The sequence below is a fragment of the Ictidomys tridecemlineatus genome, chromosome 5 (assembly GCF_052094955.1).
Source record: "Ictidomys tridecemlineatus isolate mIctTri1 chromosome 5, mIctTri1.hap1, whole genome shotgun sequence".
Taxonomy (NCBI): Eukaryota; Metazoa; Chordata; class Mammalia; order Rodentia; family Sciuridae; genus Ictidomys; species Ictidomys tridecemlineatus.
In genome coordinates, this window is record NC_135481.1 from 169,929,386 (window position 1) to 170,159,798 (window position 230,413).

General features: G+C 40.3%; 6 protein-coding genes, 1 long non-coding RNA gene and 2 other non-coding genes across 20 annotated transcripts; 4 read left to right on the forward strand and 5 right to left on the reverse strand.

The window, feature by feature from the left end:
* Positions 1–32,180: 32,180 nt before the first annotated feature.
* Positions 32,181–42,103, reverse strand: LOC144378058 (uncharacterized). The gene is made up of 2 exons (XR_013439560.1): positions 41,768–42,103; positions 32,181–40,715 (listed from the first exon to the last, which is right to left on the reverse strand). It is a non-coding gene; the product is annotated as an uncharacterized LOC144378058 (long non-coding RNA).
* Fermt1 (FERM domain containing kindlin 1) lies at positions 40,860–80,618 on the forward strand. Of its 2 annotated transcripts, XM_078051431.1 has the most exons (15): positions 40,860–41,408; positions 44,726–44,894; positions 47,471–47,704; positions 51,002–51,142; positions 52,092–52,305; positions 54,276–54,378; positions 56,507–56,614; positions 57,230–57,361; positions 59,335–59,384; positions 65,759–65,883; positions 66,897–67,003; positions 68,724–68,945; positions 70,070–70,194; positions 74,265–74,406; positions 75,972–80,618. In XM_078051431.1, exons 2-15 carry the CDS (start codon positions 44,744–44,746, stop codon positions 76,143–76,145), a joined length of 2,028 nt encoding a protein of 675 aa, XP_077907557.1. In that variant the 5' UTR covers positions 40,860–41,408; positions 44,726–44,743; the 3' UTR covers positions 76,146–80,618. The 2 variants fall into 2 exon arrangements, with proteins under 2 accessions (XP_077907557.1, XP_077907558.1); XM_078051432.1 differs by lacking the exons at positions 40,860–41,408; positions 44,726–44,894; positions 47,471–47,704 and adding an exon at positions 50,292–50,504.
* Positions 74,551–74,624, forward strand: Trnaa-ugc (transfer RNA alanine (anticodon UGC)). Its single transcript has one exon. It is a non-coding gene; the product is annotated as a tRNA-Ala (tRNA).
* Positions 80,619–97,447: 16,829 nt separating the features above from the next.
* Positions 97,448–108,645, forward strand: Lrrn4 (leucine rich repeat neuronal 4). The gene is made up of 5 exons (XM_021723173.3): positions 97,448–97,682; positions 98,635–99,301; positions 100,580–100,784; positions 103,723–103,860; positions 105,389–108,645. The coding sequence occupies exons 2-5, from the start codon at positions 98,644–98,646 to the stop codon at positions 106,584–106,586; spliced, it is 2,199 nt and encodes a 732-aa protein (XP_021578848.2). The 5' UTR covers positions 97,448–97,682; positions 98,635–98,643; the 3' UTR covers positions 106,587–108,645.
* Positions 108,646–109,614: 969 nt separating this feature from the next.
* Crls1 (cardiolipin synthase 1) lies at positions 109,615–129,148 on the reverse strand. Of its 3 annotated transcripts, none has more exons than XM_005320491.5 (7): positions 128,843–129,148; positions 126,127–126,264; positions 121,497–121,626; positions 114,982–115,067; positions 114,079–114,147; positions 112,734–112,825; positions 109,615–110,611 (listed from the first exon to the last, which is right to left on the reverse strand). In XM_005320491.5, exons 1-7 carry the CDS (start codon positions 129,146–129,148, stop codon positions 110,524–110,526), a joined length of 909 nt encoding a protein of 302 aa, XP_005320548.2. In that variant the 3' UTR covers positions 109,615–110,523. The 3 variants fall into 3 exon arrangements, with proteins under 3 accessions (XP_005320548.2, XP_077907567.1, XP_077907566.1); XM_078051441.1 differs by lacking the exon at positions 128,843–129,148 and adding an exon at positions 127,446–128,039; XM_078051440.1 differs by lacking the exon at positions 112,734–112,825.
* Trmt6 (tRNA methyltransferase 6 non-catalytic subunit) lies at positions 128,079–180,319 on the forward strand. 8 transcript variants are annotated; one of them, XM_078051433.1, is made up of 15 exons: positions 128,079–128,313; positions 128,609–128,834; positions 129,306–129,398; positions 132,481–132,658; positions 158,197–158,282; positions 171,493–171,620; positions 173,080–173,189; positions 173,861–173,952; positions 174,081–174,164; positions 174,431–174,555; positions 175,652–176,007; positions 176,402–176,487; positions 177,046–177,148; positions 177,252–177,338; positions 178,786–180,319. In XM_078051433.1, the coding sequence occupies exons 4-15, from the start codon at positions 132,629–132,631 to the stop codon at positions 178,975–178,977; spliced, it is 1,479 nt and encodes a 492-aa protein (XP_077907559.1). In that variant the 5' UTR covers positions 128,079–128,313; positions 128,609–128,834; positions 129,306–129,398; positions 132,481–132,628; the 3' UTR covers positions 178,978–180,319. The 8 variants fall into 8 exon arrangements, with proteins under 8 accessions (XP_077907559.1, XP_077907562.1, XP_077907561.1 ...); XM_078051436.1 differs by having other exon boundaries at positions 128,730–128,834; XM_078051435.1 differs by lacking the exon at positions 129,306–129,398.
* Mcm8 (minichromosome maintenance 8 homologous recombination repair factor) lies at positions 131,913–167,448 on the reverse strand. Of its 2 annotated transcripts, none has more exons than XM_021723175.3 (19): positions 167,081–167,448; positions 166,048–166,200; positions 165,674–165,757; positions 163,804–163,886; positions 163,227–163,376; positions 160,382–160,485; positions 159,201–159,399; positions 156,871–156,956; positions 153,208–153,359; positions 152,326–152,521; positions 149,864–149,894; positions 149,140–149,280; positions 146,422–146,563; positions 141,741–141,936; positions 139,146–139,365; positions 138,565–138,774; positions 137,626–137,702; positions 132,761–132,950; positions 131,913–132,224 (listed from the first exon to the last, which is right to left on the reverse strand). In XM_021723175.3, the coding sequence occupies exons 2-19, from the start codon at positions 166,193–166,195 to the stop codon at positions 132,132–132,134; spliced, it is 2,502 nt and encodes an 833-aa protein (XP_021578850.1). In that variant the 5' UTR covers positions 166,196–166,200; positions 167,081–167,448; the 3' UTR covers positions 131,913–132,131. The 2 variants fall into 2 exon arrangements, with proteins under 2 accessions (XP_021578850.1, XP_005320549.1); XM_005320492.5 differs by having other exon boundaries at positions 167,107–167,447.
* A 4,865-nt stretch (positions 180,320–185,184) lies between the features above and the next one.
* Chgb (chromogranin B) lies at positions 185,185–199,298 on the reverse strand. The gene is made up of 5 exons (XM_005320493.5): positions 199,105–199,298; positions 194,620–194,666; positions 194,095–194,188; positions 186,407–188,172; positions 185,185–185,583 (listed from the first exon to the last, which is right to left on the reverse strand). The coding sequence occupies exons 1-5, from the start codon at positions 199,151–199,153 to the stop codon at positions 185,506–185,508; spliced, it is 2,034 nt and encodes a 677-aa protein (XP_005320550.2). The 5' UTR covers positions 199,154–199,298; the 3' UTR covers positions 185,185–185,505.
* Positions 199,299–202,917: 3,619 nt separating this feature from the next.
* On the reverse strand, positions 202,918–203,024 carry LOC120886926 (U6 spliceosomal RNA). The gene has a single exon (XR_005730112.2). It is a non-coding gene; the product is annotated as a U6 spliceosomal RNA (small nuclear RNA).
* Positions 203,025–230,413: the final 27,389 nt, after the last annotated feature.

The following is a 230,413-nucleotide window of genomic DNA, read 5'->3' on the forward strand; positions in this document are numbered from 1 at the left end:
TATTTCCCCTTCTGCCGGTTCTGCTGCCCTCCTGTCTTCTGGGATCGCGCTCCACCTGCAACCCCTCTCTTTCTTGAAACTTCAGTCTCCCTCCTCCTAGGATCTTTTCTTCAACAGTAAATCACATGCTAGTAAAAACATTCTGTAGTCTGTCATCCAACAACAACAAAAAACGCCCTCTCCTGACTCCCTCCAGCTGTTGTGCTGTTGTGATCTCTCTATCTCTGACTCTGATAAGTGTGTTATATATAATCTTTTCTAAAAAATCCTCATGAGGGATCTCATTTTCAGCCTATTTTAATGAATCACCTACTCCCACTACTCTTCTAGAACAACTCTTACATGGTGCCGTCTGTTGGGTGATTCTTTTTTTTTTAATTGATTTTATTTTTTAACTACATGATAGCAGAATGCATTACAATACTTATTACACATATAGAACACAATTTTTCATATCTCTGATTGTATATAAAGTATGTTCATACCAATTCATATCTTCATACATGTACTTTGTATAATGATGTCCATCACATTTCACATCATTGCTGACCCCCTGCCCCTTCCTTTCCCCTCCCACCCCTCTTCCCTATCTAGAGTTCTCTATTCTTCCCATGCTCCCCCTCCCTACCCCATTATGGGTCAGCCTCCTTATATCAGAGGTAACATTCAGCATTTGGTTTTGGGGGATTGGCTAACTTTACTTAGCATTATCTTCTCCAACTCCATCCATTTACTTGCAAATGCCATGATTTTATTCTCTTTTATTGCTGAGTAATATTCCATTGTGTATATATGCCACATTTTTTAATCCATTCATCTACTGATGGGCATCTAGGTTGGCTCCACGGTTTATCTATTGTGAATTGTGCTACTATAAACATTGATGTGGCTGTGTCCCTGTAGTATGCTGTTTTTAAGTCCTTTGGGTATAGACGGAGGAGAGGAATAGCTGAGTAACTTTCATCTTACTTCACCTTTGGTACCATTCGGCACAGTTGCTCTCTGTTCTTCTTGGAACACTCTTCTCACAGCTTTTGGGATACCTGGTCTACCTCATACTTCCCTAATAATCACTTCTCAGTTTCCTCTGATGACTCTTCCTCCTCTGATTAATGCATCAGTGGGGGCTCTATCCTTGACCCTACTCTCTTGGCATGCTCCATTTTCAACATAGGTGTTCTTACTCCTTTCCAGGGCTTTAAAGAACTTCTGTGTGCTAAGCATTTACACATCCTACTTCCAGAATTTATGGACTACAAACACCAATTTGACATTTCCACTTAGAAATCAAACCAAACCTGTCCAAAACTGAATTACTGATCTATCCCTAACCAACCTGCCCCATGTCTATAAGTGACAGGTCCATTCATCCAGTTGCTCATTCTAGGACCTGGGAGCCATGCTAGCCAATCTAGTCCTTGTCTACTACTACTCCAGCCTCCCCTCATCACCCTCCACCTCACACTGTGCCCAGTCACACTGGGTTTCCTTCAGACTCTTGAACATATGAATTCTTTCTCGGAACCTTTGTTCTGATGTTCCTTCAACCTTGTTTGCTGCTAAACTTATCTACCTCCAAAATAATGATCCTCCACTATCATATTAAATGTCTCCTCATCAAAGAAAATCCTCTTTGCCTCCAATTTATGAAACCCTGGCCAGATGCAATGATGTACCTCTATAATCCCAGAGGCCCATGAAGCTGAGGTGGAAGGATCACAAGTTCAAGGTAGCAATGTCCTTCCTCAAAATAAAAAATAAAAGGGGTTGGGTATAAAAACAAAAACAAACAAAAAAAACAACTCTGCTTTCTCAATACACCATACATATTTCCTTCAAGAGGATGTCTGTTATTAGTCTATAGTAGGAACTCAATAGTATTTGTTGAATGAACACACACATTATATAAAAAGACTTTTCAAATGCTGAGGAGCAACAAACACTAAACATTTTATAAACATGAATAATTCCAGATTGGATTCCACATTCCCAAATGTACCACTGAAGTGATTATAGAATTATGATCTGGGAACAATGAAATAATCCCATTGTGGTTTCAAAAGATGTCAACATGCACATGTTTAAAGTCATTGCTATACTGTAGCAACACATGCATGCCCATGTTTACAGCAGTCTGAGTCATAAGTAGCCAAATTATGGAACCAGCTTAGGTATCCATCCACTGATGAATGGCTAAAGAAAATGTGCTCCATAAACAATGGAGTTTTTATTCAGCTGTAAAAAAAATGTCATTCACAGGAAAATGAGTAGAATTTGAAAGCATTACATTAAACGAAATAAGACTTAGAAAGTCAAGGGTCCTCTCATATGTAGAAGTTAGAAAGAAGAAAAAAGGGAAGCTGTCTTATGAAAATAGAATGGAGAACAGTGGTGTAGAAGAAGAAGAAGGGAGCAGGGGAGGGAAAGGATAGGTACTAGGGAATTAAATTGGTCAAATTATGTGCATGTATGAATATGTAACAACAAATCCCACTATTATGTATAATTATTATGCATCGATAAAAAAGAGACAATGTTTAAAAAAAAGTCATTGCTAACTATGTTGTGTGATGAAGTACACATAGGAGCAGGGAATTGGGGATGAGATTGAATAATAACTTTGTACTCCCAGGGTTCCCATGCCCCTGGTATCAGTTTTCAGATTTCTCTGATAGCAATGTACCTGCCTACTTTTATTTTTCTTGCTGAGAGCAGAATCTAACCTTTTACTTTTATAATCTTGATATGTTTAGCTCATTTCTCTCATTTGCAGTCCAATCAATAAAATTTATGGTCCTTGCCACTGGGTTCCCTCAAGGGACTTAGACTGGTTTGCAGTAAACCATATACACCCAAGCTATATGGTGGGCCATCACTAAAAGGTGAATGATGGTCATTTCCAGGGATATAGGTGAGACCTCAGGAAACTTCAGTTTATGTATTGTTTTAATGTTTCCAAGGAGGATGTATTACCCATAAAATCAACATAAATAAAGCAATTTTCTATATAGAGAAAAAAACACAGCATATGCACAGGAAATTATTAACTTACAGGAAAGTTGGCATCTGATCTGTCATAACAGTGACCTGGCAAACGTTTTGACCTATGTTTACAAGGACAGCAGTCAAGAATAGCTGAATGGCTAGAATCTGGATTTTTTTTTTACCCTTGTCCTGTTCCAGAGCAAGGCCCTAAAGAGAAGCTTCAGTATCTCAAAACTGGGTTCTACAGACTCGTGTATTTAGGGTCTTGAGGGTTAGGGAGAGCTAAATGACTCAGTGGGCACAGTAGACACAGCTATTCACACAATGAGTTCCAATGTCTGGAGAAAAAAAAAAACTAAGAAGGACACAGTTTGGGGACACACTCACTTTGTATCCTGAGATTCCTAGCTATTTCTGAGTAGTCTATGATTTAAAGGACACACTGCCTAAGAACTTTTATCATTTTTTTAAACAAATGGATAGCTGGTTTAGCTTGACCCAAGGATTAACTCTACTTAGGTGAAGATGTCCAAACCACTTGTGTCTCTATTTTGGCATTAATCTAATAGGAAGGTAGAGAGGATGAGGTACAATTTGGCTAGACATCAGTGTAAAGGATTTCTCTAAAGGGTGCAGAAATGGGAATCTGAGCTCAAGGATTCTAGAAAACTAAGGTGGTTCCCCACCAGAGAGATTGCAAGAGCTGCCATATTGCACACTGCCCAATGGAGAGGCCTATGTGGCATGAAACTGAGACTCTGAAAATTACTGCATGAGTGAGTCCAGAAGCAGATCCTCCCCAGCCAGATGAGATGATTGCAAGCCCTGACTGACGCGTGGCTGCAGCCTATGAGACACCCTAAGCCAGAGGACACAGCCAGATACCCAACCCACAGAAATTATAAGATTTAAAAATGTAATTTTTTTATTATTTGAAGCAACTGATTTGGGGGATAATTTGTTACACAGCAATAAAAAACTACCACAAAAGCACAGTGATCTATCCAGTATAAGGTAAAAAAAAAATAGCTTCCAACATTCCTCAAGACTTTATCTCCATTGCTCTACTTTTTCTTAGAAATAAGAAAATAAATACGTGCAATCAGGAAAATAAGGAAAGCAAAGTGAAAAAAAGAGAGAATTCCTAAGATTTTTTTTTTAATTAAAAAGTTGGGGAAGGGCAATGCCAGATCATCAGTCAGCAAGAAGCAACGCACTCAGGCTGGAACACAAAATTTAAGAGATCCAGGAAGGACATCTTCAAGGAAATGAAGATGACCTTAAGGAACAACCTAATATTTCTTAAATAAATTGAAAAGAAAAGTACCCCTCTGGTGAACATTTGGGGGTATGTTGGCAACATATAAAGAAAAGTAAAGGAAGAAAGAAAGAAAAAGAGACTACTGTCAAGAAAAAAATATAATTCAAAAAAGAAAATATAATAATAGTATATGGCTTGATGCATGAGTTTGCTAGGGCTATAGAAAAAAAGAACCACAAACCCAGTGGTTTAGACAACAAAAGGTATTGTTTCGCAGTCCTGGATACTGCAAGTCCAAAAGCTATGAGGAAGAATTGGTTCCCTCGCTCTCCCAAATTCCGATGCTTTGCTGGCACTCTTTGGCATTCCTCAGCTTGTAGAAACATCAACCCAGTCTCTACCTTGATCTTCTTATGGCATCTCCCTATGTGCATGCCCATCTCTGCATTTCTCCTTTTAAAAGGAGAACTCTAATCATATTATATTAGGGTTATCTTAACTTCATTAACTCTATAAAAATCCTATATCCATACCTAAAATATGGTAACATCCTGAGTGCTGGGAGTTAAGACTCCAATGTATAAATGGGGGACATAATTCAACCCATAACTCTTGAAATAACCCACAACATAAATACTAGTGAGCTACAAAAAAAAATTGCTTAAATGTATTTGAGGAATTTAAGGGACAAAAACGTGTATGTGTGCACACAAGAGCATGTGTACAAAAAAAGTATGTGCAAAGGGAGAACTGTCTTAAATTCTCACATTCCACAGTAGAAAATTAGGTGCCCTTCAACAGACAATGGATAAAGAAAATGTTCCTCATATACACAATGGAATATTACTCAGCCATAAATAAGAATGAAATTATGGCATTTGCTGGTAAATGGCTGGAACTGAAGGCTATCATGCTAAGTGAAATAAGCCAATGTTCTCTCTGATGGGCAGATACTGACTCACAACAGGTAGTGGGGATGAAGTTCACCAGACTAGACAGAGGGGAGTGGGGGGAAGGAAAAGGATGTAGAAATAGGAAAGATAGTAGAATGAATCAGACATAACTTTTCTATGTTCATGTGTGATATATGACCAGTGTAACGCCACATCATGTACAACAAAAATGGGAAGTTATACTCCATGTGTGTATGATATGTCAAAATACATTCCACTGTCATATATAACTAAAAAGAACAAATTAAAAAAAGAAACTAGGGGAATTAAATTGGTCAAATTATGCACACATCTGAATATGTAACAACAAATCCCACTATTATGTATAATTATAATGCATTGATTAAAAAAGAGAGACAATGTTGGGTGATGAAGTACACATAGGATCAGGGAGTTGGGGATGAGTTTAGTTTCTTATAATACCAGATAATACCAGAAACTGAAAAAAAATTAAATCAAGATAGATACACATGATATTTAGAAACACAACAGCAGATGTCTTAATCTGTACGGATTCTCTAAGATACAACTAACATTCAATAAATTCTTTTCTGCCTGATCTAGGCAGAATGAATTCAGTTCTTGGTAAATGTGGGACACTCATTGCACTGATGCCCCCAATTAATGGCATACTTTGATGCATCCGTTTGCAATATGATTTTTAAGCTCTTCTCCACAACAGGAAGAGTCTGTCTCACCTTGCCTTATGACTTGCTTTGGCAATGTCATTACTTCCCTAGAATTAGGAAGCTACTTAAAATATAGTACCATGTCTTTATTGATAACAGGCAATATTCAGGTTCAATACCTCAAGTTCAACGGATTCCAACTCACTTCTACTGAGTCCTTGTTGATCACAGATAATAGTGTGCCAGTTATGAGTTTGAGGACCCTGAACTCCAGATCCAGCCTCACTGCTTACTCCGCAAAGAAGGAAGAGGGACTCTGTGGCTATTCCCCGTTTGCCAGCTGGGACAATATGAAGTATTGTCAGTGGGTCTCGTGCATTCCTCCCACCCAGCTCCCTCAGCAAGTGGCTGCTCCAGGGTCCAGTTCCTGATGTGGATGATGTCTTCTGCGTGTAACAAGTAGCAGCACCCATCAGCCCGCAGCAGCTTGACACCACCAAGGCACTGCTCTATGGATTCCCAGCAACCCAGAGAGCAGGTTTCCAGCAAGTACCTTTGGCATAACACCTTGGCCAATACCTACCATCCAGGAAGCCACAGCATTGTCTTCCCAGCAAGGTCAGAGTGATAGCAGGAGCCAGAGATATGCTAGGCAGTCAGGACCAGACCTCGATAAGAGCGGGAGATTCTGTGGAGTCTGTGATCAGTACTTTCATTAGAGCCTGAAGGTATGTACCTGAGCCAATCCCTGGGGAGAAGTGGCACATGATCAAGCAAGTGATCAGCACTGCATGATCCACATCCTGATTGGACACAGGGTGCATGATCACTGAGCATCTCACTCTGATTGCATGTAGACACCCTCCTCCCTAAATGTCATCAGCCAACAGATTTAAAGGTCACCTCCAGCAACACCATATAAACCCCTAGATAGTAGTAACTTCACTGGTAACCCCTCCATTGTAGGAACTTTTCTTCCTTTCCATTCCCAAATAATTTATGTTACTTTTCTTTTACCCTCAATTGTCCATGGGTCTCATTCTTTGGATCTGCAAAACCAAGAACCTACACCTCTCTGCCTCTCAAGAGGAACTCAGAGGGAACACTCCACTTCCATCCCTTCTTTGGAATAATAACTCAACCCTAAGCCTAGTAACTACTCCTCACATCTGCAATTCTAGCATTCTTTACAACTCTGGGTGCTTCTCACAGCCAAGTTTCCATTATTTTGATCCTCTGCTACAGTAATTACTTCTCCATATTATTGGGGTTTTCTTACGTATTTAACACGAAAGATTGCACAGGAAAGGGTCTAATATAAGCACATCTCCAGGTGGGCATGGTGGCACATGCCTGTAATCCAGCGACTCAGGAGATTGAGGCAGGAGGGTAACAAGCTCAAAGCCAGGCTGAGGAACTTGGTGAGATCCTGCCTCAAAATAAAAAGGGGTGTGGATGTCACTCAGTGGTAGAGCACTCCTGGGTTCAACCCCCAACACCAAAAGAAAAAAATAAAAATTAAAAAGCACATCTCCACAAAGAAGCAGGCTTACAATTCCTAGGTAAACAGCCAACAGAAATGTATTCACGTGCTCACCAAGACTTGTATAAGATTGTTCGTTTCAGCACTATTTTTAATAGTCATAAACTGAAAATCACAGTTATATTAAAATGGATGAATAAATCATTTAGCCACAAAGTAAAATATTATACGCAACAGTGATAATAAATGAACATGGGCTAATCTCACAAAAAACAAGGTTGAGAAAAAGAAGTCAACTCTAAAGAATACACACTGCATGATCTCAATACATACTGAATGATTATCTGGTTTGTTCAAGTATAGACAAAACTGATACAGTGTTAAAAGGAAAAACGTGGTTAAACTAGGTAGGGATTGGGTGGGAAATGAGTAAAATGGGCCATGAGGCAGGTTCTGAAAAGCTAACAATGTTGTTTCCTAATATGCATCCTGGCTTCCTGGGCACGATGAATTTGTGAAGTCCTGTAGGTTACTTGTTTATGATATGTGTTCATTTTATTTATATATATATATATACTTACCAATGGAAAACCAATCCATTGACAGATGAACAAATGCATATATCCTTAGTGGTCCCAAATGTTATTTCTCCAATTTTCTTTCCTAGAGAAATTCTTAGTGAGGTCATCAGGAGGTGGGTCCATTCAGGTCCTCTGAGAAGCAGGTGCCAAGATAAGATTGAGTGATCAAGAGACTGATTCAGAGAGACACCTGTAAAGAATAAAGGGCGATGGAGCAGAAGTCTGAAAGACCCTTCCAACTAAGGCAAAGATCTGGTATCTCTGAAAGGAAGGAGGGAAGAAAAGATTGGGAAGAAAGAACCTCACACCAGAAAAAAGTTCTTAAAGAAAGAATTTAGACCAGGCCAGTAGGGAGTTGCACCAGTCCACACGGCCTTGGAATCATGCATCAGGCAGGAATGGCCCAGTTATAGTACCCTGTTGTGCCCACTCACTGGCTGGAAGCAGTGTGATAGAAGAAGGGTCTGTCTATGATGGATTCACAGGTGCAGCAACTGAAACTGTCCATCAGCTCTGGACCGGGGACAAACTCTGATGAAGAATAGGCCACCGCTAAGGGACAAGCACAAAAGATGCTCTTTGCAACACCGTTTGTACCAACAGTAAAAGTAAACAACTTCAATGGTGCATTAATAAAGTGGCAGCAAAATAACTACATATCCACACTCTAGAATAGTGAACCACAGTTAAAAGGAACCAGATAGATCTACATGTACTAACGTGAATCTATGTTCTAGATACCACACAGTTTTAAAAAATTAATTTAAAAAAAATTACCTAAAACTAAAAAAAATTACCTAAAAAGTTACCTAAAACTTGCAGAATTCTTCTCTTTTTTTCTTTTTCTGTGACCACAAAAGAATCTGGTTTATTTATGAAAAGCGTCATTCCTTAGGATGACACATAAAATAAATATAATTAAAATTTCTATCATCATTTTTCTGCACTTTCTTACATTTTTAATTATTTTACATGTTAAGAAAGTATATACACATAAAAATTATGTTTTAGCTGCTTTGGAGAAATCCATTAGTGTTCTAATTAACTTATTTTTCATCATTTCCTTTCTGTTGCTCCATTCTCTACTACTGTTTGAACTGGGCCTTTGAAAACTACATTTCAATAGAAGTTTGTATCATTTATGTGTTTGTTTGTTTGGGACTGGGGATTGAACCCGGGAATGCTGTGCCACAGAACTAACATCCCAACCTTTTTTATTTTTTATTTGGAGATTGTCTCACTAAGTTATGGAGGCTAGCCTCAAAATTACAATCTTCCTGTCTCAGTCTCCTGAGTCACTGGGAATACAGAATTACAGATGTGTGCCACTGTGCTTCACATAAATTTATATCTTTCGGGGGGGGGGGAGAAAAACAGTCATTGATGTCAATGGCCCCTCAGAGCTTTTCTCTGTCTGTAGCCTGGCTTCTACCCTTGAAATTTCTACCCTTTTCCTTTGTCTTTTTTTCTGCGGAACAAGATATTCATATTATTTTAGGATTTTTGAGCCACAAAATTCTGAATTTTGTCCGCAAACATTATAATATGATGTTTAGGTGAACTCTTCACTCTGTTTTTTTTTTTTTTTTCAAATTAGTTTGTGTGTCTGAGGTTGGTTTTTGAGAGAATTTTCTGGAAGTAGCTCCCTTCCTCCATCTATCTGGTGGTCACTATCACTCTTTCCATTCTTTTCTGACCATGACCATTTTACACGGTTTCCAGGTGACTCCCTGGGGTAAGTGGCCAAGAATTAGACTCGTTTTAATTTAGAATGAATCGTGGATAACCATAATATAAGCCCTAGCTTCAGACTTCCCCAGGGTGCACATCTTGGCTCTGCCATGTACTAGCATCAACCAAACTGGCTATCCAACCCTCACCTGAAAATAGGACCAGTGATAGCAATTACCTCGAAGGGGTATTGTGAGGATTAAATGGGAAAAATTTACATAAAATGCTTGGAACTAGCACCAGTTATAGAGGCTAACCTTCAAACCGATCTTTAATAATAGTAAACATAAAATGTCTAAGTTACCAGAGGTAGGACCCTGGTAGGAGAGAAGAAATTGCTTTACATTTCTTTAAAAGCAAAAAGTTCATGGTCTGTCTCTTTCCTTAGCAATAGGCACCGGGAACAGTTCCAGACACCTGCAAAGTGACCAAATTCTAGTTCTTCGGTTTGCAGAGACCTGGACCGAGTTAAGAGAACCATGACTCAGCAGAGTGGCTCTCAGTCTGCCAAGTCAGAATGTCACCATGACCAAATCTCAGCAGGAAACAGAATCCAGAGTGCCTCAAGTTCAGTGGATTCCAACTCATTAAAACCAAGAGCAAAGGATTGGGGATTTTAACACAACATGTTTATAACATTTGTCACCAAAGTGGGTCAGTTGCTTACGGGACCATAAATAGTTCTGTCATTTCCCAATTTCTAGCTCTTACATTTAAAAAAAAAAATTTTAAGATCAAAACGATAAAAACAGAAAGATCAAAAGATGATGTATGACAAGATGTTAGGCAAGTATGAATGACCTTTTAATACACACACTCATTTAGTCACGGCTCTCAGAGGCTCAGCCTTTCAAGTTGAAATTACAAATAATTCCCTCCATCCGTGAGTCCCCAAACAACCCACTTATCAAAAATGGTCAAATAAATCTGTCACTCAATAAGGGGTTACAAGGCAGTCTAAGTGTGGCAGACTTCCCAAAGTAACAACCCACCCACCCCACCCCCATCCTCCAGCACCCTTGACTGTTGCTTAGGAGGAGAAAAAATAAATAATTGAACAGTTGCCGGAAAGTCAGAAAAGCAAAAGACTGACACAGCGGCCAAGGGGTCGGCGGAAGCCAGCAAGGCCAGCTGCAGGCTGCAGGCTCCACCGTTGGCCAGTGCACACAGAGGCTGTTCATTCTCAGGGCCCACCTGTCACACAGGCACTGCAGGTGCTGACCGCACCTGGCTTTGCTTCTCTGGCTCTTCCATTATTCTTAAAGAGAAAGGGCTCTAAAAAGGACCAAAAAACCCATCTGGAATGATAGACTCACTGAACTTTTAACTTAGAAGGATCCTTACTACTTTCCTTACATAATCTCCCTCCGTCACCCCTTTCCATTTAATTTAGAAGAAAATGGCACTTTAGAAAGATCACAGGATTGTCTAGATGGACGAAGGCAGAACCCAGAACAGACCCAGGATCTCCCAATTGCAGCCATTTATTGAGCACCATGTATTGAAACAGTAAAGGAAGGGAAGAGATACAACATATCCCCAAAGATGTCCTCATATGGCTCCATGTGAAAGGGGTTACCATATAATAAATGCTCAAAAAGCATTAATGCCATCCTTCCCCCAGGTTAAAAATAAATAAATTGTCATTTTAACAATGGCAGTGTCGAATAAATTTAAAATCAATCATTAACTCATTTTTTTCAACATCAAAAAAATTGAACTATCAATCCTTTTGTAGATTTTTTTTAAAAAATTCTAGTGACTCCGTAAGAGAAAGTTTCTACCTCTGATTCTACAAAACAAGCATTACCAGGACTGCTCTGACCAACAGAACTGGTGCTTGCCATTTGAAATGGTCTTCCAGAGGGTTCTTGCCTGAAACATTTTTCTAAACCATCCTTTCTGCAGAACCCTTGAGCATGTTCCATTTCTCTTCCTGTTAAGTGCCATTAGATCTATGGTGTGTTCATTTTCTATCTCATTCCCTCCATTAGCAGAGGATTTATGGCGTGTCAACTGAAGACTGGTTTAAAATTAAAATATCTATTTTTTTCTTTGCATTTTTCAATTCTTAATTAATTTGGATTTTTAATTAATAATTATGTGTGAGGTAAACTGTGATAATTCAGCACACATAAACAAGGTGTACTGATCAAATCAGAGTAATCAGCATTTGCATCTCCTTAATTTATCATTTCTTCATGCTGGAAAGCTTCTAATTCCTCTCTTCTAGCTCTTTATTAAATGCATACTAGTTTATTGTAAGTCATCCCACTGTGTTAAACATGTACTCCCTGCATCTGTTTTGTTACCCACTGTTCAACCTCCTCTTTATCCCTCTCCTCCCTACTCCTTCCAGCTTCTGTCAACCACTATTCTACCCTCTGCTCCTGTGAGATCGACTTGTCTTCTTTCTCCATTCTCTAAAATGGGCCTAATAAAAGAGCTTAATCAGAGACTCAGTTAAATGATGTGAGGAGTTAATTGAAATAATGCATAGTTTACTGTGTGCCAAGCGCTGTACTGGGCCCTAAGGATGCAGTAACGAGTGATGGAGGCCCTCATTGGAGCTTAGCACAAGGGACAAGCCCTAAACAGATGATCACAGAAAGAAACACATCAAGGCAACTCATCAGCATGAGGCAAAATGACAGAAAAGGAGAAAGATGCCAACGGGAGTTCTCAGAGTCAATGTGAAACAGAGAGGAAAGACCCACCTTTCCTTCTCCAGGCTGCTTCCTCTGGGAAAGGCCTTGAGCTGGAAAACCTCCTAACTGGGAGTGGATCATATCAGCCTCCAAAGGATCTGTTCTCATCCCAACTCCTCCCAGGAAATTGATCAAGAGTCTCTCAAAAGTGGAAAAAGAGGCCACACCCATTTCTAAACCTCAGGAAGGAGGGGTCCCATGCCTCATAAGTCCTCTGTCCCCTAGATGATGTCCAGGAGAACATCCTACAACCCTTTCCAGCCTTGAGGTGGCTTATGTGGAACAGTGACTCCAGTTCAAAGAAGGAAGAAGGAGGGCCATTGGGTTGTCTGTGGGCGTCTGGAAAGGCAGTCCAAGGAGAGGCGGGAGAAAGTCAGTGCTCAGAGCAGAGTCCCACCAGGAGAGTCCTGCGGAAAAACAACAACAACAAAAAGTGTCTTTTGTTGTTGTTGATGTTGTTGTTATCAATTTCTGAACTATGCTACTTTGTTTTTAAAAAGTGCTAAATTAAACTTTTAAACACAAAAATACCCAAGTAAAGTAGAATATTTATCGAACTTCTGGTAGAAAGAGGGGGTACTTGTACTGAGCAAAATATCCTTCCCTGACTTTCTGTTTCTGATTTCTCTGCTCCAGGACCAGGAAATGCGACTATCCTTGGATGGCCCCATTCAAGACAATTCCCTCCCAGCTGGCTCCCAAGAGCTGTCTTCCGAGGTCATCCAGGCATGGAGCAGGGGACGGTCAGGCCAAGAGGGATGGCTTATGGCATTGCCCTGTGTTGGCATCACCCAGGGCCCAGGAGTGCTCAGCTAGGGCAGGTGCCAAGAACCCAGATCCCAGAACAAGTGTGCTTTCCCAGTGATTTCTGTCAATTCCCTTTAAACTGACAGAGTGCTGTTTCTGATGGCCAGAGGTCAGTTGGGCTGGGACAGGGGTGTGTGTGTGTGTGTGTGTGTGTGTGTGTGTGTGTGTGTAAGAAAAGGAAAAGGAGAAGGGCAAGCCAGAAAAAGAGAGAGAGAGAGAGAGAGAGAGAGAGAGAAGCATGTTTTAATCAGCTCTCTCACCACTATGACTAAAAGAACAATTGTAGAGAAGGAAAAGTTTATTTGAGGGCTCACAATTTCAGAGGTCTTAGTCTATAGAAGACTCCCTTCCTCGGGGCTCAAGGGGAGGAAGGACATCATGGCAGAAGCATGGAATGGAGGGAAGTAGCTCACATGATGATCAGAAAGCAGACAGAGAGAGACTCCACTGGCCAGATAGAAAGTAGATACTCCAAAGCTACGCCCCCCATGTCCCACCTCCTCCAGCCACACCCTACCAGCCTTCGGTCACCACTCAGATAATCCCTATCAGGAAATTAATTCACTGATTGGGTTAGGGCTCTCGTGACCCAATCATTTCTCCTCTGAACCTTCTTGCATTGTCTCACACGGGGGAGCCTTTGGGGGACAGCTCACATCCAAACCATAACAAAGCACATTGGAAGAAGCCAATGTGCCACCAGAGGTACTTCTGTCTTTACACGGACTAGAAGTCTGGGTAACCCTTCTTACTGTCCCATTTGTTCTCTCATACACTTTGGGACAGGTACAATTGCTCTTGTTTAACAAATAAGCAAATGGATGTCCCCTGAGGCAATGAGAGCTCCCTCAAGCCAGATCCAAGTCTTCTAATGTCATGCTTCCGTTACCCCCAAGACGACCTTCATCCTGGGACCTAAACATCCAGCCCAATGTGCTTCTCAAAGCTGAAGACAGCTCCAACTTCAGCCCTAACATGTAAAGAGCTCCCAACCCTGAGACACAAAGCTGGGCAAACTGAAAAATCAACATTTTTCTGGAACCCATCAGCAAACTGAGTTTTCAGAGCAAACCTTACGTGGAAATATAAGGGACAGATGCAACCAGAGAAAAAAAGCAAACAAAATGTTCTCTGAAGCAGAAGCTACTGGAGGCAGAGACTGGTAGGAACATGGAAATTGCTGGAGACCCGGTATGGACTAGCAGGAGAACGGGAAACTCCTGGGGCTACAGTCACAGGGAAGAGCTTTCCTTCCAGGAACCCCACCAGATTTTTCATATTGAGGATCTAAGAAAGACCCCCTGTAGCCCTAGTTGGGGGCAGAGGAAGAATAACATTGGTAAAGTGCATTCAGAGCCTTTTCCAGCACAAGTGCTCGCCATCCAGGGAAATGGACTCCGCTGGACCCTTCCACGTCGCAGCCTTGGAAGGCCTGCCAACAACCTGACCTTAACCCCATGAGCCTCACTTTGGACTTCTGACCTGCAGAACTATAATGTAAGAAATGTTGTTGGCAATGTCTTATAACAGCACCAGTAAACTAATGCAGATGAAAGTAGAATGCCGGTTCTCAGTTACTCATTCATTCATTCAACAAATGTCTATTGAGAGCTGCTCTGTGTCTGTCCTGTTCTTAGTCCTAGGAAAATGGCTAATACCATGGCCTGTTGGAGTTTACTCTGTAGTTGTGGCACAATAAACAAGTAAACATGTCATGCATCAGATGATATAATATCAGATAAGTCCTATGGCTAAAAGAAATCAAAATAAGGGGGAGCTAGGCCAAATGGTGTATACCCCTGTAATCCCAGCAACTTGAGAGGCTGAGGCAGGAGGATCACAAGTTTGAGGCCAGCCTCAGTAACTCATTGATGTCCCGGTAACTTAGCAAGACCTCAAAATTAAAAATAAAAAGAACTGGGGATGTATCTCAGTGGTTAAGTGTCCCTGGGTTCAATTCCTGGTACCAAAAAATAATAATAAGTGAGAATGACAAACATTTGTAGATAAAGGGAGGGATGTTATTTTATCTAAAATGTTCAAAAAGTGCCATTCTGAAAATAAAAACATACCAGAAACCTGCATGTCTGGGACAAAGTATTTCAGGCATAAGGAACAGAAAGTGCAAAGGCAGCAAGCGCTTGACAAGGCCCCAAGTGTTTGAAGGACAACAAAGAGAAGCATGTAAGCCAGAGTGAAGTGAGTGGGAAATGGGTAAAGATGAGACCAGAGAAGAAGTATGGCTACTAGGGGATCTTGAAAGCTACTGTCTGGCCTTTGGCCAGGAAGATATATCATCATCAAGATAGATCATCATGACCCAGAATTTCTGTTTTCCATTCCCAAAAGTGTAGCCAAGTCAAGAGAATAATGAGAGCAAACCTAGCCTCCAAATGTACATACTACTATCTTGAAGGACACTGGCTTTCTCTTTTGTGCATTGGGAAGTAGGGCAAGTGAGTGTCATCTGTAGAAAGCTACTTCCTGGCAGTTGCCTCTCAGGGTGCTGGTCATACAAACAAGCTAAGCATAAGGAACAGAAAGATGATGATGATGTCACTGCTTCTGCAGCTAATACAAAGCCCATGTCAGAGTGGAGGCAGGAACAGAACTAAGGGCACTGTGGAAGGGATACCATGAGGGAGAGCAGGCACTGTCTGCCAAAGCACCGTGATGGACGGAGGTGACGTCAGCCTGCCACCACGGAACCCTTCTTGGAGTAGTCTGATCTCTTCTGAGCTTTCCCCCATAAACCGTATGTCTGTCATGCTGTCTCTGGGCACTTTCTCTGATGTGTCTGCAACCTACTACATCACCCTGGTACAACAGGGCTGTGCACAAGCCAGAAGGCAATGCAGAGTTCTAAGCACCTTCTTGTGTTTTAAGGAGGTCCCTTCAGCTGCAGCGTGAAGAGACCCTGCAAGGGGACAATGACGGAAACAGAAATCAACCAGTGAGGAGTCTATTGAAGTAGCACAGATGAGCGACAAAGGAGGCTCGGACCAGGATGGAATTAGTGTAGGTGGTGTCCTGAGGTGGTAGCTTCTGCACATATTTTGAAGGTAGAGCTGTCATCGTTTCCTAATGAAACAGTGACATCCTTGCTTGGCGGCTCACTATTGGGGAATTCCAGACATTGACCCCATAGGTTTTTCAGGCTTGTCTACAAAATCTTCCATGGAAGATCCCCTTTACTAGAAGCTAAGCCTGAATCACTGTCTTTCTTCTACAGTTATCCAGAAGTTTGAAGATCACCCAGTGGTCACATTCCCTCCACAGCCTCAGGTGCACATCTCCAAACCAAAAGCCACGTGGAGAGGGCTGGGTAAACAAAGACCCTGAATCGTAATTACACCTAAGTATCAGGCACATATAATACTCAATATATGGATTTTTAAAAAATTGCTGGGTTTCAGGTGTATTTACATGCTCAGTACATTGGTGCTCCATACACCTGACCAGATATCTCTGGGCCAAACTCTGTAGATCAATAAATGTCTTAGAACGATGATGTTAAGTTAAATTTTTCTCTAATTGAACACCACTTTGCCAGCCACAAATACAGTAAATAACGTAAGTCAGGGGCTGTCACTGCTAAAGTCGTGATGATAAGCATGATTTAAAAAATTAAGTGATAAATAGAAAACCTACAATTTTTGGAACACCTACATATCAGCTATGCTGAACACTTTATATACATCACCTCAATTTGTCTTCATAAACACCATACCCTAGACCCACTTGGATAAGTCACATTATATTCAATAAAACGTTAATATGTAACCTTTATGTGTTTTGTAGATATGTTTTGTCTGGGAACTTATTTCCTACTTTGAAAATCTCTAACAGGAAATGATATGGTTCAAGAAGTTTCTTCATCCTAGAGGAAGGGCAGAGGCAATAGGAACTTCCTTATTTTTTTGTGATTTAAAGGAGTATTTATTACCCAAATATTGCTTAAGAATGGGAAGATAAAATTTGGAAATCCAGAAGTAGCTATGGTCATTCCATTGTTTCTGAGAGTAGCCTCCATGGGCAGCCAAAACATGCTGTCAACCCAAACTGTCTCCAGGAGGGTCCCTTCCCTACCTTCTCTCTCCCACAGACAGGAGTATGGAACAAATAGGCCTGTTCTGGACCATCCTCGTAGCTCCATCCTAAACTAAATGTAAGAATCTACTGACATGGTTTTCTTTGCCAATCTCTAGTCCTACCAAAATAGTACAGAAGACAGTTTAACCTGCAGCTGAAATTAATCAGGTGAATCACTTCCTTTTAAAAAGGAGGGAAGAGGAAAAATGAGGAGATCAAATGTTAAGTTAATCTAAAACATTCTTAAACATAAATAAAATGTCTCTTTAGCCTTAGAGAGGAAAATTAAAATTTGAAAAGAAGTAATGAAGAAAGGTTTCTTGAATATTTCTCAAGAAAACTTGATAAAACTGTTGCTACTTGTAGTGCAAGATTAGGGTTTAAACCAGGTGTGGTGGAACATGCCTGTAATCCCGGAAGCTCAGGAGGCTGAAGCAGGGGGATTTCGAGTTCAAAGCCTCAGCAACAGCAAGGAACTAAGCAACTCAGTGAGACCCTGTCTCCAAATAAAATACAAAATACAGCTGATGATGTGGCTCAGTGATCAAGTACCCTTGAGTTCAATCCCCGGTACCCACCCACCCCCACAAAAGAAGATTAAGGATTAAGACCCAAAGACACTTTAAGTGTCTTTAAATCTGATAAAAATCATTTGTCTCTTCATGTAGTCTTGCCTTATTATGTTATTGAGAGAAAGAAAGTTCTTTCTATAATTTAACTTCTTTACAGGGAAGATTTAACATAATTAAAGATTTGTTGGGTTTTTGTTTTGTTTTGTTTTTTTGATGAAGTGTATAAGCCTGTGTATCTCATTTCCCTCTATGTCCGAGCTGCTGGAAATGGTTTAGAACTGTCTTCTTGTCATCTCTGTTATACATGCTGCCTGCTTTATAGATCTTCACAACAGACCAGGCGAAGTCATCTGGTGGAGTTTTGCAATTTAGAAGTTTAAATCCAAACTCCAATTGCTTTGAGACTCTTTCCTGCTTGCCATCAATCCATAGAAGCTGTATTTGTCAGGATAGGCTGATGGCCATCATAAATAACCCCCAAACAGCCATGCCTTATCACTATCTGAGTTTATTTCTCATTCATGAAAACTCCAAAACTTCATTGGGCATCTCCTCCAATGATTCAGGGGTGGGAGTAGAAGGGTCGGGCTCCTTCACTCTGCCATCTTCAACATCTGGTTTCTAAAAGTCCTTTGGGGGTGGTCTCCATTCCTATTAACCTTCTAGAAGAGAAAAAAGCAGGTGATACAGGCCCAGGGCTGGCCTTTATCCACTTTTTATCCACTTCCATTGGCCAAACTCAGTCACAGGGCCATATCCAACGACAAGGGAGACTGGAGAGTGGAGTGTAACCCTGTGCTCAGGAGAGAAGGAGACAGACTCAGGGACAGCTTTGCAGTCACCACCACCTCAGCCTCTGTCTCTGCATCACTCATTCATCATATGAACTCTACGAATGATTCTGTTACAATCGTTTTCTGTCTGTGTGTTGTTTGTTTGTTTTTGGTCTCTGTAGTAGCTTGAATAGTACCCCCATCAAAATTCATGTCCACTCAACACCTCAATTAAACCTTATTAGGAACTAGGGTCTTGGCAGATATAATTAATTAAGGATCTCAAGATGAAATCAACTTGGGTTTAGGGTGGGCTCTAAATGCCGCAGTCTGGCTGGGCACAATTCAGGAGCCACTTGTCAAAAAAAACGAACTTTATTTTTAGAACCACACACGCCAAACAAAACAGCTCCTCAGGAAAAAACCCTCAGAGCCCAACTGCCACCACCGGCTTCCCACAAGCCTCTCACCCCCACACCAGCCTCTCCACCTCCCACAATACTCCTGCTCTTGAGGCCGATTGGCTGGGTCGCGTAGGCGGAGCCAAAGAAGTCCCCCAATGAGCAGCTCCGTGGTCTGAGAGGGCAGGGAAACAGCCCAATGAGCATCACTGCAGAGGAGCCAATCAGCTAGATGTTGCTGGGCCGCTGTGAGCCAATCATCAGCCAGCAACTGGAAGTTTGCTGGCAGCTGGTATCTTTATAAGAAGAGGAAAGGACACAGAGACACAGGGGAGATGCCATGTGAAGATGGAGACAGAGATTGGAGTCAGGCTGTCGTAAGCCAAGAACCATCCCCACCATTACATGGCAAAAGTCTCCAGTCCTGATGGCTGAGCTCTGATTTGCTTCCCTGTCTAATCCATTTCTGTGAGCCTCTAATCTGACCAGAGCCATTCCCTTGCTGAAAGCACCTCAGTGGCTCCCTACTGCCCACTGGAGAGGGGGAAGGGGAGAGTTCCTCCCTGCAGCCTGTAAGTCTCCCCAGATCCAACTCCTGGCCACTCACCACCTCGCACCACCAAGCTGCTCGCCAGTCTCCAGAGCCACCAGGCTGTCTCACAGCTGTCTCACGTGCAGCTCCTTCCACCTTCTTCCCAACTCTCATCCCTTCTTCAAGACTCAATCCTCCTCTGCAGGAGGTCTTACTAATTATTCCCAGGCCACATGGGGAATCCTGCACTTGGCACATTATATAGTCAATACTTTGTTCTGGATCAGATTACCTAACAAAATCCCGAGTTTGACAAAATAATTATGTTATTCCCCAGTTGATTAACATGTCAAAAATTATCCAAGGTGCTTTACACATACGAATTTATTGAATCTTCACCACATACCCATGATACCTAATCATCTTCATGTTACAGATGAGGAAACTAAAGTGGAAAAGAGGTAACTTGGTTAAGAACCCTCTGTAAGAAGTGACAGAAGCAAGATTCAAATCCAAGTCCATTGAGGTTTTTTTTTTTTTTTATCTCCTCCACACCTAATTGTATTTGTTGCTGACTTCAAAAAGTCCAGACACCAATAAGACACTGGAGATACTAGGTGAAATCCCACTTTAAAAATGTGCTTCTCCAGCTGGATGCTGTGGCACACCCCTGTAATCCCAATGAGTTGGAGGCTGAGACAGGAGGATTGCAAGTTCTAGGGCAGCCTGGGCAATTTATAAGACCTTGACTCAAAATAAAAAAAAAATAATAATAAGGCTGGGGATGTGGCACAGTGGTAGAGTACCCCTAGGTTCAATCCCCAGTACCACATACACACACACAAAGGTACTGTTCCAGAAAAAAAAAAGACATTAGGTCCAAAAATGAAGAAACCCAAATAAATTAGACTTTAGTTAATAGTAGTGTATCAATATGGGTTCATTAGTTGTGACAAATAACGTTAGATATTAACAAGAAGGGAAATGAGATCTCTCAATACTATCTTGGCAACTTTTCTGTAATTCAAAAACTATTCTAAAATAAAAAGTTTATTTCCAAAAAAAAAAAAAAAACATACTCTTCCATGCCAAGTTGGTAATGACACAATTTCTACAAAGGATGGTTTCATTTCTTTGGCTTAAGATGTTAACTACTAATTTGATTAAATGAGTTGGATAAATTAAATTAGAATGAAATTTTCTATATATAGTCCTCTTGGGGGAATTTTTCCCTTTCTTTTTTAATGTTTTTATTAGTGTATTAAAGCTCTACATAATAGTGGGGTTCATTTTGACATAATCACTTGTTCTATATATAGTCTTGTTGGTCATTTAAAACTCTTTATCCAATTTTTGTTTTCAGTTTCAACTCTTGGGATGAAGTTGTTCATGGAAATTGTTTAAAGGACCAAAGAGACAGAGAAATGGCATGATAGTTTAATATATGTTCACAAATTCTTCAATAATTTTCCCTTTAAAAGGTAGAAACTAATTTCCCTTCCCTTAATTATGTCCTCACTCTTAAAGAATGGAATATAACCAGTGTGAAACTGACTTCTAGGAATAGACTGTCACAGGCATGTGGCTCTGCTTTGCTCTCTTTCTTGTATTAGCTACTCTCAAGGAAACCAGCTACCATGTTGTGAGGATACTCAACGGCCCTGGAAGAGGTCGGCATGGTGAGGAACTGAGTCCTCCTACCTGCAGTCATGTGAGTGCGCCATCTTGGAAGCAGGTTCACTGGTCCCTTTCAAGACTTCAGATGAGTGCAGCCCCACAGCTGACATCTTGACCACAACCTCATGAGAGACTCAGAGCCAGAAACATCCAGAAAAGCTGTTCCCAAATTCCTGTAGCACAGAAATTGTATGAAATGAAAGTCTTTAGGCTTCTCTGTTGGGATAATTTCATATGCCTCAATAGACAACTCATTCTGCCAGCAACTCCATTTTTTGGGGGGGGTATCAGAAACCCCATTTTGTTGGGGTACTATTCAAATCCATTGAGTTTTTTGTTCTCTCCTCCACATCTAATTGATTGTTGCTGATTTCAAAAAGTTCTGACACTGATAATATACTGGAGATACATGAGGAAATCCCACTTTAAAAATGTTCTTCTCCAGCTGAATGCTGTGGCACACCCACAGCATCATGCAGGTATAAGATGACACAAGTTAGGTAAGGGATGGTTGTCTGTGGGGATAAAGAAAAGTGTGTGCACTGAAGGAGGTAATGACGCTGTGGGTTACCAGGGATTGAACTTAGGGGCACTCAACCACTGATCCACATCCTCAGCCCTTTTTTTGTATTTTATTTTAGAGACAGGGTCTCACTGAGTTGCTTAGCACCTCGTTGTTGCTGAGGCTGGTTTTTGAACTCAACACTGAGCTGTGGGATTACAGCATGCACCATTGCACCTGGCTCTACTTCTTTTTGCTTAAAAAGACCCTCCTGGTTATATCAGTTCCACCTGGATTCCCCAGGCTAATTTCTCATCTTAATATCAGCTGCTTAAGATACTTCTCTCTGCAGCCTTAAGTTCCTCTTGACATGGAGCATTAACATCTCAGGGTTGGGGATCAGGATGTGGACATCTTGGGGAACCATTATTCAGTCTGCCACAGGTGATCTGGCAACACTTCTGGACCCCTCCTCAGGTTCCATTGTCCCAAGTAGCACTACTGCTATGGTTTGATGCCTAATTTACAACCAAAATGCCAATTTTGTGTTGGAGACCAATTATTTTCCCATGCAAATCCACACTGAACTTAAGACCTGGTTGAGATCCCTGGTGGAATCATGCATTTAATAAATAATTCTGCAGTAAACTAAGATAGAACCGAAAGTCCTTAGAAACTCCCCCTTTTCAATTCCTTTCAAGTTGTATTAAGCATCTACTGTGTACAGAGATCTTCACTTGCCCAATATAGGCAAGGAAAACAACAAAAATAATGGAAAGTTAGTGGCAACATGGAAATAAAGGCAAAGATTCCAAGAATTTACAGAGGAAAATCTGCCTTCTAACTTTAAAAAGGACATATCTATGTGCTAAATCAAACCAAGGTGGGGGAGGGTTGGCTCCTAAGGGGAGCAGGGACCAGCAAACGTGACAACAGTGACATCTAGTGGGAGTCATAGGTAAAACCTCCAGTGCTTACAAGGAAACTTCAGAGAGAAGCAAGCAGAGGGCCATGCTCAATATTTATTCAACACTTACTGAAGATTACTATCCAGTCAGGGCCCAGCTGGCAGCCCACCAGTGTTCTTCCGTCCTCTGGATGCCCCCCATACAGTGAATGGCTTCATCGCATGCACCTCAGCCAAGTCCCAGACACAAAGCAGGTAAAGAAAACGATTCTGGCTTCTCTTCTTTTTCTAAGACCAATTGTGGAGTCAGTGCCAAGGTAAGTCATGCAGGAATAAGATGACATAAGCTAGGTAAGGGATAGTTGTCTGTGGGGATAAAGAAAAGTGTGTGCACCGAGGAGGTGATGATGCTGGAGGCCTAGGGCAGGGCATTCAACTCTTCACACATTGTTTCCATGTTCTCTCCCCCTTTGCTCATTCTTTTATCTTTTCTCCAACAAATCCAAAGGTAATGTGAGGGCTATGAGAGAAGAAGGAGGAGGAAGAGGGAATAGAAACACTGGTTGGAGTAAGCTGGGGATCCCTCGGTGCCCATTGGACTTTAGGGTGCACACACCTGTAGTCAGTCCACCCTGCAGGTGCACTGTTCTTCTCTACCCTGAGGTCCTGCCCTTCAGAGCAGGTTAAACCCAGGTGGTGAGAGCCCAATGGCCAAGGAAGGGTCTTGGGAGCTTCCCTGGATGCAGATGCCTTTAACTCCTGATGCACCGGGTTCTGAACAATTATGACCTTCAGTCTGCCACAGTAGAGCCAGGTCGCAGTAATTTGGGTGTTACTCCAGCTGGGATAACAAGGCTTGGCTCCAGGAGTAGGTGTCACTCACTGGGGTTGAGTTATACTCACCTGTTCTTTTGTATCCTAGCCCCATGGACTCCTCAGCCAGTGGGACACATGTGGCCAGAGCAAAGTCATGGGGAAAGGGGTGCCCTGTCCCCTCTTTCTTGCATCTTTTGGTTCTGACAAGGGTGGGCTCTTGTTGGGATCTAATGGTAGTGTTGCTCCTCCTGGCCTTTCTTTCCCAAATGTTTCCTGGAGGGGATGATTTCCATGGTGGCAGTAATACTGAAACACTCATGTAAAGGGCAACAAGAGAGGCCAACCACAATTAATTCTGTTTCAACATAGCTAATAGGCTTTTGAATATCCCCAACACAAAGAAATATTGTGTGTGTGTGTGTATTTGTCATATCTGTCTATATATATACATATATGTAATATAGACAGATATATAGAGAGACAGATATGCCAATTACTGTTCTGATCCTTACACATTGTATATACAATTGCCAGGAGGTGACGAATAACTTCTGTATGTTGATACAGCAGGAATGGGAGCCGTTTACTGTAGGACAACAGAGCTATTTATACATTTTGCACAGCTTATCTTAATTAGCATAAACTAGATACATCAGTCAACCAATAAGGAATCTTTACACTTAATGGCTTGCTTTTGTTACTTCTCAAACCACTCCCTCTGGCATTTTGCCAGGCACCATCCAGACTTGTTTACCAACTCTAACATTCCCCTGGCAAAATACCAGGTGTTATTTTGACTTGTCTACAGACCTTAACATACAATGACACAGTACCCCACAAATAAGTACAATTATTGTGGGTAAACTAAAATTTTAAAACATATTTAAGAGATGAAAAAAATAACAAGCTATGCAGAAGGACAGGAGGAAGGATAGGAAGAGAGAGAAACTCCATGTCTTTTCCTACAGTCCTCTGTGGTCCAGCATTTCTCAGCCTTGTATTAGGCTCCAGAATCCCCTAGGATCTTATTAGAATGCAAATCCAGGCTCCAGGAGTCTGGAGTGAGGTCTAGGATCCTGCCCAGCTGCTGCTGCTACTGTCACAGGTCCACTGACCTCAGTTTCAATAGCAAGGCTGCATAATGCATAATTTTTGTCTGCCAAGCACTCCTTTTTTTTCTTGGAGAACCCATCCCACTCTCACTGTGTGTGGATCCTGCTCAGTGGATGTGCTTCACCTGAGTCTGGTCTCATCTTCCCAGAAGTAGACATGTGCCACTGGCCAGGCTGGTGAGAATCCTTCCCAGGAAATTGTCAGAACTATTTGGCATCTCCAACTGTGCCATCACTCTCAGCTGGAGCTACTTACAGTCATCCTTCCCATCAGGTTGGATGAGCCTAAGAGTGATCCCATTGCAGAGGGAAACAGAGCCAAAGATGGAAAGAAAAAAAGAGAGGCAGGACTTGGGTAAACCCCTGGATCCATCCTCAGACCTCTCAGTTATGATTAATAAACCTCTTTTCCCCCTGAGCTAGTTTGAAATGGTCTCTTCGCTTGCAACAGGAATTCTTCCCAATTTCACACTTGATGTTAGTGATAGATGGGAACAGCCGCCAATGTCCAAATGCAGAAGCTGATTGCCCCATTTCAGTGGTTGCAAAGCCTTCTTCAGACACACTTCAGGGCTAAACTGCCTGGCTTCAGTCTCACCATTGCCATTTCCTAGCTGTATGATGTTGGGCCAGTTACTTTAGCTTCTCTGGGCTTCCATTGTCTCATCTGTAAAATAGAACTAATTAAATAGATCCATGCTCATGGGGCTGGCATGATGTTAGTTAACGTTACATTCTTAGCATAATGACCAGCACGGAGTAAGATCTCCCTGAGTGTCTATTACTTATCATTATTTTATTACTTATTCCTATTACTTACATTATTTTATTAATTTACCTCCAAAAAAACCCCTCAAACTACTATTATTATTTTTATCCTCATTCTCACTTTGTAGACAAGAAGACTGAAAAGGATTACGTGACAACCCATTTAGTAAATGATATTGACGAGGTAACTTCAAGCCACCTGATGAAATGATCTATAACTATCTTCCCCAAACCATAATGCATAGACTGTTACAATGTTGTCTTTTATTATTTAGTTGTTTTATTGCTATACCAATTTTAATGTGTATATCCTCTTTCTTGGTTTGAATGGATCCCACAAAAGCTCATGTGTTGGAAACTTGATCCCCAAATTCTTATGGTATTTGGATGTGCAGCCTTTGAAGGAAATCAGACTAAAGTCATCAAAACTGGGACCCCACGATGGCACCAGTGACTTTATAAGAGAGACTTGATCTAGCATGTCTGCTCTGTCTTGCCATGTGACACCCTCTGCCACAAGAAGGCCCTCACCAAATGTCCATGACATGCTTTTGGACTTCCCAACCTCAGAACCATGAGCCAAATAAATGTCTATTCTATATAAATTTCTTGGCCCCAGGCTATAAATTTTGTTATAGCAACAGAAAATAAACAAAGACAGTCCACTACCTAAATTGTAGGTTTTTTTTTTCTTTTGTGGTGCTGATGATTGAACCCAGAGCCTTATGCATGCAAGGTTAGCACTCTACCAACTGAGCTATATCCCCAGCCCCTAAATTGTAACCTTGACATTAGGAATGCTGATTAGTATCTTTAAAAATCCCTCAGCAAGTAGCATGATAGCTCCAGGTAGCACACAAATACCCACTGGTATATTTAAGGGACTAGAAATTCATTTAATTAATTTTTTTAATGGAGTAGTTTATAAAACAGTATATATTATGGTACCCCATTGTTATCAAAAATTATTTCTCTATGTATTATCCTATATTGTGACAGAAAAAAAAATGCCCGAAAGAATTTACATAGAAACATTAACTAGGTTATTTCTGGGTAGTATGCAATGAAGACCTTGGTTTGTGTGTGTGTCTGGGATTTTAATCAAGAGGCTTTCAATAACTCAAAATCTGGTAGCTGTGGGGTAAGGGGGTTCTCTCACCTCCATCCTTCTCAGCTACCTGAGGGCTAAGTCCAAGTCATCACCTACCTGAGTACTGAGAGAATGGTTATGATTTGGATCTGGAATGTGTTCCCAAAGATTCATGATGAAAGGATGAAAGGATGGGTTGAAAGGATGGTCCCAAAGGCAACAAGGTCCAGAGCTTTTAGACAATGATTGGATAATGAGGCCTCTGACCTCATCAGTGGATCAATCCATTGATAGCTGCATGGACTCTGGGAGGTTGGACCTACTTAGAGGAAGCAGATCACTGGGGCCATAACCTGTTCATATTCTCCCCAGTTCTCCCTACTCCACTTCTCCCTCTATCTGTCCTTCTAGACTGTCATGAGCCAAACAGCTTTCCTCCTTCATGCCCTTCTGCCATGATGTTTCTGCCTTGGGGCCAGCTGACTATGGACTGAAGCCTCTAAAACACTGCACCAAAAATAAATCTTTCTCCTCTAAGTTTTTCTTGTCAGGTGTTTTGGTCACAGCAATGAAAATAGGACTAACACAGGAATCTTCTTGAAACCAGAGTCTACATTTATCAATATCCCATCTCAGTCCACTTTATATTACTATAATAGAATACCTGAGACTGGGTAACTTATCAAGGAAAGAAGTCTATTTAACTTATGGTCCATAGGTTGATAAGTTCAAGAAAGCATGGCTGAATCTAGTAAGATCCTTGTGCTGCTTCATAATATGGCAAAAATTGGAAAGGAGATGAGGCTCAGCCATGAGAGAAAAGGAGACCGAACCTCCCTTGATTGTTAACCCATTCTTGTGAGAAAGGCATAAATCTATTCATGACTTCCATGTGACCCAGAAGTCCTCACCTCCTGACACTGCTGTGTGGAGAGATTAAGGTTCTAACACATGGACTTTGGGGGAACACAGTCAAACCATAACAACTACCTTGCATAGGCTCCTGACTCACTGTCCCTCGGCTGGATCCCAGGATGCTGGAAGGAAGGCCCCAGTTCCAGGACTGTCATAAAACTCCCTTTTGTTTCCCTCTGCTATCTTCTCAGTAAAAGATTGTCAGAAGACATAGAAACCACTTGGACTTTATTTGGGTGCTTCCTCCAAAAGGAGATAGAAGAATCCAGGCGGTCCTCTGAGGGAGGAGAGAGTTTCCATGCAGGTGAACATTCCACATCTGTTACCATCCACATGCATTTTATAATACAGTAAAATATATTTTAAAGCAAATATTTGTCCAACAAAAGAATTGAAACGTGTGGAGAATACACTGCAAAGTGTCATTTGACTATCTCAATCTTGCCAAGCTCGCTGGTATTGAGAATATTCTTTTCCTAGTGTATGTTTACTTGATAGTCGTATTTTCTATATGCTTTCCTAGTACTAGTATTTCTTTGGTGATTTTTAAAAGTTAATCAGCTTTGTATTGTCCATCTGGATTCTTTAATCTACACAACTTTATTTTCTGGGCTGATGGCACACTTATACTCTGGCTAACATAGAACAGCCATAAGAATTTGTAAGCCTATATTACTAAAAGTACTTATTTCTTTTTAAATTTTTTCCTTTAAATATTTCAGTGAGTCAAAACTCAGGAAACTACAGAAAGAGTCCGAACCCTCTTTGTCATTTAGCAAATATTTGCTTGATGCCTACTAGGGGATAGGCCCTAAAGATAAAACAATGAATTAAAACATACACTTATGGCCCTTAGAATCTAGTGGACATAAATCCCACTCAGCTCTGGAAGATGTTTCTTTCCTCAATATAGTCTTCCTATGACTATATTGAGGAAAGAAATATAGTCAATATATTGACTCAATATAGTCATCTATGCTAAATTCTCTATAATTTTTTCAAAATCAAAACTTTTCAAACACACCAAGGAGAGAGGAGATTCACAGGGAATGGTATTAGGAGGGGGAGAAGTATCTTCACATTTTACCTTCCTAATTGTTGGTTAAATGTCTGGTCTTATACCTGAATTACAAAGTCCATGAGGGCAAGAACCATATCTTCCTATTTACAGCTCTATCTCCAACACCTAGAACAGTATCTGGCACTTAGAAGGCACTCTCAACAAATACTGATTGATTGACTAAACCTAGGACTATTACCTGGCAGGTGGTAGATACTCAATTGTGAAGTGTTAGATGAATGAATAGGTGGTTTTGCAAATGAGCAGACAAGTATGGAGTTGAGTTAATAGTGAATGGGTGGGTGAAAGGGTGGGAAAGCCAATGGGTGGGTGAATGGATGGATGGGGTGGTGGGTGGATGGGTAGCCAAGCAAGTGAACAAGTGGATGTCTGGATTGGTATGTGAATAGGTAGATGATTTAAAAGATGGAAAGACTCAGTATAAATGACCTGGATATTTGTGATAATGTTCAGATGATATATAAACATGATTTTTTTTTCCCAGCAGGAAGAAATCACAAAAATACTACAAGCATTTGAATGTGTTTATGGATCAGATCCTGGGACATAGGAGGTGTTTGATAAAAGTTCTGAATAAATGAAATTAAAAGAATAAATAAATAGAGAATGAGCTGAGCCATTAAACCTCTTTGTGTATTTTTCTTCTTTTAAAATCTACTTCTTTGACTATGAGTGACTATGAGTGAGGATAAGAAAGGGATGAGAGAATAATTGAGGCAGTTGATGTAACTTCAAAAGCAGATTATCAATGGAAACCACAACCACCAGATATTGCACTCTCTTCTCTTGTTCTCTTCCCCTCTCTCTCTCTCTCTCTCTCCTCTCTCTCTCTCTCTCTCTCTCTCTCTCTCACACACACACACACACACACACACACACACACACACACACACACACCACTGTCAGACACCAGACTGGCATACATCTCACAGCTGCTTTGTGGGTTGGCTGCCAACACTCATAGCTGCATCCATTCCCCAAGAAAAGCTCTTGACCAATGGGCACCACCTCCACCAACTGGTTATAACTTCCCTCTCCTGGCAATGACATTCATCCAATGACTTACTAAGGCAGGGCTACAGAAAGCCACCCACTTATCTCAAGGGGAGGGACAACTACCAGGCCAATTCCAGACTTAACATAGTTCTACCCTTGCTTAGTTTCTTCCCCCACCTACCCTCACTCTCTTCTCCCTGAAGGCCCCCCAGTCAATGAACCTAGTGACCCTGCATTTTTGTCTCAGCTTCTGCCTCTGGAGGTGACGGCCTAAGACAGTCTGAGATGACTTAACCATTACCTGCATAATATTCTCCAAGCACAAAGTAAAACTGGGACTTCGTTTAAATGATGAAGGAGGTCTGTGGACGAGGCATCTATTTTCTAGCATACAGGCCTTGACAGTTCAATTCATGGGTCCCATTGCTGTCTCCTGAGACAGCAGAAACAGTATTTTCAGGAAGGGTTTATGATACTTGCCTATACCCAGGACCTCTGTTACATTACCCCTATCTAGGAAGAAAGTCAGTGTTTTGGGGTGAGGAAGAGGGAACAAGATTGCATGATGGCCTGAAACTGAAGCTCCTTAGTCACTGGGCACATCCATAGTTAAGTGCTTTCTCTATGGCTTTTCAGTGGTTATCACAAAGCATAGGTACCCATAAGCAGATACTGGGGTAAGAATTCAAGTGTAAGTGTCATGTTTGGATGGCGATCCCAGGGAGCACCCCCAAGAGAATGGGGAAATGAGACGATGAAGGGTGAAGTCAGTAATGTGTTCATGAGCAGGGTGTTGAGGAAGGAATAGAGAAAGCATCATTTTGTAAATGGGCAAGAGTTCAAGGTAACAGAAAGACCCAGGAAATTCTTCCAAGAGACAGAGGGCCCACCTCACCCATTAGCACTTCTGGTCAGCAGGAAGTGACTTGCATATTCCTGAACCTTCACCCCAGGCCATGGGGCTTCTGCAGCTTGTGGGTTGGTACCAGGGGCATCTCCTGGTTTTGCTGCCCTCAACCACTCTCCTTACTTCTGGTGACAACATCTCTGCCATTTGGAGAACCACCAACTCTCCCAAGTACATCCTCATGGCCAGGTGCAGAACCTAACCTGGACCACTCAGATGTTGGCACCTGGCAATTGAACTCAGAGCAGAGGGAAATTGTTCTTGTTTCATAGAAGTGATATAATCAAGTATCACAAACTGGGTGGCTTATTACTATGTAGTAATTATAGAGACCCGAATGAAGGTATCACAGTATCCAAACTATAGAACCAGATAGAATATATACATAATGGAACTTTATTCATCCCTAAAGAAAAATGAAATTATGTCATTTGAAGGGAAACGGATGGAACTAGAGATCATTATGTCAAGCAAAATAAGTCAAACTCAGAAAGGCAAGGTTCATGTGTTTCCTCTCATATGCAGAAGCTAGAAAGGAAAATGGAAAAAAATAGGTGAGAGAGAGATGTCATGAAAATCAAAGGGACATCAATAGAGGAAAGGTACCAGGAGGTGAGAGGTGGAGAAGGAGAGGGTAAATGCTGAGGAGTGAAACTGGCCAAATTATATTGTGATGTTGTGCACATGTATGAATGTGTGACAACAAATCCCATCATTATGTACAACAATAATTCTCCAATTTTAAAAATGTGGTAAAAAAAGAAATTAAGGTTTCAGCAGAGCCAAGATCCCTCCAAAACTACAGGGGAAGCACCTTCTGCTTTGGACAGAATGTTTGTTATCCCCTTCCCAAAATTCATATTGAAATCTAATTCCTTGTCAGGCATAGGGATGCATGCCTGTAATCCCAATGATTTGGGAGGCTAAGGCAGGAGGATCACAAGTTCAAGGCCAAACTCAGCATCGAAGCAAGGCCCCAAGCAACTTAGTGAGACCCTGTCTCAAAAAAAAAAAAAAAAATAGAACAAAAAGGACTGCCGATGTGGCTCAGTGGTTGAATGTCCCTGGTTTCAATCCCCAGTACAAGAAAAAACAAAAGTCTAATTTCTAACATGATGGATTTTGGAAGTGGGTTCTTTTGGAGATACTTAGTTCATGAGGAACACAGGAAGAAGGTGGCCGAGGAAGAAGTCATATTAGCTTGGGGCCCATCCTCTGCCAGTATGACCTCCCCTCCTCTTGATTACATCTACAAGACCCTATTTCCAAATAAGGTCATATTCAGACGTACTAAGGATGAAGACTTCAGCATATCATTGGTGGGGGACACAAGTCCACTAATAACATGTGAAGCCTGCTGACTCAGGAAACCCATGCATTACAAAAACGGAGCCTACGAGGATACTCTAAGTGACGGATTTTCCTTAATTTCTGTGCTTTCCAAACTCTGACTTGGAGATTTTCTTGAATTCTGTGGATCAAGTCCCAATAGCCTTTCCATAAGCTCTTTTTAATTTTGTGTTTATTCCCTTTCTGATACTGAGTTGGTTTATATTGCCTACAACAAAATATCCTAAATAGTTAGACCCAATTCTCCAAGACAAGAGGCTCAATTTGTTGCAGACGACCCCACTCCCAACCTCTCCCACATCCCCTTCTCCATCAGCCTTGAAGCTTGGCAAGAAGAGACCAAGTGCTCCTTTGTAAACTTGGAGAAAGCAAAATGCTTTTTCCAGTCTCCTTTGTTTAATGAGGTGATGCTCTTCCTCTGTGTTTTAGTTGAAGAAGCTTTGCTAGTTTACCTGTTTAGACTATGTCAGTCTTTGCCCTACCTTTAACACAGGGTCATTGTAAGAATTAAGTTGGGAAATGAATGTGAAAACCAAACACGAACCAACAAGTGCTGGGCAACAGTGAATCTTTTATTTGAGGAGAAGCAAGCAGTAAACTTTAGCTTCAGAACACTCTTTTGGTTTATAATCAACCCCTTACCCTGGTTTATTTCCCTGTTAAAATATTTTTTTTATTACCTGGAATTAGGTTTTATTTGTATCAACATACTTGACTTTTGGTCTTCTTCATAGAAGACAAGTTTCACAAAGCAATGACTTGATTTCACCTACAATGCATCTGAAAAAAATAAATAAATAAGTGAGTGAAGGAACAAATAAAATGAATAGAAAAACAAGCTCCAAATTGGCTGCATGGTTAGCATTGCAGACAGGTTACTTAACCTGGGTTTTAATTTCCTCCTCATTAAAATAAGGATGATAAGATCTACCTGGGTAAATTATTATAGGAACTCTGATGAATGAAGGCTAGTTTTTCAAAATGTAGTCTGCACACCAGTGGCATTGGCATCACCTGGGAGCTAGAATGCAGATTCCCAGGTCCCATCCTAGACCTAGAGAGTCAGAAACTGCGTTTTAATAAGGTCCTCAGGAGCTTCATATACCTGTTACAGTCTGAAAAGCCTTGAACTAAGGTATGTGAAAATGTTTTTTGTAAACCGTAAAGCAATAAACACATGCATATTATATTTTCAGTTGTGCGCCATATATTCCCACGCAATCTCACTTACCTGTCCAAAGCTGTGTAACCCAAAGGCCTGGCAGAACACTTCAAATTTTAGTAAAAGACAGCGCATGATAACAACACATAATGATCTCAGAGGAGCTCTGACATACTGCTAAAGAGCATATTACTGAGTACAATCTTTTTGGTTAAAACAAAAAAAAGATAATCTAATCACACCAAAACCCTTTAAATACCCATAATCTTTGACCGAGTAATCCTACATGTTTAAAAAAAAAAAAAAAAAGTCATAAGGAAGCAATTAAGCACTTGCACAAAGATTTAGCACAGTGTTAGGTTGGAGGGAAATGGAGATAATTTGAAACAGTAGATTCAATGGATTAAAATAAAGTGGGTACATACGAACAATACAAAGCTTTGAAATTACATTAAGAATGATTAAAATATATTTCTATCACAAGTAAATTGGTCGAACAAGATCATGGAGTACAATTAAAAATGTTTGTTGTTGTTGTTTTGTTTCCCCTTCTGCCTTTTGAGACAGAAAAAGGGGATATTGGTTTTTATCCCACCGAAGAAAATCAGAACGGCTCTCACCTGGGCCTCTTGTATCTGGAGCCGTGCTCCAGACACGGCTGGCCTTTGGGGGGAAATCTGCTTAGTAACAGATTGTCCAGTTCCATGTAATAATTAAAAGGTCAATCTCCACTCAAAGTTAAAATTTCTCCTTCCTCCAACTACTGTTGTCACAGTCTGGCCTCCTGCAGAGCTGGGTCTTAAAGGAAGATCTGCACATTAGGAATGGATGGGAGGGCAGTCCAGATGCAAGGAACAGTCTAAACAAAGGCAGGAAGCACAGAGCTAACCATCCAGGGAGGCAAAGCCCTCACTGTGACAATAAAGTTTCAGACTCTGCCATAAACTGGACCTCTCCCAACCAGATGTAATTGGAAAATGGCATGTGTGTGCAGACAGTCTTATGAGCCCTTGGTTTAGAAGTTAAATGGGAGAATTCAAACCCTTAATTTGCCATTTAGTAGCCTGGCAACTCCAGGCAAATTGTTTAAACTCCCTAAGCTTCAGTTTCCTCATCTGTAAAATGCTACCTGAAGTTATGAAATAATGCATGCAAAGAATGAGGCACTGTGCCTGTCACATAGAAAGAACTCACCAAAGGCTTACCTTATAAATGGCTGCTTAGGTGACCCAGGACACTGCAGGCTACACCTCACACCCTCCCGGTCATCAAGGATTGGAAGCAACTGGGCCATATGTAATTCTAAGTAAGCAATTGGGGCTATCTGCCTCCATTCCCACCTCAGGAACTATCTATCCCCTTCCCAGAATGAAGATGCCAAAGAGGTGCTCATTGTGTGCCTTGGGAGCCATAGGGCTAGCCTCAACTCTGAACTGAGCTCAGAAGAAACACACTTCTTTCAAGTACGTGTTTAAAGAAGACAGACTTTCAGAGACCAGTGGGAAGTGGAGACAACAGACCCCCTTCCAGAATGCTGTGACTTTCCTAGAATAATCTTGGGATCCTCATGAGTTGGTTGGGGAAAGGATACCCAACAACAGCAGATCACATTTCTTACCATTCCACTGGAAGGAGAAGGAAAAGTATGAGAGAAGCAGTGATGTGAGATATTTTTGAAAAATTAGTTACTTTAAATGATTTGACAAATTAAACCTTGTGTTTGATTATAAGTAACAGTTCCATACTCAATGTCCTCTCATTCCCTATCCAGTGTCCCCCAAGGGCAGCCATTTTTAATTCTTTTAGCTTTTTATATAGTCCACCCTCATGACTAGAAAATTCCACTAGATTTTATTTGTAACTCCAAAACCCATCCTCACGGTGCTTTTGCTGTTGGTAGAAAAAATCTTGAGTTGCCCCTACTGTGCTCATGCACCACTGAAGCAACACTCTGCTTTCTGCTTTCATGCAGAGGTGACCAGAAGATGGAGAGCCCAAAGTAGTATAGTGTAAGAAGCTCTGGCTCTGGGGCCATTTGGATGGATTTTGAATCCTATTCTGGCCCCTATTAGTGAGGTGACCTCAGGCCAGCCGCTTAACACTTCTAATCCTTCAACATTTTTTTAAAAGGAGCTCAGGCTAGGAATATAGATCATTAGTCTATATCCTGGCATGCATGAGACCCCATATTCAATCTCCATGGGGGTAGAGGATGGGGATCTACCAGGTTGAGCTGTTTGTAGGACCGAGAGTTGTAATCTATATAAAATGTGTGTGTGCACACACATGTGCATATTTCCCTTAGGAGCAATGGTCAGTACTGGCTAATTCCATGTTTTCAGTAACTTTATGAAAAAAAAAACTACCATGAATAATGAGAATTAAACACAGGACACTGGAGAATACTGGAAGTTTCCCTTGATGATCTTGTGGCTGTTTTGAACAACACACACTACCCATGCATCTGGTACATGGGCTCTTTCAATTACCTTCATAATCATGGCATTACAAAGGTCTGCTATTCATTTGCCTCAAACAGGTGTGTATACCTGCTTTGGTTTGAAGAAAATGGTAGTTTATTCTTTCAGCCCAGATTGTGGAATTCTCAGTCAAGTTGGACCTCTACCTATAGCAGAGAGCCTGCCCTGGCAAAGGAAAATGTCTCTGTCTCTCCCGTCAGCAGTTTGCTTCTGGTCTAGGCACATCCTCTCTATCAATAATCTGTTGAAAAGGCAAAAAGTCATCCATTCAAATCAACATTGTGAATATTCAGGTTATGTTTCCCTAATGCTCCAGCCTCCTTCAGCTCACAATCCACATCTTGAAGTATTTTATATGGTAGTTTGAGCAAATATTTGCCGCTGCGTAACAAGAATCCACCAGCTTTCCTCCCTGCAATGTTTGTCCCCTCTTTGCCCAAAGTCCCATCTGCTCCTCACCTCACTTATGGGTATGATATTCTGTGTCAGGTACATGTAACAGAACCCTGACAGCCACCAAGGGTAGGTTAAGCAAAAACATAATTGAGTGAAAAATAATAACAATACTCACAGAATTTTTGAGGACAAATAAGAAAGAGACTTGGAGCTAAGCATCAAGAACAGTGTCACAGTGTCTGGGGCTGACAATGTAGCTCAGTTGGTAGAGTGTTTGCCTAGCAAGCCTGAGGCCATGCATTTGGTCCCCAGCACTTCAATGGGAAAAAATTAAAGGGAAATATCTGTAACAATATTTAGAACTGACATGAGGGAGGAATCACCACTGCAGCATGTGACCTTGACTTCACTACTCTTGCTACTGCCACCAGCCAGTGATGTCACATGCCTTCTGCATCAGGAAGTCAGCCTCAAGGAAATCACTAACAAAATCACTACCATCCTCACACTCACTCACTCATGCCACCAGCCACATCAGAAGAATGGAAGCTCACTCACTTCCAAACTAAAGTCCTTTTGTATCTGAATGAAATCGCCTAGGTCACAGGCCTGTGCCCCAGCTGCAAGGGAATGTGAGTTCTGACTTCTGGACTAGGATAAGAACATATCATATGTTGAGAGCCACAGCCAAAGGGGCCCCAGCAAACTTCCAGGGGGGCCCAGCAAACTTCCAGCTGCCAGCTGATGATTGGCTCACAGCAGCCCCAGCAAACTTCTAGCTGCCAGCTGATTGGCTCCTCTGCGGTGATGCTCATTGGGCTGTTTCCCCACCCTTTCAGACCACAGAGCTGCTCATTGGGGGACTTTTTTGGCTCCGCCCACAGACCCAGCCGATTGGCCTCAAGAGCAGGAGGAGTGGGGGGGGGGGGTTGGGGAGGGGGAGAGTGAGGGGGGGTTGAGAGTGGGGAGGAGTTGAGAGGGGGGGTTGAGAAGCTTGTGGGAAGCGGTAGTGGCAGTTGGGCTCTGAGGGAATTCCTGAAGAGCTGTGTGGTGTGGTGTGGTGTGTGTGTTTGTTTCTTTTGACAAGTGGCTCCTGAATTGTGCCCAGCCAGACTGCGGAAAACATAGGTATTTCCATGCATATTAAAAAGGACATTCCAAGGGTTGTGGACAGTTATGAATATGACTGTTGTCTTCTACAATCACCCAAAATATATTACAGTGAAAAAGCATTAATGCAGAGCAATGTTTGGAAATTCTATTACTTGCTTAAGAAGCAAAAATAATCTACATGTATAGACTATCTCTGGAAGGGTCCAGAGAAACAGGTAACTATTATCTCCATGGAAAGGAACTTTATAATTAGCAGGGAGGAAGACCTAATTATCACACTTTGTGTCTTTTGCCTGAGATGGATACACTATAACAAAAGAGAAAGGGCAAAGGAAAAGGAAGGAACTCTGCAGGAGACCCAGAGGGAAGGAGAGCCTCTTGTGTTTCTTGCTTCTTCATCATGAACAAAGGCTCTAGTACAGCCTTTGGTGAAGCTCTTTTTATTCTTCCCTGCTCTTGCTCACCCTCTTCATCCAGGGGCTGCAGATACATCAGGACACACCCTTTCCACCATGGCAAGAAGAACATTTTAGAACTTGCCTGGGCATTGAGAGTGCTGGTTATCCATGCAGTTGGAAAGGAGAACATAGCTATTATAAGCACATTCCGCCTTCAGCAGAACAAAACATGTTCTCCCTGCACATGAATACAGCCAGCCCATTTTGTGCATCCCAAAGTCTTGATGAAAATAAAAAATACTTTTTAGTTGTCTGTTGCATTTCTTACTTAGTTCCAGATATTTATTAGCTAAAGACTCAATGGAGACCTTTATATTGGGTAGTACCCCATTTGCTTTGTCAAATGAAACCATCAATCAGAAAAAAAAAAAAAACCCTCCACCTCCTTCAAGCAGTTTTCTCAGACTAAATTATAGAATACATAGAATTTTTTTTTAACTTTAAAGGTTCATCAAAGATAATGGGACCGCACTAGTGGAAGAAAGCTACTAGGTTTAACAAGTTGAAGCAGCTGAGACTTTCAAAGACCTTCTACTTATTTATATCCCTTTAGTATTCAAAGACTATGAACTATGACTATATTTCTCTACTCATGTCTGGCATGATAATGTAGGCATGCCTTTTCTTTTTCTTTTTTTTTTTTTTTCTTTTTTTTTTGGCAGTACTAGAAATTGAACTCAGGGGTTCTCCACCCCTGAACTACATTCCCAGCCCTTTTTATGTTTTATTTTGTGACATGGGTCTTTCCAGTTTGCTGAAACTAACCTTGAACTTGTGATCCTCCTACCTTAGGCTCCCAAATAGGATAAGATTTTCCTTTTTGACAGTGTTAATTTCCAAGTCAGTTTATCAGTGTATGGGTAACTAATAATAGACACTATTTCATTATTTGCACCATGAACACAGAAGATTCTTTTCCCACTTTCAGAAATTCATTTAATTATGAATGCATTGTTATATAACACCAATCAAAACGAAAAGCTTGAATAACAGAATTATATCTAAAAAAATACAACTATGTAATCTACAGGCTACTAAATCTAAGGACACAGACTGAAAGCATAAGGATATAAGAATGTTATGGAGGAAGGATAGCATCTTCAACAAATGGTGTTGGGAAAACTGGAAATCCATATGCAACAAAATGAAATTGAATCCCTTTCTCTCGCCATGCACAAAAGTTAACTCAAAATGGATCAAGGAGCTTGATATCAAATCAGAGACACGGCATCTGATAGAAGAGAAAGTTGGCTACGACCTACATGCTGTGGGGTCGGGCTCCAAATTCCTCAATAGGACACCCATAGCACAAGAGTTAACATCTAGAATCAACAAATGGGACTTACTCAAACTAAAAAGTTTTTTCTCAGCAAAAGAAACAATAAGAGAGGTAAATAGGGAGCCTACATCATGGGAACAAATCTTTACTCCTCACACTTCAGATAGAGCCCTAATATCCAGAGTATATAAAGAACTCAGAAAATTAGACAATAAGATAATAAATAATCCCATCAACAAATGGGCCAAGGACTTGAACAGACACTTCTCAGAGGAGGACATACAATCAATCAACAAGTACATGAAAAAATGCTCACCATCTCTAGCAGTCAGAGAAATGCAAATCAAAACCACCCTAAGATACCATCTCACTCCAGTAAGATTGGCAGCCATTACGAAGTCAAACAACAATAAGTGCTGGCGAGGATGTGGGGAAAAGGGTACACTTGTACATTGTTGGTGGGACTGCAAATTGGTGCAGCCAATTTGGAAAGCAGTATGGAGATTTCTTGGAAAGCTGGGAATGGAACTACCATTTGACCCAGCTATCCCCCTTCTGGGTCTATTCCCTAAAGACCTAAAAAGAGCATGCTACACGGACACTGCTACATCGATGTTCATAGCAGCACAATTCACAATAGGAAGACTGTGGAACCAACCTAGATGCCCTTCAATAGACGAATGGATAAAAAAAATGTGGCATTTATACACAATGGAGTATTACTCTGCATTAAGAAATGACAAAATCATAGAATTTGGAGGGAAATGGATGGCATTAGAGCAGATTATGCTAAGCGAAGCTAGCCAAGCCCTAAAAAACAAATGCCAAATGTCTTCTTTGATATAAGGAGAGTAATTAAGAACAGACTAGGGAAAAAGAGCACAAGAAGAAGACCATCATTAAACAGGGTTGAGAGGTGGGAGGGAAAGGGAGAGAGAAGGGAAATAGCATGGAAATGGAACGAGACCCTCAGGTTTATACAAAATTACATACAAGAGGAAGTGAGGGGAAAGGGAAAAATAATACAAGGGGGAGGAATGAATTACAGTAGGGGGGGTAGAGAGAGAAGAGGGGAGGGGAGGGGAGGGGAGGGGGGATAGTAGAGGATAGGAAAGGCAGCAGAATACAACAGACACTAGGATGGCAATATGTAAAGCAATGGAAGTGAAACTGATGTGATTCTGCAAGCTGTATAAGGGGTAATATGGGAGTGCATAACCCACTTAAATCAAAATGTGAAATATGATATATCAAGAACTATGTAATGGAGGGGTAAGACAAGATAATACAAATGGAAGAAATGATTTACAGTAGAAGGGGTAGAGAGAGAAAAGGGGAGGGGAGGGGAGGGGAGGGGGGATAGTAGAGAATAGGTCTGACAGCAGAATACATCAGACACTAGAAAGGCAATATGTCAATCAATGGAAGGGTAACTGATGTGATACAGCAATCTGGGGTAAAGTTGGGAGTTCATAACCCGCTTGAATCAAACTGTGAAATATGATGTATTAAGAACTGTGTAAGGTTTTGAACGACCAACAATAAAAAAAATAAATTAAAAAAAAAGAATGTTACATATGAAAGTCAGCAAAAGAAAGCTGGGATAGAAAAATTATGGTATGCAACACATTTTAAAACAAAAAGTTATATGAGATAAAATATCTTAAATTTAAGAATTTTTTTTGAAAAGAGGAAAAGTAGTATTGCATAAAGATAAAAGTAGTATTGCAAAAGAGTTGATACACTTGCAACTCACATCATACTTCCAAAAAATAAAAAGGTAAGATGGAGAGATTTGAATAAAGAAATAGAAAGCAATACTTTAATACTAAGAGCCACCAATCCCCACTTAGTGTAAAGAAAAATAAAGTCATACAAAATGATAATCTCAAAACAGAAGACCTTGAAAAAATATTTTAAATGATCTGAATAGCAAAGGGAATATTATACTGGATAGACCAACTTGTAGGGAATGAAACCAATGAAATTCGACAGGAAATTAACAGTCTGGACTGAGTGATGAGCCTGATATGAGCTATCCAGGCGCGGTCCGGACTGCCTCACCAGTATTGGCCTTGGGTCACCAGGGGATCTTCCATCCTTAGGTATCAAATCTTCTTGAGGATTTGCATCACGCCTTACTCAGAGATGAATCGTTTTGTTTTTCCCACGTCGCTGATCACAAGCGCTCCTGGGCTCTTTAAAAAAATGAAAGCTATTCTGACCAGGAAACCGGGATTTTCCAGAGCTGCGCACACCCAGGGGGTGGGGGCAGTTGGTGTACCTTGAGGGAAGGAAAAGTGCAAAACTTCAAGCACTGGGCCGATCCGGGGTGGGGGTGGGGGGTGCTGGGAAAATCCGAGGTAGTCTAAGAAAAGAGGGATAAGAGGCAGCAGGAGAGGGCGCAGGGTGAGCACGTGTCCCAGGTCCTCCAGCCATCTTGCCCCAAAGCACCCTTTTTACCACCTTTTGCTCTTAAAAAAAAAAAAAAAAAAAAAAAAAAATCCGTAGACTGTGCCTGCTCTCCTGGACCGCAAGACTAGGCAAGCCCGGGACTAGGCGTGCTCTCGCCTGCCCCGCTGCGCTGGCCTTGGCGGTGTAGCTGGGGGCCGCGTACCAAGAAGGTGCACCTGGTGCGCGGTGCTGGGCTGCCCGCAGACGCCGAGCCTCTGCGGGAGGTCCCCGAGCAGCTTCGCCATTGCACCCAAGCCACCTCCCCCTGCCTGCCACATCCGAGCCGAACTGCCGCTGCGACTGCTTGTCCCCGCAAGTTCCACCTCGCTAGCGCCGTCCCCAGCCCCGCCTGGGGTGGTATCTGCCCTGGTCTCTAGGGGTGCACCTTTTCACGTGTGGATCTGCAACACTGGACGCAACAGGCTCCGGGAAAGAAGGTGGGTGCTCAGGGCTTAGAACTGGGGACAGGGGTTCTGGAGGCTTTGATGCGTGCTGCTGAGTCTTGAGACCGCTGTCCCCTTCACTGGTGCAGCCCTCTTCAGTTAAACGGCTGTTGACTTGAAAATAATGTCGTTGGGGTGCGACCACTTTCTTTGGCCTGTGCTTCTGGCTGCGCAAAAACTTTATGTCCAGTCCCAGGTACTGCAGCATTAATGGGTAAGGGGCAGGTTTCTGCCCACCAGGCACCCACCCCAGGACCCCGCAGTGCTAGCGACAAACAGAGCAAATGGCCTTCAGACACTGAGCACCACCTGATCCTCCAGGGAAAGCGTGGGGCTTATCTCCCACTACCTACCCTTTTTCCTGGATTTCTCTCTGGCATTTTCTGTGAAGGGCCGCTGAACTTCACCAGGAAAGGCACGTCTCCCGTTGCGTTTTGTTTCTTGTTTGGGTCTCCTAAGATATGTTTTCCCCAGCTAAAGTTTGCTGTTCTCAACAAGTAACAACTTGCTGCAGATGAGAAGTTCATTCAAAAACACAAGGCTCAGAACGATAGGAAAGGAATGTGGGGGAAACAGGTTAGAACCAGGCGGGACTTCGTTGTAAGGAAATCACCATCTATTGCCTATACAAGGGGTGTTTTAATCAACAAGGTCAGGAAAAGACCTGGTGTCTGATTGTCCGTGGAACAGCGGCAGGGAGTCACCTTAAAAGAAAGGTCATTTTCTTTATGTACAAGGAGTCACCTTAAAAGAAAGGTCATTTTCTTTATGTACAAAACATTTTAAAATGAAAGCTCAGAGCATAGTAATTTAGAAATTATAAGGCTCTTGCAGTCAAGCATTTCAATGCCAAGTTGTGAGATCACCTATGAAGGGGCTGTCTTTATTGTCTCTCCACTGGGTAAAGATTTGTGTTGGTAGAAATACATGGTAAAGGCTGTGAAAAGTTTCACTCTGTGGTTTTAAGCATTATCTTTCCTATTAATTACCCAGGACATTTCCGAGTGTGGTAGGCAAGTAGGAGTAAGAAAGATGTGGATTAATGTCTGGGCTCCACTATCTAACCTGTGTTACTTCAGACAAGTAGCCTAACTTCTTTGAGCCTGAGTTTCCTCATTTAGAAATGGGAATTGCCCAGAGGGTGAAGGAGGTGGTAACTCAAGGACAATAGTTAATGAACAATGCATTACCCAGAAAATAATACTGCAAACTAATGATGACAGAAGCCAACAGTGAGGCCTCATATAATCTCTTCAGGGCATTGCTTATGCAAGAGGTTGCCCTGTGTACCTCTGCATCGAAAGGTATATGTATCTATGTATCGCCGCCTTTGAATCCTCTTGTTATAAAGCATTCAGAAATACTCTGAACTCTTGATTGATTCAGACATACTAAATCTGTTCTAAGCCTGTTCAGGTTTGCAGAGCTGTTCTATTTAACTAGATTCTCCTGGCGCTAACAAATGTGGAGTTTCATATAAACTCAAAAGTAGTATGACGTGGATAGGTTCAATTTGATTTGTTATAAAACAGTGTTCCTGGGGCTAGGTTATAGCTCAGGGGTACAGCGCTTGCCTAGCATGTGTGAGGCACTGGGTTCGGTCCTCAGCACCATATAAAAATAAATAAATAAATAAATGTATTGTGTCCATCTACAACTAAAAAATAAATAAATAAAAACTTTAAAAGCAAAAAAAAAAAAAAAAACCCAGGGTCAAAGCTGATAAGTGATAAGACTGTATATGCAGCACAGAGCCTCCTCAGAAGGACATTACCATAGCAGCTAGGCACTGAGCATGTATTGGTCATCTTACTAGTTCCAGGGAGAAACATTCTAAGTGTGGAAACAGAGTGCCTGTAACCTTCTAGGAGTTTGCTCACTAGAGGAACACTGCCTTATACATTTCCACAGCCAGAATCCTTACAAAGCATCACTGGAGCTGTTAGAAATGCAGGGGCCCAGGGCCCTACTCCAGATCAGCTGAATGGAATCTGCATTTTATTTTATTTTATTTTTTAAAGAGAGAGAGAGAGAGAAGAGAAGAGAGGGAATTCTTTAATATTTATTTTTCAGTCTTCAGCGGACACAACATCTTTGTTGGTATGTGGTGCTGAGGACCGAACCCAGGCCGCACGCATGCCAGGGGAGCGCACTACCGCTTGAGCCACATCCCCAGCCCGGAATCTACATTTTAAGAAGATCCCCAAGGGATCTGTGTGCCTACAGTTAGAAAAGAAACCCTGATGTGGAAATACGAGTGCATTGGTTTTTCTCAGTGTAGGCCTTATGAAAACATGGATTTCTCATAATGATTTAAATGATCTTAAAACAACCAGGATTTGTAGTATCATTTCTTACTATTTAAAAGACACTGACATCTCAAGTTTTAGTCCTGCCAGTTTTGGATTCGAATGTTCCTATAACCCCTGATACATTTTAGTGTTGATACTGCTTAGTTTCTTCCTTTGAGCTAAGAGGTTTGAAGTTCCCACCCCCATTTGAAGAGTAAGCTTTTTTTGTGTCTCACCCTGTTTTAAAATTATTTGGTCAAAAGTGCATTTACATATCAACTTCTATATGATCTAATACAGTAATTTAAGTAAATCAAATACATGGCACTGATTATTAATGGCCTATATCTTTACTTATATGTGTTTAAAGTAGAATATGGCTGACATAGAAATAATTTTGCTGTGTTTTTATTTATTTTTATTTGAGCTTTCATGCCAGAAGATGCAGATATTTGGGGGAGGAATGTGGTAATACAAATTTATTAAAGATAGAAAAAAGTTTTAATGGAATCTTTTTTTAAAGTCAACTTTGTTGAAGTACAATTTGCTTGCAACAAAATACATCAAACTGTATGTCATTTAAAATCTGCGTGTTTTGTTTTAGGTGAATTGTACCTCAATAATGTTGATTTTTTTAAAAAAATATACCATGGAGAATTGACTTTTGTTGGAATAGTTCAGAGAAAGCCGAGAAAACTCAATAGAGAAGGAAAGTAAAAATTGATGTATTAAATGAGCAAACAACAAAACATAGCCAAGGGGTCCTGGAGGTGTGGATGTAGAGAGAAAGATAAAATATATAAATTTAGGTGATTTAGGTCCATTTTTATAAGACATTTTGTCTCTACTATTAAGATGCTGAATTTAATGTCTGGACACCAGGAACGCTGTGGAATCTTTTGAAGACCAGGCAAAAATCAAATACAGAAACAAAAAAGTGTTTTGTTCTGCAGGATCTACTAGCCCTTTCCAGTTCCCTTCTCACCTGTTCTGATCTATGTCCTCATTTTTATTCAACAGACACCTGCCTGTGCCACTATGATCTCATCCAGTGACTTTGCATCTGCATCCTGGGAGCTCATGGTCCAAGTTCACAATCCAAATGAAAAGGAGCCAAGAGACATCACACTGAGAGTGTCCGGAGACCTGCATGTCGGGGGTGTGATGCTCAAGTTGGTAGAAAAGATCAGTAAGTTCCTCTTTCTCCATGGTTTCTGTGTAGTAGAAATGCTCTTTGCTACATCACTGCTGCATAGTTGGTCTAGGTTGCCGGATCATGTAATTTCTTCTGGTCATTCATCTCACAGTTGCCTGTAGAGCACAGCCCTCTTCCTTGTTCCCCAATCTCTTCCAGGACACAGAGAAATAATGGGTCCTGCAGGAACCTCAAACAAAATCTACCACCTTTGCGAAAACTTGAGTCTTTGGTGACAAACTCATGTTCCCAAATAGGTAGAGTGCTGTACTTCCATATGGACAAAGTCCTTGCCACCAGTGATGTCTAAGATGATTTTAGGTGACATGGCATTAAACCACTGTATCAGTTCTCTGTTAATACTTGATTGATCAATGATAAAGTGCATTTGGTGCCTATGTGTCCTTTAACACTGTGTTAATCAGCCTTCTGTCACCGTGACAAAATACCTGAGGCAATCAACTTTAAAAAGGCAAGGTTTATTTTGGCTTGTGATTTCAGATGTTTTAGTCCACAGCCGGTTGGCTCCATTACTTTGGGTCTGGGGTAAGTCCAAACATTATGGCAGGAGCATGTGGTAGAGGTTACCTCGTGGTGGCTAGGAAGTGTGTGTGGGGGAGGGGGGAGAACAAGCAGGAAAAATAAACCCTTCAAAGGCATACCCCCAGTGATCTGCTTCCTACAACTAGACCACCTTCTAAGTTTTCCACCACCTCCCAGTACTGTCACCAGCTGGGGACAGACCTTCAACATGTGAGCTTTTGGGGGACATTTCAGACTCAAACTATAAAAACATTTATCTATCATCTGCTACTGTATTTGTTCAAACAGAGAAAGCGAAGTCTCTTGGGTCAGAGTCTTCACATCAGGAGGTCACCATGTCAACATTATTAGGCCTAAAATTTGATGACATTCTATTTCCTTTGTTTATGAAAAGACTTTGGTAATAGCTTCCCTATTTATGCTAATGAGATAAAGCCTTTTTAAGGAAATTGACTGAAATGTGGAAAAGTACATTTATCATAGGGATATGATTCAATTAGTCATGTAACTAATCACCCAGATTAATAGACCATGACCTGTTTCCTAATCTGTTCCCTGACCCATGCCCCAAATCTGATTTCTCCTAGTTGTTAGTCCACTAAGGGTAACTACTATCCTGGCCTCCAACATCACAGGAACAAGTTTGCTTGTTTTTGAACTTCATATAAATGTAATTATACAGGATATACTCTTACACATCTTTCACCCAACATTGCGTCTGAGATATTCACTCATGTTATTTCATTTTCCTGCTATATAAAATTTTTCCTGCTATATAATATTTCATTATATGAATCTGCCTCAGGTCTCAAGGAAAGAGAGAGAGAGAGACAGGGAGAGAGAAAGAGAGAGAATGAAAAACCACTTGCTCAAGGAAGGGGATAAGGACTAGTTATCTCCTTCCCAGACCTGGCCCCAGTGACCCACGTTCTCAACCTAGAATCAGCTGTGAAACCTTCAATAGATTAATCCATTGATGAGATCAGAGCTCCCAGGATCCAGTCACTTGCCCAAATCCCCACCTCTAAACACTGCTACGGTGGGGTCCAAGCCTTCAGCATAAAATCTATGGAGACACTTCATATCCATACAAAAACACTAGCAACCTGTATTTAGCCAAAAGAATGGTTGAATATTGACTACAAGGTTGACGAAGGAATTCATCTTTAAGCCAGTGTTGAAGGAGAGGAAAGATTCAATATCAGTGCTAACGTTGAGAGGGAGAAAACATGCAACTCTGATTTTGGTGTAGATGTTTTGAAAATGGGACTGTGGTGCTACTAGAAGACTGGGCCATTATTGAGAGAGGGAAATGTCAGCTTTACTGCACTTCTGTGTGGACTTTGGGGGCTGTTGATATTCCCTTGTGATCCGCGGAGTGTAAGGATCCATTTCCTGTTTTGTTTTGTTTTTGTTTTTTTTTTCTTTTTTGGTACCACAAATTGAACCCAGGGGTGCTTAACCTCTGAGCCACATCCCCAGCCCTTTTGTTTCTTTTTTTTTTTTTAATTTTTGAAGCAGGGTCTCAGTAACTTGCTTAGGGCCTCACTATATTGCTGAGACTGGGCTTTGAACTAGCAATCCTCCTGCTCAGTCTACCGAGCCGCTAGGATTACAGGCATGCGCTGCTGCACCCAGAATAAGGATCTATTTCTATGAGAGAAATAAGATGCATTAAACAAAGGCACATGCTTTTGGCCTTCCAGAAAGGACAGTGGCACAGAGGGATTTTAGGAAAAATAACTTCATCATTCGTCAAGAATGAAAATGTCCTGCTTCTGCTCTTCCTGCTACTTAAATGTAAATGACGGGAGGGTTCATACATTGTTTTCTCCCTGCCAGGCCTTGGTGACTGTAGAGAAGCCAAGGATTGTTGAGCCTTGAGCTATCAAAAGAGATGGGGAGCCAAAGAGGGTTGTTTATTCCAGGTTTTACTCACAGTGAAATGGATTCCGGGGGAGCCTGAACCCTCCAGAGCTCCTTCTACTTCTCCTCATTTTGCCTAATTGTGTCTTCCATCTTTGTAGACATAGCTCAAGACTGGTCAGACTTTGCTCTTTGGTGGGAACAGAAACATTGCTGGCTTCTGAAAACCCACTGGACCCTGGACAAATGTGGGGTTCAGGCAGATGCCAAGCTTCTCTTCACCCCCCAGCACAAAATGCTGCGCCTTCGGCTGCCTAACATGAAGACGGTGAGGTTGCGAGTCAGCTTCTCGGCTGTGGTGTTTAAGGCTGTCAGTGACATCTGCAAAAGCCTGAGTGAGTACCCCAGGGGCCCCTGTGCCCTTTAGACGCTAGTGTTTGCTGCTTTCTGCGTACCCCGAATGGCTGATTAGAAAACACCCGCTTTTAGGGGCTGGGGATGTGGCTCAAGTGGTAGCACACACGCCTGGCATGCATGCGGCCTGGGTTCTATCCTCAGCACCACATACCAACAAAGATGTTGTGTCCGCCAAAAACTAAAAAATAAATATTAAAATTCTCTCTCTCTGTCTCTCTCTCTAAAAAAAAGAAAGAAAGAAAGAAAGAAAGAAAGAAAGAAAGAAAGAAAGAAAGAAAGAAAGAAAGAAAGAAAGAAAGAAAGAAAGAAAACACCCGCTTTATTGGGAAGTACACCGCAAAGTCCAGATACTGCAGCCATCACAGTGCAGTTAAACCAAATAGAACATCCTTGACCCACATCAGATTCATTTCCATACAGCTTAAAACTGTTTCAAAAAGACATTTGTAGGGTTGGGGTTGTGGCTCAGTGGTAGAGTGCTCACCTGGCATGTGTTGAGGCACTGGGTTCAATCCTTAGCACCATATAAAAATAAATAAATAAAATAAAGGTATTGTGTGCATCTACAACTAAAAAAAAATTTTTTTTAAAGACATTTGTAGAGTAAAAAGGAAAAGAAGAGTTGAGAGACTCTCCTGAAGTTCAAAGGGCAATCAATAGAGTAGAGGTAAGGGACCAGGTCAGGGAGGAGAGAACAAAAAGGGGGAATACTGGGGAGTGATATTGGTCCAATTATGTTGTTATGTTTGCATGTGTTTGCATCTCATTTGCATGTGAAAATATGTAACAGTAAACTCCACCATTATGTACAATAAGAATGCGCCAATAAAAAAATAGGGGCAAAAGATAAATAAATAAATCAGTTAAATCTAGGGAGCAAAAACTAAAGAAGACCTTCATAGATAGAAGAGACAAACCATGAAGATTGCTCTTCAAATTCATTTCTTCAAACTATGCTCAAATCATTATTAAAGAAACCGCCCCCCAAAGAGTTTCTGTTAAACCCTTCATCACTGAAAGAGCTGACTTATCTTCACTTCTTCTTCTGCTGCTGCTGCTGTCTCCATTACTTCACTAACACCTGACTCCGGCAAATAGCTGTGTTCACACAATTTACCAGTGGGATTTATTTTAAGCAGAAAAGTACACTAATTGTGAATGGAAGCCTAATTCCTTATGGATCTGTGTCCCAAAGTAAAACACTCATAGAGACAACACTATTTAACCCATTTCTTCTTTTTGAGATTCCATAAAAGGAGGAAAACTGGGTCTATGAAGGTGCTCTCCTTTTATATTTTTTTGAAGTGTTTATTTTTGATAGTGTTCATATCAAAGAAGTTTGATACTAAGACCAAAAATCAGTTCTTGAACACCCAATACATCATATATCCTTGAGGAATCTGTCTCCTCCATTCAACTGTGAACAGCATCATTCAACAAATGTTTACTGAGCACTTACTATGTGACAGGCAGCGTGTTGAGCGCTGGGGAGACATTAGTGATAAAGATTGCTAGGTTTCCTGCCCTCTAGGTGCTTGCATCCTAGCAGGCAGAGGCAGATAATAGCCAATAAGTGTAATAAGAAAATAATAGAGGATGTTTTAAAAGGGGCGACGATGTAGAGAAAAGAGGGGAAGGGTGAGTTGGATTGGGAATGCCAGTGCTGCACAGGGAGGGCCAGTACAATAGCACGAGGGCAGAAAGCACTTCATGAGCCAGGTGCAGTGGCACACACCTGTAATTCCTGTGACTCTAAGGCTCAGGCAGGAGGATCTTGAGTTCGAAGCCAGCCTGAGCAACTTAGCAAGACCCTATCTTAAAGAGGGATGGGGATGTAGCTCAGTGTTTTTAGTGCCCCAGTACAGTAAAACCCAGGAGGCAAGGAAGGAAGTTGACATTTCCATTCATTGTCTTTTTATATCTGATCAACTGAAGCTAAATCCATTTAGGTTGTATGAGGTCCCCCCCCCCCACCGCCCCGTGTGTGTCAGTCGGGGGCTGTGGAGGGAGGACACAGATCACGGACTTGGAGATAGAGGTGCTGCTATTGATTTTTGTTTAATGCTTGCACCTTTAGCCAGGCTTTTTGGTTCATCTCTAGGCTTGTGCATAAATCATGCATTCTGAGGGGCCGCAGGTGTGCTTTGCAACCTGTCAGTCAGACATCCCGGGCTACTGGGGAGAGAATCAAACTGCACTGCTGGGCTCCACTTTGGTACTAAGCAGTGTGTAAACTGATTGGATGAGAGAATCTAACAGGAGCCAGTGCACTGACACCCAGGAATGCTGCCCAGGGACCCTCGGTCATCACATCCCTTGGCTTGTTCCTGGTGTTATAGCCACTCAGTGTGGTAATGGTTATTGGCAATTCTGATCAGCAATAATGCACATATTGGGTGAATGGCAGGGAAGGGAGCTTATCTTAGTCTGGGATCTATGGAAGCAGACCCCCCCAGGAGAGAAGTCAAGCATAAACAGTTTCTTAGCAGATGTTATCAGTAAACACCAGGTGTGGGTGGGGAAGTGAGATTGGAAATATCAAACCATCAAACCTCAGCTGTGGGCCACTGGGGACCTCTGACACTTCAGCGGCAGCCTTAGGGCTTACCACCCTAGGGACAATGTGCTTGTGCACCACTGAGGGATGATTTTGGAGAGCATTGCGTGCCCTGCTGGCCTCCAGAGCAAGACCTCAGGCAGAGACACAAAGGCTCTGGAAGCAGTGAAATGGCCAGCGCCCAGAAGAGGTGGCAGGGTGTGAAAAACCTGCTGGACAGTGTATGAGATAAAGGTTTTAGGGGTTTGGGGTCCACAAAGAAAAAAGGAGATGATGGGCCCTTGATTTTTTATTTTTTAAGACAAAAACAGAGGGAGGCAGGGAAAAGTTTGTGGCAAATGGAAATCACAACAATGGTACAACGTTAGTAGTGGTTGAGGCTGGCAGTGAAGTGTAGGGAGGAGGATATTATGCTATTTCCTTTGCTTTGAATGTATTTGAAATATTTTCATAATAAATTAAAAAGCAAACTAGAAATTGTATTAGACTGAGTCTTCCTCCACTATTGACCCACAGACACACACAGTTTAGAGAGTCTAAAGACAACTATTCCCCTTTTATGTCTTTAAAAGTGATTCAACTTAGTTCTGTTTACTTCCCAGGGATTTCTGGAGATATGGTATTAAATGCAGAAAATGGCTCTGAGTCTCGAAATGCTCTTTGTCCTATTTATTTTTCTTCTTTTTAAAAAAAATTATTATTTATTATTTTATTTTAGATATTAGAAGATCAGAAGAACTTTCCTTGTTAAAGCCTTCTGGTGACTTTTTTAAGAAAAAGAAAAAGAAAGATAAAAATAATAAGGAGCCCATCATTGAAGATATTCTCAACCTGGAGAGTTCTCCAACAGGGTCACCAGGTAAGTAAGATTTGTTTTAATTTGTGAATGTAGTTTAAAACCAAAGAGGGAAAATAGGCCTCTCTCTTCCCCTCAGAGGAGGAATAAAATTTTAGGATCAATGAGATGAGGAAGAGCTACCTAGTTAAGTTTGGAAATAACAAAATTTTATTTCAGACCTTTTTGTTTTCAGCAGATAAGCTTAATAATTCATTGTTGTAATTGCAAATCTTGTGTTTCTGAGAATGGAAAATTTTGGTACAGATGTCCATAAACCGGGGATACGGGGATAAAAGAATATTTAAAAAGGAGATACTTTGGATTACTCAGATATACTTTTCTCTTCCTGATTCTATTTTAGTGCAATTCTTTCCTGAATTCAAGTTCTCATTGGGAATGAGGGGAAATTTCTCCAGGTAAAAATTCTGGAGAGGTATCATAATTTTCTTTTTATATCAAAAGAATCAAGTTTCTAGCATGCTTGCAATATTGAGGGCTTTCTTGTGCAATATATTGCAATGCAAAGAATAAAAGAGGTCTGTGTACCTTATGCAAACTTGAGCCAGATAATTAACTTGCCGTAATTCTTAAAACTGGCCAAGCACTGCTATGTGATTCAGGAGTACCTGAAACATATGTTGTACCTGCACTCTGTGAGGTCCCCAGTTCTCTAATAGCATCGAGGCTTCTGTTGAAATAAGAGAGCTTTGAATTAGAAAAATGGTCCCCAACATTTTTTATTTGAGGAAACTTTTATATCTTTGAGTTCCCAGAAACTGAATATACAGTAGACAAGGTCTTTGTCTGTATATAACTGATCTCCTAGCCATCATAACCCCTCTGATCATTCTAAATGATATAAACATTGAAAGTCAAATTTCATTTTAGTGTAAGGAATGGGAGTACTTCTTTTTTTCTAAAAATTCCCACCTGAATCTCTCATGAGATCCATCTTCCTCTTGCTTTGCAGGAAGTCCTGGCTTATACAGTAAGACCATGACTCCTACCTATGACCCCGTCAATGGAACTCCGGCATCCTCCACCATAACTTGGTTCACTGACAGCCCTTTAACAGAACAAAACTGCAACATCCTCGCATTCAGCCAGCCACCCCCGTTACCAGAGGCACTTGCTGATATGTACCAGCCTCGGTCTCTGATTGATAAAGCCAAGCTTAACTCAGGGTAAGGACGTGACTTCTGTTTTGCTTCTCTCTTAGTGAGAGAGTTGTCCCGGAGATCAGGGAGTGTTTAAGTTTGAAGTTAATAGTCCTGGGAATTGTGCTTTAGTAGTTGACTTAAGCAGCAAAAAAGGCATAAATGCAGCCTGTGGTCTGAATGTACCTTTCAACTGTGATCAAATCTGTGTGATTGGGTAACTCAATGGATTGATATATGTAAATATAATTCTCTTCTGCTCCAGGTGTGCAAAGTATGCTTTATGGAATGTCTGTGAGTAGTTTATGAGTATGTTGGTTTTCATGAACCAGTTGGGGAGATCCAAGGTGGTCCACCTGGCTCACGTTGTCCCTGTAGGCCTTCTAAGGGCAAATCCGGGGCCTCTGTTTGAAATGTTCTCAGAAAATACACCCACACGGTTTCTCAAACCACCATTTCTTTCATTTTCCATTGCCCACCAGACAGAGTCAACCTTTTTAACAGCAGTCACTCTCCGTAAGACCTGACTCCCATGGGTGTCTCTGTATCCTACTGGGACCTCCTGTCCCTCAATGTGCTTCATGGGGGGTCTGTTTCTGTCACTGCTCCACCTCCTGTCTCTACTTCTCAGTCTCTGAAGGCTCAACCACAGGCCTCTTCCTGAGTATCACTAATCCAGGTTGATCAGTCACTTCCCTGACCTACCTTAGTCCACTGTCACCTTCTTCCTTTATTATAAGTCTTGACCACGGCCCCCCACCCCCCAACCCGGCCAAAGATTTGTCATCTCCTTTAGAAAGGAGATTATATCTTGATTATTCTTGCTATTCCACAAGGAGTAATAGAATAGGAGTTCAGGCCACTTCTGTTCAGTGGTATTCGGTGATGCTCAACCCCACAGCATTTTGTTACCAACTTTTAGTCTCCATCGCTCTACCCCTCCCCATTACCCAGCTTTTATTTTTCAACTTGAAAATGAGACCATCAGTACAAGAACCACAAGCCACATAGAAATATTTAAAATCTAAATTTGGAGTAAATTAATTAAAATTAAAATGAGGCATTAACCTCATTTAATGCTCAGCAGCCACAGATGGCTAAAAGTGAATACACTGGACAGCACAAATATGAATATTTCCCTCAATGCAGGAAGCACTAGAGAGTAAGATAGGCCTAGCTTTGGAGTGAACTACCTGGTACCAAGGCAGTTGGGACAGATTGCCATGCTGGCTCCACCACGTGACTGCGACTTTGAACAGATCGCCTAACGTCACCAAGACTCAATTTCCAGGCAGGTGCCGTGATATACGCCTATAATCCCAGTGGCTCAGGAGGCTGAGGCAGGAATATCTTGAGTTCAAAGCCAGCCTCAGCAAAAAAAGAAAGAAAAAAAAAAAAAAAAACAAGTCACTGAGCAACTCAGTGAGACCCTGTCCCTGTCTCTAAATAAAATAAAAAATACAAAATAAGGCTGGGGATGTGGCTCGGGGGTCGATTGCCCCTGAGTTCAATCCTCAGTATCCAAAAAAAAAAAAAAAAAAAAAGACTCAGTTTCCAACTGAGATAGATAATAAAAACTGCCTTTTTCCTTCAGTGGATTACTTTAGAGTGTTAATGAGAATGAGAGAAAAAAAAAATATATATATATATGTGTATATATAAAACTGCATTTTAAAGTGTTTTAAGGTGACATATATTTACATGTCATATATACCTCATCTTTACATATACATGTCATGTGTGTATCATATGTTCATAAATGCATATAGTGTATGTCATATATACATATCTATCACCTTAAAACACTCTCAGATAAAATGTAATTATAAGCTATTATTATGTGCTTACTAGTTTTTTGCAATGTTCTTATTCTGCCTCTCTTCAAGGGTGTATTATGTGTGTGTGTGTGTGTGTATAGTGGTATAATATGTAACATAATATAATGAGTACATATGTAAAATTGACTGGCTTTTAAAACACCTCCTGTTGTTTTCTAGTTGGCTAGATTCTTCACGCTCCCTTATGGAACAAGGAATCCAAGAGGATGAGCAACTGCACTTACGATTTAAATACTACACTTTCTTTGATTTAAATCCTAAAGTAAGAAAACTTTTCGCAAGAAAATATAAAACTTTTCTCTCTGTGTCCCCTCTCTCTCTCTCTCTCTCTCTCTCTCTCTCTCTCTCTCTCTCTCTCTCTCTCTCTCTCTCTCTCTGAATGCATAGAAGTGTAAAACTGAGTCATTTCATTATCAAAATTAGGATCGATTTGTGGGGTCTCTTGATCTCAGCAGGGTTAGACTGACACACATATACTGGTTTCTTAGTTTTCATCTCTTGGTTTCTCGAGGGCAGCTCAGCTGTCCCTGGGTTAACAGGAGTCTCCTGGGATCGTTATGGCCTAGCACATTCACAGGAACGAAGGGATAAGAGCAAACGTTTCCCAGCACTGGAGCCCTGATGCCACAGGAAGGAAAGGAGCTGTCAGAGGCCAGGTCAAGGGCAGGTTCCCATGAATGTCAGAACCACGAGGTGGTGCACACAGGACTGCAGCGCTAAGAAGTCTCTGAGAGAAAGTGTCATCTGTACGAAAACTCTAGCTGGCCACCCCCTCACTCTCAGTGCACACTCCCCCCTGAAATGTATTAGGACACCGAATCGGGGGAAATAAGTGCTTTGAAATTCTGCCCTTTCTGTGCTCCAGATGAGCCATTTGTGGGGCTTCGAGTCAGCCACTAAATGGCAGAAAATGTAAGCTGGGTGACAGGTCCTCTTACACCCGTGTAAGCTGGGTGACAGGTCCTCTGAGTGCACAGCCTTAGTGCATCTGTTTCTCCTTCCTTCTTGCCTTTTGCTCTTTTTCTGTCTCTATGGATTTACCTCTTCTGGATAGTTCTTATAAGTGAAATTGTACGATATTTGTCCTTTTACATCTGATTTCATTCAAGGTTCATCCATGTTGTATCATGTATCAGAATTTCGTTACTTTTTAAGGCTGAATAATATTCCATGTGTGCATATATCTGCTTATCCATTGATAGGCCCTCAGGTTGCTTCCTTTTTTTGGCTATTGTAGATGATGCTGCTATTGACTTTGGTATACAAGTATCTGTTTGAGTACCTGCTTTCACTCTTTTGGGGTAGATCCCTAGGAGTGGAATTGCTGAATCATATTCTGTGTTTAACTCTCTAAATACCACCAAACTGTTTTCCATGGAGCCTGCACCATTTACTGCACAAGGGTTCCAATTTCCCCACATCCTCACTAATACTAGTTCTTATCTTGTAGATTAGAGCTATCATAGTGTGTGTGAGAGGTATCTCATGTGGTTTTGTATATTTAATCTTTAATCCTTCTATCATTTAAATTTTGGATGGTGCAAAGCATCATTTTTAAAAAAATATTTTTTTTCTTTTTAGTTGTCAATGGACCTTCATTTTATTTATTTACATGTGGTGCTGAGGATGGAACCCAGTGCCTCACACATGCTAGGCAAGTGCTCTGCCACTGAGCCAGAATCCCAGCCCTCTAAAGTACATTTTTTTGTTTGGGTTTTTTTTCTCCAAATAACTGGGCATTCTCAACATGTATGGTATTGAATTATTCCCTTCCCTACTTGCATACAATGTCACTTTTGTTTTACATTAAATATGGATACATAGATCTATCTCCAGATATCTTCCTAGCATATACTTTGTCACTATGCTGATGCTATACTATATTAATTGTTTTAAGATCTGGGAGGACAAATGCCTCCCCCAATATTGTCCTTCTTTTTCAAAATTTTATTGGCAATACTTAAACATCGTATCTTCCAGCTTAACTGAGAATCAGCTTAAAGTTTCATTAAAAATTCCCGTCAGAGTTCACTGATCAGCTTGGGCTCCCTCTTCATTACAGTACTTACAGTGTAAACTATTTTTGTTGTCTGTTTTTTACTACCCATAGAAAAATAATAGAGAGATGGGAAATAATGGAATCTAAGACAGGCTAGTTTGGCTCTTTGAAGAAGCTCTGGAAAATATTTAGAGAAAATTAAGTTCTGAGTTCAGGACCAAAATGAGCAGGAGCAATGGAAAGACAGAACTGCTCTTCTCAGTTACCTGAACTAAGGTTTAGTGCATCTGATTCATAGAGAATGGATTCAGTTATTCCAGAATTTTTGTATTGCAGAATATGAAAAAAAGCCTTTATATATACATATACACACATCTGTTTATTTCTCTAGTATGATGCTGTCCGAATAAACCAACTCTATGAACAAGCCAGGTGGGCTATTCTCTTAGAAGAAATTGACTGCACAGAAGAAGAAATGCTGATCTTTGCAGCACTACAGGTAAAGATCTTGGATTCTCATAACTGAAAAGAAAGAAACTAGGTTTCTTCTGCTTAAAGCTTCCCATTCTTTATACTATGTATTTCTTTTGCTTTTTTTTTTTTTTTTTTTTTTTTTTTGGTGCTAGGGATTGAAACCAGGGGTGCTTTACCACAGAGAAATGTGCCCAGCTTTTTTTATTTTTTACTTTGAAACAGGGCCTCACTAAGTTGCAGAGGCTGGCCTCAGCCTCCCGAGTCACTGGGATTACAGGTGTGCACCACCATGCCTAGCACTGTTTGTTTCTTTGGTGAAAGAAATAAAAATGAGGAGAGTCAATTTAAATTTAAGATGTTCCTCATAGTCCACATATACACACATCCTATGTAAAGCATTCATCTTGCAAATCTGATCTCTCCTCTACCACCAGTCCCATCAGTGATGGGAAAGAATCAAGTTTGAACAGGACTAACTATAAGTCTCAGAATGAGTCCAATTAAAATGTCATTTTCCCTGCATAGGCAGGAGACTTCCTTATAAGAGATGTTCAGCATTCCAGGGGAATTGATTGAAACAAAAATGACTAATGGTCCTTTCACGTTTATAACATTTCTAAAACCTCTATTTTCGTTTCAGTATCACATCAGCAAATTGTCGATGTCGGCTGAGGTACAGGATTTTACAAATGAGTCCGAGGTTGACGAAGTGGAAGCTGCCCTTTCTAATTTGGAAGTGACCCTAGAAGGTGGAAAAGCAGACAGCACTTTGGTATGAACTTTCTTCTGTTAGCCCAGCATTGTGGTTTTGCTCCTACTGACTGACAGGTGGGGATGGATGCTTTAAAATTAGAAAGAAGAGAATATTTTATCTTATTTTGAAAAAAGTGGGGGGGAATATACTCTTCATGGGACAAACTTAAACTTAGCAAGAACTGACTAGCTTTTCTCGAGTTAGTTCTACAAGGGACTATAAGATATTTTCATCACAACTAATGACAATACTTTTTGTATTGTCTTCCTTCCCGGGTGTAAGTTGGCATGGCGTGAGGAGAAGGCTGCTGAGAACTCCACTTCACTAACATGGAACATGGCATTGATCTCTTAAGTCTAGAAAGAACCACCCTGTCTGTGGCTTGGGGCAGCTGTGAGAATGGAGGAAATGATTTGCAGATCTAGTCTTCTTATCTGTTTACTTGGTTATATTTTTCCACTGGGCAAGATTGACAGAAGTTAGGACCTTTCACTGGGGCATTTTCAAACATTCCTGAACCTTTTCGATTGCAGGAAATAAATAAAACAAAAACTTTCCAGGAAAACGTAAAGAAATAAAACTCACGTATGACCCCTTGCTTTTTAACTCTGAAACAACGTGGCTGAATGGCAGCTTTATAATTATAATCTCCACCCTCCGCCCCCAGTTTGATTCATTCATGGAGTGGCACCTTTTGTTTAACTTTAATCATGGGAGTAATTTTTCGTTTAATCACATTTAATCAGAAAGGTGGGTCCATTGTAATTGGATCTAAATAGGAAGAATGAATAAGAGTGAGTGAACTGTATTCTTTCACATTCATTCACTCTGGGTTCTCTTATCGTTAAATGCTTTAACAGGAAAGTGGTGTCATGCAAGAGCAAATACCTAAAACAACTGAATGCCAAGGTTCTGTGGAGACGCAGGGCTCTGTCTCACACAGACCCCATGAAATTTTTTGTCTTTTTTGTCTCCTTTCTGTGCTGAATAAATGCAAAAGGCAAGTGATCCTTCTTGGATTAAATGGAAAATTCCTTCTTTCCTCCCTCAGTCTGTGGCACTAAACAATAGGCTTCTCAGTTTGAAAACAGTCATCAACCTCATGGCAGAATGAACTTTGAACCCAGTTCTTTTGTACATAAATCAGTGACTTAGATGTGTAGCCAATTGCTTTATCACAAAATTACAAAATATTTTGCACATAAAAGTAGTCATTTCCAGCTGGCGTTGTGGTTCAGTGGTAGCGCATCACCTAGCAAGCTCGAGGCCCTGGGTTCGATCCTCAGCACCACATAGAAACAAATAAAGGTATTGTGTCCAACTACAACTAAAAAGTAAATATTTAAAAAAAAAAAAGTAGTCATTTCTAACTCAAATTTTCAACTTGAATAATGGATACAGAGAATGTTGGTCAAGTTTCTGAATCGTCTTTTTACATACAGAAAAGTGAAAAACATATCAATGTACAGGTTAACAAATGAGTGTCAAATTATCACCCAAGTCAACACCTGAATTAAGAAATAGAAACTTACCAGCCCCTCAGGAGCCCCCAATTTATCATCCCACTCCCAACCTTCCCCTCCTCTTTAAAGGTAACTACTGGAAATTTGGCTACTGTGACTAAAGGACAGAGCTTTATCATTTGATTTTATTTTTATTTTTTGGCACCAGGCATTGAACCTAGGGGCTTTTAACCCCTGAGCCACATCCTCAGCCCATTTTATATTTTATTAGAGTCTTGATAAGTTGCTTAGAGCCTCAGTAAGTTGCTGAGGCTGGCTTTGAACTTGCGATCCTCCTGCTTTGGCCTCCCAAGCCACTGGGATTACAGGTGTGCACCACTGCACCTGGCTATCATTTTGTTTCATTTCAATTCATTCAAATTTAAAAATCTATCTGTGGCAAGGGCTACTATATTGGACAGTGCAGATGTAGAGGATCAGAACCACCTATGGAATTCCTGCTTGTGAAATGTGATCTATTTTCCCTAGGAGGACATTACTGACATCCCCAAGCTTGCAGACAATCTCAAATTGTTTAGGTAAGTAGCTTTTAAGGAGAAAAGGAATCCCCCATAACAAAGCCTTGCAGGTAGAGTTCAGAAGTGTAAATTGCACATCTGTTAGCCAAGTTCATCATTCAAAGGTAAGATTATAGACTTCGGTATCACATAGTCAACCACGTGCACTAGCCAGGTGACTTAGGGTATTTTCATGCCTCTGAGTCTCAGTTTCCTGAGCTATAAGATGGGAATATAGCTCCTGTTAGGTTCTTTGGGAGGATTCAATAAAATTTTGCAAATGAAGTATTTTAACATGGTTACCTGGCTTTTAGTACTTACTCACTAAACAGTGGTGTAAACATCACCAGCATCAGTAATAATGAACATAGATACCAGGTTAGCATTTCTAGCAGGTTCCACCCGGTAGGCTCAGGACTCTGACACTGTTTGACACAGTACTGTGGCAGAACTTTGATCCTGCCCTTATAGAGAGAGTGGTTAACTTTGTTTATCTCCTCTCCCTTGTGAAAATGGTAGTTGATTTGAAACTGTTAAAAAAAGGCAGAGGGGTCCTGCATAGTGGTGGGTGCCTGTAATCCCACATACTCAGGAGACTGAGGCAGGAGGATCAGGAGTTCAAGACCAGCCTGGACCACTTAGTGAGACTCTGTCTCAAAATTAAATTTTAAAAGGGCCTGGGTGGTGGCTCAGTGGTGGAGTGCCCCTACCTTCAATGCTCAGTACCAGGGGGGTAAAAAAAAAGGCAGAGAAAGTTAACATTTTGTTTTGTTTGTTTTGTTTTCATGGAAAGAAAAACCGCCACCTTTATGAATACCTAGGCATGTTAGGATGAAAGAAATAAGGCATTTTGAAGGTCTATCAGTTACTTAAGTCACTCAATGGTTTGTTGACTTTTCTTAACAAACCAACACTTCACTGAGGGCAGCTGGCTTTAAAAGACATGCAAACAAAAACTTGGAAAGAAGAACCATGAACCAGGCATAAACGAGTAACAAGAGTCCAAAGGTAACTGTAAGATCAGGCAAAGGCGGGCGGCAATCAAAGGAGGCGGATTTTAAAAGGCCGCTGAATGAGGCTTTATTGGGGATATCACTCCCAGGAGGAACTCGATCAGACAGACATAGTGGACAGGAGAAGGGTCTGAGGAGAAACCCCGTGGGAGCTTGACCCGACTGGGATTTTATGGGGCTCACGACAGGCAGGGGTTGGGACAGGAAAGGGGATTTTTAGGGTCCCTTGTCCCTCTGGGGTTGGTCAGGGGAGCTGGCTGAGCTCCAGGATTGGCCAGGGGTTCTGTTGATTGACAGGCGTTAGTTAGGAGATCCTGCTGATTGACAGGCGTCCCCCGCCCCCCCCCCCAATATTTGCCACTGGATTTCCACAGTTTGTTTGTTTAGGTTTTTTGTTTTTTGTTTTTTTAATGCAATTGTAGGTATGGCCTCAAACAATAAGGTCATTCATTTATTATCTGTCATATAAATAGTTGTAACCATAACTGACTTATTGGTATAGTCAAGAGTGGCAAAGAAAAAATAATTATTTGAAACCACAAATATACCTTGATATAATATTCATAACTGTTCTACAATGAAACTGAAAGGCCATACTCTCTTTGTAGAATAAACCCAGCTCTTCATAAACAAATGATGACAGGACCCTTCCTGAAAGTGTTCTAGATGTTTCAGTGGAGGAGATGATAGGTCAGAGTTAAGTCCTCACATCTGCTTCACCTATGCTACTCGAATGGCGTTTGGTGTGACAGTTACACTCAATTCACAAAACTGCCATTGTATCTGACCCATGGGCACTTTACCTACCAGAGGTCTCAAGACCCCGGATGTAATGTATAATACAATTCATGGGAGGAAAACATGAAGAAAGAAAGCAGAGGGGGAGTGGGAGATAAGGGGAGGGGAGGAGATTGGGAGAATAGCTCTATTCCTAGGAAGAAGGTGAACACTAGCAGGTCCTTCATCTCCCTGGGCTTCTTTCCTTTTCACAATGAGAGTATTGGACTACTCCTTTTATTTATTTATTTATTTTCATTTGCAATAAAGCTCTTTCTTTTTTCAAAATAAAATCTACAGAACCCATCCACATGTGGGCTTTGGTTTCCAACAACATGACATCAGGTCTAATGCAATCCCCAATCCTGCTATAATGACATAGAAATGCTGGAGGAAATAAAAGAATCGTAAATACAATATGGATCATAAAGAAACTGAGAAATATCAGGTTTTCAGAAAATCAGAGGGGACCTGGTTCTCCAAGTGAAGCCTCAGCCACACAGGAGGATTGAAGGGCATGGATAGAGGTTCTCCTGGCTTGGGGCTGATACTTTATTTCCATGTAGGGATAGGAAATAAACGTTATGGCCTACATGAAGCAGGAAGCCTGGTGAAGCACCTGCCTAATAGTGCAGACTTGCAGTGGCTGTTTTCTCTATTTAATGGGGAATAGAAAAATTACCATCAGCTCAAGAAATCAGGAAGGAAGTTCATCCTTGCACTGAGTTCTGTGCGGGAAATGAAAAGTCTATCTTGAGAAATCAGGGCCAAGCCTTGTGACACACACAGATGTAGGTATGAATTGAAATGTCTTATACGATAAGGGAAAATTAAATAGAAACTGGTCTGGGATCACAAAATCTAGGAAGCCTTAGCAAATGCAGCTGTAAAAATATTCAGAGAGAAATATCCACAACCAGGCATGCACAGGGTTCTATAGAAAACATTAATTACCTAAAAAATGAGGTCCTCCTGGACGCAGTGGCACATACCTGTTATCCCAGCAACTCTGGAGGCTGAGGCAAGAGGATTGAAAGTTCAAAGCCAGCCTTGGTAACTTATTGAGAACCTGCCTCAAACTAAAATTTTTTTAAAAAAGAAAGAAAGAAAGAACTGGGGGCCGGGCACAGTGGCACATGCCTATAATTTCTGCGGCTCAGGAGGCTGAGGTAGAAGGATCACAAGTTCAAAGCCAGCCTCAGCAAAAAGCAAGGCAGCAACTCAGCGAGACCCTATCCCTAAATAAAATACAAAATAGGGCTGGGAATGTGGCTTCGGTGGTGAAGTGCCCCGAGTTCAATCCCCAGTACCAAAAAATAATAATAATAATACTAAAATAAAAGTTAAGGGCTGAGGCTGTAACTCCGTGGTAAAGTACTTGCCTCGCATGCATGTGTGAGGCACTGGGTTCAATCCTCAGTACCACATAAAAATACATAAAGGTACTGTGTGTTCATCTACAACTAAATAAATATTTTAAAAAATAATGAAACAAAAGTATTTTTTAAAGGAATCACTAGGGATGAAGCTCAGTGGTACAGTACCCCTGGATTTAATCCCCAGTGCCAAAATATTTTCTAAAAATTAAAAATAAGCTCCCAATAAAAAAATGAGAACCGTGGGCTGGGGGTTGTGGCTCAGTGGTAGAGTACTTGTCTCGCACGTGTGAGACATGGCTTCAATTATAAGCAGCACATATAAATAAATAAATAAAAGTCCATCAACAACTAAAAAAATATTTTTAATAAAAATGATGACCATGGAGATAGTCAAAGAAGTTTCAGATCTTTGGATACTCTCAAAGATCAATTAAAATGGAAAAGAAGGATTTCATTCTTGATTTGTTGTTTTTCTGGGTTCTGGGGATTGAACCTGGGCCTCCAGAGTTCCAGGAAGTATGCTATACCACTGAGCTATATCCCCAGCCCTCTTTATTTTTGAGACAAGTCTCATTAAGTTGCTGAATCTGGCCTTGAACTTAGGATCCTTCTTCCTCAGCCTCCCAGGCCTGTACCACCATGCCCTGATGTACTTAATTCTAAAGAGAAATAATTAGATACCTAGGATTAAACTAAGACTTTGGGATCTTCATCTTTTGGTTATAAGCTGTGTTTTTAGATTTTATTTTGAAAATACCGTCAGACACTGAGAATCTGAATATTAAACAAATAGTCTTTTGAGTTTTTTTCTGCAGAATTACATTAGCTACCTCTCACAGCATGAGAAATACTGTTTTAATATAGTAGTTTTTCTTAGTCCTGGTTGTGTTAATTCTGTAGAATGATCTTCACATTTCTTTCATATTTTTTACACACTATTCCCCTTTAGTACATTGAGGTTTTTGTTTGTTTGTTTGTTTTAAGATGAACATATTCTCCCTTAACTTTGTACTAAGGCTAACACATTTAGCTAAGGGAAGCCTAGTACTGACATATTAAAAGACTCCACCTGCTAATCATGGTAGACGTGCCTATAATACCAGCAATTTGGGAGGTTGAGGCTGGAGGATCCCAAATTTGAAGCCAGCCTCTGCAACTTAGCAAGATCCTGTCTCAAAATAAAAAATAAAAAGGACTGCCATGTAGCTCAGTGGTTGAACACCCCTGGATTCAATCCCCTGGTACTACCAAAAAAAAAAGCAAAGACTTTTCCAAAATTCTGCAGGAGAACATTAACATCAGGCGCTGTCTCTCGCTCGCGCGCTCTCTCTCTCTCTCTCTCTCTCTCTCTCTCTCTCTCTCTCTCTTTCTTAATACCAAGAACTAAACCCAGGGTCACTTTATCACTGAGCTATATCCTTAGTCCTTTTTATTTTTTTATTTTCAGACAGGGCCTCAAACTTGCAATCCTCCTGCTTCAGCCTCCTGAGTTGCTGGAATTACAGGCAGGCACCACCACACCCAGCCTCCTACTCCCATTTTTGAATACAAAAGTCTACTCCCAGCATGAGATACCTGGTCTAATTCCAAAGGCCAAGATTGTTCTGCTGAACCAGATATAACTCTTACTTTTTTTTTTTTTTTTGCCTATCTATATACTCTTTTCTACCTCCAGCTCTCACTCATATTAACTATTCTGAATAACACAACCATCAGGCCTGCTGTTGGCAATCCTGACCTTGTCTAGCCCAAGCCACAAACTTTTCTGGCCCTAACAGATGCCACTGTAGAACATCTTTCTCCAAAATATGTTCTATTCTAATTTATTATGGATGACAGCAGAATGCATTATAATTCATATTACACAGAGCACAATTTTTTATATCTCTGGTTGTACATAAAGTAGAATCACACCATTCGTGTCTTCATACATGTACTTAGGGTAATGATGTCCATCTCATTCCACATCTTTCCTACCCCCATGCCCCCTCCCTTATCCGCCCTCCCCTTTGCTCTATCTAGAGTTCGTCTAATCCTCCCATGCTTCCCCCACCAACCTCATTGTGAATCAGCCTCCTTATATCAGAGATAACATTCAGCATTTGGTTTTTTGGGATTGGCTAACTTCATTAGCATTATTTTCTCCAGCTCCATCCATTTACCTGAAAATGCCATGATTTTATTCTCTTTTATTGCCTAGTAATATTCCATTGTGTATATATACCACATTATCTTTATCCATTCATCCACTGAAGGGCATCTAGGTTGGCTCCACAGTTTAGCTATTGTGAATTGTGCTGCTATAAATATTGATGTAGCTGTGTCCCTGTAATATGCTGTGTTTAAGTCCTTTTGAGTATAGACCAAGATGTGGGAGAGCTGGGTCAAATGGTAGTTCCATTCCCAGTTTGCCAAGAAATCTCCATATTACTTTCTATACAGAAATGAGCTCTAGATTTTGGTGATCTCCATGCTTTCCTGGGCATTTTCTGTTTGTTTCTCTTAAGGGTTAGGAGAAAACTGTGCAGAAAAAGTGGCTTACTTTTGTTATGTCTGTTAACATGAGGCTTGTACTGATGGTATCAACCCTTCTCTTCAGCTCCAGGAAGTATGCAGTGAATTCAAAGAGTCACATGGGACAAATTACATCAAGTATTTCCCTTGTGCCTTATCTCAGGCACTGAGATAAGCACTTCATAATGCTGTGTGAATTTGAAATTGCCCTCATCACAGAGGGGCAGTACATGCGGCCCAGGCAGGAGGGATAGCTTTCTCAGGAACACAAGATAAGGCTGTAGCAGAGCCACAATGTGGATCCAAGAGGTCTAACTCCTGAGCCTTTGTATTAACTTGTGCCTAGCAAAGCCACACCCTGTTACTAGCTTTTAGAAATGAGTTAGTGAGGGGCTGGAGCTGTAGTTCAGCGGTAGCACACTTGCCTGGCATGTGTGAGGCACTGGGTTCGATTCTCAGCACCACATATAAATAAATAAAAATAAGGAACTATCAACAATTTAAAAAAAAGAAATGAGTTAGTGAGCTGGGCATGCAGCTCAGTGGTAGAGCACATATTTAGAGAGAGAGAGAGAGAGAAAGAGAGAGCAATTTGCAAATTGTTATAAAAAAAAAAAAAAGAATATGTTGCCCACGGGGTCTTGGAAGCACCTGCACTGTGTTTTGCAGCTCCAGATAGTGACTGAAATGTTGACTGTACTTTAACTTGCAGGCCAAAGAAGCTATTATTAAAAGCTTTCAAACAATATTGGTTCGTCTTTAAAGACACATCTATAACCTACTTTAAAAACGCGGAACTTGAACAAGGAGAACCCATAGAAAAACTCAATCTTAGAGGTAAGAGCCTCCCTTCACTCACGGTGGCTTGCAGATAGAAGGCAAGACTCCCACAGAATGCTCACGGTGTACCTCTGGAGGGACCTCTGGTGTCACCATATTCCACGTGGCAGCTCCTCTTCCTGATGGAACGTGAACATTGGGTGTGGTCTAGTCAACATGGATATTCATATTCTGCTGCCCCTTCTTTCCGACTGTGTCCAGAGTCTGTGAAGTGGTGACAGTTGGTATCCATGAGACACTGTAAGATCCCGAAAAGCTTTCTAAGTTTAAGAACAGTCTGGGCTGGGGCTGGGGCTCAGTGGTTGTTCATCTGCTTAAAATGGAGAAAGCATTAGGTTCAAGCCCCAGCCCCACATCAATGCTGGGTGTGTGGCACATGCCTATAATTCCAGCAACTCAGGAGGCTGAGGCAGGAGGATGGCAGGTTTGAGGCCAGTGTTGACAACTTATGGAGACCGTGTTTCTAATTTAAAAAAATAAAAAGAACTGTGGATGGAGCTCAGTGTTTAAGCACCCCTGGGTTCAGTGGCCAGAACCAAAAATAAATAAATAAATAGATTTTTTAAAGCCAAGAACAGTCATGTATGATTCAATGTCTGTCAGTGCCCATTCTAATCTCTGAAACCATATATTAATTGAAATATTTAATTAACCAGTGCACTTACCTCTCATCATGGTAGCAATCAGAGAACTACCTCTGCTTTGATTTCTTTTCAAGTCCATATCCATAATTGTTCCTAAGAGTTAGGATAGCCATCATCATCCAGAAAAAAAAAAAGAATGAATTCAGCTTTTTTTAATTTAAGAAAATCGTTTTTCTTTATCCATGCTAATTCTTCATAAGTTTTATTTTGTTCTCCTCTAATTAACGGCATCACTTGCTCCTCCGTGTTCAGAAGAGAACCAGATGTGAGGGGCTCACATTGAAAGCCTTGGTTTCAGATGCCATGCCTGATATTGATGCAACAGATTCCTCACAACTGAGTCTTGTCCCTGTCTTTTGTATTCAGGCTGTGAAGTTGCGCCAGACGTGAATGTAGCAGGCAGAAAATTTGGAATCAAGTTACTAATCCCAGTTGCTGATGGTATGAACGAAGTGTATTTGAGATGTGACCACGTAAGTAAAGCTACAAAACTCTTACCTCACTTTGCCTTTGTTAAGCCTGTGAACAAAACATGTTTCTTGACTTATCCTAATCTGAAAAGATTATTAAGTTGAAAATGCATACCTAATCTACAAATATTCTAGCTTAGCCTACCTTAAATGTGTTCAGAATGCTTAGATTAGCCTATAGTTGGCAATATCATCAAGCACAAAGTCTATGTTATAGTAAAAAGCTAAATATCATGTACATTTTATTGAATATTGTGCTAAAAGTGAAAAACAGATTGTTGTATGGTATGCTTTCACACCATCCTAAAGTGGAAAATTCTTAGTTGAATTATAGTAGATCAGGGAACATCTCTCACATGTTTTTCTCACCTTAGAGCACAATTGAGTCAGTCAGCTATTGTTTTGTAACAAAAATCACATCATAACAAAATCCCAGTGACATTCAAAAATAAACATTTGTTTCTGGAAGATCTGCAAGTTGGCTAGGAATCTGATCTTCTAAGCTGGTATCAGTTGGTCAGATGTGTTTTAAGTCACAAGCCTGGCGAGGCTTATCTCCTTACCAGGGGTTGAGCTGATATATGTATATTTTTTTTATTCTGAGTCCCAGGCTGCCTGAAGGAAGCTCTTCTCATAGTGATGGGAGACATGCAAGAGGGCACCTGACAACACGGGTGGCCTCCTAAAGCTTGGGCTTGAAATTGACTTACTGTAACTCCCACCCACATTCTATCAACCAAAGCAAATCACATGAGTGTGGGTGGAGGTCAAGGGATGGAAATATATTCAGTTTCAGGTGGGATGCACTATGCAGTTAGATGGCAAAGGGTATGAATACCAAGAGGTTGGAACTTGAGGCCAGTATCTCAATATACCACACCTACTATTGCTCTGAAGAATTCTGTTTAACTATACCTTTCAGCTGCTGGGGACCACACCTGTTCTCTCTCTCAAAGTGAAAAATGAGCTCAGACATTAAGGGACATTAGAAAAACTACCACTAACTGATTCAGATCCCATCCATGGCTCTGATTGCTATCTTGTGATTAGAATCTTTACTAAGGTTAGGCCAGGGACAAATAATGCAGGGAATCAGGGAATGATTTTTCTTTTCATTGTTTTCTTTTTTCATAGAGTTGAGACATAATATGAAAATAGCAATATGGGACTGGGCTTGGGGCTCAGTGGTAGAGCATTTGCCTATCCACATATGAGACACTGGGTTCGATTCTCAGCACCACATAAAAAAAATAAATAAAGGTCCACCAACAACTAATAAAATATTTTTTAAAAAGGAGGAGGAGGAGGAGGAGAATAAAGAAAATAACAAGGCTCTCTGGGGAGGAGGAGGAGAAGGGGAGGAGGAGGAGGAGGAGGAGGAGGAGGAAGAGGAAGAGGAAAATAACAAAGCTCTCTGGGGAGGAGGAGGAGGAGGAGGAGGAGGAAGAGGAAAATAACAAGGCTCTCTGGTAGTTTGGACTTTCACCTGCCTGTGTGAAGTTCAAGTTCCTGTTCTCTAGCCCCTTAGCATCTAGACAGTCAACACAGCTATTGTTGGGTGTTACTTTAGACGGTTAACAGCCACTCAGAAAGTGCCAATTCACATCTCTCCTTATGCGGAGAGTGTTGGTTTGGGGTTATGGAGCCCAAGTTCTGTGTTTATAACAAGGTTGACTTTGGACCGGACTTGAACTTGCTTCTCAGCTCTCTGGCTTCATTGCAGGAGAATCAGTATGCCCAATGGATGGCTGCCTGCATCTTGGCATCAAAGGGCAAAACCATGGCAGACAGCTCCTACCAGCCAGAGGTCCTCAACATCCTTTCGTTTCTGAGGATGAAAAACCGGAAGTCCTCAATTCAGTTGACTTCCAGTCTCGAAAGCATGGACATGAACCCAGAATGTTTTGTGTCACCTCGGTGTGCAAAAAAACACAAATCTAAGCAGGTACTGCTCATCTTGACGAGACGTTCATTTGTGTAAATTCTTTATGTTCTGAAATAAAAACTGATTAGGGTCATTATCAGGAAAAAATAGTTCGATGGGGAAATTTGACTATGTACTGGGTATTAGTTAGAAGCTGCTATGAAATTACTGTTACTTTTTTTTTTTTTTTTTTGGTACCAGGGATTGAAGCCAGAGGCACTTAACCACTGAGCCACATCCCCAGTCCTTTTTTAAATATATATATTTTAAAGACAGGGTCTCTCTGAGTTTCTTAGGACCTTACTACGTTGCTGAGGCTGGCTTTGAACTCGTGATCCTCATGCCTCAGCCCTAAGCTTCTGGGACTACACAGGTGTACACTACCACACTCAGCTAAATTACTGTTAATTTTATTAATAGGTTGATAGTTCCAGATTGAACTTAATTAGCAATAAAATGATTTAGTCCCTACAAATTGAAAATTAAAATTACGTTTCCAATAAGAGTAGATTAAAAGTTGGGCAGATGAGAGGAGAGAAAGGGGAAATAAAGTTGACCAAATTATGCTGCGTGCAGGTATGAATATATCGCAGCGCATTCCAATTTTACATGTAACTATAGTGCATCAATTAAAAAATAAACAAACAAACAGAAGGAAGGCCAGTAAGGTAGAGGAAGGGGCTCAAGGGGAGGGAGGAGGGAACAGAAGAGGATAGTACTGGGGGTCGAAAATGGAGAATACTATGTTGCATGCGTTTATGAAGATGTCCAAATGAACCCCACTATTATGTGTAACGGCAATGCACTAGAAATGAAATAATTTTTAAAAATTGGACAGATGAGCTTATTGTCCAAGGACACACTGGAGACCCCAGAGAAGGGATGTAAAACTCTCCATCTGCATGAAAATTAGAAGCTTATTGGTTGGCTGATCTTAGTCCTCCTTCTCCCTAGTGATTTTCATATTTTCTAAGGAAAAGAAGGAGAAAGAGAGAGAAAGTGTGTGTGTGAGTGAATGAGACTGAACAGTCTCTGTGGATCTGCAGTTGGGCCTGGCATTGATTGTTGTCACTGGGAATCTGGAGGGGATGCTGACAGGCAGGTGGGAATGCAGCAGAAGCTTGATGTCTCCTCTCTCTTCATAGCTGGCTGCGCGGATCATGGAAGCCCATCAAAACGTGGCCACGATGCCCCTGGTTGAAGCCAAGCTGCGGTTCATCCAGGCCTGGCAGTCCCTACCTGAGTTCGGCCTCACCTACTACCTTGTCAGGTGATCACGGCGTTCACGTGCCTCTCTCCCTTTCCCTCCAGTGTTAGGTGGTGTTCTGGAAGCCCAGTGTATTCGCACTGAGACTGCGGAACTCTTATTTTAGAGTGTTACCCTTTTACCGATGGCCCACATGTTTTCAAATGCTCCTAAAAATCGTCCATGAACCAGAACCACCTGCCACCCAAACTTGGCAAAATGTGGAAAAGGAAATGTTAAAACATTAAAAAGAGATGTTCCTTCTCTTAGGAGAATAACTACCTTTGTAAAACCAGAAGGAGAGAGACAGCTTATTGATTTTATGAAATCTGGGATTCCTTTCTTGTCCGTCTCCTCTTCCTTACTGTGTATCTCACACCGTGTCTCCTGTGTGGCTTTGCACAGTTCTCCAGTTTCCATACAGAGGCCCCTAAAAATCCTGTGTCTTGGGTTCACCCAGCCTTATCAAGTAGCAACCTTGTTTCTGCATCTGAAGTCCTGTAGATGGTCCATCCATTGCCCTCATGTATCTGACTAATGAGAACACTGGGCTATAGGGAAAAAGCTTAAAGGACTCATCCAAGTTCATCTCCTAGGCAGGGGCAGGCCTTGGCCTAGAATCCAGTGTCCTCATTGGTAATCTCCAGCGAGCATGACGGTTCTGCCTCACCATATAATAAATTATTTCCCAAAATGCATCCACAAGCATGCTTGCAAATCAAATTTGATTTTTTCATTTAATAAGATAGGCTAGTGTTTAAGCAAAATTTGCATTTAATTCTGCAGGATAGTGTCACTTTCTCATTTTATAACTTGAGAATTGGAAGATTGGTTTGTATTTTTAAAGCATTGACTTATATGAAAATGTTTTTATTATTTCTTGGCTCTCTGCAAAGACCCTGTTTCTCCCATATCTGCTAGCAGGGAAGTTTACTCAAACATTTTTATTCCCTGAAACACTTCCTTTAACTTCTATCCCTGATATTTGTCCCCCCCCAAAAAAGCAACTCTTTCTTCTTTATTTACCTCAGCAAAAGAGCAAGGGAGGACAGAGTCGTACAGGACACCAATGTATATGCATGCATGTGTGTTAATACACACACACACACACACACACACACACACACACACACACACACACCTCATCTATAATTCTATTTTTCTTCATTGGGAATTGAACCCAGGGGTTCTCTATTATTGAATTACATCTCCTGCCCTTTTCATTTTTTATTTTGAGACAGGGTCTCAATAAGTTGCTTAGGAACTTGCTAAGTTACTGAGACTGGCCTTGACTTTCAATCCTCCTGCCTCAGCCTCCTGAATCACTGGGATCATAGGCGTGCACTACTGCTCCTGTCCCCTCACCTATAATTCTACAAGTCAAACCCACATATTGGAGAGAACATGGACACTTGAGACAAACAGATCCAACTTCCCGTCCCACCTTTGCTCCTGCTAGCTCTGGGACCTCGGGCATTTCATTGATGCACTTGCTCGGTGGACATCCTGAACATGCATTGTTGAGAAAGTGCAGAAGGGCCCTGAACAATCTTCCAATGACCATCGCTCCTTTACACTATTTCCCCCTTCACTTCCCTCCACCTGTAATGTCACCTTCAGCATCTGTTTATGGAGGTGAGGCTTTGAGGCAGCAGTCCCAGGCTGAGTAAAGATCTGCCTTTTCCCAGATCTGCAAGGACTAGAGCAGACCTCCCGGTGTAGGGTGGCAGGTGGCTGTAGGAATCTCCCCATGCCAAGAAACCTGGACCAGTGCTTCACAACTCCCTAGAGGCTGTAGAGCAACTCAAGGAAGAAAGAAGCAGGTGAAGCAAGAAGTGGGTCAATGCCAGGCAGGGTGGCGTGCATCTGTAATCCCAGCAGCTTGGGAGGCTGAGGTAGAGGATCGCAAGTGCAAGGTCAGCCTCAGCAACTTAGCGAGTTGTCTCAAGATAAAAAGTAAAAAGGTCTGTGGATGGATGTAGCTCAGTGGTAGAGTGCTCCTGGATTCTCACACACACCACAAAGAACAAGGGTGGGGGGTGGTTATCGTGATGTTAAGTATTAAGGTAGCAGAGTAAACAACAGAAGGTGTGGGAATGATTCTAGAAAAGTAAACATTAAGAGCAACATGAAGACATTTTTATAAAAAAAAAAAAAAGATGTGACAAGCTGTATGTGGTGACATGCAGGTGTCATTCCAGCTACTCGGGAGGCGAAGGAAGGAGGATTGCAAGTTCAAAGCCAAAATAAGCAACATAGTGAGACCCTTCTCAAAAAAAAAAGTGGGGGGGAGTGTGGAAAGTGGCTTATTGAACTAGGATTTTTTTTCCTTATCTTACCATGTCCCGAACTCCTGATCTTTCCCTCTAAAACCTGCCCCCTCCTTTGCATTACTCTGCATTTCAGCCGATGGCAGACCTTCCCTAGAGAGGCACAGGCCAGGTCCCTTGGAGTCATTCTGACTCAGCTGTCTCTTTTGCACTGACATCCTGTCTACTGCAAATCCCCCTGGCCCGGCTTTTAAAACAAACACACTGTTGTGTCACTGGGGACCAGGTCCAGAGTGATCCTACCTGGTCTCCCTACCTACCTTGTCCCTCAAGTTCTCAACTTAGCATCCCTACTGATCCTTTTAAAATCTGTGACCAGCAGCTTAGGAGGCTGAGGCAGGAGGATCTTGAGTTCAAAGCCAGCCTCCGCAATTTATAGAGGCCCTGGTAAGCAATTCAGTGAGACCCTGTCTCTTAAAAAAAAAAAAAAAAAATTAAAAAGGGGCTAAGGATGTGGCTCAATGGTTAAGCACTCCTGAGTTCAATCCCCAGTACCAAATAAACAAATAAATAAAATCTAGGTCAGACTATGTATTTTAGTCAGGTTTTTCACCATAGTGACCAAAAGACCTGACAAGAACAATTTTAGAAGGGGAAAAGTTTATTTAGGGGCTCTCAGTTTCAAAGGGCCCACGACTCCAGTACTCTGGGCCAGAGGCAAGGCAGTGCAGTGGTGGAAAGATGCGGCAGAGGGAAAACAGCTCAGAACAGGTCAAACAGGAAACACAGAGCCCTGCTCACCAGGTACAAAATACAAACCCCTAAGGCCTATCCACAGAGACCGGCCTCCTGCAGCCACACCCGACCTGCCCACACTTTCTCCCTCAGTTGATCCATTCATGTGACTCACTGATTAGCTGAAGGCTCTCCTAACCCAATCATTTCGCCTCTACCCTTGTCTCACACATGGGCTTTTGGGGGACAGCTCCTACGGAAACCATAACATTATGTCAAGTCTCTGCTCCAAACCACCTCACAGCTTCTGTGGCACTCAGAACAAACACAGCACATCCTGAAAATGGCCTGCAAGACCTTCGCTCTCTGACCTCCCATCTCCTCTCCCCTCCTTCACTGTGCCAACCATACGGGCCTCCTGCCAGGTTCTTGAGCATGAAAAAAGAATTTTTTTAAAGTGCTTGGGCCCTCTGCTTGGAAAACTCTTTCCCCAGATATCCACGTGGATCACTCCCTCGGGGGCATCCACTGTTCGATCCAATGTCATCTTTCAAGATCTTATCTGGCATGTGTATATTTTATATACTCACGATTCTCATTCCCCACTATTCAGGAATATTCTCTCAGTGTTGTTTGCTTTCCAGTGCCCAGAAGGGTACCCAGAACACGTACTTGGTGCTAACTCTGTATAAAATGATTCGACTCCCTCTTATTTTACTTTCCTCTGACATCAGTGTCACTTTCGAGTTATCTTCAGGATAGCTTTTATTATCTCCATCTTCCTAGTCCCCATTCCTTCCTATAAAAACATCCTCCCTGGGGCTGGGATTGTGGCTTAGTGGTGGAGTGCTTGCCTACCATGCATGAGGCACTGGGTTCGATCCTCAGCACCACATAGATGGTCTCCACCATTTAGTTTTAGTGTCCACCTAAAACTAAAAAAAATAAATAAATATTTAAAAAAGAAATCCTCCTCCTGAGCAAATCTCTCATTGCCCTTTCTTAAATCATTTAAAAATTATCATTCAGTCTTTAAGAAGTTGTATGTTGAATGACTAGTTGCTTTTATTAATTCTTTTTTTTTTTCAGATTTAAAGGAAGCAAGAAAGATGACATTCTGGGAGTTTCCTATAATAGGTTGATTAGAATTGATGCAACCACCGGGATCCCTATTACGACATGGAGGTTCACCAACATAAAACAGTGGAATGTCAACTGGGAAATCCGGCAGGTACAGTAAAGTTCCGGTGTTCAGTGTAAATGCGTGTTCCCTCAGAATCGCAAATTATTCAGATTTTTAAAAGGTGTTCTTATATTTAGAACCAAGAAATCGCAGGTATGTGGTAATTGTCTGTTAAAATAACCATACGTGGACTGGGGATGTAACTCAGTTGGTAGAGTGCTTGCCTTGCGTGCACAAGGCCCTGGGTTCAATCCCCAGCACCACAAAAAAATAAAATAAAATAACCACATGCAATTCTTGGCAGTTTCCCAACAAGTACAGGCCACATTTCTTGAATTACACTGCAAGATGGTTCAGTGTCTCTACAGACTTCCAACAGATAGATCTAAAACTGCAGAGCAGTTGGGTTAATTTCCATGGACTCAGCATAAGGGTTATATAAGATTTAGGCTGATCATTACCTAGCAGAAGCTACTTGAGACAGAAACACGATGCAAAATAAATCCAAAGAAGGCCTTGTCTCACTGGTTGCCAGGAGATATAACTGGATTTGGATCCATACACTCAGTCGCTGTCTCTGAGAGCAGAGCAGACCCACAGGGGAAAAACCCACTAGAGGAGCAAAAGAGATACAGAATGACTGAGAAAATATTAGCCTCTGCAATAGACCCTCAAACCCTCTGCCTGAATTATAACTTCTCATCAACTCCCATCCCAGGAACAACCTTCAGACCAAGCCTACATCATGGAAAAATTCTAGATGAGATTACAGGCACCTTAGTGTCCTGCTGATGTAGAAGAACCATCTGATGTTGCTGACATAGTATCTGTCTCCCTCTTTCCTTCAGTATTGTCACTTGTCCAGCAGAAAATCATCATTATAGAGGAATAATAAAAATCCCCATTTTTTTTATTAAGACTTCTAGATTATTCTCAGCAGTACTAGCAACCACCTGGGCATGCACGTGTAGAAGGAAGCCCAAGATAAGGAGACCTCTAAAATCTTCAATGCACTTAAGATCTCCTTGTGGAGAGGAAGGGTGTTAGCATACCAGTCTCCAGACCACCCAAAACCAATTAAATCCATCTTTCTCGGAATGGGGCTGGGAATCACCATTTTGAAAGTTCCATGCATGATTCCAGTGGGAATTCTGTGGGAATAAAAACCAGTGAAGTCTCCAAGTCTTCTAGTGCTTCTTGAAGTTTATGACTTTCAGCTGGGAAGAGCTAGGGGGCAGTAGCTATAGGAGATTCAAGCAGGCCTTCTATTTTCCACTGAAGAGTCTGCAAAACATCCTGCCCTCTACACAAGAGTGCTTGGGCAGTTCTTATATCTAAATGTGCAGATGCCTAAGAGGGAAAATACGCCTGTGCTGGGAGATGTTTAACCCGGTGTAAATCAGTTGACACCACAAGGGGGCGCACAGAGCAAAGACATGTCAGTGTTAAGTGGAAGCGGTGGTTTTCTGTGCTCTTTTAGGGGAACATGCATCTGTCAGTCACTTCAGTATCCACCTCAGTGGTCCTCCACTCCAGGGCCCAACTCAGTAAAGCAGCTTCTTTCTCACCCATCCTTGTCAGAATTTAAGTTTCTCCACGCCTCCCTCTTCCAGGTGATGATCGAGTTTGACCAAAACTTCCAGGTTGCATTTACGTGCCTGAGTGCGGATTGCAAGATTGTGCATGAGTACATCGGCGGCTACATTTTCTTGTCCACTCGCTCCAAGGACCAGAATGAAACACTCGATGAAGACCTCTTTCACAAGTTGACAGGTGGTCAGGACTGAAGTGAAGCAGACCCTGCTGGGCCTACACAGACAGGTCGGGTCCTTCCTGCACCAGTGGGATCCGTGGCTTGTCCAGAGTGTAGATTCTAGGCTAACAGACCACATACCTTCACCGTCAAACACCCAGATCCTCGCCTCAATTTCAGCATGCTGCCAGCATGTCTCTTTCCTTATGGTACCCTCTGCTACCAGCTGTAGAAGGGCCTTTCCTATTTCATGGGTGGGTGAGGGACAGGGTGCTACTCTTAGACTGCTCTGGGGCCCAGCCAGCATGTGGCTATGGTTCCGTGACTTACACACATGCCATGTGATAACTCCACGTTGGCCTTATGTTCATCTGCTTCTTTGCTAAGTCAGCAAAAAGGGTAAAAATCATGTGTAATAGGATTCCTATTCCATAGACTCAGGTATGAAAGGAAATAGGTCTTTCCTTAATGAAATTAATTTTAACTTGCATCTTGTCAAAATGGCCTAGGGAAAACACACACACACACATTTTCCTTGGAGGTCAAAAAGTCAAGGGAGGAGGGGCAGAATTACCTAGTGGTACTGGTTGACAATTGGGGCTCAGAGCAATAGCCCTCAGTGTCATCCATCCACAGTGACATCTGCCAAAGTAACCACTGACCCATCTGATATTAATCTTTGGTAAAAAATCCCATTTCATCCCTAGAGGTCCCTTAGATACATTAAAGTCCTTCTTGAAGACATGAATGACAGAAGGAGCTTGATGTCCCAGCTCCTTTTACTGTGGATTAGGCTTAGGAAGAACCATGAGTTCTGTTCATAAAAACCACGTCCTGACAGCGAGATCCCAATGGGACTTCATCCCAGATGGTCAGAAAGAGAAGGACAGACTTGTTCTCAAAGACCACCAAGTTCAAGGTGTGGATGAATGGCGAGCCTCGGAGCTGTTGGCTGGACTGGACGGAAGGAAAGGGCTGTTCTTCCCGTTCCTCGGCGAGCTCCTGGATTGTGTGTCTGTGTTTATAGGATTTCTGGCCTTTTCCCTAAAGGCCTTTAGATTGGGTCAATCACAAGCCTACAATAGACTCCCTTTTTTCCTCTCTCTGCTTTGCAGTGTGACCTCCCTGCCTTGAGACTTGACCATGAGCCAATTAATAGCTGCCTGCCTGCATTTGTATCTTCTGTTTGGGTTTATTAAAGGTGGGTGGATTCTGAGAAAGTGAAAAACAAGACCACAGGTAAAGGGAAGTATCAGAGACTGTTTTATTCTGTTTTTTATAAAATGTTCTCCCACTACACAAAGATCGTGAGTTGGAAGAATAAGACAACTGTTCAGGTTCCATCTTGCTGTTCTTTGGGGATGCACCCTCAGGGGTCCTGGCCAGAGCCCAGATGCCCACGAGCTTCAGCTGTTGCTCTATTTTCCAACAAAGTCATCTGAGAAGGGAGAGCTCAGCAATTCTGGGAGCCACACAGAGATGGCCTTGGCTAGGGACACCGTGGCCCTGAGCCAGACGCTGCCTTCCTGAAATTCCTGTTGGCCTCTCCGTAGAGGTGTAGGCACATAAAACCTCCCAGGCACCGGCTGACTATCTGAAGACTAGTTTAAAGCCCAGAAGTGCTCTGTGACCACGATTAATGACTTACTTTGGAATGCTTTATGTAGAAACGAGTGCAAGGTGTCCTGTGTTGAACTTGATGTCCGCCCTTTCGAGTCCTGGCTCTGTTGTTTGAGAAATGAGACAGGTCTGAGATTAGGGTGGACCTTACATTAAAATATCGTTCCTTGATTTCACTTTACCTGTTTGCTCTCAAGGAAAGCTCAGCCACATTATCAAAACTTTAGTACAGTCTTCTTCCTTAGCATACCATAGTTGGCTGTTCTCTCCATGAAAACACTCAAAGGAATTGACTGGGTTTGACCTACTTTCTGTTACAGTTTGGAGGAATGCATTTCTTCTGTATTACACCGCAGCATTCCAAAGGAACAGACAAGTGTAACAAGAAACACTTAAATGATGTTGTTCCAAAGAGCAAACTAAGGACTGGTTTTATTGTTTTGTTTTTAATATTGGGTCTAAAAGGTCATCTGATGCCGGGTGCAGTGGCACAGGCCTATAATCCCAGTGGCTTGGGAGACTGAGACAAGAGAATCGCAAATTCAAAGCCAGTCTCAGCAACTGCAAGGCCCTAAGCAACTCAGTGAGACCCCGTCTCTAAATAAAATACAAAATAGGGCTGGGGATGTGGCTCAGTGGTCGAGTGCCCCTGAGTTCAATCCCCGGTACCAAAAAAAAAAAAAAGTCATCTGACTTTCCATGAGCAACATTTTATGTGTGTCTTTCATACCATTTGCTGTGATACTACTCTAAATGCGGGTTATTTTTTATTATTTTGTATGACTTTTTAAAGTAAATGTTTGCATTGATTTGAATATAGTCCAATTATGTCCAGTCTAGTTAGTGTCTTTTAGAAGGTGAATGTTTTCTTTGTTATGAAAGAGGAATGCAACTTTCAGGGCCAACCTGCGCCTCTCCTCACCATCCTGATTCCAGCTCATTCTCCCGGGGGTGTGGGGGGCAGACCATCACATGGGGCCTCAAAAGTCCATTTGAAACCCTCTGTGTAACTGCTGCCCTCCATTCTTTTCTCACTGACTCGACCACCAGATTTCCTGGGTTTTCTCCTGCCTTACCATGGGCTCTCTTGTCTCTCTGTCCCTCTCTAGGTCTGCCTCTTTAAAAATAAATAAATCAATAATCTCCAGAAAGCAAAGAAATAAACACCCAGGAGGAGAAAGGAAGAGCCAAAGGTCTCCAATTCTGCTGTGGAATATTGAGGGTCCTTCTTCCTCTTAGTAATAGGAGGTTGCTAATGGGTAAATAGTCTGCACCTCTTTGTGCAGTTCTCACATTGGCCCAAAGAGGGTAAGAACAGCTCAGTTTTCTCATTTACAAAGGAGAATCCAGTCTCAGAAAGTGACAAAGCTTGCCCGGGGTCACACAGCCAATGAACAATGGAACCAGGATCCAAAGCCAGATTGTGTCTTATCCCAGCAAACCCTCCCCTTCCTCCTTCAGCCCTGCTCAGCCTTGAAACACTCCCTTCCTATCTCTCCATCCCCAGTTCAGGGGCTCGGTGTTCCCACCTCAGGGTCACAGTGGTGGAAAAAAGCCAGGGTACAGGGAAAGCGGCTGGCCACGGTTAATTGGGGGAGGTGGAGGCAGACCAGAAAGGTCTGATAGGCAGAGAAATGGGGTACGGAGAGAGTACTTTATGTTTTTTTTCTTTTGTTTTGTTTTGATTCTGGGCAAGTTTCATGTTCAGTCCCAAGGCCCAAAAAGTAAAGAAAGGAAGAGTCTTTTCATTGGAAAAGTCATCTTTAAATCAGAGGCATTGTGTTTTCTGAAATTATGTAAAAATTGTTTTTAATTCACTAGAAAGATTTCCTTTTCACTTTTATATTCGATATTTCTGTATTCATTTTCATTGTTTTCCCACATAAATGTGACTTTTCTGACTCCTCCCCTCCCGCTGTCACCCCAGAATCTCTCGGTGGGCAGAAAGATGGGGAAGCATCCTTCTTTGCTATTTTGTCCCTCTTCCCCCTGTTCATGCCTGTCTCTAAGTGGGTGGAACCGTAGATGGAATATCTGGAGGTCAGCGCTGGGCTTTCATTTGTGTTAGGGTTTCTCTCTCTCTTTGGATTTGACTGAAGCCATGTGGAAATATTGAGTGCCATGTGAAGGGGGAGGGGGGCTGGGTGTGGTGGCGCACGCCTGTAATCCCAGAAGCTTGGGAGGCTGAGACAGGAGGATCATGACTTCAAAGCCAGCTTCAGCAAAAGCGAGGCACCAGGCAACTCAGTGAGACCCTGTCTCTAAATAAAACACAAAATAGGGCTGGCGATGTGGCTCAGTGGTCAAGTGCCCTGAGTTCAATCCTTGGTACAAAAAAAAAAAAAAATGGGGGGGTGAGGATGGGGGGGGAGGGAAATCATGGCTCCAGTTCTCTTTTCTCACAAATGCTCATGATGGCCTTGCTGTCCCTGAGATGGGAAGTTCTCAGACTTCATTTGTGAGAATACTTTCTTGCTAACTGAAGGGTAGAATCCTCACAATTATGCCAAAACTGAGCCCAGAGTTCCAGGGAACCCAATTTGTAGGCCCCCCAAAATACTTTCAGGAATGTCCTGACATTGGCCCAAACTTGGAATGTTGAATTGAAACTCCAGTGCAGTGGTTTGGATATGTAGGTTTGTCCCCACCAAAATTCATGTCAAGATTTACTGGTCATGCACACCTGCAATCCCAGCTCAGGAGGCTGAGGCAGGAGGATTGGAAGTTCAAAGCCAGCCTTGGCATCTTAACAAAGTCCTAAGGAACTTAGTGAAACCCTATCTCAAAATAAAAAGTAAAAAGGGCTGGGGATGTGGCTCAGTGGTTAAGCACCCCTGGGTTCAATCTCCAGTACCAAAAAAATGAAAAAAAAAATTGTTGGCCAAAATAGTGGAAGTGAGGCATGTGTGGCCTTTAAAAGGTGTTTAGAAGAATTAATGCAGTTCCTATAAGAGTTAGTTATTGGATAGGAAGGGCAGCAGAATAGAATAGACAATATGATTGATGTATGTACATTCCATGTATGTATTATATATCAAAATGCATTCTACTGTCATGTATGACTAAAAAAATAAATAAAAATTTTAAAAAAAGAGTTAGTTATTGTGAGAGTGGGTTGTTAGCACGGGATCCCCTTTTGTCCTCTCCTCTCTTTGCATGTACGCACTTGCCCTTGGTTTTCCTGCCATGCATGAAACAGCACAAGGTCTTCACCAAAGGCCTGGTAAATGTTGGCACCATATTCTTGGACTTCAAGAAATTTTAGCCTCTTTTCTTTTACCCTCTCTTTTTTACCTCTTTTCTTTATAGATTATCATGTCTCAGGTAAATTGTTATAACAACAGAAGATGGAGGAAGGCACTTAGTTAGCTAAGAAGGGGCTGTATAGACAAAAAAAAAAAAAAAAAAAGAGAGGGGAAGGAAGGGCCGGAAGGAGGGACAGACAAACACATGAACAGAACGGGAAACAAAGGTCTCTCTGTACACTCACTAATGCTCCGGATTAACAAATGTGGGAAAGAATACAAAGATTCTTCTAACTAAACAGATTTGCCTGTTCCTCTGACTCACTGGGTGACCTTGGAAAGACTCAGAATTCCCCTGCATGCCACAGCTCCTTCAGCTGGTATCAAGGGAGAGTCCTGAGGCCACTCCTCAGCCATCCCACTGAGGGACACTGTGGGAACACAGCAGATACTGTTTCTCTTTCTCACTCCTGGAAGTTAGGAGGTGAGGTCTTTGGCTGTACCCAGAGGTCCCTGGCATGCAAAACCGGGCCTCAGGGAGGAGGTGGAGCCCTCTGTGAGGAGAGCAGAGAGGCCTCTGGGGAGGGGAGGGTTCAAACCCCAAGCCTGTGTCCTCTGATTCAAGAGCCATGTCATCATAAACGGTCTTGGTGGCCCTAAACAAGGCCTGCAACAGGGAAGCAAATGAGGTTCAACGATGTGATGCGTTGGCAGCCCAAGACCTGGTTGGGGCCCAGCACCTGGCAGGCCAAAGAAACCCCACTGTGCCACCGTGAAGAGAGCAAGGACACTCTTCCGGGAAGGGCCACATTATAATGATAGGGTATTCTGGGAACAGGGAAGACCTGACTGGAGACAGAGATCTGTTCAGGTGCCGACGAAGGGGCCTTGGATCTCTGAGCTACCACTGAACTGTCTGAAATGTCCCTAGAGAACTGAGATTGGCAGCCAGGCAGGCTCAAATGACCCTGTGTTATCTAAAATTAAAAAGTTTGCAGAATCGATGTTTCTTTTCCAGGCGTGACATACCTCCAACTTCAACCTAGAAATATCCTCACTGCTGTTGAGGGTCACGGGTCACGTGTGAAACCCACAGGAACTGCAGCTTAAGGACTTGCTACTCAAATTACGGTCCTAGGGCCAGCAGACTTTGTCAGAATGGAGCAGGCCCAGGATCAGGATGGTGCACGCAAGGCACTCAGGGGACCTTCAAAGAGGCCCTCACTGTCAGGGTTGTGCTAGTGCCAACAGGAATCTGCCCTCTGGGTCAGGCCACCTAGTTATATAACTTACATTTCCTGGTAAGTTGACAGGCTGGCACAGCAGGCAAACATACCCCAGGGCAAGAGAGATACTAGGAGGTTCAATGGCTCTTAGAAACCAACGTGAGTGAGGGAAATCAGCTTCCACTTCCCCAAACAGTAGTCTCAACGATATCACTAATATCATATGATTAAAAGAACTAGAAAGCTAATGAATGAAGGGCTATTACCTGTGCTTCTCACAAGTCCTCTCCATTCATTCTCGGGGTCAGGAAAGTACTATCTACCCATTGCACAAATTAGGAAATGTAATTATGAAATATGTATGTAATATGTAAATATGTACCAACATTAAGATCAAGGGGAGCACTGATTTGCCTGTTCCCATGGCGTAAAGACTCGAAAAACAGAGCCAGGCACAGTAGTGCACACCTGTAATCCCAGAAGCTTGAGAGGCTAAGGCAGGAGGATTCCAAATTTGAGGCTAGCCTCAGCAACTTTAGCAAGGCTCAAAGCAACTTAGACCCTGTTTTAAAAATTTTTAAAAATAATAAAAATAAAAAAGAAGGGCTGGGATTGTGGCTTAGTGATAAAGCACCCCTGGGTTCAATTCCTGGTACCCCCCCCCCAAAAAAAAAGTGTCCCACCCTCCCACTTCAGCAACATGACACGGGTGAAACACAGACTTGGGAGGGCATGATAAAACCCAGCACTCCCGCAGAGATGAACCAGCCCCAGCACACACTAGACTGTGCACAGACACCAGCTAGTCCACGGAAAGCAAGGATTTGACCAGGACCTGAACTGTGCTCCTGAGCCCTCCTCTGATGTCCCGGGTGAAAGCAAGGCCTCGTGAGCTAAGACACCTAGATTGTCTTTGTGATGATACCCCTGAGCTGGTTTTTTTGCAAAACATATTTGGGTAACAACTACAAAAACTCCATAGATATTTTCCTTCTGACTTCTACCAGATCTCAAATGCCAAAACATTTTCTGCTAAATAACTCCTCAGACCCCAATTGTTGACCCATGTATCCAGTACAACACTTGCTTGCAGGTCTGGGTCTGAGGAGGTGTCCGGGGGAGAGGAAAGAGCTCCTCTGCCTTTTCCCCCACAGAGAGAACGCCAAGCCACGAGTCACCCCTGTCCCCGTGACTGGGTGGCCCAAATCTCGGTAGCAATAGCAGACACACGGTTGATGCCAGATCCCACCCCAGAGAGGCAACTCCTCTTCAGGGACTGAGCTCTGTTTGTAGAGGCTGAGTGCCATGTTTTTATCCTGACCTTTTCCTCCCTTTATGAATGATCCTTTGAAGCAGGGAGCTATCAGAAGAGCCAATGCCCCCAGAAAAATACATGGCAAGTAGCTACTGAATAATCCATCTCTTGTCACCCAAGCAAAGTTGCCTCTGGGTGAAGGGCTAGAGACACAAAGGCAATGGGGGTGGGGAAACGTCCTGAGCACAGTTGGTCAGCTATGAGACCATGTGTGAGGCCCAGCTGTTTTTAGTATTCACATATTTTAAAAATACCGTGTGACATCATGTGTCTCAGAACTTCATGAAGCCCAGAGGCCAACAGTTTCAACATGCATTCGGGTTCAACATGCATTAGACGGTGATTCTACCAAATCAATTTTTCAAAAACACAGATACAGCCGGGCACAGTGGTGCACACCTGTAATCCTAGCAACTGTGGAGGCTGAGGCCAGAGGATCATAAGTTCAAGGCCAACCTGGGCAACTTAGAGAGATCCTGTCTCAAAAAATTTAAAAAGGGCTGGCAGGGTTATCTCAGTGGCAGAGCGCCCCTGGGTTCAATCCCCAGGATCACAAAAATAAATACACGTACATACACATATTTTTCTATCAGAATTGTTTTGCCTACAAATGACAGAAAAACCCAGAATAGTGTCTTAAACATTTTTCTTTCTACCTAAGGCTCCTAAGATAGGCAAATGTAGACTTAAGTTATTAAATACATGCCAGGGACTCTCATATTTTCATGCACCACATCCAGCTCCTAATCACAAAGTCATCTCATGGTCGACAAGGCCATTATAGCTCCAGGCATGATGTCACATGACCCCAGTTAGCCTCCAGGGAATTTGAAATACTTGGTCTTTATTCAAAGTAGCCATTGACTAAGGTTATTTTACTGACCAAGAAGGTGAGGTTAAATATCAGGAGACAAGTATCAGGTATGAGACTAGCTGCTGAGGACAATAGAGTGAGAGAAGTGACAAACTAGCAACAGTGACAGACTGGGAACAAATAATTCTGTAATGCTACATAATAAGCATGATTCACAATGTCCAATAGAGACGTGAGAACAAAAAGGAGGGAATACATGTTTTGTTAGAGTCAGCATCAAATATTTCCCAGAGGAGGGGACGTTGAGACTTGGCCTTAACAGATGACAGGATTTGCCAAGTGGAGAGAAGGACAGGAATCAGGCCAAGTTTGGCCGAGGGGACTCAGTAGTAGAAGCAGCAAATGCTCTCACCCATGAGGCGCCAAGGTCAGATTCCCATGGTAGGAAGCTCAGCATGGCAGCTGACAGAGAGGAGGCCACAGTGAAGTTCAGAGGCTGTAGTAATGGCCTGGAGACTCTCAAACACCAGGGTGGGGCTAAGCCGGGGGAAAGAGCAGGAGGAGACTGCACAGCCGTCTCAGAACTAAAACTAGCAAGCATCACGATTTTGGACAACCATATTTTGTACCTGCAAAAGCATTTTTCTTTCTTCTTTGCTTACAGAACTTGAGTTTTGCTGAGTCAATGTGTCTAGTCCTGTGATGGATCGTTATCAATCAAAACAATCCTATTTCCTGATTTCTCAGCTTCCTTTTCAGATAAGGATGAGAGTATGACCTAGTTCTAATCAATGAGAACCATGATATGGAGATGTCTGTGAAAGGCTTTACTGTCCTGATAAAAGGGAGATGAAGCCTGCTTCACTTTTCACCATTTCCTATTTTTTCCTGCCCTGAATGTGGATGTGATGCCTTGAGGTGCTGCAGCCATCTTACAACCAGAAGGCAACAAGAATGTGTTCAAATCAAATACGTTAAGATAACAGACCCTAAAAAAACAGAAAACTATGTGCCATCGTACAGCAGCTGAAGGAAAACCAGTAGCTGTCTGCTTCTGGACTTGCCATTATGAAAGAAAAATAAGTGAATGTATGTAAACCACCATGAGATGAGTTTTCTATAACTTGCTGCTGAACACATTCCTAACAAATTATTACTATAGACAGTGAAGAAGTGAATTTGCAAATTAATAGAACAGAGGATGAATCTTGACCCTACAGTTTCTAGCTTGGCCAACTGGGTGGACAGAAACCCAATACATAGATAAATACAAAGGGTATCAGAGGCAGGAGAGGTCAGTGGGCACCAGTGTCTTGGGTGACTTGAAGATCTCAGTCATGCCCAACGTGGTGTGATTCTATGAAGCATTTGTGGACCTTTACAACCGTGCTGCCTCAAACATCTTTGCAACTCCCTTTTGTAAATTCTCAGCAAAGCCTGATTGATTGACCTTATCTGAATATCCTCACTGTTGATGAAACGTTGTATCTCATGAGGATTCAAGTTTTTGAAATATTCAAGCCTAACTAAGTTGTGAGATTGTGATAAAGTATTTTGGTGAATGATTTGATAAATAAAAGTAACCCAGCTGATTGGTGCATGTGTGGGTATCAATCACAAACTTCTCCTCAAAGCAATTTCAGAACAAGTATTACCTCTTTTCAACCCTGGAAGCAGCATTTATAAAAAGACATTGCCTATCACTGGGCATGGTGGCTCACACCTGTAATCCTGGCAACTCAACTCAAGAGAGGCAGGAGGATCACAAGGTTGAGGCCAGCCTCCACATAACTCAGTGAGACCGTTAGCAGCCTTTGTCAACTTAGTGACATAGATAGTAAAACACCATGTCTCCAAATAAAAAAGGACTGGAGATGCAGCTCAGGGGTAAAGCACCCCTGGGTTCAATTCTCAATGCCAAAAAAGAGAGAGACATTGCCTACTAAGTAAACTTGCTAAAGATTCTCTTGCCAGGTAATTTTTTTTTAAAAAATACTTTCAAGAAAATTGGTGATCCAAACATTCTCTCAAGTATTTTTCATGTTCTCAATAGCTTCAAAATAGGAAATTATCTCTTGGGTTCTTTCTCAGACTTAATTTATAAAATTAACCCTAACTTCTGCAGCAATAAAATGAAAGGAATAGCATGTGACTTTCCCCTAAGAGGAGTGTGATGAACCAAAGCTGGCCGGCAACTCCTAGAAGCTGGAGTGGTCTCTCATGGATTCCATAAGTATTTGGCATAATTAATAAGACCAATAAACTTAGTATCATTAATACATTATGAGAGATTAATAAGCATGTATTTACAATCTATATTATTTTCAGTAATGACAGAACACTACCACTATTAAAATCTGCTTTTACATAACTGCCTAACCAGGTGTAGTATTGTATACTTATAATCCCAGCTACTTGGGAGGCTGAGGCAGGAGGATCACAAATTCCAGGCCAGCCTCAACAACTTAGCAAGGCCCTAAATAACTTAGCAAAACCCTATCTCTTCAAAAAAGGTGGGGTGGGGTTTGAAGATGTAGTGCCTCAGGGTTCAATCCCTGGTACCAAATAAATCAATAAAACATTCCTCATGTTCCAACTCTGAGATTGCTGTGTCGGGACTTCTTGACACTCCTCAGCATCCACCCTCAGCTCACGGCACATGAGCGTGAGCAGTGTGATATCACCCAACGGCTTCAGCACCTGGCCTCACAGTGTCTTTCTTCCTTCTGTCCTAGTGAGAAATGTGCCCAGCCTCAGTCTCCTGAGCACTGTCCCACTGAGACCTCGGAAGGGCTTTATTCCAGCAGTTTCCTCCTCTCTTCCCTAACATTCACCTCTTCCCGCTTCCTGGTGCGGTCCTGTGCAGCCTATGACGTGTTCTGTTTCTGTAGGGGTTTTAATCAATGGCTGCAAATTCTTTGACAGTCTTCACACGAAGAGGTGGGGTCTGTGTTGCCTCCTAGTGAATCTGTGTGGCCCTGCAGCTGGATCGACCAAGAGCATGCAGCAGACATGAAGCATGGGACTTCCCAGCATAGGTATTAAAAGGCCATATGTTCCCTCTCTTACAGCCCTGAGGATGCTACGTAAGAACTTAAATTCCCCTGGGACCACCATACTAGAAAGGCCACAAGTGGGACAGAGAAACAGATGTGACTCCATTTTTTAAAATAAATAAATAACAGCAGCTTCTACCTCAAGGCCTGTCCTAAGGAAGGGGATGTGTCCCTTGTCCTTGGAAAAACCCACAGAGCACTCCTAAGCCCATACCCACCTTGCTGAGTTGTTTGTCTGTAAATAACAGGAGAGACTCTAACTGAGTCAGGGACACCTGGCTCCACAGATCTCTCCTGTGACAGACAAACAACTCAGCAGGGTGGGTATGAGCTTAGGAGTGCTCTGTGGATTTGCTCTCTGTGACTCAGACACAAAAGGCTCTTTTGTGCAGTCCCTGAAACTTGATCCTGTGCAAGAAATCTCCATCTCATCCTCAGTTCTCAGTTCAAAGGCAGGTGAGGATCCATAGCAATCCCCCTAGCAACCTCCAATCAGCATGAGACAGGGAAAATCCCTGCCAGATGACCCCCCAGTAGTTTATGGTGGTTGATGACATGTTGGGAAACCACATAGTTTAACAAGTTCACCCCTCATGGCCTAAACCAATCAGTTCAAACGAATTCTCCTCTTGTACTAACCAATCACCCCTACCCAACTTGTGAATGTGCTAATCAATGTTAAGAGTTGTTGTTTGACTTTCCCACAGTGTGGAATGATTTGCTGTGTGATGTTGTCACGCATAGAGTATCCCCCCACCACCCCAAACCTATAAAATCTCACTGAACAAGGGACCAGGACTCACTCCCTGGGACCGCTGCGTCGGAAACAGTTGTGAGTCCAGGCTCCAGCTTGCAATAAAGACTCTTGTGTGATTGCATGGGATTCGGCTCCTGAAGGTCTATTGGGGTCCCACGAATCTGGCATTATAGGACCTCCATCTGTCAGTCCTACCAGAGCCCAGCCTGCTAGCCACCCTCACCAAGGCAACAGACCATAAGGGAAGCCATCTTGAACTTGCCCACCTACTTCACTGCTGAATATTACCAAGGACCTTAGTAGATGCTCTGTGGAGCAGAAGGGCTCCAACCGAATTCCTAACCACAAAAATCATAGAATAGGATATAACTACTGTTATTTGAAGCCATTAAGTTCTTGGGTACTTGTTAGACAGCCAAACCACATCTCCCACCTCAACCAATTTTAAAACTCTACCTCATCCCATGTTTCTGCCACATCTCACAGAAGAACTCCTCCAGAGAAGTAAGAAAGGCTGATATACACTTGGTCACCTGACTCACTTCTTGCTGGCTTCTGTCCCTACCCCTCACCCCTAGACCCTGGACCAGCACATAAATGACCAGGACATACACATCTCCCCCTTTTCCAGTCTCTCAAAACCTGGTTGGCAACATCCTCTCCTCAGTGAAACACAGGCCTCAACTTCGATGATAGAAGTTTGCTCCCACTTTCCTGACTGCTCCTGCTCAGCCTCCCTGGTGCATTCTGTCCCACCTCTAAACGTGGGCTCAGCCCCCTTCTCTCCACTGTGTACACACTTGCCCTTGGTGAGCTCAACCAGCCTTCTAGTTTGAAGTGCCATCTACATACTGATATCTCTCAAATGGAATTTCCCAGCCCCAACCAGAATCCCAGCATTGGAGGTCCAATAGTCTCTTCCATATGTCCTTTGAGGACCTAACAGACATCTGAAATGGAGCAAGGCCTAAAAACGAAAAAAGGAAAAAAGAAAATCAAATGTAGTATGACCCAAACTGAGCCTGTGATTTTCCTACCCTTAATCTATTGTGCCCTGAGATTTCTGTATCCCATTTAATAGCATCTCAGTCCATCCAGTTATCAGTCACAAGCTTGGGTCATCCTTGGTAACTTCTCTTCTCTTATCTCTTTTTTTGGGGGTGGTAAGAGGGTACTGGGATTGAACTCAGGGACACTCAACCACGGAGCCACATCCCCAACCCTATTTTGTATTATATTTAGAGACAGGGTCTCACGGACTTGCTTAGGACCTTGCTTTTGCTGAGGTTGGCTTTGAACTCAGAATCCTGCCTCAGCCTCCCAAGCTGCTGGGATTACAGGAGTGCACCACCAAGCCCAGCTTGTCTCATCTCTTATGTATTAGGTTCCTGTGGCTGCTGTAACAAATTACCACAAATTTGATGGCTTAAAAACAACACACAATAATATTCAGCCATAAAAGGGGATGAAATCTTGGACATTTGCAAATAACAGGGATTTCCCTTGAAAATTACACTTCCTGAAATATTCCAGAAAGAGAGAGATAAAAATATGATTGCACTCATATAAGGTATCTAGAACAGGTGAGTCTGGAGATGGAGAGCAGAAGGACGTTACCAGAGGCTGGGACAGTGGGGAAGAGGAGTTATTGTTTAATGGTACAGAGTTTTTATTAGGGTTGATGAAAGTGTTTTAGGTATGGAGAGCAGTGATGGTTGCATGGTTTATGAATGTATGTAATGCCATTGAACTTCACACATATTTAAAATAATAAATATTACGTCATCTATATTTTACCAAATAAAAATAATTACAGCAACATTTATTCTGTTAGAGTTCTGGAAGTGAGAGTCCTGAAATCATTTTCACTGGGACAAAATCAAGGTGTCAACAGAGTCACACATACACCCCCACCTCCCGCAAGGGAGAATCTATTTCTTTGCTTTTCCCATCCTCTAGAGCTGCATTCCACACATTCCACGACCCTTCCCTCTATCTTCAAAGCCAGCAGTGTGGCATCCTCCTGGAGTCTCCACAATCTTCTTTTTCTCTAGTAAAATCTCCCTCTGCTTCCTTCTTATGAGGATGCTTGAGATTATGCAGGACCCACCAGCATAACCCAGGACAATCTCCCCATCTCAAGATCTTTACTTGAAACCCATGTGTCAAATTCCTTTGGCTATATCAGGAACCATTCACACTCTCCAGGGATTAAGATATGGATATCTTTCAGGGCCATTATTCAGCCCACCACACCTCACCTCCAATCCACTAACGGGTCCTGTTCCTCCGACTTTTCAAACATGTTTCAAGTTTGTATACTGCTTTTCACCTTCGCTATCATTACTCTCAAGCCAGCATCTTCACCTCCCGAGTCATTCATAACACCTTCCTAATGTAACTCTTCAGCTTTGCTCTTTCCTGCAATCGACACAGCCAACAAGGGCGACCTTTGAATACATGAAGGGTGACCTGCTAACACATACCTTGCTCGCATGGTAAAGTCTCTATGTGCCTCCCACTCCCTCACTGTCTGTAGCACAAGGATTTGCTCTCTGTGACTCAGACACAGAAGGCTCTTTCTTGCAGTCCCTGGAACTTGATCCTGTGCAAGACATCTCCATCTCATCCTCGGTTCTCAGTTCAAATGCAGGAACCCTTCTTGGTGAGCATCTCCGTTTTTCCCCCATCCCCAATTCCTTTATATCACACCACCTTGTTTATTTCCTTCATATTTCTTGCTGCGCTCTTGTAACTACCCTGTTAATTTATTTACTTATAGTCTGTATTCCCCAACAAAATAAAAGCTCCTGGAAAGAAAGGACTATGTCTTCTCCAGCATTTGGAAGAGTATTGGGGACAGAGCAGACCTTCAATGTATGAATGAATAAATGATGAATGAACTTGACACTATAATCAAAGTCTGCAGGCATCCAAGCAAATGGATCATACTACCATAACAAGCAACCTAAAACCACAAAGTTTTATTTCTCATGTTGTATATCTATGGGTTCAGCCCAGGGGAGTTCTGGTCTTCCTGGGGACCCAGGCTGATGAAGCAACCACAATCCAAATAGTATCATTTATTTACTTTTTCCAGATGGTATCATTTATCATGCCAGAGAGGAAGAAAGAGTTTTGGAGGATCTTACACCAACAATTGAATGCATTGTCTGGAAGCGACATTCATCATTTTCTGTTTGAATTCATTGATCAGAACAAAGCATAGAAACACTGCCCCTCCCAATCACAAAAGCCAGGAAATACAATTCTACCAAATAACCAGAAGAGAGCCGGCATGGAATTATGTGGAAAACAGTGCCAATGACTACTGCAGAGCCTTTTACAAAAAGATTCCCAAACATCCTTCTCTTCTCTCCCTGCCCTCCTCCTCTGTCGCCTCTGCTATCCTCCCGCCATATCGAATTGTCCATCCCTTCAACACATCTCGATGCCACCGTACCTCCAGTCTTGCACACATACTGGGTCCCCACCTGGGGTGCTCTTCAGAGATTACCACCACCGTGCTCATCAGTTAATTTTTGCCTGTTCTTGAACTTTGTATCAGTGGGACCATATGGTACATATTCTGTGTGCCTGCCTTCTGTTGTTAAACATAATGTTTTGAGACTCATCTGTGTTATTGAGAGTAGCATTTTTCCTTCTTTTCTGTAACTCTGCAGTAGCTCATTGCATGACCATACCATAGTTTATGCGTCCATTTCTCTATTTATTAAAGCATTTGGGGATTATTTCCAGATTGTAGCATTTATAAATAAATTTGCTGCAAACATTTTGGTGGCTATATGCACTCATTTCCCTTTCGTATGAACCCAGGAGTGTAACTGCTGAGTAATAGAGTAGACGTATTCTTAGCCTTCATAAGTAGTGCCAAACCATTTTCCAAAGTACTATACCATTTGACATTCTCACAAGCAGTGCATAAGAATTCTTTTTGTCCCACATCCTTGAAGAAGCACTTGAAATCATCAGTCTTTTAATTCTGTCATTTGATGGTGCATACTGATATCTCACTGTGGCTTAAAGTTGCATTTTCCTGTTGAGTAATGATGTCTAACCCATGCTCAGATGTTTACTGGACAACGTGCATTTCTTTACTCAACAACATTCACATTGCACATGCAAGTTATTATAGGAAAGGGGAATAAATAACATTCAAGTTCCATAAGATTCTGAATCACGGCTTTGTTTGTACAACTTGAGCACTTTTATGTTTCCTTAACATATTAGAAATCTAAATAAATACATAGGCAAATCCTGACTGCTCTTCTACAGAAAATTCAAATAAGGAAATAAAACTGATCAAAAATAGAGAAAGGGGAGAAAAAGAAATAGAGGAAGGGAAGGAAACAGATAATAAACACTCACTCCTGCAGCAACTATCTTAAGCATGTTGTTAGTCAGCTGTTATTATAACAAAATACCTGAGATAATCAACTTGTAAGGAGGAAAGGTTTATTTTGGCTCAAGGTTTTGGGTTTTCAGGCCATGGTTGATTGGCCAGTTGCTTTGGGGCCTGTGACAAGGTGGGAGTATATCATGGCAGTAGCATGTGGTAGAACAGTCCTGATCACCTCATGGTGGCTGGAAATCAGAGAAAGAGAAAGGAGAGGCCAGGGTCCCAATGTCCCCTTCAAGAGCACACTCCCAATGATGTAACTTCTGTTTAGTAGCCCTGCCTCCTACAGGGTCCAGTATCTTCCAGTAGTGCTTGGCTGGCAACCAAGCCCTTAATAATACATGGGCCTTCAGGGGATATTTTATACCCAAACTATGGCACATGCGTTGTATGAGTGAACTGCCAAGACCTTGGGGGAGATGGAGCACTAAACAAGCTGGACTCGTTCCCGGAGCTATCAGAGCTCATGGTTCAGTCCCATATGAACTTGATAGTGTGCACACACTGTGCATGGTTGTTCTGTCTTCTGCCTGTTCTAGACTGGGAACTGCTTGAGGGCAGGTGCAAGTCTTACTGATTTCTGAGTGTGTGTGTGTGTGTGTGTGTGTGTGTGTGTGTGTGTGTGTATTGCTAAATCAATTCATTTACTTTGAGGAAAACTGAGACTGTCAGAAGCTTAAGAACACAGTAAGATGGGAGCAGTGTGGGGATGAGAATCCAGCAACCTGTGTCCCAGTTTAAGGTTTGTTTGCTTTTTGTTTGTTTTCCCTCTAATGTGCTGCCTCTGCCTGGGGTAAATTCCAGAATGTGTGTACAGTCCGTGTACTGTCTCGTCTCATGACCTTCAGCCACATGACCTTCCAGTGGTAGACTAGAGTCTGGCCTCTCATTTCCAGTTTGAACCTTTCCTCTGCTGCTACAGATTTTTAAGATATCGAATGGTATCTTTTTACAGTCAACACTTACCACAAATTCTCAGGTTGCCATCTTATCAGTAGTAGTACTACTAATGAATGAACCTCAGTAGGAAAATAAATCCAATTCTCAGCCCATGACTCTGTTTTTCCCTTAAGGTCACTTCCTTGCAGGCAGGTTGGTGACATCCGTGAACTCACTCGGTTATCTTGGTTCCTTTCTTGAAAGCCTCATAACTGCATTCCACTCCAGGGGAGACTGCTCTTCCTGGAGACAGGAGGCTTATCGACCTGGTACCATCTCCTCCCTCAGTCGCCCTCCCATTCCTGTGGTTTATCTCTAGTGTCAGAGAAGAATGTAGTTTGAAGTCTGCACATTCCAGCTCCAGCATTTGGGGAAAGAACCTGCAGCAGAGCCAGCTGGCATGGGGAGAGCAGGGCTGGGCAGTCACCTGTCACCTGGGCCAGTTCCCCTCACCCCACTCGGGGCTGCCAGAGTTTTGAAGAGAGCCAAATAGGGCTCTCTTATTTTCTGGGGCAACCTGTATTAGGGCTATTTGTTCCTGGATTTATGGGATGGGATGGTACAACAGGAGTCAAAATCACTAGAAACTCTTTCCAGGGCTTGGGTCCCACCAGGAAAATTGACTCAGCCATTCCTATGGGGATAAGCACACATTGCTAATGTTGGATAGGTGTGACCTGGTCAGCTATGTAAATAACCCAGAACGGAATTTTGAGAATGAGCCTCCCTTCCTTCTCACTGCACAACGAGGGTCTCCCCACTATGCGACCTCAGACAAGCCAATGTCCCTCTTTGGGGCTCAGTTTTCTCCCTCTGATGATGTGGGGTGATGAGACCAGATAAGTTCTAAAGTGCCTGTTGAAGCCAAGGATCTTAACCCTGGTTTTTATCTAAATCCAAAAAGGAAGGTTAGCCAAGTGTGTTCTTTCTTCCCCTGCTGCTATTTCCATTAACATAGATCTTCCAAGAGAAATTTCCATCCAAGATCCATGAGTGTGCTGGAAAGTGGGCTGCAAAATTCTTTGTGACTCAATTTTCCACCTCCATCATCTTCACCCTCACCTTAGCCTTTCTCAACACTGGGATGTTGGAGGACTTGAATTGCAAATCTTAGGCTCTTGGGTTTAATTTGTCCTATTTTGAGTCCCACTCCATGCACCCACTGGACATTGGAGAACATCACGATCCGCCATATCCTCCCATGCCTTTTCCTTTTTACTTGTCAGACATTCTCCTAAGTGCCATACTCTGGTCCTCGTCTCTGGGGCTAATGAGATAACCAATGGGGTCCTGTTGTCAGGAAGTTCATTCCTAAGTGTTGGAAGAAACATGTCAAGCACCCAGGGGCAGGCAGCCAATATCACCTGAGAAAGAACAACAAGGAAGGGCACCTAATATAGCTTGGGGGAGGCAAGGGAGGGCCTGCTTGGGTAAAATCTTGATGGGAGCTATAGCAGGTGCTGTCAGTACCCATCCATGGTCCCATAGCCCTCTGTGGAGTTGCTGACTTATGTTCTGGAAAAGGCAGATGTGCCCAGAGGTTGAAGCTGCTGAAGCACCCTGGAACCAATCAGAAGCAGAGGCTGGCTTCTCACCACTTGATGCAAGAGACTAAGTCAATCAAGGAAGAGTGCAGGAGCACTCAGGCAGGAGGAACAGCTCAGGGAAAGCCATGGGGGATAGGACCCAGTGTGGCATTGGGTGTGATGTGACATTTGGTGTGGCACTTGGAAATTTCATATACTTCTTGGCATCCTTCCACGAAGGGAACAACACTTCAGTCACCCTTTCCTGACCTCCAAGACATGCTAGAAGAAGAGAAAGGACCCTGCTCAGGATTCTTCTGCAGTCCTGTGCCCAGTGACCCAAGAAGTCAAATCAGTGTATTTTAAGAATATATTGCTCAACCATGACTTCTTTTATGATTTGGGTCTATCTAAATATCTGGAGAAATTTCTTTGTGCTTAAGGGGAATATTACAGATTAACTCTGTAATTTAACATGCTAAATAAAGCCCATGGAAGGTGATTGAACTCCGTGCTTAAATCAGACAGCTCACTAGTTAAGTCAGACAGCGCTCCAGAACCTACTCAGCTTCTGTGAGCCTCAGTTTCTTTAACTGTAACATGAGAAAAATCATACTTAGAGAGAACTCAATAGATAATGCATTTGGCATTAGGCTCTATCTTTTTAAAAAGTGACCGTGATGATGAGAGTGTACACTGTCACTGGAGGAGGCAAGGGCAAAGCCACCTCCCTACCTGAGGAGGGACAATAAGTAAACTCTTCCACACAGAGCTGCCTCTGTCTCATTAACCTTCCTAGCTCAAGGACCTGACTGGACAGCCCACTAAGGCTGTATCTGCTGGAGTGGGGGGACCATAACAATAGAACAGCCCAGAGAGCCAAGTTCAGACAGCACGTCAGCTATCTATAGAGGCCAGACCCTTGCCACCACTGATGGAGTATCCAAGTAACCCATGATAAGAAGCCAGGGCCTCTCTAGACCACTCATCCTGGGGGTTCACAGAGGAGTGCCCTTGACGTGGCTCCCTGAGGTCCTATTTTATAGACCTTCCTGGTTCACCAATTTCCTTCCTCCTGGGTACATTTCAGTGGATCTGGATTCCTCTCATCTGACCAGCTTTGCCTGGATCCCCCAAGCCCCTGCTGGCCTCAAGGTGGCCAGTCATCTCACCTGGGTGGATTGAATTGGTTCAACTCTGAAGGAAGCCTCAGGCTTTGATTCTTGGTTGGGGAACTCTTGATGCAAAGGCAGAGGGAAGGGCCTCAACTGCAGGCTGCCCACTGGCTGGTGCCTCTGGGCCAGCCCCCTTGTCCCTCCCCCTTCCCACCTTTCTCTCAACTTCTCCCTCCTGCTAGGACTCTTGGTCATGCACAGTGCAGTATTTCTAGCTCTGGAGCCAGGGCCCAGGCGCTCTGGGTGGAGACTGCATTGGCCCAATCCTGAGCATAGAACAGACCTCCCCAGTACCACCAGCCCCAGCTTGGACAGACCAAGCAATATTTTTGAGCAACACCTCTTCCCCTTACTGACATCTACATGACAAGGGTGTTTTTGAAGCTTTGGGTAGAGAAGAGGTCAAAGGAAACCTCTAGGACATACAATTACCCAAATAAACCAACGGTGTCCTGGGACTGCTCAGGGCTGCTCAGATGAGGAGTGACAGAAGGAAAGATATAAAGTTCTGGTCTCAGGATTTGCACTCAACAGAACTGGGAAAAATGAGCCCAGGCCTGCTCTCAGGCCTCTAGGGGGGCTGGGAGAAATGAAGGGAGAGAGTGAGATCAAAGGTTCTTAAGTAAAATGAGTCATCTCTGCTCTCTGAAGCTCTGCGGAAGAAGGGTGCTCTCTGCTCTAAACAAGGCTGTAAACAAAGTTCATGGTGTCCCATCACATCTTTAAGAGACCTGGGGACTTTGGTAATCAGGAGTCATCGTTCCCAGTCCCTGGGCAAGGATGCTCTTTCCTCACTTCTGCCTCCTTTATTTGTTCCCATTCCTTAGGAGAGGCAAACATCTATGCTGTCACTGACCTGGTTCTCAGAGCAACCAAAGGCAGATCTGTCTTCTGTCTCCTCTGAAGTTCTCCTTTCCTGTCACTTTCCTGTGAATCTCTGCAAGCCCTTCCCTAGACTAGAGCCCCATGCCTTCCTTGGGAGAGGGGGGTTTCAGCTCACCATTACTAGCCCACCATTCAGCCTCCATCCATCCCAAGAAATGAGAAGCACCTGGCAGACAGAATGGGATTCCTGAGAGATGACCGAGCTGCCTCTGCTTCATGTACCACTAGCTGCTCTCTGCCTCCATTCCTCAGGCCTGGAGAGGTGGAGTAAGGAAAGGTGGAGATGGGGAGGGCTGGGAGGAGGTGCCAGATCTGGAGAGGGGCAGCCCACTTCCCAGAAGGGAGGAGAGAGACAGGCAATGTGGTGTTGGCTAAAGTCAACAACGTCTGGGGGAAGGAGGGGCTGCAAGTCTGGAGAATCTCAGGCTCTCTCAGTGGACAGGGAGGGGGAAGGGTGGCTGAGGAAAAAGTAATCCCTCTGGCATTCAAAGCTGAGTTGCTCTCTAAGTCACCGGTTCCTGGAATACATAAAACAAGATCGAAGACTGTCAAGGGGTATCCAGGGGTGCCACACTCCACAAGGCAGCTTCTGGGTGAGTACGACATATTGCTGGATGAATGTGTTTCTGGCCTCAGTTTCTAGGATCTTTCTCCTTGCTTTGACCCCCAACTAGCAGCAGGGAGGTCCTTTCCCAGGATCCTGGATGGTGGCTCAGATCTAGCAGTCAGCCCACAGCCAAGGCAGAAACACACATCTGTAGTAAGGAGGGGGAGGGGGGAAGCGGTATCACACAGTAACTTCAAGATCAAGGCCTGACAGAAGTAGCTTTGCCACTTCCTAGCCAGTCCACAGCAGTGTGATCTATCACTACCTGATCTCCCAGCTTCTCTGTGCAATCCCAGGTACTCCTGAAACTCCCACCTAGCAGCTCTCAACCACCCTTCCCTGGCAGTGCTGACACTGAAGGCCTGAGGTTTTGTTGAAACCTATGTAGGACCAGGAAATCGTTGACTCCAATGTCCCAATCCCCAAGGCTGTTTTCTTATCCTGAAGGCAAACCTCAACTTGCCCCTAAAAAAAAGGGACCTCAGAATTTATTTTAGGCAAACTACAACTCACCCACGGCCTGGGAGTTCTAATGGGAAAATCGTGACAATTGAGTGTTATTGGGTATGACAAAAATCTTCCTTGAGTCCCATATTTCTATCCCAGAAGAACACCGAGGATATTCACGGCTGTGAATCTACAATCTGTTTACAGCAGAAAGGGGAATATTCCTTCTCTCCTGAAGCTCAAGAGATAGGAATAAATAAATGGAGGGGGTTACTGGGAGATTCAGGACCACAGCGGACCAATGAGGGAGGTCTCCCACAAGAAGAGGGAAGGGCATTGCTAAGAGAAGAAAGGGCAAGAAGTGTCACAGTGCCTGGGGTTCTCGACACAGGAGATGTCCACAGTGAACATCCAGGGCTTGCACCCTGGGGTGGGAACACACATTTGCCCTTCACTGGATTTAACGGGTGGCCCGGCTGTCTTTCCCACAGGCACTCACCATGCGGTGGACCCTGCTGCTACTGCGGCTGCTGAATGTGCTGCACCAGAGCCAGGCCGAGACTTTCCAGGAGAAGGTCCCGCTCTTCCGACTCACTCAGCAGGGGCCCTGGGAGAGTGACGGCAGCAACGCCACGGGCTCACCCTGCGAGGGGCTCCCGGCTGCAGGAGCCTCGGCCTTGACCCTGGCCAACCGCAGCCTGGAGCGCCTGCCCAGCTGCCTGCCGCGCTCGCTGCACAGCCTCGACGGCAGCCACAACCTGCTGCGTGCCCTGAGCATGCCCGAGCTCCGCCACCTGCCGCAGCTGCAGGTGCTGACGCTGCGCCACAACCGCATCGCAGCGGTGCGCTGGAGCCCCGGCGGCCCAGGGGGGCTGCACACGCTGGACCTCAGCTACAATCAGCTGGCCGCCCTGCCTCCCTGCGCGGGGTCTGCGCTGAGCAACCTCCGCGTGCTGATCCTTGCCGGGAACCCACTGCAGGCGCTGCAGCCTCGGGCCTTCGCCTGCTTCCCCGCGCTACAGCTCCTCAACCTCTCGGCCTCCGCTCTGGGCCTCGGAGTCCAGGATGGCATCGCCGATGGAGCGTTCGCTGGGGCGGATGGCGAGCCTCTGGCTGCGCTCAAAACCCTGGATCTCAGCAGCACATACCTAGAGCGAGGTGAGTCCGGGAGCACAGAACCCGGCTATGCACACGCTGCCAGGGACAGGAAGGGTTCCTCTAGGCGTGATCCAAGTGTTTAAGTTCACAGTAGTGGTCAACAGTAACACCAGTTGCATTTCCCCAGCAGTGGGAACTTTACAATCTCCATTTTAAGTAGGAGGTTACCAAGTCACAGGAAGGTGGAATGGCACAGGTCATTTAATGCTTGATGCTCCCAAATTGGAGCCTATTCCGCCAGCCATTCTGGGTCCAGAGCCCAAAACGTAGTCACTTTTTTTTTTTTGGTAACGATATACCCAGGGCGCTTAGCGACTAATCCACATCCCCAGTCCTTTTTAAAATACTTTTTTTTTTTTTTTGAGACAAGGTGTCACTGAGTTGCTTAATGCCTTGCTAAGTTGCTGAGGCTGGCTTTGAACTCGTGATCCTCCTGCCTCAGACTCCTGAGCCTCTGGGATTACAAACGTGCGCCATCCTGCCTGGCATCCCAGCATGGGATTCATTGATGAATGAACTTGGCACGTTTGGTGCAGTTAATGTGAAGTAACTGATGATCTCAAGATTAATTCATTTATTTTTCTACTCCGTTGGATAACATTGTTTCCGTGAATGGTGAATTATTTGAACAGGACCCAGGCAGGAGGTGAGGAAAATGGTTCTCTTGTGCTTGGTGTTCTTACTTTGATTTGCAAGGTTGATTTTATTGTTTGTTTGTTTTTTTCCTTAAAAAAAAAAAAGACTTCATGTGTCTGTAACCACCTGTCTGTCAGGGACAAGGAAACAAGAAAAGAACAAGAATGGAAAATACAGAGGAGAAGAAGCACATTCTCCATTTATTGGGAAAGCCACAAAAATTGGCTTCCAGTTCTACTCTGGTCTGATCCCCTCTCCTTACTTACATGCCTCAAAGGTTCCTCACTCCTGGGAGCCATCGCAGTGAAGTCTGGTTATTTTGTGTGTGGAGTTTAATCAGGTGAGGCAGCAGTGGGCTTGGAATGTCCTGGGTACCACTCTTACTCTGTCCCTTCTCAGCTGTATGGCTTTGGGCCAACAGTTCTCCTCTCTGGGCCTTGGACAACTTTGGCTAGAAGACAGGAAGGACTGGTCATCCGTGAGGGCCCTTCCAGCTAAAATGGCCATTCTTCTGAGATCCCCCAAATCAATAACTGCACCCATGCTTGTGACTCATCTTGTCACTTTGTTGTTTCCTTAATGATGGGCTGATCTGAATTTGTGTCTTTTGGGGTAAAGGACAGTGTCCCCTCTGTGTTTCAGTTGAACCTGGGTGGATCAGAGACCTGCCGAAGCTCACGTCCCTTTACCTGAGGAAGATGCCCAGGCTGAGGATCCTGGAGAGCGACATTTTCAAGATGACCCCTCACCTCCAGCATCTGGATTGTCAGGCCTCCCCAGCACTTACTTCCGTCCACACACACATCTTTCAAGACACTCCTTGTCTACAGGTCCTTCTGTTCCAGAAGTAAGTGTCTCTAAGACACATTTTAATCACAGAATTGATCTTTGTTCTATTATACTGTGTTGAATTTTATAGAACAAACTGGATCTTAATCTTTCTCTCCCTGCTCTTCCAAATCTTCTTTGGGGTTTTATTCTTCCTCATCCTTTGGGGCAATTGGGACAGGTCTCAGATGACCCACCCAGCAATTCAGTCCAGTTCATAGTCATATTAAAGAATAAGTTTCTTTCCAGGCTGAGAAATGTGCAGTGGGAAGAGGGGGTGAAAATATCAGGCCTCTTTTCTACTGGATCCACCTCCTTTCCTACACGTCATATAAGTTCAGTCCCTCACAGGGTTTGAGCAGGTCTGGGAGGGAAGGTCTTGTAGCTAAGATCTGGAGTTGGTGCCCTCTGGCATGGTGGATGTCCAGTGTGTCCTACTTTGGTGCCCAGGAGCAACCACTGACTTGGACGACTTTTTGTTTGTTTGTTTGTTCGTTTTTGGTACTAGGGATGGAAACCAGGGCACTTTGCCACTGAGCCACATCCCCAGTCCTTTTTATTTTGAGACAGAGTCTTGCTAAATTTCTGAGGCTGGCTTTGAACTTGGAGTCTTCCCACCTCAGCCTCCCGAGCCACTAGGATTATAAGTATGTGTCATTACACCTGGCACAGCCTGATATTTTTAAGTAAAAGAAGAATAATACTTCCCCACCTGCCTTCCAGAATCCAGTAGATGAAAATACTGTTATGAAAATACCAAAGAATTCTGCAAATATCACTGGATGTATTATTGACAAAAAAATCCCTGGGAAGTTTAGAAGTGGGTCTTGTTAGTTCTGTCTTACCCAACAAAGTCACTAGAGATGGAATTTTTCTTCTAAAAGGCTGAATAGTTATTCAAAGACAGAGCCGTTCGCTCCTTCTTTCCTTCATTCATTGAGCACACTACATTATGAAGGAAAACACTGTATGTGTCTGGATCTAACTCTTTTTTTGAACTTGATAAAAATCCAAGAACTGTGTAATGTGCCAGAATATCAACAACATAAAGTTTCTTTTTCTGTAAAACAAAGATATGACAATAGTACTTCACCTTGGGGCTTTTCGCGTGTGGAACACTGAATTTCTGGCACATAATGGATGTCTTATAGAAATATCGATGATGATGGTGGTGATGGTGATGATGGTGATGGCCCCTCTTTTCAAGGAGCTCACAGTTCAATATGTGACCAATAGCAGATGCACACGCCATGTGCTGTGTTATAAAGTAGATGGAAATAACAATGCATCAGACTGGATTGGGAAGAATAGGTCTGAAGGTGGATCCAAGCTTGTATATGTGGGCATGGTGTAAGTTTCAATATAAGTGGCACACACTTAGAGCTGGCATTCAGAGGTGATGCCTTTCACCTTCCTGGTGGCCAGAAGTGATAGAGCAGATCTGGGTGGTATGTCATTCCTTACCCAAAACATTAGCATCTGCCCCAGAGTACTAGTAAGAGGAGGCAGGTTCCCAGATAAATGGAAGAAAGGCATCCTTTGATAAGACGGGGCTTTCAGGAAAAGCACAGCTCAGGTTAATGATGAATTCTAACTGAATCCATGTAAAGGATGCAAAATCTATGAGGGCCAGGAGACTTGGAGAGAAAGGAGTTGAGGCCAAATACTCTGTGGGGACTCTAGGGAATAAAGGAAGGAGAACCAAGAATGGATTGCTGTTGCTAAGACTATTTGCAAAAAATGACCCTGGTAATCCCTCTCACCCCTGTCGGCCTGCCCCACCGCATGGTTACAGTTTCTCTCATCAGAAGGTGGTGTCTATTTCTTCACTGCTTGAAGTTGGGTTTGGCTCTGTGATTTGCTTAAGCCAATGGGATATTAGCAAATGTGATATAAGCATAAACTAGAACACAGTTGAACATAGGTTGGCCTCTCTTGTTTTGGGGACCCATGTAAAAGTCTTTTACCATGTAAAAGTCTAGGCTGACCTCCTGAGTGATGAGATGCAAGGAGAAAGGTCCTGACACACACTGTTGAGGCCACATACATGTGAGAACATCCTAGATCCTATGGCCTCAGCCGAGCTGGCCTGGACTACAAGAAGCACCAAGCAAACCCTCAGAATCATGTGAAAGAAAGAAAATGATTATTGGATCAAGCTATTAAGTTTGGGGGCACAGTTCTCTACTTAGCCAGAGCTAACTGATACACTTAAGTGAGGCATCTTTCCTAGGACTGGTATCGTGTGCCATCACCTATGCTTCAGCTGCAGTTGCATCCATTAATAAAGTTCTCATTAAGAAATTTGGGCTGGGGGTATAGCTCAGTGGTAGAGCAATTGCCTAGCATGTGAGAGGTCCTAGATTTGATGCCCAGCACTGCAAAGAAAAAAAAATAACCTACCAATTATTGTCACTGGTCTATAATAAAAATATCTACTTATGTATAGAGACTTTCATTCATAAATACTTTCATCATGATATGACCTATTGGCATGAAAGTGTTATCCTTATTTTATATGAGAAATGATATTGACTCCATTAGGTTGGCAAAAAATGAGGTTCAAAATCATCGAATGTTTTATCCAAAGCAATATCCTCTAATCCCTAACAGAATTATTTTTCTATAACACCACCATGCCTTTCTGGGAAACATTTTTTTTTGGTACCAGGAATTGAACTGAGGGGTACTCGACCTCTGAGCCACATCCCCAGCCCTATTTTGTATTTTATTTAGACACAGGGTCTCACTGAGTTTCTTAGTGCCTTGCTTTTGTTGAAGCTGGTTTTGAACTTGTGTTCCTCCTGCCTCAGCCTCCTAAGCCACTGGGATTACAGGCGTGAGCCACCACACCCAGCTCTCTGGGGAACTTTTTAAAAATGTCTGTAAAAGCCTGAGTTAATTGCTTTTTTTCTTTTCTTTTTTTTTTTGTGTGTGTTTGTGTGTGTGTTATTCAGTTGCAACTTGAGTTCCTTCCCTCCTTGGACCATGAATTCCTCCCAGGTTCTATCCATCAACCTCTTCGGCAACCCTCTCACTTGCAGCTGTGAGCTGTCCTGGCTCCTTGTGGATGCAAAGAGAACTATCCTAAGCAGGTAACACACTTACAAAACAAGATGACTGAGGTTACCTCGCCTTCAGGAGGGAAAGTTGTCTCAGTGTGCATCTTTGCCCATATGATGATACTGGGCCTTTGGGCAGCTTTGCGCAGAGCATCCCCTCCTCCATTTAGTTACACCAGGGTGGTAGAGGCTCTGTCCCCTTTCCTGCCAGCCAGAAGGGGCAAAGAACATGGAGGAGCTGCCTTGGGAGATTTTATATGGGTCAGGCTGGTAGGTGGTGACCTCGCTTCTGCTCAAAATCTCAGTCAACAGGCCACATCTACCTGCAAGGGAAATTGGGATTTGTAGTCTAGCCATGTGCCCGATGGGAAAAGGAGGTGAGTCAGGTGAACAGCTAGCTTGTCTCTGCTAAAGCAAGTGTATGTATTTTTGTCCCATTTTACAGATGAGGGAAATGGGACCTGAACAGATGAGGTACTTGCTTAAATCGATGCAGCCACTGGATGGAGAAGTCAGGTTCTATCTTCCTCCAAAACTTGATTCTCAACCACCAGACCCTGATGAATCTCCCAGATGGAGTTTGGCTTCCTGCTCCTGGGCCATTCAACTCAAGGCCTGTAGAGCTGTCTTGCAGGACAGGAAAAAAAGTATTCTTATGCAAGTTTTGGCTGGAAGAGCTGTTTTTGCAGTGAGGGAGCCACACCCAGGCTGGTACCAGGAGAAGATGGGCACTGGGGCACTAGAAATATCCCCCATGATGAGTACTCTCCAACCAGCTCCACCAGCCAACTGCTCCTATTTGGGAAACAATCCTCCCATCTGCAGGATTCTTTTCTACCTCCCATCCAAGCGCAGCTGTAATGTGAGACATAATCTGTACTCCTGTTCCCCAGGTTGCTTCCCAACACAGGTGCCCAAGGCCCTCTGCCATCCAGGGTCTCTTGCTGTGGTACTGATGAAGGAGTTGAGAGTACAGGCTGGAGCTAGAGTGTGGCTTCCTACTACCTCCTACTATTGATTTGGTGGTCACTTAATCTCTCTGTACCTCTACTGCCTTAACTAGAAAATGGGTATAATGGTGTCTACCTCATAAGATAGCATAGACTAAATTAGTATAACGTGTGAAGGATAGTGTCCAGCGCATGGCAAGCACTCAAAAATGTTATCAAGTGTGTGAATATTATCATGAGCATTCACTGCCAGGAAGCGGACAGGTGAGAACAAAAATGGCAAACTACCCTTAGAGAGTTGGGATGCCCAGAGTGCTTGCCCCAGGTTAGGTTCTGCCATTGACTAGCCATGGTATTTTGGGCAGTTGGTTCTTCTTTATGAAAATCAGTTTCCCTCTCTGCCCAATGGGAGTGGTGATAGGAGCCTTCTGAATAGATATCTTGAGGGTCAGTGAGGCCATGTGTGAGGAGCACATGCCAAGTTAGACGTGTTGGCAGGAGACATGTTGACAAGCCTTGGCAGGACGGGATAAATGCTCTGAGGATTTGAAACCCAGCTCACATGCAGCCTCAGAGCCAGGCATCTTCTAATTGGTTGGCTTCCTCTGTAGGGCCAAAGACACTATGTGCATACCGGCTGCTGAATCTGGAGGTCCCTTCTCCGTCCCTCTTCTGCTCTCCCAGCTGCCTGATCTGTGCAGGTCAGACCACAGGACCACCGTCCTGGCTTCAGACCCACCCTCCTTTGACCACTCAGCCTATGTACCATCTTCACAGGGTCCCTCCACCCAGCCTTCGGGAGGCCAACAGAGCGTCACCAACACCCGCTCCCACACTGCAGTTTCCCTCTTACAAGCTGCATGGACTCATGGTGATGCTGGGCAGGGGACTGCCCAGTCCGGTGTCAACTCCACAGCAAGTTACTATAACTTCAGTGTTCCACCCAATGCTGCCAGCACAGCTGGGACAAATCATGGAGGAAAACATACTACCAGGATTGTCCTTGAAACTGATGTCTCAGCTGCCTCCACCCCACAGGCCAGCAAACACCACGGTCCCTTCCCCACCTCAAGGAACCCTGTGCACACAACTCAGCCTGATCAGAGGTCACAGGCCACTCCCCAGGTTCCCCAGCCAGGTCCTTCGGCAGGCGGGATTCCAGTCATCTTGTTGGATGACTATGGTGAAGAGGAAGGGACCAAGGAAGAGGTGAGAGCATCTGAACAGTATGTCCCTTGTGATTACCATCCCTGCAAGCACTTGCAGACCCCATGTGCCGAACTGCAGAGGCACTCAGGGTGCAGCTGCCCTGGCCTCAGCCGGGAAGACACTATCCCGGACCCCCCCAGGCTGCAGGGGGTGTCAGAGATGACAGATACATCAGCACTCATCCTCTGGTGTGCCCCCAACTCAGTGGTGCATGGGTACCAGATCCGCTACTTCGCAGAGGGCAAGGCAGAGAACCAGTCAGTGGTAGAGAACATCTATGCCACCGCCCGTCAGCACCCTTTGTATGGGCTCTCGCCTGGCACCACATATCGCGTGTGTGTGCTGGCAGCCAACAGAGCTGGCCTGAGCCTGACTCGGGCCTCAGGCTGGAGGAGGGCATGCACCAACTTCACCACCAAGCCCAGCTACTTGGGCATCTTGGCAGGACTGTGTGCAACCAGCAGTCTTCTGCTCATCAGCACGCTAGTGCTGTCTGTGTGTCTCTGTAGGCGGGGTTCGACGTCACACAGGCAGTGCTACGATACACACTTGGTGGCCTTCAAAAACCCAGTGATGGCTGAAAGCGTAGCTCAGTGGTAGAGCACTTGCCTAGTGTGTACCAGGCCCTGGATTAATGGGTTCAATCCCCATTACCAAAAATACACAACAGGAACGACAGCAAAATCAAACAACCAGCCTTTGGTTATCTGCTGGAGCTCCAGATCCTCAATTAGCCCAGCTTCCTTCTAATCAAACTCCATCAACGTTCAGAAGAAGATACAGAGGATTAAACAAAGGACAACAGAACAATGGCCCAGTGGGCTCCAATTCCATGAAGCCAGCATGCCTGGGGCACACAGGGAACTTGCCATACTGTTTCTTAGCTCAAGGAACAACTGCTTTCCCTTCCTTCTACTTTGCTCAGAAACCTGGTCAATGCCAGACCACTCTCATTGGCACCTGCCATTCTTTTGTGTGGTCTCCATGGGTTTTCAGCAGTTAAGTGCTCCTCAGTATCCAGTAGAATAATATATGGAAGTTGGAAGAGAGAAAACAGAAATTACATAACCCAATGTCTTCTGTCATATGGGAAATTACTTCCTTGGGTCTTCTTAGCTAAAGTCCCCTTACAGTCAACCTTTGGCTAAGGCACAATTAATGAGCTGTATTATTCAAGGACTCAACTCCAGTGGATTCTTAATCTGAGAACTGGCAGCCAGGGAAAAGAGCTACTGTGGTTTCCTGAAGGCCTTCTGGGTTTATTAGTTGCATTGCAAAAAAAAAAAAATGTCCTTCTTGCCTTCCAGTTAAAACTGGTCTTCTGGGAACATCTCTGAAATGCAGGAAAAGGCTCTTAGTTTAAAAGTCAGCACTTACTGCATTTCACCCAAGTCTGAGTGGACAAAGTTACTATAAATTCCTATTTAAGGAAGCATAATAAGCTTACTTTTACAAACTTTGTTTAGATCTAGAAAAGAAATGAGCAAGAGAGAATCTCTAAGCTCTGGCCAGAAGCCAAAGCATCTCTCAATTATATCAATGTCTTATGATTTGTGTCTGTGTAGGATGCATCTACTCTTTCATTTATGACAAACTTAGTGGGGGAAAGTGATTCTATGAAATTATAACTGGGGCCTTTATTTCTAGATTTTGATATTCTGTATTAGCATTAATCTTCTGTGGCTGCCATATTACCAGAAACTAAATGGCTCAGAATACCAGAAATTTACTTTTTATAGTTCAGACCAGAAACCCCAAATCAAAAGTTAGCAGGGTTGGTTCCTCCTCTTGAAGGTTCTGATGGAACCTTTGTTTCTTTTTCCCTTCGCTTCTGATGGTTGGTGGCAATCCTTGGTGCTTCTTAGCTTGTAAGGTATTATTCCATCATCTCATGACATTGTGTCCAAATTTCCTTTTTCCTGTAGACACTTAGTCATTTATTAAGGCCCACTGTAATCCAGTATGACCTCATCCTGACCTGATTAAATCTGCAAAGACCCTATTTCCAAACAAGGTCAATTCACAGGTACTCTTAAGGACTTGGCCATATCTTCTGGGGGGCATGATTTACTCCATAACAGCAATTTTTTTTTGTAAGAAAAAGCCATTTGAATCCTATATATTTCATTCCCAAAACATTCTGCAGAAACTAAAGCATATCAAATTTTGAGCTGAATAACTGAACACTATATATTTCTAGGTGTTTGAAATTTTGAAAGTTTCCTGAAATTCTAATGTGTATCTCTAACTTCATCACATCTGCAACCAAGAGAATTAGACTGATTTAAAAGATCTCTCCCAGCTCCTACATTATAAACAGGCTGGTACAATTTATTAAAGAACAGATTAATATTTTAGCCTCTAAGCCCATACAGGTCCACTATCATCGTCTGGAGATGGAAGACCGCGCTGCCAACATTTAAAAGGATGTTCCACCCTTCTCACAGGCTTATTTCTTAAAGTTTACATCCTCACAGATCTCTCTCTCTTATATGAAAGTACAAATAACAGCTCTGACCAACCATTTTCTGCCCTTGCCATAAGGGTTAAATTATCCCTCCTCCCATGGACTGCAAAAAAAGAAAAAAAAAAGCCAAAAATGTGACAAATTAATGTAAACTCCTGACATGTAATTAAATGATCCCAATGTTTTTACTAATATTGTCTATTCTGTGAAGACTTCAACTTTGTGTCTTGAGTCTATATGCACACGTACTTGAATATGCCTAATTTACTACAATTGCAATGTTTTATAAAATGACAGAATTTATAATAATCCAGGCTCCAAGAATCTGAGGAGACTTGGACCATTTTTTCTAATGGTAGATGTGGAAAAAGTATATAGAACAGAGCCAGATTGATCTTAATCTCAACAAGATTATGGATCCAACTCATGTCACCCCAAACAGCAACACTAAAATGTAAATAAGTATTAACAATGCATGAAATCCTAAATTTCCCCATAACTATAAGTCTCCTTTTTAAAAAAAATATATTTTTCTGTGCTCACACCTGGCTAGTGCTGAGATGCCCCCTGCGTACTTCTTGGATGGTCTTGTCAGTGGGATTCCCACCTCCAGCCTATGGGAGGGCGAACAGCCAGCTCCACACCCATCTTCTTTTCCTTCTTACCTGGCTCCACGTAAGATCCAGTGGTGGCAGTGTTTCTGACTGCAGGCTTCAGAAAGCTCCAAGCCTAGAGTGGTTAAGCTGCTTATATGACAACAGGAAAGCCAGGACCAGCAAGCAAGAGGGGGCACACTGAGGCACAATGCTAAAAAGGCACAAGCTTTACTTCTAACTTCCCATTTTAACTTAAAGCAAATCAACAGGCTGTGGACTGGATAATCTCACAGTATGATTTCATGTTATACTTGGGTTAAAACCAGGAACAAAGGGCAGCAACAGACCTCCACTATTAATAGGAACCAACCAGCACCAGCTAGTCTTCTCCTCCCCAACTTGTACTCCCCACTCTCTTCAACATGATAGTGTAGCAATAAGGTCTTTTATATTAGATGGTCCCAAATCAATAACTTTTACAATTAAGTGCAACTGAAAATGGACTTCATGAATCAGAAAACTTATATAATGGGAGAGGATGAATACACACCATGAACAACCCAAGTTGAAGGTACAGTTTTATTTTTTTTCCAGCTTTTATTACTTTAACATCTTAACAAAAGAAGATTTCCCAAAGTTTAAAAAATCTTTGAAAAATATACAGTTTCATATTATTTACACAATATATGAGTACAGGTTCCAATATCATACAAATATTGTAATGTTAGAAACACAGTTGGAAGGCATGATGTAACTCACTGCTTTTAGATGAAAGACTAATGGACAAGTTCTCATATTTCAACTATCTTTGTTACTTGTTATCCTGATATATGAACTATTAGGCACCTGAGAGGCTGGAAGACTACTGAACAGAGATGAGCTTCAATACCTTCTATTTTGTTTGATCTTATTTATATTTAAAACTTACCACACTTATCTCTTTACAACTTTGCTTCATTCACAGCTAACTTTATTCTCACTACCCTAAATGACCAAATAATAACCACATGAACTGTTAATGTATACATGAATCTAAAAATCAAACATAAAAATGAATAGCCAAGTTATATAAGATATATATTTAATCCCAGGCAAGTCCCTATGGCTTCATGAGCAACTTAGATTGTAGAGACAGGTGTCAACACTTCAGTTTCCATGCTCTGAACTATATTTTTAAAAAACATAAAAAAGGACTAACAATAATTGGAATAATTCATCTCTTTATATTCAAGAAATCTAAGATTAAAAATTCTAAATTATAGTTTTATTTATACTTAAAAATACATTGGAAATTCTGCATATGCCCATGATCAAGCTTATTTTCAATGCACATTACTTCAATTTTGATGACATGGTTTGTTCTGACAAGTCCTTTTACAAGCTGAACACCAAAATAGGGAAACTCCTGTAGATTTTCGCTGGCATTGCCACAGATGATGTGTATTGCTTCCTTGCTAATGGTGATGGGTGACTCTCATCTGCCTTTTATCACCTGAACAGTTTTCCGACCATAATGATAATAACTGTAAGCTGATGCAGCTGTGGTGAAAGCTGTAAAATACCTTTTATGGAAGGAAAGAAAGATTGAGTCATCAAATCTAAAAAACAATAACCAGATAATCATAAAGAATTCAGTAAAAGATCTATTTAAAAAACAAAGACTGTCATAATTTTTTTAAATTATAAAAATCTATATAGCATTTTTTAAGACCTCATTTGAATTACTAATCTAGTTAATAAGTCAAACAAATTAATCTAGTTAATAAGCCCTAAAAGTTAATGATAATATTAGCAACTGTCATTTTTTAAAAAAATATTTTTAGTTGTAGATGGGCACAATACCTTTACTTTATTTATTTTTATATGGTGCCAAAAATTGAACCCAGTACCTTGCCGGTGCTAGGCAAGCCTATGCCACTAAGTCATGACCTCAGGACAGCAAATATCATTTTTAGGCAGATATTATTCTAGATATCTCATGTTCCTATTTTATTCTCACAATAAATTCTACCTACAGATGAGAAATGAGGACCAGAGAACTTGCTCAGGGATATGACAGAATTAAGCAGGCACCTGGCTTGGTTTCAACTCAAAAGCCCATGTACTCTTTTCACTGTTCCATGCTGCTTAGAATATTAGATTCTATTTTTTTAATACAGTTTTTTAAAAGTCTAAGGATATATGCATCATTTAAATAAAATTCAACTTTCTTTATTTACTTTTCCTTAAGTGAACTGCCAGGTTAATCAAATTCCCCTTGGGATGACATGAGGGATGCCCCTGGCATGAGGAACACGAGCCAATTAACAGGTTACATTCCCGGGTACCCACTTGATTATGTTTCCACCAGGTGATGTAGAATCATTAATATTCATTTTTGTTTGATCCCAGATCTGTGTTCATGTCAGTTTGGTATTCTAAATTCATATATAAACAATGAAATACAAATGTACGAAGAATTGCTACTGAGAACTAGAATGGATGCTTTAGAAAATCAAAAGCCAAGTTGATTTAAAAAATACTATTCAAAATAAATATAAGATGGCTGTGAAAAAAAAACCTGGAAAAATATGATAAACATTTAGATGTATCCTACACTTAGATTGCTTTGCAGTTCTTGTGTAAGGATGGGTGTAGCTCAGTGCTAGAGCTCTTGCCTAGCATATGCAAGGTCCAGGTTCAATCCCCAGCACTACAAAAAAAAAAACCCAAAACAAAAGACAAATCAACAATCATAAAGTTCTTACATCACCTGAAAGAAACAAAATATGGAAATCAGAGAGGCTGTATTATGGATATGTTTTTTTCAAGAGAGGCCTATATCCAAAGAAAAAGCCTTCATTTTTTTTTAATATTTATTTTTTAGTTATAGGTTGACACAATATCTTTTATTATTTTTTTTAATGTGATGCTGAAGATCGAACCCAGTGCCTCATGCATGCTAGGTGAGCGCTCTAAGTCTGAGCAACTACCCCAGCCCCGAAAAAGCCTTCATTTTATATCGTAACACATAAGATGAACCAGAGTAAGTTTTTTAGATTAAAATTTTAAAAAATTAGAGTATGCATCATTTAAAAAGATTCTTTGGTTTAACTCTCTGATTAACCAACACTTTCTGGCTCAGATTGCACCAAGCAAGACAGTTTTAATTATTGGTAAAAATGGACCAAAAATTTGTGGCACATTTTGAACTCCTAAAGTTTGAATTTTCAAGACTATATAAATAAACAATTAACATAAGATTCAAACTCCTTTCTCCAGGGGTCCCTCTCACTATACCTTTTCCCTAGGTTGGACTCCTTTTTCCCTGATTACTGCTCTCTTAAACTGACCTTGTTGAGGATCTGTCCTCCACCTGATGGCTGCCCTATACAAAATCTACCTCTATCTCGTGGCTCAATGCTACTTACTCCCTGAAGCTAACCTCCCTCTTCCTCTTACCTAAAAAAATCTTTCCTCTGCTCAAACCCTAATGCATTAGCAGTACCCCTCATTCCTTTTAATTCATGAAAACTAGCTTTTATTCCCCAATTCTTGAGAGTAAGCTTCTTAAAAATGATTATTAATCATAAAATATGGTCTCCACTTCCAGTTAGGTGTCCATTAAACATAAAGTCATTCTAGGATTGTCAAAGTAAGCTACTGTGTTGAGATTCTCCAAAAGCAATGCTAAAGTTAGCTTACCAAAGCATCTGAAGGTAAATGCTATCACCATAATTGAAAACTGGAGCTGCCAAAGAAGCTGCCACCAAGATTAACTGAACTGCTGTGTTTACCTTAAAAAAAAAAAAAAAAGTTATTGTGTGAGTTGATCCTGATTCAAGCATAGTCCATCATGACATACACTCAGCAGGCTTAAAGATGGTCTGCAATATCCATGCCAAAGAAGTTGGCATTCACAAGTGAGAACACATAAAAGGGTCAGCTTCATTCACCCATCTGTCTCCATAGCTGCCTATTATAGTGAGGGTAATGACTATCAGAAAAATACTACCACCTTGAATTTCCACAGCAATCCATATAATGTTGTAAAACTCATTCCCTTTTTACCAGCCGCCCATTAAAACAGTGCTGTGAGTATCAAGCTGCCTCTTCCTAACTGAGAGGACATGAATTAGGTGATTTGCCTGCAGTCACAGAAGAATCAAACCTGTAATCCAGATTCCCCACTGCCTTATCCAGTGTTCCTTTAATTTGCCTAAAGAGTCTGTGATTATGAAGTAGTAGGTGATGTGTGCAGAGAAGCACTTCGTTCTAGCAATCATTCCATAACCAAATGATAAGGATTACATTTCATTTAAAAAATAAATGATAAATTCTATCTGGAAGACTCCTTAAAGAACAAATTGTTTTGAGGCAATTTGTCCCAGCACCTCCTAAGCCATTTTCTATGTAGTACTACGTACACTCCAATTGCTATATTTGACATAAATACAAGTCACTCAAAGCCAAAAAAGCTCCTATGTATGTAGGTAAAAGTCCATCCCATAAGTCTTTAACAAAAGCAATGGCTCGTCTGCCTTGAAGCTGATCAGCTTTCCTAACCTAATAAATCTTTCCTAAGGGATGAAACAGGAAAGATTTGAGCAAATTAAGGCTACCAGAAAAAAAAAAAAAGTGTGTGTGTGTGTGTGTATATATATATATATATATACACACACACACACACATATGGCTTCATAATATTGTGTGCAAAGACAGGTGTACAGTTATTACCTTGAAAAAGAAGGAAAACAAAAGGGATAACTAAGTAACAGTTTTTTAAAAAATGAAACTTTTTTCCTATCCCTTGCCACTTTGTGGTGACTCTTTAAGCTTAAACTCAGACCACCAACATGAGGCAAAATGTAATATAAGAACCCCAAAAGCTTGGAGGACAAAAGAATTGTGTTATACTTGTCTACCTGACCCCTTTTTCTATGCCCTTTACTCAGTGTGTTTAATTTGATCCAGCTTCAGTTGCTCTTGAGGTTTGTAATGTAAAAATTCACAAAGGAATAACTTAAAAAGGTTTTTGTGTGACTCTTACCTTGCTGATGAACGTTGGTTTTAATCTAGCAGTAGCATAACAAGGATTGAAATACTTAGCTAGTGTTCGCTGGCAGAGGACAAAAAAAGACAAAGTTTCAATTTATTGTTCAAGTTTAAAACATTTTTTATATGTAGATAACAGTTACTGAATACTTAGCATAAACCTGGCTCTATGATTGAGAACCCCTTATATGCATTCTTCTAATTATGTTAAATAAGAGCATCTACATTCCTTACAAATCATACACAGGCTCTTGAAAATCAATTCTTTAAATATTACAAATTTATTTCTCAAATCCTATAAAATCCTAAGTCACATCTTTTGGTAAATAAACTAATGACATTCTCTTATCACTATTTTCTTAAAAAACAAAATGAATAAAATACTGTTTTATTTTCACTGGACTGGTAATCAAAAAAGGTTATTATGCTATGCTTACGTGCTCAGATATTTACATAACAATGACCAAGTATAGTATGTAAGCAAATCATCCCATATTTGTACAACTGTGATCTTAGAAACCAGTTCTAAATAATCCATAGTAAAGGCTAATAAATAAGACAACAATATGGCTTAGGACCATGTGAAATTCCTCTTAACAGTTTGTTAAGTAAGGATGGGGACCAGCTGTGCAAGATTTCATGTACCAGTGATTGAAAAAGAGTTGGACTTAAACAGAAATGTGCCTTTTTAAAATGGGCCATTCATGAGTTCCATAAATAAATATTTTAGTGTGATCTAAATAGCATAGTTAATTTTTTAAAAGTCTATGGTAAATGAATAAAAAATACTGCTACAAATTATTCCCACAAAGCAAAACAGCATATAATACAATGAATCTTGACTTTTGCCTAAAGTCATAAATAATGCTAAAAGAATAATTTTTGGAAAAATACTCACCGGTGTTGGAAGAGTTCGATATCTGACATAAAAAACAGCAGCAATCAACATTACATCTCTTGAAATTATCATATAAGTAAGTGGAACTGAAAAATTAAATAAAAAATAATTTTAACAAGGACTTTGCAAATTACTAATATGACTATAACAATAAAGCCTCATTCAGCTTTACCATGAGCTGATGTTTTCTATAAGTAAAAATTTCAGGATAAACACTCATTGATGATCTTTAGATTCATTTTTTAACAAAAGTGAAATGCAAACAAGATTTTCAAAGTCTCCATCTGCCTTTCAGAATGTCAGTCCTCTTGCTTCTTTTTGTTTTTTCCTTCATATGTTTAAAAGCTATAAGTTTGCAGATATCAGTGACAGCTTTACTCAGCCCCTCCTCCCCCAATCTTTTAATTCTCAGCTTTGTGAATTCAGGAAAAAAAAACTGCCATGTCCACTAGAATTAAATGGAAAGAGATGATAATGAAGTTAAGAAGGATGCAGGAGGACTTAAACTCATCTGGAGCTTTGATTACTTGCTTCTGCATTTTAAACTATTCTCTGAAGAGTAAAACCTGCTATATGTACAACTTGTAGAAAAACAAAAAATATTTTCATTCTAGTCTAGTACAGAAAGTTCCACCCAGGCAACTAGTATTTTTTCTCCCCACACAAGCACTGAAGGAATTTAACTTGTCTATTTTTTTTTTAATTTTTAATCCAGGTTGAGTATCCTTTATTCAAAGTACTTAGGACAAGAAGTGATTCAGATTTCAGTTTTTTAGATTCTGGAATATTTGCTTGGGCTTTATCAGCTACATCCCCAATCTAAATATCCAAAATTTCAGATGCTCCAAAATCCAAAACTTTTTGAACATGTCATCAGAGATGCTGTATTCCTCAGATTTTGCAACATGGTCCTATAACCAGAGCCAAAAGAATATTTTAGATGGATAGCCAAGGCATCCCTACTCCTTTTGTTGAATAGAAATGGGAGGGCAGACACTTCACTTTATATCCTTCTGCACTAAAGGAAGTTTTAACCATGACCCTATATCTTTTCTAAGAAAGAAAAAAAAAATTTTTTTAAGGGAAAAGAATCCTGAGTCACTCAGTTCAAATTGTTTCAATTATCGAAATAAAAGAAGTGTGTGTGTGTGTGTGTGTGTGTGTGTGTGTAATATATATCTCTTCCATAACAGTTTCAAACAACCCTTTTATGAAGCACATGACGTTGTATTTGTGGTCCTATCCAGTCTTTGGCTTTGGCTCTTCCATTTGAACAAATCTCACTAATTGCAGATTTAAACAAATGTATGTATGTACAAATGTACATACTGGGGATTGAAATTGAACCCAGAGGCTCTTAACCATTAAGCCACATCCCCAGCTCCCCGTTTTTTTTATTTTGAGACAGGGTCTCACTAAGTTGCACAGGCCTCACTAAGTTGCGGAGGCTGGCTTTGAACTTGTGATCCTCCTATCTCAGTCTCCCAAATTGCTGGGATTATAGGCGTGCACTACCACACCTGGCTCAGATTTAAACTTTCAAGGTCTATTGGTCACAGATATGATGTAAGTGCTGATCCTTGGCCCAGTCCTCTATTATAACACTATTCCAAGGAGAAAATGCTTAGGCACTCAAGTAATGGCATATTAGCCAAGCTAAAAAAAATAGCAAACCATGATTTTTAGAAACCTTTTTAAACCTATAGAACAAACTTTTCTATAGCAATCATTAGCTGGTAAACTCTAACAACAATCATACTTTTAAAAATGCAGCAAACTCGTGCAAATTAAAATTCATGTCTATGGAATTCAGGCTATGCTGGGCAGTGCACTGGGCTGAAACCCAGCAGTGTGACCCAGGAATTATCACCTCTGAATTCATTTTACCACCTGCAATTGTCTCGTGGGTCACCATTAAAATATTCAATTCACCAAGAAGATATTAACAGCATGATTTCAAAGGATACAAAGCAAAATCAGAATTGCAAAGAAAAACACAGAAAACGAGATACACATAATGAAATGTTAACCATTCTCCCAGTAAGTAACAGAACAAACAGAACAAAGAGTAAGAAAAATCAATAAAGAAATAAGACTGCAGGGCATGATGGTGCACACCTGTAATCCCAGCGGCTCAGGAGGCGGAGGCCCTAAGCAACTTAGTGAGACCTTGTTTCAAAATAAAACTTAAAGGGCTGGGGATGTGGCTCAGTGGTTTAAGCACCCCAGGGGGTTCAATTCCCAGTATCAAAAAAAAAAAAAAAAAAAGAAGACTTAACAGATTTGAAAACTTGATCTAATAGACATATACAGAATATCAGACCCAATTACTGCAGAATATAAATTCACTTGAAGCACATGTAGAAATGTTTAACAAATTTATACACTAGATTGAAAGACTGAAATCACAGAACATGTTCTCTGGAAAAGAAAGCTAGAAAGATCTCCACAAATTGACAATGAATTAAAAAACACTTAATATTAACTATACAGTAGAGGAGAGAATCATAATAGAAACAGGAAAATATTCTATAATGGACAATAAAAACACTAATATCAATATACAAGATGCAACAAAAGTGTATTTAGGGGGAAATGTAAAGTCTTACATGCAAACTTTAGAAAAGGTAAAAAGAGGGTTGGGGATGTGGCTCAAGCGGTAGCGCGCTCGCCTCGCATGCGTGCGGCCCAGGTTCGATCCTCAGCACCACATACAAAGAAAGATGTTGTGTCTGCCAATAACTAAAAAATATTAAAAAAAATTCTCTCTCCCCCTCTCTCTTAACAAAAAAGAAAAGGTAAAAAGAAGTGAGTTACATACATATCCATCTATAGCTGCACTCTCTAATAGAATAGCTATGTGTAGCTATTAAGTATCAGAAATGTTAGAACTGAGAGGGACAATACATGCAAAACATAATACAGACTTCAAAAGCATAGTATTTTTTAAAAAGTCAATCATTTCTTATCAATCATGTTGAAATGACATGGTTTAAAATATACTAGGTTAAATAAAATAATTCACTGAAATTATTTTCACCTGATTCCTCTTATTTTTTAATTTTAACATTGCTACTAGAAAATTTTTAATTACATATGTGGTTCCTACTTTATTTCTACTAGAGAGAACTAACTGATCTAAAGAATTTTGAGAAAGAACAGCAAAGAAAACTCAAAGAAGAGAAAACAAACAGAAAAAAGAGCAAGGTTTAATGAAGTAGTAAACAACGTATCAGAGGGGTTTGACAAAACCCAAAGTTGGTTAACTCATAAATAGACAAAGTCTCTGGCAAGATGGATCAGGAAAAACATTAAAGGAGAGGAAAAGCGTCAATAGCTTATAATAAAATTTTAATAATACAGATGAAGTCTATGAATTTCTGGAAAAACATCATAATTTTAAAAATGATCAAAAGATAAAATATTAAAAAGATGAATTATTAAAACTGAATAATCCTATAATAACTGAAGATAAACGAATCACCTCTTTCAACTCTCCCTTGAAGAAAACTCTAAGCCTTACGGGCTTCAACAAATTATATGAAACATTTAAAATTAGAAAATAAGTACAATCTCACAAAAACATTTCACAATAATGGAAAGAAAATAAAAGCAAAACCAAAAATTCCCTAGCTTGTTTTATGAGGTTAGTTATAAATTTTATACTAAACCTAACCAGAATATTTGGAGAAAAGAATTCCAGACCAATTTCATGAATCTGTATGTGAAATCTTCAACAACAAAATTATAGCAGACTAAATCCAATATCTCTATTATTTACTACGGCCATACTGGATTTAAACCAGCAATTTCAAGTTTTTGTTTTGTTTTGTTTTGTTTTTTTTGAGAGAGAGAGAGAGAGAGAAAATTTTTTTAATATTTATTTTTTAGTTTTCAGTGGACACAACATCTTTATTTTTTTTATTTTTATGTGGTGCTGAGGATCAAACCCAGTGCCCTGCGCATGCAAGGCGAGTGCGTTACCGCTTGAGCCACATCCCCAGCCCTTCAAGGTTGTTTTAACACTAGAAAATCAATAATGTACTTGATCCCACATTAACAGCTAAAAGGGAAAAATGATCTGTTCATCACATTTACACAAAGAATCTTCAATATCCAATTGTAATTAAAATTTAACAACCTCCCAACAGACATGAACTTTCTAACTTGAAAAAAAGGAACTCTAAAAATCCCTACAGAAACCTTCAATACTGAAATGTTAAATGCTTTCTCTGAGATTCATCTGTCTCATAAGACAGATGTCACTTTTCCTTTTCCTTGTATGAGTGGTGTAATAAGTAAAAGAAAAGGTGAAAGGATTGGAAAAGGAAAAATATTGTTATTTATCAGTACATAGCAGAAGATGTAGAAAGTCCAACAGAATTCATTTTAATTAAGTTTTGCTATACATAAATCAACATTAGAAATAGAACTGACTTTCATCATAACAGCAATTATTATAAAATAAAAATTTAAAAGCTACCATTTATAAAAGTATCAAGAACTACTAAGTACTTAGGAGTAAACCTATCAACAAATGTATTACCTCTCTGGAGAATAGTAAAAAACTGTCGGAGACATTAAAGATCCAAATGGATTAAAGATTTACTCTCATTAAAAAAAGTCAATTCTTCCAAATAGATCTATAGATTCAATGCAATTCTAATCAAAATCAACAGATTGCCCCCGTCCCGCTCATAGAATTACTGATTTGGGAAAAATAATCCTAAAATTTATAAGCAAATGGAATGGTCTAAGAATATCCAAGGTAGAAGGACTTGCTCTATCACTTATCAGAACTTTTAGCAAAACAACAAGAAAAGTGTTAGTGGTGCAGACAGGCAAATCAACAGAAACAACAACAACAACAACAACAACAAAAAATAGAAAACCCAGAAATGGACCCAGGTATACATGGATATTACAGTGAGTTTGGACAATACATGTTTATTAATGAACAAACAGTGCTGGGATAACTGAATACCCATATAGGTAGAGAAGAAAATGATAAGATTTCGATTATTTTTTAAAAATCTTTAAATCCTTAAAGATTTCTAATATAAAATACAATCACATATAATGGAAAAAGTATCAGAATGGCATGAAATTCTCTACAGCAAGATAAAATTTGGAAGTTTAAGAATATCCTCAGAATTCTGTATGAAAGTGATCTGCAACTGAAAAATTATGCCCAGTTCAACTGCCAATAAAGTATAGAGGATAAACAAAAGATATTTTAAATGTCTAAAACTGCCAGAAGTTTTGCTGCCAAACTACATCCTTTTATAGAAAACAAGTGAAGGATGAACTTCACCAAAGGGGATACTTGGTAAAAAGGAAGACATGAGAGCCTGGAAAAACACAGAATGGTAGTGAAGAGAAACTCAACTTGGAAGCAACCCATTCCAATTACTTAAGGGAAGTTCACAGCAACATTACATAATACCAAAAACCTGGAAACAATATTCAACAGGAAAATGAAATGGCCAACCTGAATAAAACAACATAACAAAATACAATGTAACTTAAAAAAAAATGAGGTATGAAAATACACTAAAAAAATTAAAAAATAAAAAGATCAACTGAATTTTGAATGTCCACAGAATGCTCTACAGGTTTTTTTTCCCTAGAAATTTATATGCATTAGAATGAGAGAGCACCCTCTCCCTCTTCAAACCTCCCAATTATATACGTACCTTCTAACTTTCAAAGCAGCATATAAATATAAACATTAATCTGTTATTTTTAATTTGGTTTGATAATTTAGAAAACTGACGAAAAGGAGAAAAAGAACTTTGAGCTTGAAGAGACTACACTAGACTGAACTGCCACTATACTTCTTTCCATGAAATATCAATAGTGATGTGACACTAAAGGGCCATATGGAAGCTTCACTGTTCTTAGATTTCTAACTCTTGGGGAAAAAAATACAGTTTAATCTGGATCAAGGCGGGGGGGAACAGTACAATTGAAGTAGAAAATGAACATGCAAAAACACAAAGCAAAAGTTCATAAAATGTCAGAAAAAATATTAAGATAATATACAAACTATATGTGTGATTTGAAAATTGCACAATACTGTCTAAATAATCATAGCGTGAAATTTTATAGATACCTTCAGGATTTCAGAGTTCTCATTATGATTAAACTGTACTTTATAAAGATAATCAGAGGCTTAGAAAAACCTTAAATTACTTTTAAAAAGTTAAGCACTAAAAATATATACTAGAGCACCAAAACATTTTAAAATAATATGAATTGGCACTATGAGATATTTGCTTAATTTAAATTTTAAACAATCTAAGAAAACAACTGCTTTTATTAGTATAACAAGGATGTAAATTCTAAAATAAACAGTTTTATTAGCAAAACAGTTCAACAGTTTAAAATTAAGGAAACAGTTTAAAGTTGCAAAATCAATTTTTGGAACAAAAATAATGTCTCTCAAGAGAAATCCTAAGACCAATGTCATTCTTCCCTATGCTATTTAAAAGTTTGCATGATGGCATTCTTACCTGGAATAAGATCTGCATAGGTCAAGCTAACATATAAGATACTGATAAGTATTTTATCAGCAAGTGGATCAAGAGCACTTCCCAAAGCTGATTTTTGATTGGCCCAGTTTCGAGCAATAAATCCATCCAACTGAAAATAGAAGTGTTTTTTTTATAAATGTCATGATAGGAACAGAGTAGATATCTTGAAGTTTAAGAGATACCAGAAACACAACTACACTTTCATAAAATGTTAATAAAATCTCTCTGTTTCTTTACCCCCACAAACAGTATTCTCATTCTTTTAAATTAACAACTGGTCTGAAAATAATTTCAGATTTACATTACTATTTTCCCCCCTTCAAGAGTCTTATTTCTCACTATTTCACAGTGTCTCTTTGTGGAATGAAACCAGACACCAATTTAGAGGAAGCCATACAAAACTCACAGAAAGCATGACTAACAGAGCTTTTGAGCCCTGAGTTACATTCACTGCAGCCAAAACAGCTGCCTTTATTTATGAGAATTTCTCTACCTGTGAGATACCAAACATCTTCCTGTCTACTTTTCCATAATATGATTCAATTCCTTACAACTTATTTTTAATTTTATAATTTATTTTGTTCAGTCCCACTGTTAAATCCATATTCTGTCTGTATTTGCAATACCTGTATTTGAAAAAAAGCTTGGTCCTCTATACCTGGCCTAGTTATAATGCTGATATTTAAAATACTTATTTTTATTACTTATTATTGAAAACATATTTTAAAGCTGAGACTAAAACCCAGTTGCCAGTGGGTCAAATGGGTCCTGAAGCCTGGTTTTATTTGATCTGCCAAAGCTTTTAAAAATAGTAATTAATTGCCAATATTTACCATAAAAATCCAGATCTATAGCCTAACTTGAGAGACAAAGACCTCCTCAGGCAGGGGCCACAAAACCAAATACTGCCTACCCATACTAACCAAAGCAGACATTTTCTGGTTTATTCTAGTTCCTACCAGAATTTTTACTCATTTTATTTAACATCAACCTTCAACAAATGTTTGAATTTTTTATTCCTATTTCTAAGAAAAATAAAATAGATATAATTAAATACAGTACATTTTAAAGGATTAAAAAGTCTTCCATATCTCAAGTATTCCATGAATTAAAGGAGTCAGCAATAGTTCAGTGGTTAAAAATGTGGTCTTTATATAGCAGAATAGAACTGGCTCCAGTTCTGGCTCTGCCACTTACTGTGTAACCCTGGGCAAATTATTTGGCCTCTGAGTTTCCTCATCTGTCAAACAGACAATATCACCTACCTCAGAGGCTTGGTTATCTTCAGCACATAATGAGATTTAATATTTGTTCAGTGCTCAGCTCTTAGTAAATCCTCAAAACAAAAAAAGCAGTTACTAGCTATTACTTTCTCAATGGAAACAATCCATTTTCTTCTTAAGCAGACTAAAGGCAATGTTGTCTAACAGAAAGCCTCTAGAATGGGGAGCTGGGACCTTATAAGCTCCAACTTGCAAGCTAGTTATTTGATCTCAGGAGACTTAACCTCCCACTTTTTCTTTCTTTAACTTCTACCTTCTTGTTCTCACTACTTGGATTCACACTGGATTTCAAGGTCAACCATCACCATTCCTTAGTAAACATCTACAACTTTGTAAACTCTATTCTCCCTGGATACCACCACAAAACAACCATCCATATATTCCAGGACTATAGGCAAGCAGCTCAATACTGTCAAAGATAAATACATACATGGTTGGAGCAAAATTTGGTTTCACTCCAAATTCATGACCACAAATCTATGGTGGCACTCAACATCACCTGACAATCTTATATCTGCCAATGGTATTCACATTCTCTTTCCACACTACTTCACTTTTTCTAAACTCTCTTATTCTAACCCATATCCATGTCTATATTTTCCTTGAGGGGGAAAAAAAAAAGAAACAAAAGCCATTTTTAGTACTACCTCATATTCCCACCTCCAAGATGCATCCATTTATCCTCACTGTATTTCCCGATCTATACCAAGCCCTCACCTTCTGTGATTTATCTCCTTTCTTTCCTATCTCCCCTGCATCATCAATCAATTCCTTCTCATCACATTAATCAGCTATCAAAAAATCCACTTTGTACATGTATCTTTAAAACTACCTTATTTGACCCTATTTCTCTATCCCACTGCAAAGTAAAACTTCCTTACAACACACTCAAATGTGAGGTGGTAAGATAATTAGATGTTACCACCTAACATTTGGATGTGTTGTAAGGACATTTTACCATCTCACATTGTCATCAACCCACTCCACTAGACCCCCCCACTCCTCTAGAGATGGCTTTTACAAAGGTCACCTATGAATTCTGCATTTTTATTTGACCTCAATACATGCAGCACTTTCTTCACTCTGGAATACTAATTTTCCTCCTTTCTCACCAAATATTCCTTTCTCAGTGTCCTTCACTGACTTCCCTATTCTTCCATTTGTTGCTCATTTCTCTAACCTCTCATTTCTCTTCTTTTACCTCAGCCTAGATATTTCACCAAATGTACCTGACTGCTCCCAAATCTGCACTTCTATATTGATGACTTCCTCCAACTCCACACTACATTTGACTTCCAAATGATGCCTCTACATAGACAAGCATCAGAATTCTTCCTATTTTTCCCTAAACCCCAAATGTTGCTCATTCTAGAAAATGTTACTTCCATGCACCTGGCTGTTGAAAAGAGGAAATTTTTAAAAAAGTTAACAGTCTAGTGTTCATATTTGACTCCTCCTTCACTCCATATATCCACTTTGTCAACATATCAATACTATCTTCAAAATATTATCTCAAACCCATCCACTTCCAATTCTAACTCCCATCCCAGTCCAAGCTACCACTATTTCTTTTGTAGGAAAGTTTCTATTCTTACCTTCCTATAGTCCATTTCCTATATACAATTCAATCTAGACCTGCCAAACCCCTGCTAAAACGTAAGTCTGGCCATCTGATTTGTGGCCAATCTGAAGCCATCAAAACTTCCATGGAGTAAACGAGAAATATGATATCAGTCAACTCAGGTTTCCATGTACATCATATACATAGAAAAATATTAATGGAACCTTTCTTCCTTGTAGTGAATATTGCAATCTCATGTGGCAGCTAACTATTCCCTCAAAAAACAACAACAAAAAACTAGCAAACAAAAATGGTGAATCCAATAACTGAAAAAGTTGTTGTCCTAATATGTAAAAATTTTCATTATCAGTGTAATAACCTTTGACAGACTTAGAGATCACACTAATGAGTGAAGTCCTTTAGGCTTCAGAAATAAAAGAAGGCATAAAAGAAAGGGAGATAGATTCTAAGAATGGGACAAGGAGATGACAAAAAAAATAGCTAAACTATGGAAAAAAAGAGCTAATTTGAGAGGCTATATTTGGAAATACCATATAACAATGCAAACAATGTCCTTTGTTTATCCTTTAAAACCATCAGCTAATTCTATAGTACACACCAATGTACTAGTACTAGGAAGGTAGAATTTTGCTTCTATGAACCTCAAAAGAAACAGTTGACATTACAAAGAAAGATGCTGTATCACTTTTATTTATCATAAATTAGTTTCTCTCTATTCTCACTGAATAAATATCAAGCAAAACTTTTCAAAAGCAAATTGGTTTGAAGAGGCACCAAATTATTATTGCCTATTTAGGTGCTCACATGGACCTCAAACCAGCCCTGGGCAGGAAGTTATCATCCACACACTAATTTTGTCCTGATTTGTAATTTTTCCTCTACCTTTTCTGTACTGCCCCCATCTGTTTTTATAGCATGTGTTGTTTTATAAGTTACTTCAAATCTTTTATGAAACAAGGTTGGTGATAATTACAAATAATGTCATAGATGATGACAGTCCACAAAAGTAATATAGCCTTCTGTCATAAGATTATTCCCCCAGCTCTAATTTGAGATGACTCAAATAAATATACCCTCCCGCAAACTGACATACTGGTGTCAAAGAGCTCTTCTCTCTTTTGTCCATCTCCAGGGACAGTGGAAGAAGGAAAGATGCCCAAATGCCTCCTCCAAAAGTAAGGTCTTCTGCAGGGTACTCAGAGAGGGATGGAGCAGAATCAAGGACCAATTTTGTGAGGTAACTGCAGCCTCATGCTTACATTAAAGCTGAAAAGAGCTCTGACCTCTACAAGCTCTTGGGGCACATCCTAATCCCTAGGCCATAACAATTGTCTTCTTCTCCATTAGGAAAACTAACTCTTGTTGCAGATCAGAGAATTTCTATCACAATAAATAGAAAAACAATCTTATAACCTCTCTTCTTTATTTCTATCCTAAAGCAAGCACTCAGCTCTTGGGAACTTCTAAGGGTACTCCTTTTATAAAGAAGTTTAAAACCAACAGTAAAAAGTGTTATTCCTTCCTAAAACCTTTACTTCCTCCCCTTAGACTTATATAAAAATGTTCCACACAGATGCTAAAGACAAGTCCTTACATAAAGAACTAGGTCAAATTCATCTTGAGGATTTCCTTCCAAGGAAAAGCTGACTAAGGCTGTGCTATTTCAGGACAGTAGTAGAGAGCATGGAATGTAGGAAGGGACCAAAAAAAAAAAAAAAAAAAAAAACGTGCTTTTACAACTTACCAAATCGGTTAGCCCAGCTAAAGCAAAAACTCCTAGTGCAACATTAAAATCTTCTTCAATAATCAAATATCCCAAAATTGGGGCCAAGCCAATTCTTGTCATTGACAACATATTTGGGATTGTCCATGGATTTTCATACTGAAACACAAAGATAACAAAATTTAAATAATAAAAATTCACACTTTAAATAAACTTATACATCAAAAGTTCACTTAATAAACTTAAGAATAAGAAGCTACATAAATTTTAAACTTTGTACTCATATATAAGTGTGTGTATAGACTGAGTTTTCATTCTAAAGACTGAAGAGACAACATGTATTATCATGTAAGTTAAGGCTTTATTATTTAACACTGCTTTTAAAAGTTAAATTACTGAATGATCTTATTAAGTAGACAAGTCTAGAAAGCATTCGAAAAAAGTCAAATTATCAACCCAGGCACTGCAACTTCAAACATTTATTGCAATCTACTTCCCTCATTCCCTTACATAGACTTAATTCAATAATCTCATCACTAAGTCAGAGAATTGCTGGAAGGAAATACAGACAGGGATATCTTTATTTTCCTATGACAGACATTTGTAAATATGTTCAAAATAGCAATGGCAATGTTACACCCTCAAGTAGAAACCCAGGGCTTTCACAGTTCCATATGGGAAGTTTGATTCCTTGAAACTTCATTTGGAGCCAAGCTGTCAGAAGTTGGCATTTACCAAAGAGCTCTTTGACAGCTGCTCTAAAGAACAACCCCCTTCCTGGCCAAAAAGAATCTGATTCATAAGAAGGTATTTCAATTTAAAAAAAAACCCTCAGCTTAACAGAGCTAAGACTCTCGGCACATCAGGGTACAGAAATAACAAGAAAATGCCTTTCCTGAATCAAGACTGACAGTTTCACCCCATGAGACTTTAAAGAACTAACCCTACTTAACTCTTTTCTTAATCAGTAATCAAGTTGCCCAAATCTTTCATCTTTCAAAATACCATGAACTACTGTGTAAGAAAAGGCATTCTCTAAAGAAAGCATCTCTAAAAATACTAAGTTTGAGTTTATAAACAGAATCTAGCAAGAAAGCATCTCAGTTCACAGGGGTAAGAGAGACTGTTTGAGGGGTCAGGTGGCAGAATACTGTAACTGAACTACAGAAAAACTTCATATTTCCCAGTGAACAGTCACTAAACAAGAATCAAACCTCTACTTTTGAGATCTTTTATTAAAAATAGGACATATTATAATTACATGAAAACATTCTAAGAATATATTCCAAATTTAAGTTCAAATATTACGATGTGTTAGAACCAGGAGTGAAGGTGCACACCTGTAATCTCAGCAACTTGGGTGAGGCTGGACTGTAAATTGGAGGCCAGCCTCACAAGTTAGCGAGACCGTCTCAAAATCAAAAATTAAAAGAGCTGGGGAATGTAGCTCAGTGGTAAAATGCCCCTGGGTTCAACCTCCAGTATCTTCTACTCCTGCAAATCATTATAGGGTGTCAGAGTCCAAAGGAAAAAAAAGATAGTCTGTTGACAATACTGTGGTACAGAGAAGTCAAATACTGATTCAAAGGTACAACAACTCATAGAAGGGGTGGGAGAGGGAACATTCATGATTGAGAAAATGGGGATAGCAAATCAAGATCACAATGAAGAGCCCCAAAATAATAATCTCAGAGATACTTATCAGACAAAATTAAACACAAAATTGCAAAAAGCCACTTCCACTTTGGTGTATTAATAAATAACTGAAAGTTATTGGAACAGTTAAAGAGTTCTTTTAAGCTCTACATAAAATATTTCAGTAAAATAAAGTACCTCATTAATTTCTAGCTATTAAATTTGTAAGTTTCAAAGTTAATATTAGGAGAGCTAATCTCAGATTACCCAACCAGATAACCTGTGGCATACTCGACCAACTACTGCCGTTCTGAGAAGGACTTCAGCCAGGACAGGGCAATTTCAAAGCATCCAGCATTCAAACCCCAACATGCTTTAGCTATTAGTGGAGTTGAGACTCCTGCCAGGATGTGGCCACCTCAACCCATGCTGTACAACTGATGAAAGCAGTACAGGGGCCCACTGAAGACCTAACAATTGAAGATGTAATAATTGCATCAGCCTTGCTGACATGACATCAAAAGCTATCTCACTCTTGCTCTGATGTCTTCTGCCTGAGAAGCATTTCAACAGGTAAGTGGACAGGTATTTATTTCCGTTAACAGTTTTAATCTTTCTCTATAACTCAAGGTGAAAGGACTTTTAAAATTACACCCAATAAACTATTTAATTATACTTCATCCTAATGTGTCAGGTCAAATTACGGTGAATCAAACATGCACAAGCAAAGGGAAAGGACTGTATACTTTTCTGAAGATTCCCACAGACTCGCCCTATACCTTAGGGATTCGCTTTAGAAAACTAAAAACAAACTTTCGATAAGGCTAGCGAAGACTTTTTTTTTTTTTAACCAATGCAATATGCATAGGGGCTTTCGGCAACGGGTGCAGATAAAAAAAGGATAAGAACGAGGTTTCTAACTTGACAACCTAAACTGGAGGCGACCCCGATGGTACCCCTGAAATTCATCCTGGCCGAATACTTCTCAGGAAATGGTGGAAAAGTTCTGAAACCAAACCGTTGGGACAGCCCACCGTCCGCCACTCCCGCCCAGGACCAACCCCGGAAAGCCGACGCCCCTCGCGCCCCGCTCGGTACGTACCGGACTGGGGGCGCTCGCCGGGACCCACCCGCCGCCCGGGGCCTCCGCGGCGGCGTCCCCTCCTGCCGCAGGCCCAGGGGCCGCTTTGCCCGCGCCTGAGCAGTGGCTCCGTGGGCCGGCTCTGGGCAGCCGCAGGGCAAGCGCGGCCGGGCGCAGCGACCAGCGCTCGGCCTGGCAGCTCAGGCAGCAGGGCACGAGCGGCAGTAAGGCCCCGCGGGAGCGCCCCTTACCCGACCGCACCCCTAGCACCCAGGCGGCCGCACGCAGGGCCCCCCACGAGCCGCGCGCCAAGCGCGAGGCCAGCATGGCCCTGCGGCCGTGCCGCGAGGGCCGAGGCGGCGAAAGCTCAGCAGCTCGGGTCACCGGCGAGCCGCTTCTCCATAGAGACACCGAAGTGCCGGGGAAGCACGGCCGCTGGTGCCTCCATACTAGTTTCAAATCCCAGCACGCTCCGCTTATACAGGTGGCCTGGAACCGCCAAGGAAGTACGCCTTCGCGACACTTTTGCGACACCGACCCTATTCGGCTCTCCAGCGCCCCCGGGCGGCAACGGGAGGTGTGTACCGTTAGGATCCCGCGGGCTTTGCGGTACCTGGCGCGGCCTCAGAACCAAAGCCAGTGGGCTGGGAAAGGGGGAGAGGAGCAGGGACCCATGTGACTGTTTGGCCAAAGTGGCTGGAAGGCAGCAGGCGTCATCTAAGGTAGCAGGGTGAAATCCTCCGAGGCTGGTCGACATAAAACAACCTTTGAGGATGTATGTGGAGCTTTGGGGTCCTTGTAGGAGGCTTAAAATATTAGTCAAGTATCTGGTGTAGCCTAAGTATTAGCTCTCTGTTCCTTTCCTGCTTTTATTAAAATGAACATATATATCTAGGTGTAAAATAGGAATAATGGAGAATGTCAGTAATAAAAATTGCTAATTGTTTACCCGGGAAGAGAACTTACTATAAAAGCTAAAGTGCATTATTATCTCATTTAATCCTTCCAATTCTAACACAGGCTCCAGTATTACCTTTACTTTTAGTTATAGAAAACAATTAGGTTTAGAGGTTAAAAAAACTTGCTTGTTCTAAGAAAATCCCAAGTAGTCATGAATTAGTTAATCATTGATTATTATGTATTCAGTACTAACATGTTACATATTAACACATTAACATTTTTGGTTATTTGAGGTGCCACTACCATGGAGGTACATCTTCTGCTGTACCAAACAATATGAATGGGTCTTGTGGCTTCCATTACACCCTTCCAGGGGGTGGTCTGTGATGGCATACCCACTTTAAAGTTGACCTTAAAGACCATTTGAAATTGAACATAATTATAGACCTGAGCATTTTATCAAGATTATCTTTAATTTCTTATGCACATGTTGAAATGCTGACACTGAGGGAAAAACTGAATTTTTTGTTCTAGCATTGTAGAAACAAGGTCTGGAATCAGACATTTACAATTCTCCTAGGTAGACATGGATTTTGAATAACCCTGGTAAGGGGAAATTGGGCAGAAGGAAGGAGAGGAAAGCCTAGTCCAGAGCTTTTATTACTATTAGTAATAAAAGCTTATAGGAGGGGAGGCCCCCTATTGGGCAGGAAGTGAAACATAAACTTCCGGGTTTGTGACTGAAGGGTTTGAAATAAAACTTTTAAGCTGATTGCAAGGGATAAGTAAATAACTAGCTGTTAGTTTGGCCCTGTAATTAGTGGATGCCAAATAGACAATACAGATTCTAAATGAATATGGAAACATTTCTTCTGATAAACTGGGTTTATAATCATCTTTTCCCCTATTACTTTACCTAATATTATTACCCTTTGATCTTTCAAAGATCCGAAAGGTCCTATTTCCTCTTTAATGTCTACTGCTTTTGATGTCATCTCTTGAGTTCTTATGAAACATACTAAGTCTGTTTAGTCTTTAAAGACATAGTTACATTACCATCTACCTTTTCAGAAAATCAGCTTTTAGTATTCACATTGAATATTAATCCCACATTCATTTTAGTTTTGATCTTATTATTGCTTAAATATTCAATGTACATTGTTTTTTTAATAAAATTTTTTTTTTCATTCATCTGGTTTGCTGAGATTTACTATTTTCCAAATGGCTCACACTGCCTGTATGTTAAGAGGGTTTGCTGGCTACATACACAAATGCTAGTTTGGCTGGCAGCCTAGTTCCATTTTAATTCACTCACAAAATGTGGAAAATTCTGACATAAGTGGTCCAGTCTCCTGAAGTAGAACTGGGAAAACTCCCTAGCATCCTATGAAAAGCCTTCTTTAATTGTTTCTGGATGAGGCTTCTCTTTAGAATTCAGCAATTTAAAGATGCCCATGAAGAATCCCTTTGTTGCTCTTCCAGTGTGGGTAGGGAGTATTCTTTAGTCTTTCTGCAGAGGTTCCTGGTATGTAAGTGAAATCAGTGGGGCATAGGAGCTGTAGCACATTCCCATTCAGCATCCAGTATGGCAGTAGGGTGGTAGCAGTTTCCTTTTCAGGCCAGTTCTAAGGCATGGTTTTACAAATTGCTTCTGGAAGCTTATCCTCTTGGATCATCTGCCTTCTTACAATTCTGTAAGGTAACCAAAATTCTTCCCCAAAACTTCTTCTCTTACTTAATCAAGTTCTACTGCTTGCAACCAAGAGTCTACAAAAACTAGCCTGTGGGTCAAACCAGACACCCTGCTTATAATTACTGAATAGTTATTTTTTTTTTTTAATGAAAGATTTTTTTTTTAAAGGGAGAGTGAGAGAGAGAATTTTTAATATTTATTTTTTAGTTCTCGGCGGACACAACATCTTTTGTATGTGGTGCTGAGGATCGAACCCAGGCCGCACGCATGCCAGGCGAGCGCGCTACCACTTGAGCCACATCCCAAGCCCTGAATAGTTATTTTTTTAAATATTCAGAATATTTTATATTCTCAACATGAAAGTTTTATAAAATTCAGATTTTAGTGTTGAAAATTTTATTGGAACATGGACAGACTCATTTGTTTAGGTATTATCGAAATGTTTTCCCTGATGAACATCTAATATATGTAAAACTGAAATATTAAAAAAATTCAAAATTTCAACTATAAATAATTTATTTCATTTAGATAAAACAATGTAAATAATTTGTTTTTTGTAGAATCTATAAAATTTTAACACATGACTATCACTTTTTATATTATAACACTTTCTTCCTAATGTATTACTTTTAGATCATTATCTTTCAGAACAATTTTTTACATAGTCTTCATTTTTGAGACAGCTTTAAATGGAGTCCTTGACATGGCAAAGCCATTTCACATAGTTTGAAGCTGGTAAATCTTTGGGCCTTTTTTCAAGAGGAAACCTTGGTCATTGAGTGATCCAATAAAGTTTTCAAAATCAGCAACCTGGAAGAAAACATAAAAAAAAAAAATTAGCCTGTTAAGTAATAGGCCAAAATATGACTTTTTAATCTCCCCAATAGTAATATGTAACTATCAAGTTTCTTGGAGAAATAAAATTATTTGTACTTTTTACTGTACCTCAGTATATTTTTAGTGTAAAAACAAAAAATTAAACTAGCTTTTAAAATTTAGTAATTTTACCAAAACATGTAAACTGTTTTACATGTTTAAAAATGCAATTACATTGATTTTTCCCTAGAACTCTGAAATAGGAAGAATGGATGGAATGATGTACATATAACAGGTGAAGAAACTGAGGTTCAAAGACAATAAGATGACTTGCCCACAGGGATTGTCAGCAATCCCCATATGGAGACTGGGTCTTGCTATGATGCTTCCCTCTAGCTATGAAGATGTTGAAAGAACTTTGTAAAGAGGTAGGTATAAATCTTAAATAAAAACTGTTTTTGTTCTATTATACATTAATGAGACTCCTTAAATTATTAATAAAAAAAGATTAAGTATTTAGTTTATCATACCTGAATATTTAGCTCTTTGGCAATCTGTCGAAGTTGATGGAATTGAAACAGATTATTATAAGTTCTTTCAGCAATGCTGTTGAGAGCAGAAATAAATCTTTTTGCTGTTGACCTATTGCTCATTCCAGAGCCATGCTGTGATCGCTCAAAATCTAGGTTTCCAAATTCATCAGAGTAAGTTCCTAGCATGCTTAAGGAAAGGGAAAGAAAATGGTTATCCAATATAGCATGGCTATAGGAATTTTTGTTCTGGGTTTCTAAGTGTATCCCAGCAACATGGGAGGCTGAGGTAGGATCACAACTAAGGCCAGCCTTAGAAACTTAGCAAAAACCTGTCTCAAAACAAAACATAAAAAATTAGAAAGGGCTGTGGATATAACTCAGTGGTAAAGCATCCCTGGGTTCAATCTCTAGTACAAAAAAAAAAAAGAAGAAAAAAAAAAAACCAGAAAAACCTGGAAGTAGCCATGAGACTCTCACTTATTTTTTGAGTGACCACTTTGAAATCCAGTATGGTATAGATTTGTTTAGGATAAGAACATTTTGGACACAATTACAACTGCTTTTAAGAAAATTTTAAATTTGAAAAGAGAAACACATAAAAGCAGAGTTGATAAACTACAACAACACCTGAAACATTCTTTTTAAATTATGAAAAGAAGAAATTCTAAACATAATAAATTTAGGTTTTATTTGGTAAAGATATGTTCCTATTTCCTAGAGAGGCGGCATCTGGCAAAGAAAAGACATTTTAAAATACTCTACAAATGAACTAGGTTTATGCTGATGCGCAGTAATGATGGTTAGATATTACCTCCAGCTCTCTTTCTCTTATTTTTACAATATCACCAAAGAAAGAAATATGCACTTGACAGTTTTAGCTGGAAGTCTGAAAACACCAGTTAGAGATTAAATTAACCAGCCTATAACCTAGCTTTATTGCCAATTCCCTAACTGTACAATGAAACAGATACAAACTCATAGCCAGGTTAAGAAGCAAAGATGTTATTTAATCAGAAATTAATCAACTATGTATCAGTCACCTGCTAGGCAGTGGGTTTATATTGGTGAACAAGACAGGTACAATCCCTGCACTTATGAAGCTCATAGGAATGATCTTAAAGTCACTTGCCGCAGCCCGGCTGCAGCAAAATAACCAGGGGTGACAAGCAACTTGTGTACATTGATACAGCAGGAGTGGGAGTTGTTTATTGTAGGACAGGAGGGGTATATATACATTACACACAGCTTATCTTAATTAATATAAACTAGATACAGCAGTCAACCAATAAGGAATCTCCACACTTAATGGCTCACTGGCGTTACTTCACAAACCACTCCCTCTGGCAAAATGCCAGGCGCCATCCTGACTTGTTTACAAACCCTAACAGTCACTAACAATAAACTTTCACGGTGTTCCTTGAAACAGATAATAGCCTACATTAAAGAAAACAAACTGAACCAATAGGAATATAAGACTATAATAAAACAACAAAACTTATGATGAGTATTTTCTTCTCTGAAAAGTATACTTTTACTTAGGCTTATAAAGTGTCAAAATGCTTTAGGTTAATAATTAGGTAACACTAACCTTAATTATATATTTTTTTTACCATAGGCTATCCAATTTAATCCTTCCCCAAACCCTATGATTTAGAGACTATTATTTCCATTGTACATATGAAGACACAAAGTCTTGGTAAGGTTAAGTGACTTGCCAAAGGTCACACAACTAATAAGTGGCATATTTAGAATTTTAATCCATGCTACAATGTTGCAGATATGAATAAAAATATGTAAGATATTTGAGCTACTTTCTTGAAATAGAAAAAAACTTAAAATAATCTCCAACCTTTAAAGGTTGCTCTATTCTGTTATGTTTCCTAGTGTATTTTCAATTTTAGAAGAATCTTATATGTACCATTTACTAAATGCAAACATTTAATTTTCAAAAAATAAACAGCTATGTGCCCTGCTAACTCAGATGAACTATGTCACAGTTTAGATTTTTTTAGTCAAGCTTAGGCTTCCCAATTAAAATGTAATTTTACAGTTTCAAAAACCACTTTAAGGGCAAACCTTCAATGAAGCTGAAGAGATAAGAAACTCTAAAACAGAAAATTTAAAGAATGAACAATGATTATCAAGCTCACTTTTAGCATTAAATGAGGGCCTACTGTGTGCCAGGCATGATTCTGGGTCTTGGAAATACACTGTGGTAAATGAGACTGAGAAGGTCCCTGCTCTCATAGGCTAAGGAGAAAGCACATTTAGTATAGAAAACAGATAATCCAATGTAATCTCAATATGTTTAACTGGGTCTACCATGGAAATAATGCTACACACAATTCAAATCATTTGCAATCCATTCTCTATCCTCACTGTTGCTGACAAACTCTAACAATACTGAATTAAAGAAAAAGTCCCTCCTCTTCTATAGGCTGCTTATAAGAGAAAAAAACAAGCTCAGATTATTGCTTAGGCCTTCAGGAGGCAGTTTGGGTTCTCTTCTAATCATATGCATACCTGCAGAGACAGCTGAGGGAACCAAGCAGCCTCCATGTATGAGGCAGTACCAGACTGAGGATAAAGAAAACTAGATAAAGTCTTTCCCCATTAGGAAAGAGAAAAAAGGTTCTCTAGTTGAGGGCTGTTGCACAATTTAGAATAACAGCACTGAGAATTAGACCCTAGAAATTCTTTGATGATTTAATTTTGCAATCTTCTAATATGGGATCCAAAATCTGCCAGTTTTTGAAGGGTTCAGTTTATGGTATGAGCCAGAGGAAAGAGGGGATATTCTCAATATCAAAGCTGGCACTGAGACTAAATAGTGTCATTGAGTGTCCACTACTGTGCCAGAACCACATTTCAGTAGCATCACTGAAGACACATCAGAGCACAATCCTTTGTGGTGTGTTTTATACAAGAGACTGAGAGCAGAGTCTAACTTGCCTAGCAGCTCCAGATTGGACGCTACAGCCTTGTTTTTCCAGCTGTGAGGCACTATAATTCACAAAGAGAAACAACTGGGCAAAGCCACCTAGTTCTGACACCATGCAAGCCCCAGAATATCAGCAACTAGAAAACTAATATATCTACCTTTGATGAAACAGAAATGACTTAGCGTAAGATAAAATAATCTTTAACATACTTTTGGCCTTGGAAAAATAGAATCCTAATTGATTTAAATTTTATTTGCTGTGAGAGCATATTGAAAAAATAAAATTAATACCTAAATTATGATAAAGTTGTGAAGATGAGGGCGGAACTCTTCTAGGCAGTGATATGGAACAATAACCAAAATACATTCTAAATGAAATCAATGTTTATATATAATATACATATACAATATATACAATATTTATATATAATATACAATTGCATGTGGTATGCAACCATCTGTCTGCAAAGGGGAAAAAAGAAAATACACATATGTAGTTGTGATGAGTATTTTGTATCTGTAATTCACACAAAAAATTGGTAATATTTGTTGCTACTAAGGCAAGAGGAGGAAGAACTGGATAGCTATTAAGCAGGTTAAGAAGAAAGCTTTTCTAGTACCTAATTTTTAACTTTGGAATTTTGAATTTTATTATAAATGTATTTAAAATTTTAAATTTTGGGGAAAAAGAACACTAAAATAATTAACTTTTACTTTTGCTGATTAAAAAAATAAATACATGTCTAAGGTATCCATATATACTCAATTAAAATAAAAACTTTTCTACCTTCTAAAAATCATGATCTACCTAATGATATAAAATGCAAAGGATACGAGAGCACTGTTTATCAAAATTGAAATATAAGTACCTTGTAAGCAGTAATATCACTTTTAAGAATATATTAAAATACAATTTACCCACAAGTGAAGCATCTTATATAGAATTTTACTTATGTAGCACTGTTTCTAATAGCCAAGAATCAAAAATATTCATGAATCTAGCAATGAGGGACTGATTAAATAAACTACAATGTATCTTGCAACAGAATACTATGTAACTATTTAAAAAGTTCCCTATTACTTAATAAAGAATGATCTATGGAATTGAACAACAGCAGAGGAGGTAGAGAGGGAAGATGGGAGGGGAGGGGAGGGGAGGGGGGATAGTAGGGGATAGGAAAGGTAGCAGAATACAACAGTCACTAATATGCCATTATGTAAAAATGTGAGTATGTAACAGAAGTGAGTCTGCATTATGTATTTGGGGAGTTCAAAACCCAATTGAGTCAAATGTATGAAAGATGATATATCATGAGCTCTGTAATGTTTTGAACAATCAATAAAAAAAAAATGGAAAGAAAAAAAAAGAATGATCTATGGATACAGCCTTAAATTTAAAAATGGTACAGAACAGTGTAAACAGTATGCTATTTAAGGGGAAGTAATGGGTGGAAGGATGAGTGGTAAATGGGATAAAAATAAGCATTCTCAAAATATGTTTTTTTTTTAATTTCAGAACCATGTGAATGTATTACCCATTAAAATTTTTTTTCTTTTTTTTAACTCTCCCCTCCAACTTCAGTACTAGAGATTGAACCCAGAGGCACTCTACCACTGAGCTACATCCCCAAACTTTTTTTTTTTTTTTTGAGACAAAGGTCTCCCTAAATTTTCCTAGCTTACAATCCTTCTGCATCAACCTCCCAAATTGCTGGGATTACAAGCATGAAATACCACACCAAGCTCAAAAATTACCTAAAGATTTACACAGCCAGAAATATTTTAAAACAAGAAAGTATAATTTCTTTGAAGGAAAATAAATAATCTCATAGGCTAAATAACCTTATTAACAATATAATTTGAGATGGGAAGATAGATAACTATCTTTTCATTTTAAAAGCATTTAAAATTTTAAACTCACCTATATTTCATAATTTGAACTATATCCTCAGCATCTTCTTTGGTTGCTTCCTCTCTTAATTCTAACCTTGCTCGTGCCTTTGAAAAGAAACAAGAATTTTAAAATAACAAAAGTTAAATATGTTTACTACTGTTTGAGTATGTATGCTATGTCTAACTTATTTATTCACTGTGCATAACAACTGACTTTTGAGGGAGATAGGAAAAGTCAGAATTACAAAAATAATTAAAAAGCTTGAGTATAAAAATAACATATTTAAAATACTGATAAAACTTATTCCTACCTACTAACATCTTTTTCTAAGAGTGTTCATTTCAGAAGATTTTATTATTTTAACTACCAAAATTCTTGTAGCATCCCAAAATGTGAAATGAAAAGATATTGCTATTAGAAAAATAGGTATTATCCTTACAGACCTATTAGGTAATCAAATCAAACACCTAAGTACTTGGCACATTTCATGTTACCAAATACCCAACATGGACTTTTCAGACACTTGAGGAATTTCCTAAGTGCTATTAAAAAAAAAAATAAGGGCTGGGCATGGTGGCACATGCCTGTAATCCCAGTGGCTTGGGAGGCTGAGGCAGGAGGATGAGAGTTCAAAGCCAGCCTCAGCAACAGTGAGGCACTAAGCAACTCAGTGAGATACTGTCTCTAAATAAAATACAAAAGAGGGCTGGGGATGTGGCTCAGTGGTCAAATGTTCCAAAGAAAAAGAAAAGTTACATAATGTAAGTAACTGGTCCAGTGCCTAGAAAGAAATCACTATATGTTGACATGTTACAGTTGTGACTAATCTTTTTAAACACTTATACATCAATTTTTAACATCTCTCCATAGGAAGAAAAAGTCAGTTGTGCAGCAATTTGATCAAAATGGAAATTACATCTACCCTCTTATTGCCAAAAAAAAAGTATGAATGTAAAATTAACAAACCTCTGTTAGACGGATCAAAGATTCCAGCTGCCTAGTAGTGATTGGTGAGCTATTTAACCGCTGGCTCTGTTTCCGGAGCTCCAGGTAGAAATCTTGAAGAACTTGAGCTGCTTCTGTGGACAGCCTTGGGTAGACATACTGTCGAGCATAGCCAATGTACTTTCTCAATAGCTGGTGAGGAATCAGATCTATTGTTTCTCCAGGAATCACCTAAAGCATGATAGAAAGGCCCAAGATTACAGAATAAGCAGCAATAAAATCTTCCTGCTAAAATAACTTGTTTAGAGAAATATATAATTCTGAAATATGTACTTCTAAACAAAGAAAACATTATAGCTGTAGTTCTCATTCTCACTGACTTAGATGATTTCAAAGTTTACATAAACTCTAGTATCATTGTATGAAAGTTTATATATTATTGCTCTATCATAAACCAAACACTGAACTTTTTTTTTTTTAATCTCTTTTTGGTTGCTGGGAATTGAATCTAGGTCCCATTATGGTGCCATAAACCCAGCTTCCATCACACACTGAATATTCAAATAGAACCAAACTGAAGGATTAAGGAAAAACATGTATACCTTTAGTCTTTCTGATAATGGTTTCTCAGAAACCACTTCAAGTATGGAAGTATTTGAATCTTGACTATTCATACGAGCTACTGTGGCACTGCTAACAGTTCTCTGCTTTCCAGCTCTTATTGCAATCACATGTTCAGAGAGTAAGTGATCATGCTGCTCATTTGGGGTATCTAACAGGATAAAGACCAAATCGAATCTGGATAGTAGGGCACTCCCCATTCTAGGAAGTATGAAAGAAAGAAGAAACAATGATTGGAATCAAAACAAGTAGAAAATCTATATTACTATTTACTCACTTGTTTAGTACCCAAGTTCCATGTAGAACTTAAATCAAGCTTTAGGTTAAAGACATCAGCAAATAGTTTTTTGGATTCAACATATCGATTACAACCTTCAGAATATGCATGAGACAAACATGACCCTAACCTTGGTAGGCTGAGGATACATTGCCCTTTCCATACCCTCAAAACCACTTCTCCTTTATGTTCTATTATTACTAACTGGCGATGTTATATTTTCTATCAGAGGCTGTATTTAATTGAGTCTTAAGCTTTTATATCTTTTTTCTAACCAAAACATTGAGATTCTCAAAGTACTTGTCTCATTCAGAAGCAAAAACCTACTTTTTCTTCAAAGTCTATTAGTCATTAGAAAGAAAATGCAAAATGTTCTATTTAGTCATCTTCTCTGAACCCATCAATCCAGGTAACTTTCAGCTTAATTCACAATAGCTAAACTGTGGAAGCAACCTAGATGCCCTTCAATAGATGAATGGATAAGGAAACTATGGTATATATACACAATGAAATATAATTCATCATTAAAAGAGAATAAAATCATGGCATTTGCAGGTAAATGGATGGAGTTGGAGAATATCATGCTAAGCAAAGTAAGCCAATCCCCAAAAACGAAAGACCAAGTGTTCTGATAAGAGGATGCTAATCCATAATGGATATGGGGGAGGCATGGGAAAAAATGGAGGAACTTTGGTTGGGCAAAAGGGAAGGAGGGTAGAGAGGGGAGGGTGCAAGGGGGCAGGAAAGATGGTGGAACGAAATGGACATTATTACCTTAGGTACATGAATGACTGCACTTATGATGTCACTACATTGTGTACAACCATAGAAATGTAAGTTGTGCTGCAATTGTGTACAATGAATCAAAATGCATTGCTGTCATGCAGACCTAATTAAAATTAATTAATTAATTAAAAGATATGAGAAATGAAATCTGGAGCGACTGAACAATGTGATGAAGGCTCCAAAACAGGTCTATGATGCCACTAAAATCAGAGTCCAAGTGTCCTATATTTTTATTCAAGAGGACCTTTCTGATTTTTATAATACTTCACTAAAGAAAAATTCCTAATAGATTGTTTGGTGGTGGTAGCATGGAAATGCTTCAGATCCTCAAGTATAATTGTGTATTTAATGATGTATCAAAGGCTATTTTTATATGAAGTATAAAAAATATTAAGAAGTTAGCCAGGGTGATGTTACACACCTAGTAGGTCCAGTTACTGGAGAGGCTAACGCAGAAGGTTCACTTGAGCCCTGAGTTCAAGACCAGCCGGGGCCATACAATGAGATCTTCATCTCAAAAACATAAATAATAAAGCCAGATGCAGTGGCTCACGCTTGTAATCCCAGTAGCTTGGGAGGCTGAGGCTGGAGGGTCGTGAGTTCAAAGCCAACCTCAGCAACAGTGAGTCACCACGCAACTCAGTGAGAGACCCCATCTCTAAATAAAATAAGGCTGGGGATGTAGCTCAGTGGTTGAGTGCCCCTGAGTTCAATCCTAGTACCCACCCCCCAAAATATAAATAAATAAAATTTTAAAAACTAGAAAACTAGCTTTCTCCCCTCACTAGATTTAAGGTTCTAATTTTTCATATGAAGTACTCTAGTCTTTTTCTCACTTTTGCAATACTTAAATCTGTTTTCCACTTTCTATATTTCATCCAAACTGTTCAAAACTAATTAGAAGAGAAAGTACACATGCTTAATGTATAAACATTATTTTTTTAAAAAGTGAGATCACAATATATTTGTAAGTATGTAACATGGTCTTCTCAATAACAAAGCATAAAAATGTTTTTCTATCAGTACATTCAAAACCACTTTCATTCTAAAATTGCTACTCTCTACTGTGCAATTTTAATATGGTTTTAAGTATTCTGTTTTTTCCCAGTGATAAGAGTGGTTCAATAGCCACCCTAAAGTATATCTTTATGCCTTTTTTCTGTGACCAAGACTCCCAAAAGTAAAATGGTTGAAGCAAATGTGATTATATATTTACAACATTGTGATAAACATAGCAGGTCTTCCCTCAAAATACTAATGGTGTATGTGAGAACCCATTTCCCTACTCCTTTGCCAATAATGACTGTTGAAATTTAAAATATTTGTCCATCTGGTAGCTATCAATGGTACTACATTGTTTTTAATTTCTACTACTCAAGCACATTTTGTATACTGGAACTTTTAACTTCTGTGAACTATCCATTTATATCCTATTTATCTTTTTATTGGTTTATAAGGGTTCATGAAGTTCATGATCTTAAAGTCATAAATATTTGAGTTTAAAAAGACTTACTTCAAATTCTCAGAAACTGTTTTGGCTTTGTTGTAGTGTCCTCCAACTGGATTTGCAGCAGCAATAATGGAAGTTCTTGCAGGAAGGCTACAAACCACACCAGCCTTAGCAAGGCTAATACTTTGCTGTTCCATGGCTTCTAACAAGGCTTGATGTTGGTTCCCCATCTTATCAAATTCATCTATTCCACAAATGCCTACAATCACAGTAGAATAATATGGACAAAAAATATTTTTCTTTGGTCAAGTTCCAAATTTTGTAAGATAGATTATTCTACAATAAATAATTATTTCAATTTGTTCCTAGTTAAAATTTTAAAAAAGGTCATACAATGGTTAAAAAAAAAAAGTCATACAATGGAAAATTACTGTTTGCTTTATATTTGTTTTGTTTAAGTTTTATGTAATATTTATTTATTCACCACTTTTCCATAGCATTATGTTGTAAGAGTTGCAAAAATGAAGATATAAGCATACTCAAAATGCTTATGGACTTAATTCAAAAATACTTAAAAAATACTTTAAAAATCCTATGAGATATGCATAATTATGTAAGATGAATTTTCTGGAGTGGGGAGTGGTTAAAAGGAGATCTTGTAGGGATAGTGGGACAGCATAATTTGAGAGGAAGAGTATGGGCCCTATAGAACAGAAAATCTAGGAACAGCTGTCAACAATACCAGGTTCTAATCATACACTTGCAGGGAATCACTTAACCAACTTAAATCTAAAACAAAGCACCACCACTGACTGAAGGCATTTTATGTGCTAGGGCAAGAATATTATATAATCCATAAGTTAATGAAAACCTCCTAATATCACCTTGTAATATCTTCTTCCCACTTCCCCAGATCAGTTAAATTAGCTGTTAAGGGGTCATATCTGAAGGACTTTGCTGTGGGTTAACCTCATGTATATCTACTCTATATCCAGGTAAACTTTATTAGCTAGCTCAGAGGTGCTATGAGAAATAACTGCTGATTAGTCTTCTGTATAAATTTCAAGATTCCATGATCCACTTCTGGTTCCATTTACTGGGTTCTCTAATTCATGGAGTTAATTATCTTTTATGTCAAATGCCCTTCATTTTTGTCTCTATAATTGCCCCTCTAATTATTTTAAACTTTTTTCTTTTCTTTTGCATTTGCTGAGATTATCTTAAACCTTCCTCTGTACCTTTAATTTCTCCTTTGGCAGGATTAGTGCTATATGCTGCTTTAGTAATTATATTGCTAGTCATCAACTTGCTATCTATAGTGTCCTTACCACATCCTCCACTTGTTTTATTTCATTAAATTCATGTACTTATTAAATGTTTGAAAAATTCAGGGTGAATTTTCATTGGTTCCTTCAATTACAATTTTATCTAGACTGGGCACTTTTTTGACCCATTTTTTTTCCTCTTTATCTACAATTTGCAGACTAGGGTGTTAACCCTACCTTTCAGTATCCTAAACATTTGGGAGAGGAAGCAAGGGGGCTTTGTTGGACTTTGGGCCACCTTTCTTACTCATCTCTCTTTTGAAAAGGTTCACCCCTCACTGTTGAGACTGTGTCCATGTTCACTACAGAAGATCCCTGTACATTAGCTTGTCTCAGCTATTCAGTAAGGCACTCTGAATGATAGTGAGCCTTCCCTATGATTTTTCCCTGGACTTGGCAGTAGGGTATGTGAAGGCTTTATCTCAAATTTTCCATGTGTTGCCTATTACTCTGTCTGCCCACACCTCTCTGGAATCAATGGTGTTATTAGAAATTCTCAAAATGACTAGTACTTTTCCTCAGAGATAGGGATGGGCTAGGAACAAAATCAAAGCTACTTCTTCTCTGGCTGCTACTTTGCAGACTGTAAAGTAGGAGACAACAAACTTTTAATATAAAGGAACTGTTGTGTGTATATATATATATATATATATATATGTATATATTCCAGTTTTTCAGGCCACTACTGTCTTGTACATTCTTGGGTTTGTTTGTTCTTTACAACCCTTTAAAAACATAAAAACCAGTTTTAGCTTGTGTACTGTATTAGAACAGACTGCAGGCTAAGCTTGATTTATAGACTGAAATTTGCTGACCCCTGATTTTAAAGCATTAAACTCATTTTCCTGTTCAAATATAAATGAAAAATTATGCAATTTAACATTTTTTAGTCATTTCATTAGATGTTGAAGAAGGGAAGTATTACACAGCTTTATTACTTGTTTTATCCCCTGAAAGTCTTCAGTAAAGATTTTAGTAGGATCCTGTGTTTGTTTCTAGAACCCAATCTTTGCTGACCTTTCCTTTGTATTTGTAAAATTTCTTTTTATTTTAACAGTGCTATGTTCACCATCCTAGCACTAACTTATCTACTTATATTTGGTAGAGATGACACTGGTTCTTCACATTCTGCATTTTAAATTCCAAATTCCATTAACTGTCTATACAGCTAAACCTCCAAATCACCTTCAACTTCTAAATGAGAAGTTTTATGGTTTAACAAAAAGTATTCTTTTCATATACTTATTTCCTTCACCTGGTATCTCAGCAAAAATACTCTCACTTCTGATATGCTATTTTATAATTTTGAGTTCATTAACTCAATAAATATTGAATAACTTCTACATACCAGTACTATATTCTAGGCATGCAAGATATACTACTAAAAAGACAATATTCCCTACCCTTGTGAAGCTTACATTATTCTCAGTTGACAGGAGGCAGACAATTAAAAATGTAAATCATATGGGAAATGGTAGGTACTATGGAAAGAAAAAGAAAAAAAGTAGTTGCTAAGGCAGCAACACTGTGAAGGATGATGCTATGACTACTTAAAATATGTTTAGAAAGACTTGCTAGGGCAGAATGCTTGAGCAAAAACATGAGGTAGGAAAGGAACAATGCTTGCAGACATACGTGGGATTCCTGGAATTAATAACAAGGGCCCTGATGCAGGAATATGATACACCTGGAATTCTGATGATGTTCAAGGTACAGCAAGGAGGCCGGTATAGCTAGAGAAGAGGACAAGCAGTAGGTAATAAGGCAGAAGAGGTGATGAATGGCCAGAATGTAAATGGCCCTTGACTACCCTCATGACTTTGGCTTTCACTCTGATTAAGATAGGCAGCTGAGCAAAAGAATTACATAAATCAAGGTTTTATGAGATTACTCTACTTCATTAAAAACAATAGAAAGAGGTAAAGTCATTAAAAGTAAGAATCCAAGTGAGATGATTTTATGTCACAGACCAGGGTAGGAGCAATGAAGAAGTAGATACTGGATAGATTTTAAATGTAAAGGAAGATTTACTAAGAAGTTAGGTGTGTGTATGAAAAACAAGTCAAGGATGCCTCCATGTTTCCTGATTTAAGCAAATAGAACTATGAAATTATTTACTGATGAGGAATAGGCTTAAAAGGCAAGATGAGGATTTTGGCTTTAGACATGTTACGTTTGAGAAATTGATGGAGATACTATATAGATAAGAATATGTGCTTGGTGTTCAAAGAAGAAAAGATTATAAATTTTGGAATTTTTAGCAGACAAGTAGGTAAACAAAGCCATGAAACTAAGTTCAAGACCTCCAATAAAGTAAGTATAGACCTGGAAGACAAAAGGTTCAAGAACTAAGTACCTAAAGTACCTACTAGTTAAGAGGCCGAGGAGATGAAGATGTACTAAAGACTGAGAAGGAATAGCAAGTGAAGTAAGAAGAAACCTAGCAAAGTTCAAAAGGGAGGAGGGATCTGCTGTGTCAAATGTGGATGACAATACTGGACTTAGAAATAATGAGATCACTGGCAAACTCAAAGAATATTCTCCATTGGACTGGAATCTGGACACTTCCTGACACATGCATAAGGAACATGTTTTAAGGCTCCTTAAGTACTAACATCCAATGTGAGGATCCATTCTTGCTGAGTCCTACTATCACTCAAACCCTGGAAAAACCCTAATGAGATGGGTTGAAATATAGGAAAACTAAAATTCTAAAGTGACAGCTCTAAACTTATATGGCAAGTCTCTTTTTAGTATAGGATGACATCCACTTTCTTTTGAGTTCAAGGTAACCAGACTATTTTGAGCTAAGTAACATTAATACATTCAATATGTATTAAACGAGCACCTAAATACTAGTCAATGTGAATAGTCAATCAACAAAATATCTAAATCCTACTCTATAGAGAGCTTACAAGCTCCAAAACTTTTAATTTTTATACATAATTGTATGTGCTAAGAGATTCTGAAAATAAAGGACTTAAGTTTCAGTTTTAATTCTATGGTCTAAATAAACATAAGTACCATATTTTCAATTATGAATTCTGACATTCACTGGCAACTCACTGGTTAAGCAATGCTATACAAATGCCTCTTGGACCAAATGTAAAGTAACTGAAAAAAGAAACCGTTTTTTTGGAAAAAAAAAAAAAAAAAGAACAAAAACGCAGAATTATTGATTAGTGGGAAGGGAAGGGGGAGGGGAATAGTAAAGAGTAGAAGGAATCAGACATAATTTTCTTATGTTCATTTATGAATACACAACCAGTTTAACTCCATAACATGTACAACCACAAAAACAAAGTTATACTCCATGTATGTATAATATGTCAAACTATGCTCTACTAGCAAGTATATCTAAAAACAACAACAACAACAACAAAAAAGAATTATTGACTAATATCCCTGTTATCTCTCACCTTGATCACCAAGTACCAGAGCCCCAGCTTCCAAAGCAAAATCACCAGAGGAACTATCTTTTGAAAGAGTTACAGTTAGACCAGAGCTAGTCGTAGTGTTACCACAGACATACACACCACGTGGAGCAACATTGCATACTGCCTACAAAAAAAACATATAAAAGAATCACTCAGAGTAAAAGAGAAATGATAGCAAATACTTAATTGCTCACAAATATTAGGTACATGCTCAGAATTCTCTTAGGAGCTTTACTATACAATCTTCACCACTATGAAGGGAAAAGTATTCTTATTTACTGATGCAGAAAGTAAAGCTTATAGTGAGTGAGAATGAAGTAAGCTATGAAGGTGGGCAGCCAGGATTCCATCAGACCCAGGCAATCTAACCCTAGAGTTTGTGGTCATGTCAATGTTTAACACAATTCCATTTTATGCTCATTTTTCAAGTACAAACAGCAAATCCTGAATACCAATTTTAATTTTAAAAGCTCAATAATGCTTTAAAGATCAGGTAATAAAATTGTTCAATATGTGTTTACCTTCTAAGCAGATAAGTTACGATAGGTCAGAAAAGTAAATAGTACTGAATTAAAGCACCAATCTCTGAAGTCAGGCAGACCCATTAAAATCCTGGATCCACCATATACCAGCTATGTAGCTCTTGGATCTCACCAAACCTCAACTTATGAAATAGTGTATGCAAGGCACTTAACCTGGTACAAGCACATCATAGGCGCACAATTCAAAGCCATGGTATGTGGATATGCACTGCCTGACTCCAGGAGATAGCATTTGCATTATTTTGTTTTTTCCCCTGCATTATAGTTGTATATACTGTTGGGATCACATTGTAATCTTTGTCAGTGGTACACTCTAGACTTGTACAGGGCACACCCCAAAAGACCCTATGACACTGGCTCAAAAACAGTTATCATTTTTTTGTTACTTGCAATTCCATATTTTTTAGTCTTTTTGAAAAACCTATGATACTTCTTTTTTAAAAAAATATTTTTTAGTTGTCAGTGAATCTTTTATTTTATTTATTTATATGCGGTGCTGAGGATCCAACCCAGAGCCTCACACATGCCAGGAAAGCGCTCTACCACTGAGCCACAACTCTAGCCCTTTAGGATACTCTTGAGAGTGAGACAGTTTACTAAACAGAGGAAAACAAGTTTTAAGAGGTAAACAGCTCTTAACTGCGTTAGTCTAATTTTTAAAAACCTGGCTTAGTGGGGCTTATATGCAATACCCTCCTTTTTTTATAATGTTTAATTTCCATTAATATTATAGCTTCTATTTTAAAATTCAGTCAAGAGTCACAAAAGCATTTATTATGGTTCTAAACATCAAGAAAAGTGCTAATGCCAACACTGCTTTAACACTTGTTGGTACTAAAACACACAAGTACAAAAGAAAGCTGCAACAATGCAAATCTCCACATATGCCTTCTCCTGCATATTTTGGTGAAATATTCTGCTTTCATTTTTATTATGAACTTTGTTTCACCTACAACTATGTATTGTGCCTCCATTGTCATGCTGTGGCAAGGGCTCAGAATAGAATTTTTTTTAAAGTAGGCTTAGCTCATCAAAAGGAATCAAACAAGGATGCAATACTTAAATGGAATTAAAATAAAGACTGGTTTAATATTCAAGCACGGGGAATAAAGAATGACTCACACCTGAGGGACACTGGAGTTGCAATGGCAAGATCCAAGCAGTTCTCAATCCTGGCTGCATATCAGAATCACTATGTGGGATTACACATGAACAGATACTGGGACTCTAACAGAGACTCTTAATTCAATTGGCTTGGGCTGGCCACAGTATTTTCAAAGAGCTCCAAAGGTGATTCTTTGGGAAAGTCAGGGTTCCCAAAGATTCAGGAACTACAAGACTACAACTCACAGGGATCCCCTGGCCTGGCCACATTTTCCCCACTAGGCAGGGAAGAAAAGAGTCAAGGGCATTCTGATTTAAACCAATATGTATGGCTGGCTTACCAGGCACCACTCTGAGGAAACCACAAGCACTCCAACAAACAGCATCTATTGGAGCCATCACAAACCCAGGAGGGAAAAAACACTGGACAAAATCTTCTTGGTGACCAACAATTAACTGATCAAAAAAGTTGCTTTGGGCTGGGGATGTGGCTCAAGTGGTAACGCACTCGCCTGGCATGCATGAGGCACTGAGTTTGATTCTCAGCACCACATAAAAATAAAATAAAGATATTATGTCCACCTAAAACTGAAAAATAAATATTAAAAAAAAGTTGCTTTGCTTTATATTTGGGAGAAACATGGAGAAGTATAAAGACAGATCCCTTGCCTCTATCAGATTGTTCTTAAAGCCCAATACAATTTTTATGTGCTTGTTGGACACAGAATGGGAGACTCTGTTTTACCACCTTAACTAGCCTGTTTATATAAGAGGTCATATCACAATAATAAAGAACAGTTAACATTTCATTTCTTTATAGTTGAAGTATCAGACCAGAATGCTTGTGCAGCCTGTATGTCAGGAGACTGATTCAATTTGAAAATAGGGTCAGATACAAGTTATATGTTATTCAAACTCCAGCTTACTTCTGCCACCAAACAAAGCAGATCCTCTAAAACACAAACATTCTATGCTTTGAGAAAATTCACTTGTCAATAACTCATAAATTTTTACAAGCAAAAGATCGAACACTAAAAGGACTGATTTTTTTTACCTGTAGCATCTGACTCTTTCCCAAGCCTGGATCTCCAACAACAAGGACGTGTGGGTCTCCTCGAATTGGTATTCTGTTTTTGTCATCTGCATATTTCTGGGTACCTCCAAAGAGTGCTAATGCCAACGCTGCTTTAACGAGCTTAGGTGTAAAAGAGATAGATAGATAAATAAATAAATAAATAAATAAATACATACATACATACATACATACATACATACATACATACCAGGGGGAAAAAAAACCAACCACAAAGATGACTAGCAAAAGGAGTATTCTTCAACACTGATATGTTTGAGGATTTTTTTAAAGCATAATTGAAATTTAACTTTTTTAATAATAAAAATCTAGAAATGAACTATAACATAAATGCTTAAAAAGTAAAAGCTTGAATGCATTAAAACAAGAAATGTATCTTACAAACTGCTAAGTAAAGGCCTAATTTGCAAGACATAAATCCATTCCATAAAAGTGAGAAATATTTATGGTCCCTACTCTAACTTAGTCACTTTTAAAAAAAAACTCATTCCCATGAAATAAATGTACTTGATAAGCAGCTTTTTCTTACAAGGGGCTATAGTCTGCCTCCCATATCATTAATTCATGGAGAATAAAGATTCATGTTAAATGAGTAGCTATTTTTTAACAGAGTAGCTTTTTTTTATAAAGTATTATTTTGTTGACTTTATATGTTTTTTAAGTGAAGACAAAGTAAAATACTTACTTCATGACCAAAAATCACAGGGCAAAGTGAGCTGGAAAACAGAATACAACTTATAAATTCTAACTTACAATTCTTAATCCAGTTGATATATTTTAGAGTTATTTGCTTAACTTGTTTTATTTAGAACCAAAAAAGATAAGTATAAAAAATTTACATCCCCTCAAAAGTAAATTTCTAACAGTTCTTAATCTATAAAAGGAAGAATACCTTAAAAAGTATGCTTGTGGAAGAGAGACTTGATATTTGCAAAACACTGTAAAGTAACCAAATATGCTATTGATTTTCTGACAGAACTAGCCTCTAAAATGTACCATACTTAAGATCTTCCACTTTAGACCCATCATCACATGTATTTTATATGAAGAGGCATCTTTAGACCTATATACCCAAGTCAATGAAAGAAGGAGACAAAGGAGTGAGCTCAGTACAAAATATGTTAAGATGGGATAAAATTTCATTTTTTTTTAGTTCAATTCTGAAAGGGTCAGATTAAATAAGAATCTGAATATAAAGAAGTGTATTTACATTCGTCCATTTTATATACAAGGAACAAACAAAAATGGACAGGGTGATAGAAGAATACAATCAGGAGTAAAATGAAACTCTTTATCCCCTTTAATATGTGTAAGCACAGAAGAAGTTGGTGCCCTGGTCATAATCCTATTGGTACTCACTATTGTGCATGTCCTTGCCTGATTACTGCTGGTGTCCTACCAAGCACCTATACCTGTATTCAAAAGGGCTTTCTATGGCCACAAAAGCACCATCACGCAGGATAGGCAGGCCAGAAGTGCTGGTGTGTTGCATATCCTAGGAGGATCCTCAAACTAGGGCCTTGGGGGGTGGAAATTGAGGCTACTTTTATATAGTGTTCCAGAAGCCTCAGGAGGATTATGTCCTGGATGCCAGTGGTAACGTGTTCATTAAAGCACCATATCTTTCTCTGTATTACTTCTGTCTTCCTATATCAGTATTTCCAGGACCACCTCCCAAATAAATGATGTTTAACCAAATCATTCCTTCCAAAGGAATCTAAATACAGCTTTTCACTGTCTTCTCCCTACTCCTTTCATGGTCCTCCATTTGTTATCTAGTATGGGTCAATAAATTTTTTCTTAAAGGGTTAGCAAGTAAATATTTTCAACTTTGTAGGCTACCCTGTCTCAGTCATAACTACTCAATGTGTAGAGTGAAAGCAACAACTGACAATATGTGAATGAACTGGGTGGGCCTATGTTCTACTAAAACTTTATTTACAAAAATAGGCAACTGGCTTAGTTTGTCAATCTGCTAGATTAATAAATGTAGGACCATGAAAAATTCTAGTTCTGATGCTGAAATCACAAACATGGGAGATAAAAACAAATTCTGGGAAGAAAACCCAAGTTTTCACACTAACTTATCTTCTACGAGCATGACAGAAGGACCATTGAAAATATTCAGTTTTCATTTATAACCAATAAGAAGAATCAAATAGGTGTTTGGATTCTCCTTGCATGCCTGTTCACATACAACTCACACCCAGATCACTCCCAACCCTAGGTTAGAGCATCCTCTCTCTCATGATAGGTATGGACCATTATTTAGATGGAAGTCTCTGAGGATTTAAGAATAAATAACCCCTAAGTGCAGAAAGAAAAAGCATCAAATTCTCCTAGAGCCCAAAGTATAGGTGAAAAGGAAAGCAAGACAAGTAAAATTTTTCTGATAAAATCCATTTTGAAATATTCTCAGTTCTTTACCTCTCTTAGGTACATCTATTATTCAGTCTCTTGTTTTGCCCCTATTTCCTCAAAAAATTGTCATAGAAGTATCAAAAATAAGGCTAAGAATGTACCTAAGTGGTAGGGTCCTTGCCTAGTATGCAAGAGACCCTGGGTTTGATCCCAATTGATGTGTGTATAGGGGACTACCAAAAAAAAAAAAAAAAAGAGCATGCACTATTAAGCATGTTATAAAATCTGATTTAAACTTTCAGAACAACCTTTTGTTGTATACTTCTTAAGATAGTAAATATTCCTTATTACTTAAACTTGAGATCAGAAATTCTTTTTCTGTAAAAAGCCAGTGGCAACCTTATAAGCTAAATATATATTTTCTTAAACGAGCTGAGTTGTCACACGTACTCAACTCTGCCTGTAGCACAATTATAGCACAAAAGCAGCCAAAGACACGATGTAAATGACTGAGTGTGGCTGTGTTTCAATAAAACTTGATTTATGTACACTGAAATCTGAATGTCACATAATCTCATGTGTCATGAAATATTCCTTTCTTTTCAACCATTAAAAAATATAAAAACCATTCTTAGTTAGTGGGCTATGCCCAAATGAGTAATGCACTGGGATTTTGTCTATGGACTCTAGTTTGCTGACCATTTTGACTAGCTGTTTTTAATGTGTAACCAGAGTTCCCCTAACTTGCATTTATGTAAAAAAAATTTCAGATACCCTCATACATACTTGACAATAAGTTTAAACAGGTTCTCTTCAGCTTGAATCTCTTGGATAGCATAAAGATCCTTAAGTGAGAACTCCATCAATGTTCCATGCTTACAGCCATCCTCAGAAGTCTTTGTTTTCTGTCCTTTGCTATTGCTAACAGAATTTGCCTCAATGTACAAAAGGAACATACATTTATCATTCTTGTTTCGAGAACCTGTAAATTCAAAATAATAAATATAATAATTGGCATTCATTTGCCCTACAATGACTTAACTAAAATGTTAAAGTCACAGAGAGCTGTAAGTAAACATTTATTGTGGGAAACCATTCTCAACGTGATTTGAGCTACCTCCCTAGCTGGGTGTGAGGTGCTTAGACAAGCTAAGCAGAGCCTTCCCCACCCTTCCCCAGGGGCGAGGGCTTGTCCGTGTGGGGGTATAACTGACTACTGAACTGAAAACAATCATTGACCCTGACCTTGGAATGCCGCCCCCTACGACCTTCATTGGATGGAATTTTCCCCTGAATTTTTTGTTCCCCAATAAAAGCTCACTCCCTGGTGTGCTTCTCTCTCTCTTGCTGGCCTCTTGTGTAAACCTCGCTACGTGTCAGGGGCTAGAGGCAGGAGCTGGGAGGAGCCGTCTCTGAGCTGGGCAAGAAAAAGGTCAACTGAGAGTTATATGTCTTTAATTTGAACTCACTAGTTAATTTCTGTTTCGAACCTTTAGTATGAAGCTAGCGTACTGGTCGTGTGGCTGAATTTATTTTAAAGGAAGTTTCATCTATGTAAGCAACAAGGAATTTACTAAATGGTTTGAGATTTAGAAGTATGAAGAGAAAAGATGAATACTAACATCATTTTTGAGAGAATATTAAAGAAAAGAAAGAGCCACCCCATACCTTCTTCAGCATTTGAGACTTTGACAATTCCAGTAACAGTCACTGTGTCTCCAGGTACACAGCTATCCACCAGGTCATGCACAAGTTCACATTCTATTGTTCGTGGAATTCGACCTGCTTCTCTCTGAGCATCGGACATAAGCTCCTGAATTCTAAAAAGGTGAAAAGTTTTCAGTTAGAATACATACATACACTGGGTTCTTTAGCATATTAACTATTCCAGACTCACACAGTACTTAGCTAAAGGGCAGATTAGTTTAAATAAGATCAACAACATATCTAAAATTGCTTTAGTAGTTTCCAATTCAGGATGGCATAATGAACATGCGCATTTGCCTAGCCTTCCTCTGAGGAGCAATCAAAATAAAAAGATACTAAAAAAGCAAAAAGTTGTTTTGGGGCATGCAGAGGTATCATCAGTAAATAGAATGTTATTAAAATTTTTGAAAACAGCAAGTAGGAAAGTACTGAAGGATAAAACAAAATCCAGAATGCATGCAAACAAAAATTATAAGGATACAAGAGAAGTGGCACTCAATGTTCTCAGCAGAACCCTAGAAGAGGTCCCAAATTGAAGATGGCAGGAATGGAGAACAGGAAGAAACAGGATTATCAGCTAAAAGATAATAGCTATTCAGAATTTTTTTGGAAGGCTGGTAGACAGCCACGTAGGGAAAGAATGAGGACCAAAGCATCTGGCAAAAACTAGAGCATAGTTCTACAGAAATGGATCTCTTCCCTATATATGGAAAGTTAGTGTCCAGTGAAGCAATCAATGCTCCAGAATAAAGCCTTCTCATTTGGCATTTGAGAAGCTGAAACCAATTCAAAAACACATATAAGTCAAAATTCCTACTTTCTTATTCAGGAATGAGGCCTCATGAGAAAAGACTTCTGCCTACAAAATAGCAAAGGAAACTTATCCTACTCAAAATAATTCCTCTTTTTTTCATCATATATTTAAGAATAAAATGGCAATAATTCAAGGAGAAGAATATTAAAAACAAAAAACCGCTAAGAGTTTTGAGAAAATGTTGCTGTTGTAAAATAAAAATAAGCTGCTATAAAAAGGAATTATGAAAAAAGTAAAATTAGGAAAATTAAAAATATGTATATAAAAGTCAAACTATAGAAAACAAGAAAAAGCCAAAGAAATTTAGAGAACAGCATAAAGAAAATGAAAGCATGAACCAAAAGTTAAGACAAATGAACAATCAAAGGGATGCATCCCATAGGAAACCCAAAAAGAGAAGAAAAAAGACACTATATGGTTGAAGATGACTGCAGGACAAAAGGACCCTTCGGCTTAGGAGGATGAAGACATGACTAGATAACCTATTTCAGAACCGGATAAACTGTTTCAGAACCTTTAAAGAGATTACAAAGGAAGGAAAGTCCAATCCCCTCAAAGGAATAAGAATCAAACCTCTCATCGACAGCAGGGGAAATGATGACAAAACAGACTACTTTGGTAGTCAGGCAAACTCTTACACAAGCTAGGATCCAGAGATATTTCCAGACATGCAAGGACCCAGAACTTTTTACCAGCTATGCACACTTTCTAAAAATTTACTTAATAATTTCTCCAGAAAAATAATATTTAGAATTATTAAAAGTAGAAGACAAAGTCCAAGTTGGGAGGCCTAATTTCAATTGTGCAATGAAGAAAATCCCAGGATGAAGTAGGACTGCAGGTCTAAAGAACATGAGATTCAGACTCCAGTAGAACTCAGGAAGGTACATTTTTAAAATTTTCATTTTATTAAAAAATAAAAGGTGAACTCCATGCAATCAATAATATATTTAAGAAAGAATGTATGGTTTGGATATGGTATATCCCCCAAGGATTCAAGAATTCAGAGACTCAGCCTAGAGATGGGGCCTACCCTTCTTGCTCTGATTTCCACGTTTGCCATGCAATCTCTCCTTGGGAGATTATTATAATTAGAAAACAGAAAATAAACTTTGACGATTTAATGTAACATCAGAATGTCTAGTAGAAGTCATGAAAATTAGTATAGCATCTCTAATGTTATCTACTCACCAAAAGTGGATGCAATAAAGCCAAGGAAGAGAGAGACCAAGAATATTATTCAAAGTTGTATAGAACTGCCCTTTATAATAAATGGATTTAAAAAGAAAATTTATATGTGTAACATTTTTTATTTAAATAGTTAATGTAAGTATAATCACAATATTAAAATATTAACTTTGGAATACATTTTCCCAATTTTCTTCAGAGAATGGCCAGACACCATCCATCTAATCTTCATAACTTCAAACCTAGCTCCATGGTTAGCTTCGTTCACCCTAATTGTACATTCAAAACTAGTAGAGCAAGTGCTGGGGAGTACCATTGGCCAAATTATATTGTTATATGTAACAAATTGCTTCATTATGTACAACTTTCTTGCACCAATAGAAAATGTGTGTCTGTGGGGGGAGAACTAGCAAAGTAAAATAAGAAGTCTCAGAATAACACACATGTTCAGATCACTTTGCCATAAATAAATGTTTATAGCTATTTCTTATTAAAATAGCATATATTTACATGTATCTCCTTTGGAAAAATTGTAAAACATAAGTAAACAGAAGAAATAAAATGCCTCTGCCTCCTTTGGTGGAGGCAGGACACAATCCTATGGAAGAGTCTTAAACACTTCCTCTTTTATAAAATGAGTTATTTATAAAGATTTCTGAATAAATAGTATATACATATATGCTATACATTAGGGTCTTGGTTTTTACAGGGAATAATGGGAAGAAGCTAGGACAGGGCTTAGTAGCAAGCCACCTCATCTTTTTCCTAGGTTCTGTTTTTTAGGACCATCTCCTATTTCAGCCAGGTTTCCTAAAGAACATTCTAGGCTTCAAAACTATCCGTTATTTTATATTTAGGGATGAGTATGGGCCTGTGGCTAGGGAAAAAAATGGGACAATTATTGGATGAAAAATATAAACAGAAACAACTAATAGATTTGTGTGGATAGTGGGGGGAGCCTATAGGAACATAGTATAAAATTCCTAGTGGGCAATGAGAACATGAAATCAAATAGGACCACCTCTAAGAGATTTTCTTTTCTTTTTTTTTTTTTTTTAAAAAAGCATCCTCTCTTATGTTGACATTTAATTTTCTTTTTTTTTTAAAGAGAGAGTGAAAGAGGAGAGAAAGAGAGAGAGAATTTTTTTTTAATATTTTTTTTATTTTTTAGCTCTTGCGGACACAACATCTTTGTTGGTATGTGGTGCTAAGGATCGAACCCGGGCCGCACGCATGCCAGGCGAGCGCGCTACCGCTTGAGCCACATCCCCAGCCCCTCTAAGAGATTTTCTGAAAACTTCAATACTATTTCTATCACAACTCATTATGCAATGAATCATATATCTTCGTTCAATGAATCACACAATTGAAATAATATAAAATGAACTATTTATCAGTAGCAATAATTCATAATGTTTAAATCCTTTCTGGCATCCAGTAGAGAATAAATTTCAAATAAAGACAGTTCCCATTTCAACATACAAACTTGTCACTGAATAGACTTATTATACACTTATCATTTTTACAGATAAAAACTACAGTACAATACAATAAAATTATAGATTTACTCAGCAGTATGAAAGATCCTAAAATCTGCCCCTTTTTAAGTCTTGATTGCTTACTTGATTGACTGCCAGTCCATTGTTACTGTAAGAGGAGAACTACGGAGAGCAGCAAAAGACTTCCCTCGACATGCAGGCACAGGACACTGCAACAAGTAATTCACATTCAGATGTTGATAAACTACAACCATATCTCAGGAAAATTCAAGATATACTTCATTAAAGTAAACCAACTAAGAGCTATAATGTTCCATTTCCTACAGAAACAGTTTAATGTCATAAGCTTTCAAGGCATTTGTCTAGCTGGTCTCTCTCTCCCCCTGCTCCTATTCTTTCAGCTGTAGGCAGGCAGGCACCTTGCTCTGCCTTAGACCAGGCATTCATTCTTACCTCTGTGCCCATGTAGTCTCCTAATTCCATGGGCTCCTTGAACACTCCTCCTTCTTCAGTCTATATGTCCAGCCCCAAAAGCCTTCCCTAAGTCTTTAATCCCCAACTCTTTGTCTATCTTCCTTTTGTGCTGTTCACATAGTATTTTTCACTGTACCACACAGTCCTCAAAATAAAAGCAAGTTCTGTTCAAGTTTTCATAAGTCACTTGCTTGGCATTTGGACCACAAGATACAATTATAAATTCAGGCGGCTGGGGATGTGGCTCAAGCGGTAGCGCGCTCGCCTGGCATGTGTGCGGCCCAGGTTCGATCCTCAGCACCACATACCAACAAAGATGTTTTGTCCGCCGAGAACTAAAAAATAAATATTAAAAAAATTCTCTCTCTCTCCTCTCTCTCTCTCTCTTTAAAAAAAAAAAAAAGAATCTTGAAAACATTACTGATATTAGCTTTAAAAAAATAAATAAATAAAATAAATTCAGACACAGTGGCAGATTTACAAATATGATTACAATAATATATTCCCTCATGGCCAAGATAAAACTATAGCAGCACATAGTAAAGTACTTCCTACAACTAGGTTGAAATAAACACAGAATACACACACATGCATGGATGTTTTTCTTCTTTCAAATGCCCATTATTATCACACATATTTTAGTTAAATCATTATTGAGTCAACATGGTTTATCTCTATAATTTTAGGAGCTATGGGAAGATTTAGAACTATAGGACCACCATGTTTCTGCTGATACTTGCTGGGACTGTGGATATATGTATATAATTCCAGATTAAATAATTGAAAAATTCTGAAGTATTTGCCTCTTGGACAGAGGAATGAGGATATTGGGGAGAGGTAAACAGTGTGACTGTACTTTTGTTTTAAACTTCACAATTGCATCTGATTGGTTAAGTTATGTGTCAATAATAGAATAAAATTACTTTAAAATTAATGTCAAAAAAAATAATAATGTATTCCCTCAAATCTTTCCAGAACCTTACTATTCTCCCATCAAGAGACAGAATCTATAGCTACTTGGGAGGCCGAGGCAGAGGATTGCAAGTTCAAGGCCGGCACGGGTAACGTAATGAGTTTCTGTCTCAAAATAAAACAAAACCAAAAAAAGGGCTGAAAATGTAGCTCAGTGACAGAGCATTTGCCTAGTATGCCGAAAGCCCTGGGTTCAATTCCCAGTATTGGGGGTGTCGAGGTTAGTAGTGGAGAAAACACAAAACACATACGGAGTCTTAATTCCTTCTCCTAGAATTTGGGCAAGTTGGTGACACGCACTCTGTAATCAACAGAATGTTGACAAAAGTGATGCTCCATGACTCTGAAGGCTAGAATTTCTGTCTATCAACTGGACTTTCTCACCTTACAGCTATCAGCACCATATGAGCCGACCAACCACTCTGATCTGCCAAACTCTGTGAAAAACAAACAGCTCATGCAGAGGCCACACAGAGAAAACAGAGATGCCTGGCCAACACAACATCTTATTGTTCCTAACTCCAGCCACAATCTACCTGATTATATCTCCAGAGACCTGGAGCCTTAACTACACAGGAGAATAGTTCTTCTAAACTCCTGACCCACAGAAATAACATGATTATTATCCTAAGCTCCTAAGTTTTAGGGAATAGCCATCTTTCTGAAATTTAATCTGATGTCATTTAAAAATTTCTAGGGCTGGGGATATAGCTCAGTTGGTAGAGTGCTTGCCTCACATCCACAACACCCTGGGTTTAATTAGTCCCTAGCACCACAAAAATAAATAAGTAAAAATGTGTACACACATACACACACACACCTGGAACTGAAAATATAAACTCTGGGTAGTGGGTAGAAAAATGTCTATTTCTGTATTTCTTGTATCCTGAAGTATTTAATAATTAAATACAAATCTCTGTGTTCACAAACACTGGGAAATAGTATCTGTAAACTGATTTGCCTTTATTACCAAGATAAATAAAGAAACAATTATAAAAATATATCACCTTTGTTGGAAGATTGTATTTTCCATCTGGAAGAGGGAAACTTTGAACCTCTCCACATGCAGCACACAGAAAAGCCATCTTGGTGCAAAGAGGCTTTATATTACTGACACGAACCACTGTCCCTCTTAGAGAAATGTATTTTCCATAGTAATTTGCTCGGACATTCTTGAGATGTGTCAAGGGCTCAAAGTTGTATATCCTAAATATAAAACAGGAACATATATATAGTGAACAGAAAGTTGATGTCTGTATTTTCACAAGTTCTTTTTAGGAACAACTATGGAATTCCCAAATAATATCACCATTTATATATCAGAAATCTCCCAAGAATTAATTATTTTTAAAAATAAAAATGTTGCCAGGTGAAGTGGCACACACCTATAATCCCAGCAGCTTAGGAGACTGAGGCAGGAGGATCACAAGTTTCAAAGGCAGCCTTAGCAAAAACGAGGCACTAACCAACTCATTCAGACCCCATCTTTAAATAAAATATAAAATAGGGCTGGGGATGTGGCCTCAGAAGTCAAGTGTCCCTGAGTTCAATTTCTCCTCCCCCCAAAACAATGTTAAGTCTTCACTTTTCCTATTCCAATAGGCTGTTGTCTATAGGGAAAAATAAATAAATAAATAAAGACAAAAACAAAAATATAATGCATATAGGAAAATCTATATATTCAATAACCTTTGGATTTCTAACTTATTTTTAAACACCCGCTTCTTAGCATACCTTCAATAAATTTGGAAAATAAAAATAAAATCCTCATGATTTCCTTATTTATTCCTATATATCTCAATGAATTTAAAATGTAGAATACAATAAAGATGAATTCAAGAATTCATTTATTCCCTGTGTCTAGTAGAAACATGACAATTTAACAATACACATACATACCACTTAGCATATTATGTGGATTATTAAATTTGTACATCAGAGTCTTGATTAAGTACATATCTAAAATCAATATTTACAGGTTGGAAAGTCAACCTATTTGGGCAGAAAATGTTGATTTCTGTCATGATCATTTTGAATAATTTTCAATAGGTTCACTGTGGGTATGATGATCTATGAAATTAGCAAGAACTCACACCATTTTTACTATTTCCTTGTTTGTATAAAATAAGGTTCTTATCCTTAAACAGTCATTAGGCCTTTTTCTAAATAACACCAGTAAGTTGCTCACCTTGCATAAATATGTGGCACATTTACCATTGTTTCCCCATCACTAGACAATCCTTCTTGGGCTTGTAATTCAGCTGCATGCCTTTCAAGGTCCTTAGTTAACACCTAAACAGAACAAACATTTACTCAAAGTTAAAAAATAAAGTATCCTCTTTAAGCAGAACTTTATATAGAGAGAATCTCAAGTTTACCAATATAAACAGTTCAGAACAAGACAGAATAAGAACAAGACTCTAATGGCCCTTGGAAAGTCTGATGTTTAATTACAACTACTTATTTTATAGTGGACTGTTTTACTTGGCATTTTGCTGTCACTGAACTGGAAATGTTCAGCATCCTTGTCTGCTACCTATTGTCCCAAATAAACTTAACATTATTAAGTCCTTATAATAGTCCCCAAAGCCATTATACCTTGATTTCTATAAAAAATTTTTTCTACTTCTCCATATTCATTGATTAATCAAGATAGAAAAAGTAATGATTTTTAAAATACCCAATACCACAGCTACTATGAAGACAAACAATAAGTCTTGGCAAGAATAGGGGAAAAGGTACACTCATACACTGCTGGTGGGACTGCAAATTGTGCAGCCAATATGGAAAGCAATATGGAGATTTCTTGGAAAATTGGGAATGGAACCACCATTTGACCAAGCTATCTCCCTCCTTCGTCTATACCCAAAGGACTTAAAAACAGCATACTACAAGGATACAGCCACATCAATGTTTACAGCATCACAAGTTACAATAGCTAAATTGTGGAACCAACCTAGATGCCCTTCAATAGGGATGAATGGATTAAAAAAAATGTAGCATATATACACAATGGAATATTACTCAGCAATAAAAGAGAATAAAATCATGGCATTTGCAGGTAAATGGATGGAGTTAAAGAAGATAATGCTAAGTGAAGTTACCTAATCCCAAAAAACCAAAAGCTGAATGTTTTCTTTGATATAAGGAGGCAGATTCATAGTAGGATAGGGAGAGGGAACATGGGAGGAATAGACGAATTCTAGATAGAGCAGAGGGGTTGGAAGGGAAGGGAGGGGGCACGGGGTTATAAATGATGGTAGAATGTGATGATCATTATTATCCAAAGTATATGCATGAAGACATGAATTGGTGTGAATATATTTTGTATACAACCAGAGATATGAAAAATTGTGCTCTATATGTGTAATAAGAATTGTAATGCATGCCATTGTCATATATAAATAAAAAATAAAAATAAATTTAAAAAAATAAAATACCCTATACCAGCTCTGTTGGCATTGATACTAAATAAATATAAATTACTTGTGTGCTGACAATCTAAGAGGCAAAATTAGATGCCCATAATAGCTATAATTGTTATAAGAACCAAAAAGATTTATAGATAAAATGCCATGTGAGTTTGAAAACGATTTTTAAGAAAGCTTTTACAAAGCGAAAAGAGTTAGGCCCACAAGAATTTGGATATGTGAGATAAAGAGAATGCTATATTGAATGGACAACATGTACAAGAGTACTTAGAGAATACTGGAAGAAGCTCAGTTTAGTTGGATCATAGTCAATGTAAGACAGGAGAGATGAAATTTAGCAGATCTTAGAAGGTTTTCAAAGTCATATAAAAGATTACAACTACTTATTTTACATAAAAGATTTTATATAAAACATTTTACACAAAATCATTTTATATAAAAGATTTTGACTTCATTTAGAAGAAAAGGATAACCAGTTTTCAAGAACAAATTATATTTTACAAAAGCAATTGTTTAAGAACAACAATAAAGGCCTAGCCTGAGACAGAGGTAGTAAGGATAGAAAGGAGGTAGACTTAATAAATATTTTTTTGTTTATTTGAATTTGCTATGTTGCCTAGGCCTGCCTCAAACTCTGGGCTCAAGCAATCTTCCTGCCCCAGTCTCCAATGTAACTGGGACTCCAGCAGCATGCCACTACACCCAGTTTAAGAGACATTTTAGAAAGAGAAATGAAAGGATATGGTTAATAAGGTGCTGAATGAGTCTGAAAACAACAGGCAAGGTTTACAGTTTAGAATTTCTAGGAGTGTAGACTTTTGTGATAAACTATTCCTTGTACCTGCTCAGTGTCCAAATTCTAACTACACTCTTATAATCTCTGAGTTTTCCCCATTCTCCCCCTACAGGTGAGGGTATAACCTTTGCCTCTGACTGCAATCAGCAATATAATCTATGTCTGTCCTAAGATCAGCAACTCTTTACCTTAATGCATTTACCTGTTTGCTGGCCTAAAAAATGCTTTCATATATGTATACCATCTGACCCTGAGAAAAAACTCAGGCAAGAAGAAAACAAACTGTTATTTCTATTTTATATATGAGAAATGAAGTGATCTGCTTCATGCCACAGAACCTAGATCTGAAGTTGATCTTCTTGCTCCAAGTTCATAACTGCCAACATCATGATGCCTTGTCTTATCTTCCCTATGAGACTGAACAGTTCCCCCAAAATAAAGTTTAATATCTGCCCCATTTTTAATGATATTAGGCTAATTCAAATACATTAGAAATAATGTTATATTTAGATAAGCTTTTATACATAGAATGAATGGCAATTTTTAAACAGATTGTGAACCTTCATTTCAAGCCAGTAACCACTATCTGTTAGTAAAATCTTTTTTATTTTTTTAAAGGTCTTGTTTGCTAGATGCCTAGTTTGGACTCAAAACTTGCAATTCTTCTGCCTTAGCTTCCTGAGTAGCTTGAATTACAAGGCATGTACCACCACACCCAGGTAATCTTATTATCTTTTAAAGAAAGTCTTGACACTGGAATCTTTCTTTAAAATTCTGATGTAAGTCAGCACAAGATAAATATTTACCTGATGTATTGCCAGACCCATGCATGCCAAGATTTTCTCAGGTGCATCCCTTAGTTCATTTGCTATATTTGGTATCAAATTAGTTATTTCATCATCTTTTGTCAATTCTTTAAAATCCACCAAAATACTTCCTTTTCTTTCTATTTCATCCTAGAAAAGATTAAAGTTTGAAAGTAACAATTGGTCTTTTAGAGTTAATTATCATAATTGAGCATTCAATTATACACTTTGAGAAAGCATACCATGTTTATATGGTGAAAATGCTAAGTACCATATAAGCTTTACACCAAGCACAGTCCTAATGTTTTCAATATATTAACTCACTTGTACTTCTTAACAATTCTTTGAGGTAGCTATTTATACTATTATTTCCAAATGATAGACAAAGAAAACTGCGGCACAGAGAAGTTAAGTAATTCACCAAAGTCCATACTGTAGGTAAGTGGCAGAGCTGGGATTTGTATGAAGGCAGTCCAACTCCAGTGCATATGATCATAATCACTAGCACCTCAAATATACTGTTCAATAAGATGACACATAAAGGTCAACAGGTAGTGATACTGTAAGAAAATCTTACCTTATCATACAAGTCAATACGCCTTATGAAAAATTTTTCAAATGCTTGAATCTTCTCAATAAAAGGAGAGTTATCACTGTAAACTAATCCACCAAACATGGCATTAGCATTATGTTTTCATTAGATAACACTATAGACTTGACAGATTTTTTTCTTCCAGTTACTCTGTATTCTGATTACACTTAAACAAGAACTAACATAAACATATACATAAGATTTTAAAACATGTTTAGGCCTGCATAATCCAAAATGCAGACAGGAAATCTCTCTAAAAAGCCCAATATCTGGGAAACCTTTAGAGGAGCCTTAGAAACCTAATTACATATTTCAGTTCAAATAGCTTACACAACAGCTAAAACCAAACATCATCGAACCCAGGGCCTTGTGCCATACAATGCAAGCACTTCACCAACTTAACTAGATCCCCAGCCCCCATTTTTTTTTTAAACATCCTAAAGCTATATATTTTCAAGTACCCTCTCAAAGAAACAGGATAATGAAGTAATATAGAAGTATATCCAGTCAGGCCTAAGGCATCTCTTGCACTTTATTTTTAAGATCAGTCCCAAAATCTCTTATAGTGTTCTGAGGTTAACCACTAAGGGAATAGTTGAAGTGTTGGTGACTAATGTATCCTGAAGCAACAAGACAATCTATGAAACACATGTGTCTATTTAATAGGGGGAAAAAAAGACTGCCAATAAGGAAAACATTTGTAAAGCATCATTCATAAAATGAATTGTGGGTGTCTGGTATGAGGCAGGGTCCTTGACTTCAAGCAGTGTAACACAGACATACACACACACACACACATAAAACAAAACCCATATCTTATAAGAAAGATAACGAACACATAGATGTTATAAGAGCACAGAAAAGATAGCCCCCCATATCCATACAGATAGATATATGACAAAGATTGGTATTCAGAGATATTTCTTAATTGGTTTCTATGGAAATCTGTGTTGGTTACTTGCTCCTGGTTCCAGGTCTATTGTCTGTTTTCTGCTCTGATCAAGATCTGCACCCTACCTCCCAGATTCCTTTTAGGTTCTGCCAATTAGAGGCACTTCAAAAAACTGGAAGAAAGTAGGAAGTGGGAAAGGAATTTCTTCTCGTCTCCAATTCTTTTCAATATGTCTACAGCTGGGGCTGGGGATGTGGCTCAAGCGGTAGCGCGCTCGCCTGGCATGCGTGCGGCCCGGGTTCGATCCTCAGCACCACATACAAACAAAGATGTTGTGTCTGCTGAGAACTAAAAATAAATAAAATCTTTTTTTTTTTTTTTAAACTTATTTTAAAAAAAAATATGTCTACAGCTGCAGAGGATAACTACAGTTCTAGCCTCCAGGTCCAAGCAACAACTAAGTCATGCCCCCTGAGTTACCAGTGACAACCAGTTTCATTTATATCAGTGGTCTGAGCACAGTGCTACAGTGTATCCCTCAGGGGCCTAAGTACAGCTTTATAGGGTACCCTTTAGAGGCCAAACAGCTATGCCTCTACCCTTAAATTCCTAGGTTCTGATAATCTCAGTATTTCTTAACTTCTGCTAAAGTTAAGAATGGCTACTGTTTCCTCAAATTACTACTTTCTGGGGTTTTACTTTGATCTCCCCTTTCTGCTCTTTCAGTTTTTCATCTGAATGTCCAATTTCTTATAATAAATCTCTCTTCTGAAATACCTAGTGTATTTTACCACCTGATATAAAATCTAAAATAACGCTCTTTAATATAAACATGATTTAATTGAAAAAACAAAGATTAGGAAGTACGTAGCAATAAGCCAAATAAATCACAGAAACATAAGATGCAACAAAGACAAGTTAAGGAAATATAACTTATGGTACTTTTTGTACTTTCAATTCTACCTTCAGAGAAATAAAGCTTCCAGCCTTTATATGGTATGAATTGATCCAATGTTGACTGTAGTAGCAAAGGCTGTGGGATTTGTTCTGGAAAACAAAACAAAACAAAAACTAGAATGCTAGGTTAATAAAAACAAAGCAAAGCTTTTTTTTTTTCCTCTCCAATTTGTTTCCCCTTTCAACAATGAAATGACATTAATAGTACACCTAAAAAAGGTTTCTGAAAGAATTGTACATGTTAATTTTCAAATACTTGCTAAGGAGTAACATCAAATAAAAGATTGAAGTTTGAGCTAAATTACTTTGTCTGATAGGGATGAACTGTTTGCTTCATAAAGGAAAAAACAAGAATCATTGTCTCACATGGTCATACATACCAGAGCTATTTTTTCCAATGGCTTTATTCAGGTTAGGTCTGTGTTCTCTTCCCCTCCATTTTCCTGAAAAGTTCCCACTACCTCTTCCTCTTCTCCAGCTTTGAAATCTTCCCCGTCCAAATCCTCTGCCTCTGCACTCACCACTCATGTCTTCTAATAAATAGATATTAGAAAAGACTTCACCAAAACAGGAGGGAAAGTTGTGCTCTTAAAAATGTATTAATGTAGTACAAAACAGAAAATTTATTCTGCTTCTGAGTAGAATATAGGTTTACAAAGTTGTATACTATGGGAGAAAACTCAAACATTCTGCAATTACTCTTCCAATTTCCACCACTCTTTAAGGTATACAGTAGATGTTTTATTAAGTACATTAAGTTCTCATGGAATAAGAATAAGGTACTATACTGTAACAGTTTTCAAGGAGCTTCCATGACAGAAATAAAGATAAGACAAGTAATTAACTCTAAGATGCCTGCTTGCTGTGTTTACATAATTCTGAACTATGAGATACCAGGGAAACATCATCATAACTCCAGTCCCACAGTATCATATCCATTTTCTGCACATTTTTTTCCAAAAACTAAAGCTGTTCTTTAAAAAAACTGTTCTACTTACAAAATTCCACATCCTACTGACACAAATAAAAATATATCTACACACTGTAGTGCAATTCATCACAAAGACCTTTACAAATTCCTATTTAAAGAGGGCTTAGTTAGTAAATAAGTTAATAACTAAAAAGTTCACGATTCTAGGGCACGACAGGTCTCTAATCATCAACCAGACATTATATACTGAGAAACTGAAGCTCAGAGAAATTAAGGAAACGAATGAAGATCAAACTTGTTTGGTGACAGTACAGCAGACAAACTGTCTTCAGACTCCCAAGCTGAAGTGCTCCTTCAGATAACGCTACGTGCCATACCCTTCTCAAACGAGAAAATATGAGAATAGTAATAATTCCAACACAAACTTAAGAGGGCAGCTGTGCGTCGTTAAATACTTCATTTATATCTCAGGCTGTTCTTACTTGCATGGGAGAAAACTCCGGGGTACCTGCTAATCCCAATGGCCTGATTCTCCCTCCCTCCTTGGTGGAAAGCACCAAGCCTCCAGCTCCTCAGACGACCCTTCAGGTCTTGAGTTTTTTCAGCCGTAGCTTTTTTGACGTCCCTGCGCAGGGCCGGATCCCTTCAGTGACAGCAGCTCAGGACCTTCAGTTTTTCCACTGCGACCTCGGGAAAGAACCCCGGAGAAAAGCGACCCAACAGCATCTCGAGACACTGTCCAGTCACCCTCTAATTCTTTTTTGGCGCTTCCGTGACGCAATTCCGTTCCAGGTAGCGGCAAAACAAGAAGGAAAGGGCGAAGAGTGGCCAATCAGAGTTCGGCCAGCCGGAAGTCGTGAAGCCCCCGGAAGCAAGGGACCGAACCGGAAAGCGGAAGCGGCGCACAGCACGTGGGGGCGGTGCCGGTCGGAGGGCTCCTGATTCCGGGGTGTTGTGGGGATTGAGGCTGGCGGCCGCGGCCGTGGCGCTTGGGACTGCAGGGACGCGGCGGAACACCAAGACCGGCTGAGTGTCATGGAGGGCTCAGGGGAACACCCGAGCCCACAGCCCCCGCATCCCGGGGATAACCGCATCCACGAGGGCGACTTTGTGGTGCTGAAACGGGAAGATGTGTTGAAAGCAGTGCAGGTCCAGCGGAGAAAGTAAGTCAGGTTGCTGGCCTTGGGGGTCTCCCTCCACACCTAGATATTCCCTCCCTTCAGATCTTCCCAAAACCCCTTCCTCCAGGATCCTATTCTTAACTCACTGGATCTCCATCCTCCGCAGTCGTTGCCTCTTCTCAAATGATCCTATCACAGTGGCCTTTTCCTCCGAGATTTTAATCCAATCTCGACACTCAGGTTCTCCCAGGTCCCCCCTACCTTCCCACAGAGTCCCCTTCTCGATTCCATACCCGGCGGTCTACCTTCGGCATCCTTTCCAGTTTTGCCACCGAGACCCTTCCCCCAGAATCCCATTATTGGTCCTTGATTGATCAGTTTGAATGCTTCCCTCTCCACCGTCGTCGTCCCCGCTTCCCACCTCCTGGGTTTCTATCTTTAGGTTCTTAGGATCTGTTCTGTGTTCTTACAGACCCCCACTCTTTTCATTTGAGTTCTCATCCTTACTTCTCAGAGTCTCCTCCTTGCTTGCCCCCCTTTTCCTCACAGGTCTCCTTCCTTTTTATCCGTCAGCCAGGATCAGTTCACCCCCCAACCCCGGCCAAAAAAAAAAATGACCTCTTCTACCTAGCCTGGCTTTCTGGCTGGCCGGCCTTTTCTCTCTACCCAAACAGCAAAACCTGTCTACGTGGAATAAGGAAAGAAGACAACTTCCTGTAGTGTATGGAGTCCAATGGGGCTTGCTTCATTTTTACACCAAAGTATTCAAATTCCAGAAAAGTTGAATTGCTCAAAAGCAATTTACTCAAGGTCTCAGAATTTATGAACCTGCTACCTAATATTCTGTGTTAGTACTAGTGAAGTAGGATTTTGATAACTCTGGCAATGACAATGGTGAGGTTGTTAAATTCTAATAGCTTGGTTGTACTGAGAAGTACAAGTTATTTTTTGAGCTAGGTTATTATATTACTTTTTTGTTTGTTGCAATGCTGGTTGTCAAACCCAGGGCTTCACACATGCTACGCAAGTGCTGTACTACTGAGCTACAACCTCAGTCTTATATCAACTCTTGACAAAGAAGTAAGGTGCAGGTTGAATGCAGTGGCAGGAGACCCAAAAGCTAGATTAAGTATTTTGAATTTCCTGATAAATGTTTACTTCACATAAATTATTTTACTACTGTTTTCATCAAACTAGTATTTAAGGTGAAGCAGGTATCATTAAAAATTAGTCGATGTTTATAGCAGTTCAGTTCATAATAGCTAAACTACGGAACCAACCTAGGTGTCCTTCATTCACCAGATGAATGGAAAATGTGGTATATATACACAATAGAATATTACTCAGCCATCAAGAATGACTTTATGACTTTTGCTGGTAAGTGGCTGGATCTGGACACTATCATGCTAAGTGAAATAAGCCAGTCCCAAAAAACCAAAGGTCAAATGTTCTCTCTGATATGAGGATGCTAATATACAACAAGTGGGTAGAAGGGAAAGAATAGAAGTTCAGTGAATTAGACAAAGGGGAATGAAGGGAAGGGAGAGCGATAGGAATAGGAAAGACAGTGGAATGAACCTGAAACAACTTTCCTGTGTTCATATATGAACACACCACTACCAATGAAACTCCATATCATGTAGAACCTCAAGAATGGTTTATTATTTAGCTTTATTCTAAAGTTATATTCCATGTATGTATAATAAGTTATAATATACTCTATGTATATCTAAAAAGAACAAATTTTTAAAAGAGGGGAAAAAATTGTGCCTGCTTCCAAGTGCATAATTTTTGGAGCTTTCCAATACTAATTGCTTGAACTTTTTCGTTGAAGAATAACAATTGAAGTATACAGTTTGATGATTAAGCCCAATTTACACATCTGTATAATAACTATCCAGGTGAAGCATTTTTACTTTCTTTTTCATACTATTCCTGTAAGTGCCTTAATTTTCAAGCATAGTTGTGCTTCTAACTATGTGCTCTTTTAAACAGGAGCTTTTTCATAACCAAGGAGATAGCAGCATCTTTAATTCTAATAGGTTCTCTTTAGGCCTGATTTGGAAACACTTATTTTTGGTCCCTCTTGACAAAGCCATGATGTCTATTTTTAATTAGAAAATGACCCTCTGAGCTCAGTTGCATCCCAGGCCAGACTCCCATCATCTTTCACTTGTGGCTGCACTCATCTGGTTAGGTAAAAGTGGTTCTGCCTCTCTGAGAACGGCAAGCCCTACTCCTTCCCAGTGAAGATGGGGTGTCCACATCCCCTCTGACTACACATGCCCTTCCCACCTGGTGTATTGGCCTGTCAAACCAATCAGTTTAAGTGACACCCCTCCCTGCCTTTGCATATCAAGTAGACTGGGGCATAACTCACCCAAGCTTAGATCCATTGGTTCATTAGCACTAAAGTGTTTGAAGGATGAGGGTGGCGGATGTATATCTGAGCTGAGTTTCAACTTCTCAGGGGGTTGTGTCAACAAATATTTTGAATATCTGGTATGTGTTAGTTTTGGGGGGACCCAGCGAAACATAAGAATTGGCCTTGTCTGGATCACTTGGGATCATGCCGTATTTCCCTCATTTGGTCAAGTAACATATAATGAAGATGGGACACGTACACATATAAAGGTGTGGGAGGATATAAGGAACCAAAAAAATGAAGGTGATGTACCTGGGAACTAGCAGTGGTGGGAAGCATTTGATGAGAACCCAGGTGATACAGAATGCATTGTGTTACACTCCAGGAGCTCAAAGGAAGATAAGGAGTGAAGGAGGGCACAAATAGGACAGGCACTACATCTCCCAAAATTCAGAAATTTTTGGATGTGGGCTGGGCCCTGAAGCTCAATGGTACTTCCTAAGGTCATTTGGCCTTTGCTGAAAAATATTGTCTAATATATTGGAATTAACTAGACCTTGAGGTCAGACAGACCTGAATTTGTATCCTAGCTCTAGCACCTTGTAACTCAATCTTGAACAGAACATTTTTCCCTAAGCCTCAGATTTCTCTTTTGGAGAGAGCTGTGTCCCAGGATTAGTATGAGAATTAAAAAGCATAACATACTGCCTAATCTCTGGTTGATGTTCAGCAGCAGGTATCAGTTTTCTTCTTTTGAAAGGAAAGATTTTTGTTTTTATGGGATTTCCCCTCCTAACAGTAAGATACAAATCTGGGTGATAAGAAAATCTTTCCTGGTCCACAGTCACAGTAGAGCATTGTCAGTGTTAGATTCCATTTCCAAATGTATAGAAATTATAGATTGCCAATAATGTTTATTTGAAATGTGATTTGCTTGTATTAGATAATTTTTCAGTAAAGTAGCTATGTAGACCAAGACCAAGGAGTTCCTTGGTCTTGATTGTAATCCTTGTCATCTCAGTGATTGTTCTGTTTTGAGACTTGTGAGTTGTGAGGGGTGTCACAGTGCATGTCCAGTGACCTGGCAATCTTGGTGACCATGTGTATTATTCAGGAATCTGCAAAGCCTATGAGGTTGGACATCCTGGTAGACAGTACAAAAGGGGCTCAGATAATGCCCTAGAAGAGAAACATCTTTTGTCTTTGCTTCCTCTTTCCAAAATTCAGTGTTTTCCTGGCTTCTTTATTAATTTTATGTCTCTGCCCCAAACTTGTTTCCTGAAGTTTGTCAGTTTGTGCTGTTGATTATCCTTTGAGGAGACCACTTTTGAAATAAATTAGAATGAACAGATTTTTCTTGACTGAATACAAAAGAAATCAGTTAATTAATTGCTTTTTCTTCCCCCAGGAAAGTAACTTTTGAAAAACAGTGGTTCTACCTGGATAACGTGATTGGCCATAATTATGGAGCCACATTTGAAGTGACTAGTGGAGGAGGTCTTCAGCTCAAGAAAAAGAAGGAAGAGCCTACTTCAGGTGCACCAATTAGAACTGTGTCTTGGTGGAATGAAGCAAATACTTCCTTCAGGAATGAAATAACCTGGATTCTGGCTCTAGCCCACTATTAACTGACTCCCTGACCTTGAACCAGGCAGTTAATCCCATGAGTCTTGCTGTTTTGTTGCAAAAAACTTTTTCAGTATCCAAAAGCTAAGAAACTGGTGCAGAGTCATGGATAGGATGAAGATTAGGATCTGGCTTTGAATAAAGTGGCTAGGTTTAGTGCCTGCTTTATTACTTGACTTGCAACTTCGGGCAGATGATTTGATTTGTGTGATTCTAATTCATTAAGTGGGGACATAAATATGTTTAATGCCTAGGTTATGATGTGTGTTTAGTGACATAGCCTTCTTAGGAAGATCCCAACAGTGCCTTGCCTATAGTCAGGTCCTATAATTTTAGCTATTATTAACTGAAGATAAATTCTTGCTTATTTAAATAAACATTTCCAGTAAAATATATTTAAATAATTACTAAAAGTTAATTTAAATACTGTTAAAGTTCTAAGCCAGAACAATTAGATACTTTAAAATTAACATCTGTATTTTTATTAAGCACCTATTTGGTACTTAATAGCAATTTATTTTATTTTTTATTTATTTATTTTTAAAATATTTTTTAGTTGTAGATGAACACAATGTCTTTATTTTATTTACTTATTTGTATGTGGTACTGAGGATCGAACCCAGCCCCTCACACATGCAAGGCAAGCACTGTACCACTGAGCTACAACCCTAGCCCTATTATAGCAATTTATAGACATGGTATCTTATAAAATGTATTTACCAGTGGAGAATAACCAAAATTATCAAGGAAACAAGCAAATAACATGATTACTGATGATGGTACATGTGAAAATAGTAAAGCAGGGGTGTGTACTAGAGCCTGATTGGACAAGATGAACCTTGTCTGGGATGACCAAGAAACAGCCACTTGGAGATCTGTCATAGAGCCTTCCAGGCAGGGGGAGCAACAAGTCTCAAAATTCTGCTGAGGGACCTTGGTTGGAATGTTCAAGGAACAGAAAGAAAAGCAATGTAGCTGATGCTTAGGGGTCAGGAGATGAGGCCAGGAAAGGGAGGCAGGGTCCACATCAGATAGGACCTTGCAGGTCACTCTTGGAACACATTCTCATTGCTGTGGGAAACCACTCTATGCTGTTAAACATCCAAATAGATGCACCAGTTTTTATTTTTAAAAAGGGCACTTTGGAATCCATGTGGATAGGAAGAGGGTAAGAGTGGAAACAGGAAAATGAGTTAAAAGATTGGATTAGTCGCCGCATGACAGGAGAGTAGACTGCAATGAGGGCAAAGGAACTGGAAAGCCACACTGGAATGACCAGGGGATAGATGTGGTAATTGGAGAAAAAAAAAATTATAAAATAATTTCCGATAATAAATGTCATTATCATAGAGCAATTTCTTTTCCTTAGAGACCAAAGAAGCTGGCACTGATAATCGAAATATAATTGATGATGGGAAATCTCAGAAACTTACTCAAGATGACATTAAAGCTTTGAAAGACAAGGGCATTAAAGGAGAGGTAATATTCAAAGGATTTTTAAAGTTTTGTCTTTGCTTGGTATATAGGAAATGGTTCAGTTTTTAAAGCAGTCTTTACCAAAGGCAAAATGGAAAAAGTAATGTTATACTTTTGTTAGAAATAGGTTGTAATATACATACGATTCAATAATCAAGATTTTGTTTCTTTTTTCTTTTTTTTTTTTTTTTGTAGATGGACATAATACCTTTATTTTATTTTTATGTGGTTCCTGGGATTGAACTCAGTACTTCACACATTCTAGGCAAGCACTATACCACTGAGCTACAACCCAGCCCAAGATTTTGTTTCTTAAGTGCAAGAATATAAGTGAATAATATTACTAATAGTATTAATGCTATAGAATTTAATAACAATACATATTAGGATTTAACTTTATTTGTTTTTAGTAATGTTTTCAGCCAGTGCCCTTAGAAATGACAGTGTTTTTTATCTCTTTATTGTATATTTCTCTTCTTTACCTTGGTTTAAATGAATTTTTTTAAAAATACTTTAAATAGAGTATAGAACTACAGAGTTGATCTATTTGGACTTTTGTGGAAGAGGGACTGGAAAATCAGACCTGTGGATATATTCTGGGGTAAGAAACCCTTGAAGTTATTTGTTCTGTGAAAGTGAAGTTTCAGGAAATCTGCTTACTCCTTTTTTTATAGGAAATAGTTCAGCAGTTAATTGAAAATAGTACAACATTCCGAGACAAGACAGAATTTGCTCAAGATAAATATATAAAAAAGAAGAAAAAGAAGTAAGTAGTTTTAGTTTGAAATGATGAAAATATTTGATTTTTTTTGTATTTATAAAGTATATATTACTAAAAAATAAAATGTTTTAAACATTTGTTAAAAACTTGGTTTCTGTTTTTAACTCCCCCAGATATGAAGCTGTCATAACTATTTTGAAGCCATCTACCCGTATTCTTTCAATTATGTATTATGCAAGAGAACCTGGAAAAATTAAGTACGCTTTGTTTCCTTTCAAAAGTATAATTGGGGGAAAATGTATCTTTAAGAAAGTCATGATTTTAAATAAAATGAAAAACTTGCTCACCTGCATAAAGTGCCCTCCTACTTCATAAATTGTAAGTCCTTTTACTGTCACCTCCAAAGCAATCACTAGTCTTTATCAACATAATTTTTATTAAGCAAGTGAAACTTGAAAATGATGATTAAAATTTGAGGCTTTTACTTAGCAATAAGTGAGTGAATCATCCTTTTTTTCTTTAGCCATATGAGATATGATACACTAGCCCAGATGCTGACATTGGGAAATATCCGTGCTGGCAATAAAATGATTGTAATGGAAACATGTTCAGGCTTGGTGCTGGGTGCAATGATGGAACGAATGGGAGGTAAGATTTAACATTTGCAAGTTCAGTAAAATCGTACTGTAGCATTAGTAGAGAGTCCCCAAAGTGTAAACTGATAAAAAGCTGGGTTGAGGAAACTCTATGTAGTGGCACATGCCTGTAATCCCAGCCCCTCTGAAGGCTGAGACAGAAGGATTGCAAGTTCAAGGCCAGCCTCAGCAGTTTAGCAAGGCCCTTAGCAACTTAGTAAGACCCACTCTAAAAATTAAAAGTTAAAAAAAAGGCTGGGGATGTAGCTTAGTGGTAAATCACCCCTGGGTTTAATCTCTAGTCCAAAAATTAAAAATTTAAAAGTTGGATTGAGTTACTTCAAGATTAATGAAGGGATTTGGCATGAACTCTTATAACTGCCGTTCTGGGACCTTCCTTTGTGGTCTGTATACCTATCCTATTGTGTTGGTACCCTTGTTGATGGTTGTCCTTTTCAGCTTCAGTATTAGTGGGGGATGAGTGTGGGACCTGTGGCTGGCTAGGATCTTCAGGACAGATTTCGGTAAAATAGCTGGTGCTCATTTTATTGACCCAAATTGAAGGGATTGAGTGGGAAAACTACTGGGGAAGTATTGTCTCCTGGAAGAATACAATACAACTTGATTTGCCTGTTCTCTGACCCTGTGGAAGACAATGTTATATAAATTATGCCGATTAAGGATTGGAGTAAAAGACAAATTCACATGATCCCAGGGGTTGTTTGTTTAATATTTTTTAATTGTAGTTGGACACAGTACCTTTATATTATTTATATATTTTTATGTGGTGTTGAGGATCAAACCCAGGGCCTAACATATGCTAGGCAAGTGCTCTACCGCTGAGCCACAACCCCAACCCATGATCCCAGGGTTTTAAGGGTAACGTCAAGTGGGGGTAGCTTCTTTAAGTCTTCTTATTTATCTGTTTTGGAATTATGTTTTCTTCACTTGAAATAGGCATAGGCTCCAAATAGACCCAGAGGAGCTGTATCATTCCTCAGCCTCTAAACAGAGTAGGAAAGTCTTACTATTGTGGAATATTCTCTGCGTGTTTGTGTAGTCTAGAATTGCCTCCATTGTGCAGATGTTTGTTTCTTTTATTTGCTCAGGTTTTGGCTCCATTATTCAGCTCTACCCTGGAGACGGACCTGTTCGGGTAGCAACAGCGTGTTTTGGATTTCCCAAATCTTTTCTCAGTGGTCTTTATGAATTCCCCCTCAACAAAGTGGACAGTCTCCTAAATGGAACATTTTCTGCTGAGATGTTATATGCAGAGCCAAAAGACAGTGCATCAGTTGAAGAAAGTAATGGTGCACTTGAGGAAAAGCAGGCTTCTAAACCAGACAATGAAGACAGCATGGCAGAGGCCCCAGAGAGCAATCACCCAGAACAAGAATCAATGGAAGTTGTTCCTCAAGATCCAGAATATAAGGAGCCTAAAGATAGAAGAAGCAAAAAAGATTATGTAAGAATGTCAAGAGTCATATCCCTTGTAATATTCCCAGGGCCTTCATTAACTTAAGTAATGAGATTTGATTTGGCTATGGAACATCCCTGCCCAAGTTGATAAATATCAAAATAGTTGGAGACTGTGTATGTGCGCGCGCACGCGCACACACACACGTACACACACACGTACACATGACTTAATCTTTGGAATGCAGCTCTAGGATTCAGAAACATTGTGTAGTTGCTTGGTGCCGGTTTATAATAGGTTTTTATCATTTTTATAAAGACCCTCCTTCTGTTGCTTTAGTCTGAGTTGATAAATACCATTGAAATGTTTGATAAACCAAAGTATTTCTGTAAACCTGACTGCATAACCTCCATACCTCGGTTTCTTTTTTTTCTTCTTGAAGATTCAGGAAAAGCAAAGGAGACAAGAAGAGCAGAGGAAGAGACACTTAGATGCTGCTGCTCTACTGAGTGAAAGGAACGCAGATGGGTGTGTTAATAAAGAATGCAGGGTACTTCTTTGGTGCTCGTGGGCTCTGCTTCAAATGGATCAGCACTCTCTTTCTGCCTGTCTGTTCTGATTCTAGTGGGAACTGAGATAAGGATTCTCTATCTATTTTTTAAGAAAGGCTGGATCTGGCAGAAGTGGGAAATTGATGTTGCTAGTCTGTTTCAGAAGAAATCTGAGTGTTCTCCAGTGACAGTGCATCAGACAAAGCTGTGTGGTCCCACTGGGTGCAGGGGTGGGACATTTAAATAGCTGTGTTACTGGCTAATGGCAAGATCTAGTGAAAATCTCCTGACAAGGAGAGTTATATTTAAGTATCTACAGAACCAGTATATCTGGTGTTGGACTTGTTGCCAGAAAAAAATTTGAGAACTATAACCCAGTTTGTGTTTCCTAGAAATAAATAGCTCATGATTTTATTGTTTTGAATTTCTAGAATGTCATATTTAAATCTTTCTTATGTGAAATAAATAAATTTATTTTAAATAAATTTCACTTTAGAGTATTAGGGAAATAATTTGTCTAACATTTTCCTTGCAGTTTAATTGTAGCCAGCCGTTTCCATCCCACTCCATTGCTGCTGTCTTTGTTGGACTTTGTGGCCCCTTCAAGGCCATTTGTGGTCTACTGTCAGTATAAAGAGGTAATACTGGAACAAGGTGGACAAGCATTCTTACATCTGAATTTTGATTCTCAAACTGCAGCACAGGAAGTATTTCTTAACAGAACTCTGTTTTTGCCTTCAGCCTTTGTTGGAATGCTACACAAAACTTCGTGAGAGGGGAGGAGTCATCAACCTCAGGCTGTCTGAAACCTGGCTCAGAAATTATCAGGTACATGTTCTTACAGTCTGTCTGAGGAGCTGCTCTCCAGAGTTGCTGGCTCCTTACAGTAGTACTGGAAGTGGTTAAGTAGAAATATTTCTGACTATTGCAATGGATATGTTTTCTTCTTGTGACTCAGAGAAAGGGCCCTGTACCTTTCTTGACTCTCTTTTCATTTCAAGGTTCATTACTCCAGCCCAGAAGCCTCTAAAGTACAAACAGTTGTAGTTCTTATTTCCCCAAGACCTTGACATCTCTGTAGAGGGGACAAATTGATAATAGCAAAATCCTCAGGTGAATGAGGGAGGCCCTCTCTCTCTCTCTCTCTCTGCTAGAATATCTTCACAGCATGTTTTTAGGATTTGCAGGTGGAGTCTATGTCAAGTTAGGTTTTCTGAAAAACATATGCTGAGATGGAAATCGAGTATAAGATTTATTGGGAAAATGCCTTTGAAAGATAAAAAGAGCTGAGTGCAGTGGCAAATGCCTGTAATCCCAGTGGCTCTGGAGGCAGAGGCAGGAGAATCCCAAGTTCAAAGCCTGCCTCCGCAAAAAGCAAGGCACTAAGCAACTCATTGAGACCCTGTCTCTAAATAAAATACAAAATAGGGCTGGCGACATGGTTGAGTGCCCCTGAGTTCAATGCTGGGTCCCCATCACTACCACCACCAAAAAAAAAAAAGAGGTAAGGTGAGACGGAACAGGATTAGGTGCCGGTTGGTGTCTTTAAAGTGGAAGGGTGGAAGAAGGAGAACAGGGGAGGAAGAGCCTGCAGTGCTGTTCTGAGAAAGTTTCAGCCCAGCTATTGAGGACCTCAGGAACAAAGATTGTACTGTGTTGGGCAGAAAGGTCTATTCTTGGTATCTCTGCTCAGTTACCACTGAGAGCAGGCCATGATCTCCCTCAGTATGGTTACTGTAGTGGATCCCAAAGCAGCAGCAACTGATTTCTGCAGCTTTCTGCTGCCTGGATGCCTCAAAGCCAGTTCCCTCATCTGGGGAAAATGGCTGGGGGCTCTTCCATACTACCACACCCTGTTCTACTGCTTGGCATCTTGTCATACTGTAGTAGGGATGTTGTTGAGCCCAGAGTGACCTTACCCTTTATGGAAGTTGTCTTATTTAATTAAGGGTAACAGGAGAGAAGAGTTCTTGTCAGTTAACAGGGCAGCAGGGAAGGGAGTTCTGAGTGTGCATCTAGTAGCCACTTTTCCATAAACCCAGGTGCCATGTTGGCTATGAAGCTTCCTAAAACCAAGAGGAAAGTAGCACATAGACCCAGAATATTGCACAAACAATTTGCCCAATTTCTACACTGACATGTGGAGGAATGAACTCTAGAAATTCACCCATTTAAATCTTCAAGAGAATCTGTTAATGATTCTTAATAAATGTGTCATTGGCATGTACTTTATCATCTTGGGAAAATGCGAATGTCTGTTTTTTGTTTTGATTAGGTTTTGCCAGATCGAAGTCATCCCAAGCTGCTGATGAGTGGAGGCGGGGGGTACCTTCTGTCAGGCTTCACTGTTGTCTTGGACAATCTTCGAGCAGACACCAGCCTCAAGTCCAGCGCAAGCACTTTAGAATCACACAAGACTGAAGAACCAGCAGCTAAAAGGCAGAAATGCCCAGAATCTGGCTCTTAATTCTTCAAGTGGCTTTGATTTTTGTTCTCAGGCATTCTGCAGTTAACTGTTCTTTTTCATATTCTGAGAATAAGAACATGGCTGTTACGCCTTCTGGGAAGAAGGAATAGCCTTTGTCCACTCCTGACACAGATGTGTTTACTCTGTCCAAACTACAACTCAAGTATGCAGTAGTGGATTAATGAGACAATTTTGTTTATTTAACAAAAATCCTCTGAGTAATTCTAAATACTCGGCAAATATCTTGAGAATTTCAGAATACTGAAAACGTATTTATACAAGACCTTGTTTGCATTTTAAGCTAAGTGGAATAACACAATATAACTAAAACTTGATGGGTACTGAAGGGAAGGAATTTGTGGAAGAAATTTCCGCTGTTTATTCCATTCTCTTTAACATAAGCAATATGAATGTGTGAGTATATGAGATTTATAGTACCAAAAATATCCACTCTGTTCCCTATTTTTTAAATGCTAGGTTTTATTATTCTAATAGTTGTCAACCTGAGAAAGTTCGAAGTATTCATTTTACTGTCTTTTTTTTTTTTGGCGGGGGGCGGGGTAACATTAGAAAGGTTTAGTAGGTACTTTTTTGGTGTTAATTTGCCAATCCTTTTATTCCCTGTTTGAAATAAAGTGACTAGAATTTTTATTTAATTAAAGAAACAATTGTTTTCCCCAGAGACTTAATGATATACCACATGCATGCGTGTATATATGCACACTTGTGCACACACGTATATATATGTATGTATAGATGATTGTATATACATATATACACACATGCACACATGTATATGGGTGTATAGGTGTTGGTATATACACATATATACACACAGAGAATGTACTGCCTATATTAATACACACAAAGACAGAGAACATATTATTTATTTGAAATATGATAAAATTTTGTGCAGGACTTAGACCAGTTCTCATTGCGTTGATGTTGCTCTTTGTCAAATGTTTTTTAAAAGTGCCTTTTTCTGGTGATTATTAAATACTGGTCTGAAAAGCTCTGCCAGGACTAGGTGGTTAACCTTTATAAACTCTGAAAAATTATAATCAAATTATTTAATCATCTGTTGCAGCAAATAAAAGTGTTCTGAGCAAGCCACAGCTCTTATCCATTTGAGAATCAGTCTTGCTTACTAGAACATGCTCTTGTGTATTGTTCACATTGTCATAGTATAGATGATTATCATCCAATGAGGAATCACAGAGAAAAATTTTTTCCTAACAGCATGTGCTATTCTGATAATGGCCAGTGTGATTACCAACAAGTACAATTTTGATTCCTTTTTCTTAAAACAGTTGTTTTTAAAGAATAAAAGTGTTTCCTACTATGATCTGTGTAACTGTCATTAATGATGCAGTCATGGTGCCATATTGATAGCTTCCAGTCAATTGTGATGCATGGTCTGTCTTGGTAGAGAGCACACCTCACTGAATATCAATCAGATTTTTCACCTATCTGTATACAACCAGTCAAGTTTATCGAGAAGACAAAACTGTATAGATGAGATTCAGTAGCGTTGTCTCCTCTGGTCACTGTTAAAACAGTGTTCTACTTGGACCAGTTTCCAAGTCCCATTTCCTTCCCTAACCCCTTGGCATGGGCTCTCAGTTCTCAGAGGGATGGGTCAGGTCTCAGCTACCAAGGCCCTGCCTGTACATGTTCCTGCCCTGGGAGATAACCTAACTCCTCCCCAGCAACAACAAAAATGAACTTGTTATTTTTTTTCTCAAATGTAACTTATTTCTTTGTGAGTATAAATGACTTAATTCAGTGGTTCACAAACTTACTCTGACATAATCCCTCTCATAGCTTTTCAGGGATCAACAAACTAAAAAGGGTCTCTAAATATTTTGGGGTTTAATCACAATTATTCAGCTGTGTCACGGTGTGAAAGCAGAGTGTTCCATTAAAATTTCATTTATAGGCATTGTGTTTTGAATGAAACCACAGACAGTCTGGAGTAGGCAGCAAAGATATAAAAGGAAATCCAGAGTTTCTTAGACCTCTTAAGTCTGTCAGCAGCATCCCATTCCTCTTTTTTGTGGTGCTGAGGATTAAACCCAGGACCTTGTGCATGTGAGGCAAGCACTGTACCAACTGAGCCATATCACCAGCCCACCCAGCATTCCCTTTGCCAGTCTGCTCACTTGGAGGACCCTACTGTCTCCCAGCTTCCTCCCATCCTGATTTCTTTCACTGCTTCCTTCTCATTTCTGGTGTGCTCTGAGCTCAACCTTGCACCTTTCTTCCTTCTACTATACTGGTTCCCTAGGATAATGATGATTTGGGAGCCGATCAAAGAAAGATGTGACCATAAGGTGGCAGTAGCACACATGCTTCACTGGGTAACTAACATTCTTAACAGGTTTGTATGGGGAAGAGAGGATGAGTCTGACCCGAGGCCTTACCACCAGGGTTACTACTCAGAAAGGGAGGAAGGAAGCCAAGGCACCCCTACCTCTACCCCAGGGAGAGGGGACCTGAAAGAGGCAGCTCATCTTGGTGATGTTGCTGAGCAGGATTCTTGGGAAGCAACTTGGGTTCTTAAACCACAAGGCTCTGTCCTATCAATGGCTGTCATTGGTTGACCTTTGTTGGGCTTAGTCTGCTGTGTGTGTTGGCAAGGGGGAGGAAGGGGACTAGCAGACCCTAAATGGCTAAATAAGATTGCTTCCACTGTGTCTAAAATATATAAAATTTGTATTTGGCATAGGTGAACTAACCAGTCTGGCCCTGCAATGAAGCAATAAGCAGTCTAGGAGTCACCTCACAGAGGTCATCCTTGACATTTATATAATGTGAAGGACCTCACCCAGTTTTAAAGCTTCAAATGCCATCTCCAGGACAGTGAGTCCCAGGTTGTCTTCAGCACAGGCCCTTTCCCTCAGCCAGCCCTACATGCCCAACTCATCTTCCACATGTTTTATTTCTCATCTGAAACTTAACATATCCAAAACTGAGCTCCCCACCTCTTCCTTCCCAAGCTAGTCCCTCCTGCAGTCTTCCCCATCTGTTGATAGCATATAGAGGCCATGACAATTGAAATACTCGATTTTTTAAAAACTCTAAAATAACAGGTGACTGCATCTCTTTCCCTTCTTTTTTCCCTTCCCTCCTCCCTCCCCCAAGTTTACTATGTCTTTTGATTGCATCCTTTTCTCTGTGCTCAATGTAATCTCATATTGTTCTCTTCATCATGGCCTTTAGAGCATATGCTATTTTAGACACACACACACACACCCCACATAGTCTAGATATGTATTTGGCTATATCCCCTAGTTGTACAAGTGCATTTTATGATGGTCACATAAAGAAATCACCTGAGGACTCATTTCTCAGAACATGTCCCTGTCACTAAGCAATACATAATGCATGTGTGTGTGTGTGTGTGTGTGTGTGTGTGTGTGTGTGTGTGTGACTTGCTAGGCTGGCATTTGGTGCACTGCAGTGTTTTGCTTTCTCTCTTCTAGTGAGATCAACTCCTATCCATCTTGGGCCCCTTAAATGCTGTTTACTTAGGAAATGATTTTGTTTTCCACTGGGATGCAATTGGGAAAAAGGCAGAGTATTTTTTTAATATTTTTTTAGTTGTATATGGACACAATATATTTATTTTTATGTGGTGCTAAAGATCAAACCCAGGGGCCTCACACATGCAAGACAAGCGCTCTGCCACTAAGCCACAACCTCAGCCCAAGGCAGAGTCTTACTGAGCTCTGTGTTTGGGCACAAGTTAAGCATTTCTTGGTAACTTACATTTTAGTATCTTACATGTTTTGATAGACAAACTCTGATATCTTGCAACTGTGGCTTTATTATTTGTTAAGATACCTGCCTCAACTTTGGATGGTTTCTTAGATCAAGATCCTCCAGTTGCAAATCCTCAGATAAGAATTTGAGGATAAGCAGTTTATGAGGGAGGTTTTCCCAGGAAATACCAGTAAGGTCACCAGAAGGCTGCAAACAGGAGGGTAAAGGCAGCCAGTAAAAGATGGAGCAGGATAATGGAGAAGGTCCCTGTGGCATCACCTGGGCCCAACCCACTAGGGAATCTCAGAAGGCAGTGAAGAGTATGTGCTTCAGAGTCACTCCACCAGAGGGAGATGGTGGCTAGACTGTCTTGTTATAGGTTGAACCCGGACCCAGTAAAAGACATGTTCAAGTCCCACCCCCCAGAACTTCAAAATATGACCCTATTTGGAAATAGGATCATGGCAGATATAATTAGCAGAGATGAGATCATATTGGAGTAGGATGGACCCTTAACCAAAATGACTGGTATACTTCTATCAAAAGAGTGCCATGTGAAGCAACAGAGACTCACGGAGAAAAAATGAGATGACATAGGAAGAGGACCCAGAGATTAGAGTTATACCTCCACCAGCCAGGCAATGACTGGGACCATCAGAAGCTGCTAGGAAAAGGGAAGGAAGTATCCTCCTCTATAAACTCCAGAGGGGGCACGTCCCTGCTAATGCCTGATGTGGACTTCTGGCCTCCGGAACTGCGAGGGAAAATGTTTCTGTTGCTGTAAGCAGTTGGTGGTACTTTCCTATGGTAGCCCTGGAAGCTAGTATGATACTTATATATCAGTCCTTTATTCACTATGAGGGCCACCTCCAGAAGCCACAATCTCCCTGCACCCCTCCTTGGCCTTTGAAAAGTCATGACTCTATGGCCAGGGAAAAATGATCCCAGGCAGAGAAATAGTAAGCAAACTTCTAGAAGTATGTGCCCAGATTTAGAACAATTTGCTGTCAAATTCATAGCACCAGTTCACTTGTATCCATATTATAAAACTGCCACTCACCTGGAAAAAGTATGTTGCTGAAAGTTTATCTGGAAAGAAACTGGTTAAATTAGCAAAGCGATTCTTTTATTTTATTTTATTTTTTGGTACCTGGGATTGAACCCAGGGGCACTCAACCATTGAGCCACATCCCCAGCCCTATTTTGTATTTTATTTAGAGACAGGGTCTCATTGAGTTGCTTAGCACCTCGATGTTGCTTAGGCTGGCTTTGAACTTGGGATCTTCCTGCCTCAGTCTCCCGAGTCGCTGGGGTGAAGCAATTCTTAACAGAGGAAGGGAACTAGACTTCCTAGATGGATAAAAGTCAACTTGTGATCCCCAGATCTATTTTCCACCTCTCAGAGAACAGCTCATTACCTGAACTGCAAAACAGTACAAATAGTCAAGCAGAAGTTGTCATTGGTGAGGAATAAAATGACAGGTAATAATAGAAGGTAAAAGAGAAATTGTCCAACTGTCTTGAAGCTACGGGGATAAAAATGATAGTATCCAATATTTCCTATGCGATTGACATACCAGTCACCATGTTGAGTGTTTTGTATGAACTTGTATCATTTTGTAAGAACCCAACCAGACAAGTGTCCCATTGATGATTCAAAGAGGGAAAGTCACTTTCTCAAAGGCTCACAGCTGCTATTACACAGTAACAGAGTCAGAGCTCTGTCTTCTTACAGGGTAGAAATCAGGTCGTGAGAGAGGGACCAAGGAACTGTCTAATAGACCAGATGTTCTGTGTGCCAACCAGGGCTCTTCCTGTTATCCAGGCTTTCTTTTCAGCAGGGGGACTAGGGGCAGGGTAGTGGGGAACAGAAGGCCCTTGGCTGGCTACTTCTAGAGCTCTCTAGTTTATAGAATTTTTATTTTGAAATGAATTTTAATAAATGTTGCCCAAGCTGGCCTTGAACTCCTAGACCCAAGTAATCCTCTGCCTCAGGGTCCCAAGTAGATGGTACGACAGGCACGTATGTACCACTGTTCCCAGCTGATAATGAGGATCAGCCGCTTTTTCTTTTGTACTGCTTCCCCCACTCTACCTGACCCCCGTGCTGGAGATTGAACCGCAAGCTAGGCAAGCACTGTACTGCTAGATATAGCCCAACCCCCAGACCCCAGTTTGTAGGATTTTTAAAGTAGAATTTTATGATTATGTTAAAAACAAGCACTTCAAGCCTAGCTAATCTCTCTCAGCTGGGCCAGCAGATATTTTTTTGCTGATCTCATTCACTTTAGATCTTGTGCATTGTTTTACTTCAAAAGGTTTTCCATTTTTTCTATTACACATCCAAAGACCAACAAATCCTTTCATCTTTCAGAATTTACAGAATGATTTAAAAAATCACACTCCTCCTAATTAGCCCAAAGGAAGCTGAGAACCATGAAGTTTTGGGTCTCAGGTGAATCTTTTATTACTTCAAATCGAGACAAACATATTTTCAAAGACAGTAGCACAAAGTCATTGTCACAAGCATGTTAATATATCTACTTTGCAAGAAAGAATATGCTACAAGTCATGCTATTCATATTTTCAATAGCATTTTGGCAAAAAAATTAATGACATTTTCAATTGTGTCAAACATTTAATGAGTAGTACATTCTACTTTCTGCCTTTGGATAAATAAATTGTGTCTTTCAGTACAGTGGTGGAAAAATAGATAATGCCAGGGCTGCTGCTCCTTAAAACCACCCACTGCTCCAATAACCATCAGCCCCTTTGACTGAACTTCTCCGCTATTTTCTGTAGTTCCAAATCCATTGCAGCCAAATTTTCAAGTTCTTTTTCCTGGAAAATAAAAAGTGGAAATATGAGGTTCCAGATCAATTGATGTTGCTATAGTTTGAGGGGGTATGAATTTTAGATATGCTACAAAGTACACAAGTCAACCTACATCAGTGGTTCTCAAAGTGTGGTCCCCTGACCAGTAGCATCAGCATACCCAGTATCTCCTAGGGACTTGTCAGAAACACATATTTTGGGGTCCCACCCAAAACCTACTGAATCAGAAACTCTGAGGGTTAGAAATCCCTTACAATTCTGATGCACATTCAAGTTTGAGAAGCACCAACTAACATATTAATGGGAGTGGGGAAGCATTGTTTGGGTAGGTATATCTTCAATCATATTACCTCTCCCAGATGTCAACTTCTGATTGAAGTATGACATGAACCAAAAAGACATACCAAAGTAACTAATTTCTGTATCATCTGTTTTCCTGACCCTGGGAGATAGGAACGAGCAGTCAAATGATTAAAGGAAAGACACCAGAACAGTGTTTGTTAACCTTGGCTAAACCCTGGGATCACCTGATGCCCAGGTAGCACCCAGGATCCATTAAACCGAACCCTGAGGGTGGATCTCAAATAGGGTAAAGTTCAAAGCTCACCAGGTGATTCCATTGTGCAGACAGGGTTAAGAAGCACCCCGCTAGAGAGAGGTGGGTAGGGATGATGTGAACTCAATCCCAGAAGTGGCCTCCACTTGGTTTCTAGGGCTATGTTCCCATGGTGACAAATTCTCCCCAGTTTCTCCCCCATTCATATTAGTGTGGAACACATTCACCTTGGCCATCGTAAGTGAACTTTAAACAAAAATCTCCACCCTGTACCTCTTCCTCTGTCAGAACTCTCTGGTCGACTGTCTCCTTGTCATTCTCCGACTCCTGGTGCGGGCCCATCTGTTCCTCAGAGTCATAGAAGTCGGGAAACTCAGCGGACTTCTTCCTGTAGTGAAGGAGCTGGTCCAGCTCGGCCACTCTGTCGTACTGCCTTTTCAGGTCCAGTTTGGGGGCCTTAGCATAGCTTCTCTTCTCATATCCCCAATTCACATCGTCTGCAAAGGGCTTTTTCTCCCACCAGTCATAGCTGTATTCTGGGAAGAAATTCTTCCCACTCAAAGTCAGTCCATTTTCCTCTTCCCCTTCGGGAAAACTGTCGTCTGCGTGGTCTTTTCTCTCAAAACGGCTGCTCTTCCACTGGAGAGGGTCGTAGTAGGGGTTGAACAGCACCCCTAGTCTCTTCCTCTTCTCAGTGGTGTGATGGGAGGCGTATTGTCTGTCTTGTAGACTTGCTTCCTCCCTGTCCTCTCTAAGGTCCCTGGGGTCCTCCTGCTGTGGCCACTTCCCTTGGGGTCCTTCCTCATCATAGTTGAGGTAAGTTCTGTCCTGCTCCTGCCACTCACCTTGCGGGTGCCTCTTGGCCTTATCCCTCTGGCTTTCTGGAACATGGTGATAGGCTTCTCCCAAGAACCTTTTCTCTTCTCTGGTGTCAGGAGTCAGATAGGCCCCTGGTTCCCCTCCTTGGCTTCTGGGATGGTGTCCCGTTGCCCTCTCGCGGCCCCTCTCTTCCTCACTTTCCTGACGATATCCGTGTGCCATGGGGTCAAGCTCTGAGCTGGGGGGGTTTCTCTTGTCCTCCTCCTCCTCCTCCTCCTGGATCTCAGCACTCTGAGGCTTTGAAGCTCTGTATTCCTCACTTCCTCTGCCCCCATAGTGCCCCCCACCCAGGTCCTCGGGAGACTGGACGCCTGGATAATTCCTCACTTCTCCCCCATATTCGGGTTCCTCCTCTGAAGTCCTGTAGTGGGTGGAATGGTGGTCCTTCTTCTCCCCAACCTTTGCCTCCTCAGGTTCTTGGAGGGTGTGTCCTCTTTCCTCAGAGGGAGGATTCCCTTCCTGAGAGGACCTGTCGGGCCTGCTCCTCCCGTGGTGGTGTCTGGGCCTTGTGCGTCGTTTGGTTACCTCAGAGGTGGTGCCTTCCTCGCTCTCCTCAGATTCCTCCCTGCTCTGGGGTTGACTTTCAGACTCCTGAGGGTGTTCACTCTCCTGGCTCCCCACCTCCTCTCCACTCTCCTGGCTGCTCTTCTCCTTGCTGTGTGTCTTCTCCTCAGACTGCCCAACAGGGAGTGCATCTGATTTGGCCACTGATTCCTCTTTGTTCTTGGCTGCAGCCTGGTTTCTTTTGTTTAGGAAAGTATTCTGTGTCTCTTCTGGCTCTTCAAGGGGTTTCCCTTCCCTGGCCTCTTCCCCACGCTCCCCTTTCTGATAGTTCTCTCCCTCTTCCTCCTCTCCGTCCTCTCCCTGGCTCTTCTCAGAATGGTGGTGTGCCTTTGCTTCTTTGGGTACTTGGCTGTTGGAAGGGTGGGGGCTCCTTTGGGGATCCTCTGCTCCCTCTCTGCTGGGCCTGCCTCCCTCTGCCCACTTCTCTGGGTTTGCTCTTGTAGGACCTTGAGGATCCTCTTCCCCCAGGTCTCCTGCTTCCTCCCCACTGGAGGGTTTGTGGGCTTCCAAGGCGCCAACTGGGTCTCTTAACAATCTTACTTCAAACTTTGTGTTTTCATTTTCACTTTTCTCTTCATCTTGGACCTCTTTTCCACCTACCATGAAAAACGTAAGAGTAAAGATCATTTCAGTCATGCTTGTGATTCAACAAGTACCCAGCCTCAGTAATCACCTCAAATCTTGAGGCCCTTAAAAATTATTTAGATAATTCTTTTAAAAAAATTTTTTTTTAGTTGTAAGATGGACATAATGTCTTTTTAAATTTTTATTTATTTTTATGTGGTGATGAGGATTGAACCCAGTACCTCACACATGCCAGGCAAGCATTCTACCAATGAGCCACAACCCTGTAAGGGTGGCCTTAGCAACTGAACCTAAGCAACTCCATTTTAAAACTCCAGTTTGAAACCTGCAGCCTCCCCAGGCACAACTACGGAGCCCTCCAGTGTGGCCCTCAAGCACAAACAAGTCACTTCTCCTCACCCTGAGAAGCTCAGAGTCTGCCATGTTATTCTTACCTAAATAAGGGGAAAAGGCTAGAAAATCAGGGTGAGGACCACTAGACCAGATGCTTTAACCCCAGGGAAAATGACATACTGAGAAATCTGATGGCAGCTGATAGGGTTTGAAAGGATGGTCAGAAGCCCTCAAATTTAGTATAAACTATGGAGCAAATGAACAGACATTCAGGCAGCCGACACTGATGCCCTCACGCTGAGAGCCTGGTGGGGACCTGGACTGACATCCCAACTCTTCTCCTCATCTGCCTGATCCTCTGCATCTTCCTCACCGCTCTCAAACTCTACAGCCACATCTTGACCCTGATGAGAACTGCGACTCCTCCCTACGACCCTCTCCTCAGCCAGCCACCAGCTCCATCTCAGGAGAAGCCTGCCCTGGTTCCTGACCTGATCTCCACAGTCTGAGTGAGTGTGCATCTGCTGGACTTAGAGCCTAGGGTTTGAGACTTTTGATCTGACACTTGAGCTTAGCCTGCAGAGGGAATGTCTGACATGAGCCTGTCATGATTAAGTGTGTTTGCAGGGCTTAGAATCAATCTATAATTATTTGCTGTGAATTGATTATGTCTACTGCAGTGCCTAGCATTAAGGATTGTCATTTTATTGGTTAAGAACCTATAGAGTGAAATCATATTGAGTGATTTGAGTGAATAAAGCATTGAAAAGGGCAGAAGCATGTAAACATTCTCCCGCCCCCCGCCCCCGCACCACCAACTGCATAAGTCATACCTTTTGCCATCGAGACAAACCCCATCCCTTAGATAATTTTTAAATGAATAAAAAACATACTACAGTTCCTCTTAAAATGCTATGGAAGCTCCTTAGCTACATTTGAATTTAATAATAAATTCTATATATTTTAAAGTTTTCATAATATCCAATTAGCCTTTATTATTGGAACTGTCAATGATCAAATCAAAATCCAGATAGATTTATGAAATATTGGAGGGTAGAACTAGAAGGAATCTTAGAATTCTTCCAGTCCAACCTCCTCTTTTTGAAGATGTGGAGGACTCTGATCCTCAGAGTGGTAAAATTCAGAACCATTCTTTCTGTATTTCCTCAAAGTTGGGTGAAAAAGTTAGCATTGCATGAATGGTTCTAACTATACTTGAGCTAAATAAAGTTAGGCAGCCCAAATAGGCAATATCAAGATTAAAGGAGGATTTAAAACTTAATTGTTTATCAGATGACCTGATCATCCAATCAACTGGGTAGACAACCTGCAAGTAAATGGCAACTTAACTTAGTATAACTATGGACTGCATAATGACATTTCAGCCAACAATGGACCAAATATACGATGATGGGCCCATAAGATCACTTTATCTACTGATGTAATAGCTATCTTATTTTGCATAAGGACATCCTATGTTTTCACCACAAGAAAATAGCCTAACAGTGCATTTTTTAGAATGAATCCCATTGTTAAGCAATGCATGACTGTGGTTGGTGATAATAAGGGTATATTTTTTTTCCCTGAGAAAATGGCACTGCAATGGAAAGGACCGTTTCTTCCTTCACTCAGGTCACATCTACTTCACACATGTTCTTAGATGTTGAGTATAATTTTCAGAAAACTGAGTTGTTTTTTTCTGTTTCACAAATCAGCAGTAGATGGTTAATTGATATGTTGCTATTCTCTTCCATTTTTTCCAAATATCAACAGTTCTTTTATTGATCTTCCTTAACCAAGATGGTCTGTACCTCCCATGAAAGGATATACGCAGTTAACAGTGTCTTAGTGGTTAGCAGGGAGGACTTGAACTTCAACTTATCTCACAGATAGAAAGCCTGAAGCCAAGGCCTCTGGCATCAACATCTCCACTGTCCATTGTGGGAGTCACTTGCCCCTGTGGCTATGGAGCCCTTGAACTATGGAGCAGTTGTCCAAACCAAGACATGCTGTATGTGTAAAGTGCACATCAGATTTCCATGACTTCATATGAAAAAAAAAAAGAATGTGAAATATTTTTAAAAATTCGTACTGGTTATATGTTGAAAATGATGATATTTTGAATGTATTAGAGAATATATTACAAATATATTTGATATATAAAATTATACATTAGATAAAACCTATTTGGATAAAATGAAATATATTATCGAAACTAATTTCATTTTTACTTCTTAAAACTATGGCTACTTGAAAATTAGAACTTATATTTGTGGCTCATATTAATTTTCTACTGAAAGACACTTATGAGTCATTTTGAGCTGATATTGACAAAAGGAAAAAAATTGATCTGTTCTATTAAAAAAAAAAAGTCCAAGAAATAGCAGACAGTCTGTACCTCTCTATTGAAAGCCAAGCCTGTCATGATAATAACATTCTCAAGTTTATGAGACAATAGGAATGTTCCTAACCTTCCATATCCAGATACCTGAGGGCTGGCCTTTCCATCACTGGTCTCTTTGAACTTTAATAGTCCATGATGGTGTGTACAGCATTGGGGCAATGCTAGCAGGTGGGCACAGATAAACAGGGAGGTTTGGGGTGGTACTGAATATTTGTGTCCTCATCTTCCAATTCTTTTTGAAGTCCTAATTCCCAATGTGCTGGTATTAAGAAGTGGGGCCTTGGGAAGATACTTTACGTCATGAGGTTGGAGCCCTCATGATGGCATTGGTCCCCCAATTAGGGAGACATGAGAGATCATTTATCTCTTTCCCCCACACAGGGACACAATGAGAAGGTAGCTGTCTATAAACCAGGAAGTGGGCCCTCACTAGACATCTTGATCTTGGACACCAGAAATAACCATTTGTTGTTCAAGCTATCTAGCCTATGGTATTTGTTATAGCATCCTGAGCTGAGACAGGCAGATGCTGATGTCATTTTGAAGTCACCTGAAGGAGAGCTGATCTGAGATCAGACAGATCTCAGCCTCCAGGGGAAGGGGCCATGTGGCCTGCTGACAGGAACAGAAGTATTTTTATTTCTTCTCAGTTAAAAGTGTACTGTCTGTGGCAGCTTGTGCCTGAAGCTTAGCCACTTCCTCCTAAATTTAGCTCTAAGCCCCCGAAGGTGAGATTGGAAAAGGGCTGTGGTAATCAGCACACAGTCATTGTCAATCTGTAAAACCAAGGTGTAAAGCTCACCCTTACTTTAAAGTTAAAAGAGGAAAATGCACCTTATACTTTTGCTGTGCTGCAACAATGACAAGATCAACCCTAGTCAAAAAGACGTTTTACTTGCTAAGAAATTGGTTTATGTATTCCCTAAAGTCTCCATAAAACAATGATTCTTCCCTTCTCCTCAAATGCTCATTTGCTCAATGAGCATATGCCGACTCAGAGAAGTGGAGAAGAGAGTGGGAGGAGATGGGCTTGGGGTGGAACAGAGATGGCATGCAGGAATCTTGCATCAAATTGGCCAAAGCTCTACCCATCTTCTGGTTAGCTTAGAATATACTGCCAAGAGATAGAAGACTAGAATAGATGTTGCAAATTGGTGGCCCAGAAATGAGTTCTATTTGGCCTAAACAGCATTTTTAGTAAATTTGAATTCAGAGGTAATATTTAAATGCCAGGAGATGTGGCTTAAAGAACAACCTTTAGCTGGGGGTGTAGATCAGTGCTGGAGCACTTACTTGCCTAGCATGCAGCAGGCCTTGGCTTCCACCCCCAGCACGAGAAATAATTAATTAATTAAAATTAAAATTGCAACTTCTTTTGAAAAGTTGCAAGATTTAAGCAGAGTCTGTAGTTCTCCACAAAAGGATAAGAGTTGAGAAACATATGTTCCACTCGGAAGGGACATGTGATGTCAAATTTGTGATTCACTTCCTGTCCTGCCTTACTTCTTTATACTATCTGTTTGTCTGGCCCTGACTTGTTTTTGAGGCTGCAGCCCTGGAGAACTCTTAAACTTTTTCTGTCTCAGTATTCTGCCACTCTCCACATCTTCAAGGTTCTTATAGACATGAGTCATTTGGTTTTTACCATTTTCCCTGGTGCTCTCTCAATAGATACCAAAAGACCTCAGGGCACAATTAGTGACAGGCAGAAGCTGGAATTACTATGGTTACAACCTGAGGGATAAGCATATGACTTTGGTAGCCAAGCAGAGCCTGACATCTAATAACTTTTCCTAAGCAATCATAATTACATCCTGACCTTACACGACAGACCCCTCACTTCTGCATGTATCCACTAAACAATGGGAAAGGGAGAGAGCAAGATAGAATTGCACCAAGGAGCAGTCTTTACTCCCTGCTGAAGATCCACTCTGCTCTCAATTCCTGTAATGGCTGGAATGGAAAGTTGACATGAAATTCAAAGAAAGCTATGTGGGCTGGGAGTGATAGGAAAGCTTCCATTATTTGTGGAATCCCTGATGACTTACCATGGTTATCCTGAAAACCCCAAAGGCAGATTGAGCTACCCAGGTTACTCTTTGGGCCAATTGCGAATACTTGTTTTTACCATTCTATGCATGAGAACTCATATGCAGCAATTGCAAGAGAATGTTGTCTTGCAATATTTTAAAGATTTTAAAGGCAGCAAACTACTGTTCCTAGCTCAACTAAAAACCTAAAAGCAGAGGCCACTTATTGATTCAGTCTGACTTCAAGCATAAAAAGGACTGCATAGTTTTGTAAAATTGATCTCATAATGTCAGTTCCCAATGAATGCTGCTTCTATCACTATTCAAATCTTGTTTCCCACAGAAGCTCTTTAGTGCAAAGAAAGCATCCCAGTCTTGACTCAGAAGGCCATTAGTCTGACTCATTAGGATGCTTTGCTTCTGCCCTATAAACCCTTCCAGTCTTCAGAACTGAAACTACTGTACCATTTGGCAGTACCTTCCACTCTAATAAGCTCTGCATTAAAATGTCTTAACTAATTTGTTATGTAAACAGGCCAGAAATCTTTGGATTGACTTTCTAAGTTTCTAACTTCTCACCATTGGAAAAGTAGAGGGCAAAGTGATTTTTAAATCTAGCTCTGCCCTTTTATCATCTAGCATCTCCCCAAACCCCTCCTCATCTAATCACGAAAGAAGTACTTCCCACAGCTCCTTCCACCCAAATGAAGATGTGTTTTTAAAATATGAAACCAAGAAATTTAAGAACTGATAAACAGGGACTGGGGTTGTGGCTCAGTGGTAGAGTGCTTGTCTCCCATGTGTGAGGCACTGGGTTTGATTCTCAGCACCACATATAAATTAATAAAATAAAGGTCCATTGACAACTAAAAAAAAAAAAAGAACTGATAAACATCTCAAAGATCATCTTTGAGCTCATCTCCCTCATTTTACTTTGAAGAAATAAACATAGAGAGACAAAGGGTCTTCCCTTATGGTCACCCAGTTACCAAGTGGTAGAGCAGAGAATAGAAGTCATACCTCCATATCCCCAGGTGCTAGTCTGGTCAATCAACACTATTTCTCCTCCTGCCTTATGCCCTAGGCTCATCTGTAGGTGAGGTGGAGGGAGCAGCAGTAAGAATCGCTGCAGAGATGCTGGTCTGCCTGCAGCGTGGTATACTTACTCTTCTTCAGAATTTGCCGGCACTCAGGGGTGATGGATGGAATGTTGGACTTTGATAGAGCATTGGAGAGGACCTCAATGATACATCGAGTCACCTACAGTGGTGGGGGAGGACACAAAAGCAGGTTGGAAAAACTGGTGTCATTGGGATGATGACTCAACCCAGAGCCACTGTCAGGTAGACTTGACTACTGATGCAGGATCCTTAATGCAGGGAAACAGATTCACAGTACCTAGATGAAGCCCTTAAGCCCCTACACCAGAATGATGGAAGAAGTCACTGAATTGTGATTACCCCGAGAAGGGAAATAAACTCCTTTCCTGAACAGGTCAGAAGGAAAATGTTGTGATGACACAGTTATCCTCAGAGTTGCTAAACCTTCCCTAGAGGATGTAGGAGCTCAGTGCGGGAGGGGCAGCCCTTGTCACCATTCTCTCATGGATGAAAACCTGGCTTTGTAAGACTGTGTTGGGTTTGGTATGCTAAAGAGCAGGAGAAGCTAGAATCAACTGACATCTGACTTACCATCTCTTCACTGTGGTTCCTGCTATCCACTGGCACAGAGCTGACAGCTTTGAAGGAGGAAAAAGAGTGGAAAAAAATTGGTTTGAGTTGATTTTTGGAAGCCATACACCCATACTCCCCAAGTCACCCCACATTACTTGGAGAGAAGGACAGAGTCAGAACTGAGCAGAGTGCAGACGGCTGGGGACAATTGCTGCAGTGGCCACAATTGCCCCAACTGCACATGTACACATTGCACACACATACACACAGGCCCACACATACATACGTGCACATGTACACATACACATACACACATAGTTGTTTTTCCTGAGCAATGCTTCAAACTTTTCAAAATGAATGCTATAAGAAATCTAGAATAGATTAAATCCAGAACAAAAATAAGAGGAGCTTCTTGGGTTTTGGTAATGTTTCATTTCTTGATCTGGATGCTGGTGACACAGTTGTCCTAACTTTGCAAAAAGTTTATTAAGATGTATACTCATGATTCCTGCAGTTTTCTATATATTTCAGTTAAACATTTTATAACTAAAAATATAGTCTAAGATATACCCTCCTCAATACCCTATGGGTACAAATCTGTGGTTCTCTCTTCCTATGCTTGTTCACAATAAAATATCCTCCCTCAAACTAACTTTACAAAAACATTATCATTGGGTAATAATTCTCACATGTGCTTTTTTTTTTTAAACCAAGGTCTTTTTCTGAACAAGTTTGCTTATGCATCCCTATCAATGTTGTGTTTCCCTTTCTTACTATTATCTATAAGCATGTCAAGAATGTGGGAAGTATCAAGTTCTCCCAATACAAGATGGAGCTCATAATATCATATGCAAATTGATGTTTAACAACAGGTTTATGAGAATATTTTAAAAGGAGAAAATTTTAATTTTATGTATATCAAATTTCACAAGAGTTTGACTGCTTTAAAAACTCGTAGGAAGTGCTTCAGGTAATTTAAATTTTCCAGTGCCATTTTTTCCTCTCTCAATGCTGCTTTGATTCTTTTATCTTTCACTTTTATCTTTAACTTGCCTGCGCCCTTTCCATTGGAGAAGCTCAATGCTTTTTTTACATGTAGGTCCATCTCTACAGTTCTTCTGGCACTCCTGGTATTATGATGAAAGACACAGTACAGAAATTCATTCTAGGTCTCTGAAACTAAAGAAGAACTATCTGGAGCAAAACCCTCAGACACCAAACATGAGAGCTACTCATATGTAGTTTATTTGTGACCAGTAACTAGACCTTTCCTTCCAAAATGCTTTGTTCCCCAAGCCTCTTTAAACATCAACCCATCCTCATCAAATCAATTACATATCATTGGGTTCAGCCTAGAAATAAATCACCTATTTCATTTGCTTACTTTACTGAATTTCTCTTTACAAAGCAGGGCCTGGGATCTACGCAAAGTGTTTCAAGAGGCCCCAAATTTCTCAGATTATTAGAATTATTTAAAAATGTTTGAGAAGTGCCTAACAAGCTATGAAGACCCTGATTTATTCCTACAATACAGGTCACACCAGATCTCAATGACCAACCTTTAGTACCCAGGATCCAATATTCTTGGCTATTCTTTTATATACCAAATGGTTGTTATTTGGTATACTTACTTACTCTGGTACTTTCTCTTTTCATTGAAAGCTATAAAATCCTCTGGAAAGAACTAACTGAAAGAATTACTCTCCTAATACACTAGAAGTTGCCTTTTTAAAAATTCAGCTTTAGTAAACCTTCTCTGGTAACACAGCTTCAGGCTAATACTTCTGTCTTCTTTCACAAATGTAAAATAGATGCTTTTATTAACTACTGACATTACCAAAGTATTAACAGTTATCAGATGGAGGGAGATATGTTTCTTCAATATTCTAGACAATTGGGGTTTGCATATGACATTACAGAACAGCCCTGTTTCCCTAATTGAGGCTCTTCATACTCTTTATTTTATTTTTTTAAATATATTTAAGTTCTAATTAGATATATATGACAGTAGAATGCATTGTACACCTCATACATAATGGGGTATAATTTCTCATTCTTCTGGTTGTACATGATGTAGAATTGCACCAGTCATGTAATCATATATGCACAAAGGGTATTAATGTCTTCAGACTCTTTTTGATGGAAAGGAGCTAGACTCCACAAAGGGTATTAATGTCTTCAGACTCTTTTTGATGGAAAGGAGCTAGACTCCATTTGTAAGTACATTATACATTTGGAGAGACGTATAAGTGTCAATGTATTTCTTCCAGTAGAATCTGTGACAATGAAATTATAGTCAAAATGATGTAGTTAAACTTAGATTTGTAGAAAATAAGATCCTAAGAGCACAAAAGATAAAACAATCTAATGCTCATGTTAAAAGTAATCAAATGGTTAAAAATCATACCAAATAATATAATAAGTCTGAGAATAACTTCTAAAATGTTAATATTGCATAAGACTATTAAGGTTTGATTCCAGATTGAAAATATAACTGCAAAACAGATTAGGCAAGCTCTTCTGCTAATAAGCTACAAAGACTTCAAAGTTTTTCCTAAAATGAAAGTCAATCAAACTCTAGATGCCAGAAACCATCTTACCTAGATGGTGATCATGTGGCTACTTCACTTACATTAATTTTTAAAATGCACAGAAGTTACCATAGACAGTTGTGGAACTTCCTCTAGATGCTCTTAAGGGTAGAAAATGAACTAGATGGCTTTCTGAGGTTTCCCCTCAGCCCTGTGATTTTTCCAAATGACAAACTCCAATTGAAGGATTTGATGTCTCATTGCCAGGAGTGTGGGAGGGGGATTGGGGAGTTGATTGCTAATGGGATTTGGGTTATTTTTTCAGGGTGATGAAAATGTTCTCAAATTTGATATTGGTAATGATCACATGGTCTGTAAATATACTATGAACCATTGAATTATACACTTTAAAAGAGTGGATTTTGTGATGTGCGAATTAGAGCTTAACAGACATTTAAAAATAATATTATGACTCCATTTTAGCTGCTATTAACATATGAACCTTGATTACAATATTCTCTTATATGAAAGATTTGTATTTTATCATCATAGTTGATCCCACTTATTTAAGTCCCACAAATGTCACTTTTTTTTTAGTCTATAGATAGCATTTCTTTGGCCTCTTATGCAATTACTTTTTAAAAATATTTTGACCATAAGAATTCTAAATTATTCATTTGATTTCCTTTAATTAAATTGAGAACATTTATTAGCAATTTGCAAGCATGACAAAGATTTTAGAAAATCCTGAAGGCATGTAGTTTCCAATAAAATAAATTACCATTGGCTTTAATTTTGTCTCAACATTTTTTTTGACACAGAAATTGCTGTCAATAAGAGTTTCATACTCATGGATATGGGTATAGCTATGAATATTCAATATCTCAATTCTAGACAGGAATATCAACCTCAGAAGAAAATAATTTCCGATAGGTCATCAAAACAGCTAAAGAAAACTCTATTTTAGTTTGGTGGTGGTATACTTACTTCTCAATAGACTGATTATCCATTGGGACTTTACTTCAAAACACACACACACACACACACACACACACACACACAAACACAACTTTGAATCTTCCAAGATCATTTCTCTGAGGTTCAGAGTATTTTGAAAGAGGAACCCACAATCTTCCACACATAAAGAAAAACTATCACATATCTACTACTTAAAAATTTCATCTTCCCAACCTGACTAAAACAAAATATTTTCCACTACTCCAGAGATACTTTTGTGATTATTTTATAATCTAGTTATTTTCCTGGAGTACAAAGGTCTAGTGCAGCTTCCATTCATAACTTAAAAATGGAATTAACTGAATGTGAAATCTCCTCTCTCTAGATATGAAAAAAAACAAACTGCAGAAATATATTAAGTGTGTACACACATATATGTGAACATATATATAAACATGTTAAGAAAAAGGTTTATCTTTTATGCATATGGAACTCAGTTTTACCTAATTGTTTACGAAGTAATAGTAATAATAATAAAATAAATTATTCAGGTGCCAACTAATATCATACTACATAATTTCCACCTCTCTGTTGTCACCTGGCTATAAAAAGTCAAAACAAATACAGAATCCAGACCTCAACAGCGACTTTCTAGACCAGCAGAGAGAGTGTGACAGCTTTAAAGTGAGCAAAAAATGTGGGGTTTCCTTGGAGGTGCGGCACGCTTTCTCCCTTTCTAGCTACCTGCAAGACCACACATGACAAAACCGAGACTCTCCTGGCTGGGCTAGGGAATCCTCTGGCTTTTCCAAGTCAGAGGGGAGCACTGACGGGGGTGGATAATCTAAGGGAAACCACCAGGAATGGGAAGAAATGAATAACCTCAAGTAAAGGGAGAAATCTTGCACTTAACCCTCCCTGATTCCCGTTATTCGCCAGCCAGGACGCCCGGAGCTGCGGGGACAACGGGGCTGGCGCTGTCCGCGGTGCTGAAGGGCCCACCGCGCCCACTCACCGGCCAGCACCGCGGCTCCCAGGATGCTGAGAAGCACCGCCGGCTGCATGGCCCCACTCGCCCAAACCTTCGCGGAAAGAGGATGCGGCTGGACCAGGGAGGCGAGGTGCCGAAGGAAGGCGAGATGGAGATGCCTCAGGCAACCAACTGTGCGTCCTGGTCCCCGCGGTGTGGCGCGTTTGGCGCAGGCCACGCTCTTTTAAAGGGCTGGCGGGGGCCGCAAGTCCTGGGAGGGGCGGGCAGCCAGAAGGCGGCACCCCCCTCGCTCGGCCCTGACGTCATCAAGCACCCCCCAGGGCGGTGGCGCAAGTAGGCGGAAATTTACGCCAGTCCAGGCTCCGAGGTCTGGAGCGGGGGTGGGGAGTAAGGCGGTGGAAGGAAAGGGGTGACGGAAGGTAGTGTAGATCTGCGACACCGGGAGAGGTAGGGGGTCTGGTTTAGATTGCTCAAGCTTGTTTCCCGTCTCTCTCCCCACAACACACACACACACACACACACACACACACACACCTCCAAATCTAAAAACATGTAGTTGAGGCTGTGTGCATGTGCGGGCAGTTCTGCTGAGAGTGTGTGCATGACTCGGTCTGTTTTGTGACTACACTACCTAGCTGAGGGAAAGATTCCTGCTAAGACAGTACTAGATGGTCGCTCAGGGAAAATGAAAAAGGAAGTGATGGTTTTAAAAATAGAAGGCACAGCTAGGGATTATGGGACCTGCTGTTCCTTCCAATGTGGGGTCTTTGAATCTATCTACCATTTGTGACTTCTCCCACCCCTCCAAACATAATATATACTCATAATTTTAAAAATCAGAGGATACAAAATGGTGTACTCCCACTTCAGTCTCAATTCTCAAGTTCCCCAATTCCCCTCTTCAGAGTCACTTTCTATGGTTTAGATTTAGTTTGGTTTGGAACTTATAGAGCTGCATTTTCTTTTGAATGGCTGCACTGTTACATAGTATAAATAGGCTGGAATTCAAGCATATCTCTCTCTTTCTCTCTCTCTCTCTCACTGGAATCGAACCCAAGGGCATTTTGCCACTGAGCTACATCCTTTTTTTTTTTTTTTAAAGAGAGTGAGAGAGGAGAGAGAGAGAATTTTTAATATTTATTTTTTTAGTTCTCGGGGGACACAACATCTTTGTTGGTACGTGGTGCTGAGGATCGAACCTGGGCCGCACGCATGCCAGGCGAGCGCGCTACCGCTTGAGCACATCCCCAGCCCCTGGTTTTTGTTTTTAAGACAAGGTTGAGACTGGCCTTGAACTTGCAATGCTCCTGCCTCAGCCTCTGGAGTCGCTGGGATCACAGGTGTGTGCCACCATGTCTGACAAACCAGTTCTTTTTCTGATGGACATTTATTTAGGTTGTTACCCTTTACCCTTTGATTACTCCTTTATAACAGAAGCATAGAATTAGGGGTGGCTTATGGAATAACCTGCTTTCAGGAATTAGAACACCCTGTGCATACTCTCTTGCTTTTAAGTTGAAATAGGAAAGTATCTTGTTATTATATGTGAGGAGATGAAAACATCTTACAGAGTATTTTTTACATGAACTGCCTCAGCCTAATGAGGAATCAGGAAAAAACATGAGGCAAGAACCCTACAGAGAAGAGAAACACTCTTCTCTAATAACACAGGCTTTGGGGAACAAAGCAAAGTTTCATTTGGTTCTCTTCATTCGGGGAAAGATATTGCCTGCATGTACAACTAAAAAATAATGAGGCTCAAATTCTTTTTGCATGTGCTGAGTGGTTGGCTACATCTTCCTGAAAAATCTGGGAATTATCTCACCAAAACTAGAGCCAAAGAATATTTCAAAGAGTAGTCGTCTTAAAAAGGATATTTGTAGGAAAATTGGTAAAATTGGAATATGATCTATGAATTACATCATCTTATTGTCTAATGTTAATTTCCTGCTTTGAGAATTAGTACTGTGATTATGTAAGAGAATGTCCTTGTTTTTAGGAAAAGCACATTGAGGTCTCTAAAAGTAAAAGGATCTCATACGTACAACTTATTCTCAAATTTTTAGGAAAAAAAAATACAGAAGTAGAAAAAAAGAAGAAGGTATTGCTAAGGCAAGTAGGACAACATGTTAGTATTTGGACAATTGGGATAAACAACGTATAGGGATATGTATACTATTTTTTATATTTGTCTGAAATCTGAAATTCTTTCAAAACAAGAAAAAGAATGTTAAGGGCCCAAAAAATATTGCTCAAAACGTCTGTAAAGCAGTGGGTACAGAAAAAGGAGATTTCAAATGAGGCCCTTCCTTGATGTAGATAAGTGAGAGATTCTTTCTCCACTGTTGAAATTATATAAGGGTTCCAACTGCTCTTTAAAATGTACTGATTGCCAATAGTCCTTTAAATCACCACCTTCGGGCTGGGGATGTGGCTCAAGCGGTAGCACGCTCGCCTGGCATGCGTGCGGCCCAGGTTCGATCCTCAGCACTACATACAAACAAAAGATGTTGCGTCTGCCGAAAACTAAAAAAATAAATATTAAAAAAAAATGTAAATTATTAAATCAATAAATAAATAAATAAATCACCACCTTCCAGAAGCATCTGCATTCTGATTTTCCAGTGCTTTCCTTTTTTCTTGCTCCCTTGGTAAGCACATTAACATCATTTTGTGGCTTTTCAGAGTGTGCTTGAGCTGACTTTATTAGTCATCAAGAAAACCTTCATGTTGGAAAGGTCTTTTCATTATTGCCAATTGGAATGGAGTCGGGGAGGCAGCCCTGGCCTATAGTCAGTTTCCACATTCAGACTCAGCTTTCCTTTTTTTTCTCTCTCTCTTCATTATCTTATGAACTTTTTATGATTTTACCTCTTACATCTATATCTATTTGTTCCAGAAGAAAAGAAGTTATCAGGAGGAGTATTTCTGAAGAATTCTCTGAAACAAGATAAAGAAGGAAAATTAATATTTCCTTAAGGAAGCAGGGTTCAGAATAAACATGATATGAGACAGGAGTATGGTCACATTTTTTTTTTTTTACCATATCATCACCAAATTGTCCTGAAAATCTTATATTAAAGTCACTTTCCTTTTCTACCTGTTTTTCAATGTTGTTTTGAAAAAAAAAATCTAGAGTTCATTTATGGGTATGTTTGTAGACACTTCTAGTCCATGGATGCACTCCATTTCATTGTTCTACTTGTTCCTTGAAGCAGTACCACACTTTCTCTGTATCATATTATTTAATAGGTCTTGCTATCTGGTGGAAAAGCTCTTATCACTTTGTCTTTCTTTAGGTGGGTATTTGCTATTCTTGACTCTTTACATTTCCATACATATTGTGAAATCAGTTGTCAATTTCTATTAAAAAAAAAAACATTAAGGCTGGAATTGTGGCTCATCGGCAGAGCGCTTGCCTCTCAAGTATGAGGCACTGGGTTCAATCCTCAGCACCACATAAAAATAAGTAAATAAAATAAAGTTATTGTGTTCATCTATAACTAAAAAATATTTTTTTAAAAAACATTAGAATGTTGAGAGGAATTATAGCAAATCTATAGATCAATTTATGAACAGCTGACATCTTCACAATTTTGAGCAGTTAGCTTTTTTTTTTTTTTTTTTTCAACAATACAACAATAGGGGCTGGGGATGTGGCTCAAGCGGTAGCGCGCTCGCCTGGCATGCGTGCGGCCCGGGTTTGATCCTCAGCACCACATACAAAAAAGATGTTGTGTCCCCTGAAAACTAAAAAATAAATTCTCTCTCTCTCTCTCTCTCTCAAAAAAAAAAAAAACAGTACAACAATATAGAAAATTTTATTTAGTTCACACAAAAAATATGGAATGCTTCTCAAATTTGGGTGTCATCCTTGCACAAGGACCATGCTAATCTTCTCTGAATTCTTCTGATTTTAGCATATGTGTTGCCAAATCGAGCACCAGAGTTAGCTTTTTGATTGCTGATAATATTCTGAATACAGTCTTATCTGAAGTAGTACAAAATACCAGGAAAAGAAGCCATAGAGAAAAATATCTTCCAGGAATCCTCTCCAAAAAAGGGAGGAAAACAAACATGTCTCCTTAAGGGACCAGAATTTAAGACAAAGCCTGATTTTGTACATAGTTTCTGAAATAGTTCAGCCTGAAAAATGAAACCAATAAGGGGAATTTGATACAGGAAATAACAGGGATTAGAAACATTAAAAGAGCAAATAGGGAAAGGCAAGGAAAACCAGAGATTAGCAACCACAGCCAGCTGCTTCACCCCTAGGGATGGAAGGATTAAGGAAGGATGTGTTCTCCCTGCTTCCCAGAAACACAGGCCACTTCATAGAACTGCAGGCCAGAAAGGCGAGATTCATGGGGAGGAAGGGTTGTCTGATGGGAGCTGGAAATAGAGAAGAGAAGCAGCCCCTGTTAGAGATGCATCCTCTTCCTCCCAAGAAGAGAAAGGGGGACAAACAACCTGGCTTTTCCTTCTTTTCACTATTATTGCTTCTTGGTGGCTGAACCTATCTTGGACCTACTGACAAAAGCCTGAAAAATACAGTTTGCAAGGCCAGTTCTCCCATCCCCCAGAGATGCAGAATGGTGCAGAGGAGAAAAGTGGAAAGCAAACAGACAATGAATGGCATATAGTTCAAAACCACCCAGGAGTCGAGGTATCACTAGTTCAGTTTATTTACCTGTATGAATGCTGACTATGTCTCAAATACCGTGATGAACACATATTCCTCTTGCTATAGTAAATTACATGGTCAAACCCAACATTAATGGTGCAAGGGGGTACACTCCTATTGCTCTAGGAGAGTCCAGCAGCCAGTTAGGAAGTAACGGTGGATGAGGTGTGGAGTAGACTACAGTTCCAGTGATGGAGGGTGAGAGAGCATGGCATGTCGGGGGAATGGCATTACCATGGAAACTGCCTCCCTGAAAACGACAGAATTCCCTGTGTTTGTAACCAATGAGATAAACATTTATCTCTTACGACTTTAAGGGTTTTTTTTTTCCCTAATAAATAGCACCATATCAACAAGTCATTTTCCTTGGGTAATTTGGTCCTGGCATACGTTTAGAATCTGGTTTCTTACGTCAGGTAAAACTCCTGAGGCACTTAGAAGTATTTACAAAATTACAAACGAAACCTTCATCTCAAGAGAGGATAGAGACTGTTTTGTTAGTCTACCAAATTGTAGATAATGTAACTCCTTGCAACTTGCATGTAGATAAGTATTAACAAAAATTAGCACTTCTCAAGAAAAGTCAAGAGGTAAAACCACAATCATTGGAGTGCGACAGAGCAGAGAATATTCTTCTCAGTCTGAAGTTTACATATAATGGAATGTGGCAGATGAATATATATATATATATATATATATATATATATATATATATGAAAAATTAAGACACTGACATTGGGAAGTAGGCAGGAGAAGGGTGCTTCAAGCCTAATGAGTTGACAAGACCGTCAGGCTCTTGACAAATCTCTAGAGTTAGCAAAACATCACATGATACAGAACTAGAATGGAGGGTGCTTCATGTTCTTCTATGTATCTCTCCCTCTAAGACATGCTCACTAAGTAGAGTAGTTTCGTTTTTCAAAGCACTTTCATTAATGTTGCACATTGGGTTTTTATATTTAAAAAAATGATGAAACAGACTGCTTAGGTCTCCAATAATCACTTCGTAGATGAGGAAAATGAGGTTAAAATAAAAAACAAAACATCTTGTCCATGATCACAAATTGATAAGAGGCAGGATTGAGATTCGTTTTCGTTAACTTCTTAAAAATTAATTTTTGCAATTTGTTTCTAAAAATTGAGTGTATTAACATAGAGTCAAGTGTGAAACACACAAGTCTTAAGTGTATAAATCATTAGAGTTTACACATATATACATGCATATAGTCGCCATCCAGATCCAGAACATTCCCAGAACCCCAGAATGCTTTTTCGTGTCTCCCCACCAACACTCCCACCATATATTGCCACTCTTCTGATGTCAACCACCAGAAATTATTTTAGCCTGTCAAAATTTTGTATACATGGCATCATACACTTTGTGCTCTTTTTTGTCTGACTACTTTCACTTGGTTTCAAGTCTGTGGGAATTCTCCATGTTGTTATGCATAGCAAAAATTCATTTTTCAAATTGCTACATAATATGCCATAGTATAAACATAGAAGAATGTGTTTATGTATTCCACAGCTAGTGGATATTTGGATTGGTCCCAGTTTGGAAATATTATGAATAATGCTCTGAATATTTGTGTACATATGTCTTATGTGAGACATAGGCACTTTTTTCTAATGAATATTTACTTCTATGTACACTTATTCAGCAGATCTAGCAGACACTACTAGTTTTCTAAAATGGCTATACCAGAGAGAGACTGGGTTTCAAATCTAGATTGTTTGGATGTCCCATGGTGCTCTTCTGTGATGTAGCACCCTGATGAAAACCCCCTGGAGTTGGGGGTGGGGCATTTCATTCCAGGATGTCTTGGGTAGAAAAAGACCAAACCACAGACTCTCAGAAAGGACTAATGCAAACCACATTTCACTTACTTCACACATTTGCTCAAAGCTTGGACCTAGAAACAGAAGTTATTCCTGTTTATTCAGTGCTAATGCAGAGTCAATGCAGGAAGAGTACTGAAACCCACTGGGAGAATATTTTATTAATTTTGTTCATTTCCTTAACATCTTTTGTTTTAATATTTATTTCTAGAATTGACAGCAGAAAGACTAGATCAATGTGCCAGAATGAGAGGATGTTCCGGTCTTCTTCAACTTTAGACTCCACAAGAGATCAGAGTGATGCTTCACACACATGCATCTGCATGGAAATCCAGGGCTAGATAAGTCTGTTGGGATGGTCCAGAGTTAATGAAAAGCCTGAATCATTGTTCCAGGAACAGGAGGGGAGATCCTTCAAGAACATGTTTGAAAGAAGTTGTGAGAGAACAGTTGAAGCTGTTTCCTGCATGTACCTTCCAAATTCATTATCTGCAAAATGCTATATGTATAATATAGGATTGAAAAATGTATACCCATTGTTTACAAATATTGATGCTACAATACAAGAGGAAGTATTCTGACAATCCCCCCCACCAAAAAAAAAAAAAAATAAAAGCAGATGAGCTCATACTCGAGAAGAAAGATCTCAGACTCTCAGGACTAATGCAAAAGATTCGGGGAGCTTTGGGGTTCCTTCAAGCCCAGAAGCAGAAGGGGACTTGAAGGTAACTATTGGGAAGTCTGGCTGGGGTCCCTGGTAGAATTTCTGCACAGTGTGTGGTGCCTCTTCCTTCCTCCAACTTTAGCTGAGCAAGAGTACCTAAGGTGTTAAGCCCTCGTCCCATTCTGGTTCTTTCCACCTCTTAGCAGCTTACTATTCTGTGTCTCTGGTGCCTTGAAACTCACAGCCTCTTTCTTTTCTTCCTCTGAAACAAACCTTCTCTCTATGACTCTCTTCCCAGGGATTTTTGAAATTTGAGTTCATCCCCAAATATTGCCAAGGCCAATGTCTCGGCTTGGCACCAGAATCACGAGCCACCACACAGCTTTGTAGGTTCAAACAGCAATTCTTTATTCCCGCTCTCACACCGCCTCCACACAGGTCCAGGGACAATCGCGTTCTGCCGTCTCCCGCACAATTCACCTACTACACGAGGCTATCTCCAAATCCCATTTTAATCTCACGAGAACTCAACAGGAACAAGCAACAGGAACACCCTAATCCCAGCAATAATCTTCAACTTCCAACTTCCCTAAAACCCATTATCTTAAACTGGCAACGCCTTAAACTCAAGGAACCGGTTACTTCCTCAAACCTGATCAGCTCTAAACCCGGATCCGCCTTGGTCCTTGAGCAAGGTCACCTTATTAAAGCATGCATGCAATGTCCCATCGAATGTCCTCTAAGCAGCATGGGGTACGCTTGGCAAGGAAATTTCGATGCATCATTCCTACTTGGTAATGGCCCTCAGCAAACCTTCTCTCTATGACTCTCTTCCCAGGGATTTTTGAAATTTGAGTTCATCCCCAAATATGTATTTAAATATGTCACATTTGCAGCACCCAGCCAGCATTGAGGGCTGTGATCCTGAAATCACACCACTTCCAGTCAAATATGGCTGAGATCAAGAATCTGGAAGCAGACTTGTGCTGATTGTTTTGAGGTCTCCCTCTCCTGCTCTGCCTGCTGAATTCCTTTGGCCCTTCTCTCTGCAGTCATCCTCAGGAGTCATAAAATGTAAGTTGGTTCTGCCTCTGTGATTTTGAAAGATTTGGCTGACTTAGCTCTGAGAGGAGCATTTCTCTGATGCAGAATTTTTAATTATTTATGGTGAATATTAGCGCATACTAACTCCCAGGCAGGCCTCTCCTCAACAAAAATGCTTTCTGTAGAGGTAAACTCCAGGAAAATTTCATGTAGGCTAATTTCAATTTTACACCTATGAATATTTTATTTCCCAATAACTCATAATGGCCCTTGAGGAACCATTATTGTTAAGTAAATATTCATAGTCTGAAACCTACCACAATATTATTGCCCATATTTTTGTTCTGGGTAACAGAAATAGAGATGCACCGTGGGTCACTTCTAATAAGTTTTGTTAAAGGATTGTTCCTCTCTCTTAGCTGCTTTTCTCTTTTCTTTCTTTTTCTTCCTTCCTTCCTTCCTTCCTTCCTTCCTTCCTTCCTTCCTTCCTTCCTTCCTTCCTTCTTTTCTTTCTTTCTCTCTCTCTCTCTTTCTTTCTCTCTCTCTTTCTTTCTTTCTTTCTTTCTTTCTTTTACTCACAAAGCTCAGAAAAGAGTGCCAAATAATTTTAGACTTCCATAGAAACACAGTCTTGTTTGAAACTGTTAAATGACCAATAAATGAAGCAATCTTAACTTAATCTTTTTTTTTAAGAAGGTATGTTATCTTAAAAGACATTAAAAAAAAAAAAAAGACTTGCTGAATGTGGTTTTTCCATACCTCCCAGAAGCACAGTGGAGAATTTACCTTCGGAAAGGACAAGGTCATTTTCAGGAATGTGACCCAAGGGGTGGAGTGGTAAACAAGTTTTGACAGACTAAAGCAGAATCATCAGGGTTCTCCAGACATGGAGTCTGCTGGAAGATGAGTTGATTTCTAGGCCAGAGATTGAAGAGAAAGTAAAAAGGCAACCATAAAGTCCCACCAATTTCAACACAAGGAAGGACTGAAAAAAAAAATGTTCAGAGAAGCATGAGGATGGGAGTTGTCTCTAGGGAAATAAATAGACTTGTCACTTCAAAGTGAACTCGAGTCCCTCTTTTCTTCCTTTCTTTCTTTTTCTTTTCTTTCTTTATTTTTTAACATTTTTTACTTTTATTTTATCTATTTATTTATTTGTATGTGGTGCTGAGGATCAAACCCAGTGCCTCACATATGCTAAGCAAGTGCTCTACCACTGAGCCACAACCCGTGCCCTCCTCATTTCTTAAATTCACCTAAAGGCTCTGTGAGATGGACAGAGAGCATTCTTCAAAGGCTAGAGCAATGATGTGTTTGTACAGTAACTCACAAGACTTCATTGTAAAACTTTGGATGACATTTTGGACGGTGGGGATGTGAAGAGACAAAGGAAACAGGAAGTGTTTGTAAGAGGCAGAATGTAACACAGAGTTCCCACCCTCTGCTCTTGGTAAACCCACACATGATATTCTTGGAAGCGCTTCATACTTTGAGAGTCACATAGAAGGTGACACAAGGCTCAGAGCAGGTGTTGAAATACCAAGTCAGTTAGTGTCCCCCAATCTGTTTCTTTTCTTCCATTTCCCCTGGCCTTTCTCAATGAAAGGAAGACACCAAGGCAACTTTGGAAGATGCGGGAGTAACTCAGAGACTATTCTCTGTCTTCTTGTCATTCTGCTCCAGAGTAAGCATCCAAACGAGCCCAGCTGCATCATCTGCCTGCCCCTCAAGAACCCAATTAACATCCCACCATACCATATCCAAAGGTGAAAAGGCAATCAGCACAAAATGTGCTATTATGAAGTGCTAGTAAATGCTGGGAGGCTCCAAACTCAAATTATTCCTGAAGCCATTTCAGAACAACCTGTTCCAGAAGACATCCAAAGTAGAATGAGAACATGAGTAGAATTTCAGACTCAGGGCAGAGGTTCCAGCAGGGACACCCTTCCCATTAAGAGCCTTCTTAGGATACCTCAGCTCATAACCTATGGTTCTTAACTGAGTGGGCCAACTCTGCTCTGGATCACCTGGAATTGATAACTTTCATGGTAACAGCCTGGCGGTGGGGGTGGGGGGAGCCTGCTCATGTGGACATTTCAGTGAGTACTGCAGAATAGGTGGTAAGTTGGAAGGCCTTCCAGAACTCCTAGGAAGAGGGTATGGGTTCTTGTTTATCTCTGAAGCATCTAGCTCCAACTCAGAGATGATTGCCTAGATCAGTTGGTCTGCATCTTAGCAGGGTTAAAGGGGTATTGATCTCAGAGCATCACTTGGCTGTTTCTGTAGTTTTCTTTTATCCAAAACTAACACATTTTACCTGACACTTATGAGCTCAGCCACATCTGAGTCCTGGAATCTCCTGTAGTCTCTGTTAGGAGAGACACAGAATTTAGCATCAGGTCACATTTATATGTGGTCTGGCCCAATCTGGAGTCTGAGTTCTTATAACTAACTGGCCTTGTTTCTGATATATCTCTGTCCTGTTCCTAGCCACCTCCATTCTAGTCCAAGATTATATAACGTGTGGTTAAGAGTTTTAGACCTCTATCAAATCCCACTGAGGCTACTTACAGCTGTGTAATTGTGGACAAGTAACCTAATGCTGAAACTTGCCTTCCTTATCTATAAAAGAAGGATAAGCTGGGCACAGCATGCCTGTAATCCCAGTGGCTCAGGAAGCTGAGGCAGGAGGATCACAAGTTCAAAGCCAACCTCAGCAAAAGCCAGGTGCTAAGCAACTCAGTGAGACCCTATCTCCAAATAAAATACAAAAAAAAAAAAATGTGGCTCAGTGGTTGAGTGCCCCTGAGTTCAATCCTTGGTACTCCCCTCCAAAAAAAAAAAAAAAAAAAAAAAAAAGAGGGTAACAAGGCCAGCCTGGGCTATGCAGCAAATGAGATAGTTTTTGTAAACCCTCTAGCACTGTGCCTGGTATGTGAAGTGCTCAAGACATGGTAGCTTCTATTATGTTTTAATAAATAACGACTTTATTGAGATAGCACTTGCATATGACAAAATATATCATTTCAAAGCATACAAGTGGGTTTTTAAAAGTATTTTTGGGCCATCACTGCCACAAGTCTCTGTTATCCTTTATGGTCTCCCTGCTTTTGCTCTTCTCTCTCTCTCTCTCTCTCTCTCTCTCTCTCTCTCTCTCTCTCTCTCTCTCTCTTTTATTTCGAAGAAATATAATTGTATTGCTTTCATATTCATTGAGTAACTCCACTAATAGAAAAGGAAAGTTTAGAATACATTTGATAATTCTACTTAATAAATATAAAGATCAGTAAATTAGGTAGATAGAAACATATAGTAATAATATTCTTTATTATTATTACCTAGTAAGAAGATAAAAATCACCACGTTTATCACATTGGTGGTTGCAGTGGTATTCATACATGATGATTTTCTAGAAGTTCCTTCTGGTATTGACTCTACTTTTAGGCAGGTTACACATTTCCTTGGGTTGCTTTTTAAAATTTCCATGGTGAGCCAGGTGTGGTGGCGCAGGCCTGCAATCCCAGCGGCTCAGGGGGCTGAGGCAGGAAGATCATGAGTTCAAAGCCAGCTTCAGCAAGAGCGAGGTGCTAAGCAACTCAGTGAGACCCTGTCTCTAAATAAAATACAAAACAGGGCTGGGAATTAAGTGCCCCTGAGTTTAAACTCCAGTATCCACCCACCCCCAAAAAGTATTTCCTTAGCGAATGCTCTCACAGAAAATTCAAAATAAAATTCCCATGAATCTTGAAAAATGTCAAGTCTTTAGAGCCCTAAAGTGTTGCTCTTGTCTCTTTATGGTCTTTCCTCCACTTGGAGCCAAAAGGGGCATATACTAGAATGATTGGTCAGGTATGGCTACTCCTCTGTTGGAGATGCTCCAATGGCTTCCATTTCTCTCACAAAACAAGAGTCCTTGTGGTGTCCACCAGCTCTTTATGATCTGGTTTCCATTACCTGTCTCACTTTTCCTCCCCTTCTCCCCCTCACATACACTTCTCCAGCAATACTGGCCTCTGTACCATCCCTGACACCTGCTAAGCACCCTCCTGCCTCAGGTCCTTTGTACTTACTGTGCCCTGACACAGGGCCAGAACTCCACATGCTCCCTCTGTTTTACCAAAACTAATATTACACTGAGACCCTCAAATAACTCTCAGACCACACAGTTGTATGCCAATAAAGCCTTTATTGCTGGCCAGTGGTGGACACTCTACTCTCTAAAAGTGAGATGGTCAGAGTGACGCATCCGCCTTCATTTGGCCTCACATTTAAGCCAGAAAAATCACAAAAGGGATGTTTGGGGGTTTAGCCAATGTAAACAAGCAAGTACAGAAGCTGAGTTGGGCAGTTAATGAGACAATGCAATGGGTACATTGGTATTTCCCACAGGACTTTCCAGGTTGGCATAGCAGCAAGCAAGCAGACAGGAAGTGGGTCAAAATGACCCTAGTTGAGTACAAGTTAGAGAATGTTTACTAATTTCTAGACAATTAATCTCTCACAAGGTACACTGTCCAAGAAATATGGAAAGCAAAGAGAACGATTTTACATTGTATAAGAACTGCTAGGTAACTATTAATGGGTACAGAGGTGGGGCCTTCCCACAGGAGAAGCATTTCTTACATGATATGGAGTCTCAGGGTAAAATGGAGTCTGTTTGGTCATTGCCTAGGCTGGCCCATATCACCTCCTACCTCCTTTAGAGCTTTGCTTCAGTGTCATCTTTTCAGTGAGACCATCACAGACCTTCCCCCTCTTTCTTTGTCAAAATTCCCTATCCTTTCTTCTGGCTCACTGTTCTCCAAAGGATTTAGCACCATCAGTAAAACACCAGACATGTTTTACTTAATTGTTGCCCATCTCTTCCATGAGGGCATGGGGGTTTGCCTGTTTCATTCTACAATCTACTGCCAGGACCTAGAGCAGGACTTGGCTTGTGGTGGCTGCACAGTGCCTGTTGTTGAATGAATGCATGATATATAAGCAGATATAGGAACCGTCATTAGGGAAGACAGTCCACCAACAGATGGTCTAGTTTGGGGGCCAAAACTATGACATTGAGTAATTTGAGGAAAGGTGGGCCTTTCGTACCCACACAAAACAAGATATGGACCGTAGCCCCTGAGCTCAATTCAGTTTGACAAGAAACCTCCTGCTGAAAGTCTGATATTGCATGTATTGTTGGAATTCAAGGACAATTACGTCATACAGTAACTGACCTCAGTGAGCCTATTAGGACTTGGAAGAAGCAAATAAATACTGATGCTCCTTGTTTTATGATGGGATTTTTCATGAAAAACCTCTGGTAAATTGAAAAATCTCACAAGTTGGAAATGCACTTAAAACAATCTGCAGAATGCCCCAGATTAGCAACAGAGTCCAGTGTGGAGAATCAGTTGTTTTCCATGGTGATCGTGTGACTGGGAGCTGTGCTTTATTGCTGCTGCCCAGTATTGCATGAGAGAATTGCACTGCACTTGGGTAGCCAAGGAAAAGACCAAAATTCAAAATGTGTTTTCTAATGAATGTACGTGGCTTTTATATCATCATAAATTTGAAAAATTGTAGGTCAAACTAGCCTTGGAATTCAGGGACCATCAGTAATTTTAATACAGGATTTTGAGAGCTACCTTGGAAGAAAACACAAAATACAAGTTAGGGCCAATAGAGGTATTGAAGGTTGGCAGGGGGGCTCTCAAGGCTTCCATGGTGGTGATTCTGAGCTGCCTTTTCAATAAACATATCAGACGAGTTTATTATTTCATAGGATGCATAATACTGAAGACAAAACAGCAGTTTCCAGGCAGTGGGGCGCTGGTGTTGGAGCTGGAGAGCCAAGTGATACATTTTCAGGGATCTCAAGATGGGTTAATATCACATTGGTAGCTTAAATTTTGTTATGATGGGGGAAATTACAACACAGAAACTAGCTGAATGACTATCAGGGTTTCTCTCTGCATGCCTGCCCAAGGCAGCTGGTTGCTAAACATTACTAGCCCACTCCTAGGCACAGGACAGGTGTGCTACTGTGGCTTGTCTTAGGGGATGGTTATAACAACTGACAATCAGAGACAGTACACCCGGTGATAGAAGGTGAGCAGGGCCTTTGTGGCAGGTGACATTGGATAAGTCAAAGTGAATATACTAGATGGAATAGAGTCATGTCCACTTGGAACCTCAAATGTGCTCTTATTTTGAAAATAGGGTTTCTAAAAATGCGGTCAGTTAAGGTGATGTCACATTGGATTAATGCAGGCGCTAACTCCTGCAACTGGTGACTTTATAAGAGACAGCAGGAGAGGGAGCTTTGGATACAGAGACACAGAGGAGACCCAGGGAAGGTCACATGAAGAGGGACACAGGAATTTTTGTGATGCAGTTAACAAGGCAAGAAATGCCAAGAACTGCTGTCAACCACCAGAAACTGGGAAGAGGCAAGGAAGAATCCATTTTGATGGGTTCCAGAAGGAGAAAGGCCCACTGACACCTTGATTTCAGACTTTAAGCTCTGGAACTGTGAGAAGACAAGTTCCTGTTGTTTTTAAGCCGCCCTAGGAAATGGACACAGAACTGTCTGATAAGGACAAAGAGGCAGGAAGGTGGAAGGTATAAGGAATACCTGGGGAACAGGGAAGAATAAGAATGGTTGGCACTCATTGAGGGCCTTCTTACATCTCCTTCATCCCTACAATGTGCTTCCCATATTGTAAACATCATTTCTGTTCGTCTTTAAAATACTCCTATGAGATGTAGGGCCATTCCCTTCATTTTGTAGGAAAGAATACCGAAGTTAAGAGAAGTTAAGCAACTTATTGAAAGTTGCACATCTTACACTCATTTCCTCTTCTTTTCCCTCTTCACACAGCTTTTAATGACAGAACTAGTATCTAAAACAAGCTGATTGACTTTTAATACCCATATTCCTTCCCCTGTGACACTCTACCTGGCAGGTGTTCTTCCCAAGTGGGAAAGGGTCATCTCAACAGTGTCAAATGATGGAGTCAGTGATGGGATATTAAAACTCTTAAATAAACACACACATACACACACACACACACACACACACACACACACATAAAGGAGATTTTAGGACCTGCTATAGTTTGAATGTTGAACAATCCTCAAAGGCCTATGTGTTAAAAGACTGTTCCCCAGGTGACACTAATGGGAGGTGGTGAAAATTTTAGGAAATAGGGCCAGTGGAAGGTCCTTAGGTCATTGAGCCCAAACCCCCCTTTCTCTTTGTAAATTAATTATCTCAGGTGCTTTATTATAGTTATGGAAAGCTGACTAATGTAGGACTTCAGTACAGTTCAAGGCCTTTTTCATTGCAAAGATCATCTCAATCTGGTAGAAAGATTCAGAAGTCATTTAAGAATAGAATTTTGAATCATCACAGAAATGTCAAGAAAAATCCTCTGAGAGAACTGAGACTCATTATGTACATGGAAACCACCATTATGTTCAGAAGTGATCTGAGAGCTGCTGTTTATGGTGGCTAGAATCTTTTATTTTTCTCAAATGACATCTTTTCTTTGGCATCACAATTGCATATCATGTTAAAAGAAAAAAAAAGATTTAGAATAGCAGGCAATAGTCAAAATTCTACACATTTTTTACACAGAAAAAATTACTAAAAAATAGATATGTTCTGGGGCTGGGGATGTGGCTCAAGCAGTAGCATGCTCACCTGTCATGCATGGGGTGCTGGGTTCGAACCTCAACACCACATAAAAATAAAAAAAAAAGATATTGCGTCCACTTGAAACTAAAAAATAAATATTAAAAAATAGATATATTCCCATTAGAATTATAAGGAATCACATCAAACAATTGTGGTTAGCATTGTGACTGCATTTATAAAATATTTAACTGATAAAAGCCACCAATGATTCCCCTTGGTAGATACATGTAAAAAAATGCTCTGAGTTATATAATATTAGGATTGCATTGAATTTGTATATTGATGAAGTAATCAACCCAGTACCTAAAAAACAGGGCATTCCTAACACAGGTGCACTAGTTGAATAGAGAAAGAAAAAGTTATAATTTCATGAATTCCTTACCTTACTTTGTGTGTAAGTCAGCTTTTCATTGCTGTGACCAAAATACCTGACAAGAACAATGTAGAGGAAGGAAAGCTTATTTTGGCTCATGGTTTCACGGGTTCAGTCCATGGTCGGTCCACTCCACTGTTCTAGGCCAGAGGTGATGGCATATCATCATGGCAGAAGGGCATGGTAGAGGAGAGCTGCTCAAATCAGAGCAGGTGGGAAGCAGAGAGATGGGAGAAGGGCTGGTAGACAAAGATCCACCCTTCCAGGGCAAGTCCCAGGTGACCACCTTCTCCAACCACACACCACCTATTTATAGTTACCACCCAGCCCATTCAAACTAGGATGGACTGATTAGGTACAGTTTGCATAATACGATAATTTAACCTCTAAATATTCATGAGTCGACACAGGAGCTTTTGAAGGAAACTTCTGATCCAAACCATAATACTTGATTTACAAAATTACAGCCTATATATGAGATATGACTTTCTCCTCTTTTTAAAATTTTATTTGTTCTGTTTAGATATACAAGACAGTAGAGTGTATTTTGATATTTTATGCCTACATAGCGTATAACTTAGGATCCCATTCTTGTGGTTGTACATGATGTGGAGTTACACTGGTTGTGTATTCATATATGAACATAGGAAAGTTATTTCAGATTCATTCTACTTTCTTTCCTATTCCTTCCTTCCCTTCCCTTTATTCTCCTTTGTCTAATCCCACTGAACTTCTGTTCTTCACCCCCTCCTTTTTGTGTGTTAGCATCTGCATATCAGAGAGTACATTTGACCTTTGGTTTGGGGGATTGGCTTATCTCACTTAGCACGATAGTCTCCAGATCCATCCATTTACTGGCAAAAGTCATAAAATCATTCTTTTTATGGCTGAGTAATATTGCATTGTGTATATATACACCTCACTTTCTTTATCCATTCATTTTTTTAAGGGCACCTAAGTTGGTTCCACAGATTAGCTATTGTGAATTGAGCTGCTATAAACATTGATGTGGCTGCATCACTGTTGAATGTGGAATTGAAGTCCTTTGGGTATACACCAAAGAATGGGATAACTGGATCAAATGGTAGTTCCATTCCAAGTTTTCTGAGGAATCTCCATACTGTTCTCCAGAGTGGTTGCACCCTTTTGCAGTCCCACCATCAATGTATAAGTGTATCTTTCCTACTACATCCTCCTCAACATTTATTGTTACTTGTATTCTTGATAATTGCCATTCTGACTGGAGTGAGATGGAATCTCAGTGTAGCTGATTTCTTCTGATTTCTAAATTTATTAAAAATCTAACATTTCAAATGCTGACATTTGCCTGTTTGGTTTAAATTGGAGAGGGGAGGGTCCAGGAATTGAACTCAGGGGCACTTTACCACTGAGCTACATCCCCAATTTTTTCTTTTTTTAAATTTTGAGACAGGGTCTTGCTAACTTGCTGAGGCTGGCCTCAAAAGCTCCTGTGTAGACTCATGAATATTCCTGCCTCAGACTCCCGAGTTGCTGGGATTACAAGCATGCATCACTGCTCCTGGTTTTATTTAGATTTTTTAAATGTGATAGTTAGCATCTTTTATCTGTGATTTAAGACTCTGGAGTCTGAAGTCTGCTTAACAGAAGGAATTGATTTGTCTCAGGCCTGAATCTCACTGGAGCACTCAATGCAGATGGAAAACTGATAGCTCAAAAGCCAAGTATGACCTTCTGGTGGGTTATGTTTGTCTGCACTGGTTGATTCTTTTAAATCTTTGAATTTAAGCCTTCAACTGCAGCTTAAACTCTCGTGTTTACCACATTCTGCCTCATTATGGCCTCACAGCCAGCCATGCAGTTTCTACAGTTGGTCACCTACGAGGCCTTTGAAATCATTAGCTTCTGTGATCTTGAAGGGCAGGCTTTGGGCAGTTTTCCCCACACTTGCAAAATTACTTTCATTATCTTGATTCTGCTTCTAATTACCACGAGAGACATTAGTTCTTCATACCTCTGAAATGATGAGTGGAATTTCTTTTCTCCTCAAGTTTAAAACCAACTCAGAGGGAACAGAAGCCTTACTTATGGGGAGGCTTCACTCTTGGAGGCAAAAATGATGCAGGTGAGAGATCAAATTGAGTGGGACCAGGTAGAAAAGGACTTTGAGCAATCAGAACACAGAACCAGGGGAGAGGGAGTCCCCACTGATGAGTGACAGGTAGTGTTGTCATGAAAAAAATTCCTTCCCAGCATTTCTTGGGCAATTTATATACTTTTTCTAGTCTCAAATTATGAGACAAATAGGTTGAAAAGTGGGAAAAATATAAGAAAGTATTTCAATTTTCTCTCGGTTTTTCTTTTCTGTCTTTCTTTCTTTTTTCTTTTTCCAGTGCTGGGGACTGAACCCAGGGCCTTGGGCACACCAAGCAAGTGCTCTACCACTAAATTACATCCCCAACTCAACCTATTAGAATTCTCCAGGGAAAATTAAAGCTTAATCATCATCAGAGACCCTCCTTGTTTGAAGAGATCCACTGAAAGTAAAATCAGGAAACAGTGATCCAGGAGTTGAAGGCTGAGGTGGACACTTCTGGGAACCAGAGAAAGAGAATGTCCCAGAGATGTCATGGGGTGATCAGTCTGTCTTGCTCAGAGTTGTTACCTGTTAGAAGTGTGTTTTCTTGGCTGTAATATCCAGAGCTCGGTTGTGCCAGGGCAATGGGGGAAGTGGCTGAAAGGCCAAAGAAAGTGCCTGGAAAGACATGATTCACTGGGGAATACGGGACTGCAGTACTCAGGGATGGCGGGTTGGACAGGTAGCACCTCATCCCTCAAGGTGCTTCTCCAAGTCTTCCTGAGTGTTTGGTCCAAGGGTGGCCTTGGATGAGTAACACGTATCCTTTTCACAGTGCCCTCAGTTTCATCCGAGTCGCCACTGACAGAGGGGTTTTGTGTTAGGCTGAAGGAACAGTGACATCATTGCATTAACTTGCTTGCTTTGCTTGCATGAGCATGATCCCAAGTGACAGCACCGGTTATGGGTGAGTTCTGCTCCCTCACTTGTTGAAGGATAACATGAGAGAAGCATATAAAGCAGGGTTTATTTAAAAAGAGGTGACATAGACTTCTCCCGGGAGGGCCATAACTAGAATCTGGTATCTCAAGAGTCCAGGGTGTTCTGCCTTTTTTGTAAGACTTCAGCTTCTTTGGTTCTCCTGCTCTCTTCCCCTTATCTCTCTCCTTCCTGCACACATGACTAGGCCCAGGAGATGGCCAAAAGGTGAAGAGCAGATGGGCTCCTGAAGGGGCCCAAGTTGGAGAGATCTGGACAGGAAGGGGGCATAATTAACAACTCTCTGTAGAAAAGGACAATCCCTGAGACAGGTTACCTTAGCAACAGGTTGGAGCAGCTGGCAGGTTATCTTGATAAGGATGGAGGAAGGGAAATTAACCTTTCAATTCCTCCTTCCTCTGGATCTGACCCTTGCCTATTTGCCTGTCTAATTCTGGCTTCACAAGGAGTGAGTGTCCTGGGGTACAAGAAAGAAAGTAGCTTTCTACAGATAATGCTAATCTCCCCCAGTTCCCAGTGTGCATAAGAGAAAGCCAGTGTTCTTCAAAATAGTATGTATCTGGACATCCAGGCCCAGGCTTGTTCTTATTGTTCCATTAATTTGTCTAGGTTTGGGAGGGAAAAGGGAACAGAGTATTGAGGGACATAGTGTTTTTCTGTCCACCTCTTCTTTAAGGATGATACACTGGCCCTGTCTATTGCTAACTGAGAGTCATACCTGAAGATAAAAAATATTAATAACTTCATACTTTTTATAGCATACCATACACAGATCCTAGGAGTGTGTTCCCAGAAATAACTTTTGGAAGCAAAAAGTCCACAAATCAGTGACTTTGAAATGTGATTTTTGTGCAATGCTGTTAACTTTGCTAAATTAGATTTAAATGCTGGGTTATTCAAAACTTATTCAACAATGTTTGCTGGCATTTTGCAACGGTTGGATATTTGCTATAGGCTAAATTTCTTTATAAGTACTACTAAACAGAAATGTCTTATTTATTTAAAAATGTTAAGAAACTTATAATAATGAGTAGAAAATTTCTCATTTCTCACTTTCAAGTCTCAAGGATGTGGGAAAATTACAGCGAATGAGGATATAAAAAGGTGAGCGAGAGTCTGTTTTGAAACTTTGCCTAGGGCCAGTCTTGTTCTGGGAGGAAAAATAATGGTCTCCAGAAGGCAATGGATTTCTACAGGAAAGAAATGTTATCTAGCAAATGTCACAGGCTACAGAAGCCACAGGGATTTTCTTTTTCTTGCTTGTCTTATCTTCAGCTTCATCTGGAAGCATCATTTTACTTTGGTCTTGACTGAGAAGTCAGCTCACTTGCCTAAGGAGTCTTAAGGCAAGGTGGCAACCTGGGTTGCCGTTTTGATCATGGAATCAGATGTCTTTCACTATTCTGAGGCCCAAAGAGCCCTGGGTGAAATAGCAAGTTCTGCAGCTTCCCACAGACCCACTGTGTTTGTTCCAGCCCAAAATCTATCCGGGAGGAACAAGATGTGATCAAACCATATCAGTTTCTCAAAGTACAGTGATTGCTCTTTTGAAAGGAAATTGTTTTTTCTCTCTACTGTGATAAACTGTGGGACAATGTGTCTGCACCAGATGCCCTCTGGTCCTGGGAGGCCTGCAGAGAATATGAATGAAGAGCATCAGGCATGTGCTTACCTTCTCACTCCAATCCAAGTCACAATGAGAGCCTTTTGGTTGCTTATCAGAGCCCATAAGCAACAACATTGTGATGTTAGTAATAAACACTAAGCCAGCAAGATGTTCTTCAGAACAAATCTTTGCAGGATTAAGGAAGTTGCCATAGTATTTGCTTAAAATTTGAATTTGGAACCCAAGCCAGTATAAGCCCTGTTTATTAAGGAGAATAGGCAAGCTGTGGCAAATCTCCAACCCTCTTTTGGGAGAGTCTTCAAACCATGGGTAAGCAGTACATGTCCGAAATGGTTTAAGTGTGCTGTTGCCTGCAGTAAGAGAAATTGATTGAGATAATCTACAAAGGCCCTTTTGGTTAGAGCCACCCAATCCTGAAATATTCAATTTATACAAACAGCTCATACTTTGGTAAAAGAAATAGTGAAAACCAGAAAGACATTAGATTTCAAGAGACCTCTTCGCTAATATGAGATCACATAGCTAACTTCAGATGGCCTTTCAACTCATTTGGTATGTAAAGGTAAAATTTCCAAGCTGATTCTAAGTCGCAGAGCCTGAATTAAAGTGTAAAAGACCAGGCATCCTAAAGTTTCCAAAGTGCAGAGATTGGGTTAAAAAGTAAAAGACTAGGTATTGTTAGAGTCCCTCTGCTACCCCCAAAACCTGTAATCCCTGTAGCTGTTAGGACAATACTGGAACTGCCCAGTAAATATTTCCACTGACTTTCTGGTTGTTTAATAGCTAAGGTTCCGAGTTGCTTGGCACGTAGGCATTGCAGGACCTAAACCAACCAGTTTGAATGTGTACCCCACCTAGGAGCACCAATCACTCCTGCCCTGATTGTTCCCGCCAATGTATGCACTAATTCTGAATCAGGGTTGTTGTTCAATTTTCCCGCGCCTCATGATGATTTGTTCTGATGTATGCAAAGCCCCCTACCCTCTCCAAAAAGTGTACTTAAGCTCCGCTTGAACTCTGCTCTGGGCTCTGGGCTGCTCTCCCTTCTTGAGTGAGCACAGAGTCCCAGCACGCTGGAATGGATCCCCAATAAATATCCCCTTTTGCCAATTGCATGGAGTCAGTCTCTTGGGTGGTCTCTCCCTCCGACGTTTCGCCAGACCCTTACAGGTAAATGTTAGTTGGCTGTTCATACACCAGACGTACGTGAGCACTGAGCAAGTGTGTTTGCATTCACCAACATCTCAGCCTCTCTCTCAGGCTTTGCCAGGTTTCCAACCCACAACCGGCTGACCCTTGGTTTAAATAAATGCTACCATTTATTTAAATGAATCCTGAAGGAAATCAGCCTCTTTCCCCAGAGAAGAAACATATTCCATTCCATCAAGATCTGTTCGCTTCGGCAGCACAAGCACCATTCTATCAAGATCACAGTTCTCCACCTCTCTGAAACTCATCATGTGTGGCAAATCATAAATCTCTTCAAAACTGTCAAAGCTGACAAGGACCAAATAAAAGCACATAGGCTGTGGACTATAGGGTTTTGAAGAGGGCAGAACATTAGCCAAATGGGAGAAAGTGGGATTTAGTCAGCCAGCGAGTATTTATTCAGGTACTCCAGGGCTGAGGTCAGAGTCTGTGGGCTGCTAATGAGTTATTGGGTGGGTTTGAAAGACAAGTAAACTGCAGAATGATCCTGAAATGTGGTGGAGAGGACTAAATATGAGATAAGCAATTTGTACCAATTGAAAATTTAGTTTAGGGGGTGGCGGAGGATGTGTACCTCCTGACTGATTCTGGGGAGGCTTATGCTGGGCTTCGAATGAGTGGGGGACTGAAGGTTTGTCCACGTGTGGAGGACGAGAGGGTGCCAGTGCAGCAGATGCTGAGGGAGTCCCTGGTGTCCTTGGGCCTTGGCAGTTTATGCAGGTCAGCCTCACTTCCAACTGGCAGCATCTGCCTCTTTGCATCAGGCCTTTGTCTAGTGGCCAAGGACTGCTCTACCCATGCACACAGTAGGCCAATCATCCTGGAGAAATAGCACCCTGCTCTTCGCAGCTTTCAACCAAAGACTGGCGGAAATTGGTGTTTATATGCCTCAGCTCCCTCATTCCTTGTGCAAGATAACAAAGACTCACATTCTGCACTGGCTGCAGTTTCCCAGTAAAATCAATCTCCAGTTTGGGTGTGGTGGCATATGCCTGTGTTCCCAGCAACTCAGGCAGGAGGATTGAGGGTTTGAGGCCCGCCCAAGCTATTTAGTGAGGCCTTAGGTAACTTAGTGAGGCCTTGTCTTAAAATAGAAAATAAAGGGGGCTTGGGATGTGGTTCAGTGGTGAGTGCTCCTACTTGCTTGATTGCTTGATAACTTTCCTCCTACCAGCTTCCTTCCTTCCTTTATCTCAGTTCCCCATTCCTCTATTCAAATAAACTATTTGCACTTGAATTTGTGCCTCAGAATCTTTTTATGAAGGGAATCTAAACTAGACACACAGGCAGTGAACAAACAATCCGAAGGTCCCTTTGGCTCATTATTTTCCATCTTGTAATCCACTGAGGCTATCAGAAAGCAGAGTAAATGGGGTCTGACAAACACTGTTCCCCCACCCAGAAAATTCAAGGGCATCTTCTCCTAGTACCAAAGAAACCCTGTGCCTTGGGGAATAGCTGTCACAGTGTCAGCTCTGGCCTCGTATTACTGAACCACACACCATCACCTCCCATTATGGAATATGAGAGCCGTCAGGAAAACGCTGAAAAACTGGTGGCAGAATCCTTGTTGTTGCCTCAGGAAATCTCCTGTGTGCCACTTCATCCCTGACCCCATCTGATATGAAAGTGCATGAAACACTTTTAAGTGCAAGTCTAATCACTAATGGAACCCTTAGAGAACAAGTTTTAAAGATCCTGGAAGCTAATGTGCTCACACTGAACACCTCAGCACAAGTCAAGTGGACAGATTGATTTTTGGTCCTCCTCCAAGATTGGGCCAGGTGACAATCACAGAATCACGAAGATGCACGGAGAAACTGTTTCCTCCTTAATGAGGTTAAAGCCCTTGCAAATTCAGCACTCAGAATAGTGCTGTTTGGGGGTGTATGCATTTGGGCTTGTTGGGGAGAGCAAATGTTGCCTATGTCTATATGCTAATAAAAGTTCAAGTGGGGAGTTGGAGTGGTCATTTGTCATCATGGGTGGTTATTTAGCAACCTAATGCCCTTCCTTTGGTGATGTGGATCATGATGGAAGGCAGGATCTACTTCCTACTATAGATGGGAGTCAAGCTAGATGCCCTTTCTCTGGTCCCCGGCCACTAGAAGACAGTCGTATCATCCAGACTCAGCAAATCTCTTGCTCACACTAGGACTTTTCATTTGGTCTCAGGGACAGTTTCGAATTCCATAGCAACCATGGCATCTGGCTCTCTGCTCAGGTGTGGGGATGTCCAACAACCACAGTGGCAGCAGGGTCAGAGTTTGAGACATTCTAACCTGATTGTCCTTGAAGCATGCCTTTGGCTGTGTCCCTGCTGCCCAGCTTCCCTCAGATCCTGTTTTTAAAACCTAGTTATCATTCTTCTAGTCAATTTCATCAGCTACCCACTGCCTCTCCATTACAGAACTTGGAGTTCAATTCTCTCATGTACAACTCAGTACCCTGACAGGCACAGAAATTGATATTCCATCATGTGCAGTCTCCTCTGGAGGCCAGAGACCTGGGATCTTGTCCAGAGAGCATCTAGATGTTGTTGGGGAGGACTTTGTCTCCTTCCCTTTAGTAGGACTAACTGCTTAATTGCTAAGGCGACTTTCCAACTCTAAAATTCTTTGATTCTACATGAAGAGTTGGCCAATGAAGGATGAAGAAACTTGAAGGATGCAGAAGAGTCTGTGTCCTCAGTGGTAATGGAGGGGGGGGATACAGAAAAACATTTCATTGTGTGAAAACCATAGTTAGATTGAGTCCAAATCAAATCACTTGAGTGTCTTTAGTCGCTATATGTGCATAGGTGCATAGGTCCCCCAACAGTGAACACACCTGCTAAACATCACTCTAGTATAGCAAAGGTGAGAAAATCTATGATACAATTAATAAAGTTCACAGACAGCTGTTCTGCAAATAGGCCCACTGAAGACAAAGAGAATCAGAGATGATAGGACAATGAGAGAGACTGGCACTTTTACATCACAGAAATCTAAATAGTTGTGTGGTCCTTAAAACAAAGGTGAGGAGTGGGAATGTGATTGTTAGCATGCATATATTATGGGAGACAGGGAGTATTTTATTTTTAAGCCTTCCTGTAAGCAAAGGGAAGATCACACGATAGCAAATGCAGGAAAAACCAGTGGGAACATTATGAGTCAGGAAAACTTTTATGGTTAAGGGCAAATCAATCTTTTTGGAGGGAGCTTGTAAAAGAGCTTTTGAAGGAGTGGGGGACATCTGTAGTTTGAAAGATGCATAAGAGGTATTTCAACCAAATGCAATGGCAAATCCTTACGTGGCTCCTGATGCACACACCATCAGCTCTAAATAGGCATTTTTGAGACAATTGGGGAAACTTGACCATGGACTAAATATTAGATGATGTTAAGAAATTATTGATGATTTCCTTGGGAGAAGTCACATATTTTGGTTATTTTAAAAGTCCTTATCCATTAGAGACACAGAATCAATTATACAGGTGCAATAAAAGAACGCCCAAGGTTTGCATTAGAATACTCTAGAGCAGAACTATTCCAAGTGTGGTCCATGGGTTGGTGCCAGTTTGCAAACTGTGTTCTCTTGAACTGTAATAAGTATAGAACTCACAATAAGTATTTAGAAATGGTTGTAACACATGGACATTGCCATGGCATCCAAGCCGTGATTGGTGGACTCATCTCTTGACCAGGATGGAAGCTAGTTTAGGTGCTAAGTTGTGTGTGGCATGGGCCTGAGATGTGTGCTGGTATGGGTCCATGGCAAACTGAAAATCAACCAAAAACATCTCTTGCCATTGATAGCCTTAGAAACAATGCTTTGGCATATACACAAAAAGGGTGGGAGACTGAAGAAAGACAGGAGCAGAAAGTTGATGACTGTGCATAGGTGCATAGGTCCAGATGTTGGGTGATAAGCATGTGGGGCTCAACATTCTTCCCTCTACTTTTGTGAGTATTTGAAAATCTAGATCATTTGGTAGATTAAAAAGTAAAAAAAAAAAAAAAAAAAAAAAAAAAAACCAGCAACAAAAAACAGCCTGTCAATGAAGTTATTTTAAGTAGGTATGTCTTAAATGTATCATATGTTTAAGCATATATAAAGTTATATTTAGATATTATATCTAAACATAAAGTACATATATGTGTGTTTCAAATAAAATAACAGAAATAACATGCAGAACCTACCGTTCACATAAAGATGACATGTAATTATTTAAGCAAACTTTGTTTTCCAGACAAGTTTTAGGTAAACAAAAAGTAATTTGCTGGATCATGAGCTTGGTAAGGTTTTATTATATAATAAACTCTGATTACATAACAAACTCCTCCAGGGGATGGATTCTGTATGATACCACTTCTATGTCTCCATAGCACTCAGCCCAGGCTATCGAAAAGTAAATGGTGCTTAATAAACGTTGGTTGATAGGCTGAACTCAGGAAATGAATTGTTAGGAACAGCAGTTTAATTCTTCATGCAGTAACTCTATGCTGCTCAATCAATTTGAAAATCAGTCTCCTGAATCCACCCTCTTGGAGATTTGTCACAGAGTGTTTGAGCTTGATGGGGATTTGGAGCTGGGTTGGTGTTCTCATTTTGCAGATGCAGAAATGAGGTCCAGAGGCATTATATGAGCCTCGCTGGACACACTGCTTGTTAATGATGTTGTTGTTGCCTCTCACGCCTACAGTTGGACTCTTCCTTCTGCAGAAATCTCTCTCAGAGGGTACAAACCTACCTCCTACTCTGGCGCTTGTTCTTGGTTTTAAAATTGCATGATTTTAGAAAGAAAGAAGTTGTCAAACTGGCTCTACCAGGAGGCTACACAGGAGACATGATTAAAGAGCAAATTCAAGTCAAGATCAATATTTACCCAGCACTGGTCCATGCCTGGCCTTGTAGGGGAAGCTCTCCGATCTTCAGGAACTTTCTATCTATTCAGGGAAGGAAAGCGTACACATGTGAATAGCTAGTGATCCTGCTACTAAAAATGCAAATGAATACTAGTGAAAGCCCTGGGGATTAAAGAATGGAATGTTCTGGAAGGTCGGGTCCCAGAAATGTGGAAAGGACAGATCACCTGGGTTACAGCCATGTATATCTGGGTTGTGCCTTGTTGCTGTTGGCATTAAGGAGCTTTGGAGGTTTCTGTGGGACACTGGATGGGGTCCCCTCAGTGATCTGGGAAGGTCAATGTAGTAGCAACGGTGTGAAGGAGAAGCTGGAATAGGAAGAGCTGGAGGCAGGGAGAAAATTAGGGAGATGAAAACCGGAAGCAGGTGATGACAGTTGGAAGGGAAAGAAAAGACAAACACAAGAGGTTTATCTTCTTAAGATGTGAAAAATCACACCATTACATGCCAGGTGACAAACAAATATGAACTGATCTGCACCTCCTAGATTAGGTACTACTGACATTCCTATTTTACAGATGAGTAAACTGAGGCACACTAAGAGGACGTAACATGCCCGAGGACACACATCAATAAATGGCAGAGCCAAAATTCACACCCAGGCAGTCTGGCTCCCGTGTCTCTGCTCTAAACCACCACTCTGTGCTACTGATGGTGAGATATTTAGAAGGCAGTCATAATGAATCTACACTTGGTCCAGCCTGAGTGACAGAGGAAATATTAATGTCTGTGATGAATTAGAGACATCTGATGAGAATATCAGCCTGTGGGAAAGCGGATACACTTGGTTTTTTATATGCATTTTATTTAAGGTGGCATGGACACATCTGAGTAGAATGTCTCATTGGAAGTTAGAGCCATCATACAGAAGCTTGTTCAAGACCAGAAAAATTGGCAGAGAGATGATAATTGAAGTTTTTCGAGAGGATCAGTTCAAAAAGAATGGCATGTGTGAAGTTGAACTCTATGGAATTGCAGGAATGTGGCTATTTGGACCAATGACAATGATGATTCCATATGGATCAACCAGGACTCAAGATTGTGCCTTGGGGCAAGAGGTCAGGTTCAAGTCAGGAGAGAGAGGAAATGCTTGGGGACTGGGGAGCCTATGAAAAAGCATGTGTTCACATAATTTTACACTTTTTATTTTAAAATTGCATTTTTGTTTATTTTTGAATAAGCAAGATGGCCATATGGTTGATAATTCAAAAAGGAATTTTATCCATTAGCTTGATTACAAGGTACAGAAAACAGAACCCCCTCCGGCTAGTTTAAGCAGAATGGGATTTGCTACAAATGAATCAAAATCAAGCAAAGCCTGGGGGAATAAGCTATAAACGGGGGTTCTAGCAACAATCCCTCTCCTCATACCATAGAACTAGAGAGAACTAGGGAGCTATGGCTGTCCCACTCCTGTGCCAGGCTTCTCAACCATGGTCAGCAAATCTCTCCCCTTACTCTCAGCAAGCTCAGAGTCAACTGCAGCTGCCTCAGTCAAGAAGATATTGCCACCATTTTTTTTAAATTTTCTAATTTTTTAGTTGTAGTTGGACACAGTACCTTTATTTTACTTATTTATTTTTATGTGGTGCTGAGGATCGAACCCAGAGCCTTGCACATGCTAGGTGAGCGCTCTACCACTGAGCCACAACCCCAGCCCCTTGCCACCCCTTTTAACCTCAGAAATCTGCTGTCTCCATTTCCTCCACTCTCAACAAAATGGATGTTCCATGCTCTGCTTGTTTCTTCAGAAGTCATTTTGAGTCTCATACTTATGTCTGGCTGGTGGAACCCAAGTCACATGCCTGTAGCACAATAGAAAGAGCAGCTGGGAAAGGTGTATTCTCAAGGCTAGGCTATCTCTAAATATAGAGAGGTATTCAAAGATATTTGGGCATATGCAAATGATAGCTGTCCAGGAAGAAATACAGTTGAAAAATCCTTTTCACCCTGGTGGAAGGTCATTTCAAAAATGGCACCCAATAAATCATGCCCCTTTATGTTCTTGCCCTTATGTAGTCCTTTCCCACAATGACCCTGATCATTATCATGTGACTTGCTTTGGCCAATGGTGCATCAGCAATGTGATGCAAGCAGAGAGTTGAAAAATGCTTTGTGCAGCGGGACTGGGGTCTGAATGCTCTAAGACGATCTTGGGATGTCTAGCGATTGGGGCTGACGGTTGACTACCTCCAGGTAATACCCCAGTCAACAGCCAGCCCCAACTGTCAGACACTCCAGGTTATCTTAGAGCATTCAGCACCAGTTGATCAGCCAGGTGTCGGAAGCGACATGAGTAGCCTCCAGCTAACTGCTCAACTAAGTCTGGCACAAGTTGATACTTTCAAAAATAGTAACTAAGGGATGGGGTATAGTTCAGTTGGTAGAGTGCTTGTCTTTCATGCACAAGGCCCTGGTTCAATCCCCAGTACCACACACACATACATACACATAAAATTAATAACTAAACTTTTAATTTTGAGGTATTAGATTTATGTGCAGTTATAAGAAATAGTAGAAATCCTGTATATCATTTACCAGTTTCCATCAATACCAGTACAAAAAAAAACTATAGTACAATACCACAATCAGGATATTATCATTGAGACAGACAGATTGTGCTCAGATCTCTCCATTTGACTTGTACTCATTTCTATATATTTAGTTCTATGTATTTTTTCTTTAGCTTTTGTTTTGTTTTTGTGGTACTAGGGATTGAACCCAGGGGTGCTCTACCACTGAGCTACATCCCTATCCTTTTTTATTATTTTATTCTGAGATAGCTTTTCCCTAAATTGCTGAGGCTGGACTCAAACTTGTTGTCCTCCTGCCTCAGCCTTCAGGGTTGCTGGGATTACAGGCATGCACCACTGTGCCCAGCATTTCTATGCAATTTTGTCACATGTGTAGGTTCTTATATCTACTACCACACCAAAAAGTGATATTGGTGATTTATAAAGTTTATTTATTCAATTCTTTTAATACTTTTGAAGAAGCTGGGTTTTTTTTTTTGTTTCATTGATTGTCTACATTATTGTTTCCAGTTTCGTTGATTTTTGCTTTTAATTGTATTATTTTCTATTTTCTGCTTACTTTGGATTTATTGTGTTCTTCATTTTCTAATTGCTTTTATGTATGTATGTATTTATTTTATGGTACTGGGGAATGAATCCAGGGATGCTCCACCATTGACCGTCATCCACAGCCCTTCTTGATTTTTTATTTTGAGACAGGATCTTACTAAGTTGCTGAGGCTGGCCTCACACTGGTGATCCTCCTGCCTCAGCCTCTCGAGTTGCTGGGATTACAGGCGTGCACCCTGTGCCCAGCTTTTTCTAATTTCCTGAAGTAGGAACTTAGGTTTTGGATTTGTTGCCTAGTATCTGAAATAAGCATTTATTGTCATGCATTTCCCACTCAATCCTATCAGCAGTACTTGAGATTTTGTGCTTGACTTGTAGGTTTCAATGTTGCTGCTTATTTTATTAACAAAGGTTCTATTTGATTTTCAAATATTTGAAGATATTCCTGATATTCTGTTATTGATTTTCAGTTTGATTCCCTTACTTCTTTAAAGAGTCTTGTTGGGATTTGAGGATTTGGCTCATGAAGGCCTTATTTTAAGGGAGATGGCAACTAGTCACTGTCATGGATGAGAGGGGGCTTCAACTGAGGAGCAGTGGCAGCAGAGGCTGGGGTAGAAAAGGACAAGAAACTACTAAGCATGGAAAAAATGGGGCCACCTCACAATTTCACTGCACCCTACTACAAAGGATTTTCAGGCACATTTTGCTTATATACATGTTACACAGTCATTAACATATGAAGACTCTGAGACTTAGCAATTAACTTCATAACTATAATTTACAGATAAGGAAACTCAGGCTCAGAGAGGCTGAGTGACTTGCCTGAGGATGCACAGTGACAGAGATGGATCTCCAACCTATGTTGTCTTTGCCTCCAAATTCCAGTGCCTTGTTGTGTCATAGCTATTTCCTGGTTACAGAAGATGGGAACAAAAGGAAGAAGAAACGCTGGAGAGAAGCAAATTTGATTAAATAAAGAGTGTTTTTGAAGGACAGGTGTGTGTGTGTGTGTGTGTGTGCAATTATTATTATTTTTTTAAATAAGAGAGATCTGTAAATACATGATAGGAAAGGGATATGACAAAGGGGAAGGATTAGGCTACAAAAGGGTGGGGTTAGAATGTCACAAATCAGAGGCATTATTCCATCCCTACTGCCAAG

Bases quoted from the DNA above. Each gene is read 5' to 3' on its own strand.
- Fermt1 (XM_078051431.1), top strand. From the start codon at position 44,744: ATGATCTCATCCAGTGACTTTGCATCTGCATCCTGGGAGCTCATGGTC. The intron at 44,895-47,470 runs GTAAGTTCCTCT...CCATCTTTGTAG, and splicing joins CAAGTTGGTAGAAAAGATCA to ACATAGCTCAAGACTGGTCA. The intron at 54,379-56,506 runs GTAAGAAAACTT...TTATTTCTCTAG, and splicing joins TCTTTGATTTAAATCCTAAA to TATGATGCTGTCCGAATAAA.
- Lrrn4 (XM_021723173.3), top strand. From the start codon at position 98,644: ATGCGGTGGACCCTGCTGCTACTGCGGCTGCTGAATGTGCTGCACCAG. The intron at 99,302-100,579 runs GTGAGTCCGGGA...TCTGTGTTTCAG, and splicing joins CAGCACATACCTAGAGCGAG to TTGAACCTGGGTGGATCAGA. The intron at 100,785-103,722 runs GTAAGTGTCTCT...TGTGTTATTCAG, and splicing joins CAGGTCCTTCTGTTCCAGAA to TTGCAACTTGAGTTCCTTCC.
- Crls1 (XM_005320491.5), bottom strand. From the start codon at position 129,148: ATGCTGGCCTCGCGCTTGGCGCGCGGCTCGTGGGGGGCCCTGCGTGCG. The intron at 121,627-126,126 runs GTAAGTTGTAAA...TTCTATTTTCAG, and splicing joins TAGCTGGGCTAACCGATTTG to TTGGATGGATTTATTGCTCG. The intron at 115,068-121,496 runs GTAAGAATGCCA...TTAATTTTTCAG, and splicing joins CTATGCAGATCTTATTCCAG to TTCCACTTACTTATATGATA.
- Mcm8 (XM_021723175.3), bottom strand. From the start codon at position 166,195: ATGAGTGGTGAGTGCAGAGGCAGAGGATTTGGACGGGGAAGATTTCAA. The intron at 163,887-165,673 runs GTAGAATTGAAA...TTGGTGGATTAG, and splicing joins GAAGCTTTATTTCTCTGAAG to TTTACAGTGATAACTCTCCT. The intron at 146,564-149,139 runs GTAAAAAAAATC...TTTTTTTTGTAG, and splicing joins GAAAGAGTCAGATGCTACAG to GCAGTATGCAATGTTGCTCC.
- Trmt6 (XM_005343109.5), top strand. From the start codon at position 167,634: ATGGAGGGCTCAGGGGAACACCCGAGCCCACAGCCCCCGCATCCCGGG. The intron at 173,953-174,080 runs GTAAGTAGTTTT...TAACTCCCCCAG, and splicing joins ATAAAAAAGAAGAAAAAGAA to ATATGAAGCTGTCATAACTA. The intron at 177,339-178,785 runs GTACATGTTCTT...TGTTTTGATTAG, and splicing joins CCTGGCTCAGAAATTATCAG to GTTTTGCCAGATCGAAGTCA.
- Chgb (XM_005320493.5), bottom strand. From the start codon at position 199,153: ATGCAGCCGGCGGTGCTTCTCAGCATCCTGGGAGCCGCGGTGCTGGCC. The intron at 194,667-199,104 runs GTGAGTGGGCGC...CCTCCTTCAAAG, and splicing joins GGGAGCCGCGGTGCTGGCCG to CTGTCAGCTCTGTGCCAGTG. The intron at 185,584-186,406 runs GTACAGGGTGGA...TTTATTTTCCAG, and splicing joins GAGTTCTGACAGAGGAAGAG to GAAAAAGAACTTGAAAATTT.